At 33.2% G+C, this 243,817-nt stretch overlaps 9 protein-coding genes, 3 long non-coding RNA genes and 1 other non-coding gene across 26 annotated transcripts; 4 read left to right on the top strand and 9 right to left on the bottom strand.

Moving 5' to 3' along the window:
- The first annotated feature begins 10,557 nt into the window (after positions 1-10,557).
- On the top strand, positions 10,558-184,931 carry LOC126769120 (angiotensin-converting enzyme). Its single transcript, XM_050487690.1, has 12 exons — positions 10,558-11,298; positions 24,790-24,948; positions 25,207-25,447; positions 26,023-26,105; positions 26,541-26,747; positions 27,180-27,349; positions 27,795-27,919; positions 40,428-40,671; positions 44,423-44,521; positions 175,051-175,191; positions 183,101-183,289; positions 184,803-184,931. The coding sequence occupies exons 1-12, from the start codon at positions 10,651-10,653 to the stop codon at positions 184,927-184,929; spliced, it is 2,433 nt and encodes an 810-aa protein (XP_050343647.1). The 5' UTR covers positions 10,558-10,650; the 3' UTR covers positions 184,930-184,931.
- Positions 28,080-32,123, bottom strand: LOC126769178 (uncharacterized). Its single transcript, XM_050487821.1, has 3 exons — positions 32,019-32,123; positions 28,756-28,917; positions 28,080-28,412 (listed from the first exon to the last, which is right to left on the bottom strand). The coding sequence occupies exons 1-3, from the start codon at positions 32,077-32,079 to the stop codon at positions 28,201-28,203; spliced, it is 435 nt and encodes a 144-aa protein (XP_050343778.1). The 5' UTR covers positions 32,080-32,123; the 3' UTR covers positions 28,080-28,200.
- Positions 45,742-47,294, bottom strand: LOC126769159 (zinc finger protein 512B-like). Its single transcript, XM_050487779.1, has 2 exons — positions 47,234-47,294; positions 45,742-46,988 (listed from the first exon to the last, which is right to left on the bottom strand). Exons 1-2 carry the CDS (start codon positions 47,243-47,245, stop codon positions 45,882-45,884), a joined length of 1,119 nt encoding a protein of 372 aa, XP_050343736.1. The 5' UTR covers positions 47,246-47,294; the 3' UTR covers positions 45,742-45,881.
- LOC126769162 (skin secretory protein xP2-like) lies at positions 77,491-79,425 on the bottom strand. Its single transcript, XM_050487786.1, has 2 exons — positions 79,375-79,425; positions 77,491-79,031 (listed from the first exon to the last, which is right to left on the bottom strand). The coding sequence occupies exons 1-2, from the start codon at positions 79,384-79,386 to the stop codon at positions 77,961-77,963; spliced, it is 1,083 nt and encodes a 360-aa protein (XP_050343743.1). The 5' UTR covers positions 79,387-79,425; the 3' UTR covers positions 77,491-77,960.
- On the bottom strand, positions 93,551-94,600 carry LOC126769185 (uncharacterized). Its single transcript, XR_007669342.1, has 2 exons — positions 94,453-94,600; positions 93,551-93,763 (listed from the first exon to the last, which is right to left on the bottom strand). It is a non-coding gene; the product is annotated as an uncharacterized LOC126769185 (long non-coding RNA).
- LOC126769186 (uncharacterized) lies at positions 105,468-106,522 on the bottom strand. Its single transcript, XR_007669343.1, has 2 exons — positions 106,265-106,522; positions 105,468-105,726 (listed from the first exon to the last, which is right to left on the bottom strand). It is a non-coding gene; the product is annotated as an uncharacterized LOC126769186 (long non-coding RNA).
- Positions 109,212-110,326, bottom strand: LOC126769184 (uncharacterized). The gene is made up of 2 exons (XR_007669341.1): positions 110,166-110,326; positions 109,212-109,490 (listed from the first exon to the last, which is right to left on the bottom strand). It is a non-coding gene; the product is annotated as an uncharacterized LOC126769184 (long non-coding RNA).
- LOC126769161 (tetra-peptide repeat homeobox protein 1-like) lies at positions 129,196-134,255 on the bottom strand. 2 transcript variants are annotated; one of them, XM_050487785.1, is made up of 3 exons: positions 134,119-134,255; positions 130,163-130,516; positions 129,196-129,952 (listed from the first exon to the last, which is right to left on the bottom strand). In XM_050487785.1, exons 1-3 carry the CDS (start codon positions 134,125-134,127, stop codon positions 129,437-129,439), a joined length of 879 nt encoding a protein of 292 aa, XP_050343742.1. In that variant the 5' UTR covers positions 134,128-134,255; the 3' UTR covers positions 129,196-129,436. The 2 variants fall into 2 exon arrangements, with proteins under 2 accessions (XP_050343742.1, XP_050343741.1); XM_050487784.1 differs by having other exon boundaries at positions 129,196-130,516.
- Positions 184,932-191,470: 6,539 nt separating the features above from the next.
- Positions 191,471-208,654, top strand: LOC126769116 (uncharacterized). 2 transcript variants are annotated; one of them, XM_050487679.1, is made up of 8 exons: positions 191,471-191,633; positions 201,202-201,390; positions 202,534-202,660; positions 203,888-203,999; positions 204,561-204,678; positions 205,788-207,646; positions 207,990-208,112; positions 208,205-208,654. In XM_050487679.1, the coding sequence occupies exons 2-8, from the start codon at positions 201,263-201,265 to the stop codon at positions 208,495-208,497; spliced, it is 2,760 nt and encodes a 919-aa protein (XP_050343636.1). In that variant the 5' UTR covers positions 191,471-191,633; positions 201,202-201,262; the 3' UTR covers positions 208,498-208,654. The 2 variants fall into 2 exon arrangements, with proteins under 2 accessions (XP_050343636.1, XP_050343637.1); XM_050487680.1 differs by lacking the exons at positions 191,471-191,633; positions 201,202-201,390 and having other exon boundaries at positions 202,639-202,660; positions 204,561-204,671.
- Positions 207,875-207,948, top strand: Trnai-aau (transfer RNA isoleucine (anticodon AAU)). The gene has a single exon. It is a non-coding gene; the product is annotated as a tRNA-Ile (tRNA).
- Positions 208,655-214,852: 6,198 nt separating the features above from the next.
- LOC126769128 (uncharacterized) lies at positions 214,853-221,607 on the top strand. Of its 2 annotated transcripts, XM_050487722.1 has the most exons (9): positions 214,853-214,947; positions 218,177-218,321; positions 218,822-218,959; positions 219,322-219,370; positions 219,456-219,762; positions 220,007-220,187; positions 220,344-220,617; positions 220,654-221,126; positions 221,364-221,607. In XM_050487722.1, exons 2-9 carry the CDS (start codon positions 218,182-218,184, stop codon positions 221,560-221,562), a joined length of 1,761 nt encoding a protein of 586 aa, XP_050343679.1. In that variant the 5' UTR covers positions 214,853-214,947; positions 218,177-218,181; the 3' UTR covers positions 221,563-221,607. The 2 variants fall into 2 exon arrangements, with proteins under 2 accessions (XP_050343679.1, XP_050343678.1); XM_050487721.1 differs by having other exon boundaries at positions 220,344-221,126.
- A 1,102-nt stretch (positions 221,608-222,709) lies between these two features.
- On the bottom strand, positions 222,710-229,320 carry LOC126769132 (multiple epidermal growth factor-like domains protein 11). Of its 2 annotated transcripts, none has more exons than XM_050487730.1 (6): positions 229,103-229,320; positions 227,756-227,876; positions 226,920-226,984; positions 224,316-225,485; positions 224,039-224,163; positions 222,710-223,370 (listed from the first exon to the last, which is right to left on the bottom strand). In XM_050487730.1, the coding sequence occupies exons 1-6, from the start codon at positions 229,192-229,194 to the stop codon at positions 223,291-223,293; spliced, it is 1,653 nt and encodes a 550-aa protein (XP_050343687.1). In that variant the 5' UTR covers positions 229,195-229,320; the 3' UTR covers positions 222,710-223,290. The 2 variants fall into 2 exon arrangements, with proteins under 2 accessions (XP_050343687.1, XP_050343689.1); XM_050487732.1 differs by having other exon boundaries at positions 224,057-224,163; positions 229,103-229,318.
- A 5,735-nt stretch (positions 229,321-235,055) lies between these two features.
- LOC126769142 (collagen alpha-1(I) chain-like) lies at positions 235,056-239,437 on the bottom strand. Of its 10 annotated transcripts, XM_050487754.1 has the most exons (7): positions 239,347-239,437; positions 238,284-238,461; positions 237,876-237,995; positions 237,252-237,587; positions 236,861-237,131; positions 236,445-236,563; positions 235,056-235,370 (listed from the first exon to the last, which is right to left on the bottom strand). In XM_050487754.1, exons 1-7 carry the CDS (start codon positions 239,380-239,382, stop codon positions 235,330-235,332), a joined length of 1,101 nt encoding a protein of 366 aa, XP_050343711.1. In that variant the 5' UTR covers positions 239,383-239,437; the 3' UTR covers positions 235,056-235,329. The 10 variants fall into 10 exon arrangements, with proteins under 10 accessions (XP_050343711.1, XP_050343701.1, XP_050343704.1 ...); XM_050487744.1 differs by having other exon boundaries at positions 237,876-238,461; XM_050487747.1 differs by having other exon boundaries at positions 236,861-237,083; positions 237,876-238,461.
- Between the last annotated feature and the right edge of the window lie 4,380 nt (positions 239,438-243,817).

Here is a 243,817-nt window from a genome sequence, read left to right as displayed (position 1 = left end):
AATTACTTTATTACATTTTAATTTTATGGAGTTATTTATTTTTTATACATTTGTTTATTTGTTTGTAATTGACGAATAGTGTTGATGTTCATTGTCAATAACAATCTTTATAGTGAGTTTACTTTTAAATACCTACTCAGGTAGGTAGGTAGGAAAAAAAAACATGAACACAATTGAATATTCTTTACAATATAATTTCTCATAAAAATATGCGTGGGAGAAAAACGATTGTAACAATAATTTAATATAATTTTTATGAGTCACATTAAGTGATTTTTATTAATTCCATCGTGACTTAGATTAAAGAGATAATAAACGGGAAACAACTATTGTTTGATAAATAGATTTTTTTGTATCGAAATTATGTAATTATTTTGTTTGAACGCGAGTTTCCTCTGTAATAAAGAACAGTTTTAAATTTAGATTAAACTATTTTAATATTTTAAGAGGCCAGCCTGTCCTCTGTAATAACTAAAGATAACCTTCTCTCGTAGTTAATGGCACAGTAAGGTGTACAGGGTTATCACACCATAAATGCGCCGCCAACCTGGGGTTCTATTATTTTTTGGCACTTATGCCTCTAGTAACTTTTTTATATAATATAAGTAGGCGAAAGGGCAGATGGGCCACCTGATGATAAGTAATCACCATTGCCCATAGACATCGGTGCTGTAAGAAATATTAACTGTTTCTCAAATCGCCAATGCACCACGAACGGAATTAAGACGTTATGTTTCATTGGTTCACTCACTCTTAAAACCGGAACACAAAAACACCAATTAGTGCTGTTTGGCGGTAGAATATCTGATGAGTGGGTAGTACCAAAACAGACGGGCTTGTACAAAGCCCTACCACCTAATGAAAATGCTGGCTAATTCACTCAATAAAGCTAAACAAACCAAAATATTACTGTTTTGTGGTTGAATAAAAGGTGTGAGTAGGCTGTACCCAGACGATCACGCACAAAGCCCTACCAAATATACGGCCAACTTTAAATATATATATTTTTATAAAATGACTACGGAGGTATATTATTTATACTTGCAATGATATTTAATTTTTATTGTTGTGTCATTACTACTTCTATAATAGTTTCCGTTTTCGTGTTAGGGAAATAAACATAATTGTAGCAATGCTATTGTAGGTACATATGTATTTGAAATATTGTATTATGTCTATACGTGAAACGTAAATGTGATACAATAATTAAAACGATATTTTTTCGAATATTTGTGCAATAGTAATCACACAGTAGGCGTAATTGAATATCTGTTAATACCAATGTAATTTTTTCTGATTATAAACAAATTATTTCGGATTCTACTAAAACTCTTGCGGTGGCTTTTCTTAATACGGATCGGAGCACTCAATTCGTGGCTTAGCTCGAATTGACTACCTACTGCTCATCCCGCTATTGTGTATGACCACGCAAGGTCATCTCAGATGCCCTGCTCCTCACCGCCACTTGACACATGACATAGTAGTCAGGGTAGGTACCACCCACTCATCAAATATTTTACAGCCAAAGAGTAACACTTTTAATTGTTGTGTTCCGATTGGATGGATGAGTCAGTGTAACTACAGACAGATAAAATTTTAGTTCGCAAGGTTGGAGGCGCATTGACGATGTTAGGAATTGGTAATATTTATAGCGGTGCCAATGTCTATGGGCGGTAACCACTTACCATCCGCCTACCAATATTTAAAATAAGTTGACCTTTACCGAGCACATGTCACGCTAAAAAATTACAATATCCCAGGCTATAATTTTTTTCATGAACCACGATCAGGTTCGCAATCTAGAGGAGTAGGAGGAGTAGGCGCATATATACGTTCAAATTTGAGAGTAAAAGTATTGCCAGTAGATTCTTCGCACTTGAGCAATTGATGCATAATTGCTGTAGGAGTCATCTACCGACCTCCTAAATTTAGTTTTAGCACATTTTTATCTACGCTAGATAACAATCTATCATTTTTAACACCAAAATATGAATACGTATTTGTAACTGGTGACATAAACATTGATTTAAATTCGCATGATATTTCTCAAAATGAACTTTTAACGTTAATAGCGGAATATAAATTGAATCAAATAGTTAACAAATCTACTCGAGTCACGAATACATCTAGCTCTCTAATAGATGTTATCTGTTGTAATGATAGCTTAAATATAACTGAAATTAATGTTCAATATAACGATGATTTGAGTGATCATGCTTTTATTACGGCAATTATACCTCTGGAAGTCAATAAACCAATTCCAAGAGTTATTCAGTACAGACCATTTAATAATTTTGATCTTGATACATACCAGTTCGCTTCATCTATTACACCTTTTTTTTTTTTTTTTTTTTTTTTTTTTTTTTTTTTTTTTTTTTTTTTTTTTTTTTTTTCGAGGAGGAAAGGCATTTACGCCTGCCGCCCGGACACGACCGGGACGGGTATGTGGGACTCACGGGGCAGAAGGCCATCGTCCTACCCACTAAAACCTCCTCGTTTCCTTCTCACCGCATGGTGGCGGGGTTACGGGAACGCGTTAGCACACCACCGCGACCCCGCCTGCGGCCGTCGCTTTGGGTGAGCGACCCACCTGTTGTTTTTTATTGAGGTTTTCTCCTCTCGACCCGGCCGGTGAAGGCAAGGCCCTCGGTCCCACCACAGGCTGGCGCCTGGATGGGGAAACGAGTTTGAGAAGGCGGTGACCGAAGTCTGTCCGCCCAGCATCGACACCGAAACTGGACGAACCCGCCTCTCCCTCCTCCTCTACTCCTCTACTCCTGTCTCCGGCAGCCCGAAAGGACTCCGGAGACCAACTCCTCCTCTCTCTCTCCGGCGGCCCAAAAGGACCCCGGAGTCCTCCTATTTGCCACGGAGCCGCTCGCTGGTCAACTCTGCGCAACAGAGAAGTCCCAGGAGCGGCCCGCGACACTTCCGCCGCGTCAGTCTCAGCCGCGATCGACAAGCATTCCGGAAAAACATCGGATTGCTGGTCGACCCCGTTGCCCAGGGTGCACCACGTGGAGGTGACTGACATGCACCCCTCATCTATTACACCTTGGGATATGATATTACAGTATGACCATGTCGATGCTATGGTAGAGTGTTTTAATATTTTAATTCTGGGCCTTTTTAATCATTTTGTTCCTTTGAAAACTAAGCGTTTCAAATACCCCCCTTCCCCATGGATTACAGATACCATTATAACAATTATGATAGATAGAGATGAGGCTTGTAATATTGCTAAAAAAATGAACTCTGATCGTGATATAAATTCATACAAACAATTGAGAAACGCTGTATTTGAGGTAACTCAAAAAGAAAAATCTTTTTATTTCACAAATAAAATTAATGAATTCATTAATAATCCGAATTCCAGGTTATCTATGTGATCCAAATATAATAAATAAAGCATTCCTTGACTCGGTACCTATTGTTTCACATAATAGTAACATTATAAATAAATATAACAAACCGATTTATTCTGGATGTGATTTTACAGAACTTTCCGCCGAGAACATCTTAAAAATAATTAATTCTATAGTCTCTAATGCCGTAGGTACTGATATGTCATCAGTACCTACGGCATTAGAGGATAGATAGATGGATGGAGGATGGATAGATCTATCAAAATGGTAAAACTTACCCTCCCATACTCGTTAGTTGCTATTACACATATAATAAATACTTCATTAGGCACGGGATACTTCCCAACATCTTCGAAAACTACAATTATTAAACCTCTTCCGAAAAAGAAAAATGTAGACTCAGTGAAAGGCTTACGACCAATTGGAATATTGCCTGTTTTATCAAAGGTTTTGGAATAGGCGGTAAATCAACAAATTGCTTCCAATTTTGAAAAACATTGCATTATTCCGAAATGCCAATCCAGTTATAGTAAGTCACACAGTTCCACTACAGCGTTATAACATATTGTTGATGAAATTCTTTCTGCATCTAATAATAATATGGCTTCAATTTTAATACTATTAGACTACAGCAGAGCATTTTACTGTCTCAATATAGATTTACTTCTTGCCAAATTGAAATTTTATGGTTGTTCTGATCTCATATGTAAGTGGTTTTCTAGTTATTTCAAAGATAGATTACAAATAGTAGAAGTTTCTGGCATGAATGGCAGGCCTACAAGGTCTAGCTCTATAAAAGTTAATAGAGGTGTTATCCAAGGTTCTATACTTGGACCTATTTTGTACTCAATTTATACGGCAGATCTTCACGAATGTGTCAAAACTAGTTTAGTTCACATGTACGCAGATGATACACAGTTATTATTGAACATCAATCCATATATAAATAATGATAAAACTATCCAAAATGTTAATGATGATCTTTCTCAAATTTTTAGTTGGTCGAAGAATCATGACCTGTCATTAAATCCACAAAAATGTACTTACATAATTTTTGGTACTAGGCAACAAATGGTATCGCTTGGTCAAATGTGTCATAGGATTTTTATAGATGGTCATTCCTTAGTTGAGTCTAAGCTAGCGAAGAATCTTGGGGTGAAGTTGGATGGGTCATTACGTTTTGAAGAACACATATCATCTGTTACTTCGAAGTGTTACGCTTCACTCAAAATGATTTATAAGTTTAGACCATTTTTGAGTGAATCAGCGCGATCAAAACTTGTAGAATCCTTGGTTCTATCTCAGTTGGACTACTGTGATGTCCTTTATGGCCCCTGCTTTTATAAAAAGACTGAAAGGAAAATACAGAGGATACAAAATTCTTGTCTAAGATTTTGTTACAATATACCTCGATATTCGCATATTACACCTTATTTAAATTCCAAGAATATATTAAATATGAAAAATCACCGTACACTTAAATTAAATAATATCACTTTCACCTTAAAATATCGTAAAATTCCCAATTATTTGGCGGATAAACTTAAATGGTCTGAAACAAATTAATCCTAAATTAATAGATTGAGTCGAGTTCCGCGACTAGTACTGCCTAGACGACATTTCAAGCATTTAGAGGTAGCTTTCGTTTCGTTGCTTCTAAGTGTTGGAACGATATCCCACCTCCGATTAAGAACAGTACGTCTCAAAATAAGCTTAAGGCACAATGCAAGCAATGGCTTCTATCTATGCAAAAGACGCAATGTGTCTGGACAAATGTGTGTAGTTACACAAACTTCAATATTTAAGTTACTTTGATTGTAATTTATTAAAACATATATCTCTATTTGTTTAAACATTTTATATATTTTATTACTATTTTATTTTCATTTTTTATTCAATATGAAATATTTTCCTTTTTCTAGAATAAAAAAAGACCTCACTGTTTTAGTAATGCTTGCATGTTTTCTTTTATTTTAGCCTATTGTGCGTGTTATAAATTGTATTAACTTTTATTATTTAAGCAATTTTATCTCCTTTTACCTTTTACTGCACTGAATGTAGCGTTTGTATTGGCAGCATATGTACAAGGCGTAGACTGAAAAGCAGCCTAGCTGAGACTACGACCTTTTCACCAAATTATGAAATATGACATTGTTAACTCTTTTTTTATGGTTATGTACCTTAATTTTTTTGTCTTTGTTTCTTTTTGGTGAATAAAGTTATATATTATTATTATTATATATTCTCGTCTGTTGCAAATTAAAAAAGCTACGAACATGACATGAATTATAAAACAAATTAATCAGTTGAGAAAACTCAAAAGTGCTAACTTGGAATTGAACTAACGATCTTCGATTAAGATCCACGTGCATCCAACGCGCTGTTACCAAACCGCCTTGCCTTGTTAAAATAATAAAATGATATCTATTCAGTCTGCGCGCGAGTGCTGCGTCTCGGCTCCATAGAAACTAATGGTGTTTCAAGGCTGGATATTATTGTTCTAACGATAATAATGTTGACTCTAAAGACATACATATTTTTGATATAAGTAAAATTAATAAGTTTCATACTTATTCGTGGGATGAAAGTTAAATTTTAATATACTAATATGTAACGTTCGAGTAAAACTTTTCTGACGTAAAAAGGCTTCGCTTCTTTCAAGTGTATCAAGTTGCTTTGGGTTCGAATTCTAAATTTTTCTCAAAATGACGAGAGTAAAATTTTTCAGGTTGAATTTTAGTTAAACGTTCCAATGTGTTACGTTCACGTTTAACACTCCACGATAAAATACTGAGTTTCCAACACCATAAATAATATAGTAAGCAAGTAATATTTATTCAAATACTCGAAGTTATCATTCACCGTGGACTTACTAAACATTCATTGACCTTACCTGTATATTTTTGTGCTATGCGTGAACTGAAACATCGAATATTGTATATATTTTTGTACACTTAGGGTAAGTGTTCATTCCTTACCAATGCTTAACACGTTAATCAGCATACGAAATATTTTTTATATTTATAACTGTCATTTTGACTATAAGTGATTTTGTAAATATTTTGAGAAAATAATGTCTTATAATATAAAAATATATGGTTATCATATGTTAACTTAATTTACTTGGTGATAGGGCTTTGTGCAAAACCAAATGGGTAGGTACCACCCAAATACTCCACTCATTAGATGTTCTACTGCCAAAAAGCAATACTTTTTATTATAGTGTGTTAAGAAGCCGAGATGACCCAGTGGTAAGAATGCGTGAAACTTAACCGATGATCGTGAGTTCAAACCCGGGCAAGCGCCACTGATTTTTCATGTGCTTAATTTGTGATTACAATTCATCTCGTGCTTTACGGTGAATGAAAACATCGTGAGGAAACCTGTCTAATTTCACTGAAATTCTGCCACATGTGTATTCCACCAACCCGCACTGGAGCAGCACGGTGGAATAAGCTCCAAACCTTCTCCTCAAAAAGGGAGAGTAGGCCTTTAGCCCAGCAGTGGAACATTAATAATCTGTTACGGTTACGGTAGTGTTCAGGTTTAAAGGACAAGTTATACAGTGTTATCATACGCACAAGGTACATTTTAGTTCTCAAGGTTAGTGGCGCATTGGCAATGTAAGAAATAGTGCTAATATTCATCGGCGTTAGCGACCACTTACTATCAGGTGGTCCATTAACTGTCCTTCCTATTAATTAAAAACTACACTTTCTTCCCCTCATTCGACGACATCACAAGAAAGCAAGCAAATTGCATCAGTACCACCCAAACTCGGCACATTAGCAACATTTGCAACTTTCAAATGATGTCATCATTTGTCCCTCTGGCTTTTAAATAAAATGATCGAAATTCCCTTCTTACTTAAGAATCGTTCTTTGTTTACAATGTTGAGTTTTTCCTTGTTATCTGACGTTAATAAAACGTTAACGTATACGTAACAGCCAAGGCGTGGTTGTCTCTCAATAAACATACATTAGTTTACGCTCGGCAATTATCTCAATGTTTGTTCTCACGGTACAAAAGAATAACAATAATCATAACACTCGTTATATTATATACTAAAGATTAAATTTATTCTTGTAATAATAATATTTTTATTTGAACATAGACTACGTATATTATTTTTAAGTCTAAATGTTACCAGGCAATTACGGAGTACAATTTAGTTTTACAAAATCGGCAGTTATTTTTTTGGAATTCGCTAAAGATTACATAGACTAATTTTAACTATTCTTTTTTTATTAAGCCGATTTTACAATACCTATGGCCTTGATTGATTTTAAATTTAGTCCTGATCCAGGTGATATTTCGTGCTTTTACTTTGTCAATATTACAGCTTTAATATAGGCTTGGACAACTCTGAAATACGTCTCCTATATTTATAATGGAACACGTCAATTAAAACAAGGCAACATGTTAAGCAAAAAAAAAAACCAATTGGTCTATATTGTAGACTAATTAGTTTATTGGTTACTGTATCTGACTTTTTTATTATCGATGCGTTAACGATCAGCGCTGGTGACAAATATTTGTAGATATCATGACATCGCATTTTAGCACATTTATATAATTAATATAAAGATAAAGATTCCGTTACACGATGTTCGTAAGCCAGTGGTCATTATAGGCAAGGCTTGAAGAAAGCGATAACGAAGCGAAAGCTAGATAACGTGATGAAATAGGGCGTGAACGGTAAAAGGAAGTCGTGCACTAAAAACTTTGCTTTTAAAAATGTATTATGTAACCCACTTTACTCGTGAACTAGACTTTGGTAATAATTAGTACATAGGCACAGTGTCAGTCTTGACGTATGCTGTTATGATACTCTTTTCTCTCTTTCTATTTCCCACAAACAATAAATTAAAGTTTTACTATTACAAGTTATTTAGTCATTTAATGTACTTTAAAGTAAGTAGTTTTGAATAATATGTTCCGATAGTTTAGTTTTAAATACATTAAATAAGCTCACATGTTTTAAAGAAGACGGCATTTTTAAAGTTGGGTTCTGGTTGTATTTAAGACTAAGAGATTCGCATGTCGCGTGCGTATTGTTAAAACAAATACACAAAAAGTACCAAGATATCATATAGCATCGGCTTGACGTAACTGTCAGGCACTAGCGAGGAGTACGGGGAGTGACACAAACTTCACCCCCTGAGAAGAACTTCGTCGAGCTACGAGAGGACGGCACGGAGCGAATGAATGCGTAATATCAACACGATCCTGCAGCTTTCTTCGATCCAACGGTCTTCATTTCGTTTTAGTGGGTAAGTCATGGTCCACATAACCCAGGTTGGTTATCTTTCGAAGATTTCCCTTGCAGAAAAAAAGGCTCGAAGTAACTAAGTGGCAGTTTTCATGGACTTAATTTATATTTATAATTCATCTCGTGGGGATAAAAGAAAACATCGCGAAGAAATCTACAAGTGTGGATTGAAATTCTGTAGTATGTGTCTACCCGCTATCTTCATGATATTAACTACCTCTATATATAAATTTATTTGAGTTTTATCTATCTATAATGGTTTACATTATAGACGGTATTATAACACTGTAATATTAATAATTAGGACTTTTAGAAGAAAATATATTTGATGAATACAAAAGGAACATGGAATGAAGTGACTTATATATCTCTTAGGTAAGCGGTTACAATCTCCCATAGACTTGGTCATAGTTTTGAAATTCAGTTCATACTTTTGAACGTCAATTAGTTAACGTGAAATAATATCTTGGGACATTTTTCACACACGGCCATTTGATCCCAAATTAAGCTTGTACAAAGCTTGTGCTATGGAAACCAGACAACTGATATACTACATATACTACTTTTATTTTGTAAATACATACTTATATAGATAATTACACCCAGACCGGATAAATAGTCATTTTCATGCACACAAATGTCTGTCCTGGGTGGGAATCGAACCCACAACGTTCGGCGTGAAAGGCAAGTATCTACCAACCACGCTAACCGGCTCGTCAATCTTAATCGTAAATCGTAAAAGATAAATCTTAGTATCTTTGTAGACATGCTGAATATTATGTAAATATGTATTAAGTATCAATGTTTTAGAGCTAATGTACTCAAAGTTAAAATAGTGTTGTCGGTCCGAGCGCGTTTATGTCGAACGTTGGCAATATCATAATAGATACACTAAATGTTTACGTCAACGCTGTAAAGTCTACGTATCATCTTCATCATGATACGTAGACTCTACAGAATGCTTATCGCTTGAGAGGACTCAAGACACACTTATTACGATGTCAGATGGACATGAGGAGTGACGTCATAGGAGAACCTTGACCTGGTTTGTAATGGTTTGAACCATAAACCCTAACGCTAATTGTAAAACAATGTAACGACGAAAACCGCACCTGTTCTTAGTGTCTGCGTAATCCTCATTAATACGCTTTCGTTTTACTTGGAGAATACGTTGTTTCAACACTTACATAAAATCTGCCTTTGACGAAATTATATAAATTTATCTGCAAAGCACTAAAAGCCAATTAAGTATGTAAAAGTGCAGTGATGTTAGCCGGGCTTAAACCTGCAATCCTTGGACAAGATTCACGTGTTCGAACTACTGGGCCTAATATATCAACTAGTAGTATAACAGATTACTTACACAATTATTTTGATGTAACATCGATTTATTTAAATCGAAGTGATGCACTGTCATGGCAAATTCAAGCAATTAGTAATCAATAAACTAATTCTATTTGTAAGACTAAAATTAAGAGTTTATCTCAATTCAAGGCTTCTCTCTCGTGCAGTCCAATCGAGCGAATAATAGAGAATAGACATTTTAACTTCTTATTGTGTACTGTTTCAAAAAATAGTTTCGTTTTGTTTATTTAAAACAGTTATAGAACATAATGTTCAATAATTGAATTAAATTCAAAAACAACAGAGAATGTAATATAGAAATATTTAAATAATGTATATGAATAAGCTAAGATAATAAATGAATCTTCGGTATTAAATACTGTTTCTAATATATAGTTTTATTATTTTGTAGGTATTACTTAAGCTTAATAAAATAATTAAATATTAAAATTAATATTCGTAGCATTAAATTTTTGGCCTACGTCTTCTTACCCTGTGACGCACGACGCAAGGTCTTCTTTACTTAGTACTTAGTGTATAAAACAAAGCTGATTCACACGGCCCCCGCTCGTACCAACGGTTAAACAGTTGTCGACGCGAGCGCATTCAAGCACCACGCACCATTGGTCGCTGTAGATAACAACCTGATAAACTTCGGGCCAGTCAACCATGGCCTGTGCTCACAAAAGAAATGTAAAAATCTGGTTCCATCTTACACTGGTCCCGTTCCTTTGCTTTGCGGAACCGCAATTAGATCTGCCTCCATTACCCCAAGTGTCAACACAACGTAATCCATACGGTTTTGGGTTATCCAGCACCCAATCTGTAAATCCACAAGGGAACCAGTATGATGTGAATCGAAACTTTCAATACAGTACATCGAGACCTCCAAACTCCGCGACTCCTGGGGTATACCCGGTTTCCTCCACTCCGTTTAGCCGGATTAATCCGGATATAAGCAACAACGGATATCCGAGCTTAGATTACGGTAATGGACGCACCCCGAGTTCTACGCTGCGTCCTTTTGATGACAGAAATCGTGATGATAGAATCGATACAACGAATGACGCAAATTTTCGGCGCAATGATCCTAATCTATCTCGTAATGATCCCAATTATGTGGGTACGAATCCTTATTCGTTCAATAGAGATTCTAATACCAATACCATCGATGATAGATTGAACTACGCAACTGTACAACAAGTAAGGGACTTTCTTCATCGAGCTGACGACCAGGCTTCGAAGGAGTGTACCAATAATGTAGCAGCTCAGTGGAATTTCGAAACTGACGTCAATGACGCAACGCAACACGCAGCTGTGAGTATCAATTCATTTTCTATTGTTTTCTTATATTTCTGGAATATAATTATAGGTTTTATAATTAGTTTGAACTAGTTATAAAACTTATATAATATCGTAATAATGCTAATAAAAAAGGCTTAAGTTAAGGATATGTTAAACTTATTACGTGTTGAGACAAAATTTCTGAGAAATATTTAGATACTATCTTGCCAAAAAGAGCGATTTATCGCAGATGTTATAACAATTATGTACTGTTTAGTTTCACACTGCGATTATTATTTTTGGGTTCTTAAATATTTAGTTAAACATATTTTTTTCAACATTTCATTTCGATTTTTCATCTTCTTAAATTGACGCTCGGGTTAGGACACCAAGGTCAATTTTCACCTCCTTAAATCTTGATCAAATCCTACCATTATAACTTTACTAGTACTCTTACTTACTACTATAACCCATATTTTTCGTTCTCATTGATGAAATAATTTTGCTTGAACCTTTCCTCGTTGAACTATTGAAAAGAGATTATACTATTGTAATATACTGCAAAGACAAACCTAAAAGAAAAATACTAGCAAGTTATGTTATAAGGAGATATGTAATTAAGATTTTATCTGTAAACAATGCTGGTCAATCTGATGATAAAAATAAATGCCATCGTTCGTGTGAATTAAATTTATATGTTCTTATGAATGTATGTATTTTTCGCCTTAGTAACGGAAAATATTTTCTTTGCTTTGATCTGAAAACGGATTTTAATAAGTGTTGTCTATGACAACGTGTATGCAAAATTTCATGATAATCAGTTGAGTAGTTAAGCTTAACAAACGAACTCACAAGAATGTTGTACATTTATAATATTAGTATATAAAATATATAAAATAATATAAAATTTTATATATTATATAAGGCTTCTATAATTTATACTACGATTTATACAACGCTAGAAGCCTCGTAAGCTAAGTAACAAATTTATGTTCCCATTACGCATCGTTGTTCTCTGTGTATGTAGTGGCTATATCAGATAACGGAGGCACCAAGACACTGGTCCACCAGACCTTGTAAAGTGTAGTATTGTTTTTTTCTGAAAATATTTAAAAAAAAAGATCTTTTATTTAAATTTAGTACATTACGTCACAATAGTTGCCTGGAATACATCACCATAGCGATAAGGCCGCCGCGATTTGCACGCTTTTAACGTGCTGTATATCCTGTGCTATGGTGATTTATTGTATCTGGGTGCAATAAAATTTAAAAATATATTATTTATGTCTGAAATTTTATCACATTTGTCACATTTCCAAAATTTAAATTGGTTTATTTGGATGTGTGAAATGAGTCCTTTAAGCTTTGACATAGTGGCTGGGCTTTATGTGTCTGGGTAGGTACCACCCACTTATAAGATATGCTATGACAAAACAGAAGTAATTACTAATGTTGTGTTCTGATTTTATGGGGAGTAAGCCAGTGTAACTACAGGCCGCGGGACATAATATTTCCTTGTTCCCAAGGTTGGTGGTGCATTGGCGACGTAATGAATGTTTGATACTTCTTACATTACCCTTCCGCCTATCTATTCTAAAATGCCATAATAACTACGAGTAAATCGGGCTTCCCCAATCTATTTTCTTAATTAAAAAAAAATTAAATTAAATTTCTTTATATATATAAACCCACGTGATAAAAAGTTCGAGGCTTGTTATCTTTTCTTTTTGTCTTTTGTCGTATATGCAATTCATATCTACCTTCTTGGATTAATTGTGACATCATTAAGGGACTTTAAGATAAATGTAACGACACCAAATTTATTGAAATGCGATAAATGGCTTAAAAGTTAAACGGGATCAAATAACTATATGTGGATACAAAAGCTTCTAAAACCATAACCTTATCCTTCAATCTTGGCGCTAAGGCGGGGACGCCTAGTGCGGATTATTCTTCCCGACTGCTCTGGCCGGTGTCGCGTTTGGACTCTACTACCACTTACTATCAGGTGGAGTGGAGTAATTTTCCTTCCCGGCAAAATAAAAAAACCTTTTTCATTTCACCGTAGTTGGGTTACAAAATAAACAAAATTATTAGTTAAAACGGTAAAAGTTGCAAAAAAATACGTCAATTTATCAGTACAAGACATAGTTAGACTTCTGAAGCCCATTATAATCTATAAATTTTTCATGCCAAGGATTTTTATTCACAATGTTCATATTTTCAATTCCACGTGATGGATTAAGGTCATGCCATACTTGGATGCTATTTTCAATTCATTGTATGTATGTATTTATTAATAAATGTTGCCTATAGTATTTATTTTAAAAGAAAGTTTAAATTGTCTAATATAAGATGGATTATCAAAAAATATATGACACAGCTGAACTTGAGGTGCACGTCTAAGAAAAGCAATCAAATATTATTATTGAATAATAAAAACGGCGTTAACCATGAAAAAGAATGTCACACACAGCCTTAGAGCTTATTCAAACACGCTGCTTCTGAGCTACGAGATTAATTAAAATACACAAATTCAGTGCATGAAAATTTCTAAAAAACTTTGCTGATTTGTTTCATCTTGTAATAATGACTATATAAGACGTCACAATTATCATACAAAACTGCCAATGGGATATCAATTGTAAAAAATACATATAAAAAGAAAGATACATTCAATGGGAAAATTGAAGATGTAGGTCACAAGCCGTATAGAAATTTATCTATTACCATTGTGTGATGGGAATGTGAGCCCGGAAACTTTCATAGCCGGTCATTATTTATATGGAACAATATGAGTTGCTTTGAACGCGTCTTTTAACGCATGTATATAAAATAATTATAAAAATAATGAAAACTATACAACCTATAAATGTTCCACTGCTGGGTTAAGCTCTCTACTCCCTTCGAATAGAAGGATTGAAGGTTATTCTGTTGAATATTCACATTGTAAGGTAACGTAACCTGCAAATGTCTAATTACTAATATTCAGCCACATGTGTATCTACAAAACCGCATTGGAGCAGCGTGTTGGAATAGGCTCTTAAGCTTCTCATTAAGCGGATAGGAAGCCTGAACCCCGGAGTAGGATATTCACAAACTGCTACTTTTTTTTTAAATTAGTTTTATCAATTGACGTATAATATGCAGTCTTATATCGTTATTTTTAGTAAAAGTAGTAGATGAGATCATTGAAACAAGCATACAGCGTACAAAAACAACGGTGTTGTAAGATCAATAGAGATCAGTTATATCGTTTTTATTAAACTGTGATGTGATAAATAACAATTAATTGTAGGAAGTTAATTGCATAAATCGATACACGAACTGTAAAATATAATTCCCACGGTCTTATATAATAATATTCATGTATATTTAGATTCTAACGCATCGATTACAAACAATGCCGAGTACAACTTTTTATAAATAAAACTTAAATGCTACTGCAATGCTGAGCGAAGGCATATTTCGATAGGCCGTTGGCGTGGTTGGTACATACTTGCCTTTCACGCCGAAGGTTTTGTGTTCGATTCCCACCCAGGACTGACATTAGTGTACATGAACATGTCTATTTGTCCTGAGTCTTGGTGTAATTATCTATATAAGTATATATTTACAAAAAAAAGTAGTATATGTAGTAAATCAGTTTAACACGAACAAAAAACATAGAATTAAAAGTCGAATTCAAAGCAATCGATATTGGTAATACCATCGGTTTTCAATTGTCCATTTTTTAAACAATACGCAGACGGGATGTTGTGTCATTTGAAACAAAAATAAATACAATATAAAGTTCACAATGAGAACTGAAATTAACCATAAAATAATTGTTATAGTCATGTAAATCGTCCACCCTTTGTATTGCATAATTATTTAGTTTTATTTTAAAAACGTTACACGGACAGAACATATTGTATGTAACAGTAACAGCCTGTTAATGTCCCACTGCTGGGCTAAGGCCTCCTCTCCCTTTTGAGGAGAAGTTTTGGAGCTTATTCCACCACGCTGCTCCAATGCGGGTTGGTAGAATACACATGTGGCAGAATTTCAATGAAATTAGACACATGCAGGTTTCCTCACGATGTTTTCCTTCACCGTTAAGCACGAGATGAATTATAAACACAAATTAAGCACATGAAAATTCAGTGGTGCTTGCCCGGGTTTGAACCCACGATCATCGGTTAAGATCCACGCGTTCTTACCACTAGGCAATCTCGGCTTATTGTATGGTTTATGGTTTATACATATATAATTATATTTAAAAATTCATTGAAATTAGACACATCCAGGAATCCTTACGATGTTTTCCTTCATCGTTGAGCACGAGATTCATTTTTAAACACAAATCGAGCGCATGCAAATCCTTTTGCACTTTGAACCCTGTAATCAACGATTAAGATGCACGCGTTTTAACCACTGTTCTATCTCTGTTATTTTTTTATAATTTTTTTTTATAGAATATGAAGGTGGGCGATCATATGGGCCACCTGATGGTAAGTGATCACCAACGCCCATAGACATTGGCATTGTAAGAAATGTTAACCATCGCTTACATCACCAATGCGCCATCAACCTTAGGAACTAAGATGTTATGTTCCTTGTGCCATATATTTATACTGGCTCACTCAAAATTTCATATTTAAAATTTTATAGTATCACATTTTCATAGTTAGCACGCTAGCCTCTATACCGTGTGATGTGTGGGTTTTAGTATGTTTCCTATGAATGAGTTATCACACTCATTCTCTATTCTATACGCTCTATATACGATAATAAGGAAACACGAAATGGCTGATCAATATGGCGGCGCAAATCAAAATGGCGGAACAAAATATCGCGTATTGACGCCAATAAAGAGGACTTCTGACCTATAACGTCTGTGACAGCTAGACAATGAGATAATTCATTGTACCAAGGCTTCATATTGTATTCAGTCATTAAGTTTTTAACTGAGCTCTTATTCATGCTATTTTAAGATGCGGTTTAGCGATTAATTACGTTAAAATGTTAGCTACTGATTGATTTTTGAATGTATTCTCGATGATTATAGAGAATTATTACTACTTTATTGCTTAAACGATTTTAGAGAACTACTTTTACTTGTTGGTAGGATTTTGTAGAAGCCCGTCTGGGTGGGGGGTGGCTTTCCCTCCCTTTCATCACATATATTCTATCCCCAAACAGCAATACTGAGTATTGTTATTTTCACGTTTGAAGAGTGAGCCAGTATGAGAACAGGTAGGAGGGATATAACATTTTTGTTCCCAGGGTTGGTGGCGTATTAACGATGTACGGAATATTTATTATTTCTTACAATGTCACATTTGTTGGTTTGCCTTCTTATTTTAAATTATAAAAAAATGAAATAAAATGTACATGAATAATTACAACCCGACTTTATTATTTCTAAAACAGTTTTTTATTTAATTCAGTCGTTCTAATTAAATTTATAATATATAAGATACCTTTTTAAATTGTACGTGTTATACTTTTTTCATAGTTGTTATTCATAGTTGTTACTCATAGCATAGTCATAGCTTTTCATAGTTGGTAGTTACTGCATTTACAATATCAATGGAATGAAGGTGACATATTAAAAATATACATGTATCTATATTCACAGGATACAGCGCTACTTCGTTAATAGAGGTTAACACAAAGGCCTCCAATATAACAATAAAAAGTAATAAATCTTACAAAATATAAAAAATAAAATAAAAGATTTACAAAAAAGTGTTCTAGTATCGAACAAAAGCTACGTGACAGCACGTAATTGCCCAGTTGTCAGTTTACACGTAAGAAGGACACTCAGTTAAATACAAACAATATTTAACAACACAATAATATAAAAATAACAAAAAAGCATACGGTCAAATATAGAATAAACATTATTTATTATATTATTTGAAAACCCGCTGTCATATTTGACATATAATATGTCATCTTATGTACAATAGTAGTAGTCGTGGAAGCAATAATAAAATTTTGATTTTACAATATAATTAATTGTTGATTACCTCGTTGGTTTATATATCTATTCGTTGATCTATAAAAATGTATATATCGACTTTGCCCGATCTAAAGCATGTTCCTTAGTGAGATCGTGCTCTTAGGTTGTGAGGGACGACTCCTTAGTGAGATCTCACTAAAGAGGATGCTTTAGATTTGGCAAAGTGGAGGCATAGATGCAGGAAAGCGGACTCTGGCGTTACTAGGCCGGTAAACGCTTGGCAGAAGATATATAAAATAACAAGGCTATAAATGCTTTTGGAAATGCAGCCTTTATATATAAATCAAAAAGTCATTGAGTTTGTCTGCATAGTAGTTCACAGTAGTTGCTCGAAGCTAGTAATTTGACAGCGATTACTCTCCCATGCCTTGGAAGTCATGTGTGTACCCATTGATCTTTTACATGATCCGTCTTGTTGAACCGTGAGAGGGAATAGAATACATTTGTATTTGTGCACACACTAGAGTAATATAATTTTATAATATGTGAGAATTTACTTAGATCAGCCGCCTTGATCGAAATTTTGGTAGGTTTTCAATTACTTGATGCGTTCTGTCGATAAAATATGATATTCTGATTTAATGAAATCTTCATAGATATGTATTGTCTTATGTTAAGAGTATTTTATAATTACAAATATAATAAAGATTTAAAATTATTATTGAGATGCATTTCGACAATTCTGCATTGTCTTAAAATAATCGTAAGATTCGCAATAATATGTAGGAATGCCTCAATAAAACTAATAGATAGTTAGTTAGGTATGAGAAATTATTCCACCACAGTGCTCGAACAAATGCGGCGCATTTCCATCCATAACATGCAAATTCGTCTCGATATGTTTGAATTATAAACACGAATTAAGCAATTATTATTGATCACAATCAAATTCAGTCGTGCCTTTAGTTGATACACAAAAAATATAACGATAACAAGATTACGTATTGTTAGTTTTTGTACACCGCGTATGCTTACACTGTATTGGTGTACGAATCGTACCTTCGCCTTGAACGGTATTCTCACGGTCGTGACACTGAGAACTTTTTTACATAGTTTGGACATTGCAAAATTGTGAATCAGTTAGAAATTGTGTCTATGTACTTGTAATGACGAAAGTGCTAGAATTATAGCCTAGATTTAATTTTATTCAATGTAAACTATCGTTCCAAATATGTTAATAATACGTAAATTGCTACACATAACAGAGTTTAAAGTGTCTGTTGATAGATGTTCTCATAATCCCATCCCACTGGTGGTAGAGTTTGTGCAAGCTCGTCTGGGTAGGTACCATCCACCCATCAGATATTCTACGGCAAGCCAGCAGTACTTGGTATTGTTGTGTTCCGGTTTGAAGGGCGAGTAAGCCAGTTCAATTACAGGCACAAGGGGCATAACATCTTAGTCCCCAAGATTGGTAGCGCATTGGTGATGTTAGCGATGATTAACATTTCTTACAATGCCAATGTCTATGGGCGTTGGTGACCACTTACCATCAGGTGGCCCATATGCTCGTTCGTCTTCCTATTCAATAAAAAAAATCTAATTAAAATTGAAATTACTAAAAATATAAAGTTTATATTTTTATATAAGATTTTTAGCATTAATCGAAATACCAAGTTTTATTTCTTTGTTAAATTGAAACACTTTTGGCATGAATAGTACAATTTTCATACTACCTACGTTATTTAGCCAAACGTTAATTAAACATCCACTCGATCCTGACCTTAGTTGTCCATATCGATTCGATTTCAAACAACAAGCATACTTATTTTAATGCTATAAGGTTGGAAATCAATTACATGATTACAAATCTTGCGAAAAAAGGAGTGTGCCACAACAGAAAGGGCTTCCATTAATTATGTTAGCACTTCAGCGTTCGGTTGTACTTTTGTTTGTAAACTTGAACTCGATTCGCGTTATGAATGGAGCAATTATTTGATATTTGTTAAGTCATTGTGGAAACCTTGTAGTAGAAAAAAATGTTGTTATTGTTTGATTAAAACACGACCAAGTTAAAATATAGGCCGTATTTTATGCTATAGTTGCTAAATTGCAATGCTTAGTATTGTTTTATTCCAGTCTGAACTATGAATGTTCCTGAGTAATAACAGGTACAAGGGAGATAACATCTTAGTGCCCAAGGTTGTTTGCACATTGGCGATGTAAGGAATGGGTAATATTTCTTAAAGCGCCAATGTGTATGGGCGGTGGTGACCACTTACTACTTACCACTTTGCAAGTCCGTGTATTTAAAATTTAAATTTAAAATTAACGATAAGGCCGTACGTTTATAAACGTAGCTTAGCGGATGTTTAATTAAATACAGATTTATCTCTTTCTGTCATTATTGATTTGAGATTCGAAAGAAGAAGACACAGCATTGTTCAACTAACCAGCTAAACAACGGCTATAAGTATAACCGCGTGGTGAAATGGCAAGAACGCCGGCAAGATTGTTCCTTTGAATCGCGATTCCATATCTGTGAGGTAAAAATAAACAACACATACCAGCTGAAATCATATACGCTCCGCCGTCAGGTAAAAATAAATCTGGCATTCAGGATTCAGGTTCATTCGGTTCCAGGATTTTTTCTCTTCCGTGAAGGGAACAAAACGAGATGTTGAATAATTAAATAATATTTAAACAACCCCTTGGATTTCCGTACTAATATTATATATGAGTATATTTGTTTATTTATTTATTTGTTTGATAGGTTTGCATGTATTAACTAATCAACAGCTCATCAGGAAATTTTGCATATAAGTTGTCAGAGATGCAGAAAAGGACATGCCCTAACACCTCATTCCTCACTCGCAGTCGGAGCCGTCGACGGAAACTAGTTAAACATAAATATGAACAGTAAATATTATCTAACATAAGCGCCAATGCCGGGTCACACAATGCGAAGAGATATTCACACACATCGTCCATTGTTGGACACAGAGGACGTTCACACGACACCGTGTTGCGCAATCGTACCGTGACTCTACTCTGCGATGGTTGCTGGAAAACTCCGAGGAAAACAAAAAAATTTAAGAGGAAACAAATAATATTGAAATATTTTATTTCTTCTGAAAAAATTCTACATAAAATACATTCAAGTTTGAGCTGTTTAAAAACAATTGTATCTAAAGATATTGCTTATTCATAAACAGATATTACGATACCAGTTTTTTTTTAAGATATCCTAGAATAATCAATGAGAAATAAAGCTAAAAATAATTGCTTACTAATGCATACGTCATTATTATTTCAATCTGCAAAACCCAAAATAAATATTGTTGCTAAAAACAAAATTATAACAATGTAAAAAATATAAAGCAAATGCTTCTAGTTTCAGCCGGTTCATAAATTTTTTGACCTCAATGTTGATACGTCATCAACGCTCAAAATGATTTCAAGTGCAAACTAATTTATTATCGTGAGAACTTGTATTTCCCTAATCTCAGTCAGTACGACTGTTTAATGACAACATAAATTTATTAACGAATTTTTTAAAGATTTTACAGGTCATTACCACGTTTTGTTCAAAGGTTGATTTTAAAGATAAATTACGTTATTGAATACGGATATAAAACATCTTAAGTTATTCTTTTTATGTATTTAAAGTATATTTGTACAAAAGTGCTCAACATTCATCGAAGAACCATTACACGTAACAACGATCTATGCAGTAGCTATGTGTAATTTGATTTGTACACTTATTTAAGTCCTCAATAGCTGGAATCGTGTTGCATTTGTATAAAAATGAATCAGTAGAAGTTGAAAATTCTATTCGTGTAACAGCTGAAAGTTGTTGATTAAATTGTTATTGATATGTTAAATGGAACAATTTTATCTTACAAAAGTATTGCCAATAACCAATTACATATAATAATTAGTTAGTTCCTACATGAGACTTGGAACTCACTGGTGGTAGGGCTCTGTAAAAGCTCGCCAGAGCAGGTACCACCCACTCATCAGATATTCTACCGCAAAACAGCAGTACTTGGTATTGTTGTGTTCCGGTTTGAAGACTGAGTGAGCCAGTGTAATTATAGGCACAAGGGACCCAACATCTTAGTTCCCAAGGTTAGTGGCGAATTGGCGATATAAGCAATGGTTAAAATTTCATACAATGCCAATGCCAATGGGCGTTGGTGACGACTTACCATCAGGTGGCCCATATGTTCGTCCGCCTACCTATACTATAATAAAATAAATCATTCAATTAATGCATTTTCGTTAGATATATATTCATAAACAAAATAAAAGGCTAATAAGGTTACTTTCTATAAATAATTGAAACCTACTTACCGACAGTTTTATCATGTGCGCTATATAGTATCATATACATGTTTTTAATTGGATGAAACTGGTATATGTATTAGTTATACTTGTGAGGAGTATCAGCGATTTGCATCATCAATGCGCTAACAATGAGAGGGGGGCGTAAAAAGTTCACCAAAGCTATAATGTCTTACAATACAATAATACTTATTATTGGTTTTACGTTCTAGAAAAACTGGGGAATGCATGATACTGCAATGAAGGAGGTTGGACATAATAAAACTCCTTACAGCATTGACATGTGGCATTTGAAGCAATGAGTTAGTTTCGAATATAGAGAAATGAGGACATGGACTAAAATTAAAGTGTCCAGTGTTCCAAGTAATATAAAAAAATGTGGTTCTGCTTATATTGTATGCTTTTACGCATCGTTAACTCGTTGAAGTTGAAACTTTGTATACTTGTTGAAACTAACCTGAATGCTTCGAGCACAGTTACAATATCTACTGTTTTAAGTTAATCTATGAATACAATAGGTTTGTAAGATAGCTTGTCAATTTTAACTTTTTAACGACTAGTTTTTGCTCACGCCTTAGGTGAAAAAAAAATGGTACAAAAAGTTTAAGTTTACGAATTTTATTAAAATAAATTCAGTGGATTAATCGTGAAAACGTGACATACAGACAGAGTTACTTTTGCATTTATAATATTAGTATAGATTCTAGTACATGTATACAAAAAAATTGATTAGTATTTAGAACAATTATGCTTGGTCAAATGTAAAAAGTTAATTTACTTATTTGAATTAAATAACAATTAATGTAGTTCTGAACTTGACCGTATTATATGGTAACAATTGTGATTTTACGCGATTAGTTTAGAGGTTTAATTAAAGGTAAATAATGAGATGGTGTCGTCGCAAGGTTTTTTAAAATATATATTAATTAAAACGTACTTGCAAGAAATATTTGATCGTCCGCAGAAAAACTACACATTTTTCAATTTTATAATCATGTTTTAAGTAGAACTAATGGCATTTACGAGTGTTGATCGAATAACATAATTATACTCCTTTCCTTAAATCAATTTTTATGTTTGTTTTTAGCTGACCCAAGTTAGAGTACACCAACTGTCCGCGTGTTATGTTTAAGACTTTAATTAATGTGGAATACAACAACATACACGCAAAATAAAAAAATAAAAAACTAGACTAATTTCAAGTTCAGATTTTAAACATTAACTACTGATGATTATAAAAACTCAAATCTTATGGCAAAATATTATTACAAATGGACGTAACATTGATGTGACTCATTTGACGTGACAAATCGCCATCATCAAGATTATCACGCTATATCTGACTCACCTTTAATTATTGACCACTGTTATAAAAACAATATATAATTCTATTGTTTACATTCGATTTGGACTTGTCATTTAATTGCGGAAAGATCTCGAGAATTGTTCAGGATCAAGGCGTGAATGTGTCAATAAAATCTTAGAACAATATGTAGACGATTTGGATCATCTGAATTTGCATTTTATCTATCTTATTATGATGCAATGCTACACAATTTATTTACTCAAATTTAAAACAAGAAAATGAAACGCAATTCGTCCATAAATGTTCAATCGTACAAGACCTATAATTACGCGACAATCTATATATCAGTTTTAAAAACGCTAACAACAAAGTTTTTTGGAATGTTTTCCAAGATACATCCAAAATATTTTCATCAATATCAAAAATGCGAAAAACGACATAGCTTATCCATGTATTAATTATTAGATTAACTTAAAAAGTCCTTATTTAAAAATATATATAATTCAGTTTAATATATTATCTAGCTGTGTACGGAAATTGGGACCAAACTAGTAAATTACCAATAGTTCTTATCGTACTTGTGTTAGGTTAGGGACCTCGATATTCTATAATACTTAATATATTTATAAAGAAATAAATATTAAAATTCTAACCTTTAAAATAATTAAATTCATTAGATATTCACACAACTCCAAAAACTAACCTAACCTTCCGTTACTCAATTCCCTTCTGTGTTATGCAAAAAATGACCCCGTATTTCCATAAAAGGAACTCCTAAATGGTTCACTTGACACGTCCGTCAATTCGTCACACGTATACTGCGATGGATGACCATGGTTTTATATCGCATTATGATGTCCAAAATAGAGCCCTAAATCTGTCATAGTGACCTCAGAAAAGATGTATTGTTACATATGAATGTTAATACTTAAAAGAATTACGGCTTAGTATTTTTTATGGTATTAATAGAGGTAGGTAGACGGGAAAATGGACCGTTTGTTAGTTGGTGACCAACATTGCTATATCTTTTCACAGTAAGAAATATTAACCATTACTAACACCGGTTACACGAATCTAACAATGGGTGGGGCAAAGATCAGTAACAGCCTGTGAATGTCCCACTGCTGGGCTAACAACTCCTCTCCTTTTTATGGGGAGAACCAAGCCCGACCTTCGTATTTTGTCAAGGACGCGCTGGAACCAAACTAGGTTAGATGAATTAACTACCTAAACGTGAAAATTATTTGCATTTGTTTCATCGGAAACTTTAAACGGAGGTCTCAGTTGAATGTTATTAGCTTATTACCAATCTACCGTCGTTAATCACGTCTGACTATTTTTTATTATGTTGACCAGTAACAGCCTGTTAATGTCCCACTGCGGGGCTAAGGCCCTCTCTCCTTTTTGAGGACAAGCTTATTCCACCACGCTGCTCCAATGCGGGTTGGTGGAATACACATGTGGCTGAATTTCAGTGAAATAAATTGCACATGTAGGTTTCCTCATGATGTTTTTTTTCACCGTCAAGCACGAGATGAATTATAATCACAAATTAAGCACATGAAAATTCAGTGGTGCTTGCCCGGGTTTGAACCCACGATCATCGGTTAAGAATCACGCGCTCTTACCACTGGGCCATCTCGGCTTTTGGGGAGGGGGGTCAAAGATGGTATATCCTTTATGGTTATAATCACATTGTCTTGGCTGGACACTACAATAAAAGTATTATTGTTCAATGGTACAACATATGATGAGTAGGTGGTATTTAACTAAAAATACATGGCTTATGTATTACTACCAAGTGAATATGTAGGTTTCCTTATAATGTTCTTCTAGAAGGCTAAATTAGATAAAAAAACTCAAAATGTGATTGGACTTGATCTATAACATGATATAAAATCTTCAATTCTTTTTTTTCCAGCTTGAAGCGCAGCAACGGTACACATTGTTCCAGCGAGGCTTGTGGGAAGCAGCGCAGCATGTGCCTCGAGGTGCTATCAGAGATTTTGGCACATTCAGGCAACTACGCCTTCTTTCCACCATAGGCCCCGCTGCTTTGCCTCCAGATCAGTTGGACAGGGTGTGTACATTTACAAAGAACTCTTAGAATATGTCGTATATATAAATATATTAGATGCTCTTCGTGGTTTCATCAACGTTCAACCTTACTGTTCCACTCCCGGGAAGAGTAGCTTTGCAAATTAAACCTTTTTTTAATAAATAGGCTTTTACATAATATTTTGACTTTCATAAAATAAACCTGTTTCATATTTTCATTACATAAATAAGCATACCATTATTATATTATCATATATTTAACATAAAATTTAATTTACAGTACAATCGAATAATCAACGATATGCTGGCTGTATACAACTCAGCTGAAATCTGCGCTTATAACGAGCCATTTAAATGTGGCTTGCATTTGCAACCAGAATTGCAATTCATCATGTCTCACTCTCGGGACTGGGATGAGTTGCAGCACGTCTGGACGGAATGGAGAAGAAACACGGGCAGGCGAATTCGGGATTTATATGAACAGCTAGTGGATTTGACCAATCAAGCCGCGAGATTGAACAGTAAGTTGTATAATTCATCAAAGTTTATTTGATAGTCTATAGTTCAGCTATTGAATAAAAGGGAACTTTCACTGCAAAACGTCAAGAATCTAATTTGGTAGAATAATAGAGCTTAGTGTTCTCATTAGTATTCCGAGTTTGCGACCTTGAGCGACCATCTCTACTCTCTAATACATTGTAAGTCCTCCACCTGCACCTGAAAGCTTACAATTACAAACGGAGGCAAGACAACGCATTATGTCTTATTCAGGTGGAATTTTGAAATATGTCTAAAATAGTTTTGGTGAACATAATATTATCTACCTATATTAGCGGTTAACAAATATTATGCACGTACTTACTAGACTAGTTTGAAAAATTACCCCGTACAGACAGACATACACATTAGTTATTTTGTTTTAGTACTTTGCAAATATTCATAATATTAAGTTTGAAAAAGCCAGTTATTTTTATATAAAAGTTTTAAGCTCCTGTTTTAAAAGAATAGCAAAACACTGCAATTCAATTTAACGATTAAAATTCTTCTTGGGCCAATTTATCTTTATTAATTTATGTGTATATTATTTTAATTACAGATTTTACGGATGCATCAGCGTTTTGGATGTTCCCGTATGAAACACAAAATATGAGGCAAGATGTTGATGAAGTATGGGAACAGGTGAGATTCATACTGTTTAGTATAGAGTTAATGGTAGATCTTTGTGGGTTGTAGCTACCCCGATGGAGCTGCGTCTGCTGTATAGCTACCACCTACTTAATACTTATTTAACATCAACAATAATTTGTATTTTTGTGTCTCGGATTGAAGGGTGAGTGAACCAATTAAAACACAAGGGACATAACGTCTTAGTTCCTTAGGTTGATAGCGCATTGGTGATGTAAGCACTGGTTAATATTTCTCACAGTGCCAATGTCTACGGGTTCATGGGTGGTTATGCCCACACACAACCAGATGGTCCATTTACGACTGCCTTATAAATGTTTTTATGGTAGTTTGAAAAACCTAATTTAATTTTTAGTTTATTTTCAACTTGGATTCATTAAAAAACAATTAAAAATAAATTGAAAAATGATAAATTAAAATTGATTGCAGGTTAAGCCATTGTACGACTTACTCCATGCATACGTGCGTCGTCGTCTGCGTGAATCGTATGGCCCCGAACGTATTTCACGATCAGCTCCAATCCCAGCGCACGTGCTTGGTGACATGTGGGCTCAGAGCTGGTCTGGCATCGTACCCATCACTCTGCCATATCCTGGCAAGAAACTTGTGGATGTTACTTCAGAAATGGTGCAACAGGTACTTTTGATATCTTACTGTATTGGCTTTTCAAGTATTAGTAAGTTAATTAGATTGTTAATTTATTTTATTAAAAAAACACTATGTACATATAATAATGTGCACCTAACAAACTTCTTCTGGTCAATTTCGGCTTAGACTGTCATTCATATGTTATCGCGGACAAGTCTGTGCGCAAACATTAGTGCTCTCTCATAACCCGATGGAAAGCAAATACAACACAACTATAAAAAGTTCAAGCAAAAGACCAACAACTTTACTTCTCGAAGCAATGGAGTGTAAACACCACCATTATGAAAAAAACCCAATTACTTTATATTGGATCGATCTGTGGTTTGAAAAAAGGAGCTTAGATTCTGAAGCTTTAAAAGGTAGCTACTAAATCAATGAGATAATATGACCAGTTTGAACAGGCTGAATTTTTTTTCCCAGGGTTACACACCTGTAACGACCTTCCAGCTAGCCGAGGAATTCTTCGTTTCAATGAATATGTCAGCGATGCCTGATGACTTTTGGGCGCTGAGTGTGCTTCAGCAGCCAGCGGATAGACATATTCATTGTCAGCCTTCCGCCTGGGACTTTTGTAATGGACATGACTTCCGGTATGATTTATTTCAAGAATAAATAAATTAAATTGCTAATTGATATATTGAATAAACAATTATGAAAGAGTAACACTTCGCATTCAATTTATGAAGGAAGGAAAAGTATGCTTACACCAAGTGTTAAAATTGGTTCGTAATGTCCATTCTCTGTTTTATACTGAGAATTCGTCCGTTTATTAAACATTTTGAATAAATTCTAGCAAATTTTACCACGTCTTCTTCTCTTGCATCTGAATCAAAATTTCTATCAACAAAAAATGAAAAGAAATTCAATAATCAGACACAACAGCATATATGATAACACAGATTTTTTTTATTATTAGTTCCAATAATTTTCGATCTTCAAGAATTAATATGTAATTTAGTAATGTCACAACATACACGATATGATGATTAAAAACTGCTTAAAATTATTTAATTACCCATAGTTTTCTGTTTATAGCATCAAGATGTGCACGCACCCTGATATGAAGGATTTGATAACGGCTCACCATGAGATGGCGCACGTACAGTACTTCCTTGCCTACAGAAACCAGCCTAAGGTCTTCAGAGATGGTGCTAATCCAGGTTAGTTATTTATTTAATTATACATATGTATATATATAACTAATTATGTGTGGCATCGTGGTATAAATCAAAAGGATTTTACGAGGTAACCTAGACGAACGATTGTTTTCTTGCTTAATAATTTTCACAAACAAAAGCGGTTCATAAATAAAAAAATACATATTATTAACATGATTTAATTCATGGGCAAGTACATATTTAATTATTTCAATCATCTGGCAGTTACAAGTTTCATAATTAATAACACTTTTACAAAAATAAATAGGAACACTCTGATAAGATTATAATATATTTTTCAATTTTAAAATTCCATAGGCTGTTAAAATTAGTGCCATGTTATGGCCGAGTTTAGGAGCTCCGTTACAGAGATCTGTGTTGCAAGTGCAGTAAGTCACAAACAGATCGCCGTTGCCAGTTTGTCTTTTACACATATGTACTCCTGTTTCTTCTTCGAGAAAGCCGCATGTTCGTACAATTCGAACTTTGCCATAAACTGTGAAAACAGATATATTAGAGTAAGATTTTGTTTATTTCAAAAGTTTTTCTTTAATCACCAAAATATTTGTTTTTTCGTTCGATAGCCATTTCTCTAAAATTTATTATGTGATGTTTTAGGTTATGTATATTATTTACTTCCTATTATAAATCTTGATATTTAAGAACATTGATTATATTCAAATTCAAATTTAGAATTATAAAAAATATACGTTTACTCAAGAAATCTTATTATCTCATCGCATATTTATGGTAACGGTCAGTGTATTTTGATAATAATGGTCGGTGATTAAATTGACCATAGATTACTTTAAATATAAATTGTTATATATTATACTTACTCTCCATCTTAATCATACGACAGAAAGTTGGTGCAACAGGGTCTATGTGCTCCGGGGGGTCCCTTAAAGAGCAATTCACGACCCCGAGGCTGAATGGGTCGAATTCTTCCCCACATCTCGGATCGAAGGCGCTGTTACAGTCGTAACAGAATATTGAGTAGGCTGTAGCAATAAAAATAAATTACCTTAGGGTTAAATTCTGTGAGCACAAACTCAAAATTCACCGTAGAAAATGGTCGTGAAATCTCCGAAAGTGATATACGACATTGACCATAATGATTATAGAATTTTAAGAATACACGCATCAAAATAGTATATCAACGTAAGTCGGTTGAAAACATTTATTCTTATGGAATAGCACTGCTGCTCTATCGATCTTGAAACAAAGAAAGTTAAGAATGCTCAGTTTATAGAACACGTATTATAAGTTATAAGTCGCGGTTTCCAATCTGTCTGAATCTTTGAAATCTGTAGTACTATTCTGTAAGTGTTGTTCGGTAGTAGAACTGCTAAGTGGTAACGTGGTGGTATTTAAAAAGAATTTAAACTAAATATTAAATTATAAAATCGCTATTTTTAAATATATATAAAAAAATTTAGAAGTTGGGACTCAGTGGACTTTAAGCATAAGTCTCCGGATATGTCTTCTATTTACTTGATTATCTTCTTCTTCTGCCTAGCGTTTTCCCAGCCTAGTAACGCCAGGGTCCGCTTTCCTGCATCTACGCCTCTACTTTGCTTGACATCGTGGCACAAGCAATTGGTCAAGCTATGAATAATGATAAAATACCAAAAAACTAACGAAAAAACAACGTTCGTTCTAATATTTTTTACTACTTAAAGTCCCTTTCACATAGTACATAAATATTGTTAATTAACCATTCTTTATATAACTTCCTTAAAGAGGAGGTCTTAGCCACCGAACCCAAAGTAATCGGGGGTTCACGAAACTTTAATTAGTTTGATCTAATTATTTAACATTGATAGTACGCATAACAAAAAATTTAGACAGCGCGATTTAGGAACTTCAAAAAATTAATTAACACCATCTAGTGACATAAAATAAGAAGCATGTTTTACTCTTAACACAAACTGTTTCTTTATGTTACTTTTTTGTTTATTTTTTCTGAGTATTTCGGCTATTTGGGTATTAAGAAATATAATATTAGACATGAAACCTAACAACTACCTTTGAATTGGATTAAATGTTGAGTCATGTTGAACTTGGCTCGAATTTGCTACGTGACTAGTGTGACCACAAGTTCTAATAATAACTGACATTGAATTATAATTTGCAGAACACAGACTATTTTTATGTTATTTAAACGAGTAATATTTAGTATAGAATATCTTAAACTTAGCTCAATCATATTTGAAAATTATGAAAAATGCGCTTAACTATAAAAGAGATGTATTTTTAAAGACTGTGACACCTTGTTGGCTCGTCAACAAGTCCATTATCAAATGGATACGGTATTGCAATTGGACTAATATCAAGTAAAATGAACCTGCCTCCAGTACGTTTTGAACAATATCTTAAATATTAACGGCCTTACTTAAAGCGGTCTCTTTCTGTCATCATTGATTTGACATTCGAAAGAAAAAGACCGTACCGTACCGTAACAGCCTGTGAATGTCCCACTGCTGGGCTAAAGGCCTCCTCTCCTCTTTTTGAGGAGAAGGTTTTTTAGCTTATTCCACCACGCTGCTCCAATGCGGGTTGGTAGAATTCACATGTGGCAGAATTTCAGTGAAATTAGACACATGCAGGTTTCCTCACGATGTTTTCCTTCACCGTAAAGCACGAGATGAATTATAATCACAAATTAAGCACATGAAAATTCAGTGGTGCTTGCCCGGGTTTGAACCCACGATCATCGGTTAAGATTCACGCGTTCTTACCACAGGGCCATCTCGGCTATTGGCTAATATATTATATTAAAGAAAAAGACAGAATTGTTAAATTAATCACACGTTAAGTTGAAGAATTCCATTAACATTTGCAGATTATTTCATGTCATCGTTACAATCTATTATAATATTCATGAAAACATATTGCAATAATAATAATTTCGATTTCTTAGTATTAAAGTACAGATATGAAATACGTATCTATTGTTAGTTTTTCATCACTTTAAGCATGCAATAAATTAATATGATAAAAATGGATTCGAAGTTGATATAACTTTGAGACATTTTTCAAAACCAAAACAATAAAAATTAATAACTTTATGCTTTCCTTGTCATATGATACTGACGAATTTAACTTATTATTTAACTTTATGTAAGCATTATGCTAAATATATATAAGAAATTGTTCAATTCAGTAAGATTAATAAATACATACGTTTTATTGTAATCTACATAGTAAACTATGTAATCGCCAGTTCGTTTTAGGTCAGGTATTTTCGATTTTAGTTTCTAATTTGTCAATCAATAAGAAAGTGTAATGCTTCTATATTGAATAATTAGATCTTGATTTAATTGGATTTGTTTTTAGTGCGATATTAAGCACTTTTAAAAGTATTTACTTGATGCTTCAGACAATACTAATATAGAATACTTCTTCAAACTTGAAGCTGAGATGGCCTAGGAAGCCAAGATGGCCTAGTGGTTAGAACGCGTGAATCTTAACCGATGATTGTGGGTTCAAAGCCGGGCAAGCACCACTGAAATTTCATGTGCTTAATTAGTGTTTATAGTTCATCTCGTGCTTGACGGTGAAGGAAAACATCGCGAGGAAACATGCATGTGTCTAATTTCAATGAAATTATGCCACATGTTTATTCCACCAACCCGCATTGGAGCAGTGTGGTGGAATAAGCTCCAACACTTCTCCTCAAAAGGGAGAAGAGGCCTTAGCCCAGTAGTGGGATATTAAGGCTGTTACTGGTACTTCAAACTTGTTAAGCACGAAGATAACTTAAATAAGTGTCCGAGAAATATTTTTTATTAATGGTTATCTTACTAAAGCCGCTTGCGAAGGACATGTAATTCAATATGACAACCTTCCATTAGCAACTTAACCCTCCTGGGAGAGGTGATTACATTTAAAGCAATTATTGTATGGTTAAACGTTTACAATAATTAAATAGTATATTAAATTTCGATATCGTTAAAAATTTTTTTAATAAATCTCATTAAATACTCATTAGAGAAAAAAAGAAATAATTATTAAATTCCACCACTTTGAAATAGTAAAAACCAGCATGATTATGAATAGTTATTTTATAACATATAGAATAATTAAAATAAATGCTCACCGAATTTGAAGCACAAAATCAATGTAATCAATACTCCCACTGCGTTAAGTTTTGAATACATGTTTTCGAACTGGCAACACTTTGAAGGGTGTACGTTTGACTGAATTACTTTGATGCCACGATAGGATAATTTAATTAACAAACGACTGTAGTCCACTGACAAGCTTTTTTAAAGTATACTAGCAATGCCCTTTTTTAAGGAATTACTAATATTCCTATATAGCCATTCAATTAAGTGCACAGCTTGTATTAAGAGTGGGGACGATAATAGTCCAAGGCGTCAGGATTGAACATGCGACTCTATATCGCTAGGCAGTCCGTAAACAATTGCGCTATTCATGCTCAAAGCAATGTGTTGCAAATCGAGTATATGGTGATTCGAATTAAAAATGTTCACTTGTATGTAAAACTTATATTGCTAAAATTTTATATTGAGATATACCGTATACGTCGAATCAAAACTCGTAACAGCCTGTGACTGCCCCACTGCTGGGCAAAAGGCCTCCTCTCCATTTTTGAGGAGAAGGCTTGGAGCTTATTCCACCACGCTGCTCCAGTGCGGGTTGGTGGAATACACATGTGGCAGAATACCAGTGAAATTACACATGCAGGTTTCCTCACGATGTTTTCCTTCACCGTAAAGCACGAGATGAATTATAATCACAAATTAAGCATGACCATCGACTAAGATTCAAGCGTTCTTACCACTGGGCCATCTCGGCTTATTTAAGCAAAACTTGTATTGTGATAATAATATATGCATTCAGTATTATAATTATAATTTGTAATTTAGATATATCACAATAAAACTTATTAATTTATAACGAACAGAAAAATATCCAACATTTTTTGTAATAATCTATTGTCATTGTATTGTGATGTCTTGTAGAAGATGTTTATAGCGAAACTTCCAGTGGTTTCAACCTTTAATCTCATTGATATTAAGTCGCACAAAAGTGTCACACTGCCAAGGAACAGATTAAAGACTATCGATTCAGGGTTAAATAGATTAAACCTTTAATTAAATATTAACCAAGGAAAAATTCCTTGGTGAAATAAAATTATTAAAGTATAAGCATTTAGGAGCAATTGTTCTACCTGATGGTAAGTGGTCACCATCTCGCACAGCCAGTAATATAATATCTTAGAGCCAGAGAATGAGAGATATTATATCCATATGTGTAACATATTATCTCCTCCTCAAAAAGGGAGAGGAAGCCTTAGCCCAGCAGTGGGACATTCACAGACTACTGGTACTGGTTTAAGACAGAGTTGTTAAAAATAATCCTTTACACATTATGATGCTAGGATTAATCCAAATTCTCCTAATACCTAAGATAACTGAGTTCAATTACACAACTGACCGATCAGTCTGAAACACAGGGATACTTCCTAGATTACTTGGTGATATAATTGGAGGTAACCCTTAGGTGGTACCCACTTAGATGAGCAGATACTATGTCCTATTTCCGTTGTCTTTTGCTTCGAGTTGGTATTTTTTGCATGTCATCTAGAATTTTATGAACAGAATCTAGAATTTTAAGAAGCAAACGTACATACTATTTTTTGTAAAAAATAAAAAATAGGCGAAAAAAAATTTAATTAAATACCTTCAAACCATGAGGTGTAATTTATTTCCTAAATATTAATATTGCTTTTTTTCCTCACACTATGGAGAGTAACCAGTAACCAGTAACAGCCTGTTAATGTCCCACTGCTGGGCTAAGGCCTCCTCTCCCTTTTTGGGGAGAAGGTTGAGGTTTTTTTGGTTGTTTTATACTATGGAGAGTGCATACATTTATTTTATTCTTTAAAATATAATAAAATTTTCGCTTCGTCATCAAGCGCTTAAATAACTTAACCTCGTATACGTAAAGACTGACATATAACTTAGATGTTATTACATCATGTGTTACAACCATGTCATTATAAAATACAAAAAATTCGTGTTGTTATTCTCATCACCCGAAGTAATCAATTACAGTGACAAAGTTTTAACTCTATTATTGACACTAGACACGCGTCGTCGGAACTTTTCGGATATGTTAACATTCGCAACTGCACTGTCTAGGTGGTGTCAGATTTACATAATTATCTTTTCCTATGTTGCGACATTTGGTTCAAGCGTGTCCGCAAAGTATGATACGGCGTTTCATTGCGCATGCGTGCAACTGATGTAGGTGAGTGATTTGCTGATAATTAAAAAAAAAAAGAAATTATTTTTAATATGTTAATCACTAATGATAGGTTATTGACCCTTCATCAAAATCAGATTACAGCTAGTAGCTGATTTGTCTTGAAAGTACTATGATGGCCCAGTGGCTAGGAAACGTGAATATTAAGCGAAGGTTGCGGGTTCAAATTCACTAGCACCACTAAGTTTTCAAGCGTTTAATTTGTAAAGGAAAACATCGTGAGGAAACCTGCATATTGATTTTGATTGATTGTAAATCACTAATTACCTAAATTAGTTTTGTTTGAATAATTAGGTAAAATTTTCAGAGATTATATTTTATATTGCTTGTTACAATAGTGCTATGATATACGGACCCTTTAAGCTATTGTCCTCACTCCTAACACAACGCTTTTGTAATAATATCCTGGGACATTATTCAGGCATGACCATATGATCCCAAACTAAGCAGAGGTCGTATTATGGAAACCAGACGACTGATATACTACATATACTACTTTTCTTTTGTAAATACATACTTATATAGATAATTACACCCAGACTCAGGACAAACAGACATGAACATGCACACAAATGTCTGTCCACATTACCAATACATTTTTGAAGACAAGCCGGTTGGCGTGGTTGGTAGATACTTGCCTTTCACACCGAAGGTCGTGGGTTCGATTCCCACCCAGGACAGACATTTATGTGCATAAGCATATCTGTTTGTCCTGAGTCTGGGTGTAATTATCTATATAGGTATGTATTTACAAAATAAAAAGTAGTATATGTAGTATATCAGTTGTCTGCTTTCCATAGCACAAGGTTTGTACAAGCTTAATTTGGGATCAGATGGCCGTGTGGGATCAATATCCCAGGATATTATTATTATTATTATTAAATACATTACGCATATTTTTAAAGTCGGTTAAAACTACACCTCAATTTATTCAACACATAATAGTGAAGTCACGGAAATTAATACTAACGATTACGGTATTGTTATATAACGACGCGCATCTTGTTCGTGTGCGCTTAGAGATCGAATTGTTACTAGAAATGACTTTTTATTTAAATTGAAGCTATTCTCTTTAATATTCATTGTAAATAATTTTAAATATTCATTTAATTAATTTTTATGTGACTTTCTTATAATTTCATATCGAAGTTATAAATAAAATCACGATTTTCATAAATCTATCCATATTCGAAAGCTTTGTATGAATTTGAACTATAAAAATAAATTTCGTCGTTGAACTTAATTTAATTTTAGAGACAAAAGACAGAATATTGAAATATATATATATATATATATATATATATATATATATACGTGTCGCGGATTCAAATGGTTACCATTTTAATGGCCGCCATTCTCGTCCAATATGTTGATTTTATTAAATCAGTCAGTGCGCTCGTAAAGAGACCGAGAGACCAAGGGGGTCGCTCGACAAAATGATCATATATTTTATATTTTTATCAGTCAGCTACATAATAAAATAGGCAACCGTCTTTAATTTTCATACTTGACGCCTGACAACCGACCAACCTACATGACATACATCACGTTGTGTGTGGTGTTGCTATTCTAATAAGTGACGTCGTATACCCGCTTAAATTTATTATCTCTGACATATATTTATTTATAAATCTAGACACATCTAGATAGTCTAGATCATTGCTATTTTTTAAAATATAGCGAGCAACGAGGTCAAGTTTAACAAAGTTTGTTTGGGTTTAGTTGAAATTGCAAGTTGAATTACTAATAAAGACCGCGTATGTGTTTTCTCTTTTATTGCCAAGTTACATCTGCGTTGAATGAAAGCTGAATTCAATGATGTAACATTCAATAGAGCAGTTTCAAGTGTAGTATTTGTTTCATAGGATATAGAAATAAAACATTTTGATTTACTTGTGTTTTTTTTTTTTAAATAATTGACCAAGAAAACATTACAGGCATATTTACAAGATTTGAGTCGAGGTGGCTTAGTAGTTAGATCTCGTGTTAACCGAAGGCAGTGGGTTCAAATCGGAATGCTACTGAAATTTGTTGTGTAGCTATTAGAATTCATCTCGTGCTCGACTGTGATACAGTATACTCCAAGCCGTCTCCTCAAAATATGACCCGGAATTAGTTCAGCAATTGGATATATGGTGTTACTCTACGTAACTCTTTTTACTATCATTACAAAATATCTGATATTATAAATAACCTGCATTTAGATTATTACCTTAATATTACAGAAAAATAACTTTGTTCTAAATTTGAATTCTATTTATATTTAAGTTTAAAATTATCATCATAGTTCGATTAGATTTAAATACAACGGCCAACAATATAACCAATTCAAACTGCCATATAAATATTACCTATGATTTTCGCGAACTTGCGTTGTTGTTGTATTTTATCCACTGGCCCGTTTCATGTAAAGTGTATATAGTTGTGTCATAGATATCTAGCTTTCTAGTTAGTATTAAGTGAAGTCTTGTATCATATCTCAGTGACCGGTTACAGGTATACGTATATTTATTGGATTAAAAAAACGTCATTTCCGGCACGCGCCCGACTATCGAAAACTTCCGTGTTCGCTTTCTCAATAGCTTTTAAACTGTTACGGCTTTATTTGTAAGTTTTCTGGGGGTGATTGGTTAAGCAATGCCGTGTCTTCTTCTAGCGAATGTCAGAACAACGATGTTAGAAAGAGAGAAATTATCGTTATGGTCTTAATGAATTGATATTTTTTATTATATCTTGCTACACAAAACAATAAATTATTCTTATAATTCTGTCAAAATGTAAAACAAGTCGACAAGATTCAGTGTTTTATAAAATGATTGTAACGAAAACAAATTTCTAATATTATATTTAACTTAATACAAAAAATACTAATGACTTGTAAAAAAAATTAATTAAATTTACATCATGGATACATGCGGAACATCTAGGATATGGCAGTTTTTGAGATCATTAGGGATAGGGCGTCAGCGGGAAACGTTTTCTGCCAATTTCAATCTCGATGATCTTAATAAACACTTTATTTCCTCTTCCTCTCTAAACAATCAGTACAAATCCATCACACTCAACTATCTCCATTCATTGCCAATCCCTAGCTATCCTCCTTTCCAATTCAGTCCTGTTACCATGGGAGAATTAAAAAAAAAACATCCTATGCATCAAATCTGATGCAATCGGTTGTGACGGAATTAGTCGAAAACTTATACTTCTTGCCCTTAACAGTATTTTGCCTACTTTATGCCATATATTTAACTATTCTTTATTACATGGTGCCTTCCCTTCTGTATGGCGTAAAGCTCTCGTGATTCCTATTCCCAAAGTTTCCAATCCTTTGCTTCTTTCTCATTTTAGACCTATTTCTGTTCTTCCATTTCTTTCAAAGGTATTAGAGCGTGTTGTTCACTCTCAACTAAACCAATTCCTCACTATTAATAAAATCCTGTGCCCTTTTCAATCTGGGTTTAGATTAGGCCATAGTACAGTTACAGCTCTTGTTAAGGTATGTGACGACATTCGCCAGGGTATTGATAACAAATCCGTGACTGTACTAGCTCTCCTTGACTTTTTAAATGCCTTTAATAACATCGACTATGACATATGCTTGGCAATCCTAAGATCGCTAAACATAGATTCTACTGTCATTGAATGGTTCCGCTCTTATCTGTTTAACCGACAGCAATGCATAATGGCTAATAATAAATATTCATCCTATCTAGATATTCCTTCCGGAGTCCCGCAAGGTGGTGTGCTCTCACCTCTTCTCTTTTCTATATTCATTAATACTCTCTCTTCACTTATCTGCTCCTCTTATCATCTATATGCTGATGATCTACAAATTTACGTTACCGCTCCTTTAGACAGTATCGATGAGGCAGCTGCAACCTTGAATCATGATTTGGCAAAGATATCTGAATGGTGTAAATCTTACCGTCTCAAAGTGAACCCGAGCAAGTCGCAAGTGGCTATATTTGGCAGTCATAAGCTTCTGACGAGGGTCCAAGATAAACATCTACCTCCAATCTTATTTGAGGGCCAAATATTACACATGCAAGAGACTGTTAGAAATCTTGGACTACTTCTTGATGCTTCCTTTTCCTGGGTACCTCAAATTGCTGAAATGAGTCGTAAGATTTTCGCTATCATTGGTTTTTTAAGGCGATGGTAAAACCTATTGCCTATCAAGGCAAAGATCAGCTTAGCTAATACGTTCCTCTTACCAATACTGGACTATGCTGATGTCTGCTACATGGATTTAACTCAAGAATACCCTAAATAAATTAGAACGGCTGCAAAATATAGCCATAAGATTTATTTTTGGTCTGAGTATCGGTACTCAGAGACATGATCAAACTTTCGCAGTTCACTTTTTCACAACTTTCTCAGTTAAAGTGGCTGCCAATCAGACTACGAAGAAATCTACACGCCTTATTTCTTCTCTACTCTATTCTTTATATCGATCACTCACCATCCTACCTTAAACGCTTAAAATTTCTTGGTTGCGACAGCGCACACAACCTGCGTTCTTCGGATGATAATAAACTTGTTACCCCCTGCAGCCGGACACAAACCTACAGTAACTCTTTTACTGCAAAAACCATCAAACTTTGGAATGCACTGCCTACAGATATTCGGCAGTCGAATTCATTAAGTATTTTTAAATACCGCTTGAAAAGCTATTATTTGTCCATTTCCAAGTAAGGTACATATGTATGTATGTATGAAATAGTATGTGGTTTATAATTTATCTATATATAATTTTATACTTTATAATTATATATAATATGTATATGCTATATAATTATATTTGTTTGTATGTATATGTGTATGTATGTGTATGTATGTATGTATTATTATTTGTGGTTAGTGGGATGTAGATATGTGTAGCTTATTAAATATTTAGTATCTCCTTTTTATATGTAAATGCACTTACCCGTTCTCTTACAAAATTCTTTCACCAAAGGTTATCTGTTAGAGATCGCTATAAGCGATAAGACCGCCTTTGCGCACCATTTTTTGTTTTCTTTGATTGTTTCCTACTTCTCTCATTTTATGTATATGTTATGCAAAAAGTGTTAAATAAATAAATAAATAAATAAAATTGTGTCAATTACATAAAAAGCTTTGTATAACATAATATAGATCATCTATTTATAAATATAAATACATTAAGTTAATTTCATAATAAAGAAAATGTTTATACATCTTGCTCAGCTTTTTTATATACTTTATTATTTTTTAATTAGTTTGAACAATAGATTATATACTTGGCTATTCAAAATAAGGTGTGGCTATTAATCTGTATTCCATTTACATAATGGTGGTAGAGCTTTGTGCAAGCTCGTCTGGGTTGGTACCACCAACTCATTAGATATTCTACAGGAAAAAAGTAGTACTTGATATTGTTGTGTTCCGGTTTGAAGGGTGAATGAGTCAGTGTAATTACAGGCACAAGGGACATAACATCTTAGTTCCCAAGGTTGGTGACGACGTAAGCGATGGTTAATATTTCATTGGCATTAGTGACCACTTACCATCAGGTGGCCCATATGCTCGTCCACCTACCTATTCTATAAAAAAATACGCAATTTTTAAGATAAAGACAGTAAAATAACCATAAATTAAGTAAAATTGTTTATCTGTGTGTTAAAAGTTAAAACCATTGGTTTTACACCACATACATTTTTTTGCTTTAATTATGTCGTATAGTATAATTTTGAATTTAATATGACGTCATATATAACATATATTCAGTTGCCATAGAATGTATTCATTAGGTACTGTATGCTTCCTAATGGTATAAAAATATTAAAAAACAAAATTAAGGAAAGACTTGCTAGTACAAGGCTTGCGCCCTAAGCTGTTACCTCACGCGTACGTCTGGCTTTAATGTAAATTTTCCGTATGATACCAGTGATACAAATACGTTTGGTAGATGAACAATTGTGCATTTTATACTATTGTATGTATGCAGACTGGATACAGAACAAATATGTATTTTATATACCCTAACGAGTGGATTTATTTGTCCAAATAGTTTTCATTGAGTTATTTTCATCTCGCATTCGTTTTTTGAAATTAATTATTAAATGATATTATTTTCTACATTATTTCACTAAATTCCCGTCACAAACCTCGTTAGATTAATAACATTAAATATTTACTAATAATATTATTCAATCGTTTTATATTAAAATAATAACCAAATTTTTACTTACAGGTTTTCATGAAGCTATTGGGGAGACCATTGCTTTATCGGTCTCATCACCTCGACACCTCCAGACTCTGGGGTTGATCCAGCGTTCTGTGGATGACACAGCCCATGACATCAACTATTTGTTCACCCAGGCTATGGATAAGTTGGCCTTTCTACCATTTGCCTTGGTTATGGACAAATGGCGGTGGGACGTCTTTAGCGGGGAAGTCAGAAAGGAGCAATACAACTGTCAATGGTGGAGGCTCAGGTTAGTAGTTGAGATTAGTATAGCTATCCCTTATTTTCTATTTCTTTTTCATATAGCAATATGTTCCTGACCAAACTTTGAACACTCGGGCTAATCGCAAGGGTCTCATAAAATACAGCTACCGTCGAGCTCGAGATGAATTATAAACACAACTTAAACCCCTGAAAATTCAGTGCTTGCCCGGGCTTAAGCCATTACTCTTGATTTTAGTCATTGGGCCATCTTGGCTATTATGAACGTATTGAAATTGTTACGTCATAATAATAATTTTTTTTTACCAGAATATATAATTTTCTAGTATTCGTTAGGGGATAGGGGCGGGTGCTCAGGGTTCAAGCCAGCTTCATACTGCTACATACTAAATTTTATCAAAATCGGTTTAGTGGTTTAGCCTTGTAAGTATAACATACAGACAGAGTTGCTTTCACGTTTATAACATAAGTAAAGATATATCTTTACTTATATTATAAACTTATATTATAAACTTACTAAGTTTATAATATAAGTAAAGATATATCTTTACTTATATTATAAACTTCTAGAGACTTCCCATTCAATTACGATTTGTTATTATTTCGTTCTTACTAAATAGATAATTGAAATATACATTAAGAAGCTCGCAAGATGAAACGATTATTATGTATTAGATAATGATAATTGCTAATAACGCAATTATAACGTAACACGGTTACATATATACGCTTTGCTGCGCATGGAAGTAATGGTGGGTTGGGTCACGAGCAATCTTTGTTGCTTCATAATTTAAGAATTTCAATGTTTACATCTACATATGTAAACATTGAAATTAATAACAAAAACAAATTTCATCATGAATCAAAAGATATACCTACACAAGAAATAAAAAGCGGTCTTATTTTTAAATCAGCAGTCTTTTAAAACTTGGAGTATAAGATATCAAATAATCTATATAATATTTTAAAGAATAATTGACTGGCTGAAATACCAACATACAGCCCAAACTATTAGGGCTAGCGCCATAAAAATTTGCATACGTTCGTTTTTAAGTTCCTTTTAAATAGTAAGCTAGGAAGTTTTTTTATTTTTATTTAATCCTTAAGATGGTGATAAAGGGCATGAAACTTTAGATGAAATTTCTTAATTTTTAAAGGAAGACCAATGGAAATTCGCAATTCGCAAGCAATTCTGAATGATGACGCGAGTGAAACTGCGGTTAAAACGCTAGTATAATAAAAGCTATTAGTAGTACAAATGTTAAACACTTAAGTAATAATTTACAAGTGTATATTTATATTATATCCACAAAAAATTAAAGCAATGTAAACAACAACAACGCGATATTATTTCACCAAGCTCACTCAGTATGATTTCCTTCGTCGCCGATAACGAATGAATTATAAACAAATATTAATCAAACGAAAAATCTGCGGGGCTTGCCCGGATTTGAACTCGCATTCGGTTAAAATTTATTTTCTAACTTTTAAGGAAGTGTCCTTAGCTGTAAAGCAATTATTAGATAAAGCAAAACAAGACAATGGGAACTAGAAAGAGTAACGGAAAGTAATGTTTTTGACCCTAAGGTATTCAATTGGAAGAGAAAGCCGAGCCAGGGATTTAAATAGTGTAATTTCAAAACACGACTCGAAACCGCTAACTATTCAACTGTCTAGGATTGAAAATTCACACGTTCCGTTGAAAAATAAAACAAAAGACACGTAGATTTAATTATCTATTATATTCAACTAAATCTCCAACAAAATAGTTTTGTCCAAGAATAAAGTTTCCAAAATGATTCCCATACAGATATTTCACTAAATAGAATTAGTCTTGATATTACTACAGTATATGATGATGAACAGTATACGATATTATATGATCTGTGTTACTATTAACATTTTTAATTATAATGTTTTATTTTGATTAAGCTAAAACGTGGATAAAACAGCATTAATAATAAAATAATTAAGTATTTAATTAAGTCAAAAAATTTAAACCTGTAATTTGATTGTGATGGCGTCTGGTAATAACCATGAAAGTGCATTCCTTGAATGACTAAGCATGCAGGTACAATTCAATGACATTAATATAAATTAAATACAAAAAACACTTAAGGCACAGACAATACGTGAAGAGCTGGTTAATTTTCGCCCAGAGGATCGGAATTACGATTCAAATGGGAAATGCTAGCAGCATTTTTGCCACCATTCCACGCGATATAAATATGTTATATCTATTTTATGTTTTCAATTATTTTAAATATGAATACATTTTATAAAATAAAAACGAATATATCATTTAAAAAAAATCTAACTTTTCACATTTTAAGGCTTTTAAGAAAAAACTTAAAAAACGCGAATGGAACGTCATTTAGAATGTTCACTAAGTTTATTTTTTTCGAAATGTGTATGCAATATAAGACGTTCCATGCAATTAATTATAGATCGTGCAAGCATTTGCTCCAGTTTATATTGGAAGAGGTAGCTGCGGTCGGACCCGGCCTTGACTCTTGAAAACGAAGTTGAAAGTTTTATTACTGCGGTACCCGATATAGGCTGCAGCGATTCCTATTTAAAATGACAAATGCCCGCAATTTTGCTATATATTATTAACTATATATATATTATATTTCCCAAATAACCCCGATAACCCCAATTAACCCCAATTTTTTCAACATAAGATATTTTAACGGAAATAAAATTAAACTAAAATTAATAAATACAAATAGTTTTCAATTGTAATGAAGCGTTAAGTATGTTACAGATTTTTTTTTAAATATATTTATATTATTTTATTTAGGGAATTTAAAGTTATTTTTTAAATTTATACAATTACTAAATTATTGACACGTATACCTTACTAAATAAGAACTGAAACTTTATTCAAAGTCCAAATTAATAACCTTTGTTGCTTTTAAAAGCGTTTTATATTATAAGATTGAAGTCATTTGCTATAATCTTTTAAATTGAGTCCGTTCCATTTACTTCTAGTATCTTAGCTCCTGTAATATAAGTAGTTTCTTATATATTACATATTGTTATGTAATTGAGATATATGTGTATGCCTGATTGACAAACTGTTCCGATTTAACGCAATATGGTACATGAAATTACAATTAATATACCATATTTGCGGTTTTACTGCAATTTAATTATTCTTACATAAGACAAGCTGCAATTTACGTTTTATGTAATATTAACAAATATTTCCTATCTTCATCCCTATTTGGACATACAATATTTTTGGAATCATTGAGTCATCAATGTGAATTGGCGTTTTTTTGTAACTATCAGAATCGATATGGCTCAGTGGATAGAATAACAGGCAAGAATGTACTATATTCAAAGTGCTTGATTTATGTTTATATTGAATTACATATTCGTTAATAAAGGAATACATCGTCATATAACCTACATATTTTGGATATAATTCTGCCAAACGCATGGTGGAAGAAGCTACACCATTCGCCTACATTAATTACACTTAAGGGCTGTTATTTTACTGATAGCAGGGTGGGATAAATGTCCCTCTTAATGGTAATTTACCTTTTATAATAGATATTGATATTGTAAAAAGTATAAATAACTCTTTACGTTATTGAGGTTTCCCAACGATAAGATCTAAGATGTTATGTGATTGTAATAACAATTGACTTGACAACAGTTATCAAAGTGTTGGTATTTATCAGTAGAATAATGTCTTTGAGTTATTAAGCCTAAATATTGCAAACCCTTTGTAACCCTTAGTATTTGTATAATCTTCGTATGTTTTACAGAGAGCAGTATGAAGGGATCAAACCGCCAGTGCTTCGTTCTGAACTTGATTTTGATCCCGGTTCGAAGTACCACATTCCCGCCAACATACCCTATATAAGGTAAGTTTATATTTTAGAATTAAAATATTAATATTTTAAAGTTAATTGACAAAATTATACGAGACAGAAAAAAATTTAAGTGAAATCGTTTCAATAAAAGTAACAAAGCAACTAGTGGAACGTTTTATTTTATATTTTTATGACAGAAAGTTAATTTTAAACGTGTGCTTGGAATATGTAACGTATTTGTTATACATATTATGTATATGTAGAGCACATTCACTTCATAAATTGTTCTTCTTTTGTTTCCGAGTCACACGCCAGAAACGCAATTTCGTAACAATTATTATGATCCGTTAAGTCACAGCTTATACTTGTCTGTAATCCGTAACTGTATAAATAACTTGCATGTATAAAACCGTTCTATTTTCACCTTGTAATCAATCTTAGAACAATTATTGATTGCAGAGCATTATTCGTTCTAATTATATTTATTAGTCAATCGCTCGATCGAATATTGATTTCTATCAAGATAAATTGCCAATGTTGTTGATTATAATTCCTGTTTACTATTTCCATCGTTGGTGTGGATTAAAGACGATGTAAACAGGTAACGTATTACGTAATTTTTTATGTAACTTAAGTCAACGAACATGCTGATTTGATCCAACTTTGCAATGAATTAATTACTATTATAATGGTTCCTAATTGTCCGTGAAAAGAAAAGTCCGTGTCCGTGTAAAGAAATAAAGTGAATGATCATAGCATATAAAATAATATTTTAAATGAGACTAAGGAACAATTAGGTTTATAGTCTGTTATTTGTTTTTTTTTTTTTTTTAATCAATCATTACCGTAACCGTAACAGCCTGTGAATGTCCCACTGCTGGGCTAAAGGCCTCCTCTCCTCTTTTTGAGGAGAAGGTTTGGAGCTTATTCCACCACGCTGCTCCAATGCGGGTTGGTGGAATACACATGTGGCAGAATTTCAGTGAAATTAGACACATGCAGGTTTCCTCACGATGTTTTCCTTCACCGTAAAGCACGAGATGAATTATAATCACAAATTAAGCACATGAAAATTCAGTGGTGCTTGCCCGGGTTTGAACCCACGATCATCGGTTAAGATTCACGCGTTCTTACCACTGGGCCATCTCGGCTCAATCAATCATTATTTCGTAGAATGTAAAGTATGAATATAAAGCAATTATGACAAAAAAATAATTTTATGATTAATTAAATTCATCTATAATATTAATAAGATAAATAAAATGTGAATGAAAGTTTTATAAACGTATATTTTAATACTTTCGGTATTATATGTACATATCCAGTCCTGTGTTTAAAATAAAAATACTTAATCGACGTCTAAACACAAATCAACATTAAAAGCTAACAAAAACAAAAGAGATCAGTTCTACTAGTGATGGTACTCGTGACCACCTTCGAAGCCACCATAGTGACCTTCGAAGCCTCCTTCTTGGCTACCACCGCCTCCATGGATCTCATGTTTCTCCTCGTGGAAGATTGGGACCGGGACTTTGACGGTATAAGGCACGTGCTTCTCAACTGGATAAGCTACGTGTTTCTCGATATGGACTGGAACTGGCCTATCGACTAGGACGTTCACGGGGATTGGCACCTTCTTCTCCACGGGGTACGGGATGATCTTCTCTACTGGGTAAGGGTGTGGTACTGGTACCTTCACGGGCACAGGCACTGGCTTGTCAACGTGCACGGGCACTGGGTTGTCAACGTGAACCTTAACTGGGTAAGGTACTTGTTTTTCAACAGGGTAAGGCACTTTCTTCTCAATATGCACGGGGTATGGCTTGTCTACATGAACTGGCACTGGGTTGTCAACGGGTACATGGACAGGGTAGCGTATGATCTTCTCCACTGGGTAGGGTACGTTTACTTTCACTGGAACCTTGACTGGGAATGGCACCTCTTTCTCAACTGGGTACGGATGCGGAACTGGCACTTTCACTGGCACAGGGATATGTTTCTCCACTGGATAGGGGACATTTTCATAGACCTTAACAGGAACAGGTCTGTCGACGTGTACCTTGACGGGTACTGCAACGTGTTTGGTCACAGGGTAAGGCTTGGAAATGTACTCAGGCACTTTGATGTACTCCTTGACGGGGAAGTGCACAGTTTTTACGACAGGGTAGGGTTGAGGTACTGGCACTTTGACTGGTACTGGCACACGTTTTTCCACGGGGTATGGAATGTGTTTTTCTACTGGGTAGGGTACTGGTACTTTCTTGATAACTGTGATGGTTTTTTCATGATGTTCATGTCCATAACCACCATCCGAACTTCCAAAATCTCCGCCAAATCCTCCATGGTCGCCATATCCGCTGCTGTCCCCAAAGCCGTGGTCACCGTAATAGTCCGATAGACCCCTCTTGTCTTGTTTTTTGTTTTCTTCAACTTGTTTTGGTTCAGCCTTTGAATCTTTTTCTGCCTTTTCCTCTGCCGTGGCCAGGCTTATAGCCACGGCCAGGATGAAGGAAGATCTCTGAAAAAATAAAAAAAAAAAAACTTTATCAAAAAGTTATAACAGATACTAGATTCAAATACAGGAAGTATTTGATAAAGAATAATAAATTCCATGTATATATTTAATAAGAAAGTTTGCAAATTATTAAATAACTAAAATTAAATAATGTTCTACGTCGTATTTTTTTTTAATAAATTTATTTAATAATTATAATTAATACATAGCTCGTATGCATATATCAGAATATATTTAAATTTACTAACCAAGAGCCTCATGATCGCTTTGTATGTTGTTCAGCGAAGGCTGTGCAGGAGTGTAGTGTGTGAGACGTAGCCCGAGGTTTTATACTGAGAGTAAGTTCTTTCGTTGATCAATGAGGCAAACACTTTCACTCATACAGCCAGCGTCAATGTGTGAGTTTATATGATGCTATATTTTTTTTTACCGGTGATTTATAGTAAGAAAATTTGGTTTGTTAATAAGATTTCTTAATTTTCTAGAGTCGCGCAGATATTAATGAAATGTTGGGTAAATAATTTATAAATAAATATGATAGTAAATATATTTTCCTAATTGTCCTTCAAATATTTTCGTAATAACAAAAAATAATTTTAATTATACTTTTATTCAAATTTTTAAGTAATACGTAGATTGACTGCGGAAAAATTATAATACAAAACGACATCTGACAGCCATATCAAATTCTCATATTTCTACGATACTTAATACATATAGAAAATAAGAGCATATTTGTTAATCAATAACACAAGAACTAGTACTCTATCAAAATATTTCGTAATTGTCAATAATGTCTTGGAATCAAAATCAGAATATGCCCTATTCAAGCTGTTACAAGCATTTATGAATCATAATTTTGAAAATTTCTATTTAATGCAAAACTACCATTCGGAAAGAAGATACTACCGGGGGGAACTAATAAGGAACTCAGTAGTTACGTTTCCACTAATTAAATAAGATTACCTAAGTTGTCAATTGATTTTTAATCACATTTACATCCTCGAAAATTAGAATTTTTCACAAATTGAACTAAAAAATGATTTTTTAGGAATTTAAAACTTTGACATAGGAAGTAAATATTACAGTACTACACAATAATTTTTATAAATACTAATTAAACCTCAATTATATACTAAATATGATCGAGTAAATAGGTCTATAAATCATAACAGAGTAATAATTTCTATCGAACATTCGACACGTAAGTTGAAGTAGAGCTGGGTAATGAGCCGGCTCAGATCTTCCTACGATATAGCGTAATAACGAAATGGACGAATCCAAGGTGAAATTCCTAACTTTGATTTAACAACGTAACAGACATTTTATTGATATACGTAATATTCACTTTTAAAAACAAAATCAAAATATTTGTTTACTAATTACTATTAATTCTAATTATTTAACAATTTATCGTGGTCAATTTGATATTATTGTTATGATATAACGGTTTTATAAGTTTGTACAAGTCAGTATAACTGAGCACCATCCACTCATCAATTGTTCAACCACCAAACATTACTCTATATAATATTGATTTCAACCAACTTGTATTTAAAACTCATCCCATATTATGTCATGATGTAAAACTTTGTAACTGCACATTTTGTAATAAATAAACTTGTGAGCCAGTGTAACTATAAGCAGAAGGGACAAAAAATCTTAGTTCCCAAGGTTGGTGGCGCGTTGGCGATGTAAGGGGCGGTTATTATCTACAGCGCCTATGTCTATGGGCGGTATGACTACTTACTTTTAGGTGGCGAATTTACCCATCCGCCTAGCTATTTTATAAAAATAATTATATATAATTATTATATTCGGCATCTTTTAGATGCACTGATGTCAGGGTCATATCAATATCGTTCATTCTAATCAAACCGCGTATTAACGCTTTAAACAAAACAAGATATGTATTATCACGTTATATAATATTACTATATATTATTCCTTAACAATTTTCTACTTTTGACTACATATGTACGTAGTGTACAATAAATTAAATAACTACAAGTTATTTACAGAAATGAGAATATTTTCCATTACATTCCGATTTTTTTATCGATCGTAATTCTATTTGAATTGATTTGATATTTAAAAAACTTTTTATAGTAAAGTTTTATATAAGAATGTGACAAAAATAAATATCTCAATAAAATTTATTTCAAATTATTTTAAACAATCAAATAATTTTTTTTATTTTTTTATTTCTTGAGACTGTAAATGATTAGGAAAACTTATAGCCAGTTTTTAAAATGCTTAAAACTTACTAAATACTTAACGCTCATTGGCCAATATTGTATCCTCGGCTGACATTAACCAATAACTATTTAGATTAAAGTCATATTAGTTAAACCAACTTTGATCAACATTTTAAATGCCTTTTGGAGAAAAACATAGTGGCTGTAGACATTTATCTAAAAATCTGCCACATGTATATCCACCGACCCAGATTGGAGCAGCGTGGTGAAATCAGCTCCAAGTCTTAACCTCAAAGGAAGAAGTGGCCTTAGCCCTAAAGTGGGAAAATTACAGACTGTTATTTTACTTTACCTTAAAATAATTGAATGGAATAGTGTTATATCATAGTATAGTATACGTATTTGTAAGTAGCAAGTTCAATGCTTTTTTTTTTCTTTTTTTCTATAGAATAGGAAGGTGGACGAGCATATGGGCCACCTGATGGTAAGTGGTCACCAAACGCCCTTAGACATTGGCATTGTAAGAAATGTCAACCATCGCTTATAGCCAATGCGCCACCAACCTTGGGAACTAAGATTTTATGTCCCTTGTGCCTGTAATTACACTGGCTCACTCACCCTTTAAACCGGAACACAACAATATCAAGTATTGCTGTTTTGCGGTAGAATATCTGATGAGTGGGTGGTACCTATCCAGACGAGCTTGCACAAAGCCCTACCACCAGTAGATTGTAGACTGATTTACAAATGAATTATTTATTGACGAATATTGATTAAAGAATCTCAATTTTTTAAGTCATTTGAACAAAATGCATGCTTACTTTAAAAAAGGACTAAGTATCTTATATATGAAAATATATAAAGAAAAAGTGTACCTATCATTGCTTTTTTAATCTTCACAGACTGAGCATTCGTATGTTTAGTTTATTTTATAAAAAACGTAACAATTAATGCACATCACTCGCTTACAATCTTTTATTTTATGATCTGTGTTACATAGTCAAATAAATGAGAATATTACTAGTGACGTTTACTTCGCTGAGCGGCAGATATCGACGCTAAAACTTTAATTATAAAAGTAATGAAATAACTAATTCGACTATTACCTAACTTGTTAACTCGTTTACCCATTCATAACGGGTTACGAGAGGTCAAATAGTAAGATTTGTAAATATGTTAACTGTTTAACTTTTTCTAATCTCTTTTTTTATCTGAAATCAATTTAACAAAGAAGGTTATATTTTTGATGACTTTACTTATCTTTATTTTAACGATTACTAGTAAACGATTTTTTTTTTTTTTTATAGAATAGGAAGGCGGACGAGCATATGGGCCACCTGATGGTAAGTGGTCACCAACGCTCTTAGACATTGGCATTGTAAGAAATGTCAACCATCGCTTACATATCCAATGCGCCACCGACCTTGGGAACTAAGATTTTATGTCCCTTGTGCCTGTAATTACACTGGCTCACTCACCCTTCAAACCGGATTTTGATGACTTAAACTTATTTTATTGAAGTATGTTCACGGATTGTCCCAGATGTTGACGTATATAGACATTTGGGTAAAACGCATATTCTTTTACAAAAAACGTTTCAGTATATACAAATATACATTTGTATGCTAGATTTCGCATGCGCGTAGAGGAGGTGTTAGAAGCCCTAAGTTCATCTGTTTACCCCTGGTACATACATGAAATTTAAATTAGTTATTTTAAATAATAAAACATTTTATCGTTTAAAATTAGATTCAAATATAAAAAAGCATGACTATGAAGCCTTTATAATTTGTCTAAAATTACGAACTAAGTCACAAATTTATAAATTATACTACCAATTTTTTTATTTGTTAACAACTAAGTTATTAAAATGAGATTCAAAGATTTACATTTTTAAAGTTTAATGCGTAATCCGGTGAAAGGAATGCTTGTTAGTATATTTTGTTATATGGTTAGGTATTAAAAAAGGCTTGGTAGTTTGGGAGCTTGGGACCTAAGATGTTATGTCCCTTGTACCTACACTCACCCTTCAATTGGAACACAATAATCATAGCTGCTTCTCGGGAAGAATATAAGTGAGGTTCGTACCTACCCAGGCGGACTTGTTCAAATCCTTTCCACCTAGTAAATTAAAAAGGTAAATAGAAAACCCCTATAATTTTCACTATTCCTACTCGGGGATTGAATCCAGAACCTCGGGATCTGTTGCTATATAAACTATCTAACGAGGTAGCCGACTAATATTACTTCCACAGCTCATAATGTAATATTGAATAACATGCCTTGTCTGTTATCTAAAGATTTTTAACTCAAATTATAAAAATATTAACAATACAAAATTATATTTATCGCGTACGCTTGCGCTTCTCTGCGCCGCGTTGATGAGCTTGATACCTTAATTATGCAATATTTATGAAATTCCGTAGTTATATTTTTGCATGTTCGCTATATTAATAATTAATTCGTTCTTATGTGATGTTTTTTAATTAGAGTTTAAATGTGAAATTGAACTGGAATCGTAGTCGAAAGTTTATTAAACTTTTTATATAAATGTAAGTACGTAAAAATATTTTTATTTGGAATTTGTTATTAATTCATTTTGCTAATAAGTCGATCAGAAGAAGTGTATCAGTATCTGTTCCTTCATCCTTATACTCCGATGGCAAGGCAATCCGTGCAAAGTCAATTGCTTTACGCGTTCTCTGAGGTATGAATGTGTATCACTTCCTTGGTGATGGCCACCTGTTGGTATGCGGTTCTACCAATAGATATTTTTTCTGTAAGAAATATTAACCAAGCCTTAAATCACCAAATTGCATCAATATATTGTCTCTGGTACCTGTAAATCCTTGCCAAGCGCTGTTATTAATATTTGTTTGGCAGAAAAATTTAACATCTTTTGCCAAAAATTCATTTAAAAAATATGAGTATCATATCTATTAATATATTGTCTGGCCTTGTTACTCAGTAGCGTTAAGTGGATGTGAGCCTTAAGTCGTAATAAAGTAATTCTTACACAACCCTACTTTCCGTGTTCGAGAATAATCTCATTGCTCTATATCGTATTTAAATATATAATCTGTATTCTGTAATACTTATTCGCATTAGAACTGTTGTTTGGGAAACTATTTGTCTCAACTTTATATAATACAATAATTTTAAAGGCTGTATGGTTTACTACCAATTAAGGTAAAAACGTATATAGATACTTTTTGGAAATATTTAAAAATGAACACGGTTTGAAACACCGTTTAACATCCTTATTAGTAATATGATAGAAAGTGAGTTTGTTTGTTACGCTATAACGTCTTAACTACTCAACCGATTATTATGTACTTTTGCACACGCGTTGTCAGGGGCACAAAAAACGACATACAATATCTAACACCTACCTAAGAGAAGATATTTAAAATATAATATATTTTATTTTATTTTATTTATTTATTTATCTTCTAATACAAAATATACAATATTAAGGGTATGATGAATAATGCAGTAAACACGTTACTAAATAATTTCGTTAAGTTCGATTCATATTACCCTCCGTACTAGGTGAACTGTATGACGGTAGGAGCAAAGCGTGTCATTCATAGACGTGCATTGTATATGCCAAAGTTTTGGGACATATATATTCGTAAGTTACATGAAATGAAGAATCAGCCCTGATATACTATTTTTGGATTAAGACTTCTCTTATTAAAAGAGCTTAATGCTACACTGTGGTTTGGTTGATATATGTGTCAAAATTTTACCCACGACATGTATTTTCACAGAGTTTTCCCTTCTTCAATCAACAGCCAATCGTTGTCCACTGCTGAACATAGGCCTCTCCCAAGGTGCGCCAAAGCTCCCTGTCCTCCGCCTTCCGCATCCAGTTGGTGCCCGCCACCTTCTTAAGGTCGTCGGTCCACCTGGCTGGAGGGCGCCCTACGCTGCGCTTGCCGATTCGCGGTCTCCACTCTAGGACTCGTCTGCTCCAACGGCCATCGGTCCTACGACATACGTGACCAGCCCACTGCCACTTCAGCCTGCTAATTTTGCAAGCTATGTCGGTGACTCCGGTTCTTTTCCGGATAATCTCATTTCTGATCTTATCCTTCAAAGATACTCCGAGCATAGCTCGCTCCATAGCACGCTGAGCGACTTTGAATTTGTGGACTAGTCCCGCAGTTAGTGTCCACGTTTCGGCACCGTATGTCATGGCAGGTAAGACGCATTGGTTGAAGACTTTCGTCTTCAAACATTGCGGTATAGACGACTTGAGGATTTCCCTTCTTACCAATATTCAATACATGGTCTTTCGGTTAAGATCCATTTTTTATCTACTGAGCCATATCGGTTATAAACATAAATCAGTCACTAACATAAATTTGAGGTCAAATTAAAAAAAATGTTTTTTGCTTTTTAATCATATCGTCACGTCTAATCTAAACTTAACAAACACTTATAATTAATTTAGTATAGTTTTTAATAAAAATCGCAATAAAATATATATGATATGGGTCATATCGTATGGGGCCCTTTTATAAACGTAGAACGTGTTTTAAATAGACCGTTTTATGTCACGAATATCTCATAGGCAACCGTACAATCAAAAATTGGTGAATTTAAAAAGACATCCCTTCGAAACAGCCGTCTGGTCTGATTGTAGTTCTACGTCTGTGTTTTTTACATGAAGTAATCTATCTTTATTATAAATGTGATAATTACTATGTCTATTACGCTTTCACAGCTAGAGCACTCAACCGATTTTGATGAAATTTGGTATGAAGCAAGCTTGAACCCCGGGGAAAAACAAAGGCTACTCTCTTATAATAACACCTCCCCCCTTTCCTAACATGTAGGTAAAGCCGTATCGAAAAACTAGTTCATTATAAAGTTAGTTATCATCACCGACACGTAGATATGCCAGTTATTGTTATTCTCCACATAAAACATTCCACATAGCTTTCGCTAGAACGCGTCTTGGTAATCAAGCTCCAATTGCTCGATTGCAAAATATAACGAAATATCTCAAACTATACCTTACATCAATATATTCCACAATTCTTATGCTGTATTTAAAAGAAAAAAAAACATCGATCACCTATGAATGTGTACGCCTGTCATAGATGTACATATCAGTGAGTGTATCACCCTTATTATAATATACTCATGTGTGTGCTTAATATGTATAATATAAGTGAACCTATGACATGAATAAACAAATTATAAACTGTATATTTGTGTGTGTTATTCAGGGTTCCACGCACACATATACATATTTTATTTTGTAAGTATTACAGACATCGAACAAAATACTTCCGTGGATATTATACTATTTAAATTTACCGTATAATCGCGGCTAGTAACGTAATCAGAGATAAAGCTAATCTCATATAATTATATCGAATAAATTATTGTATTATGTTACATCAATGTTGAATCTATATTCGTGAAACTGGTATCTACTCGTATTGTGAATAGCGCACCCGATGAGTCACGATCGTTGATCTAAGGCTCATTCTAGACGCGTTTGGACTACTTTATTTGAGACACTTTTTGTTTCTTTTCTTGAATTAACAATCACTTCAATTTATTTGAATTGTTTTTTTTTAATATTAACATAAAAAATGTCGTTACTATTGTCGCTACTTTTTTGAGTGTCACGACATATTATGAGTAATATGACGTAAACAGAAATCGAATTTGTTGACGGAAATCTTCATTCTTACAATTTTAACACTTTCTACATTTGTTTACATTTGTATAATACGTGAAGTTGAAATAAGAAATTAAATCATTTTAAAAGTGCATTTTTTTCGTGCATATTGTGCAAGTTCAGGCTTTCAATAAGTCCCACATTAAGTTGTAAATTCCGGCGCACCAAGCACATACCCATGTGCGCCGGAATACCCACTTAATAAGCCAGTGGTACCCACAACGTCCATAGAAAGCGCCACATGATCGCACGCACACCTTAATTTGTTGTATCGCTGGATAACTCACTCGGACACCTTAAGCGGAATTACCAGTAAGATCCTATCAAATACTTCTAAGTATCTACCTTGGAATTACTGGCATCTGTATATTTTCAATATATAAGTACATGCATAAAGTTAAAACAAAAAAAACGTCCTTCTGACATATCTGCCATGTTGCCAACTTCGAAAGTATTCAAAGCATACTCGATTTATTTAAAAACAAACCTATTCACTTTTTACTAGCCCGACCCAGGAGTTGAATCAGCATCTGAAGCTATTTATGCTAGCCACTAAACCAACCAGTAATGTAATAAAAAGTCATTCAACACAACAATATAAGTCAACAAAGTCTCAATAATAACAACAACGTTAATTACGATGGTATGGACAAACGAATGATTGTCGTATTTTTTTTATGTAGTCATTCGTTCATTACAATACTGATCTGTCATATATACTTAATCGCCTATTGCGTTTGATTGACAGAGGCTTGAGAAACAGTGTTCTACAAATTTCTAAACACACTATATGTTACTAAATATTTAATTAACTTTCCAATTATATATTTCGCTTAGTGGTTAGAACTCGTGAATCTTTACCGATAGGAAGTCCAAAGCCATGCAAGACCCACTGAACTTCCGTGTACTTAATTTGTGTTTATAATAAATATTGTATTTGTCGGTGAAGGAAAACATCGTGAGGTAAGCTGCATATGTTTAAATTCACTGAAATTCGCATTGGATTGAGAGGAGGCCTTAACCCAGTAGTGGAACATCTACAGGCTGTTACTTTTACTTTACTTTTTATATAACATACAAAACATTATTTAAAAGCACATTAGCACTGGTGGTAGGGCTTTGTGCAAGCTCGTCTGGGTAGGTACCACCCACTCATCAGATATTCTACCGCAAAACAGCAATACTTGATATTGTTGTGTTCCGGTTTGAAGGGTGAGTGAGCCAGTGTAATTACAGGCACAAGGGACATAAAATCTTAGTTCCCAAGGTTGGTGGCGCATTGGCTATAAGCGATGGTTGACATTTCTTACAATGCCAATGTCTAAGAGCGTTTGGTGACCACTTACCATCAGGTGGCCCATATGCTCGTCCACCTTCCTATTCTATAAAAAAAAAAAAAAAATTCACAGATAACATAAACGACTTTGGCTGTGAAACTTATGTCAAGCCTGAATTGATATTATATATTAATCGGACTGAAATTAATCTTTAACTCTATATACTATTTCTAATATTAGATATATACATACATAGCTATGGATAATGACAGTTACCAATATACCAGTAGCAATCAGCAGTTCCAGTTTCCCATAATAGAATAAGATTACTAAACCCAATGTATTTGAAACGTTGGCTAATGGCGATTGCATTGAATATTTGCGTTTATGACCAATAAAACTTGGAACAATGCATTGGTATTAATCGATAGTATTAATGTATTGCTTAATATTCAATGTAGGGTAAACTTTCGTCGACCTTCAGTTTGAAATGTTCTAAAGCACTTTAAATCGTTCAATACTTAAGACCTTTTTATACTGTCCGATTCGATACCGCAGGTATGAGTTTTGGACACGATATTTTATTATACATTCCAATGATAATGAATGGTTAGTTTTTAAAAGTCTTCAAGCATCCTTCAGTAAATAACATGAGTCAAACCGGAATTATTAATAATATTAACAATTATGAACACAACTTAATTATTAGTACTATAAAATATTCTATTAAAAAAACATCTTGCTATATTATATGTATGAAGTTATATATTTTATTTGTCTCGTTGGTCACGTGAATCTTTGTATCATTCCAATAAGCACTTCGTATTTCTGTTAAGAAATTCCGATTAGTAGCGCGGAGCTCGGAGGTTAGTGCAGCGCCACATATTTTTCGTCGGTCGCGTCGAACATCCATCAAATTGGATTGTCAGACTGAAACTTGATTTCTTCTAAGAGTGCACTTGTGCTTGCGTTCAGCGTTCAAGGGTCATGCTCTATATTATATGTCGAAAATAAATATCAATATCGTCTCTTTTATTTTATTATAAAAAAATTAGTCTATATTTATAACATTATAATAAAATTGATATTTAAACGCTGTGAGTGAGAAGTTATTTATGAAGGATCCAATATCGGATCGGATAATGTAAAATTGTGCAATGGTGTGCGTGACTTACTACAAATGACAATCGGATATACACGTTTATCTAACGAGGCTATTAGTTTACGTAATAATCAGAGTATTTTACGCTTTTTAACGTATTATAATAAATATAGGTCTGTCCTTGCATTAGTTATGCAAATGTAATAAATTGATATTAAATATCGTAACATGTAATGCGCTTTTAAGTCTACTTATGTGTGTGTACATACTTTTTTTCACACATATATTCAATTACTTATAATTTGTAATATGTATTCAGTAACAGCCTGTTAATGTCCCACTGCTGAGCTAAGGCCTCCTTTCCCTTTTGAGGAGAAGGTTTGGAGCTTATTCCACCACGCTACTCCAATGCGGGTTGCTAGAATACACATGTGGCATAATTTCAATGAAATTAGACACATGCAGATTTCCTCACGATGTTTTCCTTCACCGTCAAGCACGAGATGAATTATAATCACAAATTAAGCACATGAAAGTTCAGTGGTGCTTGCCCGGGTTTGAACCCACGATCGTCGGTTAAGATACACGCGTTCTAACCACTAGGCCATCTCGGCCATATGTATTACAAGAACGAAAATCGCAACATTTTTAAATTGAACCTGCAAATTATAATTATAGATACAAATAAAAATAAAACAAAGGCAAGAAATAAGGGGTCTCTTAGTAAGCCCTTACTGATATTATAAATGTTAGTTAGTTTGTTTGTTTGTTACGTGTTGATGTTCCACCAATTATCATGAGATTTCCATACGCGTGTCAGGGTATAGAGAAGGACATAGTTTGCCTATCACTTGCTCCCTCGCACGCGAAGAAATCCGCGGGTGGTATTTATGCAACCTGTCTTGAATGCATTAAAGACTTACATCTCAGCTTTTTTATTGGCTGACGTTGTTTTTATTGAAATTTTCATATTGCACATCTGCAACTATGCGGTTAAAACTTTCATATAACATTTTATTGGCGATTTAAAATATATAAATAATATCCTGGGACATTTTCCACACATGGCCATCTGATCCCAAATCAAGCAGAGCTCGTACTATGGAAATCAGACAATTTATAGTATATACTTATACTTATATAGATAATTACACCCAGACTCAGGACAAAGAGACATGTTCATGCACACAAATGTCTATCCTGGGTGGGAATCGAAACCACGACCTGCGGCGCGAAAGGCAAGTACCAACCACGCCAACCGGCTCGTCAATTTCGTAACTTATTAGATTGGAACAATCTCATTCATTATCACATTTGTGTGATGAACACAGAGGTTGACGTATCGCTGGAAGCGATCACTCTAGTGAATTAAATTCATATACATATTATATTTCTTTATGAATATTTGCGCCACTAACCTTGGGAACTAAGATGTTATGTCCCTTGTGCCTGTAATTACACTGGCTCACCCTTTCAAACCGGAACACAACAATACCGACTGCTGTTTTGCAGTAGAATACTTGATGAGTGTGTGGTACCCACCCAGACGAGCTTGCACAAAGCCCTACCACCAGTTCGGGGTCTGTAGCCTTATAAAAACTTTACTAGAGTAACAAAGTAATGAAGAATATAATTTGAGTGACGTAACACGTTTATTATCGATAATTTTTATATTGCCACTAGTGATTTAAATCGATAGTAATAAATCGTAGAATATTGAACAACGCGCTTAGGTAACCTAATTATGTGGTAATACCACGCTATAAGTACAAATTCATCGTTTGCTCGCTTAAAGCATGGACTTCACAAACACAACAAAGCATTTACGTCAACATAATTATAAATATCTTTGATGGATTCTATTTAAGAATGGAATTTGGTTATAAATTATAATAAATACGTATTAATGTATTTGTAATTCTAAAATGGAAAGGATATTATGGCATTTTTTATTACCAAATTTTAGAGCAAGTTTAAATGATCTTTGTGATGAATGATGATCGTGGGTTCTAACCCGGGCAAGCACTACTGAATTTTCATGTGCTTAATTTGTGCTTACAATTCTCTCAATCTCGTGCTTGACGGTGAAGGAAAACGTTGTGAGGAAACCTGCATGTGTCTAATTTCATTGAAATTATGCCACATGTGTATTCTACCAACCCGCATTGGAACAGCATGGTGGAATAAGCTCCAAACCTACTCTTCAAAAAGGAATAGGAGGCCTTAGCCCAGTAGTGAGACATCAACAGGCCGTTACTGTAAAACAAACGAAAACAATTATACTTGATAACCAATATAATTTGTTTTTTTTTTAATATTATAAAAAAAAACCTTTAAATAAAACTTTAAAAAAAAACAATACAATATGGTGGTTTATATAATATATACAAAATAATACATTTATCGATATATCGATGTGTTTGTTTGTCAATGTAATAATATTCTGTAATATCATTAGAGCACAAACAATTCATAATTAAATAACAACACTAGACCGTGACGTAATAGAACTGCGATCGCGGCCGCACGCGCTTTCTTCCGTAAAATTTAATCGTGCCGATACAAGTACACGCTTGGGGTAAATTATTATTATGAACCATTCAATGTTATTAAAATTTAATTAAATGAAATTGCTTATAAAAATATATATACTTATTTCATAATAACAGGAATACTATGATTCCTTTAACACCGTTTTTATTATTTTCAAGTTAAAATATTCGGTTAAGTGACACTAATTTATTAAATTTTTTTTTTTTTTATAGAATAGGAAGGCGGACGAGCATATGGGCCACCTGATGGTAAGTGGTCACCAACGCTCTTAGACATTAGCATTGTAAGAAATGTCAACCATCGCTTACATATCCAATGCGCCACCAACCTTGGGAACTAAGATTTTATGTCCCTTGTGCCTGTAATTACACTGGCTCACTCACCCTTCAAACCGGAACACAACAATATCAAGTATTGCTGTTTTGCGGTAGAATATCTGATGAGTGGGTGGTACCTACGCAGACGAGCTTGCACAAAGCCCTACCACCAGTTAATAATTAATATTGATATAGTGGTTTTATATCTAATAAATTAATTTCTAAAATTATTAAAACTTTTGAACGTTACTGTACACTGCATTCGATACTGACTTGCTGTTGCAGTATTAATGCACTTCCCTACTTTTTATCGATATTATTACGAAGTGTGACTTCCTTCGATTATCGATATGTTCCCACGACACAGCACTACCTTCCTGTTCACAGTAACAGTAACCTATATTACTAGCTAAGTTAATACATAATAGCATTTACCGCGTAAGTAAGCGATTTACTTATGTGTTTTACGACGTTTATGTGATTTTTTAATATATATTTATTTTATATATAAGTAGAGGTAGGGCGTTGTGGAAGCCCGTCTGGATTTTACTGGTGGTAGGGCTTTGTGCAAGCTCGTCTGGGTAGGTACCACCCACTCATCAGATATTCTACCGCGAAACGGCAGTACTTGGTATTTATGTGTTCCGGTTTGAAGGGTGAGTGAGCCAGTGTAATTACAGGCACAAGGGACATAACATCTTAGTTGTCAAGGTTGGTGATGCATTGGCGATGTAAGCGATGGTTAACATTTCTTACAATGCCAATCTCGATGGGCGTTGCTGACCACGTACCATCAGGTGGCCCATGCTTGTCCACCTTCCTATTCTATAAAAAAGGATAGGTAACACCCAAATATAGTACCACTAAACAGTAATACTTAGTATTGTTGTGTTTCGGTTTGATGGATGAGTGAGCTAGTACAACTTCAGGTACAAGGGGCATTACATTACAGTCCACACAGTGGAGGTGAGCGATGGTGACCATTTCCAATCAGGGGCACAAGTCTACTAACAAATTAACACTTTATCGCAATCGAATCGAAGCGTGATCGTTGCCGTTTTTCAGTTTTCTTCTTCTTTAATTTGATTATCGACTATTGCCATTAAAGTTAACAATTACGTTTGATTTTGACATAACGGAATATGTTAACATATTATCGGTTCGATTCCGATTCGAATAAATACAGATGATTCAAAGTCGGATCGGAATTGAATCGGGAACGTATCGTAATCGTTATAAATTAGTAGAATTCGGTTCAGGTGTCAAATTTTCCAGTCCACAAAATTATTAAAATAAAATAAAGAGTTTGTATGTGGTTTTTTTCATACTGAATCTATAAATTTAAAAGCAAATTGACTATTTGATTTAAGTAAAGTTTTATTTCGGTTAATTTCGATGGAATTTAAATGTCAAAAATTCTTGTTTAAAATAACATTAAATTCATACGACAATTAAAATGTGCTTGCTTTAATAATGGTTTCCTTTACTTCGATTTCATACGAATGAAATTTAATAGATGTTCTATTATTAAAACATCTATATATAAATAGGCAAAGACAAAACCGTATTTTTTTCACTTTTGTTCGTAAATCGATTTTCTTATTTTTGGTAGTTATTGATATATTGTGGTTATCAAATATATATATAGAAAAAATCGTAACATGCAAATTAATATATGTTTTCCTCAAATCAACAATAATGATTGTGGTCGAATTACGACCATTTGGCGAGCACTAAATAAATAAAATTAATGAATAGATGTTATTTAAAAATTAACCTCACGATAACACTATAAAGCGTAATTAGTTTTCAATGTAATTTCATGATTATGCCACCAAGTAATTAATCAACTTTTAAATGAGTTCAACGCAGCGTAAAACAAGGCGAAATTATTCGATAATAACATTTATATATTATATATATTACATCGTAACAAGCGGAAAAAGGAAACGCGGAAGGCATGTCAAAAGTGGGAAGATTAAATAAAAGCAACAGCAGTATCAGTAGATCCTGGTCCATGGATTCCACATGGACCTAGATCGGGGAGGAAAATAGAATGGAAAGGAATGGAGGAGGCCTTTGCCAAATGTGGCTAACAGACAAAGTTGTCAATGTCAGTTGCAATTTTGCCAGAGTGATAATTTTAGTAATATCTAAAATGTATCAAAAATGAGTCTGAATAAAGGCTTATTTATTTATTAAAAGGCGGAAACAATAAAGATAAAAAACAGTTGATTATAATTAAATAATAAATAACAATCTACTTATACTTTTTTATTATTGCTTATTTGATATACCTAAAACAATGTGGCCGTGATCGAATGCCACGCAGATGTATTTTTTTTTTCTATAGTAATGGTGGGCTGACGAGCATATGGGCCACCTGATGGTAAGTGGTCACCAACGCCAACATTGGAATTGTCAGAAATGTTAACTATCGCTTACATAGCCAATGCGCCACCAACCTTGGGAACTAAGATGTTATGTTCCTTGTGCCTACACGGAACACACGACTGTTTCACGAATAAATAAATATGGAGTAAAATATATATGAGAATAGAGTTTCGTTATTAAAAAATGAGATTCTACTCTTTTTTTAATGCATTTAGAGAATCAATAGAGAAGGTATTTTGGTTTTAATTAGTGGGCGAATCGAAGTATGATTTATACTTAAAGAACATCTTCGACATCAAGATACAATCCTGTATGTTTTTAGAATATGACACGTAACGTACTCATACAAAAAAATGGACAAACCTCGGTGTGTTAAGGTTCTAGAACATTTTTAAGAACAGACAAAGCTAAACGCATGTAAATTACTGGAATTTATGCATTTTATTACTTGATGGTCATTTAGTTTTATAGTCCTAAAGATTACGCAATTAATTATTTCAATTATTGTTTAAACACTTCGCTCTAAATAATATATATTTGCAACAAACGCTTCAAATATATTGCGATGAAATGTATTTAACAGTCAGGAGCGACGAAGGTTTTTAAGTTCTCATTCAATCAAGGCGGTGGAATATATGATAATGTCCTACTGAACGATTAAAGCCAACGCATTCATAAAAAAGACTATCCAACTATGCAGAATATATGTGTATATATTATTATTATTGATAAGAATACTAAGAATGTTTAAAAAAGGAATTATATTGTATGATCGAAACCCGCGACTTCTACATCGCTAGGCGGTCCGTAAACTATTGCGCTGTAAACTCTTAAATTAATAATATTATAGCGCACAAGTGTGTGCGTAAATCACAAGTGCACTCTATTCCTTCACTATCATAAATGAGAAGACAAATCCGAGACGATCGTAAAGAGTTTAGTTGCAAGACCAACAACGGCTTGAGACATTCCGAGGCTCGGGAGTGCTCCTAGCTCTCGAATTTCAATCACTGGGCTACTCCTTTTTTGTGGGTTATTCCTGCATATATAATTTAAAAAAAAAAACAATTCCTTAGGTTGCAATTTTGTGAATCATTCAAAACCACTCTAAGCTGTTTTAAACTCACAGTTCATATGTCATTGTATTTCGTAAAATAAACTATCATTCGAACATTTTACATGATAGTTTTTTTATGGCCAAGATGGCCTAGTGGTTAGAACGCGGGATTCTTAACCGATGATCGTGGGTTCAAATCCGAATAAGAATACACGGCATTGTCTAACTAACCACCCGCTAAACAACGATAAGTAAGACCGCAAATTACTTAAGCAGTCTTAACGGATTGCAAAATGTATTTTTCCTACTGACCACTACACATAGCGAACATTATAATTTGCAATCGCCTGTAAGTTATAAATATGACATTTATCGCTTAATAAATTCAATTTAATAAATATATATATCTTAAGGGACATTTTTATTAATTAATTATTAATAAATATAGCGGTAATTTAGAAAAAAAATGTATGATATTAACTAAGCTATAATGTAACATCAGTAGCATAGACTGCGCGTGCAAAATTTCATGTCAATTGGTTCAGTTAACTTATTATTGTTTCAAAATGGTTGAAAATATAGTGGCATATATCCACATAACCATTTAATAGATAAGGCATGAATAGATTAATACTTGAATTCACGCAGGATGAATTGAAAATCTTTATTTATAATAATAATTATAATATATTTATATATTTGCATTTTAAGATATACAATTGTAGCACAAGTATATTAATATCAGCTCTATTTCAAGCGATAGAAGATTATTTATCAGTCATTTTAACTACATACTCGTACACACATACATTGTAAAGTTGCGCACGCGCAACAAACAGAGCGCGACAGCCTTATACAAACGTCGCACACGATAATCTCGTTTGGAGATTGTGTAACATTAAATCTTAAGCCTACAAATAAAAGTACTACGAGTACATAGATATATACATAGGAGACAATTCGGAATAATATGTTTTTGGAATTATCTTATATACCATTTTTTTAATTTTAATGAATTGGTAGGGAGACGAACATATGGGCCACATGTCCCTTGTGCCTGTAATTACACTGGCTCACTCACCCTTCAAACCGAAATACAACAATACCAAGTATTGCTGTTTTGTACCTACCCAGTCGAGCTTGCACAAAGCCCTACCAGTAAAATGTTTGGCATCGCATTGATAAATAACTGTTTATATGCCTTGAAGTGTCAATGTTTAAGAAATAAGATGATCATTTATCATGAGGTAGCCCATTTGCCCCTCTGCCTTCATAGAAAAATATATATTTACATATTATTTAAAATTATTATAAAATATTATAAACGCTTTTAGTGGATGATTAGCTAAACAATGCTGTGTCTTCTTCTTTCGTGTGTCAAATCAATAATGACAGAAAGAGAGAAATCAGTGTTTAATTAAACAGCCGCAAACAAGTTTTATAACTAAGGGCGTATAAATGTAAGCACCTATATACATATAATATATACTACTAAACTAGATATTTAAGATATATAATTAAGCAACGTAAAGTTTACATTATTGTAAATATTTATACAATTATATTTGACTTAAAAGTTATTATTAAATTATTAAAAAAATTGTGTTTATTTCGGTGGTAAATTTAGAAAGCTTATATATTCTTTTCTAACTGGTGTAAGTTATTACTTCGAATATTAATGAGTATTAATCATTAAATTAATGATTCTATATGAAATAAAGGAATTTATATTTATTGTCTTTATTATGTAATTGAAGTGTTGTTTTTTTTTGTTTCAGGTAAGTTATCTATTTATTCCATCACTATTAAGGTAAGCTTCTATAATAGTATCCCTCACCCAATAGATAAACTCAAAAAAAAACAATAGGTAAGTACAAATAGGTAACAAGTATTTTCAACACGAGACAGTAGCGCCATAAAGCAGTAGCGGCAGCTTGTGAAACTTTTACGTCAAGTTAATTTTCTTTCACTCATGTGTCGGTCAGTTCTACGTTACGATGCAACGTATTTTACATAGAGGGCATTAGTTATGACAAATTGATTCATATTTCAACATGACAGTTGACAGTCGTACTATACTATATATCCTAGCTAAAACCCTCTGTTTTCTATTCTTTAAATGTATATTGTAACATGGAAACCTAAAAACTTAAACGTGAATTGTCGTGGGACATCAGGTTAGAGCGAAACACTCTATGCTGCATATCATGTTTTAAATAATAGGCTTATGCCTGTTAGTAATAAATTAGCAATGTTTAAAAGTAAGGTAAAACATGATAAACTTTTAGTAGTTTAAGCTTATCTATTAATAGATGGCTTTTCGGCTTTAAGCCCCAGGTGGTATTCTAGTCACCGCATACCATAATTATTGTATCTTACATACAAAATCTTCTTCTAAAACTGGAACACAATAAAGATCCAAGTGAATTCTACACAAGTGGTGCGCAATAAGAAGTGTACTCTCTATTTCCTCTCTTATAGTACGTTTACGTGCTTTCCGAGGTACGAGAATAGTATCTATAATAATCAGCTTCCCAATTAATGCTACTAGTGAACATTATTTGACAAATAAAATTTGATAAGAGCATAATGATAGGCATAGTACAGTACAGTACAGTAACAGCCTGTAAATGTCCCACTGCTGGGCTAAGGCCTCCTCTCCCTTTTTTGAGGAGAAGGTTTGGAGCTTATTCCACCACGCTGCTCCAGTGCGGGTTGGTAGAATACACATGTGGCAGAATTTCGATGAAATTAGACACATGCAGGTTTCCTCACGATGTTTTCCTTCACCGAAAAGCACGAGATGAATTATAAACAGAAATTAAGCACAATTCAGAGGTGCTCGCCCGGGTTTGAACCCACGTTCATCGGTTAAGATTCACGCGTTCTTACCACTGGGCCATCTCGACTTAAAGTAAAAAAAAAAATAAGAACATATATATATTATAATGGTTAATGCCTTCCGCGGCTCCGCCCTCGTTTCAGTGAGGGGAGGTGATACTCTATGTCCTTTCCCTCTGAAAACGTGAACGTAGTTTAATAGTGAAAGCGCAACAAACAGACAGACAAACAAAGTCACTTTCGCGTTTATAATATTTAATGTTGATTGCTAGTAATGGGTTGAGATAAAAGGCCTTTAATAAAAAGTAAATATTGTAAGCAAACGTTATATCCATACCTCTCTCCTGATCTCATTTGGTACGTGACGAGTTAGAAAATGAAAGCAAATATCGTTGTTTTCGCAAGAAAATTGTATTATGACCATTACATATTGAAATTAATTAAATTTTTATATATTTATGTATGACACCTTATAAATGTAGTTGATTTTAATTTTCGTATCGTTTCATATTCGAATCAGATCTTCAGTAGGTGGTAGCGCTTGAAAGAAAAAGTCTATTTGTATAAAAATATTAATATTTGATTTGATGACTGAGCCATTAAGGTATAATTTACATTCTATTATTCAAAATAAATAATCTTATTCTGTGCATTTATATTTCACATCCCTTACGGCATTTTCTTCTTAATAAATAAAAATTAATGTTTGTATGTTTGCTCTCTATGCGTTCCTATGCCGATTCGATAGAGATAAAATTTTTGTGAGTTATTTTGCGTGAGTACGGATAAGTTCCTGAAAATAATTACTTATTATGTTTGTCGTTCAATTTAAACGTTTTCTGTTGACCTACCCGTGTGAAACTGGAACGGGAAGCAAGTATATCAATAAATAACAGGATATTAAGATCTCAGCCCACTTCCAAAAAATATAATATTTAATAAAATTTAACGCAACGTGCCGTGTGCTTACTATCGCAATGAAAACGAGAGTACATTCGCAAGGAAAGTGAATCAACGGATTTCTGTATCTGGGTCATTACTGACTCACCAATGTGTGTCAGACGTAGTAATATATGCAATAGTTTTATACGAAGCGTTGTTACGTGACATTGATGTACTTAACCGTAACGCAACAGAATGTAACCATCGCTAGTAAGATCTTTATTATATGCGTGAGCCCTTATTTATATTGTTAGAAATGTAAATAAACACAAACACTTTTGTTTTATTACAAACGTAATAAAGATTAATACGTTATGAAATATTGTTCTCATTTTATTTTTTTATGTTATATATTGTTGTATTGGTGGAAGGATTCTGTGCAAGCTCGTTAGTAAAAAAGCAGTACTTATATTGTTTTGTTCCGGTTTCAAGGTTGATTGAGCCAGTGTAATTACAGGAACAAGGGATACAACATCTTAGTTCCTAAGGTTAGTGGCCCATTGGCGATATAAGCAATGGTTAAATTTTTTTACAATGCCAATATCTATGGGCGTTGGTGACCACTTACCATCAGGTGCCCCATATTCTCGTCCGCCTACCTGTACTAGTAAAGAAAAAAAAAAACTAAATTTTATAACGTAACCAATATCTCCGTTTTAATTGTATGAGGTATTCTCCTTAACAGGTAATGCATCTAGTCATAAGCTATAAGTTTTTTTAATGTTGTATTAGTGTATGGAGAAACTTAATAAATAAAAAAAATAAAAAACACTTGAATTATATTGATATATGGTCATATTGAACATTTGCATTAGATCAGTTATATTTATGATTACTAAAATTATAAATGAGAAGGTGAGTTTATATGCTTGTTACGCGTTCACATCTTAAGTACTTAACCAATTTATGAAGTTTTGCATACAGGTTGTCAGGGATACAGAATAGGACTTGGGGTACCTTCCCCTTTCCCCAACTCAGGCTATGTGAAGGCAGGCTTAAACTGGTTTCTAGATAAATGTATAAAGTGCTATGAATGTTTGGGCTCCACACACAAGGACATCTATTAGTTGCTTACAAGCTTGGCCCCAATATCCGCATATACTCGTATACTAAGATAATATAAAATGAGATAAATATTTAATAATAAATACGAAATAAATTTAAAAAAAGCTGAGATGGCCCCGTAGCCGATGCAAGCACCACTGAATTTCATGTGCTAAATTTGTGATTATAATTCATTTCGTGCTATACGGTGAAGGAAAACATCGTAAGAAATTAGACACATGCAGGTTTGCATGTGACTAATTTCACTGGAATTCTGTCAATTGTGTATTCCATCAAACCGCATTGGAGCAGCGTGGTGGAATAAGCTCCATATCTTTTAATCAAAAAGGGAGAGGTGGCCTTAGCTCAGCAGTGGGACATTCGCGGGCTGTTAATGAGGCTGAAATAAATATAAAATAAAAAAATAAAGATATAAATACAAATCACATTCAAATAGGATATGCTCGTATGAAGTTTTCGACTCTATTTTGATACATAGAATATTTAGGTATATTCCTTACCTACTAACGTAGCTACACTTAAAATTTTCAGCGCAAATCTTAAATGTAAGTTATAGTTCGAATTTCAATAATAACTTATTTGATTGTTAATTTAATTTGATTAGTTTATATTAAACCTTCCTTATAATCAATTATGCCTGACTGTTTACCAAAGTTAGTAGAAACTCAGCCGCAGCATGTAAAACGTACTATGTAACGCAACGAGATAATACACGAAGCGTGCGAAAATAAACAATAATAACACGTCCAAGATATGCGTAGTACTGTTGCAGAATGGAAACCGGTTTAAACTGGTATAACGAGAACGCAACGAAAACGAGAGTGCATCCAGATCGAAAGTGAATTGAATTGGTTTCCTATAACATGGAGGGTTAAGTCGTGTCCACACGGGACAATTTTAGCTGATCAACTGTTAAATAGAAAGAATTTGAATTGTCAAAGTTGAAAAATTTTTCAAACATTGAATCAATTAATACTTTTTGATATTTATTCGTTTGAAATTTTTTGTTGTACAGCAAAAATTAAATCTTCTAAAATCTCAAGCTGGCTAAGAAACATGACATACTCGTATTACGAAGATCAAATAAGTTGGTAAGGCACTTATGGGTATGAAGTTAAGACATTGCTACCATTTTATCTTAGGTAACTCATTTGTAATGTTATTGTTTATTTAGCCAACTGAGACATATAATGGTAATGGATGTCTTATAAAAGCATGTATCAGAAGTATAGACATTTGTGTATTTTGTGTCGTAGAAATGTCGCGAGTTATTAACTTATGCTTGAATCCCAAACTCTTTTGCTATGAAATTCTAAGTTTTGAAGTAGAAAATAAGTACAGTCCTTCCGTATCATTTGTCCTCCGCCCGTTCTCGATTTGGTGTGTAGGATTTGTCATGTGAAAATAAAATACAGCTGCACTGTTCCCATTTATGAAATATACAATTTAATATATTAGCAAATATTTGGATTTTTATTTATGTTATTTTGTTTTTATAAAGACAAATTTCTATGTAATTAATTTTAGCCTTTAAACTCATAGTGAGTGTATATATATATATACAAAATATAAAATATATATATATATTGGAATCGAATTTAAAAAATGCATATCAATTTTATGTTATTTTTATGCAATTCTAAAAACATATTTAAACAGACAAATATAGGTCAAGTGACAGATATGTCATTTATAAATATTAATAGACTTAGCATTTAAATACGAAATCGTTTATAATAGTAATAAAATATAATATGCATTTATTTTTTAAATAATTTTGTTTGTCATGTGATATTTGAAATTCGTTGTGAAATCTTCAAGCTTATAATCACGTGGGCGGACACTTAATAATATTTGAATGCTAAGTCTTAGTCACCCTTTTGAAATATTTTAAAATATGTATTATTATATATGTAATAAATACACTTTTTCTTAAGTTGAGATTACAGTCGAAAAGCGTCCGTATCGTTTGTGTTATACTGGCAATATACGGTTACTCGAAAAAGGTTTTAATGTTATGCAAAGTCGTAACAATAGATCCACAGCATTGTTGCAGTTTATCTGTATTATAAATCATTTCTGATAGATTTTTTAATCTAATTTTTTTACTTTACTTGAAATAAAATTTGAGGCCATAAAAAATCATTAATTTAGAAACAAAAATGGGTTCATAAATGACGCAGTTCTGACATAACAAACATATAAATTATATACTTCAAATATTTATTTATTAAATAATTAATTTCAGTTTTTTGGCTGTAAAATAAAGGTGCTCATTTTGGCACGCTTTTACAAAAAAGTTACGTTCATCATCATCATCATTTGTTAATGAAACAACAAAAACACAAAACACACGAAAACTTGTGCTTGCCCGGGTATTAACCTGCAATCAAAAAACCTCTGTTACGAATCATACGTTCTAACCACTCCACCGGCTGTTGCTATTTCATTTTTTTTTCCAACAAATCATCGCCAGTGAAATCGTACCACATACCAAGTGAATAACTATAAGTCTATGCGTGTAATCATTACTTATGACGTAAAGCGTTTTATGTACTTACATTTGGTGGTATTTTTTAATGAGTTTCAAGCCCGGTTTACTCATGGAAGGAGTCACAGCCCAGTGCAGAAGTGTGACGGTGATTGGCACATAGACATTTAATGTGCATTTATAACCTCTTCATAAAGTTACTATAATAAAAAATAGCAATAAATCATTCAGAAGACTGCGTATATGGTATACAAAAATCGTTTTTAAGGCCCTGACAATATTAAAAAAGTAATTTGAACCACATATTGAAAACGTGGATCATTTCGTCACACTGATGTTTTTTTTTATAGAATAGGAAGGCGGACGAGCCTGAGGCCACCTGATGGTAAGTGGTCACCAAACGCCCTTAGACATTGGTATTGTAAGAAATGTCAACCATCGCTTACATAGCCAATGCGCTACCAACCTTGGAAACTAAGATTTTATGTCCCTTGTGCCTGTAATTACACTGGCTCACTCACCCTTCAAACCGGAACACAACAATAACAAGTACTGCTGTTTTGCGGTAGAATATCTGATGAGTAGGTGGTACCTACCCAGACGAGCTTGCACAAAGCCCTACCACCAGTACATAAATAATGTGTCGATATAGAGCAGAATTTCATCGGACCCCTGCCAACCATAAGATGAATTATTTACACAAATTAAGCACATAAAAACCAGATTTAAACTAGCTATTTTCTGTCATGATGCCCTCGTTCTATCTTCTAGTCCATCGCCGCTGTGTAGCCATAAAGTTAACATTATAATTATTCATACTTTCGGTTAAAATTTAGGTGATATTATATAAGTTTAAAATAAATAAAAAAAACGGTCTAACACTTTATAAAATAATTATCTGTTTAATATTAAAGCGAAATATTTAAATAGAAATTATAATATCGCTCTATAAATTTAAGCCATTCGACAGTTAACAACAATAATAATGGCAGAAATGTTTAGTGCTAATTCACTTTTAATTGTACGAACAGATACACAATACTTGATTTTAAAACTTATAAATACAGAAATATTTAAATACCGTATCCGTAACAGCATGTGAATGTCCCACTGCTGGGCTAAAGGCCTCCTCTCCCTTTTTGAGGAAAAGGTTTGGAGCTTGTTCCACCACGCTGCTCCAGTGCGGGTTGGTGGAATACACATGTGGCAGATTTCAGTGAAATTAGACACATGAAGGTAAAACATTATATTCAAAAGAACAATTTTTATCTTTATGTGTGTTACTCTAATTTCGAAACGAATAAAATGTATTTTATTCAAGGTAATTTTTAATAAAGCGATTTTGGACCATCAATATTTTACTCCACCACCGTTTTTGAAAGTAGCCTTTCTTGGTCTAGCGAGACGAAATAGTATGAAACTCGCGTAGTTGCTCTTTTAAAATTAACCACATACAATCAATATTATTAGTATTCTTGTTCTTGATTAGCTCTGCATTGGAACCCAAGCTTAAATTCAAACATATTTATCTAAAAAGTATTATTTTAAGGAAATTTAGGATACTTATAAACATTATTTAGCGGAAGATTACTCAAATAATGCTTTGTCTGCTTCTTTCGAATGTCAAATCAGTGACGACAGAAAGAGAGAAAATATTTAACTAAACAGACATGGACATTATTGATTATTTATTATTTTGTTTAATTTTTTTAAATAGTTTATTAGTTACAGTTTTCAGTATTTTATTATAGTATATGCATACACCATTGCTTAAAAACGTTCTCTGTACAGCAAGAGCAAAATTTTTACTATGCTATCTTAATAAACCTATGTATTTCAAGCTTTTATGAAATATTTTTGTATATTCTTCCGTATGAACAGTATATTATCGTAAATATATTGTGAAATAGCCAATACATCTAATCTTAAAATATTTAAAGGGGTCTTTGCTGTAGAATAAATACAATTTTAATATCCGAGGCTAAACCCTATATATAACATGCTTGATTAATCTTATAAATAAAAAAATAATAATAATAAAAGAAAGATAAATATTCAGAAATATATAGAATAATTTATTTTCCACTGGAAAATATCGATGCTGAACATACAAAAATTCAGGAGAAGCAATTCATGAATTGAATTATCTAATTTTTTTTCAATCTGAATTGTAATTGGTCGATATCAGCTGATGGCGAAATAAGCATCCAATGAGCGAACGGTATTTAATTTACTTGGTAGTAGGGTTTTGTGCAAGTCCGTCTGGGTAGGACCACCCACTTAGCGCATATTCAACTCCCAAACAGCAATTGTTCCGGTTTGAATGGCTCTTGCTCATTTTTTTAGAACTTAGTATCCTATTGGCCTTAATGGCTTCGACAGCGTCACCGGGTCATACATACTCAAGCCACATGTTGGAAACCCATTTAAGTGCTCAGAGTACGCTCGACATTAGAATGCCGTCTGTGAGGCTAGTCCTGGCGCATTCCCGTTTCCGTTTCGCGAATATATGACTACTGGTGGTTGAGCTTTGTGCAAGCTCGTCTGGGTAGATACCATCCACTCATCAGATATTCTACCACAAAACTGTACTTGGTATTGTTGTGTTCCGGTTTGAAGGGTAAAAGAATCAGTGTAATTACAGGCACAAGGGACATAACATCTTAGTTACCAAGGTTGGTGGCGCATTGGTAATGTAAGCGATGGTTAACATTTCTTACAATGCCAATGTCTATTGGCGTTGGTGACCACTTACCATCGGGTAGCCCATATGCTCGTCCGCCTTCCTATTCTTTAAAAAATATAAATATATGAATACAAAGTATTGATGTTTGGTGTTATACTCACAGGCCGACACAAAGCCGTATTACCGGTGTAATCCTTATATTTCTCTTCTTTATTATGTGTGAAGAATATTCTGTGTTTTTATTCGACTTCAATATTGAAATTCACTATAGATATTATCACTTCGGTCTTCTTTTTTCTTATATTTCTCGTTAGCTTCGACCTGATTTTGATGATCCATTTTTATTAGATTTTTTATTATATGATGATGTTATAATGTAAATAAGGGAAAAAAGGTAGAAACTAAATGACTTGTAACTTGTGCTGGATATAGAATTCAATATATATTTTGATTTAGACTTGGTTATTTACAGTACAGTAACAGCCCGTTAATGTCCCATTGCTGGGCTAAGGCCTTTTTTTTTGAGGAGAAGGTTTTGAGCTTATTCCACCACGCTGCTCCAATGCGGGTTGGTAGAATACACATGTTACATAATTTCAATGAAATTAGACACATGAAGGTTTCCTCAAGATGTTTTCCTTCACCGTCAAACACGAGATGAATTATAATGACAAATTAAGCACATGAAAATTCAGTGGTACTTGCCCGGGCTTGAACCCACGATCATCGGTTAAGATTCACGCGTTCTAACCACTAGGCCATCTCGGCTTTTTTGTTGGTAATTTGTTGATTATTGTGATCAATAATAAAATGAAAGAAAAGCCATAAGCTTGCACTTCAATCGAATATAAGAGTAAAGAGCAAGTAACAATAAAATTTATGTGACATAAATTACGAGCCGTTATTTTTATGATATGATATATATAGTATATAATGAAGTGCAATTTAAAATTCATAATTCAAATATATTGCGTCAGTTATATAATCTAATTGTCATTGACGTCGTAAAGCGATCAAAGTAAAGTATAGTCGACGTGCTATGTTAGGTAATGAGTAATGGTATGCTTAAAATAGATTCGAGATATTTGTGCTAAAACTAGCTCATTCTCGCGAATATTTTCGTAAATTATGTCACATTTATTTGTGACTTTTGTAATTTTATTGCGTAAAGTTATTATATGATGTGTAATAATTTTTGCTTGAATGAAGAATATTTACGTTGTACGTTATATATATTATACATAAATTCGAAGCAAACGATGACAACTGTTCTGAATTAATTGGTGAACTTCACATTATTCTTGTATTATATATTTATATAAGCCAGTTAATAATAAATGAACTACTCTGAAAACACGTAGATACTTCTCTTTGACGTCCAATACGAAATTGCTCGCTTGAACTCGCGATCTTCGTTAAGATTCAGTTCTTTAATCCGCAAGACCACCTTACAGATGACATACTATTACAACATACGGTATAATAAAAACATGACAATACGAGTGTGTTACAAAGTCGGTATAGTCTATACACAACCTTACATTATTTGCTACATTTTTTCCTATTCAACTCACAATTTTTCTCACATAAACAATTACGTAATGTATATGTGTGTAATATCTTATGTCGCATAATCAGTGATAGTGTGCAATTTCGAGTAAATACTGTTAAGTTCCTTATTGCGATGATTCAAGAATTAGTATCGTTTCAAATTTTCACTCTTAGCGTACGAAGTTAGAGAATTAATATCATCTTAAATCCTTATGCACGGGACTCGTTAGATTTGCTTATATGTTTATTTATTTATAAAACGAATTATTATATTAATTTAAAATGTATGTTTATTATTATTACTTTTGTTTTTTTTCTCTTAAGATGTCAAAGTATTTACAAAAAAAAAAACTAGAAATTTGGAATAAAATTTAGATTATAACTAGCAAATCTAGCTTCTACAATGTGGAATTTGGTTTTGTGAATTATGGATATCAAGTATTTTAAATAATAAGTAACAGAGGTAGTCTAAAATAAAAAAATAATGATTGTTCGGTTTTGTTACATCGCAAATATCCATATTAACTTAAAAACAGGCACTTATTTTGAAATCACAGACATACATAAATTTCCGAACGATTATGAGGGTGACGAAAGAGAGAGTGCACATGTGTTCGCGCACACACTTGTGCACTATAATATGCCCTTCGCACTCTAATCTTCCTAGTGATTATCAATTGAGTAATAAGAGGTGAAAGCGTAACAAACAAACAAACCCATTTATATTATTAATAAGGATCTCCTGTGAGATCTTAAATCGGTAGGAGGACATCAGTAAAGAACAATATATTTTATTATAAAAATATAAACAAAAAAATATATCGTATTATAAATTATGTACGCATATTGCATAAATACATGCTTAAGGAAACCGATGGAGTTGTTTACAACGAGCCTATTATGATATAACATCATCTCATAATTCATACATTCGAACTGGTTCCTGTATTGAAATCTGTGATAATATTTCTGCGTACTAAAATTCATTGCATACAGATTCACCTTAACCCGCTGATTATGTCCCACTGTTGGATTAAGAGTTCATCAACTTTTGAGGGGAGAACAGAGCTTATTCCACAACATTGTCCCAACCATTCGGTTGATACATACAGAAATGCCATCGACTCACGTAGGTTTCCACTCGGTGTTTTCCTCCACGGAGTCCAAGATGATTTCAGATAAAATCACTGGTGCTTGCACTGGCTTGAGCACGCAATCAAATGAACTCGATATTGTTTGACTGACTGGTTTTGCTATTTTCTATTTACCTATGAGTATCGGTTAAACTGGATTTATATTTTATCTTTTTGTTAATTATAAAGCTGGTGGGATAATGAATGCTCCGATCTTAATCCGGCAAGAAACTTAGTAGTTACTTTTTTCCGACAGTTAAATTATTTATGTAGGTTAATTAAATGTAATTGAATTATATTTATCCTGTATGAAAATCAACGAATCATATATATGCTTTAGATATTATTTTTATTAAGGTCATAGGATGTTAATTGCTACAAATACATCCTATTGCTATTTTTTTTTTTTGTTATTTTTGGCGCGAACCAGTGACCATAAACTATTCAGCCACGTTTATTAGTAAAGCCGATGCAATCTGTTTGATTTATAGAACTTAGTTTTCAAAATAATTCAAATACTGTAACAGTGCTGTGTCAAAATGTGCATTCCTTTTTACATTCATTGACGTCGAAATGAATTAAAAATATTTTTTTAAATTTATATAAATATTTTCACTGTGACAAAATATCCGCCAACGATTTCGATTGAAAAATAGATTCAAACGCTTACAAATGAAGCACTTATTCTATTTAAAAAATATTGACATAAGAAAAAAATTAATGATGACTTTAATAGTGTGTAATTTAAAATAAATGAACGTCGGAAATTTGCGAAATTCCGTATTAGGAACTCAATGTAATTATCGACTTTGACGTTATGTTTAGTAAACGCGCAATTTGTATTGGTAATAAATTGCAGCTTATGCAAAAACCGAACTGAGGACGATAACGAAACGTCCAGATACCATATAACTAGTTGCAGGTATAAAATTAAAGATTACTAAATTGTCTGATGGTGTACTGTTATAGGATATATATACTGAATGTGTGCATAATATTGCAATTAAATGCGCCTTCCAGTTGATTTAATTTACATCATCTTTGGTGACATAAAAAGCCTTAGATTTTTTTAATGTGGATAGGGTATGTTGTAGCAGTTAGTGAGCTTTGCTTGAGCGTGAATACATAGCAATTTGTACCATTAGCCTTACGCAAAACAACGGACTACGTTTGTTGTCAAATGTTTCGAAATGACTTAAACAGCGGCGATCCAAGTGGTTTGCGATGTGATACCAATCTGCTCTATATTATGTCGGATTTCGCAAACTACACCACGCGCTGAATAATTATCCAAACCTCTTATTAGGAACAATGGACTTGGAAATGAAATAGATTATTGTATTTTGGCAGCGCCAAGCATTTATTTCTTACAATGTCAATTTTTCTAAAGAAACATTTCGTCCTATCATAACAGGTACATGTACTCAAAATAAAAAATAAAACGCAACATTTACCGATCAGGTTCACAAAATAAAAAAAATAATAACAAATAAAAATTATAAGAGAGTTACATTAATGCAATGCAATCGCGGGTCTTGGGTTGAAATATCCAGAGATCTGGTTATAACCATTGTTCAGTTTGATAATACTACCCAAGGCCCCCGACAGCTGTTTTGTGCTAATCTTAGATTTATATATCACAATGCAGCGTCTGCTTCCTGCAGCCATTAGTAGCTACCATGATGTCCATACTCGTGACCGTGGTTGACGAAAACTGGGACTGGCACCTTGACGGGATAAGGCACTGGCTTTTCAACGTGAACTGGCACGTGTTTCTCAATGTGGACAGGGTATGGCCTGTCTACTGGCACTTTGACGGGGAAAGGTACGGCTTTCTCCACTGGGTATGGGATGTGCTTTTCAACGGGGTAGGGGGCTGGTACGGGCACTTTGACGGGGTAAGGCACTGGCTTCTCAATATGAACTGGTACTGGACGGTCGACGTGGACCTTGACGGGGTAAGGTACATGCTTTTCTACTGGGTAAGGTACAGGTTTCTCTACTGGGTAAGGTACGGGCTTGGGGATATGTACAGGGTAGGGCCTGTCGACTGGGACCTTTACGGGTACATGGACCTCCTTGATGACTGGGTAAGGTGCAGGTACATGAACTGGAACCTTTACAGGGTAAGGGACCTTCTTTTCAACTGGGTAGGGAGCGGGTACGTGCACCTTTACGGGGACATGTACTTCCTTTTCTACGGGGTAAGGTTGGGGCACGTATACTTTTACGGGCACGGGTCTGTCGACGGGAACATGTACGGGGTAAGGGACCTTTTTCTCAACAGGGTATGGTTGGGGAATATGTACTGGTACTTTGACGATTTCCTTTACTGGGTAAGGAACGTGCTTTACAACGGGGTAGGGCTGGGGAACATGTACCTTAACGGGCACGTGAATTTGCTTTTCAACTGGATAAGGGATGTGCTTCTCTACTGGGTAGGGAACAGGTACATTTTTGACAACAGTTATGGTCTTGTGCACCTCTTCGTGACCTCCGTACCCACCGCCGTAGCCACCTCCATAACTACCTCCGTAACCACCGCCGAAACTGCCGCCATATCCTCCACCGATACTGCCTCCGTGTCCACCGTAGCCAAGATTGAAGAGTCCACGTTTCTCGTGCTTCTTCTCATCAGCTGCCGCCTTGTTATCGGTTACTGCCACTTCTTTTTCTGCTGCCTTGGCTTCTTCCGCGTGAGCGAAAGCCACGACAGCCACCAGACTGGCGGCCACGAGCTGAAAAGAGAAATAAAATAGTTAATACATAGTCATGGTATTTCATCAACAATTTCAGGGAGATATAATATTTTAATTGGTCGTTAGTGAAAGATATGTATTTGTTATTAAACTGGTTCAAATAATTTTCTATTAGGTAACTGCAGCTTGATTTTAATATAAAGATAAAGGTATCGGTCAAACGGTAAAAGCCTCAAGGCTTAATGGGCGTTAGTGCCTCAAACGACACATAAAGCTATACGTAATGTCCGTATTAGGTAACGATAAACTGGGACAGGGAATCTAATCCAGAGGTTTGCACTATCACATTACACTTGCACAAGCACGAAAGATTAAAACACACCAAGAGCTTCATGATGCTTCGTTTGTTTGGTTGCACTGAAGCCAGCGAAGTCCTGAATGCGAATGATGCGTGGTAAGGTTCCACCACGATATATATATGCGGATTGAGCGGCCGAGCGAAGAAAAAAAATGGCGCCACTCCGTAGGACTACTATACTTTCGCTTTCGAGGGGTATCGTTAAGCGTTAAGCCGAAATGCACATCGACTCAGTACCGAGATTCGGACCGGTTCTCAGATAACAGCTGTTCCTGAAACAGTAATGCGATCAGACGCTGTCATCAGCGGACATTTGCATATTGCAGTATTTTATTACTTACAAATAAAATTGTAAAACATTAAATAAAATAATGGTAAGGTGGACAAATTGGTATTTATATCTATCGATGTGTGCGAATAAATTTAATAATTGATAAGTGCTTTAAATTAAATTCAATAAAGAAATTAAATAATAGCATCAAAATAATGAACGTAATGGAAAGGATAAATTATTTCTTTAGTAACATAGTAATAATTTATTTATTGTTATCAATCATTGCATGTTATTATTGTTTTATATATTTTTTAATATTTGTTACAATTCTTTTCGGTCAACGTTCTGTTGTTCTTTTAATTCTTAAGCATTATTAAGAAAAATGACCTACTAACATGTACAACCGTAATATCTTCGCTCGCTTTTTTTTTTAATAAACCTGATTAAATATTTTAACACGTAATTGTAATAACAATTAATATGTTATTCAATTTATCGAAATTAGCTTAAAATATTCGAATATATATCGTAATTGTTTACTGTTGGAAAAAGAAGAAGGCATAGGAATTATTCCTCCACGATTCTTTAGTGCAAGCTGGTGGATAGATGTGCCAGAATTTCTTTTAACACGTTCAAGTCTCCTCGCGATATTTTCTTCGACCTCCAAGTACGAGACTCAGTTGTGCTTATTCGGATTTGAACCTGCTATCTTTGGTTCAGATTCACCTGTTCTATTCACTGTGCCATATCGGAAGTTTCTATTGGCCAACAGTGGAAACTGGCCTACTTTAAGGTAATTATTATAAAACTTCTAATATGTTCATGATGTATAATTATATACAAAACATTTTCGAATCGTTATCATATCTACAAAACAAATTTTTTGAAATATTTTTGCGTTCCATATTCGAATTTATACTAACCGTACGATTTCTTTATTTTTAGTACTTATTTTATAATATATTATTCTATTATAGATTTATTAAAATAAAAAAAATAAAAATGTAGCTGGTAATAATATAAAAAATGTATAATTTTTTTATATATATATTTGGTAATTATAACATACGTAACATGTGAAATAACAATTCTGTGTCAAAACATAATTATATTAATGTTATATTTCGGTAAAAGTAATAATTTGATTGTGTGTAAATAAATTTTATGATTTCTGTCTCCAGTCCGTTCACTTCGCGTCCTTTCTAAATGATAACGACTTCACAATGTTTAGGCGATTGGTCTGTGAATTATATTATGTATAGAAAATATACTTAGCAATGACTAAATAACCAATATATCTAAATAAATGAAAGAAATGCTTATTTATTTATTTTATTTAGTACAAATAAAACATAAATAATATAAGTAATCATGCTTAACATGAGCGGTCTCACTTAAACGTAAAAGGTAACTTTTAGACAGCAAAAAGCGTAGCGAAAACGTCGATCAAATACTTATAATAAATGTAGCGAAAATTAATATTTTAAGTAGATAATAAGGTAAAACAATTTAATGAAATATCTGCTCGTAAATCAATTCAGTTATAAGAGATAACAAACTAATAATCAGAGCTAACATAAATGTCGCGTAAACTCATAAAAAATAAGTATCCATTTTTATATATATAAGATAAGATACAAGTTCTAATCTTGGAAATAAGCCTACTTACTGATTGATGAAAAGGCTAAGAGTTTTTCCTACCATTGTTCCAATGCGGGTCGGTGGATAAATTAATAGTTTCCAATTATAATTTTAGGAATTTTGTTTTTTACTAAGGATTTCTTATAATCTATTATTTTTAGCTTACCATTTTCCTCGTGCACAGCAATGCTTAAAGTGTCTTTAGGCTCAGAATTTTCAATTTGGAAAAGTGATTTATTGTGAAATTGGTTCGTTAAAAGTTCAATTTTAATCAGATGTATACAACCGTATAATAACTTTTACTATAATACTCGAGATGGGCCAGTGGATAGAACTTTTGAAACATGAACAGAGGTCGTTGACTAGAACGTGGGCACGCCCTATGTACTGACTTTTATATGTTTTATGTGTGCTTATAGTTCATCTCTTGTTTGATTAATTAATTTTTTATTGGAAGAATCTGACGATTTTAGTCTGTCATCAATAAAAAAATTGGAAATAAATATAAATAATGTTCGAAACGTGCATGTTCTGGTATCTTTTCCTCAAATATTCAATTATTACAAAAATATTAACATCGAATTTGACCATAGAGTTAACACTAACTTTTTTTAATGAGAAATGTTACATGGCAAAGTTACTCAATCATTATCATAAATACGTATCATTAAGAAATCTAAAGCCTTGAGTGAAGAAGATCATTTGCTTAATATAAGTTATTTTATTATATTTAAATTATAAAATTAATTATTTATTCCAAATACGAATGTCATTGAAAATATAATATATACATTTCATAAATTGATTAGGAATAAAATAAAATAAAATAGTATTAATATAATATATTTATTAAAACAAACACAGTTAACGATTGACATTATAAAGTTTCTGAGATAGTCTTGCGTCACAGAAGTTAGTCAGACAGCCACTAAAATTAATCAAATATTTAGATATATATATTTAAGAGTTAAATAGATATAATCATACAAAATCTAAATAAACATGTTAAGTGAATTCGTTTTAAAAAAAAATTGTAATAATAATAAACAAAAGATTATAATATTAGTTTAAATTAATTAAATCCATAATTAATAAATTTAAATGACTTTACTCATTCGTTTACAGGTATACTTAAATTTTTCAGTGTAATAATCGAACCTATTAAATGAACAATTATTAACTTTGAAATAAATAATTTTACAGTAATATGATCTAAAAATAAATATAAGTATGATTTATATTCATATATGTACATGAAAGTTGAAGTGAGAAAACACAGGGCATTGCTGGACAAACGTCGCTTCTCATTAACGACAAAGGATTCACATGTTAATCAATCAAGACACGTCATTACATGTCGGATACATCTCTTAAAACTTCATCCGATACAAGTTACTAGCACAGTTTACCTTTACCGTTAAGCAAAAAACTGATTTGACACAAGGAAAACCCATGACCATTGAGATCAAATTATTTACTTTTATATATAGTATTTTATATAAAATAAGTTAAATACAAATGCGTAAAAAATTGAAAAATATGACAATACCGGATTTAGAAAGTTAAGGAAGTGTTTTAGATTGAAATAGGTTTTTTTTTTTATTTCGTAGAAGTTTATATTCATTTGGGAACAGTAAAAACAGGTGACAAAAACTTCGATATTGTTTTTGTTGAAATTATTTATTTGCATGTATTTTTAATTTAAGATCATTTGTTTTTTAAATTAAATGCCACGCGATCGATAAGTTCCTGCAAATGTGTCAATTAATTGAAGATAAAATTATCTGAATCTATTTTAAATAGGAACTGAACCCGTTTTGCTATCGTGGAATTCAGCTTTGGACTAAAATTCTTCAAAATCTAATTTTAACATTGTCTAAAATATTGGACAACAAAAATGTACGCGAACTTTAATATTTTGTATAACTTATATATTGTTATAAGTTTTATATTCAACTGATTTTGATGAAATAAAGATTAAACGAAAAATAAAGATTACCTTGGATTACTTTGTAATTAATCAGTTATTTATATTTAATTTTTTGCCGTTTTAAAGATTATCCCTGACAAACATTAAGACGGACAGATTGACAAAAATAAGTTTTAGTTTTGCGAACTCGCAAATAGCCATATCAATTGAAAAAGAGGCACTTATTTAATCACAAACACACTTAAATTTTATTTTTTTGTCGTTTTAAGTTTTTTTGTTATAAACTTTCATTACATTTAACCAAAAGACAATTATTTACACTTGTTTATGCTATAAATATCAAAATTATTATACGTACTATTTTTATACATTTAACGTAAGTACTTTAAAAGCCGAAATGGCCTAGTGGTTAGAACGAGTGAATCTTAACCGATGATCGTGGTTTCAAACCCGGGCAAGCACCACTGAATATTCATGTACTTAATTTGTGATTATAATTCATCTCGTGCTTTACGGTGAAGGAAAACATCGTGAGGAAACCTGCATGTGTCTAATTTCATTGAAATTCTGCCACATGTGTTTTCTACCAACCCGCATTGGAGCAGCGTGTTGGAATAAGCTCCAAACCTTCTCAAAATGGAGAGGAGGTCTTAGCCCAGCAGTGGGACATTAACAGGCTGTTACAACATTTATTAAAGTCACTCTACCATCAAGGCAATGCATCCAAAAGGTTTTGAAATATTACAGCATATATACTCTATTGATAAAGCAGGCCCAACAAAACTTATCTTATAGCGGGTTTATACCAGTCGATATAAATCGAAAACTGGTACTGCGAATTTTAATCAAGTCGAAAAAACAAAAATCGATTCAATAAAATTATACTTTTCAATTAAAATTAATATTTATGTACAGACATTTTTATAAAATACAAAATTAAAATAAAAAGAAATTAATTAATAATCCTTTTTAATTAGTTGAAAGTCAACTTTTGTTGAATCAAACCGTAAACCATTACTTATTAAATTTGTTGAGCAATAATTGTCGGTCGACCAAAATCGCCAAAACCTATTGTAACAAACAAGCTTAGAAGAAAATTAAATATTGCAAATGTTAGATTTCGCTTATACCTCTCATTATACGAAGGTCAAGGTGCAAATGACTTAAAAATGGTTCGTTTGCCTCCGTTCTATCGTAAGTAAACAAAATTGTGACATTTTAATTTTTTTTTGTGTTGGTAATGTGTATGAAAACTTTGTTCATTTATATTTATTCAATCAATATAAAGTCGTAAGTACATTAGTTAAGTACGGGCACACGTACCTCGTCTCTTTAACCAAATTATTTGTATACTATTTGTTTGCTTATCTTGAACTTTGAAGTAAAAGTATTCCAAAAAAAAACAATAAAGTAAAATTGAAATATTGAGAACCCTATCTTATTTGAAGGTCGGATACATTTATTTTGTATTCTGTAAAATCATTGCATGCGGTATATGCTATATAATCTTATTGCTATAAATTAATATTTATTTGCATTTCATATTATTATTTAAAAGCCTGGATTTAAAGACCCAAAGCACTTTGATTTTTGTGGCCCCCCATCCCAAAGCGGTTGGAGTAAAGTTATATTATTTTTGGATAGAGGGGTGGATTTAAGCCTAGGCCGGTGCCTTTTAGGCCTAGGCTTAAATCCGGGGCTGACATTTCACATGTTTCTCAGTGTTTGAGGAGAAGGTGTGGATAATTAGTATTACGTGGAAGATTTTCCTTGACTGAATAATCCAGCCCAACGATGGAACTGTTACAGGATATTGCTAAACTGTTATTACGTATTTTGTAGAACTTACCACCACCACAACCGCCAAACATCAATACTTAGTATTGTTGTGTTACGTTTAGAAGAATCAGTGAGATACACTGTATCTACAGGCAGGGACATAACATCTTAGGTTGGTGGCGCATTAACAATGTAAGGAACGGTTTATATTTCTTACAGTGCCAATACTATGGGTGATGGCGACCATTTACCAATCCGCCTCGACTTTTTATAAAAAAAAAAACTTATATAACACTATTGTAATATATTATTAGTGTTCGCGTTATTAAATAAAAATTAAAAAAAAACTGGTTTTTACACATATTTTGTCATGTATATGAAAACAAAATGCCGCCAGGGAATCAATTGATGCGCCTGACCTTTAGATAGAATTTAAATTGAATAGATGTATTGCAAGACACTATTTCACGTTACACCATACCTCTAATATCTTTGTTTTTTAAGTTAATTAATTTATATTATTAACATAGCCAATTTTGTTTCTTTGATATAAATGTTATAAATATATTCTAGTTAATGTATTTAGATTATTCCAATATACAAGTGCGTTGCTACTTAATTCCTTCTAGATTTCCTTTTCCTGATAATCTTAATAAAATAATTCAGATGATATAATCCTGAATCCGAGAATAGAGCATAATACCTGGTTTTCAACTTTTAAATATATTATACAAAAACATTAATAATGTTTGTTAAAGAATTTAAAAAACAGGGTGAATTTGTGAAGCGTAGCTAATGGAGATGCAGCGCGTATTTACGTTACTACTTTTCTAAAGATTCTATATTTGAACATATTCAATTTTTTTAATCCACGCCTTATCTTTGTACTGTTTTATTAATGTAGCGCGACAAATTGTTAACGAGGCGTAAATACTGATTATATTATACGACGTCTAAATCGGCTAACATTAATTGTAATATTCCTGTGTTTATTTTATTGGCGATTTTAAACTTAAATGATTAGCAATGTCTCAGTCTGTCAAAAATCTTTTGAAAATCATAAGAAGTAGTTCTTTGGAGTAGACGTATCTTAAAGTTTTTGTCACAAAATAATCACATTTATTATTATCACAATTAAAGGTGAAATTTTCACAGCATTTTACTGCAGGTTATTATATATTTACTTTAAGTTAAGTGCATCAGTGTAAATAATTACAAAATGAAAACGCGCTCAGTAAATAGTCAAAGCATAATCACTGTTTATAGCGATAAACATTGATTCACAGCGGCTTTCAAAATATTTTGTTGTATTTCCAGTGACATAACAGTGCATGGAGAAATAGAAACAAATGAAATGCATTGTAATTTATTTAGACAGACGTAAATGGACAAGAAGATTGGTCATCTTCGGCAATAGATACAGTGGCAGTGAGAAGTATAAATCAATGCAACCACAACCATATGATCTAAGTAGTATTTTCTCTTAATTGGCTCACATTGGCTCATTCACTATTGAAATTCAACCATAATACCTAACAAACAACAACAACCTACTTGAGGCCTTGGACCGGTTGCAGCGACGTGCAGTACGCATTATTGGCGACGTAAAGGTCACAAACACCCTTGAACCTTTACAATTGCGTCGCGAGATAGCAGCACTGAGCGCTTTCTATCACGGCAAGTGCTCTGAGAAATTATTCTCTCTAATACCTGCTTCCCCCTTCCTTCTTAAGTCCACGCGCGCTGGTTCTCGATGTCACCGCCTAACTGTGACATCAATTCCATCGCGCACAAAGAAATTTGGCAACTCCTTTCTTTGTTGCACTACCAAAAAATGGAATTCCTTACCAGCTCACGTGTTCCCCTCCTCTTACAACCCGGGTTCCTTCAAACGAGGCGTGAAGAGGCATCTTGCGGGCTGGCAAGGCGGGGGACGGCTAGTACAGAACATTCTTCCCGACTGTACTGGCCGTCGTCGCGTTTGGACTCTACTACCACTTACCATCAGGTGGAGTAGTCATTTGCCATCCCGGGGCATATAAAAAAATAAATAAATAATCCATTAATCACCCACCACTTTGGGGCTCCAAACCATCTACTCAAAGGGAGAGGAGGTCCAGCAGCGTAACATTCACTAGCTTACTTTAGATTTAATCATATATTAATATATAATTTTCTTGTTTTAATTTTTTTAACTGTTATTTTTTCAATTTTTTTATTGATAACACTAAATCTCGTCAATAGATTTCATACGAACAGAGATCGGTTCTAAAAACAAGAAAATCGGTTGAGAAACAGAGAAATATATTGTTCTGAACAGTTTTGTCTTTTCCTGCTTATAAATAAATTTAATGATTTACTTGGTGGAAGGGGTCTTGTGCAAGCTCGCCTGATTACGTACCACCAATTCATCAGATATTCTACCACAAAATAGCAGTATTTGGTATTGTTGTGTTCCGGTTTAAAGGATGAGTGAGCCAGTATAATTACAGGCACAAGGGATATAACATCTAAATTCCCAATGTTGGTGGCGTATTGGCAATGTAAGCGATGGTTAACATTTCTTCCAATGCCAATGTCTATGGGCGTTGGTGACCACTTACCATCAGGTGGCCCATACGCGGGTTTGCCTCCGTTCCTACCTATTCTTTAAAAAAAAACCAGTGTAACTACAGGTACAAAGAATGTTAATGTTAATTTCCACGGCTAAGGAAATGTAAGGAATAATTGTTTAATTTTTAATAAAATGGGCACTATCCTATTCCTTTAATTATATTAATAAAATTTATGTCACAAAGATTGCTTGGACGAGATCGCTATAGCGATGAATGCACGCTACTAACCTACTGAATATCTTATGCTACCAAGTTGTATTGTATTTTTGTGCAATTAAATTTATAAATAAATAATAAAAATACATTTAAGGAACTGACATTTAAATATGAAACAATAAATTTAAGTATAGTTTTTAATTTAGCATCGGTTACTATTTATTTGTTCCTCGTAATAGTTACAGCATCGACTCATCAGTACGTTTAATAACCAAAACTGTTGAAGATATTACGTTTATATTGCAAGCACATTTAATAAAAAAAACTCTAGATATTTAACTTTTATGCAATGAAAATATGCAATTAAATATTTATTTCACAATTCATTAATTCATTTAGTTTTTAAAAGTATTTAACGAAAGAAACGAGAAATAGCAAATAATGTTTTCATTTTCATTAGCTATTACTGAATCTCATATAGAAATGAATTAACTTTATTTAGACGAGCCGTTTGGTGTGTTTGGTAGATACCTGCCTTTCACGCCGAAGGTTGTGGGTTCGATTCCCACCCAGGATAGACATTTGTGTGCATGAACATGTCTGTTTGTCCTGAGTCTGGGTGTAATTATCTATATAAGTATGTATTTACAAAAGAAAAGTAGTATATGTAGTATATCAGGTGTCTGGTTTCCATAGCACAAGCTCTGCTTAATTTGGGATCAGATGGCCGTGTGTGAATAATGTCCCAGGATGTTATTATTATTATTCATTTAATAAATTTATACTCGTAAATCAATTCTTAAGCTATTATTTCTCTAGGAACTATATTTATAACTACGAAATTAGTTGTTGATAAAAAAAAAACGTCGTCTTTTCAAAAATCGAACTCGCTAAAAATTGCTTGATGCTATAATGCTACTAAATTCACGAGGTCAAAGGATTGCTACTTACGGTTCGTCCGACTTTAGTGCATTAATCTAGTTTAACATATAATCTAAAAAATTATACGTATTAACATTATTAATAATTAACAGCACGCATATAAATATCCGTCCGACTATTTAACAGTAATTAATTCAACGCAAATACGCAATTTAGGATACAATATGTACATTATCCCCTGTGATTGTACTCATTCTTCCTGACACTTTACTAACGTTGTCATTATCTATATTATTTATACTGCCTCGTTGGTCTAGTAGCTTGATGTAAGACTGCAAACCCAGAGGTCCTGGGTTCAATTCTCAGGTAGGGCCTATAAAAAGTTGTTGGGTTTTTCTCTCAGAAAGTCCTCAGTAGCAGTCCGGAGTCTGGAAGATGGAAGTGTGTACATTCCCGTGCTTCGAAATGCACGTAAATCCGTTGGTCCTGCGCCTGAACTCTTTCCGGTCGTGTCGGATTGCCGTCCCATCGGATTATGAGAGTTAGGGAATAGAGAGTGCACCTGTGTTTGCGCACACACTTGTGCACTATAATATCTCCTGCGTAGTTGGCTAACCTCTCTTGAGATTGGCCGCCGTGGCCGAAATCAGTCTGGAGGACTTTATATATATATATATATAAAGGAATAACTGACTGACATATTAACGCACCTAAGATAGTGATACAGGGGTGAAAGTTTGTATGAACCTCCTTCCTTTTTAAACCACTATGGAAATTGGTATATAGCAATTCTAAATTATGACGCTAGCGAATTCGATCATTTCCGCGTCTTCACAACGGCAAAAGCTCGGCACTCCTACTGTGACTAAAAATATTAGAGTCGATCGAGTAAGGTCGATCTTGAAGCTTCTGATTTTATGGATGTAGGAATATATATTAATAATAATATTCTACTATTACTGTCCCAGTTGTAAGATAATTTTATGTTGTAAAAAGCAAACGATTTGAAGTCGTAAGTATTGAGTAATAAATATAAGATACACATTCAAACCTATCAAGGAGAACGGAAGAATTAAGTATTTTTATTACAGCATTGTATATTATTTCAGGATATCAATTTTTATGCAATCTTATACTCACGACCTCATTTAAAATAATTAAAAAGTAAAAATAACTAATTCGAAGTTTGAATGAATTGATAAAATTTCGCATGCCTTTATTGCTATCTAATTAATACTAGCACGGATATATACATATTTCAGGAATATTTTGTTATAATTTCATGTTTTAGATAACGTAAATCATATATAAAGATGGCTCTTAGACACACAATCATCTGCCATATAATATTATACACATATAAACATTATGATCAATTTTGATATACTTTAAAAATACTATGAGTTTTTATTGGTCCTACCTTAGTATTTCAGAACAACAACAATAAAAATAAATGGTATATCTACAGCTTTTTCCTTCCGATCTCCAGGCAATCTATTAGCGAGTAGGGGGACTGGCTCGTATGCCGTGTCGGCAAACGGCATGTGGCTCTCATATTCCATCATAATCTCACTCCACCAGCAATGTCTACTCCCTTGTGTGTAGATGGCGATAATAAGAAAAATATATGTTATTCATTGTAAAAACTCATGTGATTATTTATTATACATATTCAATAATTAGATTTCTTTAATTATGGAGTAATTAATTCTAATGTTTCAAATTATTTTATATTTTGATAAACTATGAAAATAATGAGGAAAAATTGACATTAAATAGATTTAAGAAATGCTTCAAGTTACATTAGAGCAAAGTACTCGTGTTACGCCAAATAACAAAAACAACTGAGTTTACGAACAAAGAGGACCTTGAGCGACATTCACAGAAATCAAGACATCATAGAACTTTGTTTACGAAATAGCAGCCAACTATATAAGTACTTGTAATGTAATGTAACAATAATAAGATAATGATTATATTGTAAAATATATCTTTATACAAGTGATGAGGGAAAAAGGTCTATTATTATTAGTATTTGACAACTTCTTTCTTTGTCGCACTTCCAAAAAAGGGAATTCCTTACCAGCTTACGTGTTCCCCTCCTCTTACAACCTTCAAACGAGGCGTGAAGAGGCATTTTGCGGGCCGGCAAGGCGAAGGCGGCTAGTGCAGAACATTCTTCCCGACTGTACTGGCCGTCATCGCGTTTGGACTCTATTACCACTTACCATCAGGTGGAGTAGAGTCATTTGCCCTCCCGGTAGATATATATAAAAAAAAAAAGCAAAATGTACGTAATATTTAGAGCTAATGTATAACACAACCGGCTTCAAAATGTTTCTTCGAGATGCATTTTAAATATATTGTGATACACGTAGAATATTTAATATTTAGAAAAAGTATTATTTAAAATACCAGTGTTAGTGGAATATACGCTTAATTCCCAATTAATGACGCACTCTTCATCTATGTAATACTAGGCTCCGAACTGATTTCTATACAGTATACACACATACTGACGCACTCTCTATTCCAACACACCAAACCGATAAGACATAACCCGTGCTTTTCGAGGCACAGGAATGTTTGTTTCTCATTTTGATCAAACTTTGGGCATTTAAAAAAACAATTGAAAACGAACAATTTAATTTTTAGTTTGACCTGGGACTTGAACTAAAGATCTAGGAATTTACAGCTTTATAAGATTACCATTATACCAGGTAATCAAAGCCAGATGAAACATTAGTGTTATATATTAGTATATTAGAAAATACATTAGTAACAGCATCGTTACTTATTCTTTATATATATTATTTATTACACTTCTCCTCAATTTCTGCATTATGCCTGCACTCTGTCTAACAAAATAAGATTGGTGGCGGTAAATTGGAAGTACTGAGTAAAACTTATGGAAGTGGAGAGAATAGAGAGAGATGTATGTATATATATGGGTTCGATTCTCACCCAGGACAGACATTTGTGAGCATACATGTCTGTTTGTCCCGAGTCTGGGTGTAATTATCTATATAAGTATGTATTTACAAAAGAAAAGTAGTATATGTAGTACATCAGTTGTCTGGTTTCCATAGTACAAGCTCTGTATAAGCTTAATTTAGGATCAGATGGCCGTGTGTGACAAATGTCCCAGGATATTATTATTATTATTATATACACATATACACACTTGCATTCTATAATATTTATCGCACAAAGGGTCTCCGATGAGAATGATCATTAAATAGGAATACAAGACGGCACTGGTACTACACAAGTAACAATAATAATATGCCTCAGCTTATATACTTTATAATATTATGATAATGAATCTGTATGATTTAGAATCAAAAATAAATTTAGCTTTTGAGTTGGAAATATTGAAAATTATTTTCTTCCTCGACTCATTTTATAATTGGTACATAATTATTTCGAAATCATTGCTGTATTCGGCCGAATTAAATTAATTTACATTTTTTAATTACATCAAATTTAAAAGATGATTTTATTGTAATTACGATATCATGTTCACTGAATCGCCAGCCGTAATGGCCGCTTCGCATTATTGTAACATAAGATTACATATTCACAACAATCAACACGTTCTACATTTTTATATGCTATTTAATTTATTTACTTTCAATTTCTTAAACATTGGTAAAAATCACGTTAACTAGTAACAGTAACAGCCTGTTAATATCACACTGCTGGGCTAAGGCCTCCTCTCCCTTTTGAGGAGAAGGTTTGGAGCTTATTCCACCACGCTGCTCCAATGCGGGTTGGTAGAATACGTATGTGGCAGAATTTCAATGAAATAAGCCACATGCAGGTTTCCTCACGATGTTTTCCTTCACCGTCAGGCACGAGATAAATTATAAACACAAATTAAGCACATGAAAATTCACTGGTGCTTGCCCGGGCTTGAACCCACGATCATCGGGTAAGATTCACGCGTTCTTACCACTTGGCCATCTCTGTTTTGTTCAGGTTAACTAATTTGACTTTATTCTGAACTCTCATTGGTTGCTTATTGCGTCATCGATTGCCTCCGACCAATAAGCATTTGAACCAAGTTTGTTTATTTGATTTTATTTAGCGTTTTAGAATCTATGCGAAATAACATCAAATAATATATGTATAATGTACTTACATCTTTCCAAGCTTGCATAATTGTGATATTCGATATAATTAGAATTATCCGCTATATGGAAAGCCGGTTGAAACCGGTTTTGGTTTTATAGCTCTCATATATACAAATTATTACTAAAGTCTAGTTAGAAAATACTAATAATAGCAGTCAACAAGGAGCGTAGATATTCATTTCTCAATTCACATTATATTATTATGGTGCTAGCATTTAATATATTTGGAACTTGAAGAAATAGTGAACAAACATTTCCAAAAGTACCATACCGTCTTGTTATTGCTATCAGTGATAATCGGAATTGCAATTCAACAAAGTAACAATAGCATTCGGGCATTTTGACGGGCCAGTTGGCGTGGTTGGTAGATACTTGCCTTTCACTCCGAAGGTTGTGAGTTCGATTCCCACCCAGGACAGACATTTGTGTGCATGAACATGTCTGTTTGTCCTGAGTCTGGGCGTTATTATCTTTATAACTATGTATGTACAAAAGAAAAGTACTTTATGTAGTATATCAGTTGTCTGGTTTCCATAGTACAAGTTCTGCTTAGTTTGGGATCAGATGGTGGATGTGAATAATATCCTAGCATAATATTAATATCATTATTCTTAATCATGCCACCGTTCCGAAGTCATGATTTGTGCAGCTATTATTAATTTTAATATACTAAAGTATAAATATATAATTTTTGGAAACACATATAAACATATATACATATAACTTAAATATAAACATATATACATATAACTTAAAACAGTTTTCATATATTGAAATGAAACGAATATTTTCATCATTTACATTTATTGTGACATCTCACAAAATGCATTTTATCATCATAATGCTTTTAAATTTTATCCGTGATGTCGTCCTTGGAGATTCCTAACAAGCATGCAGAAGCATGCGTTGTATGCACACACTCCTTCCACAGAAGACGGGTTGCATATTTGATTACACATGCGGTTACAATCGTCGTTATTTATGCATGGAACGTAGGTACCTGAAAATAATATTCATTTTTACATTTATAATACTGAATTTTTTTATTAAGACGATATTTATTTACATAACTATGTACAGTCACTTTTATAATATACAAAATTTAAAAAAAAAACACATTTAAACAATAATTATACTGATAATAAAGATAGTGATAAAATTCGGAAAATGACCACTGAGTTTACAGTTATAATTTTGTGATTATAATTCATCTCGTGCTCGGCGGTGAAAAATAATATGTGCATGTGTGGAATGCCATTCTGCCAAATGTGGCACCACCAACCCAAAGGGAGGCAGCACGGTGGTTTTCCATAATATCCTAAGTTAGATATACGAGTTGTATGATACTGATAAACATGCCCCATACATACCTGTCATCCCCTGTTTCCTGTGTTTGCAGAGGAAAATGTCACAGGTCTATCACCATGTCTCATACTGATTTATTAGATGACAGAGGGGATGAGACATAGTTCGTGCGCGTCAATTACGTTAAAAAATCGTTAAAAATATTATAAAAGTTATATTGCAAAAAGGCCTTTTTTAAAAAGAATACAGAAAAAAAATTAAACTCTGTCACTCACTATTTCCAATAATGAATGTTGTTCAAGTGCCTTTAAAGATTAGAAAACGGACGCTTAAGCTTAGTCATATAAAAAATATTTAAGACAAGATAATTAAATTAATTCTTACCAGCCATAACATATGTTACGGAGATGATGGCTAAAACCAGAACAGCGAAGTACTTCATGATTTATTTTTTAACAAGCGATATGTCACAATGCATCTACAGGAACATGCTGCTGTATTTATACAAATGTCAATAAAGCGTGAAGAAAATAATTCAATTTAATCGAAATGCCTATCGATGACATTAATTATGAGTTGGTTAACACGCCCGACTTCTTAAAGTTATTATAAAAAATTTACAATAATTTAATTTATTATGATAATTTTATTCATATGAAATTTATTTGAATTATGAATTATGTGTAACGAGAATATAAAAAAAAATTATGGCCTAGTCCTCCTGACCACTCGTGACCGAATTCGGTTACGGCTGTCATTTTTAACGGAGACTAGGACTTTTACTCGTGGTACGAGCTTTGTGCAAGTTCGTCAGTACTTGCTACTATTCCAGTATTTCCAGTTCCAGTTTGAAGGTGAGTGAGCCAGTGTAATTACAGGCACAAGGGACATAACATCTTAGTTCCCAAGGTTGGTGGCGCATTAGTGATGTAAACGATGGTTAACATTTCTTTCAATGCCAATGTCCATGGGCAGTAGTGACCACTTACCATTAGGTGGCCCATTTGCTCGTCCGCCTACCTATTCTATAAATAAAAGGAAACTACGTTTGAGATAATACATTGTGCAAACATTGGTGCACTCTCATAATCTGATAGACGCTTCAATACGACCAAACTGAGTTCAGGCGGAACCAAGGGGCGTGCTTTCCGAGGTACGCAGTAGTAGCAATATGTATTGCCTACTTCCATACAGGCTACAGAGAATTTCATGATAGTAAGTAATGATGATAGTTCCCAGGAATGTTTTATTTTACTGTCTTCGGATTTGCAGCCTATAGATTACCTACATGTGAATGTTTCATAAAAATAAATTGGTAGAATAATTTGAAAAAAATAATACAAACGACAAATAGTATTATAGAATTAAATTATATTATATTATATATTATAACATAGTAGTGTTGAAATCAATTATTTCTTTAACCATAATGAAATCTGGTACTTAAGTAAATTTATTCAGTTACGGCCTTAACTTGACAACAAGCGCAATCGTTAGCGACGCACCATGCGTACTTTACTATGAAGTGAACCGAATATTTTATCGATATCAATTTCTATAAATAATAGTATTAACCCCATTATAGGTATGTAATATCAACGTGCTACTAGTCAGTCTCATCATAATGAACAATGCTTATTGTTCATTATGATGAGACTGACTCATCATGTAATTTTATAGTACAACAGTAACAGCCTATTAATGTTCCACTGCTGGCCTAAAGCCTCCTCTCCCTTTTGAGGGGAAGGTTTGGAGCTTATTCCACTACGCTGCTCCAATGCGGGTTGGTAGAATACACATGTGGCATAACTTCAATGAAATTAGACACATGCAGGTTTCCTTACGATGTTTTCCTTCACCGTCAAGCACGAGATGAATTATAAACACAAATTAAGCACATGAAAATGAAAGTGGTACTTGCCCGGGCTTGAAACCATGATCATTGGTTAAGATTTACGCGTTCTAACCACTAAGTCATATCGGCTATGGATTCAATAAAATTGGTTTGAAGGTTTGAAATTCGACAAACGGCATATTCAGCAGTAACTCTATTCCACCGATTGATTTGTATACTTTGGTATTTTTATTATTTTTATATATATCTTATATTTAATTACTTTTTTCATGTGCGATTTCAATTTAATTTTTTATTTTTATTCGATAAGTTAACTATATGCATTTTCTATTTTTATTTGGAAAAGCTTAATTGAAATGTATTTGCGGGAAAATACTTCTCTATAATTTTTTTATCTATAAATGTGATTGCCGGCAAGAACATGTCAATTTTAACCGAAGATTGCGGGTTCAAATCAAACACGATTGAATTTATTTATGTTTATAATTCATTTCGTACTCTGTTGTGAAGATTGTGAGGAAATCTGCATGTGTCATTTAAAATTCAGTCTAATACGTATCAGTTGAAATCAAAACATATTTGTTCTTTATCGAATGAAAGTTTATAATTATTTATATTTTATGAAATTAGTAGGCGAACTGGCAAATGGACCACCTGATGGTAAGAGGTCACCACCGCCCTAAGACATTGGCGATGTACAAAATATTAACAATTCCGTTCAGAACCATAACATCTTCGTTCCCGTAGATGTTATGTCCCTGCTAGTAGTTACACTGGCTCACTCTCCTTTCATACCAGCAGTATCTGATGATTGGGTGGTACCTCTCCAGACGAACACCAAGATCTACCACTAAGTTTATTAGTAGATAAATTAAACAACTTGTTGGTTATTTAGTAGCATAATCAGTTAACTTAAAAAAGAACTAACATCCCTTATTCTTCTTCTTACGGAGAAGCCATAATCAATGATCCAATTTATTAAACAAAAACCAAATTATTGTTGTCGTTAACTTTTATTGCATTAAGATTTATTTATAATATTTATGTACTATTAATTAATTACTACTTGCATTTGTGATTTGTTATTGGTCCAGAATAATTATTGGAATAGCGATGCAACGGGAAAATGCTGCTAGCATTCTTGCTTATACCATAGAATGTGCTCAGGAATTACACGAATTGATTCCTCCCGCCCCCTTTTACTATCGAACGGTCAGGCAAACGCGACCAAAGCGCCATAGGTTCACAGTGAAAATTCCCCACCTACGTACAAAGCCCTTCGAATCTACGTTTATCATTAGCAGTGTGAAACTTTGAAATACTTTGCCTAAATGTATTTCCTGATAGGTACAACGTTGATGTCTTCAAATCTAGACTAAACAGGTTTCTTCTAGGCAAGCGTGCTACATCCTAGACCGTGTCATGCTTAACATCATTCAACGGTCAAACGCTGGTTTTTTTCATTCAAGGTTTATACAGTAACTATTCTTAACTTAGATATTTTGTATATATACTTGTTATATACTATAATACTGTATCTGTAACGGCATTCACCCTGTTCCTAAATACATACAATACTTGTATAAAATTTTACTATTTTTTTAAATCTTAGTTACTTTTTTTATTTAAGAATGGTTCTGAATATAAAACCTATATAATCTTTATAAAATTATTCTAAATGTTTGGCAATGTAAAATATTTACCGAGGTATTTTACATACGTTATTAAATATTTTACATACGTAATTTACATTTTTTTTATTTTTTTTATAGAATAGGAAGGTGGACGAGCATATGGGCCACCTGATGGTAAGTGGTCACCAAACGCCCTTAGACATTGGCATTTTAAGAAATGTCAACCATCGCTTATAGCCAATGCGCCACCAACCTTGGGAATTAAGATTTTATGTCCCTTGTGCCTGTAATTACACTGGCTCACTCACCCTTCAAACCGGAACACAACAATATCAAGTATTGCTGTTTTGCAATAGCAATACTTGATATTGTTGTATATAATACTTGATATAGTTTTGTCATACGTTAAATCCATCGAAAGCACCACAAAGTTCCATGTTGGGAAGGCCCAGTGACTCATTTTGGGATCTTCCCAGTGTATTATTTTGATAAAAAATATTAGTGAGAATAAAAAATAACTATGTTGTCTGCACAGACGTGAATGCTCTATTTATATATATCAGGCTATGTTGTATGGGTAAAAATTATTGACATGAGAAACGATTATAATATATTGGTTTCAAGGAAGCGGCTTCTGAACACACACGGCATATGCTTAGTGAAGACCATTTTCGATATTAACAAATCTCAAATAGTCGCTAAGTTAAATTTTAACGACCTTACGTATAAGAGCTACTCAGCTGTTTAGTTAAACACAGATTTATCTCTTTTTGTCATTATTGATTTGATATTCGAAAGAAGAACACAGCATTGTTAAACTAATCACCTGTTAATCTTATGATTACATTATTTATTTATTTTTATATTATTTAATGACTGCTTTATTGGTCTTTTAGCTACATATAAAGTAGCAGTCAGGATCTAATGCTTTATCCGATGCTGGGTTCAAATCCCAAGCTAATAAAAAATTATTGAGTTTTTCTGTCGAAAATTCTCAGTAATAACCAGGAGTCTGGAAGTGCATACACTCATGTGCCATGAAAAACTGCTGCTGGTGCCTGAACACCTGAACACTCTCTCGGAACACTGTGTCGGATAGCCGTCCAATGGGATTATGAGTGTGAGAGAATAGAAAGTGCGCCTGTGTTTATATACACACACCTGTGCACTATAATACTTCCTGCGCAGTTGTCCAATCTCCTCTGAGATTGTCCGCACTAAACAAAATTGGTCATCAAATCATTCTTTAATATGAAACTCTTCGGGATTTCGTGTTTTTTTTTTAAATTGTAGGACAAATAATTATACCTCCATGTAAATTTTTGCTAAAAAATGAAATAATAGAAAAATACATCATCTAAAACATATTTACATGTTTTTATTTTATTTTGTAAAACTAAATTTATTTAATATTACATTGAAACATAAATATTATATCTAAGTTAAAATATTTTACACGTTAACACAGAAAAATGTATTTTTTTTATTATTATTTAAGTCAAATTTAAAATAGTCCCTCCCGATTCCCACCCGACGCAAAGCTGCCCATAATGTAATATAAATAGAACTGTATAACTGAAAAATGTAAATAATTAGAACTAACTATGGAAAGAGGGATATAATGTTCGAAGGAGTGCAAATTTATAATAAGTTAAGCGATGAAATTGTAAACAGAGAAAGTTTTACAATATTCAAGAATCGCCTTATCAAATATATACAAAGTAACTATTACTAAAATAAATATCAGTTAATGTGGTCTCACCGCTATGCGTTGCATTGTAAGTTTTTATAGCATGCGTAATTATTACTTTTCTAATACTACGTACATCTTTTTTAATATTGTTAACTACTTTAATTTACTGTATCCGAGACACTATCTTTATTTTTAACTTAAATTAACGTAAAAAATTGTATATTTCTCATTTTAAGTGAATTTTTTGTATTCTTTATGAGAAATAAATGTCTATAAACCGAATGTAGGCCGCATTTCCGCGCTGTACGGCAACGGACAACCTCTGTACCAAATAGGACCCGGAGCTACTGTCAAGTCCTCTCTCTCTAAGGTAACAGCCAATCTCCCTTATTAAAGTAAGGGCATCCGACCCCCAACATCCCGACGTCACGAACGCTAGTGGCACAAATAAATTTTTTTTACAAAAGCGGGCATACTTCTCCCGCTTTCTCGCTGCTGCACTCTCAGCAGCCGCCCCAGCCTTCCGTGTGGTGTATTTACATGTTGTATTTATCTATAGATTTATTTTTTAACAAGCGATATGTCACAATGCATCTACAGGAACATGCTGCTGTATTTATACAAATGTCAATAAAGCGTGAAGAAAATAATTCAATTTAATCGAAATGCCTATCGATGACATTAATTATGAGTTGGTTAACACGCCCGACTTCTTAAAGTTATTATAAAAAATTTACAATAATTTAATTTATTATGATAATTTTATTCATATGAAATTTATTTGAATTATGAATTATGTGTAACGAGAATATAAAAAAAAATTATGGCCTAGTCCTCCTGACCACTCGTGACCGAATTCGGTTACGGCTGTCATTTTTAACGGAGACTAGGACTTTTACTCGTGGTACGAGCTTTGTGCAAGTTCGTCAGTACTTGCTACTATTCCAGTATTTCCAGTTCCAGTTTGAAGGTGAGTGAGCCAGTGTAATTACAGGCACAAGGGACATAACATCTTAGTTCCCAAGGTTGGTGGCGCATTAGTGATGTAAACGATGGTTAACATTTCTTTCAATGCCAATGTCCATGGGCAGTAGTGACCACTTACCATTAGGTGGCCCATTTGCTCGTCCGCCTACCTATTCTATAAATAAAAGGAAACTACGTTTGAGATAATACATTGTGCAAACATTGGTGCACTCTCATAATCTGATAGACGCTTCAATACGACCAAACTGAGTTCAGGCGGAACCAAGGGGCGTGCTTTCCGAGGTACGCAGTAGTAGCAATATGTATTGCCTACTTCCATACAGGCTACAGAGAATTTCATGATAGTAAGTAATGATGATAGTTCCCAGGAATGTTTTATTTTACTGTCTTCGGATTTGCAGCCTATAGATTACCTACATGTGAATGTTTCATAAAAATAAATTGGTAGAATAATTTGAAAAAAATAATACAAACGACAAATAGTATTATAGAATTAAATTATATTATATTATATATTATAACATAGTAGTGTTGAAATCAATTATTTCTTTAACCATAATGAAATCTGGTACTTAAGTAAATTTATTCAGTTACGGCCTTAACTTGACAACAAGCGCAATCGTTAGCGACGCACCATGCGTACTTTACTATGAAGTGAACCGAATATTTTATCGATATCAATTTCTATAAATAATAGTATTAACCCCATTATAGGTATGTAATATCAACGTGCTACTAGTCAGTCTCATCATAATGAACAATGCTTATTGTTCATTATGATGAGACTGACTCATCATGTAATTTTATAGTACAACAGTAACAGCCTATTAATGTTCCACTGCTGGCCTAAAGCCTCCTCTCCCTTTTGAGGGGAAGGTTTGGAGCTTATTCCACTACGCTGCTCCAATGCGGGTTGGTAGAATACACATGTGGCATAACTTCAATGAAATTAGACACATGCAGGTTTCCTTACGATGTTTTCCTTCACCGTCAAGCACGAGATGAATTATAAACACAAATTAAGCACATGAAAATGAAAGTGGTACTTGCCCGGGCTTGAAACCATGATCATTGGTTAAGATTTACGCGTTCTAACCACTAAGTCATATCGGCTATGGATTCAATAAAATTGGTTTGAAGGTTTGAAATTCGACAAACGGCATATTCAGCAGTAACTCTATTCCACCGATTGATTTGTATACTTTGGTATTTTTATTATTTTTATATATATCTTATATTTAATTACTTTTTTCATGTGCGATTTCAATTTAATTTTTTATTTTTATTCGATAAGTTAACTATATGCATTTTCTATTTTTATTTGGAAAAGCTTAATTGAAATGTATTTGCGGGAAAATACTTCTCTATAATTTTTTTATCTATAAATGTGATTGCCGGCAAGAACATGTCAATTTTAACCGAAGATTGCGGGTTCAAATCAAACACGATTGAATTTATTTATGTTTATAATTCATTTCGTACTCTGTTGTGAAGATTGTGAGGAAATCTGCATGTGTCATTTAAAATTCAGTCTAATACGTATCAGTTGAAATCAAAACATATTTGTTCTTTATCGAATGAAAGTTTATAATTATTTATATTTTATGAAATTAGTAGGCGAACTGGCAAATGGACCACCTGATGGTAAGAGGTCACCACCGCCCTAAGACATTGGCGATGTACAAAATATTAACAATTCCGTTCAGAACCATAACATCTTCGTTCCCGTAGATGTTATGTCCCTGCTAGTAGTTACACTGGCTCACTCTCCTTTCATACCAGCAGTATCTGATGATTGGGTGGTACCTCTCCAGACGAACACCAAGATCTACCACTAAGTTTATTAGTAGATAAATTAAACAACTTGTTGGTTATTTAGTAGCATAATCAGTTAACTTAAAAAAGAACTAACATCCCTTATTCTTCTTCTTACGGAGAAGCCATAATCAATGATCCAATTTATTAAACAAAAACCAAATTATTATTGTCGTTAACTTTTATTGCATTAAGATTTATTTATAATATTTATGTACTATTAATTAATTACTACTTGCATTTGTGATTTGTTATTGGTCCAGAATAATTATTGGAATAGCGATGCAACGGGAAAATGCTGCTAGCATTCTTGCTTATACCATAGAATGTGCTCAGGAATTACACGAATTGATTCCTCCCGCCCCCTTTTACTATCGAACGGTCAGGCAAACGCGACCAAAGCGCCATAGGTTCACAGTGAAAATTCCCCACCTACGTACAAAGCCCTTCGAATCTACGTTTATCATTAGCAGTGTGAAACTTTGAAATACTTTGCCTAAATGTATTTCCTGATAGGTACAACGTTGATGTCTTCAAATCTAGACTAAACAGGTTTCTTCTAGGCAAGCGTGCTACATCCTAGACCGTGTCATGCTTAACATCATTCAACGGTCAAACGCTGGTTTTTTTCATTCAAGGTTTATACAGTAACTATTCTTAACTTAGATATTTTGTATATATACTTGTTATATACTATAATACTGTATCTGTAACGGCATTCACCCTGTTCCTAAATACATACAATACTTGTATAAAATTTTACTATTTTTTTAAATCTTAGTTACTTTTTTTATTTAAGAATGGTTCTGAATATAAAACCTATATAATCTTTATAAAATTATTCTAAATGTTTGGCAATGTAAAATATTTACCGAGGTATTTTACATACGTTATTAAATATTTTACATACGTAATTTACATTTTTTTTATTTTTTTTATAGAATAGGAAGGTGGACGAGCATATGGGCCACCTGATGGTAAGTGGTCACCAAACGCCCTTAGACATTGGCATTTTAAGAAATGTCAACCATCGCTTATAGCCAATGCGCCACCAACCTTGGGAATTAAGATTTTATGTCCCTTGTGCCTGTAATTACACTGGCTCACTCACCCTTCAAACCGGAACACAACAATATCAAGTATTGCTGTTTTGCAATAGCAATACTTGATATTGTTGTATATAATACTTGATATAGTTTTGTCATACGTTAAATCCATCGAAAGCACCACAAAGTTCCATGTTGGGAAGGCCCAGTGACTCATTTTGGGATCTTCCCAGTGTATTATTTTGATAAAAAATATTAGTGAGAATAAAAAATAACTATGTTGTCTGCACAGACGTGAATGCTCTATTTATATATATCAGGCTATGTTGTATGGGTAAAAATTATTGACATGAGAAACGATTATAATATATTGGTTTCAAGGAAGCGGCTTCTGAACACACACGGCATATGCTTAGTGAAGACCATTTTCGATATTAACAAATCTCAAATAGTCGCTAAGTTAAATTTTAACGACCTTACGTATAAGAGCTACTCAGCTGTTTAGTTAAACACAGATTTATCTCTTTTTGTCATTATTGATTTGATATTCGAAAGAAGAACACAGCATTGTTAAACTAATCACCTGTTAATCTTATGATTACATTATTTATTTATTTTTATATTATTTAATGACTGCTTTATTGGTCTTTTAGCTACATATAAAGTAGCAGTCAGGATCTAATGCTTTATCCGATGCTGGGTTCAAATCCCAAGCTAATAAAAAATTATTGAGTTTTTCTGTCGAAAATTCTCAGTAATAACCAGGAGTCTGGAAGTGCATACACTCATGTGCCATGAAAAACTGCTGCTGGTGCCTGAACACCTGAACACTCTCTCGGAACACTGTGTCGGATAGCCGTCCAATGGGATTATGAGTGTGAGAGAATAGAAAGTGCGCCTGTGTTTATATACACACACCTGTGCACTATAATACTTCCTGCGCAGTTGTCCAATCTCCTCTGAGATTGTCCGCACTAAACAAAATTGGTCATCAAATCATTCTTTAATATGAAACTCTTCGGGATTTCGTGTTTTTTTTTTAAATTGTAGGACAAATAATTATACCTCCATGTAAATTTTTGCTAAAAAATGAAATAATAGAAAAATACATCATCTAAAACATATTTACATGTTTTTATTTTATTTTGTAAAACTAAATTTATTTAATATTACATTGAAACATAAATATTATATCTAAGTTAAAATATTTTACACGTTAACACAGAAAAATGTATTTTTTTTATTATTATTTAAGTCAAATTTAAAATAGTCCCTCCCGATTCCCACCCGACGCAAAGCTGCCCATAATGTAATATAAATAGAACTGTATAACTGAAAAATGTAAATAATTAGAACTAACTATGGAAAGAGGGATATAATGTTCGAAGGAGTGCAAATTTATAATAAGTTAAGCGATGAAATTGTAAACAGAGAAAGTTTTACAATATTCAAGAATCGCCTTATCAAATATATACAAAGTAACTATTACTAAAATAAATATCAGTTAATGTGGTCTCACCGCTATGCGTTGCATTGTAAGTTTTTATAGCATGCGTAATTATTACTTTTCTAATACTACGTACATCTTTTTTAATATTGTTAACTACTTTAATTTACTGTATCCGAGACACTATCTTTATTTTTAACTTAAATTAACGTAAAAAATTGTATATTTCTCATTTTAAGTGAATTTTTTGTATTCTTTATGAGAAATAAATGTCTATAAACCGAATGTAGGCCGCATTTCCGCGCTGTACGGCAACGGACAACCTCTGTACCAAATAGGACCCGGAGCTACTGTCAAGTCCTCTCTCTCTAAGGTAACAGCCAATCTCCCTTATTAAAGTAAGGGCATCCGACCCCCAACATCCCGACGTCACGAACGCTAGTGGCACAAATAAATTTTTTTTACAAAAGCGGGCATACTTCTCCCGCTTTCTCGCTGCTGCACTCTCAGCAGCCGCCCCAGCCTTCCGTGTGGTGTATTTACATGTTGTATTTATCTAATTTTACCCAATGGGGGTCCATTACATAAAAAAAAATATAATAAATATATGTATGTATGATGTCAAATGAGATTCCTAATTATTATTATTTTTAGTATATTTGTATTCTTTATTTTTAAAACTGTAATGGATTAAGATTATTTATTTATCCAATAAATCATTATATATCTAATATAATCGTAGATAAGTTAAGTATCTAATTAGTTAATTCGGATATAATTATTTTTATACTTGTAGAAGAAAGAGTACAAATTATCTTTATACATTTGTAAACTAACGTTATTCTGTTTTATTTGCATTATTTTGTCACTTAAGCGTTCACTTAAACCGATCATCGATAAAATTAAAAGAACTTATTATTAATTCATTTTCAAATTATTTATTTTAATATGTTTTTGTTTACATTTCAAATGTTAACAAATGCGCTGTTAAATTCAAGGGCGTACTGATGGCAGATTTGATCTTGGATTTGGAGGGCTTGATTGACTAAGAAGCGCGCAATAACAGTTGTAGTTGGAGCAAACGCCTATTGTAGAGTACAGGTCGCATTTCCGGTTGCACATTCGATCACAATCTTCATCGCTGTAACATGTCACAAGCTGTCCACCAACACTACCTGGACCTGTCAAAGAATATACATTGCATATTTTGTCAAGTTACTTATCGGTTATTTTTAAAAGAGCACAGCACCAATTTTGCGTTTGAGGCATGAGAGTTTAAAAATTACCTATTTGCAGACTGTTTCTAATTACAGGAAGGCCAAAGCCACTAGACCAACGAGTCAGTTTCTCTTGTTCGAGTATCCACAATCAGTCACGATGACATGTACATTATTTTTTGAGCTAATTTATATAAATATATATATTATATTATATATATATATATATATATATTCTAAAGTTGGCAGTACATAAGGGATGGTTTATATTTTATTTCATTATTGTATATTGACGACGGTGACCACTGACCATGATCTGCATGGTTGGGTATCGATTTTATATAAAAAACCTTAAATATATTAAGTTACCACGAATAAGCAACTGACTGTTAATAAAGCTCAGATTCGTGATAAGATAAGAGAACATTAAGCTTCTGTACCGAAGTACTACAATTACAAAATATTAATTAATAAAATTTGACGTTAAATTTAAAAGTCTTACCAGGCGGTGGCGGAATCGCCATAATACTCGTAACTGCGAGGATTCCAAAAACGAAAACTGCCAAGAACTTCATGATTTAATTTATAACAATACGCCCTTATGTCGCAATGCATCTGCACAAACATGAAGCTGTATTTATACAAACATCAATAAAGCATGGAACATTTAATTCAATTTCTTCGAAACGCTTATCAATCACGTTTATCGACTAGCTGATTGATTCAACTGCGTCTATAATATGTTCTTTTATACATTATAACACAAATGTTTTCTTAATCCTGAAATATTTTAAAAATTATATAAATCACTGAGCTCCGCACAGCAAACAGCAGCGATGTTCATATTATACATATGGTGTTCATATGAAAAACATAATACGTCTTTTAATATATTGTAAAAGATTATGTACCATATACTGATTTATTACGTATAGCCAAAGTTTGTCACATAATGACGAATATACATATTTTATTTAATAATCGAAAAAGCATTTTATTACGATTTTGATATATTAAAAATCACTTATTACGTATTAGTGTTACCAATTAATGTAATCGATTATCGATTACCTGGTCTACAGTAATGCAGTAGTACTGTATACTGTGTAAACCCAACACTATTTGGGAAAGTAGGTACATTGTACATGGTCGCTGTACCCTTTTTTTAATGCGGAGGAAATTTAATATATACCCCATATAATAATATTTGACCCTTACCTACGAGAGCTATCTCGGTTAGGTTGTTTAAAAAAACGCTTGTACCACGTAATAAGAGGGCCGAGTAAAGAAAACTTCTCAAAGAATGTTTGGTGCTCTACCAATTCCGCATTGCCATCTCCTTCTAAACTATGACAGATAGAAATACTAGAAGCGAGCCTATGATATCACCGTTGCATCAGTTATTGTCCGAAGAATGCTCACCGCTATCTAGGAAATATCATGAGGAAATTACTAACCCTTGGATTTGTACCGAAGCCAAAACGCACGTATATTCTTGTCAAATAAAAACGTGCCTAACCCATCATTTGGCAAACGTGAAAACGTGAAATATGTTTTTAGGGTTTTTGAAGGTTATCTAGAGTCATCGTCAATTTTATGTGGATAGGGAGTTTTATTCCATTTTAAATATGTAAGAAATGCATTTTTTGGATAACGTGTATTTTTATAATCTAATTTTCATATTATCAAGTCTGACTAAATGTTCATTCAATAATAATATTAGGTTATTTTCAATCTATTATAATATTATACACTTCCTTATGAGATAATTTCGTTAGTCATATAAAAAAAAACATTTTGCAAAAATTCAGATTAAGCTATTATAATATACTCCCAATAATTTAGTTTAATTTAATTATGAAATAGTTTTTTTGAGGTTATATACAGCGCAATGTTTTTTTTCTTTATTTTATCTCAGCACAGCAGCACCATCAGCTTGTCGAGGCTGTCAGGTTGCCTTCGCGCTATATGACCAGTCCTTGTATAAATGAATTTCATGGGAGGAATAATAATGTCCTCAAGACCGATTTCGGCCACGGTGGCTAATCTTGAGAAAGATTAGCCAACTACGCAGGAGATATTATAGTGCACAAGTGTGTGCGCAAACACAGGTGCACTCTCTATTCCCTAACTCTCATAAGCCGATGGGACGGCAATCCGACACGACCGAAAAGAGTTCAGGCGCAGGAGCAACGGCTTGTTTACTTACTTTGCAAGGAATGCCCGCAAGTTTTTATGATTTTTGTTACGTGTACATTACATTACATTAAATATATACAATTTTAAAAAGCCTGTGTTGTGATTTTTATGTCTTTTATCTTATTCGTTGTTGGCACGAGTCAATCCAATAGCATTTTTCGGGTCACAATATTAATGGTATATAATCTTCTATTTGAATTTGGGCCAATTGGCGTAGTTGGTAGCTACTTGCCTTTCACGCCGAAGGTAAAAGATTCGATTCCCACCCATGACAGACATTTATGTACATGAAAATGTCTGTTTGTCCCGAGTCTGGGTGTAATTAGCTGTATAAGTATGTATTTACAAAAGAAAAGTAGTATATCTTGTAATAATAAATGTAGTTGTCTTGTTTCCATAGTACAAGCTCTGTTTAGTTTGGGATCAGATGGCTATGTGTGAATAATGTTCCAGGATATTATTATTATTATTACTCTAAAAATGTGTTAGTGTTGGTATGCCTATAATATGAGTAGGATAGTAATTGGAATAAATATATTAAATTTCAAAATCATTTCGATGTAAATAATATTATTTATAGATTCACTTCACAGCTGACTCGGATAGCGGCGCATTGGCGAGTTTTAACTATGCTTGAAAAAAAGTCAGAATACTAGCGTTTTATTGAGTTGTCACACACGAAGCGCTTCTATATAATCCTTAGCATTATTGTATTAAAGGGACATACTCATGAAGAATGTTTTCCTAGAATACCGTGCACGAGAATAATTATTGACAAAATTAAATACATGAAAACTCATATATACATATATATATATTCTATATATTCTAACCACCATTTCAGCTCTACTCTCTTATAAAGGTTGTATTGGTAATTGGCATTTTGTAGAGACAACAGTTAATTTTCTTGCATGAAGAAAAGGACACGCGAACCTCAAAACAAATGTTTAAAGATCCCTGTGTTATATATAATATTCGTAACTGTATTTTTCTTTCTTTTTTACTAATATGCTCGATGAATGTTACCTTGTTACGCCGATAGGCAATTATTGTAATTATTTTATGTTCTCATGTAAGTGAATATGATTCTTAATGAGAAATAAAGTTTCTTTAACACGAAAAACTTTTAATCAAAAAATCAAATGTATGAAGGATGTATGAACAGTTTTTTTTTTTTAAATGAACTATCAAACAATTTATTTAGACAATTCGACATTTTTTAATACAAAATTTTGTAATAATAATCAAAATCAATTTTCATTAGAACAATTTTTTTATTCCCTTTTAAACAATTTATTTCGAAGGTAAAATTGTTAAGTATTCATTAACATTTTAAATGTCAAAAAATACTTTTTATATTCAAGGGCGTGACGATAGAAGTGGTCCTGGAATCGGAGGAGGCAGTGATGGGTTTACAAGCGCGCAATAACAGATGTAGTTGCTGCATACGCCTACAGTGTTGAGGTCGCATCTTCGGTAGCACATTCGATTACAATCGTCATTGCTGTAGCATGTCGCGTAGCTCGAACCTGAAAACATAACGTTATTTTTATTAAATTATTATACTCAGGGTAAACAGGTATTCATATATAGTTCTGGCAGCATTTTTTGAAAACCTCTATGAATTGATATTATTCAGCAATCAATTTCTAGTGATCATAATATATTCGATTCTATGTTAGTTGGTGTTTTATGAAATTATTTAAATATCAACGAAACATTGTCATTGTACATGGGTGACGATTGATTGACTCGATGAAATAGACGCATTGGACACGTTTTAGGTCATGCCAGTCAGTTTAGACGTCATTATTAACTGACGGGTTAACATTTATGAAAATGATCTTTAAGACTTAGCAACTGATTCCTTACTAGTCATTTTCATAAAACAAAAAAAAAACTTTCAAGGATAAGAATTTGTACAATAACGCTGCTTCATTATTGGATTTTTATGTTAGAAATCTTAATAAAGAAAATTGTGATCGCTGAAGTTTAATGAACTCTAAAAACTGATCACTTGCTTGCTTATGTAACGTCCTTTAGTTTCTTACAATGTGTTGATTTTTTATGTAGCATTATTGTAGACTGCTACCAGTGGTAAAGAACGTCATTGATCAAACCATACTATATTTGAAAGATTATTGAAGTAAAAAGAAATGATATTATTAGTGATTTCCTTATTATTTAGATTGAAAAAAACTTACCCTGTGCCATAACAGTTGTTACAGCGACGAGGCAAAAAAAGAATATGATGAAGTACTTCATGTTGCCTCGTTAACAATACTCTTATTGTCACAGTACACACACAATCCCAATATTGCTATATATACAAAATTTAATTAAGCATAAAAGATTGAATTCAATATCGCCGAACGTTAATCAATTTAATTTTTGATATAATTTTTATAGGCATTAAGAGCATTATTAAACGTAAGTGTAAAAATCAATTTTCACAGCTGCCATATAACGACATCTCACGACTATGCTCACGTCAACCATGCGTGTCCGTGCTGGGATGTGAGTTTTCATCCCTTAAATACAAAATCATTTTTTCTATGAAGCATTACACTTACTTTTTATTTATTGATAGTAAAGTAAAAATTACGACCGACTAGTTTATTTTTGTAATATATATATTTTTTATTTCATATGTTCTGACAAATGAACTAATTGTTGATAATTGTTCACCACTGCCTATTGTCATTGTAAGAAATATTATCCATCCCTTAGATAACTTACATAACAAGGCATCACCATATTTAAGAAATAAGATGTTATGCCTTAGCACTTATAGTTACACTGGCTCACTCATCCTTCAACCTACAATACAAATATTAAAAAGTATTGCTACGTGGCGGTAGAATATTATCAAATGATAACAAATATCCAGAGAGATAGAAGCAGGTGTGTCATTGAACCTAAAATTATTATTAAAAATCGATCGCACCAAATTGCATTAAAAATGCAAGGCATTATTACTACTAGTTTTGAAGCACACAGACAGATAACGTTACGTCTATAAATAATAATAAACGTCACATGTATGTTTGTGACGTATATTATTATTATTTTGAAAGATAAGAATAATGAATATTAACATTGTCCACGGATAAATAAAGATTAAATAAAATTGAATTTAGAATTATAGAAATGACTGTTTTTTATTATTTTTTGATGTAAAACGTCTATGTGCGCTGCTTGGGTGTGGTCGACTTTAACCGATACGAGCTCGATTATTGGCAAAAAAAACATACATTTGACCAGCAAAGCAATAAAGCAATAAATGAATTAATAAACTTTGGCTCAATTTAAAAACTGACTTATTGTAGTTATTTCTACGATCATTTCAAGTAATAGTTATTTACAATAAATATATTTAAATCCCTGCAATGAAACAACAAACAAAACGAAATCGGTAGACGTAGTTAAGAGTCGTTGAAAATGGACAAACTGGTAAAAAAATATCTCGAACAAAGATGAACAAAAAAATATGAATAGAGAACTGCTTCCTTTTTTGAAATGCCTAAAAAGATCTATGACAATCGATAGCAATAATTGATAGACTAACATCAATATTCTTATAAATATATTTGGTTTGAATAAAATGTTCCTCTTACTATATGATCAATGACATAAAATTCGATCACCAGGAAGCCTTCTAGTATTTCATGTTGCGAAATAATAGACTGCAATACAAATATATTCTTAAATACCATAAACATAATGTATATAATCGCATTTCTTAAGTTTGTTTCCTTCAAACGGTTCAAGCAACCGTTACGAAGGTACGATTAAAGTACGCTAACTAACTTAACGAAGTCACGAAGTCTAGTTGAATTAAATTATCAATGTAAAAATCCTATTTAAATTTAGAACAATAGTTTTAAATATAGAGCCCAACAATATGTTGTGACATAATAGCAGCCATTAAATGCGGCGTTATAGTGCAGGTGTGCTTTTAAACACGATTTATAGATTTAGGTGACGATTTGAAAGAATGAAAATTAAAAAATATAAAATATATTTTTTATTTAGTTAAACTTATACAATATAATATACTATAATGAATATGTGTGTGCGTTTTTTTTTAAATTAAATTAATTAATTAAACTCGTCCTCTTCATTCAGTGTACGATATTGAATGAACCTTCAAGAAAAGAGCCCACTCATTCCTTAAAGGCCCTCATGTACCTGCAAGCCTTCCGGTGTTGCAGATGTCCATGGGTGGTGGTAGTCACTTTCCATAAAGTGCCTCCTACCCATCTGCCCCCTCTTATATAAAAATAACTATTTTAAGATACGTCAGTTGATAAATTGTTTAAAATTCAATGACAAAATCTATCTTTAAGGCTAATTTTCTTAAAAACCGCCCCTGTCCGAAATTATTTTATCTTGTTAATATGTGGTTTTGAATGTAAACGTCCATTTCTGGTCTAATTATTTGAAAGCTAATAGTTGTGGCTTTGCCTCGTTCAGACCTTCTTAGTATCAGTTTCGAAACGAGATGAAAGGCGAAAATATTAATTACACAATACATTCTAAGATTTGCTTAAAACCACTTTCATTGCTGAAGATTTCAGTGCAGTAATTGCGTTGTATTTTTATTAGCCGGCTGCAATATAGATTCGGCAATTTTAATTTTTCATTTATTTGTTATGTTTTACTTTCACTGATGATGAGTCTGTTGATCCTGAAATCTTCATCTGCGAATTCATAGCAAATAACAACCAATCCAGAATATGTGCCATATTACATTAAACATAACAACAGTAGTAGCGTGGTGTAACGAACTACATTTTTTTTTTTATATAGAATAGGAAGGCGGACGAGCATATGGGCCACCTGATGGTAAGTGGTCACCAACGCTCTTAGACATTGGCATTGTAAGAAATGTCAACCATCGCTTACATATCCAATGCGCCACCAACCTTGGGAACTAAGATTTTATGTCCCTTGTGCCTGTAATTACACTGGCTCACTCACCCTTCAAACCGAAACACAACAATATCAAGTATTGCTGTTTTGCGGTAGAATATCTGATGAGTGGGTGGTACCTACCCAGACGAGCTTGCACAAAGCCCTACCACCAGTACATACCTTCTCACCAAAAGGAGAAGAACCTTTGCCCAGCAGGGAAGCATAAGCAGATTGATACTTTATTTTTTTAATTATCATCAGGTCATTTATTTTATTATGTAACTATTAAACAAAATAATAATTAAACCAAAGAAGAAAGTAAGACTGTCTGGTTTTTGTTGAATTTATTGTAACCATTGTAAGTTAATAAAGAAAAAATAATAAGCCTAACAATATTTTTATGCCCTCGTTGATGTAGACATGAGCTCCAGGTCGTGCCTTAAAAAGTTATTTGGTTTTCCTATCAATAAATCACATCGAGCAATGTCATGCCACTAGCAGCCTAACCTAAGCTCGTTGGTCTTGTACTTGAAGTTGTTCAAAATCAGATTTGCTATACGATTAAGAGTGTGAGAAAAAGGTTAGTGCACTTGTTTTTCCGGACGCACTTTTGCACGATAATATGTCTCCTTCAAGGATTTGAAGGCCGTCATGGCCGAAAACGAAAAAATTTCTTTAATTTAGTTATCAGTAATATACTTCTAATGTCATGAATTCCAAAAGCTAACTACTCTTAATCTTAAGGAGCATTAAGATTTTTATTATCTACTAACTTAATTTGCGCTGATAATTAACAGAAACTAACTTTTACTTCGCTTCATACATATAACTGGTTAAAATTGTGAAGCAAAAAATTCTCTTTTAACTGATACTTTTACTTTTAAAAATAAAGTATTAAGGTAAAATAATAAAAGAACAATTTTAATGGTTCTTGCGAAAATGCGTGGCTTTTGCAATGTCGCGTCTAAGTATGGCGGTATATGGAGCAAAACGGACAGACGTCCAACGATTCGCTTCAATCGACAAGAACAAGCGATTATTATTATGTCCTCAATAGCCTTTTGCCGGAGAATAGATTTCCATACAAAATATTACATAAAAATATTTTCTTTATAAATTCATATTCAATTTGATGTTGTTAGCTTAATCAAATTTTATTTCCTTCTTTTTCACACTTTATATAATAATTATACGCATATTTATGTACAAAATCATAACAAAAAATATTTTTTACAAAACCTCTTTATATTATTTTGGTACGATAATATTATATCGAGTAAATCGAGACGTCTCAATGATACAATTCCATTTACAAATACCATTTATAAAAAAAGTATACCATTTAATAATGTGGTTTATATTTTAATAATGAAATATTTTAAAGCCATCACTGCTGGCTCGGAAAGAAAAAAAAAATCAAATCTCGAATCGCTTGTCACTTTCAACCGTTAGATTGGCAAATCAACACGTGTAATACGAGATTACCGTAATTATATGAGATGAAATCTTTGTATAGTATGAAATTTTATATTCCATGTAGTCTTGGGTACCCAAAATAATAATTTAGTTTCAATTATTTTAATAATCTAAGCATTATTAACATATTTATATATACAATTCATCTGTATGTATATGTACATACACACGGTATGTCACTGAACTCGTTCGGCTGGATCGATTTTGATGATTTTTTGTGGGTTTGAGTGAGTTTGTGGGTTTTTATTGGACCCGGTAGGTAGCACTGGAATCAGATTCAAATTCAGGATATTTTTAAACAATAAAAAAAATCTTATTTCGTCTCTATGTAGTCGGAATCCGATGTTTTTTTTCTGTTGATAAACTAAATTATAAGATTTAGTTTGAGAGTAAAATGTTATTCAAGATTAAAATATGAAAAAATAAATGAATTTGAAGACCAAGACTTGTCTTGGCAAATTCGTTTATTTTTGTAAATATATTTTTATATATTATATTTTCATCATTCAGTTAATGCTTAAATTTTTTTTTTGTTATAGCGCACAACATTTATTAAACATGTGAGTGACAAAAAAGTCGGCTTTTTTATCGCCCAAATGATTGGAATTGCGATTAATAAAACTATTCCGCGTGATCATGAGTTATATATTTCTTTTTAATTTTCAATTGTATATATTCATATAAATATCATGTAAAACACATTTAGCTTATATAAATAATTTGTTATTACAAATTAAACTATTGAATACACTCAATTGACATTTATACTGATTGGCATTCTGCACCGAATCAGATTACTTACATTCTTTATTTTAAAACCAATTTATTAGTTTATTTTTAGTAATATTTATGTTTATTCTAAATCAAAGTATAAGTTTGTAAATAAGTAACTTTTGAAGCGTCATAAGATTACAGAATAAAGATGTAACATAATATGTAAATAATTATTTTAATACAATTCAATTATTATTTATCCTGTATCTAAATAAATCTCCATCCTTTTCATCATCTATTAATTATTTTTTTTGAACTCAGTTACATAAAATCTATAAGAAAATCTAGCTTATACAATTTCTTAAAAAATAATTATAGGAAAATTACTGTTAATATAAAATAACTATCTCATATTATATATACGAGTATAATATATATATATATATATATAAGTTATGGAAGCTCAGTGCTACTCGTTCTATCTACTGGGTCAATTACACCGTACTTTTAACTGAACTCAAAAGAAGCAAGAGGTTCTCAATTTGATTGTATTTTTTTAATTGGCTTCTCAGAACTGCCATTTACGAATCGATTTGAAACATACGTTTCTTGTTTGAAAACTCATTGTGAATATTTCCCGTTTGGTGTTATTTGAAGTCAGTTTTGCTTAAACAGATAATTGTCATACAAATATGAATAAATGAAAAAAATATGAAGAACACAACTACTCTTACATAGTAAAATTTAAAGCTGCGGGTAGTTGAACAACTCGTAATCAAATAAAACTTACGACTCTTATGACAGATACGGTTGTTGATTTGTCCATTCACAATGTTGTAACTCCGTCACTCCCATTAAACGAAGCCTCCTTTCTTGTGGGTGTGCAAATGACCTTGGCGTTGCACAGTGCGCGTGCGCATCATACGATCAATAAAAAGTTTCATTTGTGGAGGGCGGTGCCGTTAACAGTTACAACTTTTATTATTGATATTGCTTAATTTTTATTAATATTATTATATGTTATGACTTAAATTATTGCTTTAAAAGCTCATAGCATCTAACCTTGTCCATAACCATACGAATACTTTTATAACATTATTTAGAACGTGGCTATTGGATAAAGTCATAAACGTATACCTCTAGCTATTGAATAAAGTTCAGCAAATATTAATTTAACGAATAAATTTATATATATATAGCATATATTAAAAAAAACAATAAAAATTATGTTACAAGCATGATTACGTAGATAAAAATGTGGTGTTTGTTTTCATTAGTTTTGATAATTTTTTTTAAAGAATAGGAAGGCGGACGAGCATATAGGCTAGCTGATGGTAAGTGGTCACCAACGCCCTTAGACATTGGCATTGTAAGAAATGTCAACCATCGCTTACATCGCCAATGCGCCAGCAACCTTGGAAAGTAAGATTTTACATCCCTTGTGCCTGTAATTACACTGGCTCATTTACCCTTCAAACCGGAACACAATAATATCAAATACTGCTGTTTTACGTTGGAATATCTGATGAGTGGGTGGTACCTACCCAGACAAGCTTGCACAAAGCCCTACCACCAGTAAAATATACAAACATAGACCTTTTTTCATACTACTTGTGTGCTAGTGAATACTAAATTAAAAAACTTTATTGAATATTATGAATACCACGTGTTTATTTAACTTTAAACGCACACAAAAATGATTTGAAATATAAATAAGATTAAATTAAGACGTAGAGCAAAAATAAAAAAAAACGTAATTTGAAAGTACGTGTGGCATACGCGATTTCGAAATCCAGTTACGCGATTTAGATTACTACAAACAAAATAAAAAAAGAGTTATAGCTGGGTACACTTACTCATGATTTCCTTTTACATTATAATTATATCATCATATTTTATAAATAGCAATTATATACATACAAACAGTATTTTTGTGCTAATCATGGACTGATAGTTTTTGTAATCACTGATAAAATAACGCAACTGAATCCAACTTTACTACACCAATATAATTTAAGAACAGCTTTATGCTGTAAGAACAATGCGCCTATTACGAGTATTTTTACTAATTCGACAGCGTTGACGTTAAGTACGATTGTATAGGATGAAAACAGCGTCGTCTAGTGAATTCCATACATTTAACATTACGTTATCCATCGTATCCATCATAGGTCCAATTGCAAGTCAGGCGAATAAAAGTTATTGAGTTTTCTGTCGAAGATCCTAATAGCAGCCCGCAGTCTGGAAGTTGGAAGTGTGTACAATCTCGTGTCTCGAAAAGCTAGTACAACGGTTAGTCCTGCGCCTGAACTACTTCCGTTGGTATCGGGTTGTGAGCATCGCATTATGAGAGTGAGGGAATAGAGAGTGCTCTTGTGAGACTTGCTGCCGTGGCCGAAATCGATCAGGGGGACATCACATCACAACGAATAAGTAACAAGCTCCAGCAGTTAACTTTAACGCTATCAAGTATGTAAGACTCGTATCTCCCTCGTGCATATTGTAAACAGACGCTACAATATTTTGATGCGTGTATCATTTATATATTATAATTATTATAGTCGCATATCGCTTTTTGATATTTTATCGTTTTCTGCGTTCAGTTTCGATTTGGTTCAATACTTATTAAGAATCAAATAAAAAAAAAAATAAATACGACTGCAATAATGTTCCAAATGAAATGTAATATTTTTTGTAAATCGATTTTCAATACCATCGTAAAAATATCATACGATGAATTCCTATCAGAATATTTCAATTGAATTTAATAAACTATGCCTTATGGTATCACTCGCGCTAAATACATACACTTTTTAAAATATGGAATATATAGTTCGAGAAATTATAATGATTTTCGTCAACTCACAAACTATCGAATAATTCGAATTGGCCTGTTAGTTCTTGATAGACTGTTGACCCATACAAGATCTTCAGTCAGAGTTCATTGTAGTTGTCATTACTAATTATATTAATAATATTTCAACATTAATACTTTTTACAGATGACATAAATCTTTCAAATTTAGTAAGTCATGTGTGCTCAAGGTTAGCAAAATATAGTTGGCATTTAAAAAAAGCTTAGTTCATCAATATCGCAATATTAAGCATTATACTGCGGACTTTCCGTCTAAAATTAAGGCGTGGTAAAAATTATTTAATGTTACGAATCGAAGATGCAGTTTTTATTCATTCGCGTAACAAATGTGCGTTCTTCTATTATTAATAATATTGATAATAGAACATGCAATAATATACATAACAATTATTTACATTTAGGTCGTAAGTGTGGAATGGCAATTCTGACCCTCCGGTCAAAAATGAACCAGTCCTGTCACCAGTAAAGGCAATACTCGTGAATAAAAATAAGCACTTTCTTGCCGGTTCTACGTAATAGAATCTCCTTTCCGAACCGGTAACATAGCACTATGCTATTAGTAAAAATAACAGTTTTAGGCTAAGACCTCCTCAACCTTTGAGAAGAGTTTGGAAGCTTATTCCACTACGCTACTCCAATGCGTGTTTGTGGATACACGGAAGGCAGAATTTCTGTGAAATTAAACTCACACACAGGATCTCTCATGATGTTTTCCTTCATGAGAAAGAAATGAATTATAAACACAAATTAAGCACATATCAATTGAGTGTTATTTGCCTAGTCTCGAACCCGCTATCATCGATTAAGATTCACACGTTCTAACCACTGGACTATCTATATCGGCGCTATTCTATGATATATTATATGGATGGTATTAAGTGGGTAGCCTTAAGGGCCACCTGATGACGAGTGCCCACCGCGTATAGACTTTTGCATCGTAAGAAATCGCCAATATGTGGGAACTAAGATGTTATGTCCCTCTTGCCTGTAATTACTCTGGCTCACTCATCCTTCAAACCGGAATACAACAATATTAAGTATTGCTATTTTGCGGCAGAATATATCATGAATGGATGAACTCACATAAAGCTCGATCACCAAGTAATAATTCATTTATATAAAAAACCTAATTTTTTTTTTTAATTTTATCAAAAGACTCATTTTTATCGAACATGTAAAACGCTACATTTATACATATAAAACTGCCCACTGCTATATAAGGTGTTTATTACCGTAATAACGTTTAAGGCGATGGATTCGTTCCGATTGCGTCAAACACACAATCTTGATACGCAATTTACATACAAATGAATGTTTGAACGAACATACGTTTGTTTTTTAATGATATTATAATAGTAATAATATATACTTGTTATATATTTTGTTTCACTTTATGCTTTTGTAATAATAATTTCGTAACGATTTAATAAGTTATATATTTTTATTTTAAATTACAACATAACATACTTTTGTTTTTCTTGTATTTGTATTTCTAAAGACCTGCTCTTGGTGTCTTATTATTATTTAATTTGCTTGCATGTTTATTACAAGGCAGCATCACAATCTGTGTTTCAGGATTAAAACTTGACGTCGTAGAATACGCCACCAAAGCCGCGGGCGGTAACTTTAATCTATAAAAATATAAATTTGATAGAATCAGATTATTATACTTTACGTCCTTATATACCAGCTTATATTTGTGTTACAATCGTTATAATTATATCTTTAAGTGGGGGGTATGCGCAAGTCCATTTGTCCCTGATACATTGCAATTCATTTTAAAGGGTATAAGCGAGTATACAACCAGTAACAAAAAAAAATATTAGTCGTATAAAAATTAAAGACGGCTGTTTATCTAGAGTTATGCTTACTTTTGGTAGAAGATAAATAACTTCTAAGGTATAGCAATAAGTTATAAAACGTGGTCTCCTATCTGATATCGGTCATTACTTATTTATATTACTGGTAAATAGGCGATAGGTCTGTGTGCAGATTCGTCTGCGTGGGTACTACCAATTCATTAGTTATTTTAACTTTACGATGTAACAAAAAAATGATTTAATATAACATTAGAAGATTAAATCGAAGTAAAACACCATTGATTGACCTTGTACATTATTATTCTAATAAAATAGCTATGAGACGTGATTTAAGTAAAAATCTTCAAAATAAACTTTCTTAAATGTATTTAAAAAAGGTGGCAGGTTCGGGATGGATGCGGACTGCCAAAGATCGGGATGGTTTGCGTTCTATGGGGGAGGCTTTCGTCCAGCAGTGGACGGCAAAAGGCTGAAAAAAAAGTATTTAATAACGATTTATCATTTTTAACGCTAAAAAAAATAGAATCGTTTAAATTTCGTCTCGAACATCATAATATTATTTCATTCATACTTGTTTGCGGTTAAGAATAAGCTTAATAGCATGAACATAAGACTAGGTAAGATATGCGTTTTATTACGTTTTACAATAACAAAGATAAAATCATTACGCATAGATACATGATAAATCGCTACCGTTGATGGTAATTTGTTGTATTGTATAGACTCATAATTTTATACACGAATTTGTATAAGCAAGAAATGGTATTCTAATTTATTGCTATATTTAGGTTATACATTATGTTGTTTAGTACAAATAAGTACAAAAAGTCTGTTAAGCTCATTGGCTATTTCTTTTACATAATTCTCAATTGTGTTCTCAACCAGTGTTACAGGTCCATATAAAATTATACTGGCTCTTTTTGTAGTTTTTTAAGTCGTTTTTTTATTATTATTGCCTAGATGTAAGGACTAATAATAACATTTAAATATGAGGGAAGTGAATTTTGATTTTAACATATTATATTGTATACATTTAATGAAACTTAAATGCTTCGGTACAATCGGTACAATAAACATACATCGAAAATATGCCCAATTATAATTGTGCAAGTTACGCAATGATCGTATATTAAATTTGGAACTTCAAAACGAGTTTAAAATGTTGTTCATCTTTGAAATGATATGAAAGGACGCTGTTTGAACGGATATTACAAAACGTTGTGTAATAAAAATTAAAGCGTCCGTTTGTTGCAAACGCAACACACAGTAGTCCTATATTAAACATTTTTAGTTTTTTTTTAATGGAATGCAAAAAAAACTTTAGAAGCGCCGCATAACTATTTATTAACCATTTCTTACAAATAATAAAACAGCCGAGATGGCCCAGTGGTAAGAACGCATGAATCTTAACCGATGATCGTGGGTTCAAGCCCGGGCAAGAACCACTGAATTTTCATGTACTTAATTTATAATTATAATTCATCTCATGATTGACGGTGAAGGAAAACATCGTGATGAAACCTGCATGTGTCTAATTTCACTGAAATTCTGCCACAAGTGTGGAATACACCAACCCGCATTGGAGCAGCGTTGTGGAATAAGCTCCAAACCTTCTCCACAAAAAAAGGGAGAGGACAGAGCCTTAGCCCAGCAGTGGGACATTGACAGGCTGTTACGGTACGGTTACGCTACAAATAACAGTCAATGTACTGCCAAAGTCTTCTTTGATTTTATATCATCATGAGCTAGTTCCCATTGGCGGGGCAATATGAATATGTACCTTATTATTGTCATTTTTATTTATTTTTAAATAGATCGACTAACTTGCCTGTCAGTCCTGCCGATAGTCACTACCGCTCAAAGACATTTGCTCTATTAGAAATATCAACCATCCTTTGCTTAGGGAAGTAAGATGTACACTAACTCTCTCACCTTCAAACCGGAACACATCATCAATAAATATTGCCATTTAAGAGTTGTGTAGTGTGTTGAATATGTGATTAGTACCAACACCAAAGCCCTACCAACAAGTAAAAAGTTATTTGTTAAAATTGTTTTCTATAAAAAGCATTACCCAGGTGGACTATTATTGAATTCATCCAGCTATGAGACACTCCATAATTTAACATTTGATGCAGTATATCTTTGGTATATGAAAAAATCACATTTTGTAGTCATTTAAGAAAATGGTTCGTAATTGACTCACGGTTTATTATATGGCAGATTTTCATCCGACTCATGTAGGTTTCCTCATGATTTTCACCACGGCCGAGAACAAGATAAATTATAAGCAGAAATTAAGCACATGAGCATACAATGAAGTACCATTATATTGGGCTTGGCCTAAAGACGCAATCTTCGATTATGATTCAAGTGGTCTAACCACTGGACTCATCTGTTCCGGATGAAGAAGAACTACTACTACTATAAATTTTAATACTAATATAGTTGTGCTAGTATTTTTAGCTTGCACAAAGCCCTACTGGTGGTAGGGCTTTGTGCAAGCTCGTCTGGGTAGGTACCACCCACTCATCAGATATTCTACCGCAAAACAGCAATACTTGATATTGTTGTGTTCCGGTTTGAAGGGTGAGTGAGCCAGTGTAATTACAGGCACAAGGGACATAAAATCTTAATTCCCAAGGTTGGTGGCGCATTGGCTATAAGCGATGGTTGACATTTCTTACAATGCCAATGTCTAAGGGCGTTTGGTGACCACTTACCATCAGGTGGCCCATATGCTCGTCCACCTTCCTATTCTATAAAAAAAAAAAAATAATAATAAAAAAAAAGTTTTAAAAATGATAACCGTAGGTTTCTGTTCAGGAAATTCCTCTGTCATCTAACCATATGACATGCGATCATTGCCCTTATTCATTTCAACTGTGAAAGGTGATTCGTGTATATACACAGATAAAAAATAAAATATAATCCGACGTCTGTCTTATGTTGTTTTTTTTTTTTCTCGAATTGTCCGTTGTGTAACTGTTGCAGCATTCTGAGTTCTATCTCCTCACTCAACTGCGATGTTAATAATTGTGTAATGCGTTATGTTTGTAATGACATATTATTAATGTTATTAATAACACTATTTATTCAACATAATTAAAAGATTCGTTTCTGATCTTGATAGTGTTTGAACTGATTTGATTTTTAGATGTGAAATGCTACAGCGCTAAAGGTCGTATGTTTGATTCTAATTTGTTACAAGTGTTTTAAGGACAAGGTTTGTTCGTCGAGCAATCGTTTATTGAAAGATCATATCCGCACTAAGTTCTGGAATGACAGTCGCGCGTTCAATCATCATTTTTGACAAATATTTGTATGGGCCACAACAGTTTTTGAAGGGTTTCTAAGATAATGTTATTATATTACATATAATAACAGATGTTCGTATTTTTGAATCTTCATTATTAAAATATCTGACAATGAGCGATTAATTATAAATATTAAAAAAACATCTTAAGTACTAATTACTTAAGATGTTTTTTTATTACAATTTAGCATATGATTGAAATATAAACAAAAACAGTCGATTGTTTATTCAATATCATTAATCCACCAACGTAAAATCATTAATCTCTATGAAGCAAGATCCGTGGTAAAGTTACATACATAGCTTATAATCTAAGTGCTGAAATATGATAAATTATATTATTACCTGAGGCAACATTTATTACAAATATTTATGCTAATTTTTTTATTATATTTCATATTTTGATACTGTTTCGTTATTTCAAAATGTCGTATGTGTAAACAGGCAAGCACCACTGAATTTTCATGTGCTTAAATTGTGATTATAATTCATTTCGTGCTTGGCGGTGAAGGAAAACATCGTGAGGAAACCTGCATGTGTCTAATTTCACTAAAATTCTGCCACATGTCTATTCCACCAACCCGCACTGAAGATGCGTGGTGGAATAAGCTCCAAACCTTCTCCTTTGGACATTCACAGGCTTTTACAGTTTATGGTTTACAAATAACATTAGAACTTTCAACTTTTTGAAGTTTAACATTAGAACTGAGATTTCTGAGCAACATCGTCACCTTAAAAAGCAACAATTTTCTGTAAATTTGGTGAAGGATCAGACTTATTGAACGTTGATGTAGATTATTGTAGTTTTTTTTCCATTGTTATTTTTGTTGAAAGAAATCTCTTCAAGGAATAAACCTTTTATACTAAGTTCTTAGATATTTCCTTTATTTAACGTTACAATAAAAATTTAAAAAAAATTGTTGAATAAATAACGCGACGCTCAGCTCATTTGAAAAATCGAAATTGATGACAATTAAATTAAATTATGATTGAAGAAAACCATTAATCAAATATGGAGTAAAATTAGCTTAATTTTACGTTAATAAAATAAATATATTTTTCATAATAATATATAGAAACGAAATATGTGTCATACGTCTGCGAGCTAGAATGCGTCGTTATAGAAGGCATGACGGCATAAGAGAGCGTCATGCCGTTTGACGTCACGTCATACGACTCGAACGTACTTCAAAGGCGGGCCAATAGGTTTTTCATAACACTCATCTGATTTTTTTGACAAATACATGAATTAGCAATTAAATAAGAATCAATTGGTAAACACTTAGAAATACTCCATAAATACGTCTCGTGTAAATATATTAAACGTCGTTATATCGTACGTACATATATATATGTATAATACGAAGTAATATATAATTAGCTTATGAAACCGTTATAAGCGTAACATAATTTTTTTTGATATATTTATGCCAATCTCTATACAATTATGTTAATCGTTATGTTATGTTGCACGAATGTTCCTTTCGTTTCATTTGTATGTTGATGCATTTAAAATTTTGTTGATTATATCAATCATCTTGTTTATAACAAGTTATAGTTTTTCACGCTTTAATATCTTTTATTAACCGCCATTTTAGATTGATAAAATGTATACAACGGTACAAATGAACATATATGATCATCTTTTTTATATGCTAAGCTATTTGTCATTGTAGCATTCACATTGTTTAATATTTAACTAATACAATTTTACCTTGTAATATTATTTTAATTTGAATAAAAAATAAACGAATTGAATTTGTTTAAAAAAATATATCCAGGCTTAAACCCAAACAAACACTTATATTTTTGAATGAAATACTCATAAATAATAGGTAAATACTTGCTTTTATTTTTAAGGAAAACAGTAAAAATTAATAAAAATTAATATTTATAAAAATTATTAAAAAATTAATAGTTCAAAAAAAGAAAAACAGTTTAAAATCCTCATAATATGCCCGTTTGATGTAAAATATCAAAACGGAGCTCCAAATCATAAGTCACATTACTATAAATTCGATATAATACAATATTTAGGTTAAATTTTAATCAAGATACAAAAATATCTATATTACCTTAACTAATATTATAAATACGAAAGCTAGTTTGTTTGCTTGTTACGCTTTCAGGCCTGAAGTACTCAATCAACAAGAAATTTAGCATAAACATTGTCAGAGATACTAAAAAGGACATAAGGTACCTATCACCTGCTCCCTCTTACACGCGAGCAAAGAAGGGGACGGTATCTAGTTTTATAATAAATACGCAATCAATATAATTTCATTGCCAATGGTAAATATGAGGCCCTCTGTCGGTCATTATCAAAACTGCAATAAACAATACTTTCACATCACACATGGTAATATGCTATAAAGCAGTTATCGCATAATTAAAATAGATGGCGTAGCTGTCAAATAAATTCAATTTATGACCTACATTCGAATAACACGAAATATAATAATTTTAAAAATAGAACTCGTTCTTTTATTTTAATTTTGAACTAATTTTTCATTGTTTTTTATATTTTTTCAACACTGAATGGTAACATTTTTGCGCAGAACTTGTACAAGCTTGTAGGGATATATATTAAAAAATACTTTGTAGTTGACAAATCTAAATTTCAGTCAACGTAGTGCCATAAGATGCACCGTAAGATGAATCACAAAGTTTTTGAATCAATAGCAATCGGGCATAATAAAAATGTACCAGTAGTGAAACACCAGTTTTAATAATTTTAGCTACCACACAGTCTATCTTGAGAAAGGCAGCTTCGAAAACGTCACGGCATATAGAATACTAGTATATAAGTATATAATTTCCACCTTTATGGAACTTCATATAATCTGATAATAAATAAATTTTAATCTCGTGTCAAAAAAAAACATTGAAAATATTTCGTACAACTGACTCAACTACTGCTAAGTTTTTGTCGGTTCTTCTCGGTAGAATCTATATTTCGAACCGATGCCGGTGGTATCTTTAGAATTTAGGATTTAAAAATGAACTTGTGCTCACAAGTAAGCTAAGATAATTTCTTTTTTATTTGATTAGCCTGAATTTTGTCAAAATTATTTTTGACAAAATTCAGGCTAATCAAATAAGACATACAATTTTCATTGTTTTATATATTTTCGAATAAAACTTGATACTAAAAATCGTAAGTAAAATCTTTAGCGCAAGCATATTTAAAATATTCCGACACCATTCAAATCTCGCTTTGTAATAATCATGGCCTTAGTTCTTAATTATTTTTTTATTTCGCTATCTTTTTGTCCATATTTATACACGATAGTATTCCGTGTGAGATCAAACACAATGGGACAATATGTTCTTTGTTTTGTAGCAACGTAAGTATGTCTGGCTGATGTTTTAAGAACGTACTTCGAAGCACTTACATATCGTCAGATATATCCAATTTATATTTTATATTATTCATTAATAACCTTGTCTTATATCGTTTTTAACATAATTTCTTAGATTAAAACATATTTATTCGTAAATAATGATCTAACAAAATGACGAGAAATCGTAAATTATCAATTAAAACGATAATAAAAAGGTCGAAACCTAATGATTTTTTTGTCCTTTACAGCAACAAAAGAAATTGACGATTAAAATTCGCCATAGAAGCATAAATGATTACTACTTAAGTAACTAGTACTAAAATATAAAAACCATTCCTGCGAATATATAAAAATATCCTGCGAATTTGAATCGATGGATATTATCCGACGCTAGAAGCTTACAAACAGATTAACTAAGTAAATCCGTGCTATACATCGATCTATATTAACGCACCTAAAGTGTAGTTATACGCCTTTGCAATAAGTCGGTGGATATGAAGAGACCTAGGAAATAGTATTTCACATGAACATGTAATAAATCGGTTGATATGAACGAACCTAAACAGTAATATTACGCTCTACTCACGATATGCCCTACTTTTGTGAGGTCCACTATTAATACAAACTGTTCATTTATATTATAGTAGTATTTAATTAAAGCATAATTATACAGGACTCAGTGACACGACTTGTAATGTTTGTCTATAATCACAATGCAATTAACATTGATTAATTATCCTTATTCTTAATAAAGGGAGTAAGGATCGGCAAAATTAACCTAGACGTTTAATTTAAATTGATATTATAATATATTCTATTCTATATATTCTATATTTAAAAAAAAATCTTTATAACTTTTCTTGTAAAAATGTTGTGTTTTAATTCTTTCAAAATATAAGTGAAATACTATACGTATATATTATTTAATTGCTCTGATAAAAGTTATCACTATAACAGTAACTGCCTGTGAATGTCCCACTGCTGGGCTAAGACCTCTTCTCCCTTTTTGAGGAGAATGTCTAGAGCTTATTCCAACACGTTGCTCCAATGCGGGTTGTGGAATACACTTGTGGCAGAATTTCAGTGAAATGACCGTAAAGCACGAGATGAATTATAGTCACAATTTAAGCACATGAAAATTCAGTGGTGCTTGCCCGGGTTTGAACCCACGATCATCAGTTAAGATTCGTGCGTTCTTACCACTGAGCCAATTCCTATCATCATATATGTATATTATCATATATCTATATGATTAAGTAATGATATATATATCATTACTTAATTACAAGGTTTATATCTAAGCTGTTTTGAGCAAACATATATATAAAAAAATCTAAAAACACTATTATATACTTACGAGGAAACATGAAACAGAAATTAATTGACTATAATTTCAATTGTGTTTCTATATAATTCAAATCATAAATTTATCAATTGTGATTTTAACCCTATTTCTTCATTCTAGATTGTCAAGAACAGTTACTATTTGTTTTAATTACTGTTACAAAAAACAACTAAATTAATCAAATAAACTTTCGTAATGATAGAAAATTCATTGAAAAGAGAAAAATAATACAATTGCTTTGTTTATTAGGAGGTTTTATACGTACTACGAAATTGTCTGATATCGGACAATCAATATTCCGATTTGCTGAAAAGGGTTACAATGTGTAAGCACAAAAATATAGGTCCACCTGGGACTAAGTACTTTAATAGAATAGAATAGAAAATATACTAAATATAGCTGTTTTCGAATGTAACAACATTAACGAGCTATGTTTTTTTTATGAGGATATTGGCAAATAATTGTTAACCTGATGATTAAGTGGTCACCACCGCTCATAGAAATTGGCATTGAAAGAAATATTAACTTTTTTTATAAAACTAAACATTATAAAATATATTAAGTATTACATTTAAAACTATTTTTCTGTCGACAATTGAAAAATTGTCAATTCAACTTATCGTATTGCAGCTTTAGTCGTATTAAGATTAAAACTGCAAATATTGAAACTTAACATTTGTTAAAGTTAAATAAAGGAAAACCGTTGTGAACTATATCTGCCATAATTTTTATAGTTTTAAAGGTTCTATCAAAGAACTGGACCCTTATACCGTTTGTCTGGCACAAGGCAGTATCTTTAGAAACATAATATTATTAAATTAAATCAATGTTCTCAAAAACAAGAGTGCTAAGGAACCCCTAAATAACCCTACTAGTACGTGACCAGTTTTAAAATTATTTTCTACTAGTTTATTATACTCGATTTTACAACACAACACAGTTTAGCCAAGGTTGCTGACTTTACTTCCATTTCTTGACCTCTGTCTGGTTTCCTGGTCGAAAAACTTCGCCCTTTCGTTTGCTATTAAAGCCTTTGTTTCAATCAACTTTAATATGCTATTATAGCAACCTGTTACGGCTATTTAAGAGTACACATAAAACATTTACATCGTAATTAGTACAAGTAATATTTAATACTATCGGTTTACGCGGCGGCCGCAATGAAAATTCTTCGATAACTTCAATAATCCAATTTGAGCCAATTTCTACAAAACCCTTAATGAATGGACATAATTAACCTTCCTCATAAATCATTCTACCCATTGGTGAAAATCGTATGAAAATATGTTTCTTTGTTTTTGAGTTTATTGCGATCAGACAGACAGACGCGGCGGGGGAGACTTTGTTTTATAATGTAGTGATAAAGCTACAGGCATTCATATTTCTATTCGATTGTTTATATTTAATTGTAAAAATAAAACCACTAGCTTTATTATCTTATTTTTATTTATTTCGTATATTACAGTCGACTTAACCTATTAATGGTAACATTTGAATCACATCGTACACGTACCCCTGTACCTTCTGCACACTTATATGATATGAAATCTCATAGAAGGACAGTTTAAATAGTCAAAAGAAAATTTTGCTGTGTCCCGGCCGTGAGTGGCGAGATAAATAGCGCTGGTGACAATAGCGGATGATAAACTATGAAACTAACTTAAATTAATTAATGCTCGTAGTAGGAGCCTCCAAAGCTAGAGTGGCTGCTGTGATCGTGCTCGTTGATGAAGACTGGGTACTTCACTGGTACTGGGTAAGGCTTCTCTACTGGGACGGGTATGTGCTTCTCAACATGCACGGGGTAGGGCCTGTCGACGGGCACCTTGACTGGGTAGGGCACTGGCCTTTCTACTTCAACAGGGACATGCTTGTATACTGGGTAGGGTTCTGGCACGGGCACCTTGACGGGCACAGCCACGGGTCTGTCTACATGGACGGGGTAAGGCCTGTCTACTGGGACATGCACGGGGTAAGCAACAGGCTTCTCAACTGGCACAGCAACGGGCACTGGTTTTTCGACGGGGTATGGAGCTGGTACATGCACTGGGTAAGGCCTGTCAACGGGAACCTTTACGGGCACACCGACGTGCTTAATGACTGGGTAGGGCTGAGGTACGTGCACCTTTACTTCAACGGGGTATGGCACATGTTTCTCAACGGGGTAGGGCTGAGGTACGGGCACCTTGACGGGGTAAGGAACGTGCTTCTCTACTGGGTAAGGTTGGGGTACCAACACTTTGACGGGGTAGGGCCTGTCGACGGGCACATGTACTGGGTAGGGTACTTTCTTCTCTACTGGATACGGAGCTGGTACGTGTACGGGAACTTTGACGTATTCTTTGACGTGAACGGGCACATGTTTGACGACCTCGTAGGGTTGGGGAACAGGCACCTTGACGGGGTATGGTACGTGCTTCTCAACGGGGTAGGGCACGGGCCTGTCAACTGGTACGGCGTATGGGACTCCTTTGACGAGAGTGATAGTTCTGGTGACATCGGTGCGACCGCCAAGGTCGATTCCGTAGCCAGAGTGAGCTAGAGTTCCTTCGTCGACGAAGTTGTAAGCGCCTCCTACACCGTGACCGCTACCAATATAGCCAACGTCGAGACCGCTGATACCGTATCCATATCCTAGGTTCAGGAGACCACGTTTGTCCAACTTTTTCTCAAGGCCTTCAGCCTTTTTTTCTGTAGACTTCTTCTCGCTGGCAGCGACTGCTGCTACCAGCAGAAAAGCTAGACAGATCTGTAAATTAGGAAAATGTTAGCGTGTCACAATATTAATTACTCATATTTCATTAAAATACATTGCGTATATTTCCTGATACACATGATGATGAAAATGCGTCCTCGCATGTGCATATTTGTCGTGACATTTATGCAAATAATGTTATGGCAGTGATCAATCATGTTGAACCAACAACGATGTCATTATGACAACAGCGATATGAAATTGCTAGCATTGAATACTTCGAGAAATCATATTTGGTTTATTTTTCCGAAACTGATTACATGATTTATTTGGCTTATTAAACAGCCATATTTTATGTCATCAAATCATTTATGTCATGTCAAAAATCATTACTATTAGGCTATTTTTAATTTGATTATCCACCGTAAAATTAATTTAATATAATTGTTTTTTTTTTTTTTTTTATAAATGACTTATGCTGATGCTAACTCTATTTGAAGTTTTATTTATCAATTAAACAGATCACTAACTAATCAATATATTAACAATTATTATAACAATACAAATCTTTTTTTTTTTTATATAATACGAATCGAAAAATTTCATTTATTTATAACCTTCATGAAGTATTCTTTTTGAATAAATCTTTGACGTAAACATGTGACTTGGTCAACATGTGAAAATGATATCGAAACGATAAAAATATCAGACGATTACGAAATAGATTGCGTCCGTGTCATCTGACAGAATGTCAAGTAGTAAAAACTTAAAAAAAATTACAATGTAACTCTTATGCAATAACGGAATAATATGAGAGAAACATCACATTTTTACTAACTACCCTACTACTTTAAATTCTCAAAAGTTCTTACTATTAATATTTTTTCTCATATAAAACTGTTTAATAATTTTTGATCAAAATATAAAGCGGCTGTATAATTAAAAACTTTATTCTTCAATTCATAAATTTAAAAAAAAAACAACAAATAAATACAATAAACATTTATGCTTACGATTATGGTTATACGTTGCCTTTTAAATTCTTATACCATTTATTGATTTAAGTGTTATTGTAATTGTTACTGGTTGGCTATAATTTATGCACTAATAACCATTTATAAAAAAGTTATTTATTTTAAGTACTCGTAGTATGTTATTGACGTTTTAAATAGTATATTTTTGTATAAGAATTCGGATTTTTAGTTTATCTTTTATAAGGTTTAAAGAGCTGAAGCAATTTGAAGCCTAAATAAACAGTAAGTTATATGCGTTAATTTGTTATTGCGCATGGGAAAATATATGCCTTTCGCAACAATATACTTCATTCAACATACAATAGATGAATTGTAAGGTTAATTCCGAACTTTGTCAGTTCATTTGTACTGATTATTATCAGAAATTCTTACATTACCACCGGTGTTTATGTATTTAAACATTGATGTGGAAACCTTGTTACATACATAAATGTTAGAACAAGAGTTGAAATTTCTATATTCTTTTCAATGGTCAGATGTTAAGACGATTGATTTAAAAATTCCTAATTTAAGATATATTTTTGAATTGTATTAGTAGAACAAATGTAATATCGTTCGCGCTAATTAATAAATATTGGTTGATTAAATCATTCGTACAAAAAACAACTCTTATATAATTCTGACGTCGTTTAAAGACTGTTTTTATAACCGCCTAGCATCAAACGAGATTGACCGGTATAAGCTGCCATTTAAGGTGGGCCAGGTTATACAGGATACAAATAAATGAGTCGTTTTGTAATATAGTATTCGCATTGAATGAATTTCAAATATCATATCATAATTAACCTCTAGTTATGCGTTAAATAATAAGCGATAAAGACTTTTTTGTACGATATTTCGTATTTTTGTGCCGTTTCTGACAATTTGTATGTGAATCAGGTATTTTTCAACGATGATTAGTAGAAATTTACTTACTCTTGAAATCCATACCGACTAATACAATAACTGGAGTACGTCTTGAAATAAAAATATCAATAAAAAAACATTTTAGTTTTTTTATTTTTCTTTAAATATATTCGATATATTAGTTTAAGCTGTATTTATTCAGCCTCGTTATAATAAAACCTAGAACTAAATTATTCTTACATCAATAATTTAGAACGTATAAAATATGAATGTAAGAAAATGCAAATATTTAAATATAGCCTTATAGCATAAGGTTTACGAAAACCAGTCGATAGGGGACATTGCGAAAGGTATAATTTTCTCAAGTAGCGACAATTATAATAGGTCAATCAATCTGTTTGAAACAGAAACAAGCTATCAATATAAGAATGAATAACTATAAATCGTTAAAACGTAGCTATTTCGTAGTTATTTTTTAGAACACAATGCAATCTGTAATTAAACATTATATGTTTTTTTTTTTTTTGTATCGTTTTAAAAACTTTTTATCGAGAAGTTGAAGGAGGTATCAAATTAGAACTTTTTTACTTACTGAAGTTTAGAATTTTCTAATGATATTTTTGCAACACTTACTCATATATTATTATATATTTAAAAGTAATACAAAGATAAAAACAATAATTTCGTAATAGTCGTAGACTAATTTGAACAAAACATACAATAAACATTTTACATAACCCAATACATATTTCATCCGTAACGGTAAAATATAAAATATATTTAACAAGTTTACAATTTATTGTCCTTATTGGTATATTACATGTGAATAAGGTATTTACGATACGATTTTATGTAATAAGTATGTTTGTTTAGAGCTGTTAATCCCGTAATTGTGTTATATAAGTAACAAGATAGCCTGAAGCAATTTAATACCTAGGTTTCATGGTCTCTCTTCCTAGTTCGCACCGAACCTGTCTTAATCAATGAAGGAAAAGCATTGTGATGTAATGGGTACAGTAACGCATTGTTTGAAATAAATTTATATGCATTAAATCCTCTTTGTTCTTTAAACTCTTTGCGCTTATCAAATCCAATTATCGTCAATTGATATTCCTAATAATTTCAAATATTTGTACCGTTGACATGTAAAAGATAACGATATGTATTTTGAATTATTATCCCTTAGAATTATTTAAAATCTAATATCCCTCGTATAAAAATTAACGTATAATTTATAAGCGCGTCGAATTTAATTATATCTGATTATAATAGTTAAGCGAAGGTGATTTGAACGAAACGGAAACCATTTGTTTTACTATTTATACTTTTCAGATTATAATTGGTTAAATCGTCGCTTAAGAAATAAAATTATTTATTATATTATATTATAATATTTAGTTTAATCCATAACTGTACTTTATGGATTTTTTTCAAATAACTCCGATTAATTAATCATTTATCTTCTGTAGAATTATGAAACGCTTGTAATTTGAGTTGCAACCTTAATGACTATGAATTTTATCGCATATAAGGTTTGACAACGACTAAAGTAACGAAACAGATGTTTATCTAATCTACAATGATCGGTATTATGCCTTGCGTGTTGACTTCAAAAAAGTGTGTCATATCCCGCTTAGATCGGACACCGTAACGAGTTTTATATTAAAAAAACTCATTGACACACAACACTGATCGGTTCGGGACACACGGATTTGCGATACACTTTTTTGAAGTCACTTCACTGCACTCACTAACACTTATAATGACTTCACTCACCGTCTTCATTATGCCTCTTGAAAGGTGGTTGGAGTCGGGAATCGGACTGGATGCTAAACTGACGGTGCCTTGTGTTTTTATAGTTGTTTATTTGGTAGAACTTTCGCTAGCCCCTCTAAATGTTGGGACCGAGCGAGTTTTGCTACGCGAGTCCTTCGTACTTGTACGTTCGATCGACATGCGGGGGATAGACGCGCCGTGCGTTCGTTTAAAAATTATTATTTTTTTCTATTAAATGCGTTTTCGGCCAGTGTGCGATTTATTGGAATTTGGATGTTTTATAGTGTATGATTAAATTTAATTAGAATATTAACATTCGATATATTAATTAAAGTAGCATTACAGTTTAAATTTAACTACAATAAACAAAATATTATGTTTTTCAGTGTTTAAAAAACGTTACGGATTGCATTAAAAGTAATTAATTGCAATTGTTACGAAAACCTCTTTCATTTCGTGAAGTAATTTCAGCATCTTTGTAAATCATAGCATTTATTATGAACTTATCATTTTAATAACAATGTAACAAACATTGTTTAGGATTTGAATTATGATAAGATTTTTTTTTTATGTTTGTGTTAGGTAGGTTTTTTTAAATTTTTTTTTACTGTAAAGGATGCATAGGATCAAATTTTCGATCATTTTTCTTTGAATAGGATTATGGTAGTTTTTTAATATTGATTTTGATCACATAGACAACAGCTTTATGTTTGCATATACATTTGACACATGGGATCAGATGGCCGCTTGTGAATAATGACCCAGGATATTATAATGTCCCAGGATATTGCATTATTTTGTATTTATTAAGTTAATCTAATTATTGCTTTGGATTTTGACTAAATAACAAAAATATTTGATATTACTAATGCTTACTTTGCGTCATACGCAATTGATTACGCCATAGTCGATATATTTATATTTGATTTACGTATTATCTCAATAAATTATTATAAGGATTGCAACAAATATTCGATTTAATGAACCACATTATAAATATTAAACTCCATAGTACTCCATAGTACTAATATTATAAATGCGAATCTATCATCTGTCAGTATGTATGTACACGCCTAAACCACTGAGACAATTTTGATAAAATTTGGGTGGACTATTTTTGTTTTTTATTAAATAGGCGGATGAGCATATGGGCCACCTGATGGTCACCAACGCCCATAGACATTGGCATTGTAAGAAATGTTAACCATCGCTTACTTCGCCAATTCGCCATCAACCTTAGGAACTAAGATGTTATGTCCCATGTGCCTGTAATTACACTGGCTCACTCACCCTTCAACTGATACCATCCTCCCTCTGATACCAACCTCTAACTGTTTTGCGGTAGAATATCTGATGAATGGGTGGTACCTAGACGAGCTTGCACAAAGCACCACCGGTATATGCTTGAACCTCAAGGATAATCTTTTCAAAGGCTGTTTATTTTATTTTGGATTAAGTGGAAGAGCCGTGGTTTTAGCTATTTTTACATATTTTGTACAAGTGTGTAGTATCAAGATATATAAACCTTCTTAATTAATCAAGATTTACTGAAAAAAGTAGTTTTTTTTATAATCATAATCAATATAATAATAATACTCTAAACATCATTTTATACAACTTGAAACCAAGAGTAAATCGAGCTGAATATAAACCGACAAAAACGAAATAAAATATTAGTTTAGCAAAGAAAACATAATTATGTATACATATTTGAAAATATAATGATCTATTTGATTTAAATAATTGTCAAGGTCGTATATATTATTATAATTAAGGTTTTTCTTAATTATCATAACTAACATGTTTTAATCGTTATGAAATCGTTTCATAGCTATAATATAATAAACAAAAAAAACTTTTTAAAATAAGAACCTTACATAGAAAAGCTGATAAGAAAAACCATTATCATAGTATGGACTTGTGATGGGAAGGGATGATTGTTGATATGGCAAGAACGATTGAAAGATATGGATGTCCTTTGTGCGCTGACAAGTAACAGTAGCTATTAGGTAGATCGAATGGAAGTTCAAAAAGCCAGTTGTTAGAACACGTGAATCCTTATCGTAGATCGTGGGTTCCCGGGTAAACACCACTCAAATTTGTTTATAATTCATTATTCATTGAAAATCTGCTACATGTGTCAGATATGAGACACACTTATATTTTTTGGAAATTTGTTTATTTATCAAACCAGTAATATATACATTACAAATCATTGAGTTTCTGTAAAGCAAACCTTTTTATTTTGTTACTTTGATTCGTCACTAAATGTATATATGGTATCATTTTCAATATGTATGTATAAGTATAAAGATTAAGTGACTTATTCATAAAGTTATTTAGTCGACTATGTTATTCCCACACTCACGAATTTCAAACACAAATACACCTACATTCAAACGACTATTTCTCGTGAATAAATTCTGAATTCCGAATTATTTCACAACGTCAGTTCGATTTTCAATTTTCGATTCGACCAATCACGTTTCCGTGTGATTGTTATCTCGCTGAAGGACTCGAAAATCATCGAACACTGCGCCTGCACACGAAATCTCTTTTATTTCCTGATTTATGCCATTTTAAGTGTATTAAGAGATTTAATATGGATAAAAGGATGTGTAGAATTCTTTAGCATATTAATTAATTATGTACTATCTATAAATGGTTATTAATTATCTTGTTTAATGGCGTTTCATACAGCTGTATCTTTGTCAGCTGACAGAGATATAACGTGCAGATTGAATATAGTAATTAAAAGTAAGGTAAACTAGAAACGCCTATAATTATGATAATTCCGTAACATAGATCTTACTACGTAATATGACTCGAGTTGTTAGAAAACCTATATTTAACGTCAAAATTGTTAAACATTAGGAAATTTCTCCTAAACCGAAGAACAACCCAATGAAAATTGACCCCAGCGTAAAGAAATTACACAAGAATGAAAATTGTCATATCACCCACAATCGTTAAAATACTATGACGAATTTTGCAACATTATAACACATTAAACAATCAATATTATGATGTGAATATAGCTTTTATCTTCATACATATAAGAGTGACTTTTACTTATAAAGATGCTACATACTTGAGCTTATTACGTATGTTGTATGTGACCGAGTTCCCATTACATTGGAAAGGTGCTCTCAATGCGAATCAAACCTGAGACCTGACCGGTTCACTAACCTTGAACTCTTCTGGCCCTAAATGGGTGCAATGGACTTTGATGTTTTCATATCACTAAGAGTGAAATTATAACGTAAAAGATTATCAGTTTAGTTTTAGTTTTTTGAAGAAGTAGTTTTAGTTTGATTATAAAAAAATTTGAAACTATTATATACTTGGTGGTAACTTGTGGGTACCACCCACTGATCAGATATTCTACCGCCAAACAGAAATACTTTTAGTATTATTGTGTTTCGGTTTGGTGGGTAAGTGTAAATACAGGCACAAGGGACATAACATCTTAGTTCCCAAGGTTGGTGGTGAATTGGCAATGTAAGGAACGCTTAACATTTCTTACAGCTTCCACGTTGATTTTAAGGATTGCTCATACAGAATAGCTCAACTTGCGTATTATTATAATATAAAATTGCTCACTGGTTAGTTGTACTAATCAGCTTAGAGGACCGCAAATCTCCATATGCTAGGTGCAATTCTCCTATTGGGCCATTTAAAAAGTGATTGGAATTTTCATTCCAGATATTTATAGTAGAAGCCCAGACTGATTTTCTAACAATTCTCATTTATAAACTATTTATCTCCTTAAAGTGTTACCAGATTTTAAACCTGTAACCTTATATGTATTTTATTTTGATATTTTTTTCGTATTAAAAGCGATATATATATATCTCATGCTTGATCTTGATAAGACACAAGGTTGAATTTCAGAGCTGAATATAATGAGTATTCATTAGATGTATGTTATAATCTAGGTCGCAATTAATATTATTAGTGAGATTAACTATCATTTATTAAACCTTTTTTTATTTAATTTAAGAAGGCAGACGAGAACGTTAACCTATGATTGCGGGTTGGAATTGGTTAAAAGTTACGTAGTCTGATACTTTAAGGCAAATGAGCTAATGGGTCACCTGGTATGAGGTCACTTTCGCTAAACGATGCTACCGTAAGAATTATTAACCATTTCTTACACCCTCCATGAGGGCAACATAAAACATAGTTAAAAAAACAAAATGTAACAGAAAACAACAATTACAGTGTTCAGTAACAAACGCTTTGTTACCTAATAATAAAACGTCCATTCAATAAGTGTTAACTACAATGGACGCAAATGTTTTTTTTTAGTTCTACGCCTTCATCAATATTTCGAAAGGTTTTCGCCCAAGTTCAAGTTAATTGTCCAACCTTGGTGTATTTTTGTTACTCGTTTTGTATTTGTACGTTTACTTTATTTAAATGTCAATTGTATTTTTAACTACTACCATTTTAAGATTTATTATACGAATAAACCTAAAGGTTATTCAGAAATAACGGATACTTTTCCGAGTTTCATTGTTCATTATTTCAGTGTATTCATATTAATAATATTATTATTTCAAATGAGTCGATAAATTGACAAATAAGCCACTTGGTCGTTAGTGGTCACCACGGTCTATAGACAATGGCACTGCAAGAAATTTAAGCCATCTTGTCATCATCAACCAACCATCATCGTCAATGCTCTACCAACTTTGGGAATTAAGATGATATGTTCCTTGTGCCTATTACATCAGCTTAATCACCATTCAAATCGAAACAACAATACTACAGCCAACTCAATATAGCAAAGAGTCTAGCCTTACCTAGCGATAAGGAATGTAAACGAAAGACTTACTAAATTTAAGTATACTTAGCTGTATTGTAGCAACACCGAATGAAAATCAGAAAGCTATAAAATTTTTCCTCTAAAATATTGTTCAAAACTCTACCAATTAACTCTCATCAAAGCTTTACACAAGAAAATAAATTAATATTTTTTTATCTATTTTATTATAAAAATATAAACACATAATCCTAAAAAAAACTAAAAAGGAAATGGTTTTTCATATTATAAGAAAAAATTAAAAACATATAACATTAGAAAAAATAGGTCAATAACCTGACGTCAATATCGGAATCAATTCAAGGTTTCATCATTATGTCAATAAATCAAACAAACAAACATGCCCTCATAAATAAGAATCGTTTTATTTGAATCATGTGATATTAAAAATATCGTTCTTTGTGAGTTTCGAAAGAAAGAACAAGAATAGACATCAGACAAGACAATAAAATATTTCACAAAATTAAATAAAAATTAAAAATAATTGTAATAAAATAGAATACAATACTAACACTATATAAATTAAATTATTGAGAATCATCCACTCCTAATACAAACTGTACACCATTCCTTCAAACGAGGCGTGATGAGGCATCTTGCGGGCCGGCAAGGCGGGCGCCTAGAGCAGAACATTCTTCCCGACTGTACTCGCCGTCATCGCGTTTGGACTCTACTACCACTTTCCAACAGGTGGAGTAGAATCATTTGCCTTCCCGGCAAATATAAAAAAAACAATTATTTGGAGAGCAAAAAATAATATTAATCATTCTTAAAAAAGGGTCATCATAATTATTCTTTACAAAAACTAAAAAGTTAATCAAATCATATACAAACTGAATGTGAAATATAAATGATAAACTTAATATTTAGAACTAAAAACCTATTGGAAAAAATACAAATAAAGACAAATATAATTATTTATAAAAATAATAAATATTCAAATAAAACAAGTATATATAATATGTAATAATACATAACAATGATACGCTTATCAATTCTTAACGCTTCAGTAGTTCTGTGGCGTTGTACCGGTCACGAATATATAATAAGCTTTTCTTCGTGCCTTGTCTGAAGTCTGAGCATCATTGGTTGTGTTAGCAGATTGCTCTACGGATATTAACTTTTAAATGATAGCAGCTAGGTCAAGACCATGCCGCTCATATATATGCTAATTTCTTAACAACATATTCTTTGATTTTAGGTGATAAGTTGAATTCGTTAAACTGTCTATACTTAACATTGTAATACCCTTTTGGATTTATTAGCATATATCGGTGTCTGCTGTCTTATTGTGAAGCTTAATCATATTGGACAAGCTTCCGCTGGTGACTCCGCCCGCATGTTTCAGTTATTAGGTAGTCAGCCATGTGTTTAGCTATGGTGTACCCAAATTTCATACAAATCCGTCCAGCCATTTTTGTGTGATTGACTAACAGACACTCAAAAATATAAACTTTTACTCAAAACCATCACATATGCAAAACAGCATAAATGCTTTAAATAAATACATATACATAACTGAACAGACGACCTTCTTCCTATTTTTTCATAAACATATTATATCACAAATATCAAATATCATTTGTATTTTTTTATACTTATTACTATTATGAGCGCCATCGAAGACTTACTGCGTCACACCGTACGACGCGTCACGATGTTTACTATAGAAATGCGTCCACTTTTTATCGGGTATTGTTGTGATTGTGACATCGTTTGCTGCTCACATATAAAGTCGAACGTTTCGTACAGAAATTAAAAGTAGGAAGATATATATTTATTATAATTTTTGTCGTCTCATGTAAAAATATCTTTAACAAGTTTTGATGACATTTCCATTATGACAGAAACGAGATCTATTTATAAATTAATCTGTTGATAAATAGGAAGTCATCGGTGAATTCGAAAGTGAAATGTCAAGAACCGTAAATCTTAATATTTTTTATGGATCCTTGGTGGCTTTGATTATAATAATTATTCTCTTCAATGACGTATGTCAACAGAGTTCGAACATCTCACATTCGATTCAACAGGCTAATTGCCAAACTCATCGCTATCGAATTTAAATTTATAACGATGTTAATTATAAAAATGAAATAATTATACATTATAGTAAATGAAATATTTAATTACAAGCATTTATTTAACTTCAACTGTTAGTATGTATGGGTCTAATCTTGCGACTGAATTTTATGCAAAATCCCAGTCGAAGAAAATTTTGCATACACTTTTGGTGCTTACAGCACAATAAATACTAAGGCTGTATTCGTTTTAGAACATATGAACTAAAAATGACGAAACAAACTGTATATATACATATGTATGTGTTATTATAAATGTTATGTTCATAAGATATCAGAGGCATTGATAAGTTTTTAGAAGAGTTTGTGAGGTCAGAAATGTTTTTGCATTTACGAAATCTGTATCATTGAAAAAAAACTTCGTCACTTCCTGGTTTCGTTCTAGTCTAGTTCGGCTAGCTTGTATGACTGCAGCTTCGGAGGCTTTGGATTGGAATCCTAAGTTTTTCCTGAAAAATGAAGAAAAACATGATAAACCTTGCGTTTTATTGACTACAATATCGCATTAGGATTGTCCCGTAATGTTAGTTGTCAACATGAAAAAAAAAATTCAACCATAAGAATATAAAGATATGGCAACATATATTTTTTAACGGTACATAATTAAACTCAGATTCCGCCATATCCAAGCCAGTCAAGTCATTAACCTTACCAATTACGTATCCTTGACATATCATTTGGTAAATAAATTTTACTGGATATATAACAATGTAAGCACCTCTTGTATTTACCTCATTTATTTATAAATGCTTTAAAGAATATACGTTTTTTTAACAGTATAGGGACTGTAACGTTTTCCGATTTAAAAGTACTTATTTGGAGCTTGACATAAAAATGTAAACTCGAATGACTCTGACGCAAAAGTTTCTGGAGAAAGAAATGATAAAAAAACTTTATTGTAAATTTCTTTAGGCGATTTTCCTTTAACAAACGTTGAACATTAAACACATATTTCTAACTTAGTAGTGCTTCCCCGAATTCGAACCCGTGACCACGTTCTATACAATCATCTCGACTCTGCTCCACTTACTATACATAAACATATTTCAATATCAATAATATATGCAGTTCATCTAATATTTGTGCTACTTGGATACAGTTATATTAACCAACTAGTTTGTAAAAAAGACCAGTCAAAAGTGACCTCTGATTGTGTCATTTCTGTGAATCACGCTTACATTTCACGGGGTCTAACAATTCTAACATCTTCTACTATTATTGCATGTTTCATTTCAAGGTTGATATTGCGCTGAGAAATAATATTTTATGAATGGAAATAACCTGTTTCTTTTTAGTATGGTGAAGTAGCTTATTCATGTTTTAGTACATTATTAGAAATGAAAATGCTTCGTTGGTCTAGTGGAAAACTCAAAAGGCCGGAGATTCAAGGTTTTTGGATCAAATTCTGGGGCGGATTATTAGTAGCAACCTGGAGGTAAGAAGTTGGCAGTGGTACATTCTAGTGCTTCGGATATTATGTATGTTCTATTAGAAGCATTTATGCGTATATACTATAAATGTATTTTGTATATAAGAACTGTACATTGCAACATGACTTGAATAATATGAAAAGTGAGCCATCAGTTGCTAATTTGCTAACCGAAATTACACAAGACTAAAATATTGATATCTCGTTATTCTGTGTGGGGTGAAAAAAGATAGCAATGCTGATATTGTGCAAGTTTTTCAATCAGGTCGTAGGCTGAGCAACATAATTAATGTATATAAAAAAACTACCAAGGGTCATTGTATTACCAATTCGTCTTAACGAAATCCGTTTAAGATATTTTGAAACATACAAATGAATATTTATTACAAGGAAGTAATGTAACAAATCTAATAATATGCCAATAACATGAAGCTAGGCCAAGAACGCGTCAGTCATCTTGAAATTAAGCAAAATCGTATATGTAAGCTAAGCTGACGATATATTGTGTAATGGAAGTAAAATCTGCTGTTTTTATCTTTCGCGGAAAGCATTGCTTTATAAATGTTACGTCATTTATTAAATATAGCATTTATGTTTGAATTATTTTAAAATTAAATAATCTAACGTGTTTTTGTTTTATATCACTTCATTATGTTTAATATTACTATAATAAAATACTCAAATTTTTAATCAACATTACTCTTCATTCAAGAAGGCTTGTAAGAACAAGCACCAAAATAGTTTTTTCCAAACGATAAAACCAGGGATACAAAAAAATTATTAAAACTTTTGTTCTATTATCTAGAAATTATAAAACTGTTATAATGTTTATTTATTGAAAAGGGATCTATTCAAAAATATCTTATCTGCGAGCAACAGTAGAGATTATTTTAATACTCAAAACATCTCAAACTTATCTCAGGTACATAACTGAATCAATTGCGTATTATATTATGCAATATATGACGAATTTCAATCACATGTTACATATTACCTTTTAATAATTTAGTAATAAAGCCAATCAACGATAATTATAAGTATTTGATTTCCAATTAAGCCTCTATAAAAACGTCGTAGGTTCCATCACAAGCCCCCCGGGCAATGTATTTATAAGTTATCAATTAGATCTGCTCCCAAAAGTCAGAAAAAATTTAGAGAATGTTATTCATTTCTATTTCAAGGAATTCACACATTTCAAATAAAGTGCATTGTTTATCTGTTACATTAAAATAGTTGCAATATCCTCGCTTCATAACGCGTGAATTATTTTTTACACGACGTAATTGACTTGAACTGAAATTATTCAGCCATTCAAGCGTGTTTAAGTACTTAAGATTGAAAAAGTTGGTAAAGTAAAAATTATTTATGCTATATTTGTATTTATTAATATTTATAATTTTCAAAGCTCATTGGCCTATCTAAACGTCGCAGGATCAATATTAAAGAAAAAAAGAAAAATAAACATACTTAATGTATAAAGTTATATAAAAGATGATTAAAATAATATTTGTAATTTATTTTTTAATTACTATTTATAACGTAAAAAATGATAATAAAAAGTACCGTACAAGATAGAAGTAAAACTTCTTAATTATATAGCTTTCTTTCTCTTTCTGTGCGTCATACGTTTCTTCTATCTCGTGTAACGAAATAAGCCTAAAAGTGACGTCCATAAAATCTTACTCTCAATTCTCGTCCAGCCAATTCGAATATCGAATTGCCGCCTAAAAAGTTTCACTTCAATAAATACCTTTTAAAATTTTATAAAATCTGATTAAAACGATTATTATTTTTAACATTTTCAATTTTAAGCGAAATAAAAAAAAACCTATTGCGTGGATATAATAAATAAGTAACAATTTGCCATGTATTACATACCACAATTATTGCAACAGGAGGCTCAAATAAACACCGAAATGAACGTGTTACACACGCTCTAGAAACATGAATTCACAGACGGACGATTTTTTTTTTAATTTCATCATTACACTAATCGTTCTAAAGAGGTAATCTTTAAGCCAATTGATTAATTAAAATCTCATGTTAAATAATAATTGATTAATAAGGCGTGTTACTCGATAAATGATTATATGTATGATAAAAAAGCGTGGAGTTAGAATTAATTAATTTTCATGCATAATTGTCGGCAAACAGTAACGGTCGGTTCGGTAGAATCCACATTCCGAACCAATGGTATCTTTGGATTTTAAAGATTTTTGTTAAATGACGAAATAGTGCTTGTGTAAGTTGAATAAAATATTTTTTTCTTTGAACAAATTTGACAATCAATGCTGGATCGCATATTGTTGACCACTGATTTACATTCACAGTAATTTCATGGTTTACAACTTAGATTAATTTTAATTTGTATAAACAATGTTACAAATCAAAATACTTCACAACTGAGCTCTAAGTCGACTTTCAAATTATATGTCATATATTATAAAAGATTAATACTTTTATTATATTTCTCAAGTCTCAAACATATATAATATACAGCCTCGTTGGTATAGTAGCTAGATTACAAGGCTGCATATCTCGAGGTCTTGGGTTCAAGCTGGGTCAATAAAAACGTATTGCGTTTTTCTGTCAGGAATTTCTCAGAAGCAGCTTTTCGACTAAATATCTTAATTACAACAGTTTCTTATTACAACTAGGACATGTACGGTTTATACTTACGTGGAACGAGTTACTACGCTAATTGTGATAGAACGAAGTATTCAGTGCAAAATAATCATACTGGTGTGATCTTTTGACATGCAAACTGTTACGAACGCGTTATGTTTGCTTTGCTGTAAATTAACGCGTAGATTAAGTAAAGTAACAGCCTGTGAATTTCTCAATAGTGAGCAAAGACCATCCCCGTGAAGAGTAGGTTTGAAGTTTATAAAGTTATTTTTTATCCACCCATGCTGCCCAGTGGGTGGATAACACGTAGTATAATTTCATACGACCCTTGCATGCTTCTCCACGATGGTTTTCTTCACTGCCGAGCAAGAGGCGAATTATATTTGTTTCGAATTACAAAACTTCTTAGGTTTTGATCGTGTCGCTTGTATGGATAATGTATAAACAATTATTATACAAATTGAAAGGTTAAATTGGTTCATATCTCCAAAATTCGAATACCGAATTGTGTCGTCAAATAGTATTTACATTTTTAGTATTTACATTTAGTGTTACGTTAAATACACCGACGATAGAATAAAGTTTAAATCATTCAAAACGTCAAACGGACTTTGACGGGCCGGTTGGCGTGGTTGGTAGATACTTACCTTTCACGCCGAAGGTTGTGGGTTCGATTTCCACCCAGGACAGACATTTGTGTACATGAACATATCTGTTTGTCCTGAATCTCGATGTAATTATCTATATAAGTATGTATTTATAAAAAGAAAAGTAGTATATGTAGAATATCAGTTGTCTGGATTCCATAATACAAGTTCTCCTTAGTTTTTATTATTGTAATTAAACGTCAAAACGTTCAAAGATATCGGTAAAAATAAAAAATACAATATATGTTATAAATAAGTTGTTCTTATCGTCCATTACATTTCGGTTTCATTAACATGTTTCCATTATATAATATATATATGTCACTCTCCGGCCTATAGGCTATCTCTGTGTAAAAACTCATACCAATCTTGGGCTATCATATACAGAAATTCGTATCATTTTTAAATTCAATGAAACAATTTATGAATAAGCTCTCAATTTGAATTGTAGTTGACATTTAATAAATATAAAAATTATATTAATAAAACGGGCTTGACAAATAAGGCAATAAAAAAAGATGGTCCAGATAAAAAAAACGAAAGTGACTACACCTTCAATCGGTCATCTGAACTGAGAGGACGTAGGGGTCGAACGGGTCAAAATTACATCACGCGTTACATATATATGGTAAAGCGTGTTGATAAAACTGTTTGTTTATGAACGATCAACTTACGTGGCTTTCAGGAACATTAGCCTTAAGATATTTTTGTAATAACATAAAACTGCTAAAATTAACCACTTAGCAATGTATATACATGTATGTATTCTCGATTGAAAGTACATTTCGAACTGGCGGCAGTATTTGTATAATTCAAAATGTCAGTCAAAAGTAAGTACTTTACTATACAAGTGTATAGACAATAATATGTTATATATAATTTGAGTTCGCTTTTTAAAATGGAATAAGTAATTATTTTTGCTAACTCGCTTTGAAATATATCTTTCTATATAGCAAAGAGTGGATGCTGTTGAAAACCTTAATAACTTTAATGTAAACTTGTACGTATGAACTTTCAGATCCTACCTACTCTATTCCAAGAAACGTCGTTTTATTAAAGCGCTCAAATACTTTTTTCATCTGTAAGACTTTAATTGGGTTGAGTTAATGCCTTAGCTTTAGACGTATTTATCCAATTTCTAATTTTAATATGTCAGAACTCTAGAATCTTAAAAGCCTAAAAAGAATTCTATTTAGAGAAGAATTAAACATTGAATAACTATGTATAGCAGCGTTCGTTCAAAACTAGATATGATAAAAATTCCTTGAAAATAATAATGATTTATATACAATTTAATATAACTGTTTTCGTGTTTTTGTTTATATATTAATACCGACATTACGTTGCGCTCTACTTAACAATTTAATTAATCATTATTTCTTTTGCTTTGTTTCAGGTAAACACATTTTCGATGTTCGTGTTTATAAAAATGTGACTGAAAGATAAGTTAATTAGTTTTATAATATTAATTAATACTTTGATGATGTCCCACTGGCCAATTTCGGTCACGGTGGCTATTCTCAACTGAGTATTCGCAACTGAGTCTTGCCCTGCGTATGACATAATTATTATAATCTATACACTCTATTCCTATAGTCCATTGGGACGGTCATCATTATATAAGCTAACCGTTCTACGTTCTCGAAATGGCATTCCATTGCCTCGAAACATTAAAAACAGAGCGGCTATTGAAGATTTTTTGAGTAAAAATCCCAATACAGACTAAAAAATTATAAATCGACTTTGTAGTGACTAAAAACAAAGGAATTAGTGTGCTCCACATTGATAAATTATTACCTTATAAAAGACGACATAGATAACCAGTTTGAAACAAAGAATATTTTCATTTTGACTGTCATTATTCAAACAAAGAAATGAAAAACAATTGTTTTTTTCAGTAACGTTGAGTACGAACGAGTATACGCGAAGGCCATAAAATAAATCTTATCAAACATTCAATTACGAATTGTAACAATGATTGATTCTACCGCATATTTTGGTGTGAGATTTTTTTAATACGTGTATTGTTTTAGTTTGACCCAGTTTTTACGTACTTGTGAAATAGCGACACACAATATGACTATACACATTTTTTAAGGATAAAGCACACCCAAACGAAGCAGTAATAATGATTAGGAATCCTTAGCAAAATTATATCTATGTTTGCGAATTATATTTATTTACCTTCCATTTTTAAGATAAATTCGCTTGAGCTTCTCTTAGGTTTTGATAATATACACAGTACACAGTAACAGCCTGTTAATGTCCCACTGCTGGGCTAAGGCCTCCTCTCCCTTTTGAGGAGAAGGTTTGGAGCTTATTCCACCACGCTGCTCCAATGCGGGTTGGTAGAATACACATGTTGCAGAATTTCAATGAAATTAGACACATGCAGGTTTCCTCACGATGTTTTCCTTCACCGTTAAGCACGAGATGAATTATAAACACAAATTAAGCACATGAAAATTCAGTGGTGCTTGCCCGGGTTTGAACCCACGATCATCGGTTAAGATTCACGCGTTCTTACCACTAGGCCATCTCGGCTCTATCTTTGATAATATGAGATCTTTAAATTCATTATTCTAGTTCGATAGCTCGTACTCGGGGTTCAAAGCTGGCATATTGGGTATATGCCAGCTTTGAACCCCGAGTAACAGAAGTTAATTAGTTTTACTGTCAAGAAACTCTAAGTAGCTGCTCAAATGACTAGCATTCTGCCTCGAAAGGCATGTACGTTTTTTTTTTAAATGACTGTTTGTTGTTGACCTAAATAGCCTCGACAGTGTCACCGGGCGGGCAGATATGTTCGTACGTAGATTGTTCATGTACCTAATCTCGCTTTAGTCTTTTTGGATTACCATCCGATTGGACCATCGGACTATAACAGTGAGGGTACAGAAGCGCACCTTTTGTCTTTGCACACACATATCTTGGTCTTCTTCTTATATTATATCTCCTGCGCAATTGACTAGGACTTAAGTTACCTTTATTTATTTTTATATAAATAATATAGAGTCAGATGAGACTTAAGTAAATGGTCACTTTCATGTCTATTTTACTTAAACCATGGAAATCTAAGTGCGTCTTCTCCTGCATCCTGGCTCACTGACCCTTCAAACTAAATCACAGCAATATAGAATATTAAACAAACCATATAATATATATAAATATAAAACGTGTATGTATCCATTTGAAAAATAAAACGCAATTATATACTAACAAAAAAGCTCATATATTTAAATGAGTCTGTTCACAAAAGCGCTGATGGACTTTGGTCCGTTATTGTCTACAGAACAGACCGTTTCTCAAGGATAAAGCCTTTCTTGATATTTCCTTTTCCGTTTGACATTTAAAAAAAGGTATTATTATTTGTTCGACTATAATAAAGCATACAACTATAAATTGCGTAAACATATCAAATTGTATTTTATTTTTAAAGTGGTTCTTTGAGAAATTTAAGGGCGAATTTTAACGACGCTCCTCTATTATATACGATGAAACTTTTGTAACGCAAAGGATGGAAAGAAATATGTATTTTCTGTTTATTATTAACGAATTACGCTATTTTTATAATAATTAAACAATCTTGTAATGACGAAACTATAGTGGAAATAAAACGAGATCAATATCTCTAGTATAAATTGTTAACTTTCACATTCTTCTTCTTCAATATAATCATCGCTTCCAGCTGCTGTTCTCTCTAGGCTGGCTCTTGTAACCTCCTCAATAATCTCCTTCAACCCAGCGTGGGTATTCTGCCACTTTCCTTCTACCTAGAACATACGTTTTTCAAAACTGTCGGGCATTTGTTAAATCAAATGACTGAAGATGCCGAGCATTCTTCATAGGCAGAGGGTGGAGAGACAAATACTATACAGGGCTAAAAAAACTTTTCCAAAAATACAATTGTAACTAGTCAAAACCACAGTAAAGACATAAAGCCCATTTCAAACAAATATATAACTTGGTATATATATATTTCAATAGTGCAGTGTAAGATAGTAAGTGCATTAGTCAGCATGAATGCAAGCTAGCCCGAGGTCGTTTTATTTAAACACGAAATTGATATCTGGCGAAAGGACCTTTTCAGAGCAATGATACATTACAGTTCGCACACATTAACCTTGTTTGTACGGATTTAGTTAGGTGTGAAATAAAAACTAATGACGTGTTACATGGTCAGGTGATTTATGTAAATAGATTTTTATATAGAATGTTATGTGTAGAGAACAATATAAGTATATATTGACTCTTAGATAAAGATCTCCTTTACTATTGAACGATTTTTATCCGACAATGAGCAACGTATTTTATTTTTTTGATCTGTCCGAGTTTATATTATTTTTGATTTGATCCGTATTTGAAACCGCGAATAATTTGTATAAATTTGTAATCATTGACGTATAATATAACTATATAAGAATTATCTAAATCAGAATCGAAAATATCATATCACACCTTCAAATAATTAATACAGCCGAATAAATTAACTCCTTTTTTGAAGTAATTTAAACTTATTGTCTATTCTGCTACAGTAGCTGTTCGGACGTTGCGCGTAACGCTACAATTGTATAAGGCGTCCTACGAGAGCGACTGAATGCGATATGTAGCGACACGATGCAACATAATGCGACCAATACATATGTTCTAGTCTGTAGTCGTTTTTACTCGTAAATTCATATTTTAAATACTTAGCCCTAATAACTACGTAAATAAAGAAACAAATATCATATATTTAGAGCAAAATAAATTTGAAAAGTCGTTATTCGTAGAAAACAAGTCCAAGTTTGCGTCTCGCAGACTAATTAAGGTGACAACGTACAAATACACACAAAGACCACTTTATAGTTTCGCGTCGCGTAGCGTCGTGTCGCATTACCGTGTTTAGTGTTCATAAGACAACCGGCAAGGCAAAGTTGCAGTATGAGTTAGTGTTACATATTGTTGTCTAGTGAGCCAATGTCATGTTTAATTATTTACAAACAGGTGTAGTGGCAATATCAAGTGCACGTGGATAATTGATTTCTTAGAAATTGTAACATATTTCACTATAAGGTTGATTGAAGGATTTTTTATAAATTATTAATTATCGAATTATTTAGATTCCGTATTACATTTGACGTGATAAGTAATAATGTTAATGAAAATCGTTTATTATGTTCTATGAAATAATTATTACTAAATACAACGTCCCTCGCCGCGTCTGTATGTTTGAACGCGATAAACTCAAAAACTACCAAACGGGTTAACAGTTTTAACCAATCGACGGAGTGATTCATTAGGAAAGATTAGGTGTATAATTCATTCGAGCTTTGTATAAATTGGCAGACACAAGACGATGATTGTTTAAGATGCCAGAAAAAAATCATGCCGATTTTAATAGCGTGCACCGCGTTTACTATTTATGAAGACCTTTATTCCACCCGTTTTTTTTTTATTTTTTTTTTTCGAATTGTGTAATACTGTTGGCCTTACTGGCCTCTACAGCGTCACCGGGCGGGATGGGCGAGTTGAACTCAGCCGGATGTTGGGAGCCACACAGGGCTCAAGAGAGGCGGACGTCCTAAGGGTGCCTCCTGTGAGGCCGGACCTCGGCTTAGGACTCCGTTGAAATCGGGAGGGGAGGACTCCTGCATTATAATGCCGTCATACGCCTAAGCGTCGACGGGACGTAATGAAAGAGGGTCGTCGACCCCGCCGGCGGGATTCCACCCGTTGGAAAACCGTGATTAGGCTATAAATATATATACAGCTTAAACTATAAAGAATAGAGACTTGAAATTTAGAGAAACTTCGATTCATATGTAGAGGCGGACACATGTGGCTTCGTTGGTCTACTGGTTAACTTATAAGTTACAATAATAATTTTCCATTCAATCAAATGAGTTGTTCAAATAACTGTAACGTCATAGAACATACACTTTTAATTATCGTAAAAGGGAGTTTTCCAAGGTTATATTTAAACTTCCGCATTTGTGACTAATTACTTGATTTTGCATATTCACAATATTTATTTAAATTGGTTACAATTATTGATTGGTATTAATATGATTTCTTTAATTAAAATTAAATGATTAGTGCATATTGATCAACAGTTATACTAATAAAACTCGAATCTATACTTGAGTTGTTATATTATGTGAACTTTAAACTTTTAAACCAAAAAGTTTAAGATTCATCACCAATGAATTTTATTATTTATAATGATATCAGCACCAACAAGAAATACACTAATAAACACAATTGAGTCTTTAAAACTTATATTATTAAAAAGGTTATATAAATCGAGTGTCTCCTCCGAAGTCAAACCGAAGAGTCCAGAAGAAAACCGAAAAGTCCCGTTTAAGATCCGGCAAGCACCACTAAATTTTGATGTACATAATTTCTTTTTATATTTCATTCCGTGCTTGGCAGTGAGTAGATCGTGAGAAATAATGTGTATCCACCACCATACATTGGAACCGCATGGTGGAATGAACTCTGAACCTTCACAGGCGTTAAACTAAAGTATAAGTGCACGAAACCACGGAGTCTAAACTAGTTAATAATAGACGAGCTATAAAGGAAAGCTATTGACAATTGGAGAATTTTGTCTCACAGACATACAATTTTAATACATAATATTATATCCTAACTAATATTATAAATGCGAATGTGAGTTTGTTTGTTTGTTACGCTTTCACACGTAAACCACTAAATCAATTTTAAAAATTATTTCACCAATGGATAGCTATATTATCAGCGAGTACCAGTCTGTATTATATAGGGAAATACGGAGGTATTTCCACGGGAACAGGAACTACACGGGAAAAACCGCGAAGAAAAGCTTGTAATGCAGCAACAACAAACGCACTTTTTACATTTCAAGCTAGTTTTAGTGGTTTGAATTCGGAACAGACATACAAACCGAGTTACTTTCGCATTTATAATATTACTATAGATAAGTTATAAGGATTAAATATCTGATATGTCAATATAGAAACAAGCTGTCTAGTTACGTGAAAGTTGTAGGTTCAATTTCTGCCTTGAGCTTTTTCCGTTCTAAGGCGCGCTCTCATAGCTTAGTTAAAACATTACGAACATTTGAAATCATTTAATTATAAATGAATATTTTCGTAAAGAATTATGTTTTATAAATGTTTTTGTCCACTGGACTGAAGCCTACCGATAAAAGTATTAATCGTGCAAATTCTACCACGCAACATTCATTATATTATAATATAATATAAGAATATTTTCAGGCAGGTTTTCATTCGACAAGTGCAGGTTACAATGCATCATGGACGTGTTGCTTTTAAATCTAGCAATAAATATATATTCATTAGATTTGCACCTACTTCGATTAATATCAACGTATTTTATTAACCGGACCATCTCAGCTTTATATAACTCTGTATAATTGAAAAAACGCACTTAATACCATGAAATTAATAACATCGATTCCGCGTAAAAATCAATTCTCATAATACAGTGCAACGTTTTCAATATATAAGCCTTACTGACTAATATAGTTTCTAGGCCGACGGAAATATTATAATTATGGGAACATTGGTGCAGTGAGAATTCGATGGCGAACGGTAGCACAGCGAAGGTCGAATCAGCGGACGTTACAACAGCCCGTGTGAACCGGTGAGATTAAGTTTTGCATGCAGGCATAAATGAGCTTGTAACAAAACGGATACAGATATGGCAGAATGTCCCATTGGCCTAACGGCTGAATTATAAGCCCGCAGATCCTGAAGTCCTAGCTTCAAATCTCACAGCCGAGAATCTGTAAGCTGGCAGTGTTTATAATCTCGTACCTAGGAAAGCACGTAGCCGTTGACCGTATCGTGCTCATTCTAGTCGTGACATTCAACAAAGAGTGCACTTGTTTTTGCGCACAACCTTGTACAATATAATAGTATGTCTTGCACATCTGACCCAAACACGCAAACTAAGCCGCGCGCGATAACTAGTTACTACTACATAAACGTTAAAGACAAGATGACAACGGAGACAAGCGTTTCCTCCCGCTTTCGCAAGTGCTTCTCAAATCTTAAGGATTTCTTTCCTAACGTAGATTTGTGAGAATCAATTAACGTTATGTCTCTATATTGAATAAAGATTTAGACTTTAATTGTTTATTCATAGACGCATATTAGTTTATTAATAAGCTTCGCATGCTTGTTTTGTAAATAATTTACAATCGATACATGTGTCTATAATTGTTTGTAATTAATACTGATATCAACACACGCAAGGCAATTCCATTACCATTTCGGCATAATATTTCCGACTATGATCGCGTGTTTGTCCACTTCAATTTAATAAAACCAAATATTTATACAATAATATACGATATTAAAACATATATGAAAAATAACGGTGAAGATTCGATTGTATACGATGATCGCGAAAGTGTGTCCAATCCTTAATAAGTTCGGACTATGTCATTTCTTTAAGGCTTAAAAGTAAAGTAACATCAAGTAAAAGTTCCACTGCTTTGATACGAGATTCTCTCTGTTTTTGAGACCACCACGATGCTCCAATGCGCCGCACAAATAAACACATGAAATTTCAATTATGCTTGCCCGGGCTTGAGTTTCGGTAAATACCCAACATATAAAGGAATCTTGAAATGTTTTTTAAGTACTTACAATTATTAAACTTTTTTTTTTAAATTGCATATTCATTATATGAGGAAAGAAAATACTACCTACTAGAGAGACCACCCTCGTGTTAGTTTAAAAGCAAGCGTAACAGGCACATAGACAGACATATTAACTTTCGCATTTACAGTTTTATCACCTATATATTTATTTATTTAATATAATAAACATAATATTTGATAGAATAAATAGTATAAATATACAAATGATGGTTTACACACAACCAATTTTAGGGATATGGGATCAGATAACACTTAAGACCTGCAAATAACCTTTCCAAATATTTATCATGAATTTCTATCGAACCTGTAACCTTTAAAGAAAAACCAGTTGCAATGACGCCCGCACCAGCCAGTCTCATTTAAAATACTATATAATTTAATGTCAATATATTAGTAAAAAGTTTTTATTAAATAACTACAAAAGTACCATTTATAAAGCCAAAATTAAATAAATAACTAATAAAGCATTTATTAAAACAAATATAATAATAAATCATAACTCAATATAAATGTGAGTTTTAACCCTGAAATGAATAAAATTAACTCGAATTTTAATTAACATTTTAATGCACATAATAATAAACAGCGTAATCTAATTATATAAAAATAAAGTCGTAATAATTTAACTATATTATATAAAGCAAAGGTCGCAACATACTGCACAATCTAATTTGTACGGTTAATCTTGGTATATTTGATTAAGACCAGAGAATAATAGCCAGTATGTAAAAGGTCAATCTTAACAGAAATCGAATCGATTTATTATTTAAATCACATCGATTCTTCAAATAATTGTTTTTTTTTTTCTTTTCGTGCTCGCATAAATGAAGGGATTTTAACTAAATTCTGCAGCGGTGTGTGTGGAAACATTTCGATTAATAATGCATTTTAAGAATATATCTGTTATTTCTGAACCTTAAGACTTAAATACTATGGAAGAGATAGCCTTTTTAACTATGAGCTTACCTTACCTAATTCCTTAATAAGCTAATTAAATAAATGATAACATTAATCATAAAAATATTTTTTTTTTATCTTAAAAAGACATTCCTGTGCAAACGATAAAAAACAGTCGAATAATGCAACGAAATTGCATGCAATGATGATTTTTTTTGAATAAATGATTTCACATATTCCCAATAATTGTATTTGCATTTATATCTTTACCCTAGAAAAATAAACTGTCAATCAATGTCATATTTATCAAAACATTCCTATAAAAATACGACTTCCCTTTTTTTTCAATCGTCATATATAACAGTAAATAATTTATTTCAATATTGTTTATTTATCATTATCAAATTATTAGATGTTTACTACAGAAGACGTAATAGATAATTACTGAGACATATCCAATAAAACCTTATCTAGATCTTATAAAATCAATTTAAATGTGATGAACTTTTGATAACAAAGGCTTTATTATACCGTTTGGCTAATTATCATATTCACAATAAATAACATGAAATAGCGTCGACAACGCTATTATTTAAGACAAGATATGACAAATTGCTGAATTATTTTGATATATGCAAATAAATCCAACGCCATGGTAAATCAGTTTGTGTTATCAGCTTGTCATATTTTATGACTGTGTTGAAAATTCCTCGTAACTAATAATAATTCATACAAAATATAATAATAGGTTATTTGTACCCGTTGGTCTTGTGGTTAGATATATAGGTCTTGTGGCAAATACCGAGGTCCTGGGTTCAAACCCATGATAAATATTTGGAAAGGTTATTTGCGGCCCTAAGTAAAGAATTATGAGAGCGAGGGAATAAAGAGTGCACCTTTATTTGCGCACTATAATATTTCCTACGAAGTTGGCTAATATCTCTTAAGTTTGACCACCGTAGCCGGTATTGGTCAGAAGGCCATCATTACTGGGTACTTGAAATATTTACCAATTCATGTAACACGCGTGCCTGGCCGAATATTACGGTCCTGAGTAAGCGGTAAATAGAACAGCCCGGGTAAAGGGGGCAACCCCGAGGCCCGTACCCAGGCTGGCCTTTTAGGCCAGTCAGAAGAAACCCTCTCTCTCTCTCCTTGAAATAAGCATTGCTAGATTTTTTTTAATAAGTGAAGGAACAATGTGGCGTTTTATTTATTTATATTTTTAGTTAAAAGACATTTGAATGCTGAAATAATCTAAAAAGTTTAATCTTGAAACCTCCTTTTTGTTTGAAAATCGAATTATTGTGATGATCACAAATCGATTCAGAAAAAAAAAACATTCCTTATGTCTTTTAATGAATAAGAAGCATACTATTCGGAGATGTAATGATCAGATATCGAAAACGCCTTCCAATTGTTGACGCCTTGACGACGTATGGACTAATTAAGATTTCATTTTTTATTTTTTTTACACTTAATAGGCAGTTATTTCAACGTTGACTTGCCTGATCTTAAGCATTGACACGATCTAAGGTGTTGCCTAAAAGAAACCTGTTCACTCTAGATTCATGATAATTCGATATAGGAGAGTCGTCTCAATATACGTTTCAAGGTAGAGTAATTCCATTCCTTTGCTTAGTATTTACTATATTATATATTAATTGAGTCGTTAATTAAAACAAACAATAGTCAATGTAAAAATCCTAGATCCATTACAACTAGAATAGAGCGAGGGAGACTGGCGCGCCCTTCGACCGGGTCCGGCTTCTAGTTCCGGTAGTGACCGCTGACACACTAAATATGGACGTGTCATAAATATACAAATATTAAAAATATATCGAGTTCATGTATTAATATTTATATATATTTGTAAAATAATGTCTTGGTACCGACCCCCTTAGCAAAAATATACTTATATATGTATACAGAGTAATGTGAAAGACACGGCACCCTGCATAACACAAGCTTAGATATATATAATATATATCTAGCAATTAATATATATATATAAATATAAATAGCTTATATATATATACATTATATAGTTTTCTTATAAAAAAAATTGTAGTATAAAATGCTAAAATATTATTTCAAGAATCATTTTCACGCTTAATGATTTTTAGGTATGTGTTTAAAAAGGATGTAGGAAGTATATTTTAAATTGATATACAAGAGTTTTATTACAAAATTAAAAGTAATAAATTCAATGTCAAACATAATGATAATTTATAATTGCTAGCTAATAGTCCTATTTTATTTCGGAATCAGTTTAAAGGGTAAGTGAGCCAGTGGAATTATACAAGGAATATATAATCTTTGGTGTAGTTAGCGGCATATTGGGTGTCTAATTTCTTATATTGATAAAGTATATGAGCAGCTACTTAGGTACTTATTGCATTGCAATATTAAATTAAAAAATAAATAAATATGTGAACTCTTTTTTTATAAACTCATTAGTATGAATATTGATTATTTTTTTTTTTTTTTTTATAGAATAGGAAGGCGGACGAGCATATGGGCCACCTGATGGTAAGTGGTCACCAACGCTCTTAGACATTGGCATTGTAAGAAATGTCAACCATCGCTTACATATCCAATGCGCCACCAACCTTGGGAACTAAGATTTTATGTCCCTTGTGCCTGTAATTACACTGGCTCACTCACCCTTCAAACCGGAACACAACAATATCAAGTATTGCTGTTTTGCGGTAGAATATCTGATGAGTGGGTGGTACCTACCCAGACGAGCTTGCACAAAGCCCTACTACCAGTAAATAGTATGGAGAATGTATTTGTATAATACACTTTTCTGAACAAATACCTTCTCCATTAAAATGGTCTATATAATTATTCGTATCTCCTCCAAGTATGACGCACAGCAATAACGTACCAACAGTAATTAAAACTTCTTTTAAACTTAGATTATCTTGAACGATAGTGAAACTATAATTTGCCGGACCATATTGTTAATAATATTGTTCCATTTCAATACTTTTTAACCTTGCCATGAAATTGTTTATCGTGTACGGATTTATTATTCATCGACACAACAACAAATATTGAAAACTTTGAAAGTATAAGCAAACTTTATTAGTTTCATCGATTCATTCATCGAATCGGTGATGAGGACTTCATCTTTAAAAAAAAAACTCATTTTTCCATATATGTTTAGTATTCTTCTAAAATAATATTAAAACTTTTATAAGGAAGTAAATGTATATTTACGTGATTTACGGCATTGTTCCTCGGATAGCACATTTTATAACGGGAATTAGGGAATATCGAGTTCACCTGTGTTTGCGTACACACTTAGATACTATTATAGCACCTGATGGTTTTTCTCCGTTCTGAACAGCCATCGTAATCATTCAGGAGGACACCATTATATTAGTATACTATAAACAAAAGGAGAACGATCCTTTTACTAATACATATGAAGAAATATTTAATAAAAGTTTGTTTGATGTAAACAACTCTTTATGTTAATATGAACGTAAAATGAACTTAGGCCTATTTTAAAGGCTATTTTAAATACTGATAGTTCAAGGATAATTAGAGGCACGCCTTCGTGAAATGTCTCCTAAGCATATACTATTCTAAAGTCAGAGTTTTCAAACAGAGGGTTGTCCTTTAAGTTCTAAGAAAATATGGTCATTTTTATTTTTTTATTACATAGTTACGCGAACGGGTAAACGTGCCACGTGACCGTATGTAGTCAACACTGCCCATAGATATTGGTGCCGTAAGAAATACGAGTAATCCCTAACATCGCCAATGCGCCACCAACCTTGGGAACTAAGATTTTATAATTTATAAAGCGAAGCTAACTGAAGAAACTGTGGAATGCTTGATTTGTATTTCCTGATAGGTACAACGTTGATGTCTTCAAATCCAGAGTAAACAGGTTTCTACTAGGCAAGCGTGCTACATTCTAGACTTGTCGATGCCTAATATCAGGCAAGTCAACGGTCAAACGCTGGCCTATTAAGTGTAAAAATAATAATATTAAATATAGTTGCATAAATATTTTTTTAATTAATTTTGCATGGGTAAATGACCTGCATAGTTAAAAATAAAATATTGTATGTATAATAACTACATTATATTTTCATGGGTTGTGTATGATTAAAAAATATAAAAGCATGACGGGCCGGTTGGCGTGGTTGCTAGATACTTGCCTTTCACGCCGAAGGTTGTGGGTTCGATTGGACCCAGGACAGACATTTGTGTGCATGAACATGTCTGTTTGTCCTGAGTCGGGGTGTAATTATCTATATAATTATGTATTTACATAAGAAAAGTAGTAGTATATCAGTTGTCTGGTTTCCATAGTACAAGCTCTGCTTAGTTTGGGATCATATGGCTTATGTAAATAATGTCCCAGGATATTATTATTATAACATTTTACGATAGAAAAGAAATGACGATATATCCTCTATGCTTTACATTTTTCTGATTTTAACCCGTATTGCGTATTGAGACCAAAATTGAATAATTATTTTTATATATAAATAATCTACGACTGCCTCTATAGATCTTTTGTCTATAACTATTTTTGGTCCTACCCTCTATTTGAAACCTCAAGACGTGCAGCTTTACTAAGTACTCAAAAATATATATTATTTTATATATATAGCAAAAAAATAAGCTACGTGAAATAAATTAATATAATTGAAAGTTATATGTAAATTTAAAACATTAAATTAAATCAAAGAGTCTACCATTCAAGTATTTTAACATATTTACGACTCAACATATGATTATATTATTATAGTAATCGTTGTATGTATTTTTAACATCTTTATTAATATTCAAACTAAATGTAGATGTCTTGATCGACTTACGGCAACAAAGCTGCACTAGATATTTTGTAGTGCTTTAATATGTTAAGCTATTTTGCCACTGTCATAATCTCAAGTCATCAATGAAATTGTCTAAACTTCAATTTATTTGGCTCGTTCGTGTAATTCGGTAAGCTGGAACGGCTCAGTGGCTAGACACTGAATCTTAAGCGAAGGTAACCTGGGTATGTACCATTGAATTTGATATATGAATATAGTTCATCTCGTGCGCGGTGGAAAGGTAATACGTAGCGAAACAATCTGTATATGTTTTGAAACGTGGTAGTTAACTTAACCTTAAACATGCTTAATATTATGGTTGTGTCAAATTACCGAACATTTCGCGAATGACACTTATAACGGGTTCCTATATGTAATGAATCTTTATTATACATCAGCAGTTACTACTAGTTTGATGCGTGTATTCTTAACATGTAAACTGCCTCGTTAGTCCAGTGGCTTGATATAAGGCCGCAGACTCGGAGGTCCTGGGTTCAATTACCAGGTCGGGCCAATAAAAAGTTATTGCGTTTTTCTGTCAGAAAAATTTCAGTAGCAGCCTCAGAAGCAGTACCTCGGAAAGCACGTAAAGCCGTTGGTCCTGCGCCTGAACTCTTTCCGGTCGTGTCGAATTGCCGTCCCATCGGATTATGAGAGCTAGGGAATAGAGAGTACACCTGTGTTTGCGCACAAACATGTGCACTATAATACTCCTGCGCAGTTGACTAATCTCTCTTGAGATTGGCCGCCGTGGCCGAAATCGGTCTGGAGGAGATTATTATTATTATTATTTCTTGACATGTTAAAGTTATTATGCTCTATGTCGCATATTACTTTCTGACACTTCACGACCGTTTTCTGCGGTGAGTTTCATGTTTTATAGAATAGCTCTACAGGAAATGATCGTTTTTGATTTAAGAATAATCGACCGTAGTTTTTTATAAGCGTTTACATCATTACATGCGACTTAACTTACATATTTCAATCTACCATTTAGAATTGCTTGAATGGAGTAGTATCTATATTGCGTATATTAATACGCAACTTTCGTAATACAGTTTTTAAGATAGGAAAATTAATCAAAGTGCTAGGTATTTCAACAGCAAATAAATAACGGCTATAAAATTAACATTCCGTTTTTAATTTTTAAATTACTCTGACATTTAAAAGAAAAATGAGCCTTATATTTAACTAGTTTCCGCCCTTTACTATGTCCTTTTCTATACCCCTGAAAACGTTTGTGCAAAATTTCATGATGGTTAGTTAAGTAGTTAAGACGTGAAAGTAACAAACAAACTTACTTTCGCATTTATAATTTTAGTAGAAATGGGATTTTTTTTATAGAATAGGTAAGTGGACGAGCATATGGGCCACCTGATGGTAAGTGGTCACCAACGCCCATAGACATTGGTATTGTAAGAAATGTTAACCATCGCTTACATTGCCAATGCATCACCAACCTTGGAAACTAAGATGTTATGTCCCTTGTGCCTGTATTTACTCACTCACCTCACCCTTCAAACCGGATCACAACTATACCAAGTAGTAAGTGCTGTTTTGCAGTAGAATGTCTGATGAGTGGGTGGTACCTACCCAGACGAGCTTCCACAAAAGTAGTGATCAAGTGATATTCTTAATAGGTAAACATTTTTATTAGTATGAGATACTTTAAGATAACAACAACAGCTTGCCTATATCTTACCAGTTGTTTAGCGGGTAGTTCAACAATGATGTGTCTTCTTCTTTCGAATATATATATTTTTTATTTTTTTTAGTTTTATTATTACTCGTTATTTTAATTTTAATTTTTTATTTTTATAACTATTTTTATATTATACTTTACTCACATTTGCACAACCTAATCTTAGTTTAACCATTGTTTACCTTTTTTATAGTTCCTGTGTTTATTTATTGTGTACAACTATGTAACATTTATTTTTTATATTTTTTAATTTCTGTTTAGTCATTATTTATGTGGTTGCTGTGGTCTCCTTTAATTGAAGGAGCACACATATTTTATAACACGATGTAATGTACTCGTAAGTATGTATCCTTTTTTGGAGATCCTTAATAAATAAATAAATTTCAAATCAATAAAAACAAACGGAAATCTTTGTTTAAATAAACACGCACTGAATAACGTTCATAATTAAGGTCGAAAGATAAGTATTCAATATATTTATGTCAAGTAATAATCTATATTTGAAATGGAAATTGTCGTAATCGTCTAGCTTTAAATGTTTACGGTGAAACCTCTCAATAACACGTACTCGTTACAAATCGACGAAACGTAATATACATTATGTAATAAGCACAAATGTCCGTAAGAATGACCAACTTAAATTTGCTAACTGACAAAATATGTTATTGATAGAAGTTTATACATTACTTGGTTTGTTTAGTGATTAGTTTATAATAAATAACGGGATTCTATATTCAAATCGAGCTAATAGAGTACCGACCAGGAGCTCAAAAGTTTTACAATTACACTCCTGTGCCTCGAAAAGGCCGTAAAGCCTTCAAAACGAATTATGAGAGTGAGAGGATAAAAACTGTTTTTGAGCTTGTATAGAAAATATTGGTGTACGAAAAAAATTAGTCCTGCGCAGTTTATTAGTCTCCCTTGAGAATGGCTGCCATGGCTAAATCAACAAATAGTTCTACCACAAGCTGTACGCTTAATTGGAGTGTTAAATAGTAATATTGGTATTCCTTCAAAAATTGGAAATTACTATTATTCCATCTTAAAAAAAAAATTGTCCGCAATTTTTCGAAAAAAAAAACTAATTATATTCAAGTACTTCCTCGAGTCATAAGAATTTTTTTCAAAAAGGCTTACACAATTGAATCACTGAAAAGAAATCTTAACATCAATTTCATATTTCTACATCCAAAAATGAAGTTATGTATTTTTAAATCCTTTCATATTATCATAAGCTCCTCCAATGCAACAAACTCTATAAACTCTATACTTTTAGAGCCAATCAGGTTGTGCGTAATTCAATTACATAGCAATTGTTACACTGAGACAATTTTGTAATAAAAAAAAAATAAGCTTAAGGCCGCGGGTGGCATCATTTCGTAAGACGGCACGAGACGTTTTTTGCTGGCCTTAGCCTTATAACTATTTCATTTCGTTTAATTTATCATATTAACAAATTCTTGTGAGGAAACCATGTGTTGACGATCGCAAGTGAACGCGCTTTATAACACGACACGTGTACGACCCGACAATTTAATCGTTGCATTAATAATAAAATAACGATACTAAAATACATATTCCATAATGTCATTAGTGTAAGACAATTATTTTTATTGCAGCGTAGCTTCTTTCCATATATAAAAATAATATATAATTGATAAAAAAATATTATTCTTACCGGTTCTTCTCGGTAGAATCTACATTACGATCGCTTTAGTAAGTAAATAATATTACTCATTAAATCATTTATTCTGTTAAACTACTAAAATCATGTATATATGATTTGATTTGAACGCAATTAAAGTAAAATTTTAAGTTTTGAATTGAGTATGCTCATACATTCTATATGTGCGAATTTTCTTACTTAATCTATAGCGTTATCGTTAACTGCAATTTATGTAGAAATTCGATTATTGTAACTAGATGGCGCTTTTTTCATTCCACATAAATCGCAGTTAACGTTGTGTTAACGTTCGAATAAGTAAAAAAAAACTCGCACTATGCCTAGTGAAGTTCAGTTTAGTGTGCCCACTGAAACAAAAACGTTTCAATCATCTCACGTATAATGATTTTATCTGTTACTCTATACAAATTAATTAAAATACAGAGGGTATTCAATTACATTTTTTTAAACACGAGTCATATAATATTTTGATAGTATTTTAAAATATTGTTAATATAGATAAGAAGCTGACATTATTATTATTTAAAATTTAAAATAATATACTGTTTATAGTCATTCTTAACTTAGTAGTATACACTACACTGGCTCGGATTACCGGCAGCTCAGCCAAAATAACCATCAAAAATTCTTCAAAATTAATTCTTAATGACCCGCGATCACGATTAAAATAAATCGTACGTTATAAACGACATTTAAATTTCGGCAAACACAATTATATAATTACACTTACTTCTCAAGTGACCTGCATTTGATATTGACCAAGTTATCCAGGTAAGTAGCAAGCGTGATAATTTCTACAGATTATCAGTATTGATAAAACTTATTAAATACTTATATTGATCTATTTGAGAGTTTTTATATTTACCTTAAGCTTTTTTTTAAGGTTTTCGTGAAAACGCAAGTGGCTACTCACTCAATTCTTAATTATTAAACCAAAAAAGGTTAATATTCCACTATGTTCCATCTGCTATTAAGGAGGGTTTGACCGATGACCTTAAAAAGGTGGCGGGCACCAACTGGGTGCGGAAGGCGGAAGACAAGGAGTTTTGGCGCACCTTGGGAGAGGCCTATGTTCAGCAGTGGACAATGATTGGCTGTTGATTGATTGATTTTTTTGAGTGATGTTCCGTCTTAAGCGGTGAGTGAGCGAGTGAGCTTGAGCTGGTGTATTAACTGTGTTAGAATTAGATTATATTTCTTGACATGAAATTGAGCCAAGATGACCGACCACTAACCATCAGGTCTATACTATTATTAAATACGTCTTCGTATATTACGCGTATATTTTACGCTGTAGATTTAAATGTGTTTCTTATCCATTCATCTGGTATATTTACTTGGTAGTATTTTGCCCTTCTGGGTAGGTACCACCAATCATCATATAGTCTGTTGACATTGAAGATATAAGGAATGATGATAGATATTTCTTATAATACCCATGTATGGGTAGGCGTGACCACATACAGTAATAGCCTGTTAATGTCCCACTGGGCTAAGGCCTCCTCTCCCTTTTGAGGAAAAGGTTTGGAGCTTATTCCACCACGCTGGTTAAGTTAAGGTATTGACAAGAGCATCCCCTAATTGGCACATCTCTAACCGGTCCTGTACTCACAAAAGTAGTTGTTTTTATCTTCTTCACGCCAGAATCGGTCAAAATGATAAATGGACTTCCGAGCTTCTTTTTCAAGGTCTCCCATCGAGGTCTTTTTATCTTCGGTAAATCTTAATGTTGTATATTTATTAAAAACTATATCGATGTTATTCAAAATTAAATTTTTAATTTATTTTTGATGACAAAACACGTTTCTTAAAGGAAGTCAAGTTCGTTTCTCTTATCCTTGACATTTTGTATTTAAATTCGTCTTTCTTTAATTATTTTATTGCAAAAATGAAATCAATTTTTGCAAAAATGATAATTGATGTTAAAAAAAATTCTATGTTAAAAGTTTTTCTCGGTCGTTGTACACAATATTATAATGTGAAGCTGAACTTCAACTAAAGTAAACTTGGAAGTTGTTTAGCGTCAAATCTGTTGTACCATAAGTTTCAACGCATTTAATTACAATATTGTGTAATTGTTGTACTGAAATATTGCAAACAGTTGCAAAAACATACATTTCCAAAAATTTTGGGGCATTACGTGATACAGAGCGGAGATTTTTTTTTTTTTATAGAATAGGAAGGCGGACGAGCATACGGGCCACCTGATGGTAAGTGGTCACCAACGCTCTTAGACATTAGCATTGTAAGAAATGTCAACCATCGCTTACATATCCAATGCGCCACCAACCTTGGGAACTAAGATTTTATGTCCCTTGTGCCTGTAATTACACTGGCTCACTCACCCTTCAAACCGGAACACAACAATATCAAGTATTGCTGTTTTGCGGTAGAATATCTGATGAGTGGGTGGTACCTACCCAGACGAGCTTGCACAAAGCCCTACCACCAGTACAAAGCCCTACCACCAGATACTTTCGTTGCCGATTTAATCAATGAATACAGCAATTATTTTTGACAACATTGTTTTAAGTACTATATGTAAGAAGCTAACTCTTGACTGTTAATAATAAACAGATGCTTTGGTGAGTAATTAAATTTATAAATCGCCCCAAAACAATTAACATCCTGTTTTATGTACAGCTTCTTTCAATTTTGTATGTTATATTATATATTTTTTGTTATTTGTCTTGTTTCACTGGTGGTAGGGCTTTGTGCAAGCTCGTCTGGGTAGGTACCACCCACTCATCAGATATTCTACCGCAAAACAGCAATACTTGATATTGTTGTGTTCCGGTTTGAAGGGTGAGTGAGCCAGTGTAATTACAGGCACAAGGGACATAAAATCTTAGTTCCCAAGGTTGGTGGCGCATTGGATATGTAAGCGATGGTTGACATTTCTTACAATGCCAATGTCTAAGAGCGTTGGTGACCACTTACCATCAGGTGGCCCATATGCTCGTCCGCCTTCCTATTCTATAAAAAAAAAAAAAAAAATAAAGAACTAATTACTGTGGTTTTTTTGCTGGATCTTCCTGCTGTAATCGACATTCCATTTAAATTGGTAACCTTACATTATTTCTAAGACTTGTAAAATTACGAATTCAAGTTTCAAAAATAGAACATAAACAGCTGATAATTAAGAAGTAACCACACCGTTCCAATGCGGGTTGGTGGATAGTGGTGGGATGGCAGTTTTCTCAGCTTTCCTTTAACCAAGATATGTTTTATAAACTAATTAAGAGCATGAAAACTGACTGGTGCTAGCTGGATTTGAACCGGAAATCTTCGCTTGAGATTCACGTGCTCTTCACTGCCAAACCAATGGGCCATCTCAGCTCTCGTTGGCCAAAGCGCTAATCCAATCAAAATAAACGTTATTAAAGTGGACTATGAGGCTATTTGGTTGTGATATGATAAATCCAACATAAATAATAATTAACACAAATAAATATAAAAAAATGCATTATATTTTTATTGTTATATTAACTTATTTACAACCTCATATTGAGCAATTTAACATTTTTTATATATAACAGTACACGGTAGCCGCGAAAGGTGTTACAAGGTCGGACTCCTGCGCACTATAATCGCCTGTTATTTGCTTCATAGTACCAATTGTCAACAATTATTATTATTTTTATTACATTCGTCAATGATACATTTCAAAGGCTTGGTCAACTTTAAAAGCTAAAGGAATGAGAAGTATTGAACATTTAGCTACATCGTATAATATGTCTGCTTAACCTTTGGACTCATGGTCACTTATACACCTTGTGTATACTATCGATAAACGATTCGTTTTGCTTACGAATAGAATGATTAACGAGTCTTTATTCATAGTAAATATCTATAAATGTTCCTGCTGGTTTCGTTTCCCCTTCATATGGAAAATATTTAAGAGGTTTGAGGATTTTTTTCTATTATGCGTACGTCCAATAAAATTTCTGACCCAAACAAAACATTCTTTGTCTGTTCGTCCTTCGATATAAACGTTTTTTGTAAAAACTTAATCTACCCGGTAGCCAGTTACAATATAAATTAAGATTCAATGCATTATTACAATAATTATATTATACATATAATATAAAATAAGTTATAAAATTGTTATAATACTACGTTCCACAAATTATTAATCCTCGTAATATTATAAACGTAAATGTTTGTGTGTTTGATATTTAATCTCGCAAAAGCGACTGAACGGATTTTGATAAAATTTGGCATTAGATAGTTCGTTGTTTTACAATAACTATTCGTTTAATATAGAATTCGAGAATAACAGGTTTTAATCTGTTTACATTGCAAATGACATAGAATGCTTACCGTAATAAATTCGATCAGCGTTATGTACTAAAACGTACAAAAACGCGAGCCATTGCGTTGAAATCGCATCGCATTGCATTTGCTCCGCTATTTAGGCATCTTGCAAACAAAGCATTGCATTAACGATTATTTAACAAGTATTTGTGTTAAACATAAGACAAAAGGAAGGTAAATTATTGTTTGCAAGAGTTCATTAAATTCGAAACCGCTCGCAAATATAATATATATGCCATTGTGTAACTAATATGTATTTAATAAATATTAATAGTGCTATTATTAATAATGTGAATGTTAATGATATATATACAGCTAATACATAAGACTTCGTCTGTGTGAAAAATTATAATAACGATTTAACATGGGATACGTTAAAAGAAGCATTTTATCTAGTTATACATATAAAAACAAAAACGAATATTCACATCTCCAAGTAGGTAACCTCCACAGTATTTGTGTGATATTTACAAGAAAACAAAGTTAGTGACAATTTTATATATAAAAACCTATGTTAGATTTTATAGACAGACTGGCAAATGGGTCACCTAATAGTCAACAGTGCCCATAGATATTGGCACTGTAACAAGCTTTAAGCATCCCACTACATAACCACCATAATAATAATAATATCCTGGGACATTTTTCACACACGGCTATCTGTTCCCAAATTAAGCTTGTACAGAGCTCGTGCTATGGAACCAGACAACTGATATACTACATATACTACTTTTCTTTTGTAAATACATACTTATATAGAAAATTACACCCAGACTCAGGACAAACAGACATGTTCATGCACACAAATGTCTGTGCTGGGTGGGAATCGAACCCACAACCTTCGGCGTGAAAAGGCAAGTGTCTACCAACCACGCCAAACGGCTCGTCAAAATACTTATAACTTAGGAACGAAGAATTCACTCAACGAACTCATATAACTAACACCTTTAGTTTTTGTTTCTTTTTTAAATAGATATACGGGCAAATTGTCCACCTGATGTTAAATGATCAAAACCACCCACAGACAACAACACTATAAGATCATCCTTACATGATCAATGAGCTCTAACTTGGAAACTAAGATGTTATGTCCCTTGTGTCTGTAGTCACATGTATAGTTATTGCTTCTTGAGAGTAGAATATAATATGACGATAAGCGGGTGGTAAGTGCCCTCGCACAAAACCCTACCACCAAGTAAATCACACACAAACAATTGCAAATGAAATACTGTAATTATAAACATTTGTAAATGCTAAACATAACGAATTGAATGTTTATTGTATAATAACTAGTGTCAATATAAAGCAGAGATGGCTTAGGGGTTAGAACGCGTGAATCTTAACCGGTGATCGTGGGTTCAAACCCGGACAAGCTCCACTGAATATTCATGTGCTTAATTTGTGTTTATAATTCATCCCGTGCTTGACGGTGAAAGAAAACATCGTGAGGAAACCTGTATGTGCCAAATTTCATTGAAATTCTGCCATATGTGTATTCTACCAACCCGCATTGGAGCAGCGTGGTGCAATAAGCTCCAAACCTTTTCCTCAAAATGGAGAAGAGGCCTTAGCCCTGCAGTGGGACATTAACAATAGAATTAGCTAGCGTTATATTTAAATTAGAATTGCATAATGACGATTCAAAAGTACTTGTGAGAGCTTGAATAAAATGTATTTTGACTTTGAATATGTCGTTGAACTTTGAACTTATCAATAAATAAATAATGTAATATAATTTGAATCTCATGCGATTTTGGTTATACGTTAAAAATAGCCCTTAATATTCATTTGAGTTAAAATATTTATAAATATAAATAATAATAATATCCTGGGACATTATTCACACACGGCCATCTGATCCCAAACTAAGTAGACCTTGTGCTATGGAAACCAAACAACTGATATACTACATATACTACTTTTCTTATGTAAATAAACTTATATAGATAATTACACCCAGACTCAGGACAAACAGACATGTTCGTGCACACAAATGTCTGTCCTGGGTGGGAATCGAACCCACGACCTTCGGCGTGAAAGGCAGGTATCTACCAACCACGCCAACCGGCTCGTCAAAATTAATGTTTAAGAATTTCATTTAATCGATTAGCAAGTATTGATACTCGATATTATAATTATTTCAAAAATGTATAATGCGCGTTCGCCTACCACGTAACTCGTATGAAAGTTACGTAAAATCAGTTTTACGACTATTTTCTTATTACGTAGGTGGTATGCGTGGACCGCACATCAGTATACATGGAGTGGAAAAATGACTAAACACAACCATTACCCTCCTTCCAAGACGGTAAAGCGAAAAAGAATAACGCAACTAGCAAATATCTCAGAATGAAAAAAAATAAGGATAAATATCTGTCAAACTGTGGAAACTGTGGTAACTACTTCGGAATTTCTTTGCACTTACGACAGATGCCTATTTTTTTAAGGCACATAATGTCTGTGGAAAAAAAAAAGAAAATTTAGATCCTAATGTACTGAACATTATTTTTTACTAACATAGCTTCTCATATTTATATAATATATAGATTCAAATCAAAAGCTGAATAGTAATAAAAACTCAGGTCTCACTAAGATTTAAATAAAACTACAACCACGACTATAATGTATATTATATACGTATATAGGACTCGTTTATTATATAGCTTGTGACGTCAATAGTCAAAATTACATTAACGCAACTAAATATATAATAATATTATACTAAAACCTCAAAAACGTGCTGCATGTTCTGGAATAATTTTTATACATATTAGTTTTATTTATTATACATAAATAGCCGAAATGGCCCAGTTGTTAGAGCGCGTGAATCTTAACCTATGATCGTGGGTTCAAACCCGGGCAACATCACTTTTCATGTGCTCAATTTGTGTTTATAACTTAACTCGTGCTTTTCGGAGAAGGGAAACATCGTGAGGAAACCCGCATGTATCTAATTTCACTGAAATTCTGCCACATGTGTATGCCACCAATCCGCAGTGGAGCAGCGTGGTGGAATAAGCTCCTAAACCTTTCTTCACAAAAGGAGAAGATCCCTTAGCCCAGCAGTGGGACATTTACAGACTGTTCCTGATTATAATCATAATACATAATAAAGAATACAACCGTACTCTGAGGAACCTGAAATTATATTATCTTATGTTTTTGTTAAAAACCGGTATTCGTAACGTTTGCTTATCGTTACCGCACGTGCTTAACGGTGGTCGTTTAACATATTACGGTATTCGCTGTGTATGGTCCCAGTATCGGCTATTTGTTTAGCGAAAGCGGTTTTGGACTTTGATATTTATGTAAATTGCATTTGTTTCCATTTCTAAAGAATCATTCATGGTAATTGAAAGTAATTAGTATATAATTTTATTATTTTAATTTATTTAACTTATAAGTATAATTAAATAAAATAACAAAGAACTACTTAATTATACATATTAATTAACAATATCATATATCATCTACACTTTTTTAATGTAAAATGTATTTATTTGAATAAGAATTATTTACATTGAGGATAAATAAAATACATACCAATATTAAATATGTTAAAACATAGCAAGAACAATAGTAACATTCCCCGTTTAATACAATATCGATATTCTAAACAAAAAATAAACCAGCCCTATTACCAATGCAGACAATACGACGGTGTTTTGTGTGTTTCAAAATTTATTTGCATTATTTCTCTGACAATGAGTAATATTTATATACAAAATATATATAATATATACAAAATATAGTATATTTTGGGGATTTGACAGTCGTTCCGGGTCCCACTTGGCACAAAGGTTGTCCATTGCCATACAGCGCGGAAATGCGGCCTGCATTATGGGCAGCTTTGCGTCGGGTGGGAATCGGGAGTTACTATTTTAAAATTTGACTAAAATAATAAAAATTAATAATGTAAATTTAAATCAAATCCTATGTAATGATCATGATTATAGTATATATTTTAATAAAATATACAAAAGGAACAAAGATGTATGTATGCAAGCTACAGATTATACAATATAAATTATTCACTCATAAACAATCGATTGAAGATCAATATCATGACAGGTACCATTTTTATGTCAACGTATATTTTCGTTATACAAAGCACTAAAATAAAATGCATATCACTTAGCTAATAAGCTTAAAAAACGCTATCACTAGAGCTATACATTAAATATTACATAACGTACTAGCAAATAACGGTATATACAAATAATTTACAATCGCACTGATTCGTGTATTAAGTAAGATTCATTGATTGATGGAATCACTTGCTGCACGCATTCCTTCGGTTTAATTAACTGAAATTAATGTTTATTGAATAACTCGATTCCTTATTAACATTCAGTTTGTGTTTGCAATATTTTAATACTAAAATTTTACTTGGTGGCTTTGACCCACTATCACATATTCAACCGTTAAAAAGTAACACTTAGTATAGTTGCGATTTGAAGGGTGAGTGAGCCAGTGTAACAGGCACAAAGGAAAGGTTAGTGGCGCATTGGCGATGTAAATAATGGGTATTATTTTTTACATCGCTAATGTTATGAGGGTGACCGCTTACCATCATTTGCCGGATCGCCGTCCTATAAATAAAAAAAATATAATACATATTTAAGACATCGATTTAAATAATTACAGAAATAAATAACGCCTTTAGCGTTAATTATTGACTTCACAGATCATATATTATTGCTTATTGAAAATAGTAATATGCTTGAGTGAAAAATGTCCCAGGATATTATTATTAAAAATCCTCATTATTACCAGCGTTGAATTATATTTACAGCTGATAAAAACGTCAATCTCTATATATTAAAGCTTATATCAGTATACACGTTACAATATTAAATATACTTTTTTTAATAATATTCCTATTTACCCCTTCAAATAAGAGTAAAGTATATTAGAAGCCGGGACAATTATAGGTCAAGGGGTTAGGTTCGAAGCTGCTACATTTTTCCATCGCAAGGCAGCTCATAAACCATTGCGATAGTGATACTTGAAGATGAACAATTACGATAAAGCAATAAAATACGAAAACATAATGTTAACCACAAATATAATCATCAAAAGCAATGTAGGTTACTCTTAGGCTTATAAGCATTTATAGCCAGGTGACTAAACATTTTGCTTCTAGAAGATCATTTGATAGTCATACCTTCAAGTCACCATTAAGTCAGGATCTCACTTCACCATCACCTCCTCTGGTCAGATTCTTCTAAATACATAATTGGTCGTTTTCTTGAACTTTCAATCGACACCGGAAATCGATTTTCGGTGCGGTCATTCAGTTTAATACTTTTTTTCGTAACACACTGTAATTGTTTACAATTTTCAATAAAACAAACTAATAGCAATCAGATTTGTGCAGCATCTTTATGTGAAATTAACCTTTTTATTTATTAATCTTTACGTTTCATTTTAAACATTTAATTAAACGTTTAATTTGACAAGATAATTTATTGCATATTACATATATGCAAATTGAAGTGTAAATAGGATGAGCAATTTATCTAAATATGCAATTAATGGAACGGTATTAAGCTTAAGCTGTAAAATCGATTCCAAATCACGCACTAATTACCAATTAATTAGTAGGATGACCACAATTACGAAAAGTGCAGGATAGTCCTGAGTTTTCATAATCAAATGTCCTAGTTTTTATGTTATATTTAAAGCAATATAATTATACTAAGGCTAAGTATTGAATTTATAAAAATACCAGTACATAAAATACACGCTTTTCACGTCAATACTCTAAACTTAAAGCGCAGCAACTTATGTATGTAATATTATTATTTAGAAAAACCTTCTCTTAAATACGCTGCATTATTTTAGTATAAGTTTTATGTATATTGGCTTAGGTTTTCAGTTAGGCATTACAAGAAAATCTTCTCATTTTTAGTATAGAAATATTAAAGTAGGTATAAAATAAAAAGTATTTTTATTTCTTCAATAACAATTTCTTTTTTTTCTCTCTATAAAACTAAATACTTCACAAAATAAGAAAGTTGTTAATTTTCTAAAACTAATAATGTCCTCCAGACCGATTTCGGCCACGGCGGCCAATCTCAAAAGAGATTAGCCAACTACGCAGGAGATATTAAAGTGCACAAGTGTGTGCGCAAACACAGGTGCACTTAAATTAGGGAATTTAAGTGCACTCACATAATCCAATGGCATGGCAATCCGACACGACCGGAAAGAGTTCAGGCGTAGAACCAACGGCTTTACGTGCTTTCCGAGGCACGGTAGTACACACTTACAACTTCCAGACTCCGGGCTGCTACTGAGAATTTTTTGACAGAAAAACCCAATAACTTTTTACTGGCCCGACCTGGGAATTGAATCCAGGAACTCCGCGTTTGCGGCCTTACATCAAGCCACTAGACCAACGAGGCAGTCATTTCTAAAACAACGCTTAGTATGACGTGTTTGGTACACATTTGCGTCGCGTTAGACACGTTTCATATTGAAACTAACATCATAGTAACGATTTCAAATGATTTGTTTAACACCCATTACGATTATTAACGACCATTAAAAAGAAATACTTAAGATTTACTACTTGATACTAAATTAGCTAAGACATTAAATATCAAAAATACATAATATGTTGTTTCAAATTCGCAACAATATCCAAAAATCTTTTTATAGAAAATGCGAAGCACATTTTTTAATAATTTGGCTTTAATTTTTTGTACACATTAATATTTGTTATATAGTAATTAGTATATAATTTGTTATATAGTAATATAGTTGTAGTAAAAGTCTGTGGTTGCCTCCAGTGCGGGTTGGTGAAATAAATCTGTGGCAGAATTTCAGTAAAATTAGTAATATGCAGGTTTCCTCACGATGTTTCCTTCACCGTCAAGCGCGAGATGAATGATAAACACAAATTAATCACATGAAAATCAGTGGTGCTTTCCCGGGTTTGAACCCACGATCATCGGTTAAGATTCCCGTGTTCTAACCACTAGGCCATCTCGACTTACATAATCATAAATATTTATAATTATATATTCATATATATTTAGATTATATCGCCAGAAGGTCAAAATTGCGATTCAATGGGGAAATGCTGTCATCATTCCCCGTTGTCATGATTTGTACATTAGCTATTTTTAATATTTGTATTAGTATATACATGTATATATTTTTACCTTTTTAATGCCACAGTCAGACAATATTAATTGGAATATATCTTCCTCAGATACTTCGTGAGCACAATTCTGCAGTTCCAAATTCACAGAGCTCTCTGCTCAAGAACGGGCCAGTTCATACCAGGGGACCCATCTCGTCCGCTGCACAAATGCGACATCTACCGGAACCCCGAGGCTGGAAGGATTTTGACGTAAGTAATCTAGCTAACATATTATTCAGTCCATATATAAAAAGAAGTAAATTCGAATTAAATATGTTTTCTGTTCCAGCAATTAACAAAAAAAAGTAAATAATTATATTTTTAAAGTTTTAATACGGAACAATGAAATATAATGAAGTATAAAAACGCACAAGTTTCTTGAACTAATTTAATTATATTTACCTGTTGCGAGCAATTACTATAATAAGAATCGAATTCCGGATTGAGGGAAACACATTTATATATTCTTTCTATAATTTAACATTTATACATATCACAAAATTAAATGAAACTAAAAACAACTACAATTCTATATAACAATTACTATAAAATCCCTGTAGACATTGTCCTGCCGTTATAAAAACAATTATATCGCTCATTCTGTCATTATTGATTTGACATTCGAAAGAATAAGACAGAGAATTGTTTAACTAATTACCCGTTAAATAACGTTTATAAGCAAGGCCGTTAATGTTTTACGAAGTTTCATAACTCACTGCAGTCAATTTAGACGTAATACAAGTTGCAAATAATTGTCAAAACGTCATTCAAGAACAATTATTTTATTAGTTTCATAAATGATATCGCTATCGCTTTATTGTCGTAACACTTGCGCAATTTTGACGTTATATACTATTGTAAATTGATTTAAATTTGCATACATATACATCGATGTTACGTATAAAATAAGCATTCATTTGTATATGATACATAAAATTGTATTAAATACCGTCTCGTTCAAAGAATATTGTATAATTTAAATGCAGATCATGAATTACTAATTTTTGCCAAAATGATATAAATTAAGCAAATATGCTAAGAGCTAATAATTAATAATAAAATTACTCTCGGGATTATGATATTTTACAAATCACTTCAAAGGAGAACTGTCTGTCTGTTTAAAGTCTGTTTAAACAAAAAAAAAATTATTTGTTAATATTCATGAAGAATAAACAAAATTTATTATATATAATAGCTTAATAATTAAGTTTAAAAGTATCAATATTTTTATTTATTACTGGTGGTAGAGCTTTGTGCAAGCTCGTCTGGGTAGGTACCACCCACTCATCAGATATTCTACCGCAAAACAGCAGTACTTGGTATTGTTGTGTTACGGTTTGAAGGGTGAGTGAGCCAGTGTAATTACAGGCACAAGGGACATAACATCTTAGTTCCCAAGGTTAGTGGCGCATTGGTGATGTAAGCGATGGTTAACATTTCCTACAATGCCAATGTCTAAGCGCGTTTGGTGACCACTTACCATCAGGTGGCCCATATGCTCTTCCGCCTTCCTATTCTATAAATACACATATATATATATATATATATATATATATATATATATATATATATATATATTCCGTATAAATAGTTTCTAACTACAATCCGAAACGATTGTATCTTTACGAAGTGATGCTTAGAGTCGGAGATAATTAAAAAACTCCATATAATATCCTATCCTGTAACTATTAACACCATAACAAATAATAACGAACATCACCGCATTTAAAAGACAGTTATTAATATTCCGCAAGCGACTTAACTATGGTATTAAGTAATATTACCTAACTTGCATATTCAATAGAATTCCGCAGACTAAACTACACGATTACAACTCTTTCAAACTAAATCACACAGCCTATCATTTTGAGACGCATACTTGTATTACTTAACAAGAACCAGGATATTATAGAACAAGATTATTTTGAAATATTATCCAGTTATCTAATTTATCTAAGCACGCTCGTGTTAATGTGTCAAGTAATTTAGAATAACTTATCATATTCAAAATTAGATGCTAGTATTAATTTAGGTTTATTAGTATTTAAGTCCATGACCTACAGTCCAAAAATTCAAGGAAAAGAAAAAACTGAAATGAAATAATCTGGAGAAGAACTATAGTTACCGACGTAGCTTACAAAATTAGCAAATTGAAGTTGGCTGGTCACGTATACTTTAGGGTGGCTATTGGAGCAGACTGTGTACGAGAGTACAGTTTTGGCGCTCCTTGGGAAATGCTTATATCCAGCAGTAGATTAAGGTTACATCAGATAGCATTGGATCTGATGACGATGATAATTACCTTATATTAAAAAAACAATAAATCATTGCTGGCATAAAACCTTTGGCTCTGTATACAAAGCAAAGTAAACCGGGTGAATCCATTTTTTATAGTTATGGAAGAGATCCATAATTTTTTTTGGAATTCGTAGCTTAGAGAAAGCAGCTATCACATACCGACCCAATTGCTGTAAGGAACTGTTGATATTCCAGGCTAGCAGTAGAGAAGTCCAGAATACTACATTTTCCTTACTTAAATCTTAAAACTCGTAACAAAAAGGAGAAAAATAAAAACACATTGGCCTTGAAAATATATTTCAACCCGTACTACAGGATTTCCTAGTTATAATCATGAGGCATGTGAATGGCTATGATTAATATTATATAAACGTGTATAATTCTGACCTTCAGCGAAGTATAAGTGCGAATATTATGATCGTATTACGTAAATGGGCAGCGATTGATTGTCGCTAAGATCGGGAAATGCGTGAAAATATTTTGCTACGTGATCGATATGGGATTCCTGCGATGTTTTAAAAGAGACGCATAGATAAGCTTATCGTTTTGTCCTTGTTCCACCAAGCAAATCTAATTAAATAAACATGTATGTAAATTAAGGCCCTACAAGAAGTATCATTATATATGTGTATATATATATATATATATATATATATATATATATATATATATATATATACATATATTATTTTCTTCAGATTTATTTTGAAAATGACGGCCCAGTAGTCGAAACATACATCTTAACCTAAGAATGCGGGTTCAAACCAGAAAAGCGCTAATTCTCATGTACTTAATTTGTGTTTATAATATTTATCTCATGCTCGGCGTTTACGGAAAACATCGTGAGGAAGCCTGCATGGGTCGTTTGGAAATCTGTCATACATACATACGTGTATCGACTAATTCACATTTAAGCCACTTGATGCATTAAGCTTCAAACCTATCCTCTAAAAGAGATCCTCATCTCTTTTTTCTCATTAGCCCAGCAATACATTAGCTTATATTATCTGTGCATCGATGCATCTGCATTGTATATAGATCGGCACAATTTTATAAACAATATATTCGGAGTAAGCATTTGGTAAAAAGTATTTTTATAATTTCAGAAACAGAATTTGTATATTATTTTTTGGAATGGATATGTCATTGTGAACTGTTATTTGTGTAAAATGTATAAATTTTTCGCAGACATAAACATATTTTTGAGACTATAGGAAAATGGAATTAAAAATCACAATCGGTTTTAGTAAGCTTCCTAAATACTGTCTCTGTTTTTTTATTCCTTTTTCAAATTGCAATACCACATATCCGAATGTTTCTTTGTGTATGCAAGCTGAATTGAAATGAACTATACATACGTTATGAAAGTGGATTCATTGTTGCAGATCAAAGAGTGGTGTGTGAATTAAATGGAGAAAATAAAACGCGATCAATTGTCGTCTGACAGGAAACGGTCACTTTGCTTAAGGGCATCATGCGGGTTTTACTTATCGTTAACTCGGTTAACATTAGCTCGGATTATCATTTGTAACAGATTCAATGCGATTCACAGTTTGATTTATAAAAATAGAAAGCAAAAAGTTTTGATGCGATTGCATTTGTGTGTGTGTGTGTGAACTTTAAATAATGCTTTTTTTCTATTCGTGATTTCGAAGATAAACTTAATCCTTAGTCAAATAACGTTCTAGAATTTGCTATATAAATATATGTTATTATAATTATATACGCATGGTATTATAAATAAATTATATATATAAATATTTAAAAGTACTCGTTATTTTATTTGCTCGTACAAAATGGATATTACGAAGAATATGAAGGAAAAATTGAGTGTTACTTGCAATATTTTAACCAAAACGGTATCCCGTTCTTGTCGTAATATGTAAACAAAAATGTGTAGCCCACTGCTTGTTCCACTGCTGGGTAGACACTTATTTTTTATTGTTGTTACACCACGCTAGTTGAGGGCACGTTAAATAGATATACTTCTAGCAGAACCCCTTCCGATACATGAAGGCTTCCATCGATACAACGTGATCCTTAACCACGGATCACAAGATTAGTAACAAGCACAATTTTTTTATAGTATAGGTAGGCCGACGAGCATATGAGCCACCTAAATAAGTGGTCCCCAACGCCCATAGACATTGGCATTGTAAGAAATGTCAACCATTGCTTACATCACCAATGCGCCACCAACCTTGGGAACTAAGATGTTATGTCCCTTGTGTCTGTAATTACACTTAATTTAAAATCAAGCATATAAAAAAATAATCGATCGCATTTGAACCCGCAATCATATATATTTAGAATATCAAATAAATAAAACCGCCTTAAGCATTTTAATGAAATATTTTAATTAATGTAAATAAATATATATATACACGTAACGGTAGAGATAAAATCAAGAGCGTTGACTGTGTTTATTCGTTATGTCAAAATTTTGTATTGCAATGCTGAAATAACAAGCTCAGCAGTATAGTCTGAACTTCCCGGTTGCAACGTGACTGTATTCAAACTGGTTGATAAATATATATCAAATCAATTGTATATTCATTTATAATATAAGTATAATTAACTAAAGTAACGAGCTATAAGTGTCCCACTTATAGCTCGTTGTTGGGTAAAAAAAAAAGAGACAAGGCATTACCTTGTCTCTTGTTTCGAGAAGAACGTTTGAAGCGTATTTCACCACGGTGCTCCAATGCGGATTGATGGTGGAATTAAAATTCATATAATATATTTTTTGACAGAATAATTTTAAGGAATCTTCCTCTACCTTTTGGCAGTGATCAATAGCATCCGTACACACTAACAGTTTAAGACGTACGAACCACTAACAGCGTCAATTTGCTGCCATAGTATCCTAGATATCACCTTAAGCATATAATCACACTGACTCACACCCCTCTTCAAACCGAAACATACAGAGTATTGATGTGTGACGCTAGATTTCGCCCAGTTGCACCTGCACAAAGCCCTCCAACCAACTAAAAGACATTATCCACTTACAAATATCTACGGGCAGCTATCTTTAAACTCTATCTTTAAACTGAACCTTGTATATACATCGTAACTATAACTCGCTGTTCTTACATAACCCATCCAGATGTTAAGCCATTTGATTGCATTTGTTACATTCCTGCGAGCAATGATCAACGTAATCTAGCATATTATTTGAAAACTACTGTAAACCGACACATATTAGAAAATTAATTAGTATTATACAACTTCTATCAAGAAAAGGCTTTATTTATTACCTCTAATTAGCAGGTTTTTATTTCGTCTACTAACGCATTGATTGAAAAAGTAAAGCTACGCATTGGTGATGAACGAATAATTAGTATTTCATACAGCGCCAATGTATAGGCGGTAGTGATTACATTAAGAAAAACATTCTACACATATATGTTACCTTTTATATTCATATTAAAGAAGTAAAATGAAAGCCTGTAAGTGTCCCACTGCTGCTCCAAATTCTCCCCTCTCGAGGAAAACGATGGGAGCGTAGAAACACATCTGGTCAAATGTCATCCCACACATGCAAGTTTCCTCAAAATTATCAGTCTATCAAGAGATTCAATTTAAACTATCTATAAAAAGATAGATATTAGTCGGTACTAACTTTTAGTAGGCAGTTTTTTCCTCTGGACGCTTAAATCACCTCTTAATAATTAACCAATTCTGAGTTGCCTCTAAGTTATGAATTAAACAAAAAAAAAATCAGTTTTGTATAATGTTGTAATCAGTAACTCGTCTACATTGTAATTATTCAATTGATTTATAATATAAATTACGTACGGACATAAATAATGCAATTTTACATTACGGACCGATGGTCTATTTAATGATGTTAAGTAATACCAACATTTTTGTTATTACAAAACATACTAACTTGTTAAAAGGAAATTTAATTTTCAGGTCTTTAGGAGCTCTCGATTAATTTAATTAATTCATATTGTCTGTTGTTTTCTAGAACACAAAAATTTAATGTCGTAAATGTAATGGAAAATAAGCTTGTATTTTCTTAAAAACTATTTATCAAACGTATCATGGTGATGTCTTCTGGACTGACGTTTTCATTTCTTAAGTGACACTAGCAAACTGCGCTATTTCTATTCCCATTTTCTCATAATTCGACATGACATCAAATCCGACCGTCAATAGTTCAGATGCGCAAGCAAAGGTTTTACGTGCTTTCCGGGGCATGGGAGTGTAAACATTACCAACAGATTCCGGGTTGTAAAATACATTTCGCTTTCGCTGTCATAGATTTTATATTTAATATTAATTAAATAGATAATAAAATTAAATAATTGAGAAATAAAATATTATTATACGAAAAGCTCCTTGCCAAAATTTAAAATTATTACTTAGAATTTTTTTTTTAACTACGACACATAATTAACGAATATTGACTCCGAGATGAGACCAACAAATGGAAATTGCTCTCTAATTTTCAACCTCTTTTCCTCTAACTTGATATGCAATTTTAATTATATTTATCACAAAAATAATATGATACAAGTATCAAAATAGCATATCAGTATTTGACATATAACGACAATATCCATTGCTTTCACAATAACCTTGTAGTACAAATTATCTTGATTAAAAAAGACAATTGGTTCATATAAAGATATTATTTATAACGCTTCTGTTTCAAAATTATTATTATTGTAAAACAATACCGTTATTGATACGTGTTATGCAAATTGTTAAGCAGCCTACCTCTTCCTTGATCGGTCTACTTTCTCGTTTAATCGACACCGAGATTAGTGTACAAGTAAATGTATAGAATAAGTTATGTAAGAAAAGACTAAGAAATGTCCCAGTTCGATACTATAGTTCTAGAATATACTACGAGTACAATGAACCGATACGAATGTGTAAATGAAATGGTATTATTGATCATGGAAATTATTACATTTTTTGAATACTCTTATATCAAAATAAATAAAACTATCAAGCGCTTGAAACTCGACAGGAACGCAACCTTTTAACGTTGGAAACATTTCACCCAAACTGCACTTCGACCTTGAAATTTCACTCAACTCGCCCAAAGAGGTTTTATTAAAAAAAAAAGCTATCCACTATAGACACAGTTTAACAACCATCCAACAAAGCTACGAAATATAATACCGTGAATCCAATCAATTTTTCATATTTCACGGATCAAAGCCTAAGCATTCAATCAGAGGTTTAATTACAACGCCCTGGATACCATACGAAACTTCACATTAATCAGTTAAACCAACCAGTTATAATGGTTTATTGCTATAATTAGAAGAAAAAAATCGTACCAATAATTATCATATTTTTATTTTACGCACTAGTAAAGGATATAACGTATATTATATTGCGATTATGTTTTCGTTTTACGTTTAATTATTGCAAATGATTAATTAGGCTAATAAGTCAACTTTCCACGCAAATATGATGTGAATTGTTAGCTTTATTTTACTGAATCGTTTTATTTTATTTTATCTATAATCAATAAAAATTATTTAATACAAACTAAATGCAATTGTTGTTTGGTTATATTATTCTAAATTTAAATTTTACTAGCCAGTAATAATTCTTTATTAAGAATCAGAGCTACATACTTGATTTAAAATTGGAACACCAGAATTTTCTTAAGGTTTTATAAAAAGTTTTTATAAATGAAAAAAGTATAATAACCCATCTTAGCTTTAAATGAAAAAAAGTGTATTCTTAAATAAATTGTACATTGCAATGTAGTATTGTCCTTATTTATTAAGACAGATTCCGATTTTTCTATTACTATTTCAACATATTAACTAAATAAATTGTCTTCCAGGCGCATCATGGAGCGCGGTTCCTCTCTACCCTGGTCTCAAGTCCTCCAAGAGACGATTGGTGAAGGCAAACTCAGCGGTGAAGCGCTCAGAGACTACTTCAGACCACTGGAGGAGTGGCTTCGTAGTGAAAACTTGAGGACTGGAGAATATTTGGGCTGGAGCTATGATGGAGACTATTGCAAATTCAGGTAAGGCTATTTGCCATATATGCCAAAATATATTAAACAAAATTACAACGCAATTACAATTTTTCCAAGCCTTTTTGTATTTTTTTCATGGAACTGAATTAGTTATATATATCACGTAATTTGATATGTGGTCAAAATATTTGTCCAATCAAGCAGATAGGCAATCTCCATAGTCATTAACGGCTTTACCGATTAATGTTCAAGCGGTGATGAGTAGACAATGTTTTCTTGTACTTTCGAATATCAAATCAATTATGTTAGAAAGAGAGATCAATATTTAACTAAATTATAAAATTCCTTAAACACTTTTAGCTTTGTCAATTAATAAATTTAAAAGTTAAGTTTAATTAGTAAATATTACTCGATAAAGGGTTAACGATAAAAAATTGTGAAGTAATAATAATAATGAAATACAAAGTGTTCACTGATTTCCATGGAGAATAAATACTACTTTTATTATAATTATTATTGTTTACGGTCGAAACTTTAACCTGATGGTCGAAAAAGAGTTCATAATGAGTTTCTTGGTAGAAACTACAGTCCGGACCTGTGGTTGCTTTAAATTTAACGTAATTTTGTAAAATGACTGGTTGATGGTTCAAAAATGCTCGCAAAAGCCTACTTGAATAAAGTATATTTTGATTTGATTTAACAGATAGCATTGATGCGTCTGACATAGAATAAAAACCTTATCACAAGAATGTACATACATATATAGATGCTCCTATGCACATAGTAGAAAGTTACAATAAAGTTGATATGATGAAGGTTTGCTATGTTAATATACAGAATAACTTTTGTGGTGATCAGTGTAATGTTCACCTTTTAACCGTGATTTAACTCAATTCGTAATATCGGTATTACAAATTAAATTATACATATTATACTGTATATATCAACTCGCTATGCACACACACCGTCTTCACTTTGCGCCAATACCATTATATATATATTCTATTTGCCGGCGCTCCGCGATGTGCGTAATCCAAAATGACAGATCGATACACAGATAATATATATTCATATTACAGTAACAGCCTGTTAATGTCCCACTGCTAAGGCCTTCTCTCCCTTTTGAGGAGAAGGTTTGGAGCTTATTCCACTTCGCTGCTCCAATGCGGGTTGGTAGAATACACATGTGGCAGAATTTCAATGAAATCAGACACATGCAGGTTTCTTCACGATGTTTTCCTTCACCGTCAAGCACGAGATGAATTATAAACACAAATTAAGCACATGAAAATTCAGTGGTGCTTGCCCGGGTTTGAACCCACGATCATCGGTTAAGATTCACGCGTTCTAACCACTACGCCATCTCGACTTATATTTTTCATATTATAAAATACTAATCAATACATATTGTAGATGTGTGTATACTACAATCAGTATGGTCATCAAATGTTATTCAAGTTTATCAATCTTAAACAGAAATACCAAAATCCATTTTTATATATAGGATTATGTTATATATTAATATTTTCAAAACCTATTTTAACACAAATATTTTTTCCAGCATCGAGACAGCTGGTCTGCAAGTGTATGGAGGATTCTACAATGCAGCCAGTAGCATTGGGATCACCAGCTTCTTTACCTTGCTTCTGTCATCAGCTCTGATGGTCGTTGGAATGCATTGGCGATAAAAGCATAATGTGAACTTAGGTCGATTCTCTTTATAACTTAAAACGCGAAAAAATTAAGATTTTTAATACTGTGGCATATTTTAATAATATAAGATTTGTGATTTATCAAAAAGTTGCAATATTTAATTTTTATTATTTTATGTGTAAATAAGAAATAGTTTTAGAACAATATTATGTGTAATGTCTATGTACAAATTAAATATATCGTTATTATTCTTTATTATGTTATTGATATTATAACATTATTTTACAAATATTATTAATTCAATAAAACACATTAAAATAAATTAATATAAAAAAGTTACATTATACATACAATCTTAAAATTATGATTTCAAAACAGAATAACTTTTTAAAATAATTTGCAAAATGAGTCCTTATAATAAAAAAAAAACAATTATTTTTTTTATTGAAATCCTTAAGTGAAATTTAAGGTAACACACACGCACAATGATACATGTCTCAAGCTAGCCAAAGGCTTTCTCATTGGAGTAGGTTTGAAGCTTATTCCGTCATGCTACTCAAAAACGAGTTGGTGGATTTGACACAGTCATGTATTTTTACGATGTTTCCTTAACCGAATGAGCTTAAGATGAATATACACACATATTAAGCATAACAAACCTCAGTGACCGGCTTGAACCTGCAATCTTCGGTTAAGATTCAAGTTTTCTATCTACTGGACCATCTCGGATCAATTTAGCAAATATTTACAATCTTTTATGAGTGAGTAAAATCATGAGAATGACTTTTAAACTAGTTCCACACATCCGATAGCACTGAAATTTTGCACACAGCTTTCTCGCTGCTTACAAGACAAACTAACATACTAAATATCAGTATTAGTTATATAACATTTTTTTAATACTGTCTGGTAATTTAATCACGCATGTGAAGTTATTTGCTGTAGGTTAGTAGCTTTATTATTATATAATTATATTTATAATTACAATACATTTTATGATTCGATTATACCAGGGTCATTATTGTAATATTTATAACTAAGTTTGTAATCTTACGTATAAGATGTATTTTTGTACATATCAACATATCCAGTTTTGTGAACACAATAAATTGTTAAAAGTATGTTGTTTCTCATTTCAACTTTTAAAAACTAATATTTATTTTATTTAAAATAGATAGAATGACTACCAAATCGGTCACCTGGTAGTTTGCCATTATGGTCACCACTGCCATATTAATCGTTCAATACGCCACCATGAGACCTAAAATGTTATGTCCCTTGTGCCTGTAGGTAAACTGATTCACTCATCGGGCAAATGTGGACACAACAATTCCAAGTATTGCTGCTTTGCGGAAGAATATGATGAGTGGAATTACCTACTCAGATATGCTTGTAAAAAGCTCTATTGTTATATACATATAAGCGGCTATACTAGAATACAATTTTACACATTTTTTTAATATTATTCGTGGTTTAAAATATCATGCTTATTTACTTGATTGTCATTACACTGATTTTATATTATATATCACTAAAGTATGTAATTATTTCCATAATAAACAAAAAAATACAAATATGATTAATATAATACTCCTTATAACATTTTTTTACGTACTATTTAAATAAATAATCAATAATTCTGAACAAATTGTAAGAACTACCTCCAAGCAATAAGATCAAAGATGATGAATTATAATTCCCAGAAATTAGTCAACCCCAATGCGGGTAAAGATTAAGTTACATTAAGCTACCATTATAAGTCAATTTGTCTACCCACACGTCGTTGGATGTTATTGGGTGGTCCTTCTTTTGAAGTTCCTTATCAGGTTATTTGTAAGCTTATATCAAATCAATTCTAACTAAGGCGAAAACGAGTTTATATGTTACGCTTTCAGCAAAATTTTAGATTAGACTCGCACGACCCTTACCCTCTCTCTCGCTACGCGATCTCATGTTTTTTTTTTGTCTATAACGACCGGCAGTATTATAATTTTTTCGTTTTTTTTTTCTATAATATAGGTAGATGGACGAGCATATGGGCCACCTGATGGTAAGTGGTCACCAACGCCCATAGACATAGGCATTGTAAGAAACGTTAACCATCGCTTACATCGCCAATGCGCCACCAATCTTGAACAACTAAGATGTTATGTCCCTTGTGCCTGTAATTACACTGGCTCACTTACCCTTCAAACCAGAACACAACAATACCAAGTACTGCTGTTTTACGGTAGAATATCTGAGAGCTCGTCTGGATTGGTTGAGTAGTACCAGCCCAGTAGAGCTTGCACAAAGCCCTACCACCAGTAAAATGTAACGTAATGCACATATTTTACAAATTATCCTAAAGAATATGGTAAAGTGCTTCTAACTAAAATGTAATAATTAATACAAAACGCTGTCAAAATTGTTTCCATAGTCCTCTCGTCTCAACAGCGCTGCAGCCACTTATTTACTTAAGATTTATTTAAGAAATATATACTACATGATTTGTTTGTAACATGGGTGAACTGCGATAGGAGATGTGATTTATCGCGAGAAAAAAAGTAGAAAATTTAGAAAGCATTTATACCTTTAAAGAAAATTAACGAAAGGTTTTTACAAAAAACGATGGTACTTTGAAATTTGTTAATAATTAACTATCTATTTTTTGTCTCATTTTTGTAGCATTACGAGTAGGTATAAATAAGAAAAAAATGTAAAGATTAGAAAGGATTCCGTTATTTGATTCTATCGTGAAAATGTTATACCTTTATGGTTTTTATCAAACACAATCATTGAAAATGTAATGTAATTTATATTTAAAAGTAAAATAAAAATATTAAAAGTACTCCAGACCTTATTTCGGCTACCGCAGCCGGTGCAGAGGAGATATTAGGAATAATGCAAAAGTATAAGGAAAAACAATCAAAGGTTCACGCATCTCTGATGGATGAATCCATCACGTTCGGAGTGCTACCAGGCACAAGAAAATCAATGTGCGTTTCTTTCCGGGGAACGGTAGTGTGACACTAGAAACTTCCTCCATACTGAGAATTTTAATTATAATGACCCTTACACACGATCGATTCAAGGTAAATTGTTATTAAAATATTAACATAATAGTTAATTGTTCACAGCTGGGCAAAGGCATCTCCTCTTGAAGTGAGTATTTCGGAGCTTATGCCACCACTCTAATGAGGATTGGTGGTAGTTAGCCGAAATTCATCCCACTCATGGAAATTTCCTCATGATATTCTTCACCACCGAACACAATATGAATTTTAAAGGCAAGCACAAGAAGTCTCAGTAGAGCTCGCCCGGGTATGGACCCGAAATCTTCGGATAAGAATCACGCGTTCTAACCACTGAGCTCATAAATTATATATTCTGTTCTAGCTGCTGCGGTCTAGGCTCATATTTTTATATACTTTGTAAAAATATAAAAACGTTATACATTTGACTAATGTAACTTATTATGAAGGTTATTATTTAAAAACTGAATACAGTTTTATGTATTGCATGTTTGTATAATTGCATTAATAATACATAATAATTTATATAATATAATTACACAGTCATTGACACGCAAAAAATCGCAAACACGCATATGTGATTACATAAACGTAATTAAATATCAATTTTAAAATATGCAAAGTATCGGCTTTACACATTTATAAATGTTTTTTTACGTGAATGATGTCGTCTTCTTCTTTCGAATGTCAAATGAATAATGACAGAAAGAGAGAAATCTATAAATAAAAGAAAATTTTATAGGTTTTTACCGCATTAAATTTAGTCGAAATCAATCATGACGTTGGTGGAATTTTGTAGTGACCCTGCCCTCCTCTCCGGGGTTGCGGGTTCGATTCCCGCTGGGAATCTTAGTAATTATATATGTAAATATGTATATCATTCTGCTGTTACGCATATCATAAGCATCTTTACTCATTTACTTGTGGTGGGGCTTTTGTGCAAGCTCGTCTGGGTACGTACCACCCACTTATCAGATATTCTACCGCAAAACAGCAGTACTTGGTATTGTTTTGTTCCGGTTTGAAAGGAGCCAGTGTAATTACAGGCACAAGGGACATAACATGTTAGTTTCCACGGTTGGTGGCGCATTGGTGATTTAATCGATGGTTAACATTTCTTACAATGCCAATGTCTATGGGCGTTGGTGACCACTTACCATCAGGTGGCCCATATGCTCGTCCGCCTTCCTATTCTATATAAATAAATAAATAAAAATCAAATTGCTTACCCTAGGTACGACGTGTGTGAAATTAAAAATTTTAAAAAGGTAAAAATAAATCCCTTAAATATTCTATGCATTCATGTAAATTGGGAATCCATTAATGAGGCATTTGATACCGGTCGATTATTGGTGAGGATAATCGATATTATTACCGATTAAGTGACAATATTATATCAATTGTATTTGTTTAACGCCTCGAACTATAGCTCGAACTCGTACTAGCTCGAAGCTTGATAGCATACCAGTATTATATGATAAAAACAACGTATTTATCAAAAACAAATTACAGTAATAAGTACAATGAAACCAACTAAAGTAGGGTTTACAAAAAACAACATCATTTATAGCATTATTAACCAAGTTTCGCCTTCCCTCGAGCTATAGAGGGAGGTGTGAGGTAAAAAGTACCTCATGTTCTTTCTTTGGGTTCAAGCTTGCTCCATACCAAATTTCATCAAAATCGGTTCAGTGGTGCGTGAAACCACACAGAGTTACTTTCGCATTTACAATATCAGTATTGATAAGCAGCCAAAAAAATATCATTATTCCGAGAAACGATTGAATTCTAAAAAAAATGTGCATAATGTATGAATCTCGATACTGGATAAGCAAACGCACACATATACCTAAATATACAACACAAACGCAATGTTATAATATTATTTATTCATTCCAGATAAATATCGTAAAAGTGGATGGCATGAATTTCATTTGCTAATATTACACAATATACTCTATAAAGCGGTTGCAGTGTGGTGCAAACACTCATATTGAAATCCAGCGCCCGCCACCGTGTCGCCTCGTTTATTGAATTGCACCCTCCCCTAGTACAAATAGTTCAAACGAAAATAAACTATAATCATAGATCAATAACATTCAAATTCATTTGAAACAATATTTTTTGTATCTCCAAACCAACGATGTTTTCCTGGTGCAAAGCCTCCTGATATGTTTACATATTTCGCTCGTCAACACTTTGTGTTGATGGGACGCATTGTTTTTATACAGGGTTAACAACCGACTAAGCGATTCTTTTTGCTGACTTTGTAAAGAACTCTTGAAATCGTCTATGAATGAACATTATTTTGTTTAACTGAAGTATAGACAAATATATAAAGACAGTGTTTCATCTACAAAATAGAAGTTCTATATTGTACCAAGACTATCAATGCAATGAAAAGTTTCGCGTGTTTTGCATGTACATTTAATATATTAGGTACAAAATTATTCTTATATTTAAAATTAAGTTAACCGAGATGACCCATTGGTTACAATGCGTGAATCTTAACCAATGGTCGCGGATTCATACCCGGGCAAACACCACGGAATTTTCATGTTCTACATTTTATAATACATATCGTACTCAGTGGTGAAGGAAAGCAACGTGATGAAACCTGTATGTGGTCAAATTTTACTAAAATTCTGCTGTATATACCAACCTACACTGGAGCAGGGTGGTGGAATAAGCTCTACTCCTCCTAAAAGGGAGAGAATTTTACTTAAAGTAAAAATTAATAAATTGTTTCCATAATAATAATGTCCTCCAGACTGATTTCGGCCATTAGCCAACAACGCAGGAGATATTATAGTGCACAAGTGTGCGTGTAAACACAAGTACACTCTCTATTCCCTAACTCTCATAATCCGACACGACTGGAAAAAGTCCAGGCGCGTCCTGCGCCTTTACGTGCTTTCCGAGGCAGGAGAGTGTACACACTTGAAACTTTCAGACTCCGGGCTGCTACTGAAGAATTTCCAAAAAAAAATTGTTTCGATACTATAGAATTAAATTCAGACATGATATGATAACATGTTCTATCAAAATGTTCATTTTATTTTAAATGTTAATATAGTAGAAAACCAACGACGTCAATCGTTTTAAGCTTCGGTTTAATTGTTGCCTCTTCAATCTTTATAAGCATAGGATTCAAAGTAAGTATGGTCTGTGACATAATAACGACAAAGAAATTAAAAAAAAACCTACTATTGATGCTTACTACCCTACCAGGGTATTTACAAAATAGCATTCAATTTGAAAGAAATCATCCACGCTATGCATGAAAATTCCTGCCTGTAAACAACACAAATTCTACGTTATTTTATTAAGCTTTTTTATATAATAATGTTCTTAAACCGTCTACTTATTTTCGTTTCTTGCATTTTTTACTATCTTTTGGGTTCAAATAAAACAAACGATTAAGACGACTTTTTATATGAAATTTATTTTTATTCTATGCTCCTCCCATTTCCAAGAAAGCAATAAAGGACGACCCGACTCTCCTATTTTTTCTACACACAACGTTGCTATCTCTCCCAGTCGAGTCCCGGCCGTATTTCGGGATACACATGTGACGTACCTCCATAGATCTCCTGCTCGCCTGGTACTCATGTTTACTTTTTGTGTAAAATAGTGAAATAAAATAAAATTGTGTTTGTTTGTGTTTTTTTGTGACTAAAATTAAATAAGATTCATTCATTATTTATTTTAAGAAGAGTAAGGATGTAAGTATAAATTTATTAAATAATAAGAATTTATTTAAAATTGCCTAAAACAAAGTATATTGGAATAGTCCAAACAAATTTATATTTTAATTTGCATAGATAACATAGATCATTTTAATATTTTACTCATTTATTATATTGTAAATAGATACACTTTTGAAAAAACAGATCATATAATATTTAAAACAAAAATACATACACACATTCTTTTAGGTATATATTTTAATTTCAATAAACGACTTGAATATTATGACACGAATATGAGAATTTCCATTTAATATTGTCGAATGAACTCGAAATATAGAGTTCAATTGACAGGATGTTCAAATTAACTCATAGATTAATTGTCGACACAGACATATTTCATTCATAAAACGTGTTACATAACAATTTAAATAGTGCAGAGAAATTTCGAAGAGCATTTTTTATGTAACTGCAGTAAAATATTTTTTTAGAAACTCTTTCAAAAGAAGAAGGTATTCTGCTGAGATGTAAGCTGCCTGCAACTGTTTGCATGTCTTTATACGTTTTTCGTTTAAAATAGTGCAACTACAATTCAAGTCGCGGCGTTTTGAAAGCCGTTTTAAGTGTGGTCTATTGTTTCGTACCCTAGTCTTATATATGTGAGTAACTATGCAAAAATGGGCGCTTACAAAAATAATGACATTTTCTTTGTTTACAAAGCTAAGCTTTTAATAATTTCTGATTCAATATAAAGCATCAAGCAATACGAAAATAAGTTCTTAATTAATTTGAATTAATTTAATTTAATTGATATTATAAATTATTGATATTATTAATTATTTAATTGATATTGTAAAAAGTATTTATATTATATATAATAAATACTTTTTATAATTATATTATATATAAGTATTTTTTATAGAATAGGAAGGCGGACTAGCATATAGGTGGGCCACCTGGTGGTAAGTGGTCACCAACGCCTATAAACATTGGCATTGTAAGAAATGTTAACCATCGCTTACATCACCAATGCGCCACCAACCTTGGGAACTAAGATGTTATGTCCCTTGTGCCTGTAATTACACTGACGAACTCACTCACCCTTCAAACCGGAACACAACACTACCAAGTACTGCTGTTTTGCGGTAGAGTATCTGATGATTGGGTGGTACCTATCCAGACGAGCTTGCACAAGGCTCTAACCCCAGTAAATATATATACTCGCCTTATCGAAAATCTAATTAAACGGGATAAAAAAGAAAATATGTTAATTATATAATATTTTAGCTGTGATAAAGTTTGAAAAAGTAACAAATATTCACAACACACACAACCTTTCTTATTTATGGTATGAGTGTGATTATTATTATTCTGTTAATTAAAGAAAAATGTATTTACTGAACTATCGTAATGCGTCCTTATATACTATATTAGGTGTAGTATTTCCATTTGCTAAGACAACGATATCATTGGCATGACTTACACGTTACAAAGCTACATATGCCCGTAGGTAAAGCAGGAGCAATTATTAGAAAAAAAATCAGAAATTATACGTATTTAGCACACCGCCATCTATAGGCCAACGCTGCAACATATATACAACAAAAAAAAACTTTAAAAACTTTTGGTAGACGTAACCGATGTTGGTGAAGACTAAACGTTGCCTTAAAATCATTCTTACAATAATTCAGTTATTTGAATTCGTAATTTTTAGTCGCTTTAAAGATTATCCTGGACAGACAGACAAAAAAACAGACAGACAAAAATAAAAATAAAACTATTGTTTTGGTATTAACTGCAAAGAGGCAGTATTTTTGTAATCACATAGAGACACTTCAATTGTATTTATTTGTATTGATATAACTAAATTATAATTTCTTCTTATATACATATGAATGAACATATACAACAATAATTTACATAATTATTTTCGTGTACAAATTAATTTTAATAGCTTAATAATTTTTTTACCATATAAGAATTATATTATTTTTTTAATTTAAAAAGTAAAAATTATTTATTATCTATCATCTATATTAAAATTTTATTATGACTTATACATAATCTGTGATAAAAAAAAAACCATTAACTCAAATATGGGCCGAGTGCATGGAACCGTCGTTAAGCCAATTAATATTTTATGATGGTCGCTCGCTTCAAACAGCTGTTTTAAAAATTAAACGAATTATTTAACGAGCGCAACATTCTCACACTATCTGTGACTTATGGAACTAGAGTCTTGTCTGCGATTAACAATATTTATCTTAATATTTATACAAAGGGAGACAAAAATGTGTGTTTTTCTGACCCTGCAACCCATCTCATTACTTTTATTTTAATTATCTTTAATAAATATATACAAGGAAAGCGGCCAAGCAAAGGGGCCACTTGATTGGTGTATGGTCACCATCGCCCATGGACATTGATACTGTAAATAATATTAACCATTCCTAACATCAATGCGCTACCAATCTTAGTTACTTAGATGTAAATTCCCCTGTATTTACACCGACGAAAGTCTTCAACCAATGCGTCTTACCTGCCATGACATACGGTGCCGAAACGTGGACACTAACTGCGGGACTGGTCCACAAATTCAAAGTCGCTCAGCGTGCTATGGAGCGAGCTATGCTCGGAGTATCTTTGAAGGATAAGATCAGAAATGAGATTATCCGGAAAAAACCGGAGTCACCGACATAGCTTACAAAATTAGCAGGCTGAAGTGGCAGTGGGCTGGTCACGTATGTCGTAGGACCGATGGCCGTTGGAGCAGACGAGTCCTAGAGTGGAGACCGCGAATCGGCAAGCGCAGCGTAGGGCGCCCTCCAGCCAGGTGGACCGACGACCTTAAGAAGGTGGCGGGCACCCACTGGATGCGGAAGGCGGAGGACAGGGAGCTTTGGCGCACCTTGGGAGAGGCCTACGTTCAGCAGTGGACAACGATTGGCTGTTGATTGATTGATTGATTGATTACACCGGCTCAATTACCCTTCAAGCCGGAAGTCAACAATATTAAGTTTGTTTTGCGGTTGAATATTGTGCAGGCTAGCACAAAGCCACGTAAACCCAGCAACACGTAAATAAATAAAACTAAAAAGACATAATAAACAAATGATAGAAGAAACGAGCTTTTAAAAAGTTTGTCCTGTAACATTGTAGGTAGCTAGGCCGCTGGCTTTAGACCCTATCTGAAGTAGGTTCAACTTTAGGCCTTGGGTCACTAGGAGTGTGGAACATTGTCTTCAACCCACCCTACAAATTCATACTCGTTAGATTTATTAGTAATTGCTTGATAATGTTAGAACATTTTCCGCCTTTGTAAATATCTGCTTAGCTTGATGGCACAAAGTATATAGTTGATTAAATTATCTAATTGTACCAATTAACATCGATTACGAAACATAATAATTTATATATATATATATATATATTTATATACATATATTAAATATATATTAAATGTGTGTAATTGTTTTCAGCTTTTTATAATATCTTAGTCAAGTAGTAATCTATATTATATATTTGACTGGGAACGTTAAGTTTTTCGTACCGTGAAATTGCACGCTATTTACGTTCACGTGTAACTTCAAAGTACGCTAATTAACCGCTGAAATTATAAATCAAAGTATATAGGTCGTTTTTCATTTTATACGGTTTTGTTTGTGAGAGAAATTAAAAGCAAAAAGTGCTTAAAGCGACTTTGGATTACGCGTGTATTTGAATTGAAATCCGATTTCACTCATACTTTTCAAATGAAACGAATATAAAAAGTCCATTGATGAAAACGTAAAACGAAACTCATAGAAGCGTTAGCATTGAACAAAACCTTTGATCTCTTTAAGCCGTTTTCCCCCTGTGTATTAATAAATACCGACAAATAGTTGTGTTTTATAGCCAATTCAATTCAATCTGACAGACGGAAGGGGCCTGTTGAGACCCCCCCATTAGACCTAGTTAGACAAACAGCCCAATGACAAAACACAGCCCGATTGGTTTAAGCATTGATTGATAACACTTTTATTGTTTTTAAATTAGAAATAGCTTCAGGATGTGTAAAATGAAAACAAACAATTTGTTTACATATTAATTGAAAACGTAATACACTATGTATATAACATATGTATCATAAAAGTAACCGCGTGTCGTGTGGTCGTCTGGTGTGCTTTTGTTTAACTTATTCGTTAGATTTTTTTTATTAAATGAAAGAATATGAATTTAGATTGAAATTTTAATGAAAAAATTAAATGATTTATTTAAGTATATAGAATAAAAAATATATAATTGTAATAAAATAATGTAAACGATAAGCTAATCATAAATTAATAATATTAATTCTAATAGATGGAGCTGCTAGTGTTCGTCCTAAATTATTAGTAATTAATAAGAAACTATTAATTTACGTAAAGAAGTTTGATTAAATGTTCTAATTATGTGAATGATTACGAAATATAATTAATTCTTAATGTATATAAATAATAAACAACCCTAATTGTTTTCAGCTTTTTATGTTATCGAAAGCAAATAGCGTTCTATGTTATATATAAAACGATATACATAATGCAATGCACATGCCATTGTGAATAAGTTACATATCACTATATTTAAAACTAATCAATTTTTATTTAATTGGCATTAAAATAATTAAAAATCTCATTTACAGAACGAAATACAGTGACGTTACTTAAAAAATGGAAATTTACAAATGGGTCGGTTGGCGTGATTGGTAGATACTTGCCTTTCACGACGAAGGTTGTCGGTTCGATTCCCACCCAGGGCAGATATTTCTGTGCATGAACATGTCTGTTTATCTTGAGTCTGAGTCTAATAAAAGTAGTATATGTACTATCAGTTGTCTAGTTTCCATAGTACAAGCTCGGCTTAGTTTGAGATTAGACGGCCGTCTGCGAATAATGTAAAGTGGAAGATAAAAAGAGAACTTTACCTTTTTGTTGAAGTCGGTTAAAGAGAGATAAAGGCGTATTAAATAATAGCAAACATTTTAATCATCATATCATTAAATTTTACCATCAGGCGTTACGAGAGTAAAATGAAAATTATCATACTTATCGTAAAGTAAAAATATATACATAATCGAAAGTTATCCGACAAGAGACTCATGTTTTAATTTGTTCATTCAAATTAATTTAATCCTCCTTTGGAGTTCAAGCTTGCTTCATATCTAAAATTTCATCGAAATCGGTTCAGTTGTTTAGCTGTGATAGGGTAACAGGCAAAGCTAAATATTTACATATCACCTTATTTTTTGGTTTCTCCGTAACCCAAACACAATGGCGTTTTGAATAGCATCAGCTATTACCTCTTCATCATAAAGCACACAAATACAGCAAGTCCCTCTTCTATGTAACTTCCTTTTATTGCATAATATTGTAGTACCTAATAAAACACAAAAATAATTCAAAAACATTGAATAATTTTGCTTTGAGAATTATTCAATGTCCGATACTTATAATGATATTGAATAATAGTATAGTTAACATTGACAATTTAGAAAGAGGTCGTCGCCTCCATTGATAACATCCTGTCGCATCCTGTAACCGAATTGATATACGCATGCGAAATAGTAACAACCAATTACATTTTATACCTACATGCAATACTAGCTATCATAATTACTAAAAAGAAACCTAGTATAGGTTTCAAGCGAACCAAGATGTAAGCGAAATTCATGCTTGTCACGTCAATAGTACAGACTATTATATACTGTACTGCGTATCTACTTATGTATCTATATATAATGACTTGTTCTAACTGACTCATTATCGCAGAGCCTAAACCACAGGGGTTAGACACTTGAAATTTTGACAGTTAATGCATTTTATGATGAAAACACGCACTAAGAAAGGATTTTTGGAAATTCCACACCTAGACGTGAAATAAGATGAACGGTTTATGGAAATACGTCATTTTCAATGTTAGAAGTATGAAAATTTTTAAACATGCTTCTGCTAAGAAATAAATAAATATGCATTTTAGAGTTTTTGAAAATCTACCTCCAAGGGTATAGGGGTTGAAAGTTTTTATGGAGAGTCCGTCATTTTTATGTACGAAGAATGATATTTAATATTTAGTTTTTAGACATTCAACCCCAAACGGGAAAAATGGGGTGGAAACATTAGTATAAAAATGAAAAAAAAAATAGTCTGATCTGCTTGAAATTTACATGTATAATAGTAGTATTTCAGACCTTCAGGCAAACTAATCGTTACACGGAGGAATGAAATTTATGAACGCATCTTTCATTATATTAACATTAGCACGTCGGTGACGCAAAGTCACGAGTTTAACCCCTACAATAAACCAGCGCAACGCGCCTAAAGAAGTTTTCACTTCAAAAGCCCTTAATAGACTTTTTTCTAACCAGAATGACATGTCGTGCTTCTTACTTTAAAATCACAGACTTCCAATCATTTATCCTTTACTTATACTTAAGCGCGAGCGAAGCCGCGAGCAACAGCTAGTATAATAATATTTTTGAGGGGTTTTTAGTCAGGGATTACAAAATACTCCTCATTTATTAGTGTAGAAATTATTTTGATATCAGTGTTGCTTCGAGTTATTTCCAGCTGAATACGAAGCCATGTGATATGCTTATTATTTGTAAATAAATAATAATATGTTGCCTGCATGTAATGCATGTGTGCGTATGCTTCTCTTCTATATTTATTACTCAAATATTTATGTTTTATTATTAACATTGTATCATAGAGCGCGCAGTTTTGAAAACTTAAAAATTGTTCCATTTAGATAATTTAACTTTACTTGAACGTGCATTTGTTTGATCCTTAAAGCTCACTTAAGTCATTAATTTTATTCTCAACGTTAAATGATGACGTCAGCATGACTGTTGAAACATTTACATTTTTGGTTACGCGTGTTATTGCATGTGTGTACCTTTAATATTTCTCTAGTAAGTACTCTAGTACATCTAGGAGCTGACGACTATAAATAATTATGACGCTAGCCTATTCGTAATTATTGCACCGGTCACATTACAATGATTATGTATTGTATAAATTGCACTGATAATATAAATTACTATCTTTAATTATTTATTATTTTTGTAATTAATCTTATATATAAGAGTAAGTGCTCGTTTTTATTCGTATTTTTTAGGTTCATGCCGTAATGGTCATCCGAAGGAATTGCAATTCAGTTTTGTTGGTACTATCGTGAAGATTTCTTATCCGCTTTTTACTTACAATAGATAGGGCTTGTACTAGTAGCCATAACAAAATATTGTAACGCAACCTTTGCAAAATACTACATGCAACGCCGAACCTACAATATCTCCTGCGCAGTTAGTCTTAAATTATCCAACGTGGCCAAAATCCGGTCAAGAGGACCAAATTATAGAAATTTATACGCATATTTTTGCATACACAAAACTTATTGGTATTTACATATATACTAATAAATGAAGTTTTATATTTAAATACCTGACTGATGAAACTAATACGCCAATGTACATAAAATAAATAACAGAAAATGCAGCGCATTTCGAAGAAGGTTTTAGTATATAATGCTATTTTAGAAGTAGATGCGATTCGTAGTTCTAAACGTTTTAAATTTAAACTATTTACAAGAGAAGCGTGAATTTCATTTTCTGGTGTTGTGTAAATGCATCAAAAGTAGCGCTACTACGGCTGCTTCCGTATTTATAAAATATAAAGAGAAGTTAAACGATGTAGTTTTACAAGCTATTTCCGCTGGATGGTTTTTGTACGAGTTTATACTGTAAAGTTATAAAATAGTTTATAGACTGTTCTGTTTAAATAAGTATAAAATATCTAAAAATTACACCTGTAATCTGATTGTCAATTAAGTAAGTTTTTTTATAAAAATATTTAATTCCTTCGTTAACACCTTTACTGATTTTCAATTAAATTTTTTGATATTGATGATTTGATGAGGATTTGATTGATATTCAATTAAAACTAAAAATTACTTTTAGATAGATCTATCAATGTTTTACATCTGAAGTTAGTTTGGTTGTACCTGATAATCTTGAATTACTGGATCAATTTGTAAAATTATATTTGCGTCAGATAACCAGTAATTTATACCAGTAAATGATTACTGGTTGGGCTTTGTGCAAGCTCGTCTGGGTAGGTACCACCCACTCATCAGATATTCTACCGTAATATTTTGTATTGTTCTGTTCCGGTTTGAAGGGTGAATGAGCCAGTGTAATTACAGGCACAAGGGACATAACATCTTAGTTCCCAAGGTAGGTGGCGCATAGGCGATGTAAGCGATGGTTAACATTTCTTATAATGCCAGTGTCTATGGGCGTTGGTGACCACTTACCATCAGGTGGCCCATATGCTCGTCCCACCCACCTATAATATAAAAAAGTTACCTTCACACTTCAACTGTTGATGCTTATGATTAGTGCTCTGGTCTAGTCATAGACCAGATCACTAATCATAAGCATCAATAACGCATACGTCAACCAAGATGACAAACTGGATGAAACAGGCATGTAATTATGACCACATTAACCACGGGTGAAACTGTTGGGTACAAATATGTCCTTCCTAGCTTTCTTCATACCAAGTTTCATCAAAATCTAGTTGCAGTAGTTAAGTGGTTTAGCCGTTAAAGCTTTACAGACAGATAGACAGACAGAGTTACTTCTTTTTATTTATTTTGAATGTAAAATGCAACAAAATTTCAGTTTATCCTATACAAATGAGAACAAATAAGCAAAAGTTGCGTTATCCTTGAAAGTATTAGTTAAAAGAAACATTTAAAATATTTTAGACCCTGTGATATAAACTTAAGGTTTATTTTGCATTGGTCGTTATTTGTCCGCACTAACTGTACCCGACAAATGAATTAAAAACTTATCTCACTTCCGTCGGATAAAAACTGCAGATGAATGACAAATTAAATGCAACGCATATAATCAACACCAAATCGACACTTATCGTACACAATATTTTCTAACAGTTTAAATAGACATTTTATGAATTATTATTTTTATCTAAAACGTTATATAAAACACTGTTTTCATGAAAGCGCACTTACTGACCACTTTCCAATAAAAGTAGATCATAGAGTAACAATAATAATAATGATAAAACTTATCAAAATTAATAACATATTAATTTTAAACGTTTTCTGTAAACACAAACTATCGTTTGCTCGTCAAAATTTGGACAGCTGTCAAAATTTAAAATATATGTCTAGCCCTATTACAATAGCTTCGAAATTCAAAGTTAATGAATCCGAACAACCATTTTTTTTAACTGCTGTAGACCTCGTAAGGATTATTTAATAAAATTTAAGTTATATCATTCACCACGAGGTCAACTAACTCAGGATGAGGGGTCTTAATTGTCCCCAACCGTTGTCATATCAGTTCATAAGCTCTTGTGTCGTAACTAGTAACTGACACAATTATTAACTGGCATAATATGAACAATTGAAGACTATATCATTAAAGTTTTACTTTTTAATGCGTTCAAGTCCAAGCCAAGGCAAAGATGACTTAATAAAAAGTACTTATTTTATATGTGCAGGACATACACATATAGACATATTCTATAATGTAATATATTAATCAAATAAAATATTACAGCCGAAATTATGTAACTACGTTGAAGTGAAGACGAAATGGATGGAAAACGATTCGAGTGAAAATGCACTCAAACAAAACATGGGAAGGAACTTCAAAAACAATATGGTGTGTTGTGACAATTGTGGTGACGTTGGTGGTGACGGAGGTGGTAACTCTGAGTGGACCGAATGTATGCATGGTACAGCAGAAGTGAGTTTTATTTTTGTCTCTACGTATAATATCAATGGTGTAGTATGTTGCGATGGTTTAATTACATCCAAATAAAATTTAATCATTTAAGTTATCCATAAATATTTTTCACACAACATAACTACGTCATTATTTTTTTATTAGAGTTATATATATTATTAGATATAGAATCAAAATAACATAAATTGGCAAATTAGTGAACATTATGCACGTAAAGTATTAAAAAAACAAACAATAAAATCAATAATTAAAAGATAAAAGTTTTAATAAACAATACGAATTTCAAGGAAACCTATCTTTAACAACTGAACTTTGAAAACTGTTTTTTTTTTTTAAATTTAAAAACAAGAATTGTTTATTTGGCTTGTACAGGTTGAGCTCGGAGACGTTTTTGTGTCTGTAGTAGTGTAATACTATAGTGACTGAAACTGATATTAACCAGTTTGCGCTAGCTACCATGTTAAAAATCAAAATCAAAATATTTTATTAAATATAGAAGCATAACACTTATTGATAGTCAAATTAGAAGCAATACCGGTACGGAAAAGAAACGTAATAACCTCAAATTCTTATATAAACGCTTATTGCGTTGGAAGTGTAATTTTGTTTATTAATGTTTTTTACTAATAAGTTTATAATAAAAAATATGGAGAAAGTGAAAACATCCGCAAATATGTCACAATGAATATGAAGTCTATAATGACGGTAGCTAAGAAAAAATGTAATACCATAAATGTATTGAAATGTGTGCCATAAAAGGTTGATCCATAAAAGGCAGCGGTTGGAGATTAAGAGCTGAAAATCGAGCTCAGTGGCGTGCCATTGGAGAGACCTATGTCCAGCAGTGGACGCGAAATGAATGATGAATGAAAATTGAAATGTAGAAAGGAAGGAAAAGTAATTTCAGGATAGACTTAAATACAATATCAGAACGAATTAGCATTAACATAAATGATTTATCGGATGAGAGCGAGGATAAGAATAACTACGAAATGTCTGCTATTGGAGAAATTCATGATTAAACATTACGTTTAATGTAAATAATATTAAGTACCAACCTATAAAAATATATTTGTTTATTTATTTATCTGCTATGTACTTACGTACTGCACAATAGACCTGCTGACTTATTTTTGGTTACAGATACAACATCACAAAACGTGTGAAGTACCGTGCGCCGATGTCCGTCAGAACGTACGAATGGTGCTTCTCCATGCCACCTAGATGCTCAAAGTGGAGTACTGAGATGCGCGACCTCACTAGACTTGAGGTATATCACTATATAAAAAGACTAGAACATTTTCACTATATTTTCACAATATTTTGATATTTCATTTTAAAAATATTATAAAATATAACTTATTAAATAGAAATATTAAAAATATATTATTTTTCAAATGTTTCGAATGAAAGCCACATAATCACCAACCCGTATTGGGGCAGCGTAGTAGAATAAGGTCCAAACCTCCTCCTCAACAGAGATTTTTTTTTTTTATAGAATAGGAAGGCGGACGAGCATATGGGCCACCTGATGGTAAGTGGTCACCAACGCTCTTAGACATTGGCATTGTAAGAAATGTCAACCATCGCTTACATAACCAATGCGCCACCAACCTTGGGAACTAAGATTTTATGTCCCTTGTGCCTGTAATTACACTGGCTCACTCACCCTTCAAACCGGAACACAACAATATCAAGTATTGCTGTTTTGCGGTAGAATATCTGATGAGTGGGTGGTACCTACCCAGACGAGCTTGCACAAAGCCCTACCACCAGTAAAATGGTATTAGCCCAGCGGTGGGACATACATATCTGATCTACTTTTGAAGGAGTGTGGTGCTCTCGCTTTACCTACACTTATAGAGGCTCATAGAATTAGATATTCCCTATCAAGGATAAAACTATTAACATACCATTTATAGCATATTAAACGTAAACTGCATATAAAATAATATGTACTTTGGAATCGCATCGATTGTACATATTACAAAGCCTTGAGAAAATATGAGGCAATCGAAATTAATACTAGTTTATTATTGTTACACATAAATAGCTAAAGACTGCGAAATACAAATAATCGTATAGAGAAAACCTTAGGAAGAAGGTCATAATCATAACAATATAATAGTCGTACCAAATATATTGCATAATAAATACTTATGATGTAAAATTACATTTGTTTTTTTTTTTTGTTAAATATGAGCTATGTTTTTTTTTCACTGGAAAAATGCATTTACGCGATTCCCCCACATAAGGTGGGGGGATAGGTGGGACTCACCGGCACTAACTAATTATACAAGTAAATAAAATTGAAGTATCTGTCTGGTATTTAAAAAAAACTTTCACTTCTTAAGGTACCCAAGTAAATTAAATTACTGATCCGATTAAAATTACAAATAGGGCACCACCCCTTAAGACATACAGGATGGAAGGATAAAGTCGCGGGGAACAGCTAGCTTTTTATAAAGAGTACAATTTTTATTGGTATTTTTTCCAGACTGAGGTACGCACAGCAGAGGTAGCAGTTTGCTGTCCAGGTTTCAAGATGAAGGACGTCTCCTGCGTGCCAATCTGCCCCAATGGAAAGACCGGACATGGGTGTTCCCAGGGTACATTTACAAATAAACAATTCGTTTAAGCTATTCGGTTACAGATAAAGCTTTTCCAACTACCTTTGAATGTTTGATTAACTACGTCACTTACTATTAAATAATTTTTTTTTTTTTTGGAACCTTACAGGTAGATTAGCCACCTGCGTAGAATATATTATACAGCAAAAGTGTGTGCGCAACCACAGGTGCACTCTCTATTCCCTAATTCTCATAATACGATAGGACGGCAAATTCGACAAGATCGGAAGAGCTCCAAACCTTCTACTCAAAAAGGGAGAGGAGGCCTTAACCCAGCAGTGGGACATTCACAGGCTGTTACATACATGTACACGGAAAGAGTTCAGGCGTAGGACCAACGGCTTTTCGTGCTTTCCGAGGCACGGGAGTGTATACACTTCCAACTTTCAAATTCAGGGTTGCTATTTAGAAATTTACAGAAAAACCTGATCACTTTTTATCCAAAAAATTGTGATCTAATTTTCAAATCTAATTTAAATTTTAGCCTTATATTCTGAAACCAAATGGACAATTGAACCCTTTGATCTGCAAATTTTTCAGATTGTCCTCCAAACAAATGGGGCCCGAATTGCGTAAACAATTGCTCAGAATGTCTCAACGGCGAATGCTTACCAACTACAGGGGAATGCGATTGTGAGGACGGATGGCAAGGTGAGAGGTGGGTTCCCACTTTGGTATATATCTTATAACAACTCACAACTAAAGCTTATAATAATTATATACCTACCGATACATAATAACAATTTATTTATAAAATTAGTATCATCAAATCTTATATATAAATGGATGTTGCAGAACAGACTTTGACAACGTTTGAACGATTACCATAATAGTTGGCACATATATGTGTATGTATTTTTTATGGAGTACAGTGGGATGAATTTGCGACATTGTTATATCCGTAACAGCCTGTGAATGTCCCACTGCTGGGCTAAAGGCCTCCTCTCCTCTTTTTGAGGAGAAGGTTTGGAGCTTATTCTACCACGCTGCTCCAATGCGGGTTGGTAGAATTCACATGTGGCAGAATTTCAGTGAAATTAGACACATGCAGGTTTCCTCACGATGTTTTCCTTCACCGTAAAGCACGAGATGAATTATAATCACAAATTAAGCACATGAAAATTCAGTGGTGCTTGCCCGGGTTTGAACCCACGATCATCGGTTAAGATTCACGCGTTCTTACCACTGGGCCATCTCGGCTTTTTGTTATATAGGAAAAGATAATTGCTACAAATCACTGCGTCCATTTATAATACAAAAGCAGGACAAATAACACAGACACGTTCTAGATGAGGTTCTAATAACATCGCAAACAAAAGCTATTCTTAGAATAAAATATATATAAAATAATTGCCGCACTTGTTACCTGCACTAAATTCTCACAAGAAAATGTATTCTTCCTTTCATACTAAAATCCTCTTTAATATTTATTGATCTTATAATACCACTAAGTATTCTAGTCTAAAAAAAAACTTTAAATTAACCGCTTAAATAAACAATTAATATGCTGTTATCTTGCTAAGAATTTTAGCAAATAAGTTTATTATTTCCCTTTTTAAAATATTTTTATCTTATATCAATTCGGAGGCTATAAAATCAAATTATATGAGATTCGGATGCCGGAAAAACCAAACGAACAAAACATACCTCTTTAATAATACATAAATATTATAATATGTATATATTATTTATTAAAACTAAAGATCTGATGAGGATTATTTATTTTTATTTCAATCTTATATTCACTTATATTTTTTTCCTTTACAGTTGTCAAATCAGCATGTCTACAATTGCAGTACCACCCGCTTTGATGGAGAAATTACTAACAACTACTCAGTCTTCCGTAAAAACGTTTGCAACTACTGTATCAACACCTATCATACCAACAACTAGTGTTGCCATAATATCAGAAACTCCCGTAACTCCTTCCACTCGTCCTCCAACCACAACCACAACAATGACACTGCCTACCACGAAGTTGATATTATCAACAAAAAGTCTTAAAACAACAACGACCACTTTACCAACTTTGCTTGTAAAAACTACCTCAGTCCCAGTAGACGTCAGTTTAATGACACAACTCACAACGACAAGTATGATAACTGAAGTACCAAAAAAAACTGTTGTTAATTTCATCTATAATCGAACAGAAACACCGATAGAAGGTACGTCAATTAACTTCTATACTGAGCATGAATCTTCGACAATGAAGAAAATACCAATAACAACTAAATCTCCTACGAGTCCTTTAAGCTCTCCTACTATTCCTAGTTTTGCTATTGCTTCGTCAACTACAACTACTACCTCTACCACGACAACAGCAACTTCTACTACCAATTCTAGCACTACCTTATTTAAAATAACGACAATTTTAACGACGCAAAACGAAACAACAAAAAATTTCAACAGTACAAAAGAACGTGAAAGCACTACCAAAATACATTCCACCACGATCAAGTTTAAACCAAAGGAGATATGGATAAGACCAACTCAAAAAGGTGAATCAACATTTAATGAAAATAAAATAAAAAATAATCATGATATATTAAATACAAAAGTCAAGAGTGCCACTAATAAGAATGAAGCCATTTCAGAAAATACAACACCAAGAACGATAATAGTGTCTATAATACCTACATCTGTATCACATGCAACATTCAAAAAGATAGCATTAACGACTGCATCATATTTATCAAAGAAAACAAATATTTCATTAATATTCCATAACAGAACTGAACAAGGCTTCACTAAATCTATGACACCACAAGTATCAACTGCTAGTCCAGTTACTATAAAATTACTATCGACAAACCATGCAAAAAACTTGGGCTTTACGAAAACGACAGCCAACTTAACACAAAATAATACGACTCGAAAAGGCATAGCAACCACATCAAAGAAACCATTTTTAAATACTACCATTACTGATAAACAAACATTTGTTACTAAGGCACTTGTGAATAAAACTATGGCAACTAGTAGAACAACTAACAGCATGACGAGTACGACGAATGGGATTATTAAAAAACTGAATTCTTCTACCTCTTTAACAATTAAACTTTCAACTAACAAACAAAATGTACATAAAAATATGTCACACGAAATAACAACTATACCTTCAATAAGTAAAATGGCAAAACCAATATTCGTAAAGGACGAAGGAAATAATAAAACTCATCTTGTAATAATAAATACTAATGTAACAAAAGAATTACCTAAAATAAAATTACAAGAGAAACCTATAAAAGTTCATATTAAACCAGTGAAGGCTAATGTTACTAAAACGAATTTTACAAAAATGTTTAACGCTAATAAAATAACAACCCAGGAGCCACTTGAAGATGAAACTTTTCATATTTTAACAGAGCCGGAACACATCACCGCAGTAATGAGTGAAAAAGATAAAGACCACACATCTATGGATCTGATATCGGTGATAAGTATAGCTGGCGGTGTGATGATGGCCGTCATCACAGTGGCAATCATCATTGTGATGATAGAGAGATGTAAAAGGCCCAGATACGATGATGTAAGAAAAATGAATGATATCAGAATGCAATCTATGATTGATAGCAATGATGTTCCTCCTCCGTACGTGAGAAGCATATTTCATACACCTCTACCAGGTAATATGATTTTCTAAAATGTATGTTTGTGTCAACTTAATAATTCACACAATGAGCAATTTATCATTGATTTATTTTATCTATACATTACATTACGAAAAAAGTTTGTCGTGTGTAAAATATATATATGTATAGTTTAATAATTTGAAAAAAGCTATTTATTTTAATATATAATTGTAAAAATATGTTATGTAGAATGTGTTACAAAATTTCAAAATAATCTACAACGGCCCATTAGCTCAGTTGGTTAGAGCGTCGTGCTAATAACGCGAAGGTCGCGGGTTCGATCCCCTCATGGGCCAAAATGTATTTTTTCTTTTTATTTATAGTACCAATTTTTTAGAACCTCCTCATTTGGATAAATGTCATTACCAACCTATTTCGACATTGGACAGAAATTTAAAACAATTTATGAGACCCGTTGTCGTTCAAACCATTTCACCAGTTATGCTTGAAAATTTTAGAGGTAAGAACATTTTTTTAACACTTTTTCGTCGATATGATCATTCATATATTGTCATATGTCCTATATTCATGTTTTATTATCTTTATTTAAAGGGATTTTAGAATGCCACTATGATCATTTGCCACGAAGAAACCACGATTTCGGAACCATGCCAACAAGATGCTCAGTTACGCCATCTATGAGGTGTGATGATGAACTACTAAGGCAACGACCGCTGTCGGTCGCCGACTACACTATTGAAGCTTTGAAATGCGAAGCAAAAGTTGATGTTATAGATAATACGACTTCCGAACCTTTATATGCCGAAATTCCTTGTTGGCGGCCGTCTTCGGAACATGCAATAGCTGTGGTTAATTTAAACGGAGAAGCGGTAACCGAATTATGACCGCATTATAGTATCAATTCATTACAGTGTCCTCGATTGATGATAGATGGCGTTGTTTTAAAATAGATATTAGAAAATTAAAATTGTAGCGTAAATTAATTATTATTTTTTATTTGTTGTGCCAAAGACTAGAATTGAGTGAATAACAATTATAATACTTGTCTAATAATATAGTAATTATGTTAAGATTTATTTGAAAATAAATGATTACGAACTAACATTTTTTTTTTATAATATGCTAAATTACTGGTGGTAGAGCTTTGTGCACGCTCGTCTGAGTAGGTATCACCCACTCATCAGATATTCTACCGCAAAACAGCAGTACTTGGTATTGTTGTGTTCTGGCTTGAAGGGTGAGTGAGCCAGTGTGATTACAGGCACAAGTGACATAACATCTTAGTTCCCAAGGTTGGTGGCGCATTGGTGATGTAAGCGATGGTTAACATTTCTTACAATGCCAATGTCTTTGTTGGGTTGGTGACCACTTACCATCATTTTTTATATGCCTTCTTTTTACTTTTAAAATATTGTCGAACTGTATTATACATATATTTTTTAAAATTTAAGCCTTTTGTCATTCAAAATAATGATTTTGAACTCAATGGTTTATAACTCGTAAGAGTGTGACCGATTTAGGCCTTGTACATATTGGCAAAGCGAGTTTTGTCTCCTCTGATAGATTAGATGTTGTTTTCATTCAATTCTTATAAATATATTTATTAAAAAAAGTACGAGCTACTTAACTTCCTACTGTTATGCAAAGACCTATCCTCTTGAGGAGAACGTATGTAGCCTTTTCTAGCTTTTTAGCTGATTTGAATTATAAGCACAAAATAAGCACATTAAAACACAGAGGTGCTTGCTAAAGCTTGAACCCACAGCCTTCGGCCAAGACACGTATTCTAACTGTAATAGCCCAGACCATTTTGGCTTAACTCACAATAAATGTTTATATTTTGACCCAAAAAAAAACTCGTGAAACAAAAAAACATCAGCGATAATAAATAAATGTAGAAAGCGTATACAGAGAATTTAAAATACGAATTTAAGCAATTCCCATTCCATAAAAGCAAATTTCATTTTATCCAGAATTATAGCGTGTTTGTGCGATTTAGTAAGATTCGTGGAAACTGATAACGTGGTCCAAGGTCGGGTTGCGTGGGCATCAATGTTATCACAGTTTCCGTCTATAGCAGTTGCATTCGGATAAACAGGGACCTCTCGTGTGAGATTAAAATATAATACGAGAAAACTAATGATGGCGTTTGACTTTATCGATACTATGATTATTATCGTTGGATATAACATAACTATTCGCTTGATTCTTTTTTTAAATAATAAGGCAGACTAGCGAATCACATTACTCATAGACATTGGTACTTAAATAAATATTAAACTTACATACACCCTTACATCGCCAATGCGCCACCAACTTAGGAACTAAGACATTAGGTCCCTGATGCCTGCACTGTACAATGGCTCACTTACACTACAACCACAATAATCCTAACATATTCTACCGCCAAACAGCAATACATTAGTATATGAGTGGGTGGTACCTACCCAGCTGGCTTACGGCGATAAAATGAAAAACTGTAAATTTGTTGTTCATTATATTTCTAATTCGTGTAAAATGATAATAAAAATCATTGCTCGATTTATTCAATTTGAAAAAAATATACACTTATGTATATATTTTTATTTAAATATTCGAAGCATGAAGTCACATAAGTAGACTATGAATGAAATATTCCATTGAAACTGACCTTAAAGACGTACCACAGTGATTCATTTTGTATCACAATATTATTAATGCCAAACAAAGTTTGTATTATCTCATCGCTCTTAATGTCGGTGACGATATGTAAGCCTAGAAACAGGATTCCTTTAATTCGTTTTCAATATAGTTTTCAAACCATTATTTATTCGAAAGCCTAGAAACAGGATTCTTTTAATTTATTTTCATTATTATATATGAATATGTATATATATACAGACTGCCTCGTTGGTCTAGTGGCTAAATATAAGGCCGCTGACCCGGAGGTCCTGAGTTCAATTCCCAAGTCGGACCAATAAAAAAGTATTGGGATTTTCTGTCAGAAAATCCTCAGTGGCAACCTGGGGTCTGGAAGCTGGAAATGTGTACACTCCCGTGCCTCAGAAAGCACGTGAAGCCGTTGGTCCTGCGTCTGAACCGGTCAGGTCGTGTCGATTGTCGTTGTATCGGAATACGAGAGTTAGGGAATAGAGAGTGCACCTGTGTTTGCGCACACAGTTGTGCAGTATAATATCTCCAGTGCAGTTGGCTTATCTCGCTTGAGATTGGCCGCCGTGGCCGAAATTGGTCTGGAGGACATTATATGTGCGTGTGTGTGTGTGTGTAAGCGAAATACCACACGAGATCTCCTAAGCTATTGACTTGTAATTTAACACAGTTCCTCCCCGACGTAGACGCTTGCCGTGGAGTACCGGCTTAGAATAGTACTCCCCCAATCTCATCCCGTGGGTGTCGTAAGAGGCGACTGAGGGACGGGGAAAAGGGGGGATGGTCAGCAGCGTCCCCCCTCCCATAAACATCTTACCCCCCTACTGCGCTCGCCAACACGCCTGCCCAGCGCGGCGAGTATGGGCAAACCCCTCCCTTAATGGCAGATGCGCCCAAAAAAAGGCCCCCAGTTACCGGCAAGCCCGCTAGGCCCGACCAAGGTAGCGGTCGCGGTATCGGCAGGGCAGAGGGTGCTAAGAATCACCGGTTCACGGCAGGCTACCGTATAAAACGACTACACATGGCAACGTACAATGGACGCTCGATGAGGCTGGACCATCACCTCGCCGAATTAGAAGTAGAGTTAAGTCATATAAACTGGCATATACTGGGGTTATCTGAAGTCCGAAGACAGGGGGAGGACACGATAACTCTAGAGTCCGGTAACTTACTCTACTTCCGCGAAGGTGATAACCTCTCCCAGGGTGGTGTCGGTTTTCTAGTCAAAAAGGATCTCATTAGCAGCATTGTGGAAATCAGTAGTGTGTCGAACCGGGTAGCGTACCTTGTCCTAAAACTTTCCGACAGGTACTCCCTGAAGGTCGTACAGGTATATGCGCCAACTTCGACATACTCTGATGATGTGGTCGAAGCGATGTACGAGGACATCGCAAAGGCCCTCAACGACACCTCGAAGGCCCACTACAATGTTGTTATGGGAGACTTTAATGCTAAAGTGGGAGTACAAGATAGCGGTGAATCGAAAGTCGGACCTTACGGCTTGGGCTGCAGAAATCACAGGGGGCAAATGCTGGTAAACTTTCTCGAAGCGCAGGGGCTTTTTTTGATGAATTCCTTCTTTCAAAAGAAGCCTCAGAGGAGGTGGACCTGGCGAAGTCCCGATAACGTGACAAGGAGCGAGATAGACTTTATCATTTCGAATAAAAGGCACATATTTAGAGATGTTTCAGTGATCAACAGGTTTAATACCGGAAGTGATCACCGCTTGGTTCGAGGCACTCTAAATATCAACTTAAAAGCCGAAAGATCGAGAATGATGAGGTCTACTCTCCGACCTACTATGCTCCAAGCTGCTCAAGGCTCCGAAAAGTTCCAAATGGAACTTCAAAATCAATTCACCGCGTTGGAAACCATAAGCAGCATTGATGAGAGAACCGATGTGTTTTGCAGTATTTTGACCCGCAAGTGTTTTCCGCCACAGAGAAGAGACAACGCACCAAAACTCTCTGCTGAGACACTCGAGCTCATGAGAAAACGACGAGAACTACCATCGTTTTTGTCAGATAAGGCCTTAAATCGAATAATAAAAACGCTGACGCGACGCGATCTCCGACGCTCCAATACCCGTGCCATCAAGGCTGCGATTGAGCAAAATCGGGGATCGAAAGTTTTCGCTCGCAAGTTTGGGAGGCCGCGTCTGACAAAACTTAAAACTGAAAATGGTGGGGTCGTTACCTCTAGGCCTGAGATTGTCGGAGAAGTAGAGAGGTTTTATGGGCAGTTGTTCTCTTCAAGTTCGGATAAACCCGTGGGAATCACACAAATATAAATATATATATAAGCACAACAGAGTTGCTTAAGGCAGGCGGGACTCCGGTCCTGAAAGAGCTAGCAAGCCTCTTTAATTCCGTCATCCAACATGGCAAGACCCCGGAAACGTGGAGCGGGAGTGAGGTGGTACTGTTTTTCAAGAAAGGTGATAAAACCCTCTTGAAAAACTACAGACCAATCTCCCTCCTGAGTCACGTGTATAAGCTGTTCTCAAGAGTCGTCACGAACCGTCTCGCCAGACGACTTGACGAGTTCCAGCCCCCAGAGCAAGCCGGCTTTCGATCAGGCTACAGCACCGTGGACCACATCCATACTGTTCGGCAGATTGTGCAGAAGACCGAAGAGTACAATCAGCCGTTGTGTATGGCATTTGTGGACTACGAGAAAGCCTTCGACTCCATCGAAACCTGGGCAGTGCTCGACTCATTGCCCTCTCGAAGTTGTTAGTGAATATACCTACCTAGGACAGATAATACAAGTCGGTAGGAACAACTTCGAGAAGGAAGCCGATCGAAGAATTCGCTTGGGATGGGCAGAAATAGGCAACCTTCGTCAAGTCCTCAATTCGTCTATACCGCGATGTTTGAAGACGAAAGTCTTCAACCAATGCGTCTTACCTGCCATGACATACGGTGCCGAAACGTGGACACTAACTGCGGGACTAGTCCACAAATTCAAAGTCGCTCAGCGTGCTATGGAGCGAGCTATGCTCGGAGTATCTTTGAAGGATAAGATCAGAAATGAGATTATCCGGAAAAGAACCGGAGTCACCGACATAGCTTGCAAAATTAGCAGGCTGAAGTGGCAGTGGGCTGGTCAAGTATGTCGTAGGACCGATGGCCGTTGGAGCAGACGAGTCCTAGAGTGGAGACCGCGAATCGGCAAGCGCAGCATAGGGCGCCCTCCAGCCAGGTGGACCGACGACTTTAAGAAGGTGGCGGGCACCAACTGGATGCGGAAGGCGGAGAAAGGGAGCTTTGGCGCACCTTGGGAGAGGCCTATGTTCAGCAGTGGACAACGATTGGCTGTTGATTGATTGATTGATTGTAGACGCTCACTAAGAACGGATTTTACGCAAATCATATCCAAAATACATTTTTCTTCCAAATAACACAGCATTCACTGAAATTCAATTTGTGTGAAGTGAAAGCGTCGAACAAAGGGCGCTGAACGACAATTTTGCTCAACCGCAACCGACCGACCGAACTGAACCAGGAACTGTTGCTTACTTTACGAGCGGCCTATGGCCAGCGGTGGATTATGATTGCCTGGTAACGATGATGGTGATTATAAGCTGAGATGGCCCAGTGGTAAGAACGCGTGAATCTTAACCGATAATCGTGGGTGCTTAATTTGTGATTATAATTCATCTCGTGCTTTACGGTGAAGGAAAACATCGTGAGGAAACCTACATGTCAAATTTAACTGAAATTCTGCCACATGTGTATTCTACCAACCCGCACTGGAGCAGCGTGGTGGAATAAGCTCAAAACCTTCTCCTCAAAAAAAAGGTAGAGGAGGCCTTTAGCCCAGCAGTGGCACATTCACAGGCTGTTACGGATGATGATGATTTACTTTACCATGATTTGACCTTATCCTGTTTGTTTGGGACCTCTAATCATATCCTCAGACACTCCTTTTGCACATTTCGGTATATATATAGTTTTTATTATTTTAGTTTTAGATTTTTATAAAGTGTTATATTGTGATTTAAGTGTATATAATATATAAATACACATATGCAATACAAAGAGTACAATAGTTAGCAGAAACTTTAAAGAAATCAAAGAATCATTATTAATATTATCTTGCTTTAATTGTAAATGTAAAAATGTAACAGCCTGTAAATGTCCCACTGCTGGGCTAAGGCCTCCTCTTCCCTTTTTGAGGAGAAGGTTTTGGAGCTTATTCCACCACGCTGCTCCAATGCGGGTTGGCGGTGCTTTAATTACCTATTCACTTTTACATAGATAGATACGAAAGACGATATCATACGATAAATGAATAAAATAAAAAAATAGAGTATGTTTTACTACTAAATTACGATTAACAATAATACCAAATATATTTGTTTCCCTTGAAAATTACAACACACTAAATTATACATACTGTGTAAGTAATCGAATTCACAAAATTTCATGTCTAAAAATTTTTTAAGCGCTTACTTTACTTTTCCCCTACTACTGTACGAATTTAACAAAACAATTCGAGTCTGTAATGGATTATTCATTAATAATTTAATATTTACTACAGAACCACAAACTTATAACTACGATGTAACTTTATCGATATTTATGATTCGCACATCACATCACTCGACAAATAAATATTAAACATAATTAGTATCGTTCAGAGTGTTATAGAGTGTGGAACTTAGAATTGTAAAGGCCAAGGTAAGGAAAAATATGTTTTTATTTATCTTATAATATATTCTGACATATAATTTAGATAATTGTAGAAAATTACATTTGATTTAAATAAATTAAATAATTTACGCAATATTTTTTCTTGCTTGCTTGTTAAACGTCATTTTACATTGAATTTAAAAAAGTAAACCTAGGGTTGGTATGCAAATTATTATATTAGAATTTCCCCTTTGCTAATTAAATTAAGTTTACATAACTTTCATAAATGTAAATCTTTTTTATGATAAATCAAAGTTCTTGGTTGTATCATTTAATATTGCTCTTTTGCGGGTAGAATATCTGAAGAATGCTATCTACCCAGACGGGCTTGCACAAAGCCGTACCATCAAATATAAAACTAACAACCATAAGTTGTTTACTATTTATATAACTAAGTTATAAAACTACAAGCTTAAATCACAGTTTACTGGCTGGCAATTTTTTTATTATATTGAAGCCGAGATGGCCTAGTGGTAAGAACGCGTGAATCTTAACCGATGATCGTGGGTTCAAACCCGGGCAAGCACCACTGAATTTTCATGTGCTTAATTTGTGTTTATAATTCATCTCGTGCTTAACGGTGAAGGAAAACATCGTGAGGAAACCTGCATGTGTCTAATTTCATTGAAATTCTGCCACATGTGTATTCTACCAACCCGCATTGGAGCAGCGTGGTGGAATAAGCTCCAAACCTTCTGCTCAAAAGGGAGAGGAGGCCTTAGTCCAGCAGTGGGACATTAACAGGCTGTTACTGTGTACTGTATTGAAAAATATTAATAATTACAATATAAACAAAAACCAATTCTAAGGACAGAGTATTTTCATTTCCAAATCGGTGAAAGATTTTAAATTTAGTTATCAGTTTTAATTTTAAGGTTAGTAAAAAATGTTCATAATAAAACTTTATAAATCGATATAAATGTCACGCAAATACTTTTAATATTTCTCACAGAGCCACCGCTTGCTATTAGCACGCCCATTTGACAGCCCATTATAAATTTATAATCAAAACCCTGTCAACATTTCTAATAAAATTCAATTTTTAAGTTAATTGAAAAATCTATATAATATTAAAACTATTGTTATAAATTGCATGCATTTTAACATTCCACCAACAAGTGTTACAAAATTAACCCTATTTATGAATATGCAAACCATAAATTACTTTCGCTATTGCAACATTTTACAACATTTGGCAACACGCTTGTATCGTTAAATTAAAAAAAATCATCCAGAACTTCCATAATATGGGGTATATTTTTAAGTTATTTCCTTTTAACATTTTTTTATATAATAGAATACGTCTATCATCCTATTCTCTATGTACACCTCGGATATCCCGAGAACAAGAGCAACCGAGCTAGCCCTATTCGCTTATGATACCGTTATATATACGACGTACTATGCCCCTCCGTCTAGATCAAAGACTAACGTTTCGACCTCATATAAAATACATTAGGGACAAAGCCGCCTTCGTCCTAAGTAGATTATACCCGATGTTTTGTAAAAATAGTAAATTGAGCCTTAGGCATAAGGTTACAATATACAAAACTTGCATACGCCCCATATTAACCTACATTACTGTTGTGTTCGCTCACTCGAGTCCTCATAACTTTGATTTCTACGTATTGCCTCGGGTTGCCCATGGTATATGCGTAACGTAGATCTACACAAAGATTTCAGAATAGAATCAATAGCCAGACTATTTAAAGATCTCTCAATCAGATATTTCGATAAAGCGTCGCAACACGCTAACCCGCTCATCACTAAGGTGAGTATACTAGAGGTATGTATAGCCCCTTAGGGCTATCTAATTCGATCCGTAGGCGACCTAAGAACATCCTACTCGATCGAGTCAATACTCACCGCTGCCAACAAACACTTGTTAGGGAACACAAATAACACACACCGACCCCGCCGGCGCGTCGACGACCCTCATTCGTTACGTCCCGTCGACGCTTAGGCGTATGACGGCGTTTATAATGGCGTCCATCCCTCCGGATTTCAACGGCGTCCTAAGCCGAGGTCCAACCTCACAGGAAGCACCCTTAGGACGTCCGTTTCTCTTGAGCCCCTCGTGTAGCTCCTAACATCCGGCGGAGTTAAACTCGCCCATCCCGCCCGGAGACGCTGTAGAGGGCACTCGGACCAACAGCAATACATAGTCCGAAAAAAAAAAACGATCAAATTTATTAATGTAATGTGAACAGTGAAATATAGTTCTTTTTTTGATTCTATAATTAAATCTCTTGTATATTTTAAATCAAAAGAGTAATATAACTATTTATTTATAGCTGGTGAAAATTTTGGTTTATCATTTGCTCATGTTCAAGTCAATAACGATTATAGTTAAGGTCAATACAAAACTATGTGTGAAAATGAAATAAAATATACTGTCATTTGATTATGGTTCTAGTTGCATCCATTCGATTCGTCGTGACTAAGAAAATATTTGCAGATATTTTACTCAGTGATTTTAAGTTTTTAGCTTAAATGGAATTCCTTACCAGCTCACGTGTTCCCCTCCTCTTACAACCCGGGTTCCTTCAAACGAGGCGTGAAGAGGCATCTTGCGGGCCGGCAAGGCGGGGACGGCTAGTACAAAACATTCTTCCCGACTGTACTGGCCGTCGTCGCGTTTGGACTCTACTACCACTTACCATCAGGTGGAGTAGAGTCATATGCCATCCCGGGGCATATAAAAAAAAAAAAAGTTAGACCCAGAAATTTTGAATACTGACACACCATTTTTCTGCGGTCTTTCACAATGTTATTATTCTTAAAATACACTTTTGATAGTTGGGCACATCATATACATTTAAAATATAATTAATAAAACAAAAAAAAACATAAATTACTAAAAAAGTCAGAGTCCTGGACGTCTGCCTCTGCAGACATGAGCAAATAATATAGTACTCCCGTTTTTATTTACAAATTCAAAGCGCAGTCAATTGACGGTGAAGTTTTAATATTTATTTACTGTACATTTTTTTTGCCTAGTTATCTTTTGCTTTTTACTTTTTATTCCTACACACCTTTCAAACCGGAACAAAGCAGTATGAACTATTACATATAAAATACGATATAAATATACGATATAAGTACAAGAGTTACTTTAATATTTTTTTATTATTATGTTATGTATGACAAATAAGAGGTCTGAGATCATTATTTTAATCCTTATATTAATTGCTTATAATTATTTATTATGTCATAGGTATTATGTACGTTATACTAATTGGCACGCTGTTGCTGAGCAGCGCGTGCGCAAATGACGATGCCCAGTACGTCAACGTGAAATCTGTGAAGGGTGGCCATAGAGGCGGCGGATACAATTACAACCCTGGAGCTAACTATCCAAAGTAGGTATATTCATTTTATTAAATCGTTATTTAAAATTTTACAACATTGATAAAGAAGACATATTCTAAATTTAAATATAATACCATCAGACATAATTCTGATCTATAAACTTTTATTTGAAAATTTCTTGGCAGCTTATATTATCCTGAAACAAGACAATGTTTTCGTCTTTTTGTTCTAAAAATTGTATATTCAACGCGCGAGCGTAGTAAAATCGTTACCATAATAAATGTTCTTTAGAGTAAATTTATCTCTTGATCAATATTCCTGGACCCAGGCTGCTCTTTCCATCCGGTAAGGTAGTGACGTGAGGAAAATTTAAAGTATAGACAAAACTTAAAATTTTCATAACGCCGATACCTCTATGCCAAATTTGACGAAATTCAATACGCCATTTTTTCACGAATACATAATTAAAATCGTAATTTATTTAAGATCTCGACTCAATTTAGATACCGCGTCAATTCAATTTATAAATTAATAAATAATTATTTTTTAGTTTCGGCAGCTATGGCTTGCGTCAAAACATGACACAGCATGGCTATGGAGCTCAGAACGTCTCTCAGCATGGGTACGGTGCCCAAAACACATCACGTCGTATTGACTTTGAAGTGGGAGTTTGCTATATTGAAGTACCGTAAGTCAATTTATAACAAGTAATATTGATGCTCTATTTATTATATTAATAAAAGCTGTAGAACTTAACCATTTTTATTTTCACTGACTCGCTCACCCTTCAAACCGGAATACATCAATACTAACTATTGCTGTTTATCGGTATAATATGTGTCAGTGGTCGGTACCTACTTAGACGGGCTTGCATAAAGCCGCCAACTACACGTGTATCTTTGTCCTAAAAACAATTAAATTTTCTCAATAAAAAAAATTCTCTTCCACTATTTTCATTTTTGTTTCCAATTTCTAAAATATTCTGTTAAGCTCGCATAAGTTTATTGAATTTTAAACATTATCAATTCTCATGTGTGTTAATTTTTACAGGACGGCGAGCTTAGTTCGTGATCCCTCACGTATCCCAGCTGGCAATGGAGTAAGTCAAAATTACTCGAAATTTTAAATTCGCCTAGAAATAATTAATTAAACGACACAACACTTATTAATAATAATTTTTCCAGTCGAGGCCTGACCTTAGCCGTATTAGATCTTGCTGTCAGGGATACATAAGAAATATCTACAACTTCAAAATCTGTGATCCTGTTTGCTCTCAAGAGTGTGTGAATGGACACTGTTCTGCACCAGAAACATGCACATGTTTCCCTGATCATGTAAAAAACATAGCCGGTTTCTGTATAGCAACTTGTCCCATAGGATGTCAGAACGGTCACTGTAGTGGGGGTGAATGTTTGTGCAAGGAGGGGTATAAACTGGATTTAGAAAGCAAATACTGCGTACCCGCTTGTAAGGAAAGCTGTGGTGGAATAGGTACAAATACTTACGTACTCTAACATTAACACAGATTATACTACTAAAAACAAAACTAATCCATCAAACTAAACCACACAAATATTGGAATACAAATATATAGTATATTCATCTTGACATTTGGCACCCAACAACCTGCAAAATTGACTATCCAACTACGGCTTTTTATACAAATTCGAAATTAGTATAAAATGCAAGTGTCAATTGTCTATTTTAATGAAAATATTTTTAATTATATTTTTAGGAAATTGTACCGAGCCCAACGTTTGTAAGTGTAAAGTAGGGTATGAATCCACTCCCGATGGAAACTGTAGACCAGTTTGTGATAGTTGCATTAATGGAGACTGTGTTGCACCGAACGAATGCCGCTGCAAGCAAGGATATACCAAAGATCAACAAGGAAAGTGCATACCTCAATGTTCTCAGTAAGTTAATATTTTTTTAACAATTTAGGTGATCTATACTAGTAAGTAAGTGAAAATTTCAACTGATAATCCAGACTAAAATGGCATATGACGTCACCAGAAATTAGTTCTATATTAAAAATTAAAATAAAGTTAATATAAATTAAATATTTTTAGGGGATGTAAACCAGACGGAAGATGCGTTTCTCCAAACGTGTGCGAATATCCAACCCCAGTGAGACCTTCAAATACCCCTCCTCCCTTTTATCCAACCAATCAACAAAACCGTCCCGTCTATCCTGGTGGTGAATTACCTAGGGGAGACATAGGAGAGGAAGGTAACGCTGGACAAAGGTATCCTGGTAAAAACAATACAACTAATGGCACGTTTTCTCAAGATGTGCCCAGAAATCCATTATACCCTGGAAATCAAATATATCCTGGAAATCAAGTATATCCCGGAAATCAAGTATATCCCGGAAATCAGGTACATCCTGGACATCAAGTAACCCCTGGTACAAATGAAAACCCAGGAAATCAAGCTTATGCTGGAAAACCAATTTACCCTGGAAACCAAGTGTACCCCGGAAACAATATGAACCCAGAGCAACAAATGTATCCGGGAAATCAAGTGTACCCCGGAAATAATATGCACCCAGATCACCAATTGTATCCAGGAAACCAAGTATACCCGGGAAATCAAATGTACCCTGGCGTTCAAGTTTATCCTGGTAGCCAGGTTTATGGTAATCGAGGCCAATACGATTATCAAAGTCAATTTGATGTCCAAAGTGGAAACCACAGAGAATCTGAAACTCAAGGACAAACTAGTTACAATCAATTTTCTGAAAGTCAACTATCTGACCAATGCTCTCAACCTTGTATCAATGGCGTTTGTATTGGAGACAATATATGCCGCTGTAACCCAGGTTATTTGTCTGATGCGAACGAGCCAAGCAGGTAATTCATTTACTTTTAACTGAACACATAAGCATATTTTTTACAAATAGAAAAGTTAAACGAATGACTAAGCAAGAAATGGCACCACAGATAGATGATCTAAGTAATACTCTCATAACCTTCATTCTCCAATTTAAAACGATGTTTTATTGTATTTGAAAATAAATGTTATAACAGGCACAATGGAAATAAAATATTAATTAAAGTTATTAAGTAAATGCTTAAATTTTCTTATAGATGCGTTCCCAATTGTCCGGGTGGTTGTCCCAATGGCGTCTGCTCTGCGCCTCACTTTTGCATCTGCAATGTTGGTTACTACAAGGACACAAGTGTGAAAGGTCGCCCGGCATGCGTGAAACGCATTCGCCGATCAGTCGATAATAAGGAACCGGTCAATGTCGCTGAACTCCTAATATTCGATGTACCTGATTACTAAATAATGATTACACCGCTTATTTTAATAAAAATCTAATAATAATTATGTTTACCTTTATTTTATAATGCATTTATATTAAATTTTGTTTATGCTTGCGTTTATTATACCAGTAGCTTGATTACTTTTATAATTACTTTTATTACTCTTTTGATATAAAATAATGTATACTTTTATTACATTCAATATGAATACTTTTTAAGTATCAGGTCCTGATGCTATTTCAATAAAGAATATCAATCGAAATGAATTACATTTTACTTTGAGGTAGGAAAAAGCCGAGATTGCCTAGTGGTTAGAACGCGTGAATCTTAACCGATGATCGTTGGTTCAAATCCGGGCAAGTCCACTGAATTTTCATGTGCTTAATTTGTGTTTATAATTCATCTCGTTCTTGACAGTGAAGGAAAACGTCGTGAGGAAACCTGCATATGTCTAATCTCACTGAAATTCTACCACATGTGTATTCTACCAACCCGCATTGGAGCATCGTGTTGGGATAAGCTCCAAACCTTCTCCTCAAAAGGGAGAGGAAGCCTTAGCCGAGCAGTGGGATATTAACAGGCTGTTACGGTTTGTGGTAGGTCATCTGGGTAGGTAGCACTCATTCAGCATACATTCTACCAACAAACAGAAATTCATAGTATTGTTGTGTTCCGGTATGAAGTGTGAGTGAGTGAGTGATACTACAGGCACAAGGTATCATCTTAGTTCCCAAGGCTGGTGGTGCATTGGCGATGTAAGAAACAGTTAATATTTCTTATAGAACCTTCTATGAGTGGGCATGAGCACTGATCATCAGGTGGCCTAACTGCCCGTCCTACCTACCTAGCTATTTCATAAAAAAAATATAATATAAAATAATTTCAAGTTTTTTTTTCTTAATGATTAAATAATTGCATTTTGTTAAATGACTTAAGAAAAACAGAAAATTCATTATATACATATATTAATAAAGTACACTAAAATAGTAAGGCTACTCACATCTAATATAATTTACTTGTTCTTTTATACCAAAAATAACATAAAGAAAGAGTAGATGATATAATATTTTTAATTTAGTCTCTTTTATCCTATACAATTACAAAATCTTAAAAATACCCATTAATTGCGACCAATTAGTATAACAAGATAAAAATACCAACAACGATTAACCAACGAAATGCTTTAATCAAATGTAACTTTAATAACAACATTTGATATATTTAATATGCATACAGAATTTTACTGGTGCAAACAACTTCTGACGAACTCGCGTTCGTCTGGGTTAGTATCACCCACTCATCAGATATTCTACCGCAAAACAGCAGTACTTAGTATTGTTGTGTTCCGGTTTGATGGGTGAGTGAGCCAGTGTAATTACAGACACAAGGGACATAACATCTTAGTTCCCAAGATTAGTGGCGCATTGGCGATGTAAGCGATTGTTAACATTTCTTACAATGCCAATGTTTATGGGCGCTGGTGACCACTTGACTTACCACCATGAGGCCCATATTAACGTCTGCCTACCTATTCTATAAAAAAATATATGGAAATAAAACAAAATATGAGTTGTCAAAAATCAATGAAAGTAAACTATAAACCGGTGAGTTTCTCCGATTCTGAAATGTTACTTTCGGAACCAGCGGTCGTTTTCTGGTAACCAGCATCCATATTTGTAAAGACTGTCTATATAAATTTCTGTCCAAAATTCCTTAGCTAGATTTTTTTTAAACAATTATGAGATCTTTAATGTTGTTCCTTGTGCATCATTTTCGAATAACTCATATCTCTCTGTAAAGAATGACATGCGTCACTCTCTCTTTCTCCTGAAAAAAAAAATCTTTAAGACACGTCTTCAAATTAAGGTCCTTAGCAGAAACAAAATACATGTTGTTATAACTGATCTTAAATGAATTTACTGAGCAAGATCTTTTGCGGGTAATGTAATAAAATCACATAAACACATACAAATGAACTAACATATTAAAGAAAAAAAATATCACATTTGCTTAATAAAATTGCTAATAGATATGCCAGAATTATATTAACTCTTGCCATTAGTTATATCACAAATAAGAGAGTACTATAAGCTTACTGTATATAAGTAAATAAATAAATTGTTTAATTTATTTTCTTTTTATACAATTCAGTTCTTTTATAATTTGATATAAAATCTTCTAAAATCTTTTTTTAATTATCTGATAACAAGAGAACTCTTGGTATCATCTTTAAAATATTAAATAAACCTTTTCTATGATACTTTATGCATTATACATTTTTATGTACAACTAAAAACATTGCTAACAATAACACATTGGCTATGCTTTAATTCTACCAATATTTTAATAAGCTCAACAGTCTTAACGTCCTTTCTAAATTACCAATGAAAAACGCCCAGATCACAATGAATTACTCACATCTAATACTTATTTCTGCTCCAATAAAACTCAAATAAAGTACAAAATAAGTTAATTATGCAATAATAAAATTATACCTTCAACAATATAACTACCTCCGTGATACATGCGAGCCACTGCTTTTCTTTTCACAACAAGAAGGACGAAAGCCATCAGTATTACGGCAACTACTGTTATAGCAATATAAATCCAATAATTTGACCTGAAAGAATAGACATTTGCTTAATAGAGCAAACGATCAGGCTTTATTTAGTAAAGTCTTGGGTTGAGATGATGATGTTATTTTTTTAATTGATTGAACAAACATTGATTATTTTGCCTACAAAAAACGTTAGAAAAGGGTATGTTACATACCAAATGCTATCTTTTTGATGAATCGCGTCAGTATTAATATGACTAGCGTCATTGATAGTTGACACGGTTACTTCTTTATTTTCATAATTGATTTCTGCATAATCATTTGTCTCCGTCATGTTCATTGTACTATCTTGAAAATCAATAGAAGATAAATCAGAAGACAAAAATGATTCAGTCGTGGTGGCTGATTTATCTATACAATTTTCAGGAGCTACACAAATACCATTACAGTTTTTACATTCAGGAATACACAAAGAGCTATTCGTATTATCCAAATTTATTTTATAGCCAGTGTTACATCGGCAAACATCTGGTTCGATACAGGTACCAAAAACACAACCACTGTTACAATACGGTTCACAAACACCTAATTGGGTTTTATTCCAACCGTCATTACATTGGCACACCTCAGGACTTACGCAGGTACCGTTAGGGCAATCATTGAAACATCGAGGGACGCACGTCCCATTTAGAGTTTTTCTATAACCAGATTCACATTCACAAATATTGGGCTCGACGCAGGTTCCTCCCACACCACAGTCAATATCACAAATGGGTGTGCAGTCACCATTTTCATTTTTTTCCCACCTATCATCACATAGACAATTTTCAGGTGCCGCACAATATCCGTGCAGACATTCTTTAGAGCACGTAGGTAAACATGTGCCATTATGAGATTTTTCATATCCTGTATCACATTCGCAAACATTAGGTGCAATGCAATAGCCCCCACCACAGTTAATGTCACAGCGTGGTACACAATCATCTGAACTATCTTTATACCAGCCATCATCGCAAGTGCAGTTTTCTGGAGCGACACATGTCCCATGAGGACATCCATTTGAGCAATATGGTAAACAGAGATTGCTTTCAGTTTTCCTATAGCCGGTAAAGCACTCGCAAGTATCCGGAGCCACACAGGTACCGTTTACACAAGCTTCGGTGCAAATAGCTTGACACGTTGAATTAGCGAATGTGTAACCAAAATTGCAATCACATACTTCTGGTTCTACACAAGTGCCATGGCCGCAACTCTTATTACAAATTGGTAAACAGTTGTGTGGATTATCCTGATCAAGTTCGTATCCCTCGTTGCAAGCGCATTGACTCGGGCTCTTGCAATATCCGTTTTTACAAGTTGGTCTGCAGATCGGATTACATTTAAGCCTGGAATTCATTTTGGATATGTTTAGATATCGTGAGATTAATGATAAAATTATGAAATCCAGCTCAGATTTGATATAAAAACTGTCAATATTTTTACACGGTCATTAGGAAAGTAGGTGTGTATTATAGTTAGTTTATGTTTAACAGATGTATACATATATATCAATAACATGACTATTTTGATTAGTAGTTTTTAGTACCAATAAAAAATTAGGCCATGAACATAAATATATACACAATTCAATAAACTAAAAATTACAATTAAATTTTTCTTGTTATAAAGTTCTATGGTTTCTTTTGTAGTATAAAATTTAAGAAAATAAGATTTTATGTCTCTTGTTTCGAAGTTTTACTGGCTCACTCAACCTTCCAACTGAATACAATAACACTGAGTATTGCTATTTGGCAATAGAATATGTAATGAGTGAGACCTACCCAGATGGGCTTGTGCAAAGCATGAATTACTAAACTATTCATTCCACTGTGATGAAACTTTGGTGAGTGTGGTTGTGGTGTCAAATGTAACGTCACTAATATCTAACTTCAATACAATATGCTTTTTCTTTCTTTTGCTTTATCTCGTTGGAAAAACTAATGACAAACCCACATGAAATGGAAGAAGCTATATGAGGGACACACTGGCGCCGAGTACGCGCCAGAATACGCCCAAAAAAAATTGCAGTACCCACCCTATCTCTTCGTAGGGCGTCACGGTATCGCTTGCGCATACTACCGACTTCCCTATACCACTCCACTATGAATCTCTAATTCTTAAGGGTGACCCCGGAATACAGGGAACCTGCCTAGTCCATATTACAATCATTTAATTTATATATCATAGTAGGGTTCTATGGTGATCACAGACCTATAGCCAACTGACTTTGATATAACTCTAACCGTCGATCAAAATTATGAAATTGTTTTGATCGCGGGTAAAATCCCTTATTTACGGGCTATACTCGCGATAATAGCTGTTCCTCACAGTTGTGCACGTCAAGCTTTGCGGCGTTGATTAGAGCTTGAAGGGTTCTCAATAAGTGGGCTATCAATCGCAAAGACAAAATCTTCAAATCGGATTCGGGCCAATTCTACTATTGCGTAGCGATACATACTGCCTACGATGCGTTCCCGATTCTATTCTGATCCAACTTCGACCGGACACCAACAGGATTGGACCCGTTGTGTTACTCTTTAGTTTTTTTTTAATATTAGTAAAGATAAAATGGACGGTACCGCTTGCACAAGCATAGTCTCAACTTCATTAGGATAAAATTCATACAAAATTGCTCATTATTTACTTGTTTACTTACTTTATAAAATAATCCTTTTTCCCAAAATTAATTTCTAGACTATACTATACATAGATATAACAAAGGATAAATTGAAGTGTAACATGTGTCATGCCAATATTGATTACACAAAAAATATATTTACAGAACCGATGTGTCATCCTTCATGTAACCAGGGCAGCATACGTCTTTATTTTCCACGACTTGTCTCTGAATAGACAAAGATATATTTAAATTCTCACAAACTAAGCAAGAAAATTTATTAAATAGTAATTACGCTAATAAAATGAATGAAATATACTCTAAAATTCAATAATGAAAAGAAAAAATAGGACGTCTTAACACAACAGTGGGGCATTTACAGGATATACTTTCACAAACTGGAGATAGCATTTATGTTCTGTCATGTAAGATCGCCTTCTGATATACATAACATACCATTTTATTTTTAAATAAAAATAAATCGAATTGATTCGAGATGAAAATTATTGCTTATATACTATTTTACAAATAATTAATTTTAAAATTTAATTTTAAATAAATTAAAAAAAGTTTCTGACACAATTTTTGTTTATAATCTATTTTTTTATTATCTCATCGACGATCAAGTGTCACATTTAAATTGTGTTATTATATCAATTTACTCGGTGGTAGGGTTTTGTGCAAGCCCTACTACCTAATTGAGCTTATGAATAAATAGATATTTATTCATAAACTCTATTGCACACAAACATAATAAATGCAAATCATTATAATGACAACACATATGAGAAATAATATAAACATAATAAAATAAAATATATAGTGCCATTGATTTTGGCAATGTCAAAGGACGGTGATGATGGCTTACCAATATAAAAACAAATTTATAATAATACGGACGATTGTCATTTGTCATGGGAGTTTCCAAAGTGTTGTACTGTAATTAAAACTTCACAAGACACTATGACAAGCGGTTGATGATAAAACTAGGGAACTTACCGGTACTATTCTCTGGTCGACATATGAGCGCCATCTGGTCTTAGTACATCTATACCAACAGTTACCCTGATAGGTCTCTTTGTACGAGCGTATGTACGTTTCTGGAACCCATCGCATGAAACTGAAATATTAAATAAAACACATTTTAAAATAAAACCAAAACCAAGAATAAAGCTTTACTGTAAGGGCAAACTTGTTCCTCTCCGCAGAACATGACCGTGATATGTCAAAATGTGATATGCGATATTGAAAGATTTTAACAATCGGTCATATAACCGACTGTAGCGGCTTGTGACCACGGCAGGAACTCTCAGAGAGAATAGACAATTGCGCAGGACATATTATAGTACAATGCACTCTTACTTCTACTCTTACACGAATTACTAATAATTATATACTGCCGTATACGCCGATGAGCCAGTAAGTCGAGATGGCCTGGTTTTTAGAACGCGTGAATCTTAACCGATGATCGTGGGTTCAAACCCGGGCAAGCACCACTGAATTTCTATGTGCTTAATTTGTGTTTATAATTCATCTCGTGCTTGACGGTGAAGGAAAACATCGTGAGGAAACCTACATGTGTCTAGTTTCATTGAAATTATGTCACATGTGTATTTTACCAACCCGCATTGGAGCAGCGTGATGGAATAATCTCTAAACCTTCTCCTCAAAACGAGAGAGGAGGCCTTAGCCCAGCAGTGGAACATTAACAGGCTGTTACTGTATACTACCGTATTATTATTAAAAATAAATCAAAACTATTAAAATATTTCTAAATATACGAATGGTCTGGATAATGATAAAAGTTTTGTCATCGATTATATTTGAAATTCGATACTGTATAAATGTATATTGCACATAGCTGCAAATCTTTAATCACTTATACAATACGATGGGATGACAATCCGACACAGTTGTAGAGAGTTCAAGAAAAGGACCGTCAACGGCCTCACATGCTTACCGAAGAACAAAAGAACTGACAACAACCAAGCTTAGAATTGCCACTGAGATTATCTTAAGTTCGTTGCAGAATATTATAATAATAATATATCCTGGTACATTATTCACACACGGCCATTTGACCCCAAACTAAGCAGAGTTTGTACTATGGAAACCAGACAACTGATATACTACTTTTCTTTTGTAAATACGTATATAGATAACTACACCCAGACTGACGACAAATAGACATGTTCATGCACACAAATGTCTGCCCTGGGTGGAAATCGAACCCACAACCTACGGCGTGAAAGGTAAGTATCTACCAACCACGCCGACCGGCCCGTTAAATATAAATAACTAACAGCACTTACTACAAGACTAGTATTTAATTTTTAAAACACTTACGTTTGCCTTTCAGTACATAATTGTGTGTCTGCGAAGGATAAACAAGCCAGAATCAAAACCGCACCACAACACAGTTTCTCTGGTTGAAACATGATACCACACGATGTGATCTTTTTAGCACCAGTATATATTGTGAAATGATTAAAGTATAGGAAATTGTTCGTTGTTCTGTAATCAGAGCAGAGTGCCTACTGTTCATCATTAGTAGGGCGTCCATATAATATATGTATCTCGGGGTATTTTTGATGTAAGGGATCTATTAGTGTCCCTTGAGGGTAAGACTCTATCTTATGCTATCATATCAGCCTCAGTGCTGTTTCCGGAACGCTCTTAGCGCTATTTTAGTACGAATGGGCACGAAAATGTGAAAAAAAATCCACAAATACGTTGTATTGATTTTATAGATGTGCTAATTATCATTTATTTAATATTAATTTAAATCAAATTTGTGTGAACTAAAAGCTGCGACTTAAGGGCGGTGAAAGAAAATCTCGTCTACCCTGATTAAGGGCAGGGCCAGCGCTGTACCAACTTTCCGCTGCCATTCTCAACGTATGTGCGTGACACTCACACATAAAATTTATACGTTTTTTAGTAACTAAACTATGTTTCAATCTATTTTACTTCAAATTTATTCATATGTTGGTTTGTTTTCACTATCAATAAGTAAGTATAATGCTTCAATGTTGAATAAAGAATTTTGATTTTGATTTAATTATAAATATCTGCTGGGAGTCCAGTGATTGCCACATTATCTAACCATTTTCTTTTAGGTGGCCATTTTCTAGTCCACCTACCTATTAGAAAAAAAAAACAAAATTTATGATAAAAAATAAGACTAAAAAAACATGGCCACTATAATCATCGCGAATTATTCTAACTATATTTATACTAAATGACAAACTGCGTCCGTTTTTAATATTGCAATTGATAAACGATTTGTCACCAGAACGATGAGAATAGTTAGATCAAATATATACGATTGAAATATCACGAAATATTCTAAGCTTTTTATCACTACAGCATCTGCACGTCCGTCGTCTCGCCGCTATCGTCCGACCATTTAACGTGTGGTGCATGTTTGTTTACTGTTCTCTATAAAGATTAAAAATTTTAGACAATATCTTTAAATAAATTAACTAACAGAGCTTTGTGCAAGGCGCGTACCACCTCAGTACATTCTTATGATAGTTGTTTTCTATTTTGAAGGGTGAGTGAACCAATGTAACTACAGGCACAAGGGACATAACGTCTTAGTTCCTTTCATCTTAGAATGATATTTATTACAATGTTTAAGGGCAGTTGTGACCACTTACCATCATTGTCCCATTTGCCAGTCTAAAATAAAAAAAGTGATTATAAATGCCTCTTAAATTATTTTTTATAATTTATTCCTAATTCGAAAAAGAAACAGTAGAAAATTACAAAATAAGTAATAATTACAAGATAACATCAATCAAAATTTCAACTAATAGTACTAGTACAGATAAGAAGCAAAGAAAAATCAGAACAGACAATAAAAAATTAAAATACAAAATAATAAAGAAAAAATTGACCACTTTTGCTCATCTTAACGCATAATTGTTAGATATTAATATAGAGATAAAAATATAGAGATAAAAAGCCGAGTTGGCCCTGTGGTAAGAACGCGTGAATCTTAACCGATGATCGTGGGTTCAAACCCGGGCAAGCACCACTGAATTTTCATGTGCTTAATTTGTGATTATAATTCATCTCGTGCTTTACGGTGAAGGAAAACATCGTGAGGAAACCTGCATGTGTCTAATTTCACTGAAGTTCTGCCACATGTGAATTCTACCAACCCGCATTGGAGCAGCGTGGTGGAATAAGCTCCAAACCTTCTCCTCAAAAAAGAGGAGAGGAGGCCTTTACCCCAGCAGTGGGACATTCACAGGCTGTTACGGTAAAAAATAGTACTTACCGAAATACAATGAAATATTGTTACACAATATGTATTGTATTATAAATATTTAATAGTGGGAATGACCCGCAAGCTAGTGCCACTGCTGTTGCTGACGAGATCATGTTGGGAATGGAATACTACATTCCTAGCTCAGACACGTCAGTAGGGGTACGCGTAACCGTTGGTTCACTCGTGAATGTACCGATGCTGTATCATCTAAGCAGGCGGCATATCGCAAGTGGATCAACGGCTGCATTAGCGGGGCATCTAACATTGACTCACTGAAAGCAAACTACAATAAAAATTCCAAGTCCTGTAGAAAGGCATACACGAAAGCGATGCACAGCGCATTGTACAGATTGGTCATAACCTTGTTTCGCATCCTAGGGGCTCCCGTAGCTTCTGGCGTCTGACCAAGTCTGTGCAAAACAATTTCTGCCAACCTTCGCTGCCACCGCTCAGAAATCCGGACGGATCGCTAGCTCACAGTCCGCAAGAGCAAGCTGATCTCCTGGCTAAACTCTTTGCCGATAATTCCGTCATCGATGATTGTAGTGCGCTGCCACCTACAATACCTTCATGTGGCCATACGATGTCTGACATCAAAATCAGGCAACGTGATGTGCGTGCGGAGCTGCAATCACTTGATGTACGGAAAGCTAGCGGTCCCGATGGAATACCAGCCATAGTACTGAAGAAGTGCGCAGCGGAGCTATCTCCTGTGTTAACGCGCCTGTTCCAACTTTCTCTCTCTCTTCGGGATGTGTGCCGGAGGCTTGGAGAAGAGCTAATGTGCAAGCGGTTCCCAAAAAAGGGGATCGGTCTGACCCGGCTGAACTGATCCATTACCTAGAAGATCACTGTCTAATTAATGATCGTCAGTACGGGTTTCGACCAAAACGGTCCACAGGTGATCTTCTAGCGTACGTAACACACCTCTGGGGTGAAGCTATCGACAAGCATGGAGAATCGTTGGCTGTCAGCCTCGATATCTCCAAGGCTTTCGACATGGTCTGGCACAGAAGTCTTCTCTCCAAGCTGCCGGCATATGGTCTGCTTGCTCACCTATGCACCTGGATTGCCAGCTTCCTACACAAGCGTAGCCTTCGTATTTTAGTTGATGGTTGCGCTTCACAATTCTATGTAGTGAATGCTGGGGTCCCCCAGGGATCTGTGCTATCTCCCACACTCTTTCTTTTGCGTATCAATGATATGCTCTCTCTTGGGAACATACATTGCTATGCAGACTATAGTACAGTGCATGGTGGATACCACGGACGCGCAGTGGCTGGGCGAGCGGAAATTGAGGAGAGGCGGAATGATCTTGTCATTGAACTAGGACATTAGAGCTCATCGCCAAATGAGGCTCTGATAATCTTGTTGACTGTAATGCCAAGAAAACACAGGTATGCGCTCTCACAGCGTAAAAGTCAACATTTTCCCCTCTTCCCTCCCTCTGCGGTACTCCGCTGGTGATACAAAGTAAAATCGCCATGCTGGGGATTGACGTTCGCTGCGACCTTAGTCCAAGGGATTACATCGAGGCTGTTATAAAAACAGCTTTACGGAAACTCGGAGTTCTGAACAAGGTGCGGCGTTTTTTCACGCCACAACAACCGTGCCTGCTGTACAAAACACAGGTACAGTCTTGCGTGGAATATTGCTCGCACCTTTGGGATGGCTCCGCTAAGTACCTACTGGAGGCCTTGGACCGGTTGCAGTGACGTGCAGTGCGCATTATTGGCGACGTAAAGGTCACAAACACCCTTAAACCTTTACAATTGCATCGTGAGATAGCAGCACTGAGCGCTTTCTATCGACTGTATCACGGCGAGTGCTCTGAGGAATTATTCTCTCTAATTCCTGCTACCCCCTTCCTTCCTAAGTCCACGCGAGCTGATTCTCGATGTCACCGCCTAACTGTGACATCAATTCCATCGCGAACAAAGAAATTTGGCAACTCCTTTCTTTGTCGCACTTCCAAAAAATGGAATTCCTTACCAGCTCACGTGTTCCCCTCCTCTTACAACCCAGGTTCCTTCAAACGAGGCGTGAAGAGGCATCTTGCGGGCCGGCAAGGCGAAGGTGGCTAGTGCAGAACGTTTTTCCCGTCTGTACTGACCGTCGTCGCGTTTGGACTCTACTACCACTTACCATCAGGTGGAGTAGAGTCATTTGCCCTCCCGGCGAATATAATTTAAATATGCAGTGCCAAAACGCAATCTTATTGTTAAAAAGCAATTTCTACAATAAAATAAATTACATATATACGAGTAGATATGTATATATGTCATCACGTATATATTCATGACTATATATGTCATCGACAGATGGAATTTTAAGAACTGTTATTTTGCAATCAAAATAATTCCATTTATACAACGAAGGCCAAATGTTTTTCCTTAGTTACTTAAATTATATGACTAATTTTAGTTTAAACAAATTTCATTAATTAATATTACATTAATTAAAAGTAAATGAAAGGGAATGTCCGTCTGACTCCCTTTTTAAAGCATATGTATGAGGAAGAGTCAAAGTTCATGTCATCATATCTCATCTTCCCGTTAAAAGGTAAAGTACTAAGATAGGATTTTGAGAAATTTTAATGTCTTGTCGTCATTCAATCAACCACTTCGAAGTAATTTATTTAGTTTCACATAGACTGAATAAATATAGTGATATACTTAAGATATACACAAAGTTATCGCGATGAAAATTCATTACAAAATCTATGCTAATGTTATAAATGCGGAAGCCTGTCTGTTACGCTTTTATGGGTAAAAAACTAGAATCCTATCTTCATGAAAATTGATATGAAGCAAGCTTGAATCATAAGAAAGGATATACTTTAAAACACGTTCACCCCTAACAAGAAAACTAGTTCAATATATTTTTTGAACTATATGTTTACACTAACATTAACAGTAACAGCCTGTTAATGTCCCACTGCTGGGATAAGGCCTCCTCTCCATTTTGAGGAGAAGCTTTGAGCTTATTCCACCACGCTGCTCCAATGCAACCCGCATTGTTACCCCAGGTAGAATACACATGTGGCAGAATTTCAATGAAATTAAACACGGCAGGTTTCCTTTACCGTCAAGCACGAGGTGAATAATAAACACAAATTAAGCACATGAATATTCAGTGGTGCTTGCCCGGGTTTAAAACCAAGATCATCGGTTAAGATTCACGCGTTCTTACCACAAAGCCATCTCGACTTTTTGAAATTATGTGAGTGAATTCAAATGTTTATTTGATGCAAGCTTAATGTGTACGGAATAACAACATTATTATGAATTTTCCTTTTCTCCTGATATCCTTATGATACATTACATTATAAAATAATTAAATTCATCATACAGACGTTAGGGGGTACCGCTATTGACCATTATTTTTCATCTACCTTAATGTTGCGTGTAACCGATCGCTGTCTCTCGCAAAGTGCATCTACTCTAGTAAATCGTCCTCTGTATTATTTGTTAATTTAAGTTTCATAGATGTACAAGTAATAATATTTATATGTGATTGATTACATGAACATTATTAATTAAATTATAATAATATTGTAAATGAAAGTATTATTTTAGTATTTTTTCATATAAGATTTGTGAGCTTCCTGTTTTTAAAGATATGGATTAAAAACTTTAGGTATGGTATAGGAATGAATATAGTTTTTGGTAGATTTTCCCATTTTTAGATATGTTTCTAAAATTTTACAAAATCAAATACGTTACATTACTCGGCTAATAATTCAATAACGGTTAAAAACGAAGTAGCTGCGCGCGAGCTTCTGCTATGTCGACTATTATATGATATTCAATTTAAAATATAAACTTTAACTAAACTGTATTGTAACCCAATTCAATTTTTGTTCAATCTCATGTTAATATTGATTTTAGTCAATTCCAGCGTCTTTTATTATAAAGCTCCGGCGCCTGTTTTGCGTATATTTGTTGTCAAAATTATAAGTTTTTACACCTGTTTTTCACATTATAATTTTTTCTTCAGGAAAGTGATTAAAATATACAATTATCGTATTTAAATAATTTTTTAATTTTACATAACCATCGACAAAGCCATAAAGTATTATCAAGGATATATTTTCTCGCTTAGTGTAAAACTAATAATACAAATAAAATTCTATATAATAGAAAATTTTACATTATCATTAAATAACAATTATAAGCTCAAAGATGATAATTCATCTTATTCACAAAGAACTTCCTATCCATCACAACTGCACACACACTACATTTTAATTATAACACTTTTTATACCAGTTCTTGGCAATTATTTTAGTAAGCTAGTTTTGATTTCCTAGTTCAATGTTTTGCCGTCTGACATCTGAAAAAAAAAACACTTATTAAAAACAAATAGGCAAGTAAGAAAAGATAGTGGTTTGACCACTAACAACACGTTGGTTTTGTGGATACACAAGTAACAGAAATTATTAGATTATCAAAAAAATATATACAACACATTATGCTTGGCAAAGTGGTTGATTTTATCTGGAGGTGGAGGAAATCATGTTGTAAAAGGCAGTATAGTTTTGACACAAAAACGTCTTAAAGCTGATTTGACTGTAAATACTTATTAAATCAAAACCTATCATGTAACTCATGCTTGCCATTTTGAAGTTTATTGATTACAGAGTTCTTCATTTCAAGTAATTGATAAATAATGTAAACAAAGGCTATTTTCTATTCTTTTATTTTTATATTTTTAGCACTAGTAATAGAAGAATAAAAGGTGGCGCTTTTGCAAGCCCATCTTGTGGGTTTGAAAGGTGACTGACCCAGTGTTATTATAAGCAATTGGAACATAACAACTTAGCTCTCAAGGTCGGTGGTGCATTGGCGATGTAAGAAATGGTGAATATTTCTCACAGTATTAAAATTCGTCTATGAACAGCGGTGATGACTTCCAAACAGATGCTAATTTTTCAAGGCAGCCTACCTCCTTAAAATTAATCTAAAAAAATCACTTACAATGCCGACATATGTATTTTGGTCAAAGAAGATCACCTACCCTCAAGTATCACATAACCGTAACAGCCTGTGAATGTCCCACTGCTGGGCTAAAGGCCTCCTCTCCTCTTTTTGAGGAGAAGGTTTGGAGCTTATTCCACCACGCTGCTCCAATGCCGGTTGGTAGAATTCACATATGGCAGAATTTCAGTGAAATTAGACACATGCAGGTTTCCTCACGATGTTTTCCTTCACCGTAAAGCACGAGATGAATCATAATCACAAATTAAGCACATGAAAATTCAGTGGTGCTTGCCCGGGTTTGAACCCACGATCATCGGTTAAGATTCACGCGTTCTTACCACAGGGCCATCTCGGCTTTTTCTAAGTATCACATACATAGGATATATTTACATAATTAAAAAAAATGTATAATAAAAGAAAATATTACCGTATGTTTTAGCCTTATATCGCCGATACACTATTGTTGTACCCCAAATGAAGGCTACGGCGATGATCATCGAAGATACCAGTATGGCGATAGTTTTCCCAGTTGACGACGAATTAGACCTTTAAAAAATTGAAAAAAGTATACTTATTATCTATTTATATTTAGGGTCACTTTAAAGACTAGGTGTCTAGGTAAGTTATATAGGTCTAGTATATAACGTGTTAAAGTTAAAAGGCGTTAAGTTATAATTACTTATTGGAATAAAATATCGTTTATCTCAAGTCACGAGATTTTTATTTGCTTATAACGTTAGTTTTTATAGTGAATCTTTTCATATGAATATTTATCTTAATATTTTCACATCAGTGTATATTAATGCTTATTTTGGTAATACGTATGTATATAAATATTCGTACCTTTTATCTTTTATTTCGTCTGTTTTAATCGGTGCTTTTTCTCCCAATCTTGATGTTAACTCTGGCCCTCCATCCTTGCGTATTGATGGCTCTCCATCATTGCCTGCTGGTTTCTCTCCGTGCTTACCTATTGGAGGCTCGGCATCCTTGCCTACTGATGGCTCTCCATTCTTGCCTACTGATGGTTCTCCAGCCTTGCCCGCTGCTGGCCCTCCATCCTTACCTATTGATGACACTCCATCCTTGCCTGCTGCTGGCCCTCCATCCTTGCCTATTGATGATACTCCATCCTTGCCTACTGATGGTTTTCCAGCCTTTTCTGCTGCTGGCCCTCCATCCTTGCCTATTGATGACACTCCATCCTTGCCTGCTGCTGGCCCTCCACCCTTACCTATTGATGACACTCCATCCTTGCCTGCTGCTGGTTCTCTAGCCTTGCCTGCTGCTGGCTCACCATCCTTGCCTATTGATGACACTCCATCCTTGCCTGCTGCTGGCCCTCCATCCTTGCCTATTGATGACACTCCATCCTTGCCTGCTGCTGGCCCTCCATCCTTGCCTATTGATGACACTCCATCCTTGCCTGCTGCTGGCCCTCCATCCTTGCCTATTGATGACACTCCATCCTTGCCTGCTGCTGGCCCTCCATCCTTGCCTATTGATGACACTCCATCCTTGCCTACTGATGGTTCTCCATCCTTGCCTATTGATGACACTCCATCCTTGCCTGCTGCTGGCCCTCCATTCTTGCCTATTGATGACACTCCATCCTTGCCTGCTGCTGGCCCTCCATCCTTGCCTATTGATGACACTCCATCCTTGCCTGCTGCTGGCCCTCCATCCTTGCCTATTGATGACACTCCATCCTTGCCTGCTGCTGGCCCTCCACCCTTGCCTATTGATGACACTCCATCCTTGCCTGCTGCTGGCCCTCCATCTTTGCCTATTGATGATACTCCATCCTTGCTTGCTGCTGGCCCTCCATCCTTGCCTATTGATGACACTCCATCCTTACCTATTGATGACACTCCATCCTTGCCTGCTGCTGGCCCTCCATCCTTGCCTATTGATGACACTCCATCCTTGCCTACTGATGGTTCTCCATCCTTGCCTATTGATGACACTCCATCCTTGCCTGCTGCTGGTTCTCCAGCCTTGCCTGCTGCTGGCCCTCCATCCTTGCCTATTGATGACACTCCATCCTTGCCTGCTGCTGGCCCTCCATCCTTTCCTATTGATGACACTCCATCCTTGCCTGCTGCTGGCCCTCCATCCTTGCCTATTGATGACACTCCATCCTTGCCTGCTGCTGGCCCTCCATCCTTGCCTATTGATGACACTCCATCCTTGCCTGCTGCTGGCCCTCCATCCTTGCCTATTGATGACACTCCATCCTTGCCTATTGATGACACTCCATCCTTGCCTGCTGCTGGCCCTCCATCCTTGCCTATTGATGACACTCCATCCTTGCCTACTGATGGTTCTCCATCCTTGCCTACCGATGGCTCTCCATCATTGGGCACCGATGGCTGTCCATCTTTGGGTACCGTTGGCTTTTCATCCGTATTTGCAAGTACTTCCGTTAAAATGCTGCTGTAAAACTGGAATTAAAAAATACTTTATTATACATAAAGGAATGTCTGTGATTTCAAAATGACTGCCTCTTTTTGAGTTAATAACTGATATCGATATTTGCAAGAATGTGATACGTACAATACCGCTATATTCTTTAATTACTCGAAAATCTCTGTACCGACTTGGATAATTTAAGCATAATTAAAATGGTCCCATAATTATTTTTCACGTATAATAAAAGACTGTCGCCAATGAACGTTGATGGATTTTGTTTCATACCTTAATAACTTAAAATATTATCGATATCGGCTTAGTAGTTTCCTACTTTTAATATTATTTAACGCATTAAACAAATTCGTTCACTTCCCGATGAATTTCGTATAGGTTTTTAATAAATTATATGGCAACAAACGCAGACCTAATATTTATAATCTAATTATTACTATTAATCGAGTTTGTGTAAACGAGTTATATAAAAATTCTAAATCATTAATTAATAAGTAAATAATATAAATGCAATAAAAAAATACATAAGCAAGACTTATAACAAGCTATTAAAAATATCGTATTGTGTTTTTAATAATAATGAAAAATATTATATACACATAATCCTATAAGAAGACGCGAATTATTAATCTCATTTACGTACTAGTCATTCATTTAACTGAATTTAAATATAAAAAATTACAATTTCTTATCTATTAATAATATTGTTTTGAATACTGTATGAACATTAAAGTTAATTTTCCATTAATACTTAATTATTTTTAATAAAAATTAAGAAATATAAATTAAAGTAATAATATTTTTAATTAAACTTGTTTAAAACATTTATGAAATAAAGAGTAAACTATTAATACAAATGAAGCTTCAAATGAGCACTGATTCAAATAAAATAAAATAAAACTTACCGTTATGAATATTAAACAAATTAAATTAAAGCGCATTTTGAATTTGGGCGCTCACAACAAAGGTCAATATTACAATGAAAACGTAAAGTTACCAACGACTAACAAGTACATGTGAGCTAATTATTAGTACTTGTTTTCGTAGTTACAGATAAAGCTTGGTTACAGATAAATATTTTATATTTTGCGTGCACGCAGCGATGCTCGCTATTTTTTTCAAAATTTGGTTATTTTTTAACTTGCTGCGTTGGTTTATAATATAATAAGCTGAATTAGAACTTGCGGAATTGTTAGTGCATTTGGTTCAGTTTTTATGGTAAACATTTCCTAATTGATGATGAATTGGCTTCAGAAGAAAGGAATCTTCTACGGTAAATAACATAGACTATAAAGAACGATTTCTTTTATAAATATTTTTTTAAAACAATGGTAATAAACAAATTTATTTTTTGGCTTGGAAATTTTATTGCTAATAGTTGTATTGTAAGTAAATAATTTTAAATCGTGCATTTTATTATCGATTCGATATAAATTTTAATTTTATTCATAAAGTTCTTTCAGATTGTATACGAAGCAATAAAATCGGTTTCTTTTTCTTACCCTCCTAAAAGTAGTTATTAATTGACGAAATGAAAAAGTTGTTATTTATAAAATAAATAAATAAATAAGGAAGCATAGAAAAAATATATCTTGTATATATTCTGACTTTAACTCTATTGACATAAAGATGTTAAGCGGTCACCTTCGTTGATATTATCATTGTGAGAGGTTTCAGAAATTTTCAGTTGAATTTAAAGCATTGTCCTTTCATTAATTTAAGGTCACAGGTCAAAGGATCTGAATATATAATATGCATTATTTATAGCCATTAGCTACTTATTTCCTGCTAATTGCATCGTATTTCCTCTAATTAGTGAACATTCAATGTATTATATATAAATGAAGGAAAAATAAGTAGAAATTTGATTTCAGGTTTTACCCATGACTTAAAAATTTTCAATATATTTTGTTTGTTTGCGGTTTTTCTATCGTTATTTTATACATGAAAAATTTTGAACCACAAAAAGTAATTGTTTCTTAAAAATGAAGAGTGACAAATGTTGAAAATATTATATTGTACTATCGGACTGTCTCGTTAGTATAGTGGCTAGCTTGGGTCGAACCAGTAAAACGTTATAGGATAGATCACTGTAGGCTAGACCGTTCCTCGGAAAGCACGTAAAGTTGGGGAATAGAGAGTTTACTTGTGTTTGCGCAGACATTTGTGCACTATAATATATTCTGCACAGATATTCTCCCTTGAGAGTTCCAGCATACAATTGGAAGCCACGGCCTCGCTCGTGCAGAATTCTTTTTGTGATTGTCACAGTTCTCCTTCAGATTTATGAATGGAATTTCCAAAAAAACCGTTATCTATACTTTTATCCATAGTTATTTTAGCAGAACTTTACCGATTAGTATATTTAAATTGGTTGTTATAAAAATACATTAATAATTAATGCATATCACTAAACAAAATTACATAGTTGATAAAAAATCGTGAAGTTAATACTTGTTGACTTGCAGGCAAGATACACCTATATCAATTTGATTACCATCACTTTGTATTTGGAATGTTGTAAAAGAGTAAATACTGAGTTTTTTGCTGGATCTTCTCAGTAGAATCTACATTCCGGACCGGTGGTCGCTTTACATTTAATAAAATTCTGTAAAATGAGGATTCCAAACTGCTTGTAAAAGCCTACTATATCAATAACGTTGTTGTCTGGATTGTATGAATAGTTAGGACATGGGGGCTTGCGTTAGCTTAACCATTTGAGTTGATTGACTTTAAAATTTATACTCATTTGTACAGGTATTCAATCGAGTTGAAGCAACAAAAAACGGTTCAATAGGAGTGGGTCATCTTACTAATTTGTTCATTTAAGTAACCAATTATGTAATTTTGGTACTTTAAAATCCAATTTATGGCAATAATTAATTACTCATTCTTTACGTACGTGTTTAATTGATGTATTTTGTTTTGAAAGTGATTATATAATGTCCGAAAACAAATGAACAAAACAATGAAATGGACTGGTAGCATCATAATCCGCTTCTTGGAACTATATCAAATAAGATTGTTGTGGAACAATAGACAGGAGGTTGATATTGATGTAAGAGAACTGAGATGGCTCAGTAATTGGAACACGTGAATTTTAACTGAAGATTGCTGGTTCAATCCCAAACAAAAATCACTGGGCTTTCATGAGCTTAATTTGTGTTTGTCGCCGAGCATTAAGAAAAATCGAATCAAAAATCATAAGGAATTCTGCATGTGTCGGCCATTATGTCACAAGTGTACCCACAATCCGCATAAGATTAAGTTAGAAGAGGGTTCAAAAACCCTTAAAAAGCAGCAAAGATTTTTGTCATTCATTGTTATTTTTAAGCCCTAAAATAACTTCATTAAATATTTTTTTCATTAACATATTCAATGCATCAAATTTAAGTCTATTCGACCTCATAACTAACCGTCCTTCGAGTTTTTTTTTCTTTTAATAATATTTTTTTCATTTCTCATTATAAAACATCAAAATTGCTGAAATCGTTGTTTTCATCTTGGTTACCAATATAAAATTAATCTTAATTAAACCGTCAGAAAAATTTATTAAAATTTGTTTTATATATTATTGTTTGAGCAACAAATGTTGCTCTACTAAAATCGAACTATGACCTTGTTATTAACTGGCATCGATGGCACGATTAGATAGATTTAGATACAATAATACATACCGTAACAGCCTGTGAATGTGCCACTGCTGGGCTTAAACCTTGTCTCCTCTTTTTGAGGAGAAGGTTTGGAGCTTATTCCACCACTCTGCTCCAATGCGGGTTGGTGTAATACACATGTGGCAGAATTTTCATTGAAATTGGACACATGCAGGATTCCTCACGATGTTTTCCTTCACCATAAAGCACGAGATGGATTATAATCACAAATTAAGCACATGAAAATTCAGAGCTGCTTGCCCGGGTTTGAACCCACGATCATCGGTTAAGATTCACGCGTTCTTACCACTGGGCCAATCATTTAAAGACTATGACTAAATCTGCATGATAACAATTATTATTATTAAATAATAACCAAACATTCTAAAAATAGAATTTCTTCGAATTTGATGAGTTTCTTGAAGAAATGAATCGTGATGAACACCAAATTCATCGATAGAAGTTTGTTTGTTCGGTTTGGTTAATGGTTTTGGTGTCTGATCCTCTATTCTGTGATATTGGATAGCCGTGAAAGTGCATTTGCGTATATGCTTGAGAATTGTCAGCGTGTCCAACTATCAGTTAGATATCATAATTTACAATTATTATATATTAATTTACAATTTTATTCATAAAAAATACCTTGTTGTTTGATTTGTATTTTATTCTTAAAAATGGCGTTTAATCGAATCCTCGTCGTAATCTAATGTCCAATTCGCTTAGTATGAATTTTTAGCTTTTACTATTTAAATAATATAAAAGCTTAATCGCTTTTTAACATTCAAACTGAACATATTTAATTAGTGTTTTTTTGCATTAATTAAATGTTATCACAGAATAATTGATATTGACTTAATAAACTGTAAATAAATACATTGTCGTTTTCCTTAAAATGTAATCATAAAATGCTGCATTGTACGAATGGAAAATTTTACGCGACACTGCTTAGATTAAAAATTGGGAATGGGTATTCCAATAAGTTTTTCACATAAAGTCTAGATAGACAGGCCTTTTGACATATGATCTTAATATTGTAGATTAACGCATCAAACAGATCTCGTCTACCATCGCACGGTTTATATATTTATTTATTTTTTGCTTTTTTATAAAATAAGTATTTAATATAGCACAGCAGAGTGTCGGTTGCGTTAATTCCGCGTAATAAAATGGTTCTAAATAATATAATAAACCTTTTTTTTCCTGTCCTAATTTAATATTTAGCCGATTGGAATAAAAACTTTAATTAATAGATTAAAAAAATGTTTTTATCGTTCACTTCTACATATTGTGTTGAAATGGGAACAAATCAACTAAATTGTCCTCTTAAAATAATTTTCGCCTAGCGATGGTTGCATATCAACCTGAATAGGGAGCTTTACGGTCAACTTGTCACATTATAATGCGTATATATATAATATATATATAATAAAATATGATTCTCAAATTTGGAACACAGTGTAGGGATGGGAACCATTCCCACACTCATTGCAACGAACAACCCAAATATCAAATAGCATTTAGTACATAACATTTACTTTTGTGACTTTTATCCGCTTTGAAGATTACCCTGGACAAAGAGGCAAACAGAATGAAAACATTATTTCTGATTTGGTAACTTGCAAATAGCCGTAATTAATTTAAATAATTAATTTTTTTTTTAAATAATTTTATTTACTTATTCTAGATTCTTAATAATTATAATGGAAAGCTTTTACGTAATCAT

This window comes from Nymphalis io, chromosome 6 (assembly GCF_905147045.1).
Source record: "Nymphalis io chromosome 6, ilAglIoxx1.1, whole genome shotgun sequence".
Taxonomy (NCBI): domain Eukaryota; kingdom Metazoa; phylum Arthropoda; class Insecta; order Lepidoptera; family Nymphalidae; genus Nymphalis; species Nymphalis io.
The sequence above is the reverse complement of the archived record's forward strand: the minus strand, read 5'-3'. Positions and strand labels throughout refer to the sequence as shown.

Excerpts from the sequence above, each read along its gene's own strand:
- LOC126769142 (XM_050487744.1), bottom strand. The coding sequence starts at position 239,382 with ATGCGCTTTAATTTAATTTGTTTAATATTCATAACG. Across the intron at positions 237,588-237,875 it reads GGATGGAGTGTCATCAATAG|GCAAGGATGGAGTGTCATCA; the intron begins GTAAGGATGGAG and ends GGCCAGCAGCAG. Across the intron at positions 235,371-236,444 it reads ATATAAGGCTAAAACATACG|ATGTCAGACGGCAAAACATT; the intron begins GTAATATTTTCT and ends TTTTTTTTTCAG.
- LOC126769116 (XM_050487679.1), top strand. The coding sequence starts at position 201,263 with ATGCACTCAAACAAAACATGGGAAGGAACTTCAAAAACAATATGGTGT. Across the intron at positions 207,647-207,989 it reads ATTTCATACACCTCTACCAG|AACCTCCTCATTTGGATAAA; the intron begins GTAATATGATTT and ends CCAATTTTTTAG. Across the intron at positions 208,113-208,204 it reads TATGCTTGAAAATTTTAGAG|GGATTTTAGAATGCCACTAT; the intron begins GTAAGAACATTT and ends CTTTATTTAAAG.
- LOC126769178 (XM_050487821.1), bottom strand. The coding sequence starts at position 32,079 with ATGTATTCAAAACTTAACGCAGTGGGAGTATTGATTACATTGATTTTG. Across the intron at positions 28,918-32,018 it reads GATTTTGTGCTTCAAATTCG|CCTACTCAATATTCTGTTAC; the intron begins GTGAGCATTTAT and ends TTATTGCTACAG. Across the intron at positions 28,413-28,755 it reads TCGTATGATTAAGATGGAGA|TTTATGGCAAAGTTCGAATT; the intron begins GTAAGTATAATA and ends CTGTTTTCACAG.
- LOC126769132 (XM_050487730.1), bottom strand. The coding sequence starts at position 229,194 with ATGTTTCAACCAGAGAAACTGTGTTGTGGTGCGGTTTTGATTCTGGCT. Across the intron at positions 227,877-229,102 it reads TTATGTACTGAAAGGCAAAC|TTTCATGCGATGGGTTCCAG; the intron begins GTAAGTGTTTTA and ends TTAATATTTCAG. Across the intron at positions 223,371-224,038 it reads AGGTAGTTATATTGTTGAAG|GAGAAAGAGAGAGTGACGCA; the intron begins GTATAATTTTAT and ends TTTTTTTTTCAG.
- LOC126769120 (XM_050487690.1), top strand. The coding sequence starts at position 10,651 with ATGGCCTGTGCTCACAAAAGAAATGTAAAAATCTGGTTCCATCTTACA. Across the intron at positions 11,299-24,789 it reads ACGCAACGCAACACGCAGCT|CTTGAAGCGCAGCAACGGTA; the intron begins GTGAGTATCAAT and ends TTTTTTTTCCAG. Across the intron at positions 27,350-27,794 it reads TGTAATGGACATGACTTCCG|CATCAAGATGTGCACGCACC; the intron begins GTATGATTTATT and ends TTCTGTTTATAG.
- LOC126769128 (XM_050487721.1), top strand. The coding sequence starts at position 218,182 with ATGTACGTTATACTAATTGGCACGCTGTTGCTGAGCAGCGCGTGCGCA. Across the intron at positions 219,763-220,006 it reads GGAAAGCTGTGGTGGAATAG|GAAATTGTACCGAGCCCAAC; the intron begins GTACAAATACTT and ends TTATATTTTTAG. Across the intron at positions 220,188-220,343 it reads TGCATACCTCAATGTTCTCA|GGGATGTAAACCAGACGGAA; the intron begins GTAAGTTAATAT and ends AAATATTTTTAG.